The 252,714-nt window shown below is 42.7% G+C and overlaps 11 protein-coding genes across 21 annotated transcripts; 4 read left to right on the forward strand and 7 right to left on the reverse strand.

The window, feature by feature from the left end:
* Window positions 1-9,270: 9,270 nt before the first annotated feature.
* On the forward strand, window positions 9,271-16,433 carry LOC108934754 (eukaryotic translation initiation factor 4E-binding protein 1-like). Its single transcript, XM_018752831.2, has 4 exons — window positions 9,271-9,408; window positions 9,560-9,707; window positions 15,298-15,489; window positions 16,328-16,433. Exons 2-4 carry the CDS (start codon window positions 9,572-9,574, stop codon window positions 16,357-16,359), a joined length of 360 nt encoding a protein of 119 aa, XP_018608347.2. The 5' UTR covers window positions 9,271-9,408; window positions 9,560-9,571; the 3' UTR covers window positions 16,360-16,433.
* A 10,384-nt stretch (window positions 16,434-26,817) lies between these two features.
* LOC108934766 (nodal homolog 2-A-like) lies at window positions 26,818-31,923 on the reverse strand. Its single transcript, XM_018752844.2, has 3 exons — window positions 31,596-31,923; window positions 28,602-29,392; window positions 26,818-26,970 (listed from the first exon to the last, which is right to left on the reverse strand). The coding sequence occupies exons 1-3, from the start codon at window positions 31,921-31,923 to the stop codon at window positions 26,818-26,820; spliced, it is 1,272 nt and encodes a 423-aa protein (XP_018608360.1).
* Window positions 31,924-36,900: 4,977 nt separating this feature from the next.
* On the reverse strand, window positions 36,901-42,648 carry dguok (deoxyguanosine kinase). The gene is made up of 7 exons (XM_018752860.2): window positions 42,186-42,648; window positions 41,529-41,632; window positions 41,157-41,335; window positions 39,882-40,029; window positions 39,622-39,737; window positions 37,673-37,772; window positions 36,901-37,428 (listed from the first exon to the last, which is right to left on the reverse strand). The coding sequence occupies exons 1-7, from the start codon at window positions 42,466-42,468 to the stop codon at window positions 37,402-37,404; spliced, it is 957 nt and encodes a 318-aa protein (XP_018608376.2). The 5' UTR covers window positions 42,469-42,648; the 3' UTR covers window positions 36,901-37,401.
* Window positions 42,649-51,607: 8,959 nt separating this feature from the next.
* Window positions 51,608-63,868, reverse strand: mob1a (MOB kinase activator 1A). Its single transcript, XM_018752806.2, has 6 exons — window positions 63,652-63,868; window positions 54,751-54,917; window positions 54,544-54,637; window positions 53,630-53,763; window positions 52,558-52,721; window positions 51,608-52,252 (listed from the first exon to the last, which is right to left on the reverse strand). The coding sequence occupies exons 1-6, from the start codon at window positions 63,663-63,665 to the stop codon at window positions 52,175-52,177; spliced, it is 651 nt and encodes a 216-aa protein (XP_018608322.1). The 5' UTR covers window positions 63,666-63,868; the 3' UTR covers window positions 51,608-52,174.
* Window positions 63,869-67,130: 3,262 nt separating this feature from the next.
* Window positions 67,131-76,424, forward strand: mthfd2 (methylenetetrahydrofolate dehydrogenase (NADP+ dependent) 2, methenyltetrahydrofolate cyclohydrolase). The gene is made up of 8 exons (XM_018752857.2): window positions 67,131-67,349; window positions 69,690-69,874; window positions 70,852-70,974; window positions 74,127-74,279; window positions 74,369-74,476; window positions 75,084-75,176; window positions 75,283-75,408; window positions 75,638-76,424. The coding sequence occupies exons 1-8, from the start codon at window positions 67,270-67,272 to the stop codon at window positions 75,784-75,786; spliced, it is 1,017 nt and encodes a 338-aa protein (XP_018608373.1). The 5' UTR covers window positions 67,131-67,269; the 3' UTR covers window positions 75,787-76,424.
* Window positions 76,425-82,741: 6,317 nt separating this feature from the next.
* On the forward strand, window positions 82,742-87,683 carry arl6ip4 (ADP-ribosylation factor-like 6 interacting protein 4). Its single transcript, XM_018752928.2, has 6 exons — window positions 82,742-83,017; window positions 83,721-83,923; window positions 86,053-86,400; window positions 86,613-86,730; window positions 86,903-86,972; window positions 87,054-87,683. Exons 2-6 carry the CDS (start codon window positions 83,740-83,742, stop codon window positions 87,108-87,110), a joined length of 777 nt encoding a protein of 258 aa, XP_018608444.2. The 5' UTR covers window positions 82,742-83,017; window positions 83,721-83,739; the 3' UTR covers window positions 87,111-87,683.
* A 186-nt stretch (window positions 87,684-87,869) lies between these two features.
* pitpnm2 (phosphatidylinositol transfer protein, membrane-associated 2) lies at window positions 87,870-184,723 on the reverse strand. Of its 9 annotated transcripts, none has more exons than XM_029257292.1 (27): window positions 184,087-184,723; window positions 155,780-155,825; window positions 132,484-132,655; window positions 124,701-124,915; window positions 122,532-122,653; window positions 121,212-121,445; window positions 118,289-118,618; window positions 115,565-115,660; window positions 111,625-111,729; window positions 110,431-110,495; window positions 108,820-109,064; window positions 108,499-108,688; window positions 105,797-105,904; window positions 104,477-104,691; window positions 103,951-104,126; window positions 103,455-103,625; window positions 101,684-101,836; window positions 100,400-100,564; window positions 99,177-99,422; window positions 95,079-95,227; window positions 94,665-94,781; window positions 94,343-94,459; window positions 93,787-93,935; window positions 93,322-93,471; window positions 92,600-92,783; window positions 92,262-92,390; window positions 87,870-91,974 (listed from the first exon to the last, which is right to left on the reverse strand). In XM_029257292.1, exons 3-27 carry the CDS (start codon window positions 132,559-132,561, stop codon window positions 91,621-91,623), a joined length of 4,263 nt encoding a protein of 1,420 aa, XP_029113125.1. In that variant the 5' UTR covers window positions 132,562-132,655; window positions 155,780-155,825; window positions 184,087-184,723; the 3' UTR covers window positions 87,870-91,620. The 9 variants fall into 9 exon arrangements, with proteins under 9 accessions (XP_029113125.1, XP_029113118.1, XP_029113109.1 ...); XM_029257285.1 differs by having other exon boundaries at window positions 100,400-100,561; window positions 105,785-105,904; XM_029257276.1 differs by having other exon boundaries at window positions 105,785-105,904.
* A 2,468-nt stretch (window positions 184,724-187,191) lies between these two features.
* Window positions 187,192-208,814, reverse strand: mphosph9 (M-phase phosphoprotein 9). The gene is made up of 24 exons (XM_018752838.2): window positions 208,711-208,814; window positions 207,897-208,195; window positions 207,070-207,217; window positions 206,180-206,269; window positions 205,373-205,794; window positions 204,727-204,886; window positions 203,556-203,625; window positions 199,899-200,002; window positions 199,688-199,807; window positions 196,984-197,420; window positions 196,572-196,727; window positions 196,325-196,412; window positions 195,557-195,772; window positions 195,321-195,368; window positions 195,173-195,237; window positions 194,670-194,768; window positions 193,883-194,005; window positions 192,093-192,298; window positions 190,545-190,715; window positions 189,597-189,717; window positions 189,208-189,311; window positions 188,823-189,025; window positions 187,871-187,939; window positions 187,192-187,387 (listed from the first exon to the last, which is right to left on the reverse strand). Exons 2-24 carry the CDS (start codon window positions 208,157-208,159, stop codon window positions 187,286-187,288), a joined length of 3,585 nt encoding a protein of 1,194 aa, XP_018608354.2. The 5' UTR covers window positions 208,160-208,195; window positions 208,711-208,814; the 3' UTR covers window positions 187,192-187,285.
* Window positions 208,815-209,051: 237 nt separating this feature from the next.
* mtrfr (mitochondrial translation release factor in rescue) lies at window positions 209,052-210,919 on the forward strand. 2 transcript variants are annotated; one of them, XM_018752880.1, is made up of 3 exons: window positions 209,052-209,080; window positions 209,293-209,602; window positions 209,938-210,919. In XM_018752880.1, the coding sequence occupies exons 1-3, from the start codon at window positions 209,070-209,072 to the stop codon at window positions 210,166-210,168; spliced, it is 552 nt and encodes a 183-aa protein (XP_018608396.1). In that variant the 5' UTR covers window positions 209,052-209,069; the 3' UTR covers window positions 210,169-210,919. The 2 variants fall into 2 exon arrangements, with proteins under 2 accessions (XP_018608396.1, XP_018608395.1); XM_018752879.2 differs by having other exon boundaries at window positions 209,065-209,195.
* Window positions 210,920-210,976: 57 nt separating this feature from the next.
* cdk2ap1 (cyclin dependent kinase 2 associated protein 1) lies at window positions 210,977-213,439 on the reverse strand. The gene is made up of 4 exons (XM_018752873.1): window positions 213,191-213,439; window positions 212,350-212,447; window positions 212,009-212,135; window positions 210,977-211,745 (listed from the first exon to the last, which is right to left on the reverse strand). Exons 1-4 carry the CDS (start codon window positions 213,255-213,257, stop codon window positions 211,678-211,680), a joined length of 360 nt encoding a protein of 119 aa, XP_018608389.1. The 5' UTR covers window positions 213,258-213,439; the 3' UTR covers window positions 210,977-211,677.
* A 6,050-nt stretch (window positions 213,440-219,489) lies between these two features.
* On the reverse strand, window positions 219,490-236,814 carry sbno1 (strawberry notch homolog 1 (Drosophila)). Of its 2 annotated transcripts, XM_018752984.2 has the most exons (32): window positions 236,489-236,814; window positions 234,460-234,578; window positions 234,090-234,200; window positions 232,633-232,939; window positions 231,376-231,476; window positions 231,006-231,102; window positions 230,606-230,766; window positions 230,368-230,501; window positions 230,162-230,252; window positions 229,892-230,053; window positions 229,485-229,620; window positions 228,712-228,817; window positions 228,133-228,286; window positions 227,582-227,764; window positions 227,403-227,500; window positions 226,922-227,070; window positions 225,348-225,548; window positions 224,891-225,067; window positions 224,630-224,802; window positions 224,156-224,287; window positions 223,921-224,056; window positions 223,575-223,687; window positions 223,419-223,490; window positions 223,246-223,345; window positions 222,608-222,682; window positions 222,375-222,521; window positions 222,099-222,193; window positions 221,867-221,953; window positions 221,344-221,481; window positions 221,195-221,271; window positions 220,887-221,080; window positions 219,490-220,723 (listed from the first exon to the last, which is right to left on the reverse strand). In XM_018752984.2, exons 2-32 carry the CDS (start codon window positions 234,574-234,576, stop codon window positions 220,581-220,583), a joined length of 4,167 nt encoding a protein of 1,388 aa, XP_018608500.2. In that variant the 5' UTR covers window positions 234,577-234,578; window positions 236,489-236,814; the 3' UTR covers window positions 219,490-220,580. The 2 variants fall into 2 exon arrangements, with proteins under 2 accessions (XP_018608500.2, XP_018608501.2); XM_018752985.2 differs by lacking the exon at window positions 234,090-234,200.
* Window positions 236,815-252,714: the final 15,900 nt, after the last annotated feature.

Raw genomic sequence — 252,714 nt, forward strand, 5'->3', positions numbered from 1 at the left:
AATTCATCCCCTGGGGCAGAAACCATTACAGCAGATGGTTGATGGTTGCTTTGGTGCTCCTCAGCAAGCCGGTATTTTTAAATTAGAAGCATGGCTTCTGTACCATCCTATGATTTCTTTAAATTGTGTTAACAATTTTAAGTGAACTGTTTAGATCACAGAGGTGCATTTGAGCCAAGTATGTATGCAGGAAGGGTAAAGGACTGACAGGCAAAGGAAGGAGGCAGTTGCAGGGTGTGTTTAGATACGTTCACAGAGCTCACAGGCTCCCACACAGTGACAGTCAGGACTGGTGGAGCAACTGGGGGCTCCCAAATTTAACAGTAAATTTAAAAAAATACTGAAATAATGATATAAACAACTTCATGCAAAAATATTACCTTGCAAAAACTAGCGATCACCTATACTCCTTCAGAATGGATTGTTGACATTATTAACGCAATAGCATATTACTTCGTACTAAGGAATGCAACTTCGCACATGCACAGAAAAAAATGTTTTTAACATAAATATAAATATACAAATGATTATATGGAATATATATTTAACTAGAATGCTATGCACTATTACATGCTATCTGGGACTAGACTTATGTTATGGATGTACTTTTAGCATCTAGCTACCAAAAGATTATTGAATTATGGAAAATACCTGTGACTTGGAAAATACAGAGGCTTTGCAGGTATTTAGCCTGTTTTATTTTTTATTTTTATTGGTATAGAAAGGGGAAAAAAAGATATATGTATAGACAAATTACCCTGTACACCAGCTCAAATCATTTACAGAAATTAATAAAGAAAAATTAAATATTCTGTGGAGTTTGACATTTCATGTTGTCCGTGAGCATCCCTGCAATATGTGCTGATACACAAGGAAAATTATATGGAATATGTTTGTTTCTCTTAACGCGATGGTTGCATGTGTGTGCATGTGTGTTTGGAAAACAAGTTTAGTTTTTAATTGTGCTATAGCTGTATTATTTGTTGGGGGTTTTTTTTGCTCCTTCTTTGGTTAGCACCACTACCCAAAGCAAAAATCTATCCATTTTTCCATCTAGACATTTCTATTAGAGTATCTAAGGTTGCATTTTTTCTAAGAGGTAAACAGAAGGGTATATTTTCATCACTTATTCATTAAAAATAGCCATGTGTCACGCAGGGGCCTGGTCGTACCCACCTTCTGCATGCCATACCTGGGATGTGTTTGTTGGGAGGAAACAAGTAACCAGGTGTTCAAGCAAAGAACTTGACAAGAACTTAAAAAAGGCAGGATGTTTGGTTATTATTATTTCACAATTATGGGGAAAAGGAATAAAATATGGTATGAATTCAGTCAACTCCACTCCACAAGGGGACACTCCATAAACCTTATTAATGCTGGTGTATGGCTATTCATGTTATTAAAGATGTCTATATAGTTTAAATAATTGAGTTAATTGGTGCATGTTTAGGTGGGGGCGCGGTGGCGCAGTGGGTTGGACCACAGTCCTGCTCTCCGGTGGGTCTGGGGTTCAAGTCCCAAGTCCCGCTTGGGGTGCCTTGTGACGGACTGGCGTCCCGTCCTGGGTGTGTCCCCTCCCCCTCTGGCCTTACGCCCTGTGTTACCGGGTAGGCTCCGGTTCCCCGTGACCCCGTAAGGGACAAGCGGTTCTGAAAATGTGTGTGTGTGTGTGTGTGTGTGTGTGTGTAAACAGAAGGGGCTTCCTCTTGAGCATGAACCTGCAAATTATTACAGTGCTACCTGCCACACTCTAATCTGACAAGGTTTCATCCTTCTGATAGTCATGCAAAACCCCAGTTAGAGAGAAATTTTCTCAGCGTTGGAGACTAAGTGTGAAGTTTTGAGAGTGCTGCTGCTGTGTTTGTGCCCTACAAGTGCCTCCACACACCACACTTTGATCTGAGCTGGTGGAAACCATTAGAAGATAAAGGTGAGGGACAACAAAAGCTGGAGTAGTACTGAGCCTTCTGGAAAGGTTGAGGGAAAGAATTAACTTGTACATGTTACCACTCCCAATACTCACTGGGGCAAAAATGTGGACTAGCTCTTAATTTTCTGGCAAAGTCCCTCTTGAAGCACATAGCACCTCGATAAGATTTAAAATGACACCAGTGAGAGGGTCACAGGAGGTCTGCTTACTTTTGCAGATTCAAAACTGAGACAATGCTGCACAGGACAAGCCGTTTATGGGAAGAGCCAGCTAAAACATGACAATTGGCCAACTTAACGTTAATCGAAGATGAATCCAAATATGGTGTTTATTTATAGGGACTAAAGTGCAGTCTTCAAGGTGAGACATATCTTGAGACAAACACAAGACGGAACATATAAATGTGGTCAGGGATGCCTGGAATCACTAGGAGAATCACAACAAGCACAAATCTCTGGAACTTTGCGAGCACTGGCAAACCAGCAAGATTTTGCACACAGCTGCATTTGCTGACTTCTGTTTTTTCAAGGCAAATCCGATTAGATGATGGTTGAAGGTGTGCAGGGAGATAATTAGAACTCTGGAGATGGGACCTCTGGTGGTTTACTGAGGTATAGTTGTCAGTGTCCATGACAAATGCAACTACCCTTAAACCTATAAAATGATCACGTTCAAAAGGTGACGCTTTGGAGTAGTTTTAGTGGTAGAAGGGAAATATAGGGTTTCATATTCCTGTGCCTCACATTGCTGTAACCCATTTTATCTCACCTGGCAAACAAATTCACATTTCAGTCCTGCTCCTTTCCAAATTCCACTTATTCCCACCCAAAACAAGATGAATCACACTGAAACAAATTCTTTTAAAAGAGAAATCCTTCTCTCTGTCTTCAGTTTGCAAGGAGCATCTAGTTCCCAAGGATATATTGCATTTTCATCTGCTCTGCATCAGACATAGTCCTGTGTTTATAAGAAGTTTATTTTAGATTGGAGTCCATCAAATGGCTTTATCGCTGCCTCATTAATGTGAGAAGTTTTATGTGAAGATGTTTGATTCCCTGGATAAAATCGTCTCGCCTTCTTTAAACTGGAGATGCAGACCGGCCCTGAACACGTACTGCTGCTAGCATTCTTCCTTCGAGATTTAATATTTCATATTACCCTCAAGATCTGTAGTCACATCTCCACTATAGAAACTAATATTGGCTGAGGCAAGAACTGTAAATGCTATTTAAATTGTAGATTTCTCTTATAAATAACTGGATTGGTAGTGACTATAAAACTTCAGAAAGTAAAATGGAATGCAGCAGAAAATACTACAGTCCAGCACTTGAAGAGGTATTAGAGCCTCCGAGGGTATTAAAGGAGCCTTTTGGAAGTGGACCAGACTGAAGAATGGTGATTGAGTTGGGTTAAGGATTAATTATTATGACCACGAAAAGACAATAGATACAAAAAGACAATGAAATCAAAATGGGACAGAATCAAGGAAGATGCATGGACCCTGGAGGCTGAAAGAGGAAGTTAAAAAGTTAAAGGAGGGAGCGGTATCTCTCATATAAGCCTCAGTCCCCTGTCCAACAAGGAAGGACATTTTCAGTATTATGAAAAAGTCTCTGCCTCCTCCTATTTATTTTTTTTACAAGTTTTCAGGGAAAATCTAATATTAGATAAAGGACACCATAAATTCTGGTGAACAGTAAACTATGATTGGTTTCATTGTACACAGAAATACTAACCCTATGTGATATTTACGCACTAGTCATAGAGCTGTTATTTAGGTTATACATGATATGCAATGTTCCATGATAGTAAAGTAGCAGCTGGAGGCAACTCCTAAAGGCTGCCAGTCCTTCATCTCCTGCCACTTCTGTATCAACCTAAAGCAATGTACTAACCCTAAATTAGTATGTATATATAAATACCTTGCTCCTTTAAATAAATAAATACCTCACCGTATGAATGAGTAAATAGGTCATTCACCTACATCGCCAACAACCGCTTGTCCCAAGCAGGGTCACGATGAGATGGAGCCAGCAACACAGGGCACAAGGCCAAAGGGGAACACACTCTGGGCGGGATGCCAGTCCGTCGCAAGGCACCCTGGGCAGGGCTCGAACTCCAGACCCGCCACACAGCGGGCATCGGCTGAACCAGCCGCGCTCCCCCATTCACCTACATAGCAAATTGAAAATATGCTCTAATTGTTTGTTATATTACAAACAAAGCCTAAATCTGAAGTCATGGATTTTCACTGTGAACCAACTCTTACAAGGTTTTCTATGGGAAAACTGAGACTGACAGCTGAGAAAGGTATCATAAAACAATACAGGGGACACAACTGGTGAGGGACTCAGGTGCAGCGTTTACTTACAGTGACAAGTGAAACATACAGAATATGTGACAAGGGAATATGTACACTGAAACAGCTTAGCGTAAATCTACGGCTAAATGAGCAGACCAGAGAAGGCATGGTGGGAGACTGGAGAAAGGCAGATTGGATCAGCCCCTTCTTTAAAAGAGAGATTCCAGTGTGTGTGGTAAAGTAAGGACTTGATGGAGGAGGGGTCCTGCTTTGCTGTCAGAAAAGGCCCCTGCAGCTTGTGATGAAAGGCTAGTGAAATACAAAGAAGGCAGCAGACAGCGAAGAGGTGTTCAGGTAATTTAGTAATGTAACAAAATATAATAATATAACAAAAAAGTATATAAGAAATGTATATTTCTCTTTTCAAATATACTTTTTTCAAAGTAAAAATTATTAAGTACTATTTTTTTCTTTCTCTCTTATAGAGTTTTCTTTCTGTCTTCTTTTTTAATTTTTTCATGCTCTCTTTCCCAGTCTCCCTGGGAATACCAAAAAATGTTTTCCTGCAGAACAACTACTGTAGTTACTCTGTTTTGGACCTAATTATTCAGCTCATTCTGCTGTCCTTTAAAGTTTCTGCAAGTCACAATCCTTTGTGCATAGATGCTGTAGGTATTTCATAAAAACACAAATAATTGTGTTATTTAAGGATCAGAACAAACTACCAAGAAACTAAAAATGTCTAGTACCACAGACTGTCAAAAACAATTCATATCTTTCCATTCATCATTTCCAGAATTAAAATCTTTAATCAATAAATAGAATAACATCTGTCATACCATTTAGAAAATATATCCAATAAAATGTAATACATACACACACACACACACACACACACACACACACACACACACACACACACACACACATTTTCTGAACCGCTTGTCCCATACGGGGTCGCGGGGAACCGGAGCCTAACCCGGCAACACAGGGCGTAAGGCTGGAGGTGGAGGGGACACACCCAGGACGGGACGCCAGTCCGCCACAAGGCACCCCTCGCGGGATTCGAACCCCAGACCCACCTGAGAGCAGGACTGCGGTCCAACCCACTGCGCCACCGCACCCCCTTAAAATGTAATAAGACCACCCAATATCAATATTGTATGATAGACACTTAAATACTCAAAAACACACCTCAAGGCTCAAACAAAAAACTAAGGGACAGTTATCAAGGCATCTCCACTGCCAAAGAGGGGCGGTCCTCTGGCCTGTTCCCAGGGTGTTGTCATATACCTTACCTACCATTTCTCTGGGTGTTTTCTTTAATTACACATCTGTCCCATTTAAACACACACACACACACACACACACACACTTTCAGAACCGCTTGTCCCATACGGGGTCATGGGGAACCAGAGCCTACCCAGTAACACAGGGCGTAAGGCTAGAGGGGGAGGGGACACACCCAGGATGGGACGCCAGTCCGTCGCAAGGCACCCCAAGTGGGACTCGAACCCCAGACCCACCGGAGAGCAGGACCCAGTCCAACCCACTGTGCCACCACACCCTCTCCCATTTAAACATTTTGATAAAATGAATAAAAAAAAAAATACAATTACCAAATAAACACAAAACTGTCAATAGAATTAACATGTGCAATTAAATAAGGTGGATTAAGATAAATATTTAAACCTTAGTTTACCTAACGTAAAACACATAACAAACCACAGAAAACATTTACAAACAGAAAAAATATGTGTTGCAGTGTTTTCTAAGCATTAAAGGATGTGTGTTACTTATCCTAGTATGGAGCACCTACCACAAACCTGTGCGGCTACGGCCAAAAGAGGCCTTTCAACCTCTTTGGCTTCTGAGGAACCCCATAGCGTTACATCCTTCCCCATCCTGAACATAATGTCAGCCCAGATTTTGTGGTAAACTCATCTGGACAACCTGGGTCCTCGTAACACAAAGCATTTGTTTAGTAACGCTGACCACCGGCCACATCTGGGCAGCTGCTGTCTTTTGGGTGCCAGAGTTCCAACCCTCAAGACTTTGTCATGTGTCAAAATCATCTGCAGATAAATCTTCCTGCACAAGTAGGTCATGAAATACAGGTTTTTTCCTTTATTGAATTAAATCCAGTTAAAACACATACAAATATACATCTCCACACTTGTCAATAGAATGATCACAGTACCAGCACATAACTCACACTGTCTGAGACCGCTTGTCCCACGTGGGATCGCAGCAAACCGGAGCCTAACCCAGCAGCACAAGGCTGAAGGAGGGAGACACACCCAGGATAGGACACCAGTCCGTCGCAAGGCGCCCCAAGTGGGACTCAAACCCCAGACCCACCGGAAAGCAGGACCCGGGCAAACCCACTGCACCACCACACCCCCTGTGTATAAGTCAGTATGCTCAAATTACTAGAAAGCACACACACACACACACACACACACACACACACACACACACACACACACACACACACACACACACACACACACACACACACACACACACACACACACACACACACACTTTCAGAACCGCTTGTCCCTTACAGGGTCACGGGGAACCGGAGCCTACCCGGCAACACAGGGTGAAAGGCCGGAGGGGGAAGGGGACATACCCAGGACGGGACGCCAGTCCGCCGCAAGGCACCCCAAGCGGGACTTGAACCCCAGACCCACCGGAAAGCAGGACTGCGGTCCAACCCACTGCGCCACTGCACCCCCTATTACTAGAAAGCAAACGGAAACAAAGTTAACATCAATGAATTATCAGAAAAAAACATTCTCATACACTCATTAAAATGACAGATACCAATTATGACCAATTTGTTATATAAAAATTCATCCTAGCTTTAAAAATACAGGAATACTCCAGTATATCGACTATAGGTCCTTAGATTGTCAGTATAACAGCCCTAGAACAGTTGGTCTACGGTATATCCACGTTCAGTATACAGAATAACTGCTCCCATTATTTTTGATGGGGGGTGTTTCACTTTCCCCAATCATGTAGAAGTCATTCGCCAGTCAGGCACAGACTTTTCAGCGATAACATAAGCTAATCAGGTACAGACTTTTCAACAACATATGATACCCTGTTCTTAATTTTGAATTGTTTTTCAGGGTGTATTATTATAATTTTGAGAAATTCATCATCAACACCTGCTTGTCTTGAGTAGGGCCACAGCCAGCTGGACCCAGCCACAGGGCACAAGGTCAAGGGGTCAGGGGACACAACCAAGAATGGACACCAGGCCAATGCAAGGCACCCTAAGCAGGGCTTAAACCCCAGACCTACCACACGGTAGGCACCAGCTGAACCCACCACACCATCATGCCATCACACCCCCCACTTTAGGAAATGTTTTCCTTTTTTTAGTGTTTTTTTTTTTTTTGGCACTCATGTAGGCTAACTCTTTACATTAAAGGAGGGTCTCAAAACTTAACTTTTTGAGGTTCACTTCAGCCCGAATTTTGTAAGTGCTTGATCAACGTATTTATAGGGTGGTATATGGCAAATTGACTGTACTCCAGAATCACGAGCCTGCATCAAAATCTCCCCCTTCTTTTGATGTAATTCACTTTTTGTATTGTTCTCTCAGATTTGGACAAAAGAGTTTGGTAATAAATGCAAATGTAAATATATTGTTTGTGTCTTTTGTATGTTTACGTATAGTTACTGTACAGTGCACATACACACATTTTCCGAACTGCTTGTCCCATACGGGGTCGCGGGGAACCGGAGCCTACCCGGCAACACAGGGCGTAAGGCCAGAGGGGGAGGGGACACACCCAGGACGGGACACCAGTCCGCCGCAAGGCACACCAAGCGGGACCACCGCACCCCCGCGTCCCCACTACTGTACAGTAATAAATAAAATTTCTGCTCTAATTTAGTCTTTTTTAATTGCCTTCTTGATTATGTTTAAAAATCTTGCATTTACATTTATTTATTTAGATGCTGGGGTGCGGTGGCGCAGTGGGTTGGACCGCAGTCCTGCTCTCTGGTGGGTCTGGGGTTCAAGTCCCGCTTGGGGTGCCTTGCGGCGGACTGGCGTCCCGTCCTGGGTGTGTCCCCTCCCCCTCTGGCCTTACGCCCTGTGTTACCGGGTTGGCTCCGGTTCCCCGCGACCCCGTATGGGACAAGCGGTTCTGAAAATGTGTGTGTGTGTGTGTATTTAGATGCTAGGGGGGCGCAGTGGCGCAGTGGGTTGGACCGGGTCCTGCTTTCTGGTGGATCTGGGGTTCGAGTCCCTCTTGGTGTGCCTTGCGGCGGACTGGCGTCCCATCCTGGGTGTATCCCCTCCCCCTCTGGCCTTACGCCCTGTGTTGCCGGGTAGGCTCCAGTTCCCCACGACCCCGTATGGGACAAGCAGTTCAGAAAATTTGTGTGTGTGTGTGTATTTAGATGCTTTTCTCCAAAGCAACTTCCAATGAACACTATGTAGTGTTATCAGCCAGCACACATTATTCACCAAGGTGACTTACACTACTAGATACACTAATTATAATGGGTCATTCATCCATACATCAGTGGAACACACTCTCTCTGTTACTCATACACACATCTTATCATTGTTATTTGATTACTATTTCTTGATACTGTTTCTAATGTTTGGACAATGTTTGTGGCAGTATTTGGGCATGTTGGTAAAGTCCAGGATCGTGTCATTTTTTCCCCATTTAAAATAATGTGAAAGGAACTCCTGGTTTACAGAATCTTTGTATATAGCGCAATCCGTTTTCAGGAACGAATTAGGTACGTTTAATGAGGGATATCTGTACGTAATAACACCCACTGGTGTTTAAAAAGTCATGGATTGTTTTCATATTTACATTTTATATTACTTATTTATTAGTATTGTTTTGGTCGAGTTCAGATGTGTGAATAGTTTTTAATCATAGAAATGTCCTTGCCTTGAGGTCAAAAAATATATTTCAAAAGAAAGCTTCAAACTACAATTCCCATAGTGCCACGGGATTCAAAGTCACGTGGTACACCAAAAGAGGGCGTGGCTGTTAAAGGTGCTTCCTGTGTGCGTCCTGTTGAGTGCACGGTGTGAGTGCAGAGGGGGGAAGGGGGCAGTGTGCTGGGGGGTTTTGGTTTTAGTTTTAACAGAAGCTTGGGCTGCTTTTTTTCCGTGGGGGTGTGGAAGGTGCGTTGGCTTGTCGTGTTAGGTAGCGTACGGCTTGTTTTTTTATGTAGCTCTCCCGTAGCGCGATCGCTCTTTGTTGCGGTTGCTGTGTATTGTTGTGCACTGTGTCTGTGTTCCACTCGTAACCGCAGCTTTGCTCGCTCGCCCCCAGTCCGTTGTGAAGATGTCAGCGGGGTGTGAGAAGTCCACCAGCCGGGCCATCCCCACCACCAGGCGGGTGACAGTGCACGACGCGGCGCACCTGCCCCAGGATTACTGCACCACCCCGGGAGGGACCCTGTTCAGCACGACCCCCGGAGGTAAACACACGGGCATCTCTGTTCTCACTTCGTCACCACCACCACCATCATCATCATCATCCGATCGCTGTTGCGGTGCAGAGCAGCTCCAGCCAGGCGCTGCTGTGTTCTTCTGGTCGCCGTCGGTCGGGCCCTTAGAGTTAGACTGCATGACAGTCGCTTGTTAACAAAGGAGTCTCGAGGGGAGCAGCCGGACGTGGCCAGCTTGATCTTAAGTGGCGACGCACGTGTGTCCCTCCCAGAGACACTTGTCCCTTTTTTTGGGGGGGGGGTCGAATCCCACTGCAGCTGTTTATGAAGCCGTCCGCAGGTCTCCAGTTGATAAACGGTACACTCTGCTGAATGAATATTTCGAACGTAAAGTGGTTTATCTTAACATTGCAAGTCGCATTGACGTTAATAATACATTGTCACAAACGGCAATGTTTCGTGGATGACATTGGTTTTATATTAACAATTGAGTCTGGCCCATTAGGTCCGGATAAGGGGCAGCAAATCAGACACACCGTAGGCATTTCATTCTGAGTGGCCATTTTCTGTATTATTTATATTTGGCTTGATGTGATGGATAATGCGCACACTCGGATTCGTTCTCTCGCGCACCACTGCACGAACGTTCTCGGAATAAAGCGATACAATTAATATTCCGTTCCACCTTCCGTTCTGTTTTTCCACTGTGTTCCTTTATGCTCGGCGCTTGGGTGGTCACGTGATTCCTGCGCGTCTTCGTTCCTTTTTTTTTTTAAAAAAAAAAAAAAACGAAAACACAGCCTCACCTATATGAATTGACCCTGAACAAATGATGAATGTCTCAGTGTCTCTTTCTGATACAGTGATAGGCAACGAAATCTACTTTGAATGTGATTGTCGTCCTAAAACAGCACGGCCGTATATCGCAGCCATTGTTTTGTAGATATTTGTACATAAACTTTTAATATTATGATGATTATTATTGTTAATATTACTTTCCATCCAATTTCTATAACCATTTGTCCTGTCTGTGCAGGGTTGTGGTGATCTGGACCCTATCCTGGAAGCACTGAGCACAGGGCTGAGTACACTCTAGACAGCATGCCAGTCTATTCAATAGAATAGTAGCCTGTTCACACACATGCTGTCACCAAGGGCAATTTAGCATCACCAGCACACCTAAAATGCATGTTTCTGGACTGTGGTAGGAAGCCCACACAGATGTGGGGAGAACATGCAGACTCCACACAGACTGAGAGGGGAATGAAATTGAAGTTCTCACACAGCAGTCAGGTCCTCTGAGGTCACTGTGCTACTCGCTACATCACCCTATTGCTATTTTATTGTTGTTGTTGTTATAATACCTTTTGTCAAACACAAATTACATTTTTAGCTTTCTAGGAAATAAAAGACCTTACCATATCTTTCTGTGCTGGGTTGAAAAAATATAAGATTTATTAATTTTATATTTTTTACTCCATGCATGGAAATTCACATTCACACCTTAACACATGACACTTAACAAAGTGCACATAACACATGCAATGTTGCAGTCATTCCCAAACATAATAAACAATTACAAGTTACAGTTAAAATATGCTGTTAAACAAGTGGAGTGACTCTAAGGTCACAAGGCACTTCCCTGCCTCTATGCATTCAGGAGCCAACAAGCAGTTGAGTGTCATTACTGAGGTGAATGTCTTGGTAAAACAGGACCCCCAAAAGCACCTCTTTGTGCGTCATAGCTGAATAATTGGGTGGTTAAAGGAGCTTATGCTGATGGAAGGGATGTGAGCTGTTTTCCATAATGGACACTGATCTCCTCTTCATCTAGGTTCTTTCACTGCATCAGAGGTCAGAAACATGTCAGATATAGTAACAGTACACAAAGAGCTTGCAGATATATCCATAGGCATAAAACAAGGGCTGAAGGTCAAAAGTTGACATTTCACAGGTGTGATCATGTAGCATTGTCTAATAAATTCCAGAAGGGTGTCCAGATATTCCAGATTAAATGTTGGTTTTTCTAGTGGAAGAAAATTACACTTTGGATAAGAGCTTATAATTTCTAACTGAATAATGACATTGCAGCATTAAATGTTGCAGCTCCAATGCAAAATCAACCTAGGGCTCAATTGGGCAGTCATTTAACAAAAGTTATAAAGAAGTCAATAACAGCATATCTAGGACATGCCAGGCACAGAAGTAAGGGATAATAGCACAGTAAAATCACACTGTGAAAGAGCATATGTAAAATACAGTAAGTGGACAAGGACATATTGGATACAAAGGAACTGGTGGTCAAGGAAGAATGGAAAGGATGACTGAAAAACAAACATACAAACTGTGGACAGGCCCCTATATCTGTCCCTTATTTCCACTGTTTCTACTGGTCACAACATTACTGTTTAACCTAAAATCACAGGCAATGATCCATTTCATTTACAGGTCTTTTTATCTGAAGCAGCTACTTTTGGTTTGATTTAATGCCTTGGACCTACTGTGTGTTTTCACTTGCTATTTTATTTTATAGCAGTTACAAATGTATTCTCCTGTGGGTTCCACTACAAAATCAGTAGATAGTCTCACATGAGTGGAAAACACACTAAGTATTACAAGTGAAGAAAAAGGTGCATTTTGTTAAAATGGTCCATAAAGCATAGGACAGGGATAGCTGAAACCACATGTAGTTTGAACAGGAGAAGCTAAAGGACAAATCAGTTAAAATATTCAGCCCAAGTAGTCCTATAGCACCAGTAATGCATACAGAATGTATTTAGAATAATAGTTGTAATGATAGTAAAACATGGGCTCATTGTAGTTTCAAGTGTTGCATCTTTCGTATATACAGTATATATAGAAAGTCGATGCTCTCTTTCAAAATGTTGTACCTTTTGTTGTATTGCAGTCTGAAAATAAAAGCAAATTAGGCTTGTTCCATTTTTATTTACACATAGTAACCCACATTATCTAATTTTTAAAATAAAATGCTAAAGCATTCTGAAAATGTATTAACATTGCAATAGAACAATACCTTATTTGGATAAGTAAGCATCCCTTTACAAATGTATTTATAAATGTGATTAGGTATAACCAGTCACACTAGAAATGTTGTGAATTGGCTCCCATCTGCGATAAATTCTGATTTTTGATGACATGGTGGCACAACAAAGTAGTGCTGCTATCTCAGCACATGAACGGTGTGTGGGGCCGTGGAATTGATCCCCAATCCCCATTGTGGAGTTTGGATGTTTTCCCTGTGTCTGTGTGGGTTCCTTCTGGGTTCTCTGGTTTCCTCCCACAGTTCAAAGACATGCAGTTCAGGTGGATTTGTGACTCTAAGTCACCCATAGTGTGTGAGTGACAGAGTGTGTGTTTGGGATGAGTGACCCATTGTAAGTAGTATATAGCAGTGTAAGTCACCTTCTGTGCATAAGGTGTGGGCTGATAACACTACATAGTGTGCATTGGATGTTACTTTGGAGAAAAGCGTCTGCTAAATGAAGTAACATAACGCAGTTCCCAATAAAAGGGACTGTTTCTGGAGGCTTCCGCTGCTTTCCATCGTGAGTGGAAAGGTGCTTTGGATATTGAAACATTGAAAGATGTGGAAAGGCACAAGCCATGAAAAATCAAGGTATTAAAAGATGTCACAGGCTTGAAGTACCCCATGGTGCAAAATCAAGATCATCATTGAGATGTGGAATTAAAAAGTACCTTCTAAAAAGAATGTTTTGGGTCAGAAAGCAAAATGGTACATTTGGCAAGAACCCAAGGCATCTTATTATCCAAAAAAAACACCATTCATACAGTAAAACATGGTGGTGGCAGTATCCTGTTATGGGGCTGTTTCTCCCCAGCTGGAACTGGAGCAGTTGTTGGGGTAGAACAGAATATGAATGGTCCAAAATACAAATTCTTGAAGAAAATCTTCAGCCTACAGTTAGCAAGTTGAAAATGGGAGGATGATCCATCTTTCAGCATTAAAGCAGCCAAAGCACACTGCCAAAGTGCCATACAGTGGCTGAAGGACAAGAAGGTGGACCTGTTTCCCATGGAAAATCTTTTTGGACTTGAAGAGGGCTACCTGTCAGTGGTCATCATGCAGTTTAACTGAGCTTGAACAATTCTGTAAGGATGACTAGGCAAATATCCCTCCCTCTAGGTATGCTAAGCTGCTAGAGATGTATCCAAACAGACTCTGTAATTCAAGCAGAAAAATGCTTCCACCAAGTATTAGATCAGGGTGGTGTTCTCTTATCCAACCTGGTATTTTTTTTTTTAAAGAAATTTTGCTGTTATTATTTCCATCATTTTTCTGACATTGAACAGTTGCAGGGTGCAGCTGGTAGTGTAGTGGTTAGTGCTGCTGATTTTAGATCCAAAGGTTCTAGGTTCAAATCCTGCTTTTTGGTGTAGTACCCTTGAGCAAGGTATTTCCCCTGAAGTGCTCCGGTAAAACTACCGAACTGTATAAATAGATAAACAATTGTAGATAGTATAACAATCCAAGTTGTTTTTGAGAAAAGTGTCTGCTAAATGTCATCTTGTTTTCAAAGGGGGTGGTGACTTTCTTGCAGTCTCATTATATTATTTTTGAGTTCTATCTAATGACAACTGCTCTGTCTGCTGTATGATGAGAGGAGCTGCATTTGTTATTGGTTAGATCTCAGTCAGTGTTTGGTTATCTAGCAGTGACTGTGTGACTACTACTTTTATGTAAATTAGCTTGCATACTGGAAAAATTGTGTTAATGTACAGTATTCATCGATAAAGAATGAACTACAGTATTCATAAGTACCTGTAGCATAATTGACTTTATAATTACTCCATTACTATGATTATCTATTAGTTTTATTTTAACATGATTGTGTAAAATTTGTGAAAATAAAGCCCTGTTGTTCAGTGTAGCATTGATGCATGATAAGTCTTTTTCTATCTTTATTGTTCAGATAATACAGTATAAGGGGATTTTTGACTGAGGAAGTCTACTTACAATGCGATTGTCAGAATGCCACCCTCTCTTAAGTGGAGGATCACCTATACTGTTGTCCTTGTACATGAGTTGGTCTTCATGTTTGCTATTTGGAGTGTCCTTTATGACATCGCATACTGTTTGCATCTGTAAAGCTACCAGCTGCACGGGGTATAGTGGTGTGGCTAGTGTGCATTGTTATTTATGACAAAATAAAGCTTTGTGTGTATAACCTCAAGGGTGGAAGGAGGATATGGGCCATGTAGTCTTCATCTATGTGTATTCATGTCACAAAAGTACACCCTTCATTGTGCATGTCTTGTTCCAAAAGCAGCCATAAAGTAGGCTGCCAGGTGTTGATGTTTTTCTCAGAAACATATTTACAATTAGGCCGTTCAGGGTTAAAAAGTTATGAAGTTTAACCAGCTTGTGTGGAATATCTGTGTCAGGGCGCCACCCAGTGATGTCTATTTAACATTGCTTTATTTGTTCATATAAATATTCCCTGTTCTTAGTTTCCCCTCAGCAATGTCAGCATATGCCATTTGGTCCTCCTTTTTTCTGACTGCATACCACCCCCTTTCTCATATCCCTCTTTTTATTGTTATTATATATTTTTTTAAAAAAAATTATTCCTACAACCAGGTACCAGGATCATCTATGACCGCAAGTTCCTACTGGACTGTCGTAGCTCCCCAGTGGCTCGGACACCTCCCCGCTGCCTTCCTGACATTCCAGGGGTCACCAGCCCTCCTTCTGCAACTATGAATAACAATAGGACCCATGAAGGACAGACAGAGAACAACAATGCCACCATCCCTACAGATAAAACTGCAGGTGAAGTTTTTTGAAGACAATAAATCTTCCACAAAGCACTCATTCAGAATCACTCACGTTTGTTAATGGCTTGTCATGGTCATATCAATCTGTAGCCTAACCTGGAATCACTGGGCACAAGGCAAGGGAGTACACCTTGGATGGGACACCAGTCCGTCACAGTCATTCAGAATCAGATTGATGAACATTATGATAGTTCTGTCATTGGGTGCAGCACAATAAAGTTGTTTTACTTTGCTTTCAAATTTTTTATAAGGTTGTGTGTGTGTACATTATCAAAATGTAAGAAGTAGTTGTATTGTTGAAGTATGGCAAAGTATGGCAGGGTTTTGACAAATGTAAAGGGTTAAAGCTAGTTATGAAATTTTGTTACAGCAGTCAGTTATGGGAAGGCTGGTAGTGTAGTGGTTAGAATTGTTGCCTTTGGCTCCAAAGGTCGCAGGTTTCGTTTCTACCTCCACTTGTAAGTACGCATGGGCAAGGTACTTACCCTAAATTGCTCCAGTAAAATAACCCAGCTGTATAAATGGGTAATGAATGAAGCTAAGTAGCTTAACATTTTAAGTTGCTTTGGAGAAAATGAATGTGTATTTACCTTTGTTTAAAATTAGTAAGACTGAACAGTCAAATGCTTTTTGTTTTTGCTCATTTGAAAGTGGATTTCTGTAATTTTACATTATATAATATATACAATTTTAAACATTAAAATAAAAAAGAAATGTTATTCGGTTTGTCTTTAGTCATTTTGTGAAGGTTCAGATTTGGTTTGATTTTAACAAATCAGTTGATACTAATAGCATTGTTGATGTTGACCTGAGTCCTGTATCAATTTCTTAAGGGGAAGACGCACAGTTCGAGATGGACATCTAACCTGCTGTTCAAAACTGATGAGGGAGAAAAGTGAAGACAACACTGTTGACTAATGTGCTAAGAGTGAAGGACAACACCAATGCCCCCTGATGCCCTCTTTCCCCCTTGCTGGTTTTGTTCCACTACTGAGAAACGCATCAATACATCGCTGCTGTCAGGGAAAACACGCGCACACAGACCCATTGAGCCCCCCGAATGAGTTTAGCCGCCAGCCACAGATCGCCCATCTCCACCATCCCTCACACTTTGACTTGCTTCAGTGTGACATGCTTGTCAGAGCACAATGTCCCGGCTTGCACACACAACCTGCACTCCCAGCACGCCATTTTTTTTAATGATATTGTGCCTTGAGCAGGTCATGCAATGGCACTGTGCCTAGTGCAAGACAGTATAATCATCAGTACTGTAAGCTGTGAGATACCAGCTCCTATTCTGTAACAGTATCTTGCGTCCTGTCCCTGTATCGACATCAGCTTACAAAGCCTGTTACTGTAAACAGAAATAATTTGGAAGCAAAATTTATTAAGTCAACTTAAAAGGACAATGCCTTTCTCCTCCAGATTATTTTGTCCATCTTCTTTCTAGGTACAACTCCATGCTCAAATAGGTTGATCATATAGTCAACAAGAATTATCTCAGTGTCAGGTTTGCAGGTATATCAATAACTCTGGAGGCAAAATCTAAAGATTTTTTTTCCTGGTAGTTCTCAGGTTTTTACAACCCCTTATTTGACTCTTAAAGCATGAAATTACTGACCCCTTCTTTTACGAATAGGGCCTTTACAATTTTACTTATTTACTTTTGATTTTGTTTTGGAACAAATGTCACCGAAAGTGTCAGCTATAATGATTTTTTTTTCCTGTTTTATCAGTGAGATCCAGAGCCTTGAAAGAAATGTTTTACCTGCTTTTAATAATCATGGAAAAATTAAAGGATTTAAGGATATAAAACTGAAGATATCAAAGTAAACATGGTGATAGTCGTTATTTGTTTGTGTGTGTGTTTGTCAGAACTGCTATAAAAAAAACAAAATTTCCGTAAATATTTCTGGTTTAGCCTGCTTAATAAGATGCCAATCTTAGGAACTGTAAAAAAAAAGAAAAAAAAGAACAGCTAATGCCACTTGCATTAATCACGGTATCTATGTTCATAGGACACTGTCTTGTACTGTGCATATTGAAAAACTGTTTTTCATATCAGTCTAATGTGTCTATAAATCTTCAGTGTCCACATTTTGGCATGTTCACAAAATGTAGAGGTTTTAAGTTGCACCCTTTGAAACATTATTCGCAAATGTAGTTGTTGATGTTCAGGTTTGTTTTTTATAGGCTTGAAATTTAGGATGAAATAGACAAGAATGGAATATTATATTGCTGTTCTAACTCAAGGTCCACTTGGAATCTTACTGAACCACAATCATTTAAGGAACTCCTAAAGTGAAGCTATCCCAAAGGAAGTCGTGCTAAGAAGACAGAAAAGAAAAAAAATTTGCATGAGACACAGAGAGGATATGAATACCAATTGGACAGATGTTTAAATCCATCAGGTGCTACACAGTTCAGTACAACTGAATGTCAGCCATACCTGAAAAGATTTTTTTTTCCCCCACTTCTTTTACCATACATAAATAAATCTTACCTGTAAATTAGGAGCTTATTCTATGCAAAACCACCCATCACTCCAGACCATAGTCACAAAAGGTTAACTGCCTTCCAATGGATCACCAACACATCAGGAAAGGCGAGGAAAGGAATGGACAATGAGGAGCGAAGATGTTTATTGGAGAAGTAGGAGTGCGGTATCCAAAGCAAAATGGGCGCCATCTCTCCTCGCCCCAGTGAACATCGTCAGTCTGGTCAGCGCCTGGGTTGGCTAAATGAAAGGTCTACTCCACTTTCGCCAGACCTGCGATGTCCGTAGTGAGAATAAACGGACCGGGATTTGTGTATTCGCACTGTAATAAAACAGTTAAAAATTAGGACCAGGCTTTTAAAGCGACAACTGCAGTGATAACGCAAAGCACGCGCCAGTTTTTCCCTTTTCTACTTTTTCGTGTTTGAGGTCCGAACTACTACCGGTGAAGCGATCGAAAGGGCGGGAACTTTTGGCGGTAAAGTGCGTTCCAAACGACTCCATTTTGAATGTCGTTATTGCCAGAATGAGTCCGGTGTAAAATTTACGTTATTATTTAGACTTCTGGCTTTTCGGCGATTCCTTCAATATAATGGGTATTTGCTTAGGAACGCCTGAAAGCCGGTCTGGTGCGGGTTCTGGAAGCCATCAAGAAGACTCCGAGTGGAATGTGGCCATTCCGCTTCAATGTGGAATGACTGTCTCCGTTCGAAGACGAGACTTAAGCGACACTCTCTCTCGCGTGTTACCCACACTTACACGCAATACACATTTCACAACAATCTTCATGAACTTTTGACGGGAGTGCAAGTACCATTTTACATTTTCCACTTATCAGTGCCTTATGGGTCATTTTAAGGTGTTTTGAAACGAAAGCTTGTTTTGTGCAGCTGCATTATCTCATATTCAAATATTCAGCGCCTTCGGATTATGAAGTTTAAACAAAATTCACGCTGCTCTTGTAATTCCTGAATCCTGGGAGTTTTATTACATTTACATTTTTTTTACTTAGTTGATAGTGACTTACAATGTTAAGACACAATTATTTGCTAATGATTTACGTACTCAAAAAAAGGAAGTGATAATTGTTTTGCTTTCTTGCATGGCAGCTTTTGGAGTTTTCCTTCCTAATTTAAAAAAATTATAGCACTTTTTGTCTGGACAAGATCCAGAAAAGATAGTTAATTCTTCTATCTCAAAGCTAGTTAATTCTTCTATCTAAAGCAGAATCAACTAATATTTGTTGTATAATGCTATACTTAATGGGCTGTTGGGGCCCACGGGACTATATGCAGCCTGCAACTGGTTCAGAATTCTACTGCTAGGATTATCACTAGAACACGGAAATATGACCACATAACACCAGTTCTTCTAGTTGAACACTAACTTGCAGTTAAAGTTAAAGCACATTTTAAAATCCTCCTCTTAATGTAACCTAAGACAGTTAATGGATGCAGTCAATGGATACGAGACAGTGCTTGCTGTGCTACCAGACCACCCCTATTAATAACAGCTATTGAGGTTTCAGCAAGAGGACGTGCCTTTAGTTATAAAGCACCCAAACTCTGCAATAATTTAACAGCAATGCCTGTTTACTCTCAGTCTTTAAAACCTTAACATGCAGCAGAGTTATTGTTAAACTATGCAAGCTTGATAGGTACCAGCATAACAAACCTGTTCTCAAGTTGGTAATAGCTACCATCTTTTTCTGGCTTTTCTAGGTACTCGGTGGTGGCATTGGAGCCACCACCAATGCAGAATGCCAGATCTCCCCTCTCAGCAAAGCCTGCAGTGGCACCAGCATATTAGCACCCTCTGGATAGGTCACAAGTTGGTGGGAGCTCATGCTGTAATCAAAGGGATCAGGAAGCTTGGCTCTGAAGAAAAAAAATTAGTTTCCTTAAGTTATGGATAATTTTTTGATGGTTGTCCAATTTTTTTAATATGTATTGTATTAGGGTGAGCACTGGTACTTGATACTTCTTTACAGTTTTTTCCTCTCTTCAGCTGCCAGCTGTTCAATCTATAGTTAACTTTAACTGTTGCTTGTCGCACCCTATAACCCTGGGTAACCTAGTAAATTAGTTCAGCACACTGTGTCATTCTGGAAAGAAAGGCCTTCTATTAGAATAAACTGAAATGTAGACCTGTAAATGAAGATTTCACTTGGACAAAGATACTGTTCAAAGTTTTGAGCTTTGATCAGCAAAACCTTTTAAATCTTCTTGTTTATGAAAATCTTAAGCACACAAAAGCAAGTGACAAACTACACAAATCTGAAGTCTGCAGAACAGGAGTTTCATAGATCTAAATGTCACTCCACTGAAGCCAGTGGTGACAAATCTATCACATTGTCTTTTCACCTCCTAACAAAATGGTATACTAATCACTTGAATGAATATCAGTTAAGCTGAACGGGATACCCACCCGCATTTTCTCACACCTATCCTGTTGCCTCATTTCCAGCTGTCCTACTTTCTGGTCAGTTTCGGGGTGGGGAACCACTCAGAATCCCCTGGGAGTTCACACATAAAGTCTTTCAACTTACATCCCCACACTTTCCACCTCTCCTTACAAAAATGAGAACATTTTATTGCAGCCCAGCAGGTAGCCATCACTGTGAAGAAACGTGATGTGAAAAGAACATGTGAAACCTCGCCAGCCCTCATGAATACAGTAATGCTTGTTCCTGAACTCTAACTCGCTCACCATCAATAATGGCTTGTCCAAGTCAGGGTCCTGGTGGTCCAGAAGCTATCCGAGAGCACAAGGCACAAGGTTAAGTAGGGTACACCATGATCAGGATTTAAGTCTATCACAAGGCAGCCACAAAGACACAGTCACGTCACATTTAGCAGAACCTCACATCTTTTTACTGTAGGAGGAAACCTACACAAACACAGAGAGAATATGCAAACTGCACACACAATCTGAAGAGGATTCGAGCTTACACAAAATTGGCCCAGGAGTTATGAGACCATAGTGGTACATGCTTTGCCACCATTCCACCACTTCAAAGTTTAAAATTAACAATTGTGATATTTTTGCATTCACAAAAGAAATAGTACTTGTAATGGTATTTCAGCAATATTACTATAGAAGTACTTTTGTGTTTCTATGGTTAAATGTATTTTTAAGGTCAAGAAAATGAGTAAAACAGGTTTGCTGCGAACAGCTGAGCCTGCACCTGTACCTTTCAAACTGCGTAATCACATAAAGTAGTGTTGATAAAAGTATGTATCCCATGATCCACTATAGCCAGTTGTTCACCAGGTGGCAGTTAGCTGATGAAGACCCATTTCTTCCACTGCTGACCCTATGTAGTCATATCTTCACACAGCTCTAACAACTTTAGGGCCAGAAGCAAAAGGTGGGAAATGTAGGATGGGCTAATTGTTGGGGTGCTATTTAGCAAGTGTAAAAGATTTAGTAGCACCTGGATATCCCTCCTGTCTTGGAGACCAGCTCTTAAGGGACATAGTGGGGCAGGTTTTCCCATTCACACCTCCTTGTTTAGACAAGCAAGCCACTGCCACAACAAAAAAAAAGGTTTTCAATGGTAGGGAAACTTCTAGACTATAGAAGTTTGAGTAAACATTCAGTTAACTTTTGGGTGTTGGTTTACATTTACATTACATTTATCCTTTTGGCAGACATTTTTCTACAAAGTGACTTACATTTACATTTATTTATTTAGCAGATGCTTTTCTGTTTTCACTTCCAATGAATTGTATATAATGTTATCAGCCCACACACCAAGGTGACTTACACTGCTTGATACATCGCTTCCAATGGGTCACTCATCCATATATCAGTGGAACACACTCTCTCTATCGCTCACACACTATGGGGCAACCTGAACGGCATGTCTTTGGACTGTGGGAGAAAACTGGAGCACCCAAAGGAAACCAATGCAGACATGGGGCGAACATGCAGACTCCACACAGACTGAGCAGGGATCAAACCCCCATCCTCTCGCACCACCCTGACTTACATCTCAGAGAACAATACAAAGAGAGACAAGGAAGGGTGATACATGTGAATGCTTTGGCAGGTAAAAAACTCATACAGCAACATTCTATCTCTGCTGGAGAAGTTTGGTAGCAGAGACCAGAAGACCAGACAAAAAAGAGCTCCAGTAGTCTAGGTGAAGTATTACCATGGTCTGAACCAGGAGCTGTATATTGTTTGTTGTGAGATGGAGTGGATCCTGTGGATGTTATGCAGGATGTGTCTGCTGTTGTCCCTTCGATATTTGGAGAGAAACACCAGTTAATCATTACTCCCAGGCTCTTAGCTGATGAGGTAGGCAAAATGAGTGAGTTGTACAGTTTCACAGACAGTTCTCAACAGGAGAACAGACCAGCTGGGAGGTGAGAATCTCTGTTTTTGAGAGGTTGAGTTGTAGGTGGAAAACAGACATCCAGGCAGAGATTTCTGAGAAGCAAGCAGCGATGTGCAAGGAAATGTCTGTAACTCTAGGGGGAAAGGAGAGGAAGAGCTGGGTATCATCAGCTTAGCAGTAGTTGGAGAATCTGTGAGAAGCAATAACAGGGCCAAGGCAAGAGGTGTAGATTGATAAGAGTAGGGGATCAGTGATTCTGTGTTTTCATATAATAATTTTAACCACAGAAACCTTTAACACATACATCTATCATGTGTTGATCAAGTTTTAGCTGACTTTTATTTATTTATTATTTGTTTATTTAGCTGACACTGGAAGGGGGTGCGGTGGCGCAGTGGGTTGGACCGGGTCCTCCTCTCTGGTGGGTCTGGGGTTCAAGTCCTGCTTGGGGTGCCTTGCGGTGCCTTGCAGTGGACTGGCATCCTGTCCTGGGTGTGTTCCCTCCCCTCGGGCCTTACGCCCTGAGTTGCCAGGTTAGGCTCCGGTTCCCTGTGACCCCGTATGGGAGGAGTGGTTCAGAAAATGTGTGTGTTCTTCAAAGCAATTTATTTAAAAATTATTTACCCAGCTGGGTAATTTTCACTGGAGCATTTCAGGGTAAGTAATTTGCTCAGGGGCATTACAGCCAGAAGTAGGATTCAGACTTGGTTCTTTCAAGTCCTTTGACTGAAAAGACGGCAGCTCTGATCACTACAGTACTTTTAAAGATCAGGTGTTCTGATTAATTGTTTATTCATAACTTTTCGGGAAGTTTAAAGCTGGAAAGAATACCAATTAGGAAAATATGTAGTATAAAACTGTGTAAATCACTTGACCATTCACTAAGGTACTCAGGAGTTAAAAATGAATGTCACGCTCTTCGGAGGATGCTTCTGTGCAGTGTACCCTGTCCTGTAAGTGTCCTGTAAGTATAGGAAGTTGTGGTTTGGAAGGTGTCGAAAGGATGTTTTTACTCCATTTTACTCAGCTTTGAAGAGGCCCTGTTGCTTGCACCCAGTAGCCTCTTAGTATCTTGTCGTTACCTCATCTTGGCCCTCTTGTCCCACAGTTAGAGACCTCAGCACCTCTCCTACACTGCTGCTTCCTGACACAAGCCCATCCCCGCTCAAAACAGACAGCAGCACTTTCGTTCGGTCCCCCTCCTTTGCCACACCTTCCCGTCCCTCTTCCTCTGTCTTCACTGTGCAATTGTGACTTAGTCTTTGTACACAGAACCTAAAACGCTCCTGGTGTAGGAAATTGCGCGACTGCACATTTTGCGAGGACGCAGATGACGTCCCATAATTTGAATAACACTATAAAGCAGACGGCCAATTGAGAGGGTGGTAAATAGTTCTTCACAGACGGCTGCTCAGAGGCTGTAAACATTTTGCCACACAATGTCCAGTTACTGCCACATGGAAGAAGAGTTGAAAAGGTTTATATTCCAGGTATAGACTTCATACTGCTTAGTTAGGAGTATAAAAATGCTTTGCTGTGAAGTGTTCTGTAAAATTTTATATTGTAGAGTTTAGCTTGGGGAAATTCAGATTCAAAATGCCTTTCTCAGGGGTATAGCTCTAGATATAAAACTGGAAAATGAGCCCCTAAATCTAACTGAAGTGCTCAGTCTTAATGACATAATTATGCAATTACACAACCTGACTTCCATCCTGGTACAGCATTAACCCATGTTGTAAATGATATTTTAATTGAAAATGATGTGAGAAATACCTCAGCTTTTAATGTTGTTGGACTTAAGTGCAGCATTTCAGACTATTGACCGCCATATTTTATTTAGTAGGCTTGAATATCTGGTTGAAATATTAAGCATTGATCTTCAGTGGTTCTGTTTGTACTTTTCAGATGGTCAGAATTTTGTACAGAAATCTGACAATAGTGTGCTTTCTTTCTTATCTAAAGTCAGCTATGATGTTCCTCAAGCTTCAGTGTTGGGTCTATTACTGTTCTCGTATTATACGGTAAACTTGTAATAGGGAATATTATTATAAAAAATAATATGAGCTTTGACTGTTATGGTGATGATAATCAGCTTAATGCTTCCATTAAACCTTAAATGCCCTCCCCTGTTTTGTCTATAGCTAGTTGTTATAACAACTGAATGGTTCTACACACAATGGATGACCTATGACTACTCATGGTGGGTGAGGTTTCTGTGACACATAAAGTAATTTTTCTTTTCTTTTTCAAAGAATAAATTTTAATTACTTGATCGTGTTAGAAGCATGGGTGTGTTATTCAAACCTAATCTATCATTTGGCTTTCGTGTTGCTGTATTACCTAGGTTTTACTTCCTCCATATGAGAAATATAGGTAAAATGACAAACTCAGAAAAGCTGGTCCAAGCCTTTATCTTGAGCAAAATTGACCCCTGTAATGATATATTAACAGGCTGTCTGTATTTGACTACCTGCAGTTAATTCAAAATGCTGCTGCTAGAATTGTCACTGGAACTAGGAAACATCACCACATAAGGCTGGTTCTTAAAGTGGCTAAACTGACTTCCGGTTAAATTTAGAGCAAATTATGAAATAATCCTCGTAATGTGCAAGGTATTTAATGGTCTCTCTCCAGTTAGTGATGTTATTAATCCTTACATTCCTGAACATTGTCTACGATTGTTAGATACTGGATATTTTAAAGTATCAACTATACTGGAGGGTATACCTTTAGCTACAAAGCACCTAAACTGTAGAAATCTGATTTGCCTGGTAGTATCAGGAATACTGATCAGTCTCTGCCTTTCAATCCACTCTTAAAACTTAACTTTTCTCTTTTGCACACTTGCTAAAGTTATTTCTGATTTATGCTTTCTGAGCTAGGGGGGCGCAGTGGGTTGGACCGGGTCCTGCTCTCCGGTTGGTCCGGGGTTCGAGTCCCACTTGGGGTGCCTTGCGACGGACTGGTGTCCCATCCTGGGTGCATCTTCTCCCCCTCCAGCCTTACGCCCTGAGTTGCCGGGTTGGGCTCCGGCTCCCTGCGACCCCATATGGGACAGGCGGTTCAGAAAATGTGTGTGTGTGTGTACTTTCTGAGCTTTTGCTGCTTACCAGCATAAAAACTTTGCACGTGTTCAGTATGTTCAGTAGTCGCTATCCCCATTATTTTGTCTTTTACTGGTACACTGTGGTAGTGTGGGGGGAACAACTGTGCAGAATGTTTGATATACTTCACTGCTGAAAGCCAACAACTGCATAACACAACAGACAGGATCAGCAACCCTGAGCCTGGACATCTAATTTTTAACCTCTTGTCTATAACTGTCTTGACTGGTTCTTCCTGTTTTAGATGTATCCACACAGGTCCTTTGTCCTCATATTGCCTAAGAAAAGGGTGGTCAGCCACTGATGCTTGGACACCCAGAAGTTTTTTTCCCTTTCTTTGTAAATTTGAAGCTTTTTGTATTCCTCTCCTCCGCAGCCAGCTGGCTTACTTTTTATTTACATTCATTCCTTTAACCAACATTTGTCTCTTATGATGATAAGCTACCTAGAATTATTTACCCATTTATACAATTGTGTCATTTTTAACTATTTCACTGTGATTTAGGGTAATTACCTTGCTCAGTGGTAGTATACAGCAGTAGGTTGGATTAAAACCTACAGATCCAAAGGCAGTAGTTCTGTCCACTACACTGTCTGCATCTGTTATACCTGTAATACTCTGTTATTCACAACAGCCTTGTTCAGCATTCTTTGTTACTCTAGTGAGAAGAGAGCTCTAGAAAAATTGACTGAACTGAAAATGGAATCAGAAAAAAAATACACAGATGTCACTGTTGTATATGCACTTACATTAGTGCACACAGTTGAAAGCAAAATAGTATTTTTCTTTATTACATTTTACAATTTTTTTTAAATAAAAATATATTTTATTACATTTTGAAATTCAAAATACAGGCTAACTTTTCTAGCACTTCATAACTGCATTTAAAAGAAGTTAAATTGGTTCAGACGTACTCTGTAAATACAACGTAGTTGCACATTATCTGTTTATGAAATTCAAGTAATACTGAAGAAATTGTACCATAAAAGTATTGTATTTCACTAGAACAGTGAAAAGGCAACTCTCTAAATGTAATATATGTCTCAAAAAATTAGTTTTTTAAATAATTGATTACATGAAATGTATAAATAAACATTACAAATTATTAAAAGGACCAAAGGCAGTAAAAACTTCGGAACCAATAAAAAGAGCCATTATAGTCAAAAGTTGACTATCAGAACAAGTCTGGATGACATGCATTTCCCCAGCACATCGGGAGAAAAAATATTTTGCATGACACAAGAGTGCCAGTGTACCAAATAATATTGGTATACTCCTGAATATCATTTTCAAAAGTGAAAAAATGTGTCTCTTATTGGGCCTCCTTGCAGGAGTCTGAGCACCAAGTAGTGCCCGCTTGACTAGGAGAGTAGCCATCAGTGGCAGCCACACTCCTCCACAATCATGTCTTCATGGTGGCGCAGAACCACGTTTCCGCTCTCGTAGTACAGCATGGAGAGGGAGCTGAGGCGAGTGGGCACACAGGACGGACAAGGCACGCGGTCTGGATGGTACAGCCTCAGCATACTCTGTCAAAGGAGAACAAAGAGCAAATGAGCCAAACTTCAACACCATAGCAGTGTTAATATGACACATGACAAGTGGCAGAATCCCATGCCCCTTAGAAACCACATCAGTTGAAGTACTAAGATTTTTTTTTTTTTTTTTTTTTTTTTTTTTTTATTAACACTGGAACAGCACTAGATCATAGCAACATGAAGACAAACAGTACACAGAAAAACTGCAAATACATCCACATACATTAAACGTCGAAAGGTTACAACAAACCACAGGTGATTGAGTAGCACTCAAAAGGTTGACTCAACACTATTCCATGGTTGTTGCTAGTCGAGTGAATAATGGTTACGATTTTAAGGGCCCACACCTGTAGAAGGGCCATAAAAATTCCAGTAGTAATTACAGGCACACTGTGCTATTGGCCTTAATTCATTCCTGAAAATGGGGTAGATAATGAAAAGGAGGATAGTGGGACCCCATTTCCTATTATTTCTTACGGGGAAAATTATCATCATTCCCAGCACATCCTGAAAACCTCGGCTAACTTTGGCAAATGTCTCTAAAATTAATCATAATAAAGCACAACAGTACACTATACAGGGGTGGTGCGGTGGCACAGCAGGTTTGACTGGGTCCTGCTCTCTGGTGGGTCTAGGGTTCAAGTCCCACTTGGGATGCCTTGCAACAGACTGGCGTCCCCTCCTGGGTGCATCCCCCTACACCCTGTGCTGGTGGGTTAGGCTCCGGCTTCCCGCAACCCCGCATGGGACAAGCAGTTTCAAATGATGTGTGAGTACACTATATGAAATTTATTTAGGTTGCCTAGAAATATTGTTAGAATTCACCTGGATTGTGCTGTTGGTTACAGAAAGACTGCTCAGAAGACAGAACTGTCAAAACACTAGCTTTATTGCGCCTCTGCATCATTAGATAGCAGCACTCACACACATCCGGCCAAAAGTTCTTGAATAACAGAATAACACAGTCACTATGGAGTCACTATTTCCCCATAACTCCTCACAATGGTTGCTCAAAAACTATTTGCATTCACAGCAGCAGTACTGCATTATGGGAGCGCTACCACTCCCATTGCCGATGCTACATAATTTTTTTTGTTGCATTGTTTTGTCAATTTCAGTATAAAAATATAACAAAACGTATTCTTAGAGGTTAATTTTTATGCTTCATTCAGAGATGCTGTGACAAAAAGGTATTAAAGTGGAAGAGACCATGGCGGACAGCGAAGAAGGGTAATCATTTTCATTTTCAAGAGGCACTGATACCAGGAGGGCTAGTATGGTATGCCTGTAATTTATTTTATTTAAAAGGGGGAGGAGCCCAGAGCACTGACTCTTTCAATAGGCCCAGAATTCCTAGCTAAATACCTGCAAGTAAACTTGTATCCCCTCACATTCTTAGAATAAACGTATCAAAGTGCCAGGGACAGGGAATGTTTAGTTTATTAAGCTCTTATTGATCTTGATGAACTAGTTAGACTTTCAGATAAATCAAGTTACAAACAGACTTCCAGTCCCAACTTTTGTAACATTATCTGGGTTGCAGGCAAAAATAAAACATTTTGCTAAAGATTTTCTGAATAGAATGGAAAGGAAAGGTGTAGAAGGAGAAGGTGTTTGCATACCTGCATGTAAGCATGATTGGTGGGCTTGAAAGACTCGTCCAGGGGGCTGGAACACTCCCCCTCACAACGGAATGCATTGTACCGCTTGGGGTACACAATCCACTCTTTCCAACCAATTTCTTCAAAGTCTACCCACATATCCACCCTGCGACATCGTGGCCGTTGGATGGTCTCTGCAGGGGGCCAGGTCACCAGCATGCTGCCCAATGTCCGCATTTTTTCACTGTCTATCAAGTCCCGCTTCTGCCGATGGTCTTGCGAGTTCTGCCGATTCATGCGGACATACTTCGAGTGCTCTGCGGTGCGAATTAGGGTTGGTATGCGCTGGCCATCCTGCTCCTGGATATGCTTGTAGAACACCACCAACATGACTCGCTCAATTGTGGGGTGCTGGACCCTGTGGTAAGGAGCCTCCTCCACATTAACCACAACCTCATCCTCTTCGTTTATCATCTGCTCATAGTCCTCAATGGCTTCCACGTGCATGGGTTCGGCCTTGCTCTTATTCAGCCAGTGCTTGAGTAGAGTTGTTATGTTGAACACCTTCCAAACGGAAGAGGTGCTGTTGGGTGCAGTGTCAAAGCTGCCCAGGTGTAGGTGCTCCTCAGGGCATAGCTGGGCACCTAGGGCACAGGTCTGCATGCGTGAGTGGTAGATATTCACAGTGACATGACTGGAGGTGCTGAAGGTGGGCAGACGGAAACGCAACTCCGACAGCTGAATATTGTCACTGGCAGAAATGGAGGACATGTCAAAAGTAACGGTCCAGTTGTCACCAACCTGATAGCAACCTGGAGAGAAAAGAAACACAGAGCTAAGATCATATACAAGAGCAGACAATTAGGGAGGTGTGGCAGCACAGCAGGTTGGACTGGGTCCTGCTCTCCGGTGGGTCTGGGGTTCGAGTCCTGCTTGGGGTGCCTTGCGACAGACCGGCGTCCCGTCCTGGGTGTGTCTCCTTATGCCCTGAGTTTCTGGGTTAGGCTCCGGCTCCCCGCAACCCCGTATGGGACAAGCGGTTCAGAAAGTGTGTGTGTAACACCTGTTACAACATTAGATATGCATAGAACACAGATTTATTCATTAACAAGTGAAGGCAGACTAAAAACCAAACATTTTCCGGGGACAAGTACATACATAGGCCTCATATTTCCTGTGTACAATAGACTGACGGTTTGTTTAATAGGTGGCAGTTTGTTTAATAATTTCTATTTACAAAAAATGTCACCTGCAAAGCTGCAGCATTTCAAAGACACAGAGCAGTGTTGTGTCATACAATGTTCACAAAATACAGTATATAAGGTGGCAGATTATCCATTTTCTTAGAATAATTTGAAAATTCTAGTTTGTCATATGTACAGTAAACAGTTTGTTACACCGTACAATGAGATTCTTACTCTGTGAATCCTCGCAGCAGCCTAATATGACAAATTAAGGACATAAGGGAAGAAAAACACAAGGAGAACAGAGGGCGTAAATCACAAATTTACAAAAATTACTAATGTTCTAATCTTTTTTTTCCCACCTCAAGATTACGATTTATTTTTCGATTTTAACCACACAATTTGGTGGAGCCATATTTGGGGCCCTGGCAGGTTACCCCAATCCCTGCTGGTGGAAGAAATCGAAACCTGACTGTTGTGTCAAAGGAGCAAAAGTGTGTGAGGTGAACGGCAGCCCGGCAACCCGGCAACCCAGCAGCCAGGGCTGAGCCACGAACCAAAAGTCAAAGGCAGCGAGTTAAAGCCGCGTGTATTGATCCCCCCAGGCTGCTTACGTTTGCAACAGACGTCTGGGAGTCAGTCCGCCAATACACACACGACGCTCGCGCTGGACAGGAGAGCGCTTCAAAGTGCAATACACACAGTGCGCGAGCTGCGCCGATAAAAGGGGAGGACGACAGGAGTACAGATAAACTGTACAGCGATAAGGTGCAGCAGTGATAACAGAACGGGCAGAACCGTAGGGTCTGCTCAGTCCCCAACAATCTACGTACAGTTACCGTCAATCACAGTAAACATGTCATTGAGCGCTTTCATATACACTTCTATACATATGATATAGTCATTCCTCTATCTATACGTAAATGTTTCCATTATGGATATTATTATTAGTAGTAGCAGTATTAACTGTGTCACTGCGTTGAGAAGAATGGTCTATAAAAATAAATTAAATTGAATACACATACAGTGTCTATAACCGTTTGTCCAAGTGGGGTCGCGGGAAACCGGAGCCTAAGCCGGCAACGCAGGGCGCGAAGCTGGAGGGAGGGACACACCCAGGACGGGACGCCAGTCCGCCGCAGGGTACCCCAAGCAGGACTTGAACCCCAGATCCACCCCATGGCAGGTACCGGTCAAACCCGCTGCGCCACCGTGCCCCCCACTGAAAATTATTATTATTATTGTTGTTATTATTAACCTTTATGTAGCTCCGTAATCTGAGGTGTTTTACAGTGTCAGGAAAAAAAAAAAAAAAAAAACTTTTTCTTTTTTTGTTTCTCGAAGTCGACTTCCCTGGCAATTAGCGGTAGACAGCAGAAATATATGAATATACTCTACCTACGGCACATACTGCATTTATTGCGCATTGACAGTAGGGAATGTCATCATTACTGTCACTTCACAAGTGACACTTTTGTGATGCGTTTTGTTTTTACAACAAAGGAATGTTTGCATGGATTATTGTTTGGCTACAGCATCATTTGAAACTGTTCTGTATCAACCCTTGAATGAGCGGACACTTTAATCCAAAATTATTTACAGTGTCTTCATCCATGTATTTTCTTACTCTGTAAGTGTCTTGATCAAAGGCACTACAACAGGGATTCGAACCCCCCGCGCTGCAAGTTACAGGGGAGCAGCTTTAACCAGGGAACTGGCGGCTACTCATCATTCATTGCGGGAGCAAAGGAGTCCCAGACGTCACCCAGTCAATGTCCAGGTGAAGGACACGAAGCGCAGACGTGCTAACTCGTTTGAAAAGGTCACTTACTCTTGGCCACGAGGCTGAGGACGGAGTCGGACCCCCGCAGGATCACGCTGTCGGGCTTGCTGTCCAACGGTGTCCAGCTGAAGCCCGAGGACACTGACGTCTGGTACAGATGCAGCATGTACAGCGGGTACGGGCTCGGCTCGAACCCCAGACTGCTGGATCCAAAGGTGGGTACGAGGGACCCAGAACCCGGGTGGAGGGTGTCGTTGGAGTCCTGGCGAACCTCGGTGAGACCCAACGGAGTGGTGATCGAGATTGGCCCCCATGCCGCGGACCCGGTCCAAGGTGCGAGCAGCGAGCAGATGGCTGTGAGGACGAATCTCTCCATATCTGCAGAACGGGGGTGTGTGTATGTTTGCGGGAGGTTGAGTGCTCTGCTGTTCTTCTTGCCTGGCCGCTCCACACTGATGCTGTGGCCCCCGGGGGTCCTTTATAGAGCCCTTAGGAGGCGGAGGGGCTGTCAAGGTCACTGTCCGGCCAAACCGGCCCACCTTTCATATCCAGAGCGCGAGAAGAGGCGCGCGCTGCAGCTCCAGTGGAAAAGGAAATGTTCGTAGGAACATGAGGGAGCAGAGACGTCGGCAGTCGCATCGCTGGTCTTCACATCAGTTCGTCAAGCTTTGTTTCCCAGACAGCGCAACTTGAAAATTGCTGCAAGGACGCGAGATGTGAACGGTATGAATGAAGGAATGACTGATTGATCGAAAAGAAGGATTTAAGGAAATGGCTCTGTGTGAACTTGGGTAATTCCACAGCATCACTTCAGCCTTATAAAAAAAAAAAAAAAACGCGATTCTTAAAGGAAATACTGTCTCCTTTTCAAATACATTTAATAGGTTGTGAAGTTTCCTTGACAGTAACGTGCTATATTTCTTACACTTAACCTAATTTTGTTATTCTTAACCTCAGGCTTTTAGTTATTGATAAGAAACCTCATCATTCTTACTCATTTCCGTCTAAGTAAAGCTGACGTGATTTTAAAATTTTAAAGTAACTTAAACGTATTTTAAGTGTATGTTTAGTTTCATTTACAACGTGTGAAGACTTCAGAACCCGAAATTCAGTTGTTTTTTTTTTTTTGTCTGACCCTTCACTTTGGTATATGATGTAATTAAAGTAATCAAAGTTCAGGCAATTAATCAATTCCCATTATAAGTCACTTAAATACTTAGGGAAAATACCTCCCATTTACAATTATTCGTCTTTTCTCCAAGCGACGCACAACTCAGTAAAGAAAAGCGCATTTATTCTAGACTAAAGTAGTCCTAGTCGCTGTTAAAATGTTAAAACAACGCAAGATCGTGCAAATGGCACGTCGAAAAATTAATACACGGTGAAAATAAATTGCCTCAACATAACCTGCGTTCTGCTGAAAAACGATTTGAAACAACGGTTGATTTTCCCTTACAGAATTGAGTTAAGGAAAAATAATGAATCAGAGGTTTTATTGGGTGCAAAAAATAAATTGGGTTTCATTATTTGTAAAGTCGTATAAATTGAAGTTAGCAAATTTAAAATTAGTTTTCGAGCAATATTTAAATACTATAAAATGATTAAATACAGTAATAATGACAAATATAATCTTTTTTTTCTACGAGATGTACGTCGCTTTAGAGAAAAGCATTTGCTAAATTTAAGTGTAAATTTAAGTTTTTTCGAAAAGGATCCTGTTGCAGTTCCAGAAACACTAAACATTTTGCATTTGTATGCAAATGTCTTAATGTTAAATTTTTAATTGTAACATGAATACATAAAAACTAAAACAGTTAAATGTAACCTGGGCATGCCTCTTTAAACTTAGTTATATAAAGTATTGAAATAAAATATTCAGTTAATCAGGATTCCTTTTATTATTTTATATATTGTAATACAGCTTGTAAGATTATTTCTCCACAATGACAGGGAAGGAACGCTGGAGAATCCATAGTGAATTGGCAAGGATCCTGACTTTTAAAACACACTTCCAGAAAAAATAAATATACTGGTGGGAAGAAAAAAATTCATTGGACTGAAACTTCAAGCTTGATTGTGGAAATAATTAACAAACGAGAATAATAGGAAAACAAAACAGTACGACAACAAACACATCAGGACAACAATAAGATCTGTGAACATCACCAGTCATCTTGCAGTCCTTCAGTATCCTGTGTAAGCACCTCTTGGACTCACCACTGCTTGACACCTGGCACACGGCGCCAACGAGAATCTGAATGTATATTTGTGGGATGTGATCCTCTTCCTGCAGAAGAGCCTCTGGCCACTAGCAGGCAAAGAGTCACATCCAAGGCAACCCAAAGGTGCTGTGTAGGCAGGCTAAGGAGCAAATGCACACCAGTGTTCCTCAGGGGTGGTGTGACCACAGCACTGTTCTAGTGCATTTCTTTCACACTCACCACAAGCAGCTCCTGGAGGTGAGGCCAGCACATCTGAACAACGTTTAGATCTAGTATAATTAGGAGGCCACTACTGAGAAGGTGCAGAACCTTGCAAGAGCACACACCCTTGAAACATTTACATTTATTCACTTAGCAGACGCTTTTCTCCAAAGTGACTTACAACGGATACTACAGTCATGTGAAAAAGAAAGTACACCCTCTTTGAATTCTATGGTTTTACATATCAGGGCATGATAAAAAAAAAAAATCATCTGGTCCTTAGCAGGTCTTAAAATTAGGTAAATGTAACCTCAGATGAACAACAACACATGACATATTACACCGTGTCATGATTTATTTAACAAAAATAAAGCCAAAATGGAGAAGCCCTGTGTGAAAAACTAAGTACACCCTTACTGCTTCCATAGGAATTAAGAGGGTAAGCAGCAGCCAAGTGCTGCTAATCAAATGCCCTTGATTAACTGATCATCAGCAAGTGTGACCACCTCTATAAAAGCAGAAGTTTTGGCAGTTTGCTGATCTGGAGCATTCAGGTGTGCAGTAATACAATGCCAAGGAGGAAAGACATCAGCAATGATCTTAGAGAAGCAATTATTACTGCCCAACAATCAGGGAAGGGTTAAAAGGCCATTTCCAAACAATTTAAATGCTATCCTTCTACAATGAGGAAGCTTATTCGAAAACATTCAAGACAGTTGCCAGTCTTCCCAGGATGGGATGTCCCAGCAAATTCACCCCAAGGTCAGACTGTGCAATGCTCAGAGAAATTGCAGAAAAGCCAAGAGTTACATCTCAGACTCTACAGGCCTCATGACAATACAATTAGAAAAACACCACACAAGTATGGCTTGTTCAGAAGGGTTGCCAAGAGAAAGCCTCTTCTCTCTCAGAAGAATATGGCAGCATGGCTTAAGTTTGCAAAGTTGCATCTGAACAAACCACAAGACTTCTGGAACAATGTCCTTGGGACAGACCAAAGTGGAGATGTTTGGTGAAAACCAAATGCAGCATATCAGCACAAATGCCTCATACCAACTGTCAAGCATGGTGGTGGAGGGGTGATGATTTGGGCTTGTTTTGTAGCCACAGAACCTGGGCACCTTGCAGTCACTGAGTCAACCATGAACTCTTCTGTATACCAAAGTATTCCAGTCAAATGTGAGGCCATCTGTCCGACAGCTAAAGCTTGGCTGAAATGGGATCACGCAACAGGACAATAATCCGAAGCGCAACAGGAAATCTACAACAGAATGGCTGAAAAAAAAAAAAGAATCAAGGTGTTGCAATGGCCCAGTCAAAGTCCAGACCTCCACCCGATTGAAGTGTTGTGGTGGGACCTTAAGAGAGCTGTGCATAAACAAATGCCTACAAACTTCAATGAACTGAAGCAACGCTGTAAAGAGTGGGCCAAAATTCCTCCACAATGATGTGCGAGACTGATAGTCATACAGAAAACTTCAAGTTATTGCTGCTAAAGGTGGTTCTACAAGCTCTTAAATCCTAAGGTGTACTTCGTTTTTCCACACATGGCTTCTTCATTTTGGCTTTATTTTGATTAAATAAATCATGACATAGTGTAATATGTCATGTGTTGTTCATCTGAGGTTGTATTTACTTAAGACCTGCTAAGGACCAGATGACTTTTTCTAATGTCCTGATATGTAAAACCATAGAATTCAAAGAGGGTGTACTTTCTTTCTCACATGACTCTAGGTAGTGTTACTAGCCTACACAGCTTATTCACCAAGGTGACTTATACTGCTAGATACGCTACTTACAAGGGGTTACCCATCCATATGTCAGTGAAACACACTCTCTGATACCCACACACCATGGGGGAACTGGAACAGCTTGTCTTTGGACTGTGGGAAGAAACCAGAGCACCCTGAGAAAACCCCTGCAGACACAGGGAGAACATGCAAACTCCACACGAAGTGAGTGGGGATCAAACCCACGTTCTCTCACACCACCCAGGCGCTGTGCTGCCCCTATACTTTGCACTTACTCTTCTTTTAAGACTTAAATATAATCCTTGCTTCGTCCTCCACCACGCTCCAGTACGGACCCTGGGAATTCCTGCCTGGCATAGACCCTCCTTATCCCAAAACCACGTCTTATATCTGCTACTGTAATTCTGACCCTGAACGTACCTGACCACAATCCAGACAACACCTATGACGACTTCATTGGTCCTGACCAGCTTCTTCCTAACGACAGAGCTTGATTTGGCCCTGAACAAAATGCAGCACTAGGATCCATTCCCTAGTCTGTTTTGAGAGTGTCCTTCTAGAAACACTCAAGGAATTATGGAATGCTCAGAAAAGGACCAAGTGTGGCCTTTGTCGTGTGGTGAACTGCAGTTTGAATTAAGGGCTTTTTTTAAGGTGACCAGATCAGGCACTGTTCCACCTGGACCTAACTGAGTAAAAATACAACTAAAAAGTGTTGGTCTTGGGGCTAAAACGATTGAACAACTTTTCGTGAAAGTGCGGACTCTATAATTATAGTTTTCCTCATTCCAGAAAATGAGGAATTTTTCACCATCACTATACATATTCCATCAGCATTTGATGCATTAATATCATCTGCTTTTGTTGCTTGCAGTAGGCTAAGAAAATGCAGCATAAGTCATCAAGACACTGGGAAAATTGTGCCCAATGTATTTAGGCTTTTTCCAAAACATACAATGAGTTAATTTCATCAGAAGAAAATATTTCATTGTGTATTTGTAAAATGTCTGTGAACATCTGTTCAGTGCTAAAATTGCTTCAAAGAACCATGTAAGACATTTACAAGTAACCATTTCAACTCCAGGAAGCAGCAAGATCCTTTTTGGATCCCTAGATGGTTATCCTATAGAGATGTGTACATTACCAAAAAAACAGGTTCTGTACCATTACGGTGCCAGATAACTTTATTATTTTCTACTAGACACCAGTTTAGCTCAGGTAAACTTCCAGCTGTCTCATCATAAATTTCAAAACACAGACAATTACAATTATTCAGTTATACAAATAACATCACAGTCCACTTGGTCTAAAACCTTCATACATCCAATATGTTGGCTTCTCAGACAAAAATAGAAAACATTCAAAAAATAATCAAACTTTATTTAAATATAAAATAACTAGTAAAATTTATAGTCTAACTACTGTATGGTACACTCCCAGTTTGTTCTGTGACAGTTCTTTACTGGCTACCAAACAAAGAACAACTGTAACACAGCTTTATGGCTCACTTCACAACTTGTCAAATACTGTTCAGACACAATACAAAAGTTTTATTTTAACCAGTCTAAGAGAATGTCAGGAATATCAACACTCATTTAACAGTACAGTACACTGACAAAATCTCTGCTTGTTTGTGTAATTTGTTAAATGTGCTCCCTTGCTTGCTCCAAGTGCTCTTCTTTACAACATGCTGAAGAACTCCCTAACCTGGTAGGGACATGCAGAAATGTCAAACAACCAACTAATTTATTGTAAAATCATAAATTTAGAAAAAGTGAAACATACGAGACATTTTTTTAGCATGTTAGAGAATAACATGACTTCAGACAACAGCGCCATCTTGTGTTAGGAGTTTGAACTTCATATCTTAAACAGGCGCTACAAGAAACTCTAGGAAATGTACAACGGCCCACCTCACAAGCCCAGTAGAAGTGTATTCAAGAGTAACTACCTGTGAGATAAGATTATTTTTAACCTTCTCGTCCTCCTCAAAGTTCCCAGAGGTATCCAGCACAAGTACAGGAACCTGCTTCAGCTGCTCAAAGTGTAGCCTAGTATAAGGAAAAAAAACATTAGGAAAAATACTATCCTTGGAAACATATTTCTCCTGTGTGAGCAATCACCTCATTATAAAATGTTTAGTAGGTAGTTACAGTGGTAAATGTGGCAAAGTCAGAAAAAAGCTCATAACAAATAAACGTAGTCACAATATTTCATTTCGTCAGACAACACATATATCACAGAAATCAGTCAAAATCACCGATGGTTTGATGGAACAATTACTACACTTTGTGATACGCACGCAGAGATTACGGGAATATGACAATACAATGGTAGGAAATATGGACAAAACACCAGTCTACCTATAAATGCCTGAAAAGGCCACTTATGAAATTAAGGGACAGTCTGAAATGTCTGTAACATCCACGGGCCGAGAGAAACAGAAGCTGAAAGCTACACTGGGGGCTTATGCAGATGGTACGAAGATGGCACCTGTAATACATCTGACGGGAGTGACACCTTTGCCAAAAACCGACATTCCAAGAGGCGTTATTGTGTACGTGTGCAGGAACAGGCAGAAATCATGGGCCAACGAAGAAAGAATTTTGTTTTGGCTGCAGAAGTTGTGGGGCCGCAACAACATTAGCAAACGCTTACTGATATGGGATGCTTTTAGGGCCCATCTTACTCCACGCGTGAAAAATTACGTCCACAAGACATGCAATACAGACGTGTGTTATCCCAGGTGGATGTACCTCGCGTCTTCAACCGGCAGACATATCTTGGAATAAACCGTTCAAAGTTAAACTGGCTGAGTTGTACGACGAATGGTTGTTTTCTGGGACAGTAGACAAAACTCCTCAGGGCAACAGAAAGCCGCTGCCTAAATTGTTGATTTTGCAGTGGATCAAAGTGCCCTGGGCTGCAATTATCCCAGATGTGATTTGTAAGTCTTTCAAAAAGTGCGGGATAACAACAGCCATGGATGGGTCAGAGGACCACTTGCTCGGACAACTTTCAGAGAACAGAAGTGAAGAATTGGCGGAGGACTTTGATGGTTTTTACCCAGATGAACTTCATGTGAGTGAAAATGTGCTTGAGAATGTTGCCAGGGGTAGTACTGACCTTGCTGGGTGTGAAATTTCGGACTCTGAACCTCACCACTTGCATGTGAGAGACGTCGGGGAGGCGTTGGATTACGATAGTCCCAGATATTAATAAACCAATGGATTATCTTTGTTGTTTACCGTGTGTAAATGTGTTTATACAGTTTAACAGTTGTCAGTGTTTTTCACGGAAGTTTGACGTGTTCACATAGTTACTAATGTGTTTGTGGATTGTTTCATGTTACGAACTACAGTAGCGAATGGGATTTAAAACTTGGTACTAGTAAGTTTTTTTTATTCTTTTCTGATTACTCAAAAAAAATATCAGGTATTTTCAAAAATTGGTGGGGGCATTAAATAGGGATTTTACGGTAATAAAAATATCCTAGAGTAAAGGTGTTCAATCATGGTCTAAGTTGCACAAATTTTTGATATATCCCACCATTTAGTAAAGTTCATGTCACTGGTTGTGTAGGAAAAATTGACCAGGTTTCTTGGTCATTTATACCAACTTAACCTGTGACCCCACAGATCTTGACTGGACCCCTTTAACTTACCTGGAACACAGTAGCAAAAGTATTGCCACCACTGAGCAAAAGTGATGTTACACATTTATACAACAGCTTGATGGTACTATGGTTGGGGTGTACCTTATTCCAGCAATCATGAGCATAATAGTGCTTGTCTTTAATTATTAAACTTACTATACTTCAACGAAGTTATGGGAAACTCAAAATGTTTCTGCAATTTTGTGCACAAACACACAGAAAGACAGACAAGCCAAGTCCCTCACTCTGTGCTCTTGTTGACTAGCCAGTTCTCGTGCTGATCATGGAGCTTCTCCAAGTAGTCTAGTTTCACCCCCTTCTCCTCATCTCGGTCCCGTCGTTTCAGGCGCTCCAGACATATCTGTGTCACACAGACACACAGGTACTGCCATTTAAAATACTTTCTCTGGGTAGAAACTAGTCACATGTCATTAGGTTAAAGAAATTGATGTGTTCTGTGTGAAACACCCATGAAAGCGCTGATGTAGGAGTGGGTGGCAGACACCTGCGGTGGAGCCTTCAGATAGATAATGCCCTCCAGCTCCAGACGCTGACCAAACTGCTCCAGAAGGAAGGAGTGCCAACTCTGGTACACAGCCCACTCTGTGGCATTTATACTTCCCAACTCAAACAAGGTCAGGGCAAAGATGTACCTGTACAGAGGTGTTCCAGGTCAGGGAGAGGGACAGGAACAGTAACAGGGATTAGGAAGGACATGGAAACTAAAACAATAATCTGGTAACACAAGTACAGTCCACAGGGCAGTATCCATTGCTCTGAAAATCTGTCCTTTCAGACATTTTGTATACTGTACATGTACATATTTAAAATATGTGCAAACATATGAATACACAAGTTTTTATAATATGAAAACAAAAAAATATGCACATATATAAATTCCTGGGGGAAAAAAAACAATGTAGTCCAAAAGTTACTTTTAAAAGTGACACAGCTTCCCTATTAACTCATTTAGCTTTCAACAAAAGCACTTTCCACAAGTACACTTACAAGTGCATATATCTCCCTTTAACCTGTCACAATTCAGTCATGAAAAAAATGACCAAATAAATTTGATTAATCCATTATTTCTTACAGTGAAAAATTTCAGTTCACCCAAAGCCCATCCAAAGTCTTTCTCCCCCAAAGTGTTGTTCAAAGTGCTAATTGTCAGACCTCTTTCATAGCTGACATACAGTGCTGACTGGCAGTCAACCTAAACTGACTCACCTTTGCAGCTGCTATTGTAATTATACTTCTCTGGTGAGCTTCTTTTCATGTAGTACTTCTATTATTTTATCTAGCCCTGTATATTAGCTATATGTTTAAAAACTATATTAAAAGTACAATAGGCAACTATTTTAAGTGTGTGCGGTAGGACAAAGCAAGCACAAAAACAATGCCACAGAGGCATGCTAAGGATAGATTTCAGGAAACTAGCTACTTTGTATGATATGAGCCAAAAAGACAAACTGGGTGCACTAATCTAGTGCTCTGCGTTGAAAATGCCACTCCTTGTCTAAATTATTTAGAGGTTCACCAAGTGGTGAAGTGGTCAAAGATGGTGCCTTCCACTCAAAGTCCCAGGTTTGAATTCCATCACCTGCTGCAGTACCCTTGGTCAAGGTATTTACCCTGAATTGCTCTAACAAAAGCTAGCCAGCTATGTAAATGGGTAGGTAATCATAAGCAGCTTAACATCTTAAGTCACTCTGGAGGGGAAAAACTGTGAATGATGTGAAAATAGTATTGCATATATATTTAGTGTGGTTATGGCCCTCACCTATCACTGTACACAGAGCGCTCAAAAACCTGCACAGGTGTGCCACCTGATCCTAAAAGGTGGGTGGCAGGTGGCTGCAGCTGCGTGTGCATTCGGCTCATGCAGGAAAAGGTCTGGAAGGTGTAGGACCAGCGCTGCGGGTCCCGATACATCATATCCAACAGGTTGCTGGCGGTTTTCTAGAAACATGGAAACAGTGGGACATGCAGAAGAGTGAGCTCTAAAGTTGCTGAGAAGAGTTTCACAAATTTAAAAAGGAACTAGACAGAACTAGAAATACAGTTACAAGGGTATAAGATTTAATAGGCATTAAGAGTCAGATATCAAAATAATGTAGAAACTGAACTAGCGAGTAAAAGAATAAAACAATACTTCTGATGTGCCGACATTCTGCCACTTGCCGACAGGCTCAGGAACAACATCCCAGTCCTTGTTGACAGAATGCAGGAGTTTTGCAAAGGTTGATTTTCCTACCGCTGAGGGGTATACCAACACAGACACAAAAAATATCATTTAAAGCACAAAGGTAATCCTTTTAGAGACAAATGGGCAATGTTAAAAACATGATATAGCAGATCGAGGATCCTTTTCCAACTACATTTACGTCTATTTAGATGACTTAGACAAGCAAAGTGAATGTGGCTGTTTGTGTTTATTTATCTGATTTTTTTTTTTTCCAAGGCCACTTACAAAGTTCAGCTGTTTAACAATAATTTACTCAGGTATACAGATGTGTCATTTTGTCTAGAGCAATTTTTACTGCAACTCTAATGACTATGCTACCTGCTACCCAAAATTAATATAGGTCACTTTGAATTACACAGTTATTTGTTCACTAGGCTACTTACTATAACTTACTGATTTACCCATACAACTGCATCACTTCAGTTTAGGTACCTTGCTTACTGTAGCAGGAGTGGGATTAAAATCATTCATTCAGTGTTCTCGACTTGAATTTATTGAAACAATATAAATATGAGTACAGCAAACTTGAGGGACTTCGGACGCTGTCGATCCCTGATGACTTACCAATGTTGCCCTCAATTGAAACCCTCCTGAGGCGCTCGAGCTCATTCCCCACTGGAGGCGCGTGCGCGCGGCGCTTGCGCGTCCCCTTCAACGTGGACTCGTTCATCTGCGCGGTAGCATGGACTCGCCCGGTGCCACACACAGCCCTGCGTCCAGTATTTCTCCACTCTTTGTTGCTCGCGGTGCGAGGCAACGATATGAGAACCGTCAGTTCGCCTTTATGTAAATATGAATTTAAACGCATACAGGTTCGCGTCGAGCTAGAGAGGAGCGAAAGAGCCATGGTCCCCCGGAAGCGACCGCTGGAGGCACACACTCAGCACCCCAGCGCGGGACTAGCCCTACGCGCTGGGAGCAGCATTTACTACAGACATGCTGCTGGACATAATAATACAGATCAAGCGAAGTAACATAAACCACATATATCTGTTTTTGCAAATAACGCTTTCCCTCTTCTTTCTTCTGCTTTATGTCAATTATTCAAAAAAAAAACAAGCACTTATGCGTGCGCTACCCGGATGTTGTTATCCTAATGAGGCGTAACACTTTTTGCTTCCGGGTTTTTAATAGAGCTCTGTTACTTAGTGCGATCTGGGCGCTTTAACTTAAAGGCAAAAATACGTGTAAGCGTATGGGGCCACTGTTACATTCGTTTTTTCTTTCTTTCTAACTTGTATTTTACGTTTACAGCATTTATTATTATATTGAAATATATTTTTGCACCCTACTCTACACTGGAACATGCGTACTGGTCGTTGCTGAAACTGTCCTGTTTAATTATTCTAGTCGGCATGGTTCTGAGGGAACGTTTCGTTTCGCTATCACTGTACTGTTTCAGATGTATATAGTTGAAATGACAGTAAAGCGACTTGACTAACGGGGATATATGATCTTACTGGAGCGACATTCTTTCAACTGTTGGAAAGATCTGATTTGTAGACTTTCATTTAGGTACACACTATAAGCTATCTTGATTAATAGGTGGATGACGACAAGAAGCAAAGTAAAATGTTAAGACTCAATATTTAGGATAACTTCTACCAACTCTGGAAAATTTGCTCACGTTTTTGGAATTTAGATGAGGTTGTATGACCACTTCCGGTAATTACTGTAACACTTTAAGAGCATTTACATTTGCTCTCAGTATTGTGGCGCGTAGCACCGTGGGTTTGGATGAGGCAATGAAAGACGCAGAGGCAGCATTCATCTCAAACGTTTTTTCGAACACCGGCACACAGGGAAATAATGCTCTCGGTCTGAGGACCCCGTTTCCTCCGGGACCTACGCATCTAGCCAGCCTTCCCAGCATGCTTAGCGCCTCCAGGCACTCTCTTCTTTCTCTCCATGGCAGACGCAATCACCCCCTTATATTCCCCGTACGTTCGCTTCTTGGCTTTTTAGCTAAGATCAAGTGCAGTACCACGGTTTTGTCATCAGGGGCCGTAAAGCAGCGTTTTTACAGCATAGCCCTTTCAAGGGCTTTTTACAGCATTTTCAACCCGCCCTGGGTTGCACCAGGGGATGAAGCCATCGTATACATTGGCAAGGAGGTCGACGACGGTGATGCTTGCAGCCAGAGAGAAGACAACGATGGCCTCGGTGGAGAAGACGGCAGCATGAACAGTAAGGACGAAGACAATCATTGGGGGGCAGGTGAGGCTGTCTCCTCCAGGGAAGTAGCATTGTGCTGCTCTCCCTGAGAAGTATCCACCCGGAAGAGCTCCCTCAAGAAGAAGGACCACCAGGGACGTCAGTGCCCCTCGTCGAGTGAGCCACAACGCCGACGCCAGCTGGCGGAGGATTGGCGATGGAGGTGGTGGCAGCGGCAAACCCGAACATTGTGGCGGAGTAGATGAAGGAGAAGATGACAACTGCAAGGGTGGAAGTGACAACGGCCTTGCCTTCAGAAGAGGCGGCCAGGCCCAAGAAGAGCCCTGCTGCCCCTCAAGGATCTTCAAGGAGGAGGAACAGTCTACTAGTAATATGGCTCCTAGGAGGAAGCACACCACTTGCTTCAGGTGGCGAAACACAGAGGCAGCGGAGGACTTCCCGGATTGTGTTGGATTCATCAGGGAAGTTATCTTCAGAAAGTTGGGACTGGCCGCCGCACAAGTTGTTTGTATTCAAAGGAATGGACCCCAGCGGTTTGTCGACGTCACTGTTCTCGCTGATGAAACCTGTCAGAAAATGGTAGAAATCTGTAAGAAGGAGAAGGACAGGGGGTTGAAGCAATATAAGATTGATGGACGGATAGAAGGATAATCACCGTTCACGTTTTCAACTCCTTTGTCCCTGCCGAGGCCGTCTGTGCGTTTTTCCAGCGCCACGTCAACCTCCTACCTGGCCACAGGAATATCCAGGATGAGTTTGGCATATCGAACGGGCACAGGCAGTTTCAGGCGCGTCTGTGCCTGTGGCCTCTGACGGGCTCTATCATCCCCCAGCATACTTTAATATACAGAATAGTAAGGCTTATCTCTTTTACCCCCAGCAGCCTCCCTTCTGCAGGCTGTACCAGGTTCAGGGGCATACAGCAGAAGTGTGTAAGAATATGAAATGTAGGAACAGCTTGGAGACCGGACATTTCACCACAGATTGCAAGGGCCCCCGCCGCTGCAATATTTGCAGTAGTGAAGACCATCTGGCCCGTCTCTGCCTGCAGTATGGGCTCTCATACACAGATGCCCTGTCTGGAACTGGGGTATCTGCAGAGGAGGGTCTTCAGGCATTAACATTGGTCTAAGATAAAATCGATGGGATGGAGACAGAGGTGTAAAGGGTGGCGGGGGCCGGAGAAGCCCTTGGCAAAGCCGAAGAGATCCTGGGAGCAAGCCCTGCCCCTACCCTGTCAGAGATTCTGAAGCGGAAAAAAGAAGATTCAACACCAAAGAAAAAGAAGAAGAAAAAGTCTGGAAGGGAGGCTGTGGCATCAGAGGGGGGCCTGTTGCCGGCTAGACCCCCTTCAGAAGAAGGCCGAGAGCATCCCTCCTCCCCAGAGGAAATAGATGCCATGTGGGCCCTGCGCAGTTCCCCGTCAACGTCGCTGAGCCGGCGGTCGTCGTACGAGGGAGGACGGGCGACGCCAAACTCAGAGGCGTATCTGCCAGACGGGGACTCTAGCAGGGCAGCGGCAGTGGTGTCCTCTGTGGAGGAGGTTTTATCTTATTTTAGTTTTTTTCTTGTTTTTATTTAGTTTTTTAACAACATACCCCAATGGCTGATTTTAAAATTTTAACTCTTAACGTCAGGGGGCTTAAAAATAAAGTAAAAAGAACTGCTTTGTTTAACTAGTTTGAGTCCTGTGCCTTCAACCTGTGTTTTTAGCAGGAAGTCCACCTCCGGGACCAGTGGGACGTGACTCTCTTCTCTCAAGAGTGGAGGAAGGGTGAGTCCTACTGGAGCGTAGATGGCATCCACTCTACAGGCGTGGCAATACTTTTTGGGGACCGCGCCTTTGAGAAGGTAAGGCCTTTCATCGTTCATGCCGGCCAAGTGTTGGGGGTGGACATCATGTGGAGAAGTTTGCACATACATGTTCTGTGTGTCTACGCTCTGGTGAAGGTCAAGTCCCGCATCGCTCTGTTTGACAAGTTGGTCCCTCATTGTGTGACTGTTAGACATCTAATAATAGGAGGAGACTTCAACATTTTTCTTGAGGGCAAGGATGATGCTAGTATTAAACATTTTAAAAACTTTATTAGCAGTTTTAACCTCACTGACAGTTTTAGAAAATGCAACCCCACCAGTCTGCCATTACCTGGCGCCACAGCCGCGGTGCCTGTAGTCGTTTAGATTACATTTTAGCATTGCCCTCCGTTACTTTTAAGAAGGTTCTCTTAGCAGCCAAGTTGCTTACGGACCATATGATGGTTGAGGCCATGATTTCCATCTTGTCCCCGACCCATGGCCAGGGCTACTGGAAGATGAATATTGAAGTCCTCCAAGAAAAGGAGTATAGAGACCTTTTTTATGAGAATTTTTTGTTGTGGCAGGATTCCATGGATTTTTACCCCTTAGTGGCTGATTGGTGGGAGGGGGTCAAGGTGAAGGCCAAGGCCCTCACCATCAACTATTGTATCTGACATGTCGCTTTGGGGCGTCAGGATATCAGCTTGCTCAAGGAGGAACTCCAGAGAATTTATTCTTGTCACAGTAACAGAGGGACCTTTGATTATGATAGGGCCGTGGAGATAAAGGCTACTTTGAGGCGGTTGCATGAGTGGCAGGCCGAAGTCTTTCTGTTTGGCGCCAGAGTTAAGGAGGTAGAGGAGAACGAGAAGTCAGTGTACCTCCTACTTTTTTAATAAGGTGAAAGACTTGAAACATGAGAGGGTTTACTTCTCTGCAGAACCAGCAGGGTGAGTCCTTCACCAACACCACCCAGATGTTGGAGGTTGCATGTTGTTTTTATAGAAATCTTTTTAAAGTCAGAGAAATGGACCTGGTAACGGAAAGGAGTGTCATAGATAATTTGACGTCACGGGTTCCCGAGGATGTCCTTGGCGGCTTAGAGAGTCCCATCGCTTTGCTTGAGCTGTCAGAGGCGCTTGGTAAGATGAATTGGCGCAAGGTTCCCGGCCTCGACAGTTTACCAGTGGAATTTTATTCCACGTTTTGGGATGTCTTGGGGCCAGTTTTTTCGCGCAATGTTGAGGAGGTTCTGGGCAGGGGCATGCTTACCAAGAGCATGAGGACAGGAGTAATCTCCTTGTTGCACAAGAAAGGCGATAAAGCCGATCTTGCCAACTGGAGACCCCTTACGATGCTTTGCATCAACACAAAGATCATAGCAAAAGTCCTGACTGAGCGCCTGAGGAAGGTAATGGCCGACCTGGTCCATCATGACCAGGTGTGTGGAGTACCCAGGCGTTCTGTGTTCTGGAATTTGCACCTGACTCGGGACGCGATCGCCTGGGCGGAGGACCAAAAGATCCTCCTCGCACTGGTCGGTTTGAACCAGGAAAAGGCATCTGACCGAGTGGATCACCACTTTCTAGTTAACACCTTGAGCAGATTGGGCTTTGGCCCTAATTTCCTGAGGTGGGTGCATGTGCTCTACACCAAGGTAGGTAGCTGAGTTACCATCAATTGCTCCCTTGGGGGGTGGGTGCCCCAGTAGAGTGGAATGAGGCAGGGTTGTCCGCTCTCCCCGCTCCTTTATTTTCTTTACATCGAGCCGCTGGCAGTCGCCATCCACGCCCACCTGGGGATTGACGGTCTGCTCCTGCTGGGGGGGTGGTGAGGCGGTGAAGCTGGCCCAGTACGCGGACAACACTACGTTGTCCCTGTGCTCAGATCGGTCGCTCAGTTGGGCGCTCGGCCTAGTTAAGGCGTTCAGATGTGCCTCAGGCTTGGTGCTGAACCTCAGCAAGCCTCTTGTCAAGTTCTTCAGCAGCTGGAAAAACAGAGAAGACTGCATCGGTGGTTTTTCCCGATGCGAAGGTCCTCAGGTGTTGAGGGTCAACTTTGTTACAGAAGGTGCCGCCAGGGCTAATTGGGAAGAACGTTTGACCAATGCCAGACGGAAAATGGGTTTTTGGAGGACAAGGTTCCTCTCCTTAATAGGAAAAACACTAGCGCTGAAGGTGGGCATCCTCCCCACTTTGCTGTACCTTGCGCAGGTGTACCCCTTGCCCCATATGATGCGAAAAGGCCTCACAGAGGATGTTTTCGATCTCATCTGGGGGGCAGGTATGAGTACGTGAGGAGGGAGGGAGGGATGTGCCTGACATTCCACTTAAACTGGACTGTCTCTTCCTCTCCCAGTTATGTAACCGACTGGCAGCTCCGATTGAGCATCCCCACGAGTACATTGTGCGTCTTTGGTTGGCCCTTCCGATGCATTTATTTATTATTTATTTATTTATTATATTTAGTATATATTAGTTTGTTGTGTGGGTGCTTGTTGTGTTATAATTCTGTATATGTATTTTATCGTTCACCTATCCCACTAAAACATCAATAGGGGAGATGTGTTGTGAAAAGGGAAACACCCAAAAACGGTAGGTAAGGTGTATGGTAACACCTTTGGGAACAGGCCAGGGGACCGCCCCTCTTGGGTGGTGAATGTTACTGGGTAAGTTCCTTGTAATTATTCATTATGTATAGTTTTAAGCCTTGGGGTATCTTTTTAGTGGTTTAAAGGTTCTGCCATGTGGTCTTTGTTTGTTGGTCTTATTGATTTTTATTGTTTTATTTTAAATTTTATTATTGGCATGGCAGTTTTTAGGATTAATTTATTTATTGAATAAAGATCTTAATTATCAGAAATGATGAATGGAGAAATTTTTTACTGTCGAATTGGACAGTGTGTGGAACCAGACACCATTGGTAGGCTGGTGATCCATTCTGAGCCGTAAGAAAAAAAAAAAAATTCCCGCTACTTCACCAAAAGCTCACCAATTACAATAAACACATTTCTCGCTCAAACACAGTAACGCGGGTCATTACAGTATAGACTGTGCCTCAACTTTTCTGGCACTGTCATTATGGTAAAAAGCTATGGAGAGATGTCTCAATTTATTATTTATAAACTGTGTAAGGATTTTGCTTAGAACTTTGAATATGTACTGCTTGGATTCTTACATTTTGATAGAAGTACAGAGAAAGGGGCATATATTATTAATTTCTATTTTTTATTTTTATATTTAATAATTTTAGCCAAATATTATATACACAGGTCCAAATTTGCTAAGAAACCTATATTTTCCATTTTTCTCAAAGAATTTAAGCACTACATAAACACTATTGAGGAGTAATAATAAGGCCAGTAAGACTGTACATTATTATATTTTTAAGGTGTTGATGTAATGTCTCTGGTTATTGGAGTATTTTTTTGTATCTGTTTTCTATTTATTTAGTTTGTTTATTTACCCTGGCTAGGTTTGATTGTTCTGAATTAATGTTCTTGTAGTGTGTGTGTTTGAATTGTTTAATAATAAAAAAACATTTGCTCAGTATATTGACTGCCTCTATATTGTTGTGACTTATTGCTGTTCTGTTGCTTGAAATTACTTTTGTATCTTATTCCTAAATTGTATGCTTATTTGTATTTGGTCTCATTTCCATAAACACTACATAATCTTAATATTAAAAAAGTACAAAATGAACCATCTTACTGACCCTTGGTGGCAGAGACACTACAGTCATAAAAATGGTTATTTTAATGAACTAGACAGGTAGTAAATGGTAGTATTGTTCCACATAATAGCACTCAAAGAGCATTAAAAGTTGACATGGTTTACGTGCATACGTTGTTAAAGCATTATTTGGTTAATATTTAACATATGGAATGCCAAACACAGGTGGGCTATGTGGTATGCTGGTTTTTAAAGTTACCTGGTAGTTGGCTGACTTAAACATTGAAAAAAATGAGTTATCCCAGGATTATACAATATTTATATATTACACATTTCCAGGATTTAAAAGTATTTCGTTGGTTGCGTGTTCAGGTGAATGTTTGGTGCACTTTCCATTGGGCCTTAGAGTCCACTGGAGGGCTCGCACTTGCTGTCGTACAAAGTTGAACCCCCCCAACACTTGGACTCTAAGTAGCTGAAACTGAAGAGAAGTTATACACTTTGCTTGTAGTTAAAATTTGTGCATACACACACAGAAGTTTGAACAGACAATATCAAAAGTGATCAGGACTGCAGCAGAGTGCATAACAGGAGGCTGTTTTTCGGCATACGTTAGGTGAGCACGTTGTAAATACACAAGACACATTAAACCACCACCAGCTTTGCAGGTCTTGCTAAATACAGTAAGTGCAATTTTAGCCTTTAAAAGACAGAGCACTGGCTGTGAGATATGTACCTCACATGATGATAAATTAGAAGTAACGAAAAAGAGAATGAATGTCAACCGTGATGGGTTCATTTTTTCATGTAACCTATGCACCTGTGGTCATGTTCTGTAAAAAAATGAACAGGTTTTAAAAAGTGTGATTAAAAAATGTAACAAAAAAAAGCATCACAGTCTAACCTATTCCTATGCACTTAAAGAAATCATATACTACATTTAAGATTTTTTTTGTGAAATTCATATAATTGTTAAACACCCTTTCATACATAGTATTATATTTTGTGTTTTCCTTTTTCACTTGTAAGTGCTGAAATCAGAGAATTTCTCAAAAAATGTCTCCCAACCATTTTACATTTGATAATCTGGTAGTTGAAGCACCATGCTCTAAATGGCCACCAAGTGTCAGATTTTTTAATCAAAAGATTCAAGGACCTCCATAGGTACATCTGCTATGTTTATTTATATTTATAATCCAGCTGCTGTGAACCAGTATAATTTTTGTCAATAGAAATTCATCCATAGGCAGTTTTTTTTTTTTTTTTTTTTTTTTTTACAGGTAATGTACAGAAAAATAGTTTTATAAACAAACAGTATATGTAATCAAGAGATTTCTGTCTAACATTCAAAATGATATTTTTCCATCAAAGATGATGCATTAAAAGAAAAAGAGCACAGCATGAACTTGGACACAACTGCAAAATCCTTACATTGAGCATAAACTAGATAAGTCAACAAGCATAACAACTTTCAGTTTACTAAAAATATCTAAGCTGTTAAAAAGGAGCCAGTCTCCTGGCATACAAAACCCAGGTCTTTCACAATATTAAGAAAAAAAAAAAAAAAAATTCTCATTCTTCAAGGCCCCTTCTGCAAAATACCTGAAATGTTTCATTACTGGAAGGAGTGACAAAAATCAAAACCCTCACACTTTGTCAGTGAGTGGATTAACTTGGCCCATCTTCAATGGTGTTCTTCTGCACCATCTCTAGCCTGCTTGAGACAACTTTTTAAAAGAATGACACGTTCAGGCTGGATACAGAGCAGCATCTCTGATTCAAGTACATCTAAAAAAAAATTAAAAAATACTGTGGGCTAAAAAAAAAAAAAAGTACTAACAGACAAAACTAAATGTCAAATGTGTAATCCAATTCTAATTCAACAAAAAAGTGAAAAAAAAGAAGAGGTTAAGAATACTGTATCATATTGTGAGTCTATAATAAGTATCTATAAAATACTGGAGTTTAAACTTGTTATTTTAAATTGTTGGGTTTCAATTCTTGATTTAATTGGAAAATTAAAGCAAAGGCAAACCACAGCTATCATATTTTTGAATTCATAGAAATTAAGCTATTTTATGTAAAGTGTGGTATCTGATTGTAGAATTAAAGTGTACCTAAAATTTTAATTATGTTCATATTCAAAAATAAAGGAATAAAAGCCTAATACAATGTACTGAAATGAAGACAAACAATTCTACTTGAAATGTCCTGAGATAATTAGCTAACAATGCAAGATACTAAATTTATGTTGGATATACATATTAATTACAAAATAAAAATTATGTAAAAATATGCAAAATACACAGGTTACTGAAAACAAAATGTACTTTTAATCAGATTTAATCATTTCTACTTTTTTCTTCCTCTTATAAATAGCAAAAATGGTTTTCAAAGAGCTCTGTACTAAGGAATTCTACAAAGATCTAAAAACAACTAAAATATTAACTGAAAAACTGTGCAACCACAGAGAACCAAAACTGTTCAAAAAAACCAAAAGGACTGACAGTCTTTAAATTTCGAAAGCTGCTGGTCTCAGGTGTTGCTGTAATAATATTGGTCCACCACTGGTAAGATATGAAATAGACCCCAAATAAAAATTTTATACTTAGCTCTTAAAATGTATATAAATTTATATTTTTTTTAAAAAAATCTCAGTATGAAATAATATTCTAGAAAACCATTTCTCACTTTCCTAACTCCTCCAAAGAAGGGTATTCTTGAAACAGCGACACGTGTAGGAAGGAGGAATATGGAGATAACAGAAAACAAATAGGAGTCACAGCACAGAAAGTGTAGAGGTTGGGTAATGCAACAAGGAAAGAAAGGACAGAGATTATATGCTCCTTGCTTCATTAAAGCATCTGTTTTTTGTAAGCAAGGCACTGACTGCAATGGAGGGAAGAGGATCTATCTGTCTTTAGAGCCCAGCTTCTCTATCAGGTCCTGCAAGGGTGCCAGCTCCCGTCGGTCAATCAGGTTGAACTCCTGCAGAAACACAGGCAGACTGCATAACCCAAAAGAAATACAAAAACATCATCCCTACGTGGCTACTACTGAAAGGCAACAAATACCACTTAGTCTCATCACAATATGAACATTTTCAAATCTACAGTGCTCATTCATTTAAAAAAAAAAAGTCTGAAAAATGAAAGCTACACCTGCACAACATCATTTCCTTTCTGTTGCCATCACTGAATACAGTACTTAAAGAAGATTCAGAACACTGAACATCGAGGTAGCAGTCACAGTGAGAAGCAAGTGTGCAGGTGTGACATTTCCTTTCGTCCCACCTGCACAAAGAAGATGAAGTGTTTGAAGGAGGTGTTCAGGTGGGCCTCCTCCTGGAGCTGGATGACAGAGTCAAAGTGTTGGTGGTAGATGTGGGCATAGACCCGAAACAGGCGCTTCAGAATGGTCTTTGCCACAGACATGAAATTCTTGGGGAAAGGCACACCTGGAAAGTAAGAACACAGCTATGTGAGACCAAACTGGTAACTGGTAAATGACATTCCATTAATTCTCAGTAACAGCGACACTTAGTAAGAAATACTTTACAGGTTTCTACACTTAAAGGGCCTATTCTTCCATTAAATCACCCTGTTAGGTAGGGGACCGTTATACGGGGGTTACAATATTATCATTTCTTATGGAGAGGATGAAACACAAAAACAGAACTTCTATGGCAAGCAAAAATCACACAAATGAGAGAATTACTTCCCCATATTCATAAACACTGCAACAGATAGCCAGAATCTGAGAGATGGTGACCATCTGTCATACTTATTGAGGGAAGTGTGCAAAAGTGGCAGCATTATACGTACACGCCTGTCACAAACAGAAGGAAGAGACTGCACACACCTATACACTACCATTCACACGTCTGCAATAATCTAGAAATGTTCATGTTTTGGAAAGAACTGGTACTTTAACAAGGTGCCATTAAACTGATTTCTAGCCAAGACATCATTACGAATGTTAAAAATGTTTATTACTCGTTGAAATGACAGGGGGCGCGGTGGCGCAGTGGGTTGAACCGGGTCCTGCTCTCTGGTGGGTCTGGGGTTCAAGTCCCGCTTGGGGTGCCTTGCGGCAGACTGGCGTCCCATCCTGGGTGTATCCCCTCCCCCTCCAGCCTTTCGCCCAGTGTTGCCAGGTTAGGCTCTGGCTCCCCGCGACCCCGTATTGGACAAGCGGTTCAGAAAGAGTGTGTGTGTGTGTGTGTGTATATATATATATATATATATATATATATATATATAAATAATACACAGAAACTGAGTATACACTTCAACAGTGGTACAGACAAGAAGATGCATGAACACAGAACATCCACATGTATATTTTACGCCATCTCATACTAACCAATCTTGGAGGGAAATAGAGTCTCATCATCCAGCTGGTCCTGCACCCAGGTCATGAGGTAGTCAATGTACTTGGGGGCAGAACACTTAATGGGTTTCTTTATGTTTGTGCCATCGGCCCAATGGTACTCATACCTAAGAGAGGAAGACCTAAAGGTCAGTGTGATACATACAATGGATACATTCCTGATCGTAAACTAATGGTGACAAAACTTGCCCTCTGAAGCAGTTTGGCCTAAATGTAGTGTAATTTCAGCCATTAAAGTCAGTACCGTACTACATTTGTGCCCGCAGACTGTAGAAGTTTACAAATTAGGCAACACACAGAGCAAATACAACACAAATATACAAATAACACCAAGACATTGTATAACAGAAAAGGAAAATTAAACATTAACAGTTAGAAGTACTTAAAGTACTTCATTTTAACATTTTTCCTTCATGAGGAAAAGAAAAATTTTGTGCAACAAGCTACAATAAATCCAGACTGGCAGTTGACACCTTCAGCATGACTTAACACTTTTTTTTTTTGTTCTAAAACATTAACTACATCTTGGCAGGATTACCTGCCACATATACTGTGCATACATATATTTCTGTGTGAAAAGGGAACACAACACCACTGAGGTCATGCAGATACTCCTATAAACAGGAAGTCAGCTCAAGCCTCTTCCTCAAGATTAGAGGACAGAAATAGAGTGGGAAGAGGAAGACGGCACAAAAGAGGGAATAAGTGCTGAGACAGGACAGAGCTTTACAGTGGCTCCACAAGCGTTCATTTACCCTAAGGAACCACACATTCGCATTCGTATAGCACTGCTCTGCACTCACAGCTCTCGCTGAAGAAAACGTGTCCCTGACAGAGGACGCCTTTCAAGCCTACCCCAGGTGAACACGGGCAGGACTGCAACCTACCTAGGCCCGGCCGACATTACGGGACAGCTTATCTCTGTGCAGAATTCAGTGATGGTGCCATACAACATGTTTATTTGGTTGAAGAAGTCTACAGCTGCAAAACACAGCAAAATACAAACCAGTGTCATTCTAAACAGCCGCACAGGGAATTAGAGCAATGGCAGAAACGCCATGTGACATCACAGATCCGCTGGGCCCCAGACTCACTGTTGACAGCGATCCACTCGTTGAGGTCCTCCCCTTCGGGCAGCATGACGGCTTGCCGTAGGTTCCCACTGCCCAGTGTGGCCTCCGCATGTTTCAGCAGCTCATACTGGTGCGAGCCCTCAGGGATGTTCTTTTTTGGCTTGAAGGTCTTTGACGAGCGGCTACCACTGTGGTGAAGAGACCAAGGAAGGGAGAGAGATCAGATAGGTTTGTCTCAGATATGATTTCATTTACATTTATTCATTTAGCAGACACTTTCCTCCAAAGCGACACACATCTCATAGAAAATAAAATTTGTGAATTACATTAGAAGAAAGAGAGCCTTAGTGCAGACATGATTCTTAAGTTACTTTCCACCATACGAACCAATGTACATCGCACAAGCAGCTGCATAAAACTTTATCCAAATACCATATTTTGTGCACGAACTGGCCGTGGTAAGGTTGGTCTTGCAACAAATGAGGTTGGACACACCCAGTAATATCAACAAAGCCTAAAGATTAAATGAACAACTTTATACATATATACACACACCCATCGCTCACATAATGGGGTACCAAACAACAAAAATTACAACGTCTTATGAAAATACATTCCCTTTTTCATACAATGGACTTAATACTCAGTACTATGGTATTTCTGCCTGTTAGTCATTTGATTTCCAGATACTGCATGCCCTGCGTGCAATCTTAACAGAGATGCAGGAGAGAGCAGAACCACACACGAATGCCGTGAAAACCACACAGATGATTCGCAACAACAGTTACTGGTTCAGAGCAGTCATTCAACATGAAAAAGCAAATATGGAAAAAACACTCATGGAATCGTTTAAGAAAATGACGGAATAAACAATATAGAGAAACAAATCATTCTTAGCATATGGCAACGGGGAGAACTTCCTATCGCATTGAATCTCAACCAATTACAACCATCAATGCATGTCAAGAGTCAATACTATTAATGTTATTTCTTTTAGCTAATGCTTTTCTCCAAAGCAACTTACAATACTAAGCTATTTACAATTATTTACACATTTATACAGTGGAGTCATTTTTACTGGGACACTTTCTCATAAGGAGAGTAATTACAGAAATAAACATGTAACTATTAGAAATAATAACTGACATTTAGGGTTCTTAAAGAAAGCAAGACTGAGGATGGAGTCAAGGGCTCTAATCCATTTTTATCTCCATAGAAGATGTACATTTTACCTTTCCCATCAGACTTTATCTGTACAATTCTGAAACATAAGGTGCAGACAATGTCCTATAAATTATAATCATACTGAGGCAATTAGGGTATCGCATAAAAGAAAAAAAGCATACTTTAAAAGAAATTGCTCAAATTAGCAGGATTTTGGGATTATTTTTTTTATTTATTTTTGACACACTTGGTCGCTTTCTAAGGAGAAACTGATTTTAAAATTGACACATTTTGTCCATTACGATGGCAGGCAGTGCTTTGCAACAAATTTGTATTATTTTACTTTACTGTCCACCTGTCCAAGTCACATATCAGAATGATTCAACCTCACTGACTATGAATATTTAAGATAATAACCTATCCAAGACAAGAGGACAGCCATTAATGCCAAGGCCTGAGGTATATGGGAAAATGTTTTTATCTGTGATATTTACAAAATGGTGACTGTTGAGGGATAACAGTGTGCTGTTACTTGACACAGGAAAAGTCCAAGAAGCTGATTGTCTCTGGCAGGGACGTATTCTTTGGACTAAAACTCAGGATTGCTAGCCACAATCATAGAAACAGTTTTAAACACATGAATATCCTTACGCTAATGTAAAATGCAGTGCGCGGTGGCGCAGCGCGTTTGGCCAGGGCCTGCTCTCTGGTGGGTCTGGGGTTCAAGTCCTGCTTGGGGTGCCTTGCAACGGACTGGCGTCCTGTCCTGGGTGTGTCCCCTCCCCCCTCGGGCCTTGCGCCCCCTGTTGTTGGGTAAGGCTCCAGCTTGCCGCGACCCCGCTTGGGACAAGTGGTTTTGGACAACGTACGTGTAGTGTAAAACAAGCCTTGCATGCCTTAATCTCAAATGAAAGATCATCGACATACTGTCATTCTTTTCTTACTAATACACAACACCTGTAACACCAGTGTCCATGTACTTTGCAGAACAACAGAAACAGGCTGTGGTTGTAGGAATGTTCTCTTTACATTACATTTATTCATTCAGCTGAAACTTTTCTCCAAAGCAACTTACAAAGTTGAGCTACCAACAATTATTTAATCATTTATACAGCTGGGTAATTTTACTGGAGCATTTTGAGGTAAGTACCTTGCTCAAGGGTACCGTGAACATTTGGTGATATTCAAACCTGCGACCTTTTGGTCTAAAGCCAGCGCTTCACTACTAGCTGCCCAGTATATATCATAAACATTCATGAGCCAAATTATCAAAATGTTTCCATTCAGAGTGTACCTTGCCTCACTCGCTATGCCTGGAAGGCAGACCCTTGACCACCAAAGCCCTGCATTGGCCAAGTGGTTGATGAATAAATTCATATAAATGTATATAATTCAAAGAGAAGCTAAGATAATTTTGTTGCAAGGATAAAGTAAGTTTGTGTTGTCACTACCATGCATAACAAATACCTTTCATTTTTGTACTTTAATTTCTTTAAGAAATACCTAATTCAACACGGGGGGGGGGGGGGGGGTGCAGTGGCACAGCAGGTTTGGCTGGGGCCTGCTCTGTGGTGGGTCTGGGGTTCGAGGCCTGCTTGAGGTACCCTGTGATGGACTGAGCTCCAGTCTGGGGTGTGTCCCTTCAGCCCTGTGCCCTGTAGTACCAGGTTAGGCTCTGGCTCACTGCAACCCTGCTCAGGACAAGCAGTTGTTGAAACTGGTTGGTTGGTTGGTATTATTACAAAAAAATAATAATATATAAAAAGAGCATTCTTACATTTTCACGCTAAACTATTTTCACTCATTTCTAAACCTTTTTTGCTTTTTTCCTTCTGTACCCAAGAAACACTCATGTTTTTGCTTTCTAACCAAAAGAAAATTTTCTGTAAATAAAAGTCACTGACAAAACACACCAAGTCAGTAATAAACATAAGTGCCTTGCAGCAGCATTTCCAGCTGCTGTTATCATACAGTAGACGGAGTGGTCCAAATCAAATGCACTGACAAAGGCATCTTGCATGACGTCCAAACACGCACGCACGCACGCACGCACGCAGTGTGAAATCACTTATCCGAAGCAGGGTCACAGCGAACAAGAGCCGAACCCAGCAACACAGGGCACAGGGCTGGAGGGGGACACACCCAGGATGGGACGCCAGTCCATCACAAGGCACCCCAAGCAGGACTTGAACCCCAGATCTACCAGAGAGCAGGACCCAGCCAAACCCACTGCACCCCCCACCCCCCAATGTCCAAACATTCCCAGCTAAACCATTCAGCACTGTGTGCATTTAATAACCAAATTATGAACACAGATGGAATGGGAAGATACAATAAAGTTGATGGGACAGCAGTCATAAGTCTAGGTTATTATAAATTGAGAACTATCTATTTTCAATCAGTAGATTTTAAACAAAATGAGTCAATTCATGGGCAGGACAGCCACTGTTTGGCAAGCCGCTATAATGAAAGATCAGTAAAAACAAAGTTAAAGCACAATACTGTTCTGGAACGAGTTTCCTCAAAAACAGCATAAAAATAAGAGAAGAAGATAGAGGAGGAATTTTTTTTTTTTTAAAAATCGCTAGTCCTGCTTTGCAGTCATTATGCTCTAATTTTGTATATCTTTAAATTGTATTGCCCCACTGAAAGTTTATCTAATGAGTAGTACGAGTTTAGTTTCCATTACTGTGCAGCAGAACACATTTGTTCATCATGTGTAGACTGGTCCACGAGGCACACCATACCGTGCTGTGCCCAAACAAGCCCCGTTTCCTCCCTACCCACTCACCAAAGTCACATGAAACTAAATCACATCACAAGTCCATATGAGCACATTCACGTGTTGCTGAAATAGGACATGCGACACTAATATCTCTGCAAAAAAAGAGGCATACTGTCTTTAAATTGGCAAGTAAGTTTCAATCAGCTCCTGCACTACATACATAATACAGATGATCCCCACTCTACAACACCATATTGACTAAACAGAGTTATACTTACAGCAAAACAACATGTGGTGGGACCATACTGTTTGCAACTCTTTTGTTTGTATCTCAAAAGTTACATTTAGCACTAAGCCATAATTTATAAACATTTAATAGGGTTTAATGAGATTAGGTTCTTTATAAACCTTGGGTAATGACTGGTGTCCCCACTAGGGTCTACTCTGCCTAGTTTAGAACTGTATGCTTCAGACCACCATGACCCTGCCTTAGACCAAGCTGTTACAACAGAACTGAGCCAAAGCAACTTACAATTATTTAATCATTTTTACAGCATGGAATTGTTATTGCAGTGAAAGAGAGACTTGGATATACCACCCAACCAACAACCACTTGCCCCGAGAAGGGTCGCGGGGAGCCAGAGTGTACCCCAGAGACATTGGGCATCAGGGTGAAGAAGTGGGCACACCCTGGATGGGACACCAGTCCATCGCAGGGCTACAACTAGTTACCCTGGCACACACCTGGGTAAAAGGTACCAGAGCAACTGCAGGGCAAGCACCTTGTGCAAGGGCACTACAGCCAAAGGCAAGGAACGAACCAGCAACCTTCAGAGCCAAAGGCAGCTGGTCCAACCACAACGCTACCAGCTGCCCCCAACTTGGACATACCTAACTAAAAAAGTAGAGTTTAAACTACATTAAAAACTAAATTTCAAAAGGATGAAAAAAATTCAAAAATTCATATTTATTTACACTGTTCACAGATTTCAGCATGTGTCTTCCTGTTCTGAGCAGCGGTAATCAGTAACAAGCAGATCCAAGCTATAAAACCTGTGGAAGCAAACTGGATAAAGGTGCTCTGGTTTTGCTGGGGTGCACTTTACTAGCATCTGTGAAAATACAGTAGGTCTCTGACTTGTGAAATTTCAAAGAACATACTTGTCTCCATTAGAAATTTTATGGAGAAGTATTGTGTATGGGGAGTGAGTTAGCACAGCAAGTTTAGCTGGAGCCCGCTGTATGGTGGGTCTGGGGTTCGAGTCCTCCTTGGGGTGCTTTGTGGCGGCCTCCCATCCCATCCAGGGAGCATCCCCCCCCGCGTTCAGCCTTGCACCCTGTATTGCTGGGTTAGGCTCCGGTTCGCCATGACCACCCTCAGAACAGGCAGTTGTAGACATTGTGAGTATTTAGTATTTCTTTCTCATAAATTGAGCTAGTTTATCAATTTGAATCACACACCAAAGCTTCACCCAATTCTCCAACAGTCATCATGAATAGTAAGCACCTCTTTGTCAACATTCTACTCTACCTGTGGCAACGATTCTTTATTGGGCCTTCATATTTATAATGGGTTATAAATACCCAGATAGGGGATTGACAACACAGTCACGGTGAGAGAGAGACAGTTTGTGGTACCGCAATGTTTCATATCCAAAAAACCTTTTTGTTTCCTCTCAGACCAGAGAGCTGTTTGGGTTGCTGACATTTACACATATTTATTCATTCAGCAGACACATCACCAAAGCAAAATACACAGAACAACAGACAGATGAAAATACACATGATTCTCAAAGTACAGCGTTTCCTCACATTACCAAAGCAATGTGCTCCAGAAAAAACCTTTGTAATGCAAATTAATGTACTGACACTTCAGCTCTATTCGCGTCCTTAAACTTATAATTAAGCGACCACTAAAACAACATGCACGTTTCAGGGTTTATGTTTTTTTTTTTTTTTGCATTAACAGCCACAACAGTAAAGACAAATATGTAGGAAAAATGTTAATTTCCACTCAGTGAAGAAACTGACATGTGGTGTTTCTCAGTGCCATGTTTGTGCGCATGTGTTTAAAAGTGTGTTTGCCTGCTTTTCCTCTTTCTTATAACATCGCAAAGATGAGAATAGTGGATAGATGTTAACCAAACATGTGCCCACACCAAGTGCTGAGATGACTGCCTGGTACCCAACAGTGCACATGCCTCATCCATGAGCATAAAGCAGCTTTTCAAGCACAAAAGAGGCTACTTTGTAACCACAAGAAATTTATGTAAATAGCAAAGTGGTGTTGAACAATTTTCTTTATAAAGGCAAGATTTCATAATTTGGATGCTGATACCTCAGGGGATGAATGTACAGTAGCTGCATGTAGCATACAACTAACTGGGTAACTGGGACCAAGAGTAGGTTCATTAAGTTCATAAGTAGAGAACTCACTATACAGGTCACATTCACTCCGTTACAAACATAAATTTTAGGATTTAGATGCATACAAGCAATCCATCTTTTTCATCTTTTGCTGAAGATGCCAAACACACAGCACTGATTCACTAATTTCTAAAGGTACCAGGCATAAATGAACATGAAATATTTTGGGTTGAGGGGGAGTGGTGGTGCAGCGGGCTTGGCCAGGTCCTGGTTTCTGGTGGGTCTGGGGTTTGAGTCCCGCTTGAGGTGCCTTGTAATGGACTGGCGTCCTGTCCGGGGTGTGTCCCCTCCCCCTTCAGCCCTGCGCCCTGTGTTGCCGGGTTAGGCTCTGGTTCGCCGCGACCCCACTTGGGACAAGTGGTTTCAGACTCTCTCTGTGTGTGTGTGTGTGTGTGTGTGTGTGTGTCATATGCATAAATCTACACTTTTTGGGGGGGGGGAAAAAAAACTGTACCAAGCAAGACCCCAGTAGCACACAAGTCCAACACAAATTATAAGCAAACGTCAAACTGATCCCCCACAGACATGGATAATTGGATGCAAAGCATAAAAAAAATGCTTCACCCACTACATCTGATATTTATCTTACAGTAACGATTACAGAAAAATACAGTATTTGCCAATTTTTCCAATTCTAAATCATAGCCATTTCACTAATAAAATAAATGTCACTTACTGCATTTTGGTCATTTTTTGAGGATTCTATATGTACATTATGGTAACAGTGAAGGTTTAGAAAAAACAGAGGCTCCTCACCTTAAAAGCAAAGTGGAACCAGAATTCTCATTATATAGCAGTTTGACTGAAAACCCAGTGTCACTTATATATATATATATATATATATATATATATATATATATATATATATATATATATATACACACACATACACACACACACACACACACACACACACAGTCTGAACCGCTTGTCCCATACGGAGCCGGAGCCTAATCCAGCAACACAGGGCATAGGGTTGGAGGGGACACACCCAGGACAGGACGCCAGTTCATCGCAAGGCACCTCAAGCGGGACTCGAACCCCAGACCCACCGCAACCCACTGTGCCACCGCACCCCCGTGTCACTTTTACCACCATGATTAATAAAAGTTTAACAACAGACATACCTTAATTTATTTACTGGTTACATTCTAGACTAAAGGTCTCACAAATAACTATAATAGCTAAGAAATACTTTCCAAGATGTTTTAACTTATTTTCCACTTTGAGTTAGATGACCACTGAACCTAAAGCACTTGTCACTTGTGTGGTGTGAAACAGCAGAAAGGGGAAAAAAAAAAAAATCCCTCATGTAGGTGATAGCAAACGTCATGATTACGAGAAACATCTCGAAAAGTAAATCATGAGAACGATGCGGATTGATGGATTAACTGCACAAACACAGCACTTAAGAACAACCCCTGGGGTGTCAAGGCTGTTATTGTGGGGGTTAAATGAGTTCACGTGTCCTATAAAATCAATATGTATTAAAAATAAATTAGATGGAAAGGCAAACATAGCACTAAAAATATACCCGGACCCGGGTGTCTACAACCGTCGACGAGCAGCATGACGTCACACCCTGGGGAAGGGGGGGGGGGGGGGGAAATTTATTAAAAAAACGGAACAAATTCTAGTTTTCACGGCACAAACGCAGCACTTTTGGTTCGCATTACATTTATTCATTTAGCTGACGTGACGCTTTAGCGACTTACAATGTGATCAATGTAGGTTAAAGTAATACAGCTGGGTAAATTTACTGAAGCAATTTGGGGGGTAACGGTAAGTACTTTTCTCAAGGGTACTACAGCCAGAGATGGGGATCGAACGTACAACCTTTGGATTCAGAGGCAGTAGCGCTAACCACTAGACTAGCAGCTGTGTCCCGGTTGTGCTGCTTGTTGCTAAATAGTTTGTACTGTACGTTCCAGTACAGTTATTTTCTTCAAAAAAACCTTAGTTTGTCATCAGCAATTGAGAGATTTTTTTTAAAATGTAGACAAACTTTTGTTGCGCAGTAATAAGACACCTGTCTGTAAATTTTGAGTTAATCATTCAACGCATCAATCCGGGTTTTTACTCAAAAGAGACATGGACCGGTGACCAACGCCGGTCACAATGGAGACCAACTTGACTGCGGAACAACATACATACAGTGCGGACTGTGCTGCAGCTCCGCACACACGACGACACGCGGGCAACGTTCAATTAAATAAACAACCAAACAACAACGAACCTTTTTCAAAGTACCCGTTTTACCTAAGCAGGAGCTCTAATGCTGCAATTCGGTGTCAAAAGATCTTTACAATCATTCAATGTGTTACAATCACACACTTTTTCATCAACACAACTTAACGCCATAGCATCATAGACCCACACGCGCACGGACCGTCTTCTGAACTCATCAATGACAAACAAAGTGAAAGGAGTTCTTCAGGTTCATCTCCCGACTCGAGGACACGCATACAACACACAAGCGCGCCCATACACACACCGTCTGAACAGACATCTTTTTTCCTCCTCGCGTGTTTCGGAAACTGCTCTAGTTGACACAGAGGACGGAAAAGAAGAAAACGAGATTCTTCATTTCTCCTTTCCATACGTACAATAGGAAGCTCATCGCTGATCTCCAGTTAACTCCGTTCCGGACACGAGGCGGGGAGAATCATGCAGCAAGGCCGCCGGAGACACTCGGAGTGTATCGCAAGGGCTGCCAATGACGATCGACGCTAAAACGAAACTTCTTCCGAACTTGAGCAACTGCGATTTTCGTTGTTTTCCACAGTCTAGTCGCTACGCCGCGAGGCGAGAACTTCAATCGATTGCGATATCGCGAGATTACAGTCGATCGGGGGGCGGGCGAAGATAGTCCCACCTATAAAAGACTTTTAACTGCTCGTGTTATACTATCTAACAGAATTAGAATACAAAGTGAAATCCTAGTACCAAAACTAAAGGATATACATATTAATAAGGAACTGAATATTTTGATTACTGAAATGTATCCCATTTAATTATCAAGTCATAAAAGCTGAATATATCACTGATTATTTGGAAACGGTGAAAAACGCAGCTTTCGTGACTCTATTATTTATTGCAAAATAAAATATGGATATTAATGAACATTACATTAGTCACAAAAGCTGTGTGTTTCACTGGTTATTCGGAACGGCTTTAGATTCCCTTCTCAAGTTGTTAGAACAAATTATACTTTTTCAAATATGTTTTTAGAAGCACTATTGTATTGCATAATGTATTTTTTCTTCGTCCTCCCGGACTCTACATACACTCAAAGCTTGTTAGATAATTACATTTACTTATTTAACAGATGCTTTTCTCCAAAGTGACTTCCAATAAACTATGTGTAGTGTTGTCAGCCCACACAGCTTATTCACCAAGGTGACTTAGACTGCAAGATACACTACTTACAATGGGTCACTCATCCATAAATCAGTGGAACACACACACATTCTGTCACTCACACACTATGGGGGAACCTGACCAGCATGTCTTCAGACTGTGGGAGGAAACCGGAGCACCCAGGGGAAACCCACACAGACACGGGGAGAACATGCAAACTCCACACAGACTGAGCAGGGATCAAACCCATGTCCTCTCACACCACCCAGGCACTGTGAGACAGCAGTGCTACTCACTATGCTATTATCCCTCCTGTGTTAGTTAATTAGCTATTAATTTATTCAATTATTTGGTGTTTCACAATAAAAGGGGGAAAATTTATTTATATACAAGACATTCCAAACTAATTATGAGTATTTATGTGTAGGAGTGAAGTACTTTACTGCAGATGGATTAATAGTATCATATATTGTATGTGGAGCATATATGTACACTATTTACAATATTGTAGCGTCCCCCCATGGAGCTACTAGAAAGCGGCTCAGGAGTCGGGGTAAAAGGAACATGCTCTTTATTCAACACATACATGTCTTTCGCCAGCAGTCTTAACAAAGACGATTCAGACAGTACAAATGGTACAGAACACTGGAGAATCCCCCTGGGTCACTCCCAGCCCCCCTACTGCACCCCATGGTTAACTCTCAAATGTATCGCTTATTCATATAGGTGCCAAAATTACTAATAGTAATTTTGTAAATTTGTAATTTACACCTTGTTTCTTCTTTCTTTATGTCCTTTTAATTTATGTCATGGGCTACTGGGAGGATTCACAGAGTAAGAATTTCATTGCATGGTGTAACAGATGTAGGGGTGCAGTGGCACAGTGGATTGGACCGGGTCTTGCTCTCCAGTGGGTCTGGGGTTCAAGTCCTGCTTGGGGTGCCTTGCGGCGGACTGGTGTCCTGTCCTGGGTGTGTCCCCTCCCCCTCTGGCCTTATGCCCTGTGTTGCCGGGTAGGCTCTGGTTCCCTACGACCCTGTATGGGACAAGCGGTTCAGAAAATGTGTGTGTGGTATAACAGACTGTTTACTGCACATATGACAATAATCTCTTGCTAAGAACAGTCAGGGTCACCCAGCTTGTGACACAAAAATATTGTAATGGCACTGAGGGGAGTTATAGCAGCTTAGTGTAAATAGTTGATACTAGTGTTCATGTATGTACGTAGTTGTGTGTTGTGCTGATTGGTTGTCGTTCTATTTATGTGCAGTGTTCAAGAGGGGAATTCTGGGGAGATCGGGGGTAGCCCCTTAATACAGCAGTCGCTACCTTAGTACTGTACTCCAGTCGGAATATACCGAGACACCAGGCAGGACAGTTTGGGAGCAATGCAGTCTGATGATTGTGGACAGAACTGATAGATGGATGAAGCAAGACACAAGCATAATATCTTCGCTATAAGAAGAACCATGGCTGTAAAAGACAGATTCAGATAATTAAAAAAACAGGGATTTTGTTTCGACTGAGGGACTCGAGCAAGGTCAGATAAAGAATCACAGCTGTATAAGGACCTGGTGAACACAGGAACTGCTGATCCACTTCTACTCAGCTGTCATTGAATCTGTCTTGTGCACTGCTATAACTGTCTGGTTTGGCTCGGCTACCAAATCGGACAGAAATAGGCTACAAAGGACAGTCAAGACGGCTGAGAGGATCATCGGTGCACCCATGCCCACCCTTCAGGTCTTGTACAAGTCCAAAATGTAAGCGGGCAGGCAAAATCGCAACTGATCCCGCACACCCCGGACACAAACTCTTTACCCTTCTCCCCTCTGGCAGGCGCCACAGAGCACTGTCCACCAGAACGACCAGATACAAGAATAGTTTTTTCCCTTAGTCCATCACTCTCATGAACAGTTAACACTCATACTATACGTCTCCTTTCAGTGCAACAATATCCTATCACTTTTGTAATTCTTATTTATTTACATTTTTTGTATTTATACTATTATTTATACTCTCAACAGGCCATACCATAATACAGTACTTCACTATAGTAGGAAGTTGTAACTCATGTGTAAAACGAAATCCAGTTTCATTCACTAGAAGCAATGCTGGCTTCGGCTGATGGGAAACTGACTAAAAATAACATGACATTTGACTAACAAAACGCTACACATCAGTAAAAATTGTTTAGAAGAAGTGTACATTTTCAAGTGTGATACACAATATCATGTTTTTAGGTCTCCATGAATCCATCTATTTAAACTTTAGACTATTGAGGAACGTACCCAGAACACGGTAATATATTATATTCCCACACTTCGCTACCTCACCGTGTGCCTCGTGTTACTTTATCGGGTTTTGTATAAATGAAAGGAAATATCCTCTCCAAAAGATAGCGTACACACTTACTACCCCTGCACACGAAGACACATGGTACATTGCTTTTACGCTGGAATAACTATTAAAGACCCCCAATAAAGCTACTTCCTTTAAGAAAAATTGCAGTTAATTCAACCACAAACAGCACAACTACCGAATTTCTGCCGTAACTACATCGTACTGCTACAAACTTCAGCACAAACACCATGGTCCGGCATTCCTACACGTCTTTCAGCCAGAAGGGGCGTGGCTGTGACGTGTGGGCGTGGTTGGAGGCGTGGTTAGAACCGGAATTGGGGGAGTGGTTGGGGCCGCAATGGGGGGCGTGGCTGGAGCCGGAATGGGAGGCGCGGCAATGAAACCGTGCCGCTGTGCCTTTTGCCACTCTTCGAAGCTGCCGGTGGAACCTCAGTCGCTCTTTACTTCCCACTTTCATTTTCCTCCCTCATCTTTAAAGTTCACACGTTTAGGCAAACGCTATGGCCACGCTAAGGGCACTGAGGAAGTTCTTTCAAAATTCTCAGCAGCAAGTGTGCAGCTTTCATTCGTCTGTGTCGAGGTAAGGGGGGGGGTTGAGTTTCTCTGTTCGTTTGCGATTCCTAAATACTCTTGTTGCACATGTCACGAGCGCGTTTTACTACTAGTGCCGCTTTAAAACCTCATTTAATCATTTGTCACTCACTTGACCGCGTGAATAGATTTGCCGGCTTACTCTGACCTACCACTAGTAAGATGAGATACATGAATGACCGTAAATGTGCCGGCAATGAGTATATCAGTAAATCAGACGTTTGTCTATGTGTGGGATCAGCGAGAGCGCATTTGATACCGCCACCCCGTGTTTTTTGCCTTTTAATTTACATTACATAATGTATGAATAAAAACGCGGCGGGCGGCGTGCCCCCTGTAGGCGGTGCGCGGTCACTACAAGGCAGATGATGAAATCGGCGCGGTGCCTTGCGTTGTGTGCCCGGGGTCCCGAGGTAATTAATCAATTAACACAAACTGACCTCGTGCGAGAGCACGTGCACTTAGTGCTTTGTGAGCAAGTTTAAGGACATCTTTGTACAACTAAAGATGCTTTATTCTCCAATCTGTAAAACCCACACCTTTTAAAACACCCTCTCTAGTAATTGTTTACTAAATGAGTTATATTGACAATATTTACACAAGCAGGGTGCTTTAACAGATGTTGGCTATTATTGTTTAGCTAATGCCTTACATGATTATTGACTGTACAACAGGGTCACTTTTACTGTATCATAGGTACCTTGATCAAGGGTACAGTAGAATTGACAGTCAAAGCGGGAAGCTGCAGATTGCTGGACAGCTGTAATCCATTTCACTACTCTCTCTCAGGATAGTTTACTTCTCAGAAGAAATGTTACTTTTATTTGCACCTTTCACTGTTGCTCTGAAGCAAGTGTGGGCATAGTTCTGGTCAGTGGTAACCCTATGTGACATTTCCCACACGCATTCAGTACTTCCAGTGTAAATGGCGCTGGGCAAGTAGTGTCAAATGTGTAAGTTAAGGATAAAGACACTGTCATCCATTGGCGCATAATCCCATTTAGTCAGTCATCCAATATACAGGTATCTTGTGGCCTCTGAAGTGACCAAGTTGAAGAACTTGTACAAATAAGGCTTCATTAGTGTGCTTATGGAACAAATTGAATGCATAAGGTACTCTCCTACCGAACTGTAAACCTCAAATAATCATTAACCGGAAGAAACCCAATTGACTGTGGTGCTGGTTCTGTCCCAGTGAGCATCTTGTTAGTTACTAATGAAGCTTATTGCGTAAGCAACTGTTTTCTCCCAGTGTCAACAATCTAACTGGGGTACTGGGACCCAGTCCCTGGAATTTTCCTAATTTTCATATTCCCTCTCTTTATTTGCCCCACTTAAGCCAACACTGTCGAAGGGTGGTCGTTTATAGGTTTAAAATAACCAAGCTCTTAGAAACTCACATCTATATTTATCTCCTGCCACTTTATGGCCAGTATCTGTGGATGGTGCCAGACTTATATGGCCACTGCTGCATGTGACTGTTCAGCTGTATGATATGTGGTCATGCAGTGCACACCCCCCAGCCTAGTGTATTCTTTCACTATGTAAGAGCTTGCAGGAACACTTGACCACAGATGAGTGAAGGCATGGTTTTAATTTTCTTGCTTTCACAATTGTGGAATTTGAGTTAATGAATTTATTCTGGAGGGTGAATGGCTTGGCTGGACAGAGGAAAGCCAGAGCAGGCACTGACTCGGGCCATACGAGTGCACATTAATGGCTTTTAAGGCCCACAGTGACTTCTGCTGTATTTAATGATTAAAAGTAATTTTATTTTAAAGTGTATGATAGAATGTGCACAGGAGGTTTTTTAAAAAAAAGGCCTATCAAAGGACCTCCATGAAAACAAAGAAAATTGGGTTAAAAATGATATAACAAAGGTGATGGAAGTTGCATCAATTTGCAAAACTAAACAGGAAAAGGACAGGACTCAGTATGGCAATAATAGATATAAGAATAATAAAAGTAAACACACATTAAGGTCCTTATTCAAACCTTTGGGAGTTATTGCAAGTGATATCTCTGACAAATTTCTGAAGTGCATCTTTACTTGCAGTGGGAGTGCAGTTAAGGAAATCCATTTTTGTTTACTCGGGAGTTGTGCATTTGCTAATACAGGGTAATAAAGCCTCAAATATAAAAAGTTGCTAGTTTTAAGTCCCAGGATGGACTATTACACTCCTCTTACAATTAACCTGAATTTAGTAAAATTAAATTTTGTAAAGTAAAACAGCAGCAAAACTAATGTGCTTTTGATAAAAGCACCAGACTAAAAGGTGCCTCACCATGTGCCCTGCCTCATCTCCCCCCCCCCCCCCCCCCCCAACAGGCAAGAAGCGGTGGTTATATCAGGGAGGAAGCTGGCACGGCAGATCCGGGAGGAGGCGCGGGCTGATGTGGAGCAGTGGGTCAATGCTGGAAATCGACGGCCCCACCTGAGCGTGATCCTGGTGGGAGAGAACCCAGCTAGCCACTCCTACGTCCTGAACAAAACCCGTGCAGCTGCTGACGTTGGTACAAAATCAACCTGCCCTGACATGGCATGAACAGTTCCAGTCCACGTGCCGCACCTTTTAGGACACATTTTAGTTAACAATTGATGCATGCCCAAAAACACCAGGTTCTTTGATGCCCAAATGACTTTAGAGGAAGTCCGAAGAAGCAGATGTTTAAGTACATTCACATGGTATAGAACTACATACTGAAAATGTACATTTAAGTTTGTGATGTAGATACAGCTGACAGTTTTTGAGAAAAATAAGGAACCCCATTCCGCATGCACGGTGATATGTGCCCATAGAGACAGGGTGTAGAAAGGTCAGGTATAAGTAATCTCACTTTAAGGGAAAGAGTAAGTCTTCTGTATGTCAGCTACATGAGGCAAGGGTGCTTTTTCCTGGCCCTGAGATAAGCTCTGCAAATACAGCCCTGGCAGTTTGTGATAAAGTGGAGCCCCTTGCATGTAGTTTCCATATGTAGCCCAGCACTTTTTTTTTCTGCTCTCCACTGATAACGTTTTAAAATGAAATTGAAAGTGGTGGAACTGTTTTGATGTTTAGTTATGTAATGTAAGCCTTTTGGGAAAGTATTTTCCATAAAATTTTTTGGGTTTTAAATGCAAAATTAGAGTTTATGTATTTTCTGGCAGGGGTGTTGTTCAAAATAGCTTTAAAAAGGATCTTACTAACAGTTATTGCCTCTAAAGAACAGAAGAATCTGGTTGTTTTAAATTTGGGGCATTAGCTGGTTTTTGTAGTTTTATCACTCATAATAACCTTTATTTTAGAACAATAAAAGTTGAACTTTAACAAAAAAAAAAAAAAATATTGGGGAATTGATTTTTTTTTTGTGTAAGTTCTACTGGTCTTGGTGTCTGTTTCTCTCCCCCAAGTCTTTGTCAACTTGTCAGCTGACTATTGACAGGCATCGGGTTTCCCATTGGCTGACTTGCAGATGGGGTCGTTGACATATCTTTTCCTTCCATTCTACAGGCATCAGCAGTGAAACCATTCTAAAGCCATCCTCTATATGTGAGGATGAGCTTTTGGAACTGATCCACAAACTCAATACTGACCACAGAGTAGATGGAGTCCTAGTCCAGCTGCCACTGCCAGGTGACAACATTCATTATTGTGTATAACTGCTCAGCAGATGTTCATATCCATAACTGATGTGTTTTCCGTGATGTTTTTGCAAAGTGACGCACCTCAATAGGTTTAGTACATTGTATGTTTCCAAGCAGGCATACTTCTAGTCATAAGGCCGTAACATGTAGTGCTTGTTTGCTACTTTTTCAGACAATCCAAGGTTCTTCAGAGTCTCAGTAATGATGCATTAATAGGATTAGAAGTGGTTTAGAGTTTTTATAGTTCTATAGTGCAGTTATTAAAGCTGTAAGTAAGCCTACTGGCCATGGAGGAAAGGAACAAAAAACTCCCAATCAAAAGGAAAGGGAGAAAAACCTCTGTGGGTCCAAGTGCTAGTGGCTGCCCACCCCTCCTGAGCATTCTAAAATAAGACTAAGACAATTTACAACTAATAATCTTGTGCCTGAGTGTTAGCTTGATGTCCCATTTCACATAGGCATGTCTCTGCCATCATGGCAGACAGTCATCAGCTTCAGTCAACATGGCATGCTGGAATCACAGCCGGCCTCTTCACATCTTATCATAGGGAAACGATGCTCAACAAGAAAAATTGTAACTGATGACTTAATGAAATGAGTTTTATACAGAAGGGAAAAACACAGCAAACAGGAACTACACTAGTTATTGATATGCCAGAGTGAACATTTAAGTCTTAAGCTTGGATTTAAAGGCTGAGATAGATGGGACATTCATGAAAATAAGGCAGACTATTCCAAAGTTTAGATGCTCTATAGCTAAAGGCACACCCTCCTACTGAGATCTTGATCACAGGCACTTTAAGGTTACCTCCATCCAATGAACAAAGATACTGCCTTGGAATGTAAAAATCAGTCTCGCACATGTAAACCGTAGCAATGTCATTTACTGTCTTATAGGTCAGAAGTAAAGTCAATTCTACACATAACTGGAAGTCAATGCAGAAGTTGAAGTACTGGTGTTAGTCTTTCTAGTTCTTGTAACAATTCTTGCAGCAGCATTCTGTATCAACTGTAGCATTCTGTATACTTGAAGCTTACACCACTGATGGTAAAGATTGATGTGATTGTCAAGAGTTTCAGCAGCACCAGCCTCCACAAGTACCTCTGTTTTACTGGCATTCAGAGATAAAAATTACTTATTCATATTTTTTATTAGTAAAACAGTTTGCTAAAGACTATGTCATGGGTGATCAGGCTTAAACGAAACCCAGAGCTAGGTGTCATCAGCATATGAGTGGAAACTTGCATTATGCTTGTGAATAATATCACCCATTGGTAACACAGAGTGAGAACAATAATGGTCCAACGCAGAGCTCTGAGGCATACTGTATTGAATCATGGACAAGAATAAAGGGATGCAGTCATCATATTTCAGTGCAGTTTACAGTTATCTAAATACAGACAGAACCACTTCAGAACAGTGCCCCTTGGTCCAACCAGGGTTTCAAGTCTACGGAATAGGATACTATGGTCAGCAGTATCAAATGCAGCACTCAAGTCCAATAACATAACTGACTTTAAAAGCCTTTGAAAAACAGCCATTAAGTAATGAGGTATTAATGATATTGACAATAGGTTCCGTGAGAATGGAAACTGCTGCTTTAAGTAATTTAGTGGGAATTGGGTATAAAGGGCAGGTAGAACATTCGATCGAATTAGCACAGTAATTTTCTCTATAGTAATTTAGTCAAAGCTACCGCTACGGTGTGGACAGTATATAATATCAAAGCCAAAACCCCTTACATTGGATAGGACCGAAGTAGTGGGTACAATGGATGCCTGAATATTCTCTTAATTTGTTAAGAGAAATTCATCATTAGTAATAGAAACTACTACATTATCTAGGTGTTTACCAGTTAATGATAGTATTAAACAAAAAATGAGAATTATTCTGATTTTCATCGGTTAACTTTGCAGAATATTTGCATCTGGCATTAAAGTGCTTGTTTAAAAAGAAAATCAGACCAGGCTATGTAATAAAGGTGCAGTTTAGTTGAATGCCATGTATGCTCGCTTTGTATGCACTAAATCATTTACACTTCTGTTATTTTTCTCACATCCTATTCTGGATGTCCACCTAGCCACAGTCTCTTCATTGATCTTTTATACACCCACTTTCCTTTGTTTATGCCATAAAATAAACTATTCAGTGGTCTCCTAAATGCTGGAATTGGGTATTCCAGAAATTTCCAATGCAGACAAAAGAGGGAAGGTATACAAGTAAGATATAATAATTCAATAAGACATGAATGAATACTATAAGGGCAATAAAATAGTCAATAATGATGAAATTGAGAAAAATTACATAAACTTCAACATGCCCAATTTTTTGTTCAGCCTTGCATTTGCCTGAATGAAATGTAAGACACAATTTGGTGTGTGTGATTTGGTCAGACATCTGTGTCGGGGTTTAATGGGCAGCTGGTAGCATAATGGTTAGAGTTGCTGCCTTTGGATCCAAATCTCACCCACAGCTGTAACCACCTTGAATAAGGTACTTCCCCTAAAGTTGCTGCCTAAAATGTCCAAACTATATTAATGGCTAAATCATCGTAAGTTGCTTAACATTGTAACAATGAATAAATGGAGGTGTTTTATATCTTGAATAAAAATAATGTAACAAAGAAACGGTATAAAAACAAATAGTTTGGCTTCAAAGGAACAATAGTGAACAGAAAGGGGGGAAAAAAGCCTTTTGGGATACAACAAACTCATGCCACTTCTGTAGGAAGCTACTGGAATATGCACAGTAGGAAAATAGCAGTATCACACAAACAAGCTGGGCTTTAATATTTGTGTGGTTATATCAAAGCCCATTGTTTTTCACAGCAATTTTGTTTACTTGAGTTGTACATTGCTTTGAACAGAAGCATCTGCTAACCGCATCAGTGTAAATGTAACAGTAAATTCATAGAAGCCCACAAACAATTTTCTTGGTCCCAAATTATCCTCTCTTAAAGAAAATTTGTCTTAAATTGCTGTTGTATTATGCTTTAAGGAGTAAAAACAGAAATGACTTAAATACATAACAAAAGTAGTTTGTAAAAGTAAAAATGAGACGATATACTGTGGATAATAGTAACAGGTTTAGTTGTGTGGCTTGTTTATCAATCGTGTTTCTCTTTCCCCATCTTTCCATAGAACACATAGATGAGCGCCGTGTGTGCAATGTTGTGTCCCCTGAGAAGGATGTTGATGGTTTCCACGTGGTCAACGTTGGTCGTATGTGCTTGGACCAGTCCAGCATGCTTCCAGCCACTCCCTGGGGTGTCTGGGAAATCATTAAGCGTACAGGTAGGCACAAAGAACACGCTGTTGTTTTCATCCTGTGTCTTACACAGCCCTGATCTTTAATGGAGCGTTTGTTGCGGTCTTCCTCTCAGGTATCCCCACCATAGGTAAAAATGTGGTTGTGGCAGGGCGCTCCAAGAACGTTGGCATGCCCATCGCCATGCTTCTACATACAGATGGTCGACATGAAAGACCTGGAGGTAAGAATAGGACAAGGCAGTGGACTATGCGATGGAGGTGATGACTATTTGTCACGGTGCATTGGAGTAGAAATTTTTGTGAATCTAATGACAGTGTCTTATGAACTTTGGTCATAATTACTCCGGTAATGGACTGAGAACATAGGTTGTTAGCCAGCCTGCTCTATACAAACTGCTCAGTTATAGAGTCAGTCTGTGGTGCAGCAATGTTTGCATCTGAAAAACTCGCTGCTGCCTATTAGCATTTAGAATAGAGTAAAATATAGAATTCATGAGTTCCTGCCCCACTTCATGCTGGATTCCTGTAACCAACTTTTTGCGTAACAAATCAACTCTTGGTCCCAATTAAATTCATAAGCAGAAGACCCATGATACCCTATTACTTTAATGTTGTGTCATGTCTTATTTTTTTAAAATGCGATGAAAGGAGCATCCTCCCTGCTAGATTCCCTATATGTACAAGCTTATTTGGCCATCAAAAGCTCAGATGCACACAGTGAATTTTAGTGTAATAACAATATCCCTAGCAGTTGTCAGTAGGGACATTTTCTACAGAGGTTGGATGCACCTGTTTCACACTCAGCTCTGTTGTATGTGGGATCCACAGGTGATGCCACGGTCACCATCTCACACCGTTACACTCCCAAGGAACAGCTCCGCCAACACACCAAGATCGCAGACATCGTTGTGGCAGCTGCTGGTATGAGAAAGCAGATAGCCCCTTGGATCCATTTCCTTTATTTTTTTTAAATTTTTTTGTCATTTACCTAGATTAGTATCTTTTTTTTTTTTTTTCTCTCTCTCAGGGATTCCCAACCTCATTACAGCCGATATGATCAAGGAAGGGGCAGCTGTCATTGACGTGGGAATCAATAGAGTGCATGACCCTGTGACTGGCAAAGAAAGACTAGTGGGGGACGTTGACTTTGAAGGTAAGATATGGATTAAAAATCTTTAAAAAGTGATGGACTGGATAAATGACATTTACTTAAATTGTGCAACTCATATGCTATAGATGGTGTTCAACTTAATGACACATGATAACCATGACTTAGGTTACAGCTGGAAGTGATTAACTTTGAATTGATTTCATCATTGAAATCATCATAAACCTATTGACCCCCCCCCCCCCACATCAAACTAACCACTTCTGTCTTGCAGGAGTACGCCAGAAGGCCAGCTTTATTACTCCTGTCCCTGGGGGTGTGGGACCCATGACTGTGGCCATGCTCATGAAGAACACCATCAAGGCAGCAAAAAACATCCTCCTGACACCTCCGGAGCAGATCCACATGGTAGCTTCTTCCTAACGCTGTCTGCCCTGCTTAGCACCACATTCCAGTCCTTTATATTCTGAGCTGCTTGCGAACCCCCTCACACAGAGGTTGTTCCAACTAGTTCCAAGTGTCTGCAGTCCCTTCTGTGTTACTTTGCAAGTCTGTTACAGCTTGCTGATCTAGTTGGATACTCGCTTATTATTTAACCCTTTTCCCTTTTGATGAGCTTCAGGGGGCTGATGTAAATTGGAACTTTTATTTTTGAATGCTTGAATATTTAATGCATAAGTGGAGGAAGTGGCCAATTGCAACGTCATAGGCAATGACCTCTAAAGTGCTCAGTTTTGGACAATTGCACCATGGGCTGGACAGCCGTTTTGTGCTGGTGATTCTTAGCATGATGCGTACTGGCCATTCAACCCTCTACACTAATCCTTTACATTGATAAATATGGTCCTGTCATTTTATGCAGGTAGCAAACTAGTAGCTGTGATTCTCACCTCCAGTGGGTTTTGAAAGCCTGCCCACTTGTGTCCAGTATCAGCTTCCATTATCTGCAGGCATCATTTTGTCTCCATGGAAAAAGTTTTTACCATTAAGATGTTTATATTTCTGTAAACAATACATGCTTTGTTTACAGGTTTGAAGCTTTTGTACATTCAAAAGTTAAGTAAAACAATTTATTGCTGAAAACACCTGTTTTCCAGATTATTCTTTTATTTCATATGTACTGACTGCTCTATGTGTGTGCCTGAGGAGGTGGTCCTCTACTTGACAGACTTGTTAGAACAGAATTGTCACTAGTCATTATTAGTCAAATATCCTTTCACTTTATATGAATAAGGATATATAAACAATTAACATGCATGAATGCTATGCTGGAAGACAGGGCTTTGATATATTTTTCATTAATTTCACATACAGTGCTGCTGGAAAGTATGTCAAACCTTTGTGTCCCTTAGTTTTACCAGAAAGTAGTTTAATGAGAAGGGATCTTTCTCATAGTCATCAATTGCTCATTGTCCCTTAGCTTTACCAGAAAGTAGTTTAATGAGAAGGGATCTTTCTCATCTGACATAACTGGTGTGTAATGGCCAATTCCACATATTGCTTTAGAGAAAATCGTGTGTGGGTGCAAAAATACGTGAACCTGAAGTTGCATTGGTTGAACCTAGTGGGTAAGTACAATCAGGTGTGTAAATCATTCATTTTTAATTTCTTTTGAGATTAAAATTTTATACAGTGACATCCGTATAGGGTTTACATGCTTTCAAGTAGTACTGTATTATATTAATATAGAATATACAGTTTAGCAATTATGAAATGAAATATATTAAGGTAATTATAAATATTGTACAGAATAAACAGCAGACACTCACTATTGCTATCCATTTTAAATAAAGAATATCAAAAGGAATCACAAACAGTGTAGTTCTAAAATGCAATCTGTGCTACACATCAAAACACTAAGTGACACCCGTACAATAAGAAATGTAATGCACTGTGGCCAGCAGCTGTTACCCTACAGCAGATGGATTAAACCAAAGGTAAAGGAAATAATGCAATAACATTAATGGTACAGCCCCTGTAAGTCCAGGTGGTGGTAGGTCAGACTTGTAATTTGGCAATGTTCTTTTTAAATATACATGAGAGAAAATGTCATCAGTTGCTCATTTTACTTTTTGCAAGGCTCTTTATTTGCCTTTAAACTATGAATTAGGGATTGTCTGTAATAATTGCATGCAAGAATATGTAATACACCCGGTGTTGAGGCTGCAAGATCACACTAATAACTGCATCTGGTCTGCTGCTATGCAAAGATAAGATGGCAACATCACATGAAGAAACTGTTTGCGTGGGATGAAAGGAGTTAGCCTACCCACGCGTCTACAAGGAGAACAAGGCACAAAGGCTGAACTAATGGCTATAATAGTGGAAATTTACTAACCCCACCCTGCAGTGTATAAATATCTATATTCTGTTTGCCCTCGGTGTGATTCTCCCCAGGAGGCTCACCTGTGTGCGCACATATATTGCATTAAAGGCTTCGTCCATCATTTTTCCTACCGCATGCATTATCAAGGATTCTACCAAAAGTAAGGAGTGAAATGAAATTGCCAGAAAATGTCTGATGATGATAGAAACGCACAGTATAAGTAGTTCCATCTGTTGCTTTGCACCTGCTTCAGCTGTGTTCATACTTAATCGCACAGAAAATGGCTGACAATGAGTCATTTTGATCACATTTGAGGACTGAATTTCTTATGAAGGAAGAAATCTTCGCACAGCATGCACCCGGAGACACCCGTATCGATGCTAGCGGTGCGTGACATTGGATGAAACACTTGGAACACAGAAAGGGCTGAGTGGGCCCACAGTAGTCTGTCGTAAGCTGCCTCTTCAGAGAACAACAAAAAAATCACTACCTGAGTGTGTCGTTGCCTGTGATCTACAGGCCTTCCATCCAGGGTCTTCCATGACCTGTGCTTAAGCTTTCAGTTCTCAATTTTATCAGAGATTACTGAAAATAGATGGATAGACACAACTTTACCCCAATTGTCCTCAATCCCTACTTGGTTTGGGGTTTGCTTACTTTTTCATCTCCACAACTTTCGTTTTCATACTAAACGCATCATTTTCTCTAGAATAACATGGAGTTGGTCATTACACACCTATTATGTCAGGTGAGAAAGACTGCTTCTCGTTAAATAACCATTTTGTGTTAAAACTAAGGGACACAAGGAGTTTACATATGTTCAAGCAACACTGTAGATCTCTTTTGAACTCTAAAGGAAAATGAATGTCTGCATATTCAAACACTGCTTCTCTACAGCTACTGTACTACATTACTACAAGTGGTGATTGTAATGTATCATTATGAATGGTTGGAGCTATTCAATAAAATTCATCATGCGACTTGACATACTAACATTTTTAAAATTTTCATCTTTCTGATGGCACTCATTTTGCCCATTTTATGCTCAGTTATAATCTTAAGAACTGCCAATATATTTTGATGTCATAATTTTTCAATTAAAGGAAGTAATAGATCATACTTTCTCATAATTTGCATGCACAAAACGTTCACAGTTGTACTTAATCCATGTGGTAAGCTCCATCCATTAGCCATCAATAGCCACTCATCCATTTTAAAGGAAGGTGGTCCTGAGCCTATTACTGAAAACCCACGGAAACACAGACAGAGCAGGATTCAAACCTCAAATCCAGAAGCTGTGAGGCACCAATGCTCACACACACCTGAACTTAATTGAAGAATATTTCTTTATTTGCACATGTTCACATAAAAAGACAGAGAAAGAGAAAACCAAGTACTGGTAAAATATCGAGAAAATATTTTTTTAAAGTATATAGACGTGTGAAAATAGTACCTAGTACTTATCAAATCTGCTGATTTATATATCTTAGATGTGACCCACAAGTTGTACGAACTAGAAAAATGCTGAAGAGGAAGTACTAGAGAGTTGGGAGTACAGTAGTTGAGCTCATGGAAAAATGGAGCTAAAGGCGTGGAAACATGTTAACAAACCAGTAAAAATTGCAGCAATGCATTAAGTGAGAATCAATCCATTATTATGAAACAGGTAATGAAAAGGAATGTAGGAGGAGTCATCCAACAAATCACATGCTAACAGTTCAGATAAAGATCAAGAAAGCATGGAGGTTTTCATGTTTCATGTAGTAACATTGCATTTATTCCTTTTTCATAAGTACATTTCTGGAAAAAAGTAATATTTGCCATAGAGACATTTACTTTTACATGTACTTTTACTCGATTACATTTGTGATGAAAAGAGGTACTTTCACTAATGTACATTTCTATCACCCTCTTCTTGTTAATTTTGAATTTTTGTGTATTTAATGTATTCAATTTCTGTCCTTAAAATCAATCCTATTTATACTACAAGCTGGATTTCATTGGTAGTTTATTCTTGACCAGTCAGTATATTGCTGAATTTGGTCCTCCTTCACTGAATCATAGTTTATCAAAGTTAAAATGTGGTTGTAGAACAGAAAAACAAAATTATTTTAATAAATTAAAAATATTGCCCACCCACCTTTGGTGAGAGCTGAATTTTGCAAGTTCTATTCTCCAAGAGTTTATCTAAACTTTTCTTGACTTACTTGGTAAATTACTCCTGTCATTAAGTTAAGCATATGAACTATGGTAACAGAAATGGCTATTTGTGCTTTACTAACATGTAAACAGTAAGTGTTTGAGAAGAAGTGAAAAAAATGAAACATATTATTTAGCTGCAGTGTTATTCCACAGTGTTTTTATCAAAATGACTGATTTGTGTTGTTGCAGCAGGTAGTGATTCATGGCACCTTAACTGTGCTGTTAGATGCAGGTTTTTTCCCCATTCAGTCTGTGTGGAGTTTCTATCTTCTCTATATTCACATGGGTTTCCTCCCAAAGTCATGTGTTTCATGTAAATTGGTGACTCTGCAGTACAGGGCTGTGCTGTAGAATTGGTAGTGTAGTGTCTCTAGCATCCTAGGTCATCTTAGCCAAATTTTTCAGCTAAATTCTAGATAATAATCACTTCTACTGGAGAGATGGGTTTAAACTACATTAGAACAGAGTTATAAAATGTTTGCAAAGGTCTGTTAATATTTACATTTATTCATTTAGCAGCTAGGGGGGTGCAGTGGTGTGGTGGTGCAATGGGTTGGACTGGGTCCTGCTCTCTGGTGGGTCTGGGGTTTGAATCCCACTTGGGGTGCCTTGCAATGGACTGGCATCCTGTCCTGTCCTGGGTGTGTCCCTTATGCCCTGAGTTGCTGGGTTATGCTCTGGCTCCCTGCAACCCCGTATGGGACAAGTGGTTCAGAAAGTATGTGTATGTGCACTTAGCAGATACATTTCTCTAAAGTGACATACATTTGAAAACTATATGAAAGTTGGAGAGATCTAGATGCAGATGTGATTCTTGAAGTACAGTCAATTTGTCTTATGGAGCCGTATAAATCACACACAACAAAGTCTACAACCGCTCGTCCCGAGTGAAGTGGCAGCGAAGTGGAGCCTAACCCGGCAACACAGGGTACCAGCCTGGAGGGAGAGGGGACACACCCAGGATGGGACGCCAGTCCACTGCAAGGCACCCCAAGCAGGTCTTAAACCCCAGACCCATGACAGCACAGGCCTCGGCCAAACCTGCTGCACCACCATGCCACCGCACCCTCACCATATAAATAAGTATACATTAAGCGAGAAGCTGTATAAAGGGTTTTCTTTTTAAAAAAGATTAAATAGTACATGTTTATGGAACACATAGCAGATCAGAAGGGAAATGAGTCCAAAAGAGGTGAGCTTTCAGATCCTTCTTAAATGTAGAAAGAGATTCAGCTATTCGGAGTGAAATAGGAGGTCATTCCACAGCATCGGAGGCAGAACTGAAAATCTTCATGCTTTTGATTTTGGATGTTTCGTGTATAGGACCAAGATATAGTCAGAGTACAGCAGTCTGGTTGGGGTGTGAGTTTAGCAAGTTATCAGGTCTTTCAGATCTGCTGGTGGTTTTGTAAGCTTAGTCTTAAATTTGATCCAGGAAGCTATAGGAAGTGGAAAGATGAAGAGGGGGGATACATGGGAATGTTTCGCCAGGTCAAGAATGACTCCTGCAGCAAAATTCTGTATCAGCAGGAGATGTTTGATGGCAGAGGCCAGAAGGCCAGACAGAAAATAGTTGCAGCAATCTGACAGGCAGCACAAGCAGCACCTCCAATGAACAATTATATTTAAGTACTTCTGCTCGGTTGGTGGTCCCGCACACGAAAGGTAAAGCTTGGAGGTTCTCAGTCCTGGCTCCGTTGTGGTGGAATGACCTTCCCTTCTCACTCAGAACTGCAGAAACTGTCTACATTCAAGAAGGGTCTGAAAACTCACCTCTTCCGGACCCACTTCGCCCAAGATCTCTGCAGCTCATGTACCGGTATAAATGTTCATGCACCGTAACTTCATGAGCATCCCCAGATGTAGCATTTATTCAACCACTACTCCAGCATTGTATTTGCTTGTTTGTGTATCTTATAATATTTAAAAAAATGGTGGGAGGGTATCAGGATTTGTCTATCCTGTGTTTTATGCACCTACCCGATCGATGAACTTTGGTGCAACAAGTGGTAGGTAACAAACTAGGTTTACTTGACTTACATGTCTGCAGCTATGTCTCTTTATCTTAATGTAATGCATAAATTGTACTTTTGCTGAGATGTACGTCGCTTTGGACAAAGCGTCTGCTAAGTGAATAAACGTAAGTACACGTACGTACACACACACACAAACATTGTCTGAACCGCTTGGCCCATACAGGGTTGTGGGGAACCAGAGCCTAACCCAGCAACTCAGGGCGTAAGGCTGGAGGGGGAGGGGATACACCCAGGACAGGACGCCAGTTCATCGCAAGGCACCCCAAGTGGGACTCGAACCCCAGACCCACCAGAGAGCAGGACCCAGTCCAACCCACTGTGCCACCACACCCCCTACTGAAATGTAAGTAATGAGTTCTAAAACAAAAGTTAATTAAAATTCCCCAAAAATTAGTGTAATGTAATCCGCGATACCTCATATGCAGGAAAATTCACTTTATACTCATACTATATTATCAAGTTTTATACTAGAAGGACACAACGTGAACGCTACATCTGTTTTATTAATCTGTTATCATATTTCTTTAAGTAAGCAAGTGGAGGTGTCCACAAATGACTTAGGTCAGTTTAACAAACATTTGATCCTAAAAAATTAATACACGTCACAAAGTAGAATACTGAGAACAAACTCGTGGTATGATCGAGCTTAACTACGCTTCATGCAACCAAGACTAAGAACTAAATTTGAACGAACGAGGAACCCGGGGAGGCATGCCCGCCTATTGGTGGACAATCGTGCGCGTGCGCACCGCATGCTGGAAGCCTACTGTGGGAACCTTCGTGAAGAGTCCGGGTCGTACACACGGACACAAGAATGTGTTACACTAAATACTAACTTTGATTAGGAAAGGAAAGCGAGGACTACAGTGTTGATACAGTTAGGACTTTTGAGTTGTGTTCGGTGGTACCTCAGTCGGATAACTAATATAACGACAGTTTAATGGTACATTCACTGATTCAGCTAGTTAGCGCTCCACGGAGTCTTCAGACTTCACATCCTATAGTATAGATCATCATAATCATTCAGTCAGTCGATTAGTCAAGTTCATTTTTACCTCAGAGTAATACCTGGAACTAGCTGACAACACGAGTAAGTTGAAGTTTGTTTTGATAATACGTTCTCTTTTTATGCTCTGGTCGACTCTTAAAGAAGTGAATATACTGTATACGAATATACTGTATACATGATTTAAATTCGCAAAATGGAAAATGTGCTTGCCCAATCATCATCATGTGTACAACTCAGAACTGTGGGTAATGTTGTAAGTCAGTGTCAGTCGTAGAGGAGGATGTGGTGGTCCAGCAGTCTGTCTCTCTACGCTCTGACTGACATTCCCATCTGGCTAGGGTTGGGTAGCAAAAGTACTATTTTCTCACAGCAGTTCTACTGAAAGGTACATTTACATTTATTCACTTAGCAGATGCTTCTCCAAAGCAACTTACAATGGGTACTATGTATAGTGTTACTAGCCCACACACACCTTATTCACCAAGGTGACTTACACTGCTGGATACACTACATGGGTCACTCATCCATACTTCAGTGGAACACACTCTCTCTGTCACTCACACACTATGGGTGAACCTGAACAGCATATCGTTGGACTGTGGGAGGAAACCCACACGGACGGGGAGAACACGCAAACTCCACACAGACTGAGAGGGGATCAAACCTACATTCTCTTGCACCACACAGGCACTGTGAGACAGCACTGCTACTTGCTGTGCCACCGTGCTGCCCAAAGGTAGACTTTGTATCATCAAACAACATCAAAATCTTTTTCTGTTTTCAGGATTGACTTGAAGGCAGTAATGGGGCGCCATGAAACTCGTGTGGAGTCCTCAGAAAGGACCAAGAGCAGAGAGGGGAGGGAGAAAAAACGGGAAAAGAAGAGGCGGAGAAGTTCTTCCTCGAGTTCCTCCTCTACCACCTCCAGCAGCAGCGTGAGCTCACCTTCCCCAAAGAAACATCCCCGGAGCTCCAGCAAGAGCCAAGGTTCTCCTCCATACACTTCAGATCACTGGATTTCACATAACATCTCCATACTGCAGCCACCTGTCAGATGGCATCTGCTTTATCTTTTTAACACTTTTAGTGCCCTCAGTCTGTTTTGGGAACTCCATGTTTTCAGCCTCATCAGAAAGAGAAGAAAGATAGCCAGTTCATCTGTAAGTAGTAGTATAGGATTTAGGACCATTATTTTGCATCTTGAGGATGCCGGTTCATAATCCCCCTCCTGTTGCAGTACCCAATATAGGTACTTCTCATGAATTGCTCCAGTGAGAATATCTTGCTGGATAAATTGTAAAATAATTGTAATTTATCAGTTAGTGTAGTGGTTAGTCCTGCTGCTGTTATTTTGACAGTGTTACTTTGTGTTTTCTTATTATGAGGCAGTTAATACTGTTGGGAAGGGGGTGCGGTGGCGCAGTGGGTTGGGCCCCAGTCCTGCTCTCCGGTGGGTCTGGGGTTCGAGTCCCGCTTGGGGTGCCTTGCGACGGACTGGCGTCCTGTCCTGGGTGTGTCCCCTCCCCCTCCAGCCTTACGCCCTGTGTTGCCGGGTTAGGCTCCGGTTCCCCGTGACCCCGTATAGGACAAGCGGCTCTGAAAATGTGTGTGTGTGTGTGTGTGTGTGTAATACTGTTGGAGCTGTAGATAGTGATTTGTAACCTAAAGGTTGTATATTTAAATTCCGGTCCTTTAACTTGTGCATTGCATTATTCCAGTCTTCTCTAATCTAAATACACTGCTCGTTAAAATGGCAAACAATTGTATTTCACTTTGGTTAAATTGTCAGCTAAATGCAGTATTAATGATATACTTCATTTGGGGTAGCAAGAAGTGTAATGGTTAGAACTGTCACCTTGCAATGACAGACATAAGTCTGATTTCCTGCTCCTGCTGTAGGACCCTTGATCACAGTACTTCACCCTGAATTGATATAGTAAATTTATCCAGCCGCATAAGTGAGTAAATTATATGAATAAATTTTAATCTTTAAAAATTATAATCTTTAACATCTTAGTGTATACCACTGAAATTTTAAGTCACCTTGGATACAGGGGGCACTAAAATGGTTAATAACACCTAGCTTTGTTTGCTCTTCTCTTTGTTTTGCATTTATTACATAGTGCATTTGACTAACTTTTATTTCCACAGCAGATTTAATTTATTGAAGAGATGAGTTAAACCACATTGTAGATATTGTCATTGCTAGTGGTTCATAATTTTAGCTTAATTTTAATTGAAGTAACTTTTTTGATTTTTGGTCTTTACAAAATACCTTTACTTCAGTAAGTTTTTGAATAAGTACTTTTACTCAAGTAATTTTTTTTTTTTTAAAGTAACAGTAGTTTTATTTGGGTACTGTGTTTGTCTGCTCTTCTTAACACTGTAACTTGCATTGAAGAAACACCAAATTTCAAATTTAAAAAGTTTGGAGTAAAGGAGTCAGCTAAAAAAAACGCACAAGACACACCCTTATTGTGCAGTGATGGTCTCATAGTTAAAGTTTAACATTCTTCTTCTGTTAATTGTGCAGTAACATATCCAATAAACTACACTTAACAGTATATTCTAGATGGCATTGTCATCTACAGACTGGCGGAAAACAGGACAGAAAAATTGTGCAGCCCATCAGTTAATTTTTGTATACATTTAAAAAATTTTCTCTCGGTGTACTGTTCTCTACTGTTGTGCTGTCATTGCTTGGTAAACATATAAATCAAAACATTGTAACCATTTTTTAGCAAAAAAAAAAAGAAGCTCTTTCCATTCAGAAAAAAAGTAGCTGCCAGTCATCACACACTAAAGGAGAATTGTAAATTATTTTGTGCTTTTTGTGCAAACATTGAATTTTGTCCTGTAGCAAACTGAAATCTGCATAAATGAAAAGCTGCCTTTCACCCTAGCTGATGGAGTACAATGTAAAATTTTGCCTGGCGTTCGCGGGCATTTCGTTATTGTCCCATTTGTACCCACACCTGAGGTGTGGTAAAATAATGATGAGATCTATGTATGCACACATATAATTAATCTCCTCCAGAAAACTCTGCTGACAGCTGAGGGTTGTGGGTTCAGAAAGGCTTACAGTAACCTTTACAGGTATTTGATTTTAATTGCAGATAAGAACCAGGAGAAGAAAAAACCTAAAAGAAAGAGGACCTCTTCCTCATCCTCATCTTCAGGCTCATCTTCCAGCTCCTCATCAGAGTCAACTGATGAAGAAACCAAGAAGAAAAGGAAAATGAGGAAGGCCAAGAAAAAGCTGAAGAAAATGAAGGCCCGGGAGAAAAAAAAGGCAAAGAAGGCAAGACAGAAAGAGAAAAAGAAGATGAAGAAGTTGAGGAGGATGTCAGAGAAGGGAGGAGATGCTGGAATTTCCCAGGCCTCATCCTCCCAGGTTCCATCTGAAAAGCCTCCTTCTTTTCTGGAAACGTGGCAAGCTGAGGGGTCAGCAGAGCACGGGCCAGGTAAGGGGTTTCTGACGGTGAAGGCTGAATCATCGTTGCATAAAATGGGTGTGGGCTTAACTTTGATCCAGTTTGCTAAGTATGATGGAGCTTCATACTTAGCGAACTGCATCATGCTCTTCAGGACCATATGGACCGCTTCAAGAGCCTATGATGATGTTTATACAGGCAAGAAACAAGAATAAGTTACTGAAAGCACTGTTTCCACACAGTAATGACTGATGAACAGAAGGCCCGGCTCTCCACCAGGCGGCCCCTGACCAAAGAGGAATGGGAGGCCCAGCAAAGCATCATCCGCAGGGTGGTCGACCCTGAAACAGGACGCACGAGGTTATTTGCGAGATTGCTTCTCAATTTTACCTTGCTTATGGTTGCATTAATGCCGCTGGATGATGAAGAGAAAGAGTTCATCATGGCAGTTGAATGTGTGTTAATTACTGTATGTTTAAACCCTTGTGACGGTGCTTGTGCTACATGTAATGTATGTGTGTTTGTACCTTAGGCTGGTGAGGGGAGAGGGGGAGATCCTGGAAGAGATAGTCAGCCGTGAGAAGCACAAAGACATCAACAAGGTAGGAGGACCCCGAACCCGCTCATGTGCCATGTAGAAGGCAATAGCTTCGTAGATGACCTCCATTCTTATTTGTCCACAGCAAGCTACCAAGGGTGATGGAAGCACCTTCCAAAAGCGGCTGGGACTCAACCATTAGACCCACTCCTTGAGGATCCCCTGACCCAATAAGTTTTCTTATGTGTTTTCATTGTATACTTTCAAAACAGCCATTTTATTTCTGTGGTGTCCTGCAGTTAATTAATCACATGCTACCCAATAGAGAAGTTTGTCATTGTGTATTTAACACACATCTTGTTTCTTTTCTTTCTTAAAGTAATATTTTTATTTGTCCATGGAGATATTTTTATCCCTTTTAAGCACATGGATGGAATACGGTTTTTCTTTAAATATGAAGAAAAGCCTGCAGTCCAGAGTTCTTTCTCAGTTGTTAATATTTATTTATACACTGTACATAAAACACGAAACAATAGAATAGCTGTCCAATTTTCTTTTTAATCCACATTGCCTACAATGGTACTGTACACAAAGCACACTCAGGTTTTGAAACATTGCACTAACAGCCAGGAAAGAAGAAATGTATAGGTGGGAAGTGGCCTCTCACACATACATATATGGGTCCAACAGAACAAAACATCATTTTTACACATTTGAAATAATTTTTTTAAAGAAGCAGATTGAGAGTGGAAACAACAGACTTGTCCTTCTAGATGTATTTTTCTGTGTGGTCACTCTATGCTTTTATTTGTAAAATAACCCTATAAACAAAGCACCCAACAGAACTGATGCCTCTCAGGACTGATCCTTTTTGAAGGGAAAATGCTGGTAAAAATTTTAAACCTCAGAACTGGTGATGCCTAAGAAGCAAATTCCTGTTAGCTGGGTCTACAGAAAAATCCTGTAATATTTGTGGGTGACCACTTCATTGATAAAACCTACATAATTATTAACCAGAGTGTGGCCATACTGTAGTAAAGTGTCAACCACTACTGCAATGAAGTTGAGACTTGCAGTGATGGCAGAGTAATCTTTTGAATATAAATATTACATCATACTTTTTTTTTTAATTTATATCACTTGTTAAATCTGCAAGGAAAAATACCTTGAAGCTTAAATGCCTATAGGTAAAATAGAAACATTTGAAAAATATTCCTGTTACAAAATTGTTTTTTTGTCATTTTGGGAGAGTAGTAAACAGAGTTCAGCTGGGTATAGAGGGGTGGTGAGCTGCGAGTGATACACACTTCAGATGGACAGCCTGTCATTGCTTAGTCTCCTTTCTTTCCAAAGAATATGGCAACGTGGCAACAGCAGGAGGTGTCACCCTCCACCAATAAATAACACTTCCGACCTTTACAGTGAACATCCTGAGCTCTTCTCATCTTCACCAATTAGCTCTCCTTTCGCTCAGCTGGAAGAACTGGTGAAGTTTGTTTTGCACACTGTTTCTCCGCACGTCTTAAAAACTCAGTGGTAGAACATCTTTAGAAAGCATGATGTTTGTTTACGAAAGGCAAACATTTTAGTTTGGAGAAACATGCGGACACTGACAGATGAGTGGAGACTACACATGGAAGAGGTGTGCTTTAGGTTGGGTTTTCAATGTGTTTGTGAAGACCTGAACATGTTCTGTTCAGTAACCAGTGCTCGAATGTGTGGACCGGACGGTGTCATGGTAGGCTGGTGTTTCTCAATTCATAAGTGATTAAAAGCAGTCATGAAGATCATGCAAGCAGGATGGCTATACTACATGGAACAGTTTATAAATATTCATTACAAGCCGCCTTGTTTTAAAGAGGAATTCTCTAAGGTTAAGGTCCCTTTGTGTGCATCGGTCAGTTTGTGATGCCACGTTGGAATTACAAACGGGCAATATGTCGTAAAACACTGCTATCGTGTCCTGAATGTACAGGTATAACTTGCTCAGAAGGGCCTGCTACCCCTAATGCCCAGCAGATGCCGAGGCAGCCCACGAGATCTGTGTCAGACTTGATTTGCTCCCAACACCACATGCCACACTCCTACTTCCTCTTGTTTGTGGGGTATCGAGTGGGTATAGAAGGAAAATCCCCCCCCCGAGTGTGACAGAGTGTGACAGAGTGTGACAGAGTGTGATTGTCAGTGCGGCAACGTTCTACATGGTGGCGCTGCTCTGTGTGCAGGGGGTTGGAATTATTTTAATTTGAGCGCTGACAGATGTAGTTGGTCCATAAAATAGCAATCATGTACACATTTGCAACACAAAAAAGCTACATCTTTAAATGTAATAAACCTGAAAGATCCATATCCTTATAAATCTACATAAATAAATACTTCTCAGCTGTATATGCCTACTTTTCATGACATTTACATAAACTTTACACTATCTACACTGTTTTATGTTAAACCGCTTGCAAACAGTTTGCACTTTAAACCGTTTCATCAGGCTATGCGCACATTTCGTGCCTCCATTTGAGCGTCGATTAAGTGGGAGGCTGTATCCCAAATTTCCAAACATATGCTATGACAGCATAATGATAAAAGTATTCCAAAAGCATACAGTGATACTGTTCCAGTGTTTTGCTTGACTGCAGACAGTAGCATTAAGATAATACTGTACAAAACAAACGACTGTAAGGTCTATTACCACTGATGATTGTTATAATATATTCTTGCAGCTGAATTTCAGTAAAACAAATCTCTCTTTGCTCAGAGAATTTATAATCTTTCAGAGGAGGACTATACTGTACATCTACCTACATCACTTCATTTGCTCAGAGTGCTATTTTCAGTAATGCGTCATGTATGGGTAAAAATTAAGCTAGCTCTATCATTTTTGTACAAGCCTATGTTATCCAAACTATACAAGCAAGTCATTTGCCTTGAGAGCAAAATAAACATTCAAAGCTTTATCTCCTGTACATTAAGGAGGAAATGTTGGATTCAGCCTGATCCACTTATATATGCATCTATATCCCAGTAGTGTATCGGTCTAATCCTGCTAGTGAACGAAACACATATGGATGCAGACACAATCTGGATAGGCATTAAATAATAGCACTCATGCACTACAAAATATCCATATGTAGCAACATGAAATGGTAACAATATTCTCCACTATAAACTTAGTGCAAAAAAACAATGAGGTTATACAGTTGAGCTTCTACAGCTTTTTTTTTTTAATATGAGTTTGGCCATTGTACTGTTTTTGATTTGATTTTTGAAGAAAGTGTAATTCCCTGGTTGGTCCAGCAGGGGTGCATGGGAGTCAATTGTGAGGCATGGCTCTATAAGTTTAAGCACCCGGGGCCCCCTACTTCCTGGAGCCACTTGACATCCCATGAGCATCTGAAGCTCCCCGCCTTCCTGCCTCAGTTGCCTCTCTATCTCCCATCAATCCTCCCCTTCCTTGTCGTTGTCCTCGTCACTCAGCTGCTGCGATCTTGCCCTCTTCTCCTCAGCCACCTTGAGGAGCCCTGAGGTCACGAAAAACATAGTTGGTAGCTCCTTCTACTTCTTCCCAAAGGATGTTGGTTTGCAAGACAAACCTGGCCCAGGTCAGCGCTGACGCACTGAATGAATGGCACGTGCAGGTTCGAGCAGCCACAGTTGAAGGATGCGATGCCAGATGGTCATGGGGGTTATGGGGGTGGGGCGGGTGTGAGGTTTCAAGGCTGTGCGGCCATAAACATGCAGCCTCCAGAACGTCCTACTTTAGCCAGGCCGGACGATGCGGGTGCCACCGCTCCGTGCAGCGGCTGTGCGACCTGATCCGCCGTCGATGAGAAGCTTCCAGGGAGGTATTGCATGTCAATTGCCAAGATAAAGGGATTGTTGCCTTATTACACACTGGAGGAAAAAGTGTCCTTTTGTCTACAAATCTTAAAGCGAAGCCTTATCTGCCAATCACTCACCCTTGTCACTGCATCAGTACTTTAGCCGCTTCCTCAAAAAATGCTTTACGTACATAAGGCATCTGATGAACTGCCATGCTAAAAACATGTACATTTCTTTAAGTGATATATAAGCAGAGATTTATTCCTTATTGCCAAATGCTACTCTAAAGTGGGAGGGGAGAGTCAGGGCTCTGCTGCATTGTGCACTGTCCTCCTGCCATTGTGATTGTGTTAAAATATTGGTGTCCTCCAAGCCCACCCTGCACTCCTCTGTCCACCTTGCTGTGGGGGGAGGGTACATATTTACACATGAAGTCTCAGAGATTCCTAGGTAAAAGTACGGATGTTTCGAAGCAGTAGGATCCATCCCCGGTCTCCTGCTATGCCTGTTCCTGTCTCCTCTATATACGTTTTTCCATGTCTTTCCTGCCATGGGTGGGGATACTGAGCCCCTACTCCTAGCATTGTACTTAAGGCCTGCATTTTGAATTTTTAATAACAGTTTTTTCTGAACATTTTTTATACTTTTTTCCCAGTATTGAAAATTCAACTCTACCAGCACTGACCTTGCTGACATTGTGGCATTTTCCTTTCCTACAAGAATGGTTTGTAGCACCATGTGTTTTTTTGTGTGTGACTATCTTCCCATACCCCACCCCTGCCCTAGGGCCGAGACACCAGGGTTTGAAACCCTCAATTCACTGGCCCTTTATCGCTCCTCCCTCTTTCAGGTTCTCCTTCTCCTTCCATCCCTCTGCACACGGCCCCGCTTTCCTACTTGGGGCTGAGGGCCCCGGGCTCCTGTTTGGCACTGCCGCTGCGGCCCCAGCAGCCGGCAGCAATGCTCATGCTGCGTTGCGCCCGCTCCGTGCGCTCACGCTCGCTGTCCGACTGGCTCTGGGTGCGCTCAGGCCGGGCGTGGCCACTGGCCCCTGTGGGTGAGCTCGGCGTCGGCTGTGAGGAGATGGTGCGCAGCAGGTGGTTGCGTTTGCGCAGGAAGTCGCTGTTGGCCCCGAGGCCGAAACTGCCCTTGCGGAGCACCATGCGGGCGCTGCCACTCTTGGCAGGCCGTGAGCGGTGGTTATACTCCAGTTGGGAAAGGTGGGCTGCGTAGCCATCTGTGATAAACTGCAAGATGAAAAGCAGATATTTGTCATTCAAAGTCTCCAATAATTCTACTATTACTACTCTCATTATTTACTAGACTTTTTTAAAAAAAGACCCATTGCTGTCAAGAAACCTACCAGCAGAGGATCTTTAATACATGTAACTACTGGTGTTGGACAAAATCACAAAATACATCATTCTGAGAATATAATTCAGAATTTCACTTTAGTTTATTTTGTGTGATGTCGTCAGCAGAATGTATCACGTTCACAAAGGAGAAACACGAGAGAGCTCAGATCAGAGGATACCTGACACTGATGCTGCATCTTCTTGGTTGGTCGCCCAACAATGTAGATCTGTGAGGGCGCCAGTCCTATGGAGGAGTACACCGAGATGTCCTTTGTGGAGCCATACCCAGCAAATATCTTCATGTGAGCCTGCAAAATCAACACAGTGGAAATGATAAAGTGCCAGACATTCATTAAACCCCAGATTCATTTCCTTAATTTCACCCTCCAAGTGTTCTTTACTAAAGCCTTCAACTGCCTTTCATTCAGATCCTCATCCCACACCGTATGTCAGTTAACTGTCTCCAGAATGACCTGAGCTCCCAGTCATTCCCACCCTCTGCTCCCCTGGTGCTCACATCAGTGATTAGCGACTTGAGGAAGTTGGCCTTGTGACGGAGTGGGTCGTGGACCAGGCCGTCACAGAAGGACACGATGCCATGGGGGAAGTTGTGCTGCGAGAGCCAGGCAACCACACGCTGCTTCTGCATGTCTGGCCGGCCCGTGATGTAGATGATCAGGTAGCCCAGGTCCTGCCAGTGTCTTTGGGACAGAAATGGAGAACATCAGAGGAGATTCAAAAACACCTGAGCACTTCTTCAGAACATCTTCTCGCCTTTGCTGTGACAAAGAACAAAGAGTTAAGTGTATTTCAGCCTTCTTTATATGATTATTACATTCATTCATTTAGCTGATACTTCAAAGCAATTTACAATGTTAATTTACCTACAGTTATTTACCCATTTATAGAGCTTGGTAATTTTACTGGAGCAAATAAAGGTAAGTACCTTGCTCAAGGGTACTACAGCTGAAGGTGAGATTCAAGTCTGAAACCTTTGGGTCCAAAGGCAGCAGCTCAAACCACTACGTCACCAACAGTCCCATTACTCTCCCCAGTAAGTAAATTTCTTAAGTGTATCCTGCTTAACAGCAGATTCTTCCTGGATTCCTTTAGATTAAAAACATTCACGCTACTCTCTGTCCATCTAACACCCCAGTAAGGCTTTAGCGCTGCCTTTTCTTCCTTGTTTCCTTTCAAACAATTTAGTCTCCCAGAGAGAAGAAAGAAGGTAAGACCCACCTGACGACGTCTACTGCCCCAGCCCGCACTTTAGGGTCACTGCCCATGATGGACACACTGGCTGCAAAAGACCCGTCAATGCTGAACACCACAAACTCAGTCCCACGAGGCAGCACGGTCAAGTAGCTGTCTGCAAAGGTGTGGTCACCCCTGTAGAGAGAACCAGAGCTTAAGAAATGATTCATTGTTCTGAACTGAAAATGACCTAAATGCAAAGTATGGAAATAATTAAATATGTAATGATGAAACATGTCATCTTCACAGAATAGCAGTAGTGATGATGGTGGTATCACAGTTCCAGGTTCATTTTTGAAATATTGCTTTACATCTGAAGTCATTTTGTGCCTAATGGTACATCCTGTTCCCTGAATTCTCTGGTTTCTGACCCAGAGTCCAACAAGATGCATCTGCATACCCAGTGGGGTTGCAGCTCCCAGGGCATGGAATGATAGATTATAGTCTTACCTGACCACCATCTTCACTGGGTAGACCCCGATACCCAGCCGTTTACCCTCGGGGATTACATAAGAGACACGGCCGCTACTGTTGGTCAGCTCGGTGTCAAAGTACACCCACTCCCCTGACGGAGGCTGGGTCATGATGTGGATGTCCACCTGCAGGGGGGCCAACACATGAAGTAGACTGCCAAACCCGAGTTCACATCTTCAACCTTCTCAGTGATAACCAGCACAATAGACAATTAGTTGGCTGCATTATAAACACCATAAGGTTTCAGCTAAGAGAACTAAACTGAGGACTTGGATCACTTGGAACTGTTTTGCCGTCCTTGTAGCCACTTCCACAATTGTAACAATGGTGAAGTCCCTGCTTCTGAGGATGAAGCCTCTTGCTAGCACAAAGCACCAAATGAGTTTGAGTAATTATTGTGTACTTAAGTGTGTCAGTCAGAAAGCCTGCTCAAGAAGTGACCAAGCACTATCAGGAACAAGGCATTAAGATAATGCATGTATCCCTGTCTTTAGCTATCAAGTAACAGATGGTTGTGTGAAGACAAACCTACCTTCTCCCCGGTCAATGTGACCATATCCAGTGGGCCGTACATGAACCTTCCAGTCACTACCTGCTGTCCATCTTCTGTGAATACTGCATCGTTCACCCTGTGGTTGGCTGTGACATTCTACCCAACATACAAAGGTTCAATAAGTGTTAAATTCTTCTCCCCTCTGTTCCAGAGCTATACATGGTGTAGCACCATGACACAAATTGGGCACTGTAATGTAATGAATCATGTTGTCTGATTCTTAGTTGCCAGTATTGCAAACAACAAGGCATCACTGGAAGTAAGCAAAGACAAGGGCTCCAGGAGCGTGTAGGAGACGCACCCTGATCTTTACGTGGGTCCTCTTCCTTAGCCACTTCTCACGCGGTTTGGAGGGAGTGAACTCAGACACCTCCTTGCCATCCAGCTCCAGGATGCTGGAATTCTCATGTCTCATGACCTGGTTAAGAATTGTGGAGCAGGGTGTGAAGAAGAATGAAGATAAGCCTGTACTGTTGGATAAGTACCTATAAAGACAAATGATGATAATAACATCTGGAAAATGAAATACCCTTCTGTCCTAGCTGAAAGTCTCTCATTCAGAAACGCATCGCTAATAAAACCAAGAAAGTCAGGAGCTTCAAAAACACCTGTTTGAAAATCTTTTCAAGGGCTGGCAAGTATAGCATAGGAAGACCCTGGTAATGGACAGATGGTTGTAACCCACTGCAGAGAAAGAGTGTCGGAAAGGGCTAACCTGTCGGAGCAGGAAGGACACCACATCGGTGGACTCCCAGTAGGAAGCGTGAAAGAGGTGGGGCAGGGCCACAGTAGGAAAGGCAGTCAGGGCATCAGGGCAGTAGAGTGCAAAGTCGATCCGCTTGGTGCCCCACCAGCGGGCTGCGACTGCAGGAAACAGGGCATGTGGGTCAGCAGGGGTCGGCCGAGGCCCAATTACACAGGGCCCGCAGCTCCTTCTTTACACAGGAGGCTGCGGCATGTATCAAGACCACTGACAAGTTCAGTTTTACTAGTTTACGGCTGGAGTTTCTTTTCCTCGTTCATGATTGTTTTCCTCGTTCATCTTTGTTCTGTGAGAAAACCATACAAAGACATTTCTAGAAGCACTACAGGAGCACAGCAATCGAAGGCTGCTAGTCATAATAAATGAAGTATAAGCTGAATGGCGCTGTTACAGCAGTAGTAAATCAGTTTTAATTGGATTAATGTTAGACTTTTGGATTAGAGTTACAATAAGGATTTGGCATGATCAGTCTGGTTAATTAGTATAGGGTTTCACAGTAATTAGTGGTGGGTAATGAGTTAGATTTACTCCATTACTTGTACTTACATACATTTCTGGAAAAAGTGTACAGTTCACAGTAGCTTTTGGCATTGGTAATTTTCACTTTTAATCGAGTACATACGAAAAAAATGCTTTTACTGAACTTGTTATCCTGCTGTTATTTTTTAATTTTTCACATTTAATGTTTTAACTTTCCTTAAAACCAATTGTCACGTACTGTGAACAATGCCATTTAATGTGATTTTGCTGGCCATTAGCTGTCAGTCACAGCCACTTTTATGTGAGCCAGTAGCAACATTGTCAGTAGATTTCTTTTGTGTATTTCTTTGGCTTTAGCTGACTGTCAGTCAAGAGTTTTCCCTAGCAGTGAGACCAATAAGAAGAGATTAGTGTTGAGTTTTCTCCTATTCTGATTGACAACCGAGCTCATTCGCATCAAGGGGAGGTGAACTCTTTGGAAAATTAGTTTAAATATGTTCACTACTTTAAAAAAAACTTAATTGTACCACAACATTGTGAGAGTTGATTTCTATGAGTTAAAGAGGTCATTCAATTCTGTTTTATTAATTGAACCATATGGACTAATACATGCATTTTGTTTGTACATTCTTAACATGTTAAGAGTATGAAAAAGGTCTGAAAACAGCTAAAAATATATACAGTTTCATTTAAATAAATTTAAAGTATTATTGGTCCTAAACATTTGTTTAGTAATAACTGCTAGTTGAGGGACAGATGTGTCAACATCAATTTTTAGAACAAAGTTCTAGTAAATTCTAATATGCTGATTAATACAGTACACAACATGAGTACACCCCTGTGCAGTATTACTTAAATGTCAAGTGATTCAAAATTGTAGCACCTTACAGTAATTGGCTTACTTCTAAATTGAACAGTATGGTATTATATGCTCCTGTAAAATAAAAACTGAGAGTTTAGATTAACTATATTAAAAATACAGGCCCCCACAGTAGGAACTCAATGCAACAAAAGTCAGTACATTCATTACTGAGATCCAAATCTTTTATTTTTTTCAATACTTCGTATGTCCACCTTTATTTTTCATGATAGACTCGATCCTCCTCAGCATGGAGGATACCAGGGTTGCACACTTTCTGGAGAGATGTTCTGCCATTCTTTAGAGAATTTTTTTTCAGCTGCTCTTTGCTGGAGTGGTTGTGTTGATCTACCTTTCTCTTTAAAATACCCAAAAGGTGTTCTATTGGATTAAAGTCAGGCGACATACTTGGCCAGGTCATAGTTTTCACTTTTTTCTTCTTTAGAAACTCTTGGGTGATTTTGGCAGTGTGCTTTGGATCATTACCATGCTGGAATCTTCTTCTTCTACCAAGCTTCTGGAGACTGGGAGTCATCTTGTCAGCCAGTATTTTGGTATATCCACAGGCATTCATGGAGCCATCTACAAATGTCATCTCCCCAACAGCTTTTGCACTCATGCAGCCCCATATCATCACACTCCCACCTTCGTGCTTCATTGTCAGGACTATGCATTCACTGTGGTAGTCTTGGCCAGGTTCACGCCAAACATCCTGGACCCCATCTGAGCCAAACAAATTTATCTTGTTCTCATCTGATCAAAGAATGTGCCCTCAATATTCATCAGGCTTCTTATGTTCTTCAGCAAAGTTTAATCTTGCAGTTTTGTACCAAAGAGCAAGCAAGGATTTCTTTTCTTGGATGCCGTCCATAGAGGCTGACGTTATGCAATGTCCTTCGCACTGTCTGAGCTGTCACAGGAACTCAGATTTCCATTGATAACCCCTGTGCCAAGTCTGAAGCACTTGCCCGTCTGTTTTTCAGAGCTAGATTGTGCAAGTAGCGCACCGTCCGTGGCGTCATTTTGGGAGGACGGCTACTGCAGCTCTGATTAGTGGTATTATGGCTCGTTCTATACCTCCTGATTACTGCTGCAACTATGTTCGACCTGATTTTTAGTTGGTCACTGATCTTCCTGTAATCTTTTTCATCTTTGTGAAATCTCACAATCAGATTTTTCAATTCCTCTGGCAATTCTTTTCCATGTGGAGCCACGATGCAGACATGCAGATAGACATAGCCCACAGGTCCAAAACTGAGAAAGTTCTGGTGTTCACAGGAAAGGAGGATTGAGTCTGTCATCAAAAATAAAGGTGGTCATACGAAGTATTGAAAAAATAACAGATTTGAGCCTCTGTAATGAAAGGAGTACTGATTTTTATTACATTGAGTTCCTACTGTGGACCTGTATTTTTAATCTAGTAAATCTAAACTGTTAGTTTTTAATTTTACATTAGAGCAAATACCCTACTGTTCAACTTAGAAATAATGTAATTATCGAGAGGTGATACAATTTTGAATCATTTGACATTTAAGTGATATTGCACAGGGGTGTACTCACTTCTATTGTATACTGTATGTTCATTACTCAGGCCTCGTAAGCTACAGACAGTAATGGTCAGCCATAGCAAGACACAGATTTTTTTTGGAGGTTCAAATCTGGTTCAGCCTGTGCGAGGTTCTTTTTATATCCAAAGAAATATTTCATGTTGACTGGTGATTCTAAAATCCTGTTCAGGGTGCACCCTTCCCAGCCTTCTACTTCCAGGATAGGCTTCAAACTACTGCGACCCTGATGAGGACAAGTGGTTACTGAAAATGGATGGATGGATGGTCACTCTAAATTGCCTATAGTGTGTGTATGTATGAGTGAATGTGTGCCTCTGGTGGCTGGGACATATCACTTGAAGAAATGTATATGTTTTTAGCACAGGAGATCATCAGATGGCTTATGGTGGACCACCATGGCTCTGCCGTGGACAGGAGTTATCAATAGTAAGTAAGTGAGTAATAACAGATAGCAGACTATGGTCCTTTTTGTATTAACTTGATTAGTCTAACTGACATTATCTCATTTTCCCATCACAATAATGCTATTTTATTGAAAAGACATCAAAATCCATGTTTTTCCGCTGAGTTAAAAACCATATATCTGAGCTGCTAATATTGCTAGTGGCCCAGAATATTGGAAAGTCTAATTTGAAACAGCTTCATACTTGAGACATTTTTTACTTGATACTTTTTTACTCAAAAAAATTGTATGATTACTTTTACTAGACTCATTTAAAGTATCAGTACTTATCGTTGCGTTTTTGACTACACTACCCATCTTTTTCCGTAGTACATTGGGGACATAATTAGAAAAAGTAGTTTTTTAGAATTTCTCTAATGCAGATCAAGGTCAACTAATGCAAAGTGATTTTTTTTGTTATAGATTTCAAGAGTCTGAAAGGAGAGGAGGGTTAAGGAAACAATATATCTGAGAAAACAAATCTGTCCATCCTCTGCTGTGAATTTCTCACTAAAAAATGATTGGGCTGTCATCAGAAAGACAAGGCCAAATCAGCAGAGGGTGGAGAAGGTGGATGAAAGCTGGAAGAAGAAATGGCATGAAAGGGCTGCTAAGGACCGACGTTACAGGGCGAGGCAAGAGCTAGCTAGCGCTCCTCTAAGGAGACGATGGGGGCTGGAGCTCCAGCCCCCCCAGTATACCTTGCTCAATGTCCAGCTGAGTGACCAGAGAGACCAAATCAGAGACCTGATCGGCAGCAACATCAGAGCTCGTACAGCTGCTCCTCTCTACGTGATCCAAACAGCCTGAGTCTCCGTTCATGTGTGGGCCTGTGAAAAGCGACTTTCTAGTGGACTTAGGGGTAGGCTGCCTCAGGAGTGACTTATCGCAAGGGAGGCTGAGGTGGGAAAGAAAACTACGCTTTTTGGAATGGCTACGTTGATGTGCTAAGAAAACAAGAGGGAAACCAAAATGTATTAATGACAAGAAAATAAAGTTACAAGGAAGTTACATTTTGATGCAGGGAGCTTTTTTCACATACCTGACAGTCATCTCTACTAATTCACATTTGTCATCATGACAATTAATAATATTATGGGAGCAGCTGCAACAAAATGCTGGAAATACCACATGACAATAAAGTATTTACTTTCAGTGTAAGCAAATAGGTAGATTACAATTGTAAACACTTGTAAAATTCATCAAAGCAGAATCACTTAATAATAATAATAAAAAAATTGCAGGATTGCCTAAGAGAATCAATTACTGTGATTTCAACTGGGTAATCATAGCCCAAGGCAGGTAATCTACTATATTTTACAGGAAAAACAGTAAGTACTACATCAACAACACATATGGTAGAGCCACAGTGTATTAGTAGGAGAGGAAAAGACAGTGAAATACAATCCTGACATTAAACAACATAGAAGCCTGGTCATTTCAACACACAGACCACAGCAAATGACAATGTACGAATGCAGCAAACAACTCGCCTCTTTACATGCATTGCAAACAAGTTCTTAAATAAATGCACTTGAGGCTTTTTTGCATTTACATTTAAGCAATGGGTGATAGTATGGCCTAACACTGGTTTACCTATGGAAGTACAGTCACTTTTCATGTGATGTGAACTGGTCCTGGGTCAGGTAAATATGAAAAGCTGCCTAGGGTCCTCACACTCCATACTTAGTGAGTAAGTGCAGTTGGCAGTGAGAGGTGGTTATCGTATGATTTGCGTGCAGGTGCAGCTAGTCGTCATGGCCAGTAAGTGTGTGCATGGGTTTTGCCTGGCTTCCGTGCATAGTCATTGCTGATGAGGGGTGGAGTGGGGTGCAGTGCAGAAAGAGTAAGTGTGGGTGGAGGGTAGATAGATAGGTAGAGAGAGAGGGGAGAGCTAGGGGTTGGGTGTTGTGGAACCACTTACTGTTGGCTATGTTGGTGGCAGTGTAACTGTCTGCCATTCCTGAGACCTGGCTGGCAATGCTGACCTCACTGGCCCTCCTTGTGCCCCGGCACTGGGGGGCAGTAATGGGAGAGGAGGGGTACGAACTGTCCACGAAGACACCACCATGAGACTGAACAACATCTGCTATTGAGCCGAAACAAGGAGATTCCATTAGGCACCGCCCAGGAGCAACGGGAGTAGGAGACACAGGAGAAAAACAGAGAATGGAAAAGCGGGGTGGGGGTGGTGGAGGGATGGGGGTATGGGACACTCAAGGTGAGACGGTTTACTGGGTGCTGAAACCAGAAACACTTGAGATCCAATCCCCCACCCTGAAGAAACTGTCTAGCATAAAGTGGTCACATGGTCAACTGAATTTGATTTTATAAAGTTACAGAATAATTCCTTTATTTACTGCTGCACTAAATGGCTTGTTTCTTGTTCAAAAATCAGCTCACATAATTTGAATGTTTAAAACTTGAAATTCTACCTTTGATCATAAATTTTTAATCTTTATTATGACTCTTTGATTTTTACTATGATGTTATGTTTAACATTATACAAGTACAATAGATAAACTGTGATTGCACCAAAACAGGTGTGCCCCCTGGCTCTATTACCTGTCCACTCTTGTTTTTTATATCCAAATATGTGAGCACATTATCATAACAGAAATAAAACAATTAAATGTGGTTGTTCTAGGAAAAGTCTTACTCAGGGGACCTCTGACCACTGAAATTACATATACTATACCATAAACATAAAACACAAAAGGATACATTGTTGTTTCCAAACAATCAATAGGCAAATGCAGTGAGAAAATCCACATTAAGCAATAAAAAACAACCTTTTCTAACATTACACTCAAATAAATAAACTGTACTACTGATCAGAACTTGTTTAGGATATTCAAATTTTCACTCTCAAGCCAACTCCAACGTAACAGGGTAGATTCTGAATAAAAGAAAACACCCCAAAAAAGCACAATGTAGAGAATTATCAGTTCTCACTATATCTGAAGCTCTAAATTGCCCTTGAGGGTAAGGGTTGGAGACCTAGAAGGAAGTTTACAGCATGGGTTGTATCGTGAAACAAAACCAGACTGTCCAGTAATAGACAAAAAGCAGGGTGTTTGCAAGCAGCAGGACTGGGGAAATGCACATCATCATGGTTCACACATAGTGGAGAGAGGGACAGAACATGGGACCGACACACAAAACACAGAGAGTGGTGACAAACAGGAAGAGAGGTAAAACTACACACGCTCTGCTGCAACAGGCGTGGCCTTCAGGGAACCGTCCTGCCAGTTTAACACGGGCACGGGGATGCAGGTCTCGCTGATGCCTTCCTGGCAGCGTAGGGAGAGGGTGCCCCCACTCTCCATCAGGAGCTGGGGGTTGCTCTGGATTGTCTCCACTACAGGTCAGGTTCAGAGGCAGGAGGGTGGAGAGGCAGCAGGGATGAGGTGGAGGCCATGGCGGGAGCAGAGGGGGATAAGACAAGGAACAGAAAAGAAACAGACATGTAGCAACAAAAAACTTGAGACAAGACGTTCAGCGTTGAGAGACAAACCCTTACAGCGGCACATGGCTGAGAGACGAGGGTCTTTTAAAGACTGGAGCAGGCGGGATGGTCCACATGCATGACTGTGGACCATCCCATCTGCTCCAGTCTTTAAAAGAGATTTGTTATAGTTGTCATTAATGTCACACATTCTTTGAGTTAAAATAATACTGAAAGAGAATAAGATAAATACAGTACAGCATTCGGGGGGGGGGGTGCGGTGGTATGGCAGGTTTGGCATGTGCCCGCTGTGCGGTGGGCCTGGGGCTCAAGGCCCACCTGGGGTGCCTTGCAGTGAACTGGCGTCCCATCCAGGGTGTGTCCCCCCCCCCCCGGCCCTGCGCTCTGTGTTGCTGGGTAGGCTCCAGTTCACCACAACCCCACCCAGGACAAGCAGTTGTAGACAATGTAATGAAATGCAGTACAGTATTTATATTTGCACTATTATTTTGACTTTCAATTCTAAATCTATTTTATTTTGCTTGTTCTTTTCTGCACAACCAGAACACTGAGCAGTCGTCCTCAGCCGTTACGACTAAATGCCGGGAATCAAAAATAATATAATCAAGTCTGGGTTGTTGGAAGATGCATGTGCTATAAGGTGAGGTCAATACCTTTGGACCCAAAGGTTGCAGGTTTGATTCCCACCTCTGGCTGTAGTACCCTTGAGCAAGGTACTTACCCTAAATTGCTCCAGTAAAAATGATCTAGTTGTATAAATGGGTAAACAATTGTTAAAAAAAAAAAAAAAAAAAAAAAAAAAGCTTAACATTCTAAGTTGCTTTGGGGAAAAGTGTCAGCTAAATGTGAAAAATCTGCGCTGAGAATTAAACAAGATCCACTGTGTGAACTGTAAGGGATAACTGCAGTAAAAAGAAAACAGGCAAGTAACGACAACATACAGATGAACATAGCAACTCTCTAACACATAAAGCAGACAGAGGAAGTCTGAAGGTAGTTTTGGAATAAACTAACGGATTCCTCACAGCTGTTACCCATGAATTCCATAGCTCCAAAAAGCAAACAACAATAGGGATGTAAACCTCATGTGTCACTGTATCGCAGCTTACATCAGCACTGTTCTGCTGACCATACACAGCTCTCCAAAAAAGCTGCACAGTAATAATACCATTAAAGCAGGTGGCACTGTTGTTAGACCTGCTTGTAGTGCCCTTGAGCAAGGTACTTACCCTAAAAATTGCTCCAGCAGAAACGATCCAACTGTGTAACTCGGCAAATCATTACACGTAACTTCATATTTTAAGTTGTTTTGGAGAAAAGTGTCAGCTAAACTGATAAAAGTAAATATGTTATTGTATAAAAAGTATAATGAAGTTGTCTTTATCACCACAGTGACACTTCTGAATGTTTCCAGTATATAGTGGTGCAATATAATGTAGTATTTGTATGAGAGGCGTCACTCGGACGTGCGGCGCCGAGCGTGTGAACACACACGTCTGCAAGGACTCACCCAGCAGAGCAGAGTTGCCGTCCCCGAGCGGAAAGCGCTGATACCGGGGCACGTTGAATGGGGGCAGAAGGTGGAATTTCTTCTCCAGAAGGGGCTCAAGGCGTGAAGCTGAGGGGTCAGCAGGGTGGAAGAGGTTGTACACTTGCTGGCAGGCTGGTCGGAGCTGGGCCACTAGGGGGAGACAGTGAGTCAACAATGGGTGAAACACGTGGCAACATCAGAAGGCGGCCATGAAGTAATTAGGCACTTATTTGAGAAATCTTTTCTGGCTATGGTGAACAAGGATGACTCATCTAGCCCTGCTTTTGGCTAAATTAAGAAAAAATAACTATTTAGTCATCTTTTCACTTGTCAAAATAAAAAAGGCTCTTTGTTTGGGGAAAGGGGCTAAATGGCTGTGCACTTGGAGCTATACCAGTGAGGCATCATCCTGATGTTTTCATCATCAGTGGAAAGTTCCAGGCCTGCGGCCTTAAAGTAGCACTCAGCAGCTTACCGTCCAGCATTGGAATGACAGTCTTTCTGAGGGCGAGCACCAGGCCCAGGGGGGATCCAAAGAGGAAGAAGTCCGACACCTCAAAGTCAAACTTGCCCAAAGAGTTCCCCTCCAGCATAGTGCTGCTGCTGGACCTGCGGGAGCCTACATCGCTCCTCAGCACACTGGAGTGCAGGCTGCATGGGGGTCAGAAGACATGCATGCCGCTATTAATATGCCATTGTACTCATTCTATTTCCAAATTCTTTATTTTTATACATGGCATTTCTCAGAGGGCAGAATAAAGAAAACGCAAATACCACAGTCATGCAGCAATGAACGAACTATTAGCACAAGGCAAGAGAGGAGGGGAAACAAAAATCCAAAGGAAATTAAAAGAGAAAAAATCTTTTACCTGGCCACCCCTGCTGGGTATGGTAACACTATAAAATTAGGGTAAAATGATGATGATTGTGATGTGTGTTCTGTGCTTTATATGAGACTTGCTCCTCTCCAGGTCTATGACACCTTCACCACATCCCCTCACCTGGACAGGAACGCCTGGTGCTGCTTGATGGTGTCGAGCTCGTAAGTGGACGAGTCGCTGCGCTTGCGAGGCAGCTGCTTCTTTGGGTCGTCGGGCCCGCTGGAGCGTGGGATGTCGATGTTACTGCGGCTCAGGTGGCGGCTGCCCTCCAGCGAGGAGGCTGCCGAGCAGTAGCTGCTGTTGACGACGATCCCAGGGGACAGCAGGTCGTTATCCTGAGGAAGCAGGGGCAGAGCAGCAGTTAACCAGCTGTGCTCATCACCAAAGGGCTGCAGGTTCAAGTCTGAGGAGAGATGTGCTTTCTCACCCAGAGATTTAAGAACTATTCCACATATATGGGTGTGTGGAGCAAGTGACTGTGATAACACTGGAACCAGCAGCATCAAACTTCTGCTCCTCAGCAGGTCAGCGAGATGTGTGTCCTCATATCTCTCAAGAATTACATCTACAGCGATGGAGCTGAACAGGGTATTTAACTCAAAACTGTTTGGCTGAAATATAATAAGCTGTATAATCTAAGGAATCTGCAAGCACTCCTGAACAGTGGAAGTACATTGACCAGGTGCACCATCACTTAACACATAGACTCCGCCCATTAATACCGTCGGTGCTCGATTACAACGCCGTTCCATTCTGACGATGGAATAAGTCAACTTTGTCGAAAGTATTATATGAACCGTAAGGATATTTAAACAATTAAAGTACATAATTGCTATGTTGTATAACAGGGGTTTGCTATATTTTTTCACTAACTGCACATGCTCTTTAATGTTAAAATAATACTAATACAGAATAATAGAAATACAGTACAGTATTACCATTATTTTGACTTTAATTTCTTTTCTTTTTTTTTTTGCTTTTTCTTTTCTGTTTCACTGGCAAGCCATTTCAAATTTTAAGTAACTCAAAAGAAATAAAAAGTTAATCAGAAACGAAAAAAAACTGAGTCGCTGCTAGCCACCGAAACAGCGCCAGGAGACCCAGACAGTAACAGATATGGTGCCCTGTGGTAGTGTGTCCATCCCATGTCACCGTGCAGCACAGGGAGAGTAGTTGTGTGACTATGGCAATTTCTCACCTCCAGTTCCAGGGTGTTTAAATGACTAGGAGGCCATGGGATCACTGAGAAATGAGGTAAAATAGAGGATTTGACCACCGTGTGTTTCGTGGGTGGGGATCAAGAGTAGTTTGGAAGATGGGAAAAGTAAGAGATCAAGCATGTTGGGAAAAGTACAAAAAAGATGTCACTGGAACCACTTTCATAGCTAGGGAGGACAGGTTTGGGAGGGGGAGGTAGAGGAGGCTAACCTGAACGCTCACCACGCTGCCACGCCGACTGCTGTTCTGGCTCTCAGACACCATCTGGCTGCTGTTGCAGAGGGCATCGAACCCGAGGATTCCTCCCACGCAGTCCCCAATCAGACATACCTAGATAAGCAGAATGTGGAGCGTGTTAAGGGGAAAGCGTCGGCCTCTGTTGACAACCCCTCTTAAGACTTCAACCTAAATACAGCAGTAACCATCTAGCAGCTCATCCCAGACTCTGACTGTTGGCAAATTAAATAAGAGCAAAGAGTCAGGGGCACAGTAACTGGCATCATAAACCGAGGAAATTGGTCAGTCGCCACAAACGACCACACCCATACAGAACCACGCGTGTTCCCCGTGTGTGTTTAACCCCTGTGGCCACGATCTTCAAAAACACACCGCACATCTACTATTTCGGCCACATCATTGCTGTATTTTGGCCATTCTGACAGTTTACAGCAAATACAGTACAGTAAGGCGACAGGACAATATCGTGCTCTTGGGTACGGTATATCATGTTTACAGCAGCTTTACTGCAGCTAAGTAAGATTCTTTATACTCTGGGTGACAAAAAATTAATTATGATCTACTGTAATTAATGTTTATAATCTGATATGAATCCAACTCTCTGTAAAGAAAACGTCCCTGCTAGATGGTGAACAGCCTTTGTCACCCGAAACATAGGGGCCTGGGACAGCTGGACCCAAGCGTAGCGTTGTTCGTCCGGAGACGAGGGATGATGCAAGTTCTCGGTGTCAGGGACAGGCGAAGGGTCGGACAATTGGCGGTCAGGGTCAGAGCGAAGATCCATGGGCGAGGTCAGGGACAGGAACGAGGATCCGTGGACGTGGTCGGGAAATGAAGCGAAGAGTCAGAAACCGGAGGACGTGAACGAAGAGCTAGCGATGCTTGTGAACGAAGAGTCACGAGAGAGGGCGGTTGTCCCTGACGAGATTCCGCAACGGTCTGGGCGTTGAAGTGTCTTTTAAAGGGTAGGTGCTGGAATGGAGTCAGGTGCTGTCGACTGAGTTGTGGGCGAGGACATGACAGCCACACAGTACAGCGGTGCGTTGTTTAGAATTCATGGACTCCATGTTGAAAGCGATTGAAAAGCTGCAGTTTCGACCTAACAATAGAGAAGGTGTGTGTGTGTGTGTGTGTGTGTGTGTGTTCGAGAGAGAGCATAGACTGCAAAGCACCTGAAAGCTCATGTTATTACTCTAACAGCAGATTAGTTTAAGGACTGGTTTACTGTCTGAACACAGTTTTATTTTTGGTCTGAACACCGATTTTGATGCATAAGTTGTTCCTTGATAGAAGTGCACAAATATCTTTTTATAAGAAATTAAACCGAGAGAAACAAAGACATCTATCCACCCAACTATCCAGTTTCATTAACCCCTTGTCCTGATCAAGGTCGTGGTGATCCTGGAATCACTGGGCACAAGGCTGAGGAGGGTACCATGTGGATGGGACACCAGTCCATTGCAGAGAAACAAAGAAAAGAATGTGAATTTATTTTGTAATATAGTTCATGATGCATAATTTTACCTATGAACTATAATTGTATTCTAGTAGTGTAACTTTTCATCGGTGCCAATGATCTTCAATGACTATGAATTAAACTTTGATTATGCTGACTTTAAAGCTCTCTGATGCTCCTTTATACCGACTGCACTCATGCATCTTTGGTAAATGGATTATAGTCACATTCAAGGTAAAACCAGAGTGCTTAAGTGGTTAAGATACACATTTTAATTATTTACAGCTTTTTAAAATAACACTTTAAATTCATTTAGATGATTTTGATTCTGACCACTTACTGTTCAGTTTTGAATTTCCTATTCACCTCCTATTTCACACAGATGCTTTTAATTTGAATTTAATTGTAATAGTTTCTTTTGATATGATAATTAAACTATTTTATCTAACAATGAGACAGGATCATCCATAACAGATGCAAATGTGAGGTTTGAGATGCCACTCTTGAAGGAATATGTCTGTTTAGTGTGTGTTCCAGTGAGGGATGGACTTGAGATGTAGCTAGTATCAAGTTTTGAGTCATAAATGTTGACCATGCATAGATACATGGCGCAAGGGTGGCACGGTGGTGCCGCAGGTAGCACTAGACTGTTCGGGCATTGATTTGAATCTGGCTCAGTCTGTGTGGAGTTTCTATGCTCCTACAGAGCGCTCTGGTTTCCTCACACAGTCCAAAGACATGGAGCTCAGACGAATTAGGCATGCTACACTGCCCACAGTATGACTTTGTGTGTGTGTGGCTACCATGCAACGGAATGATGTCCTGTCCAGGGTGTACCCCTCATTACCTAGCACTCAGTGATTCTGGGACATGCTCCGGAACACCGTGAGCTTGACAAGGACAAATGGTTACAGCAAGTACAGTATATGGAGCCAGTGAGAAAAACTTGTGATGTGACTGTCTGACGGAGGTAGAATGACATACAAACTCCTGCTTTAAGAAGACTTAGTGCTGTGAACTGAGAACCTTAACATGACACTCATCTCAACTGTAACACCGACATTGGTTCTTCATTCCTCTCCAGCTTTCATCTGGACCCACTATGGTATATAAATCCATTACTCACCACCATCATCCCAGTTCAATGTTAATACTCAGAGTCAACATTCCAGTCCCTTAGCCAACCACCTCCCACCCCCCCTCCCCGGGCCTGCCATGTCTCCAGGTTCACCTGTCCAGAGAAGGTAGCGCCCTCCAGGGACTTGATGAAGTCACCATACACCTGATTGGCCCGCACGATGACGGTTGCCACAGCTTCCTGGTACTGCGGCGAGGAGGTGGCAAGCAGTGGCAGGGCAGCCAATGGAATGTGATCCTGGCTGTTGGAGAGGCACCCTTCATCGTAGCTGTAGGGGCTCAGGCTGTGGAAAAGAGCCCGGATACAGGAGAACCATCAGCGACCACCAGTGAGTGTGCGTGTGCGTGTGTGCATGAATGTGACAGGTGTGCCATTGTTTTACGGCACTGGATGGGTTCCGGCGATCATCCTCACTTGGACACCAGGGAGAAAGCCTCGGCACAGATGGCGGGGCAAGGCACCAAGCGGATGGCAATGCGGCCCAGGGCTGCTGGATAGTGCACGCGCATCACCGTCTCAAAGGCTGTGCTGATGGTGTTGACGTCCCCTTGCTTGCTGCTCTGGTCACCACCGCCAGTGTCCAGGATGTTACCGCCATGCAAAACAAGGATGAGGACGTGGATCTTGGATGGCTGCAGGGATTCCTGTGTGGAGCCATCCTAAAGGAGAGAAGATACAACAAACTGTCATTCCCATTTTGAACCGCACTTCTCAACAAACAAACAACAAATGGAAATGAAGGGTAATATGCAACTATTAAGCTAATGCACTACTCAGCTGAGCTTTCGAGATCATCTGATGTTTACTACCCTCGAAGCATTTGAAATAATGCTAATAAGATGAAGAACAGCAATAACAAACATGCTAAAAACTGCCAACATTAGTGCAATTGTTATGGCTGTGCTGCTTGCCTGGAGGCTAAGGACAGTAGGTCAGAAGGCCCAGATTTCAGCTATAGCTCAACAACCAGCCCAGAACAACTCTCCAGGCTGGGATGCACTCGATGGGGACACAGGCTAAAAATAGCTGACAGTTGAGTTTGTGGCTGGACACCAGCCTAAGCCAGCACATACATGGTTAGGGGATTGCAGCTGTGTCCTCCAACAAAGATGGACTCTCACACTTTTCACCGGTGGGGCGTCCAGTGAAAGTCTATGTCTTTTAAAGGATGGACTTAAGAGGAAAGGCAGCGGGGGGGGATCCCAATGTTCATCTTGCTCACAGATAGGATACTGATCGTGGCGTGATGTGGATCATAGATGGATCAGTGAGTCCAGCCCATATGCAAAGGACAGACCTCACAAGAGGAAATACAGTAAGGCAATCTGCTTTCCTAGGGACAACACTGCTGCTAAACATCAAACATTCATTTGTACTATTTCTATTAGACAAAGGGTAGTCATCCTTCACCACTGCCACAGTTTATTCCCAACATTGTAGCATGGACACATCTGTCTCTTACACACACATTTAAAACGTGGATGTTTGTGAATGTCATCATAAAGCCAACACAAGTGTTGCAGGGCTTTGGTAGTTTTGCATGCACAACCAGCCTTTGGGGTTAGTGTTGCAGAATCTCAGCATCACTTCACTCTCATGATCCACTGGGGCTGGCCATTTACTTACTGACAGCTCTCTGGTTACCATAATGTTGGGGATGACAGAACGGTTCACAGAGTAGAACATCTGAACATAAGAGGAGAAACAGGCTTATGGAACAGCCCCACTGGCTTCCAAGGACCTGAACTGCCCTGAACTTCATTTCCACACTCTGTCTGAGGAACTTCAGGGGTGACAGATGACTAGCATCCAGTGGGTCACACTAAGTTCTTGTGTCTAAGATATGAGCTGCTCTGCCAAATGATCCGAACACCAAAACAGTGTAGTCAGACATAGCGGAGTCCAACTTTACGTGTGTGATCTACTGGGGCTTAGAACAAGGAGACATGACAGCTCTGAGTGAAAATGTTTGCCCTCAAAGCACATCTCCTTGTGACATCTCTGGTACGTCTGTGGGTTCTGTACCTCGTTGAGCGTCTCCACACTAGCCACCACTGCATACTCTCCAGATGTCTCCTGATACAGCTCCCCTGCAAACAGACACGGTAATAAAGCCGTGGTCACCGTGTTAGGCTGGCCAGTGAGGCCACGAAGTTTCACTCACCTGATGCTCAACCAGGAATCAATCTGGCACCCCTTAGACTTCAATCACTAAATTAATAAAGGTACATATATGTTCACCCACACACACAATTACAAAAACTATTTGTATTTTAGATATAGATATTAATCATGAAGGAAAAAATAAAATTGGAATTAATAAGATATATTTTATGTAATTACCATAGGAAGTATGTAAACATTACATATGCACAGAACACAAATGTATACATTAACCACTGAAAACCAAACTGAATGCTGAAATTAATTAGGGGAACAAATATACTGTGTTTACCGCATAAAAAAATGTCACCAACAAAATCATTATAAAAACATTTCAAAGACATGGGACAGTGATGCATCATGCTTTGTTTACATATTATACAAGGCAGCAGATCATCAATTTTATAAATTTATTTCTTTATTATATAAATGTTAATTAAATTTTTCCAACATTACAACTTGTTTTTCAGTTTTAGTACCAAAATTTGGAGCTCTAATTATAAAACTGCCCCTACGCTCTACTGGTGCCACACAAGCTGACCCTGGGACTCAAACAAGAACATTCATGGACATAGTAGGCCAACTACTACTTTTTTGAGGGAACAGGAACTCTCATATGAGATGTCTTTAACAGGTTTTGTCTCTTTACTGTTCCTATATCAACTCACAAAGATTATAAAAGTGGTTTTCAGAGCATTTGGCCTTGAAGGTCATTCCATGACAAGAAGCTCGTATCCTCTTGTGGAGCTCAATGGTAAGCCATACGCAGCTATTATGATGTACTAATCTCATATTCCACTACAAACTTAATCAATTACAGGAACTTCAGTAAGACACAAATTGTTCTTTTACAGCTAATCCTATTAGGAAAGGAGGGGATTTGAGAGCAGTTGAGTTAAATAAAAAAATCACTAATGGAACAACTGGTCTGTAATGGAAACCCACAATATGCGTAGCTGGCCAAACATGAGGAAGAGCTCAACAGAGAGCAGACATTCTTGAAAGCTACGATGGACCAGAGACAAACCGCGGGGAAACACCTTGCACCCTGCCCACCTTGACTTTCGTCAACGTCGGCAGCCTCAATCTTGTCCATCAAATCATTGGAGCTCCACTTGGTGATCTCCTTGGGGAAGACAACCTCACTGTCCGAAAGGTCCTCTAGAGGAGAAAGGAGCAAAAACCACCTCAATGAGTGATACTGAATGTCACTGCAGTGCAACGCTTACAGTCCATTTAGAATGGGGTGGTGAGAGAAGTTTCGGGACAGTCCTTGTATTCTTGACAGTACATCAAAAGCCCAGTGTGGTTCACTCAGTACATACAGCACACACAAACAGTGACCCACCGCCACCACATCATTTGACGGTGAAGGCAAACTGCAGCACTGGCCATTAAACACTGTTCTGGGACTATAGTGATATACAACTCACATGAAGAACAGACTACATAAGACAGCCATGAGCTGTGAAAGACAACAGTCCATGACATTCAGATGTCTAAACAGACAGTGCTAAAAGCCAGCAGCACTTCGGTATGATATCCCTGTGGGTGTATTTACTGAGTAACAGGGTGCTGGATTCCTTACGTTATGTATGCAATGTCATGACTTCTACTGTAAGCACCATTCCTTTAAGGCTGAAATCACTATAATTATTCATTCATTTAACTGATGCCTTCCTTACAGTCTTAAGCTTTTTGGAATGATTTACTCATTTATACAGCTGGGCAATTTTCACTGAAAAAAAATTTAGGGTTAAGAATATTGCTCAATGTCCCCAGGTGAAGAGTAGTGTGCCGGTGAGCGCTGCTGCCCCTGCACCTAAACATCGAAGGTTAGAATCCCACTCACAGCTGTAGCATGTTCAAGCAAGACACTTACCCTAAATTGCTCCAGTAAAATGTTCTAGCTGTATTAATGGGTAAATACTTGTAGGTGGCTTAATAGTGTATGCTGTGTTTAAGAAAAGTGTCAAGTAACTGAATAAATGTACTCAAGGGTACTACAGTAAGAGGCAGGATTTGAACATGGGCTCTTGTAGTGCAAAGCAATAGCTCTAACCACTGTGCCACCTGCACAACAACAATCACAACAAGATGCATGTAAGGCTGAATCCATAAAGGTGAAATTTGGCATTTAAAGCGGAATCAGATAAACAACTTGAGCTGATGTGTTGCCACAGGAGAGCTCTGCTTTCAAAGTGCCAGTCAGAGTATCAGCATTTCGGTTGTTGGCATTTTTCCTCCAGACACTCAATCACTCTTATAAAAGGAGTACAGCCACTTGCCTTATGACCCGGCCTGTTGGATCACTGTGAACAGTAGAATTTTTCAGAGGGATTCTAGGCTGTTCAAAGAAGCTAACGTGATGACCAATAAGCAATGAACCCTAAACACCATCTGGTCATTAAGCTTATAAGCACTAAGCAAGGGATTAAAAGAGGATAAGAATACCCAAGAGGAGTGCTTACATGCAGCTGAAGGAATGATGCATTTTGCATCTGTATGACACCCAGAGTTTTTTGGCAAACTGTTGTGGCAGGAGGAGGAAATGCCATCGAAAAAAATGGCAATTTAGCTTATAATAAGCAACAAATGAGTCTAAAATTCAGTAAAAGGTGGGTATGTGTCTATGTATGCATGTATGTAGTTATGTATATAATATTTGAAGATAATTGTCAGGGCTCATTTGATTTCTTTCAAATTTAACTGACAGCATAAAATACTTGTCCTCTTAATTTTTATAACATTGGCAAAATGACCTCTTTGATGTGTACCAGCATTAACATCGGTAAGCTCATAAAGCTATGCCCTGCAGAAATGTGACCCATCCTAAGCAGAATACCTGCAGGACCATTAAAATGATGCAAAGTCTGCTTCACCTCGGTGGATTTTACTTAGTGATTTTTTTGTCATTCCATATCTGGTATTGTTATCAGTTATAATTCATTCGGTGCAGCCAGCGCCCTTATTCCAGACAGCCTGTAGTGCCAACTAGAAAGCACGGCCAATGTTTGCCCTCTGTACTATAAGGAATTTTCAATATATTCTTACATCATCACACAGAGAATACTACCACAGTAAGGTGCTCTGTCTCATAAAAAGTACTGTCTATAAAGACATGCCGTGCTTGAGTACGGAATAGAGATTTATTAATAAAACACTGAGGGACTCAGTGAAGTGTTCTTGAACCCATTTTTTAATTTAACTAAATTCCTCTAATTTTTGTTTTCATTGCCCAGCTCTAAAATTCATCTTACAGGGCCTATATGAGTTTGTGTGATTTCATAGTAATAGAAACATGTGCCACTTTATTTGCAAGAAGAGTGTGCTGTATATTGTTATAGACTGACCTCTTCCGCCCAACCACACATATGTGAGAGAGGGGAACACACATATACTGCTCCACAGACAGCCCTGCTACACTTTGTGAAAATACTCTTGCAGCAGCATTTCACAAAAAAGCTGGCAAAAGACACGTGTCGGCAAAGCGAAACGAAAACTGATATCAGGAATAAAGGAGTTTGGATGAATGTTACGTGGACAATTATTCATAAAACCTACAGGTTACGAGAAGCTTTGGTTGAGTTTTCACAGCTGCTAACGGGCAAACCAAGAATATTAAAGATAATTATGCGTGGCGCAGACAATTGCGAGAGGACAACATTGCCATGAGTGCTGGAGGGAAGTTGAGAACATGCAAGACAGGGTTCAAGACCAACAGTGGAACATCAGGTAACGTAGTGGTTAGAACTACTGCATTCAAAAGTTGCAGGTTCATCTCTGGCTGTAGTACCCTTGGGAAAGAGGCACTTACCCTAAATTGCTCCAGTAAAACGACTCGCCCGTATAAACGGGTAAATAATCGTAAGTTCGTAATAACTGTAACCTTAACACTGTAAGTTGCTTTGGAGAAAAGTCAGCTAAACGAATCAATGGAAGTATACCACCTGTAGAGTCACACAGCCCCCTGCGTCAGGGAGCTACTGACATAGTGAGAAACCGTAAGAGGTGGACAGTTAACAGTAGGACCTGGAACAACTGAGCCAGGATTGTGTCTCTTATGTCAAGTATGAGCATTTTCAAGTAACTGGCCATGAACAATATCATTTAATGTTGTTAAAAATGAACACGAGGACAAAAATGCTTGTTAATGTAAAATATTATTTTTAGTTAGCGTAGAGGGAAAAAATAAAAGGGAAATTAGAAAGCACATGAGCTATAGTGGGATAAAAATTCCCCACCATACAAAGATGCACATGTGAGCCTCAGTTAGTCCTGTGACAGTGAATTCCCTGTTTCTTTCGAGTTTGGTCCAGTGACAACAATTCTTCTGCTGTAAGAAATGACAGAAGAGCACTGCTAGAATATGATTCTCTTTGGAGTCAGTGGCATCACGATGGAAGTCAGAGAAACAGAAGGGCGCTTCCCCCCCACAACAAATACACACAAAAAAATACATGCTTTATTAATGCTTAAGTATATGAAAAAGTAAAAAGAATCAAATATTATCAAACCTATCTTTCTTTTTTTTTTTTTTTTAAATCAACATTTTATATTTGTTCAAACTGCCAAGTAAAGATGACCGCCTCCGTCTTTGGATAATGGTTTTTCTGAAAGGAAGAAGGCACAGATTTAAATGTACAGTTTATAAAGCTTCCTTCTAAAGACTAAGTCCGGAAAAGTGCAAGGACAGCGAGTGGGGAGGCACACTGTCAGTTTCTTCAGTACTAGTGGAGCGAGCGACCCACCGGCCGCAGATCCAAACGGCATCAACCAAGTTACTGCCTTTGCAGGCTCAGTGCTTGGTGGTTGTCCAGGCAGTTTAAAAACTCATCTGTGGTAAAGACAAGGCATTGGGAGTCAGAGAGGCACAGCCCGGCAAGGTACTGTTACTCAGAGCACACAGGACACGACACGCTGCACTAACCAGCAGCCTACTGGGGCAAACGGGGGGGGCGGCGGCGGCAGGTGGCGGCAGCACCAGTGTAAATACCGTGAGCATCAAAGAACTCCTCGTCAGAGCTGTCCTCGGAGTCCCGTGCAATGCTCTGCATCCTCCACTCCGAGATACTCTGCCGAGATGGACTCCCTATCAAAATAAAGGGGTATCAGTGTTCCATTTGAACAGATACTGCTCCATGTGGGACTTCTTGGGGTGCAGCCTGGGGCTTGGACGTATAACGGGACAGGGAGGAGAAAAAAAAAAAAAAAAAAAAAAAACATCTATTCCACTGTTACATAAATTCATAAACAAGAGCTGCAATTATATGTGAAAGGACATTTTATACACTTTTATCAGTGACGTTATCAAAACACCACCGACACCCAATACACGCTGCAGGACATTCCAGATGATCCAGTTCATGGAGCTTTTAATCTTAATCAGAATATTTTATTCTGACAGAGCAAATTAGAAAGCACACTAACAGAAAAGAATATTGTTATTATAATGACCGATTTCACGCAAGATCAGATCAAAGCTTAAATAACATTTGCGGAACACTGAAGAGATGATGATTCCACCAGCAGCGTCTTCCCACTTCCTTTATTGCATTACAGTTCTTCTGAGCCGTGCCATTGAGCGCAGAGCAGTCAGTGTGTCACGTCTAAGCGAACGGCTTTTATATCCGTATGAATAAAAGAAAAGATCGCAGGGCACTTAGGATGAATGGATGTTTGTGTGCTTCTGCACAATAAGACATGATGGAGCTGGCAAACCTGGAACATTCTCCAGAAAAGGCTGAGTATGGAGAGGGGGTCTGTCACAGCTCTGGAAGAGGGCGCTGTGATGAGTGGCTGAGACAGGCCCATCGGATCCAAATAAAGTTTTCACCAACCACTTTAAACTCATTGCAATTTCTGAAGATGCTGAGCTTGTAAACTATTTAAAATAAAGACCATTTTATATGGGCGCAGCAGTAACATATGCTCCCTTGTGAGTAAAATTAAAAATGGGAACACAACCATAGATCATGTTGACTGGGAGTCACAGTTTTCCACGAAGTGCTGCTGTTGACCCTGCATGCTGGAAACTCGAACTGCACCTTGCAGTTGTATCTTTGAGAAAAGTACTTACCATCAATTGCAGAATTTTTTAAAAAATTCAGTTGTACAAGTGGATAATACATTAAGAGGAATTTTCTACGATGAGAGCACCTTGGGTAAAATACTTAACCTTACGAACAATTTCTATTTGTAATAGATAAACAGTGTGTGAACACAGCAAATTAATAAGTGAAATGCCCTGGATAAAATGTCTAAGCATATAAACATCTCTGAAAGGCTCACACACACACACACACACACACACACACACACACACATTTTCCGAACCGCTAGTCCCAAATGGGGTTGCGGGGAACCGGAGTCTACCCGGCAACACAGGGCGTAAGGCCGGAGGGGGAGGGGACACACCCAGGACGGGACGCCAGTCCGTCGCAAGGCACCCCAAGCGGGACTCGAACCCCAGACCCACTGGAAAGCAGGACCCGGTCCAACCCACCGCGCCACCGCGCCCCCCAGCTAAGGCTAATACCTTTACACCATATGTAAACTAAATGTTTTTCCAGAAATAGAAGAGCAGTTCTTCTGCTCATTCTTCCTCCATTATTACAGCTGTATGAGTACGGCAGAAGTCACGCTGCTTATCGCCTGGTTCTCATGCTGGAGCAGGGAGTCGGGCTGCTGCTCGCAGCGGGTGTGTGACGAGGCTAAGACAGTATGACAGCCGTGTCTGTCCACTCAGGAGAAGCGTTGGGAGGGAAGATCGGTGCGAAGATGGCTGGTTCCCCCTGGGCCATGAGCTGTCGTCAGAGCCGGCACTATAAATAGCCTGCTTAGAGAGGGAAGGCGGGCGGACGAGTGAGCGAGCGAGCGAGAGAATAGCAGGGTGGAGGTGGAAAGGCTTCGAACCTGCGGTGGGTGTGTAGGCAGAGGGAAATGATTGCATAAATGAAGCTATGAATGGAACTCATGAGACAGAAAGCGGAGAGTCAACAATACAATGCTAGCAAAGCATACAAACAGATGGAATAGGCTGTGTCCCATCACACAAAGCATTTCCTGCCTTCTGTTCTTGCACAGGAGGCGAAGGGCAGAGAGTGGGGCCAGAAGACACGGCAACCAACATGGGCAACATGGAGGGAGGCTCCTTGAGCGACGTGCTGGTGACAGCAAGGCCCGTGTGGCACTCTGCAGCCCCAGGGGAGAGGATTTTAATCAAAGCCCAAGGGGAGAGAATGTGTAGAGAGGCTGGAATGGGCTCTCTGACGCATCACCAGTGGAAGGATCACCATATAACAAGCCGTCACTCCGACACCCACATCTCATCAACCCTTTGGGGTTGGACTGGCATCAGTTATATAATCGTATGTCCATTAAAACACTGGTACACACATTTGTTTTCCCTGTCTTCGTGCGGCCTTCTCATTTACTCTCATTTTACAGAAATCGATGGTTTGCAACTGTGTGTCAAATCAAAATCAGACGAAAGTGCTACTTACAGTGGGGGGGGAGGGGAGAAAAAAAATGCAAGGAAGCTAATCATTTAGGCACTTTGCATCCTTTGGTTGTTTTAAGGAACCACACACAGAAATAAAGAGGTGTCAGGTAGGCGGACCTGCAGTGAAAAGGGTTGGCGGGGTACCAGCTTTAACTGTGATACAGGTAAATTCAGCATGACAAGGTAAACATGAGAGTCACAAACAGCTATGCTCACCTCCTCTCTTAGATGAGCGTGAAGACCTGGAGGAGGTGGACCACTGCTTGGTGAGACCTGCCCGTGCCTGCAGCGTGTCCACTGCTCCCGTTGATCCCTCCGCCTCGATAGAGCTGATCACTTCCTTGGCACCCTGGTCCTTCTCAGGTGAGCCAGTGGCACGGCCCGTGTCAGTCGTCTCCTCTGTGCAGCTAAACTGTGCCATCTTCTGCGCCAGCATCAGCTGTGTCTCCAGCTCCAGCTGCCGAATGTCCTCCATGGTGAGGCCACACCATTCGTCCTGCCAGCACCAGGCCTGGCGGTGAGCTCGCACCATCACCTTCCGCAGTCCTGCAGGAAAACGCCACACACTGAGATCACGCCCCGTAACCCATTGCATCACACAAAGCCTACATGCGTCCCTACGTGTAGCTGTGCCCTTCACGTTGGTGTGCTGTCTCAGGAGATGGTGGGATACCTCAAGCGGACAGGGAGGCAAGGAAAATCTGCTATTGGTGCCATTTTTTTTTTTGCAACAAATCATCCACAGCTACCCCGGACAGCTGCACCGGTGACTGAGCCTAGCTCCTCCGTTGACCCCCTGCCCATCCTATCTCTCATCTACCCCCCACTAAAAAACAAACATAGAAACAGCGCATGGAAAGGGTGCATTAACGAGGAGTGCAGACGACTTCTCCGCTTCCTGCAGCCGGCTGTGGAGAGCCATTAGAGCATGCTGTGTCTGCGTGTCTCCAGGCCCCGAGTTGCCCATTCTGGAACAAATCAGTGTGCCGCCAAGGTCTAATCGATGGGCCGCCTCCTCTACTCCCTGTGGCACGAGAGGAGCTATACGGAGGGATGGACACCGTGGAGTCAGCCAACAGTGAGTTTCAACAGGCCGCATCTCTTTCACTTCAAAGTACGAGTCGACAGCTGGACTCTCACTTTAAAAGCTGTAGGTTTAAATCCTGAGTCAGATAATACTGCTGTACCACAGCTTTACGCTCAGCATCAGATGCTCCACAAAGGCTGAGTAGTTTAAAAAATAAAAAATAAAAAATTAAAAAAATCACTTGTCTAAGAGAAAATAAGATGGAAAGCGAAAATAAAATGCCCTTTATTTTAGCAGTGTGTTAAATGAAAACAAATCACTGGATTCGCAGCAACCAAGCTATAAAGCACTGCAGGCAAACAGCTGCTATTTTTAACACAGAGAAGGCTCTCTGACAGGCAGGACTGATGGGTAATAGTTACTGGACAAAAATACAAATGGAAAGTGCAACAATGGGGAGCAGTGCTCTTAATTCAGTCAGAAAAAAAAGATTAGGTCCTAATGAAGCAGATAACAAGGCTGAGCAAAAAGATAGAGGGACACACTCCACTTGCTGTGCGCTCGGCGGTTCCCAGTTGTCAGCCTCCCAAAGAATTTTTAACCGCTGCAATAGGATTTCATTTAGCGCAGTTAATGATTAAGGAGATAAAGGGCAGCTTTCGGGGCGGCCAGTTCTTCGGCAGGCCCCTCGACACCTGGTGTCCGCCTACGCGCTGCCGATAACAAAGTCAACGGAGCGCAAAGCGGCGCACGAAAACAGAGCAGCTAACGACGGTGAGCCACAGACTCAGATTAGCGCCGGGTCTCTGTTTATATAAGTGTTCTAAAAGCTGTCTTCTCCGCAGCAACAAACCACTGACATTTGAAGGTGGGTGGGTTGCGTGTGTGTGTGTGTGTGGGGGGGGTTGGAGGAACCATCGTTCCGTGCAAGGAAAAACAAGCAGAGATGTACGACCGAGGAACGGCTGGTCGGTCTCGTCATCAGCAGCTGGAGATGTAAATAAAGGTAAGAGCACCGGGTGAGCATGAAGTTCCAAAAACAGTTACAGTAACTCGAAATGTCATGTCAGTTTGTAGTTAAGCCGCATTTAAAATGACGTGCACATGGGTCCCGTCATTCTTTCCTGACACTCCAGCTGTCAAATATGAAGGACGCTTCTGATATTTTTAAATTTCCTATTTGAGAACCTCAACCCATGCCAGGAGATAAGGTTGATCTTTTTCACCACGCAGTGCATCAAACGCCAAAGGTGCCTCTTGTTTCCTGATGATTTATGCTCTTGCCAGAGCGGCCCGTGCGGCTGCCGTGCAAGGTGACGTAACGGCTACAGGGCTGCGCGTCTACAATGCAAACAGGCTGCCGAACGACATGACGCAACAGCTACAGAGTTGCACATCTGCAACGTAAAACGAGCTTCTGATGTTGCATAGACATACAGCTTGGCACCTTAGTGGGGTCTCTCCCCAGCAGAAATATGCTTGAAGAGCAGTGCGTAACAAACAGGATATAACGAGCGAGGTGCAACAAAAAATACTTAATAAACAGAGTATAACGAAGCAAGGTAATTACCCTAATAAGCACTTGTCAAAACATCAGTGTATAATGAGCAATGCCTCAAGAGCAGGGTGTAACAGCCATTGCGTAATAAGCAGGGTATAAGAAGCAGTTAACGAGCAGGGTATACTGTATATTTACATGCATTCACTTAGCTGATGCTTTTCTCCAAAGCAACTTACAACGGGATTCAAACAATTCGATATGATTTGTATAAAAGCAGTGCCTAACAAGCAGGATATGATGTGCAAAGCCTAACAAGAAGTGCAGAAAGATCTGGGTATAACAAGCAGTGCCTAATAACCAGGGTACATGTGGGCAATGTGTCATCTGCTCTGTTGGGCTACTTAAATGTTTGGACTTACAACCCTGTGTACAGGAACCTGTTTGGAGAGCGGGATCCCAGACCGAATCAATTCAGCACCATTCATTTAAGACATGACTTTCTTCTCTGCAATATAACCCGTTTGATGATGTTTGCTGTGTATATCTAATACTGTATATCCTTACTTTTCCACATCTCCTCACCACCAAATACTCCCACACCTCGTACGCACCCACATCATGGATGAAACGCTCGATTTTGGACTGCATGCCCCAGTAGCGGAACTCCACTTTGCACAGCTTGTAGGCACACATGATGGGTGTCTTGTCCGGATTGTTCCTGAACTCCTCAATCCAGTCTTCTGCTAGGGGCCCCCTCTTTGTCTTCACAGACTTATAAAGGCGGGGGTCCTCCTCTGGTTTGTACTCATTTGGGGGGATGGGGTCCTTCACAATATCGATGGGGTCTGTATGGAGGAAGGAGTAGTCATCACCATGGAAACACTTCAACTTCGAGAACTTCATGCCCTTATCTGCCTAATAAATGTAATAAATGCATTTGATCATCTTATAATGTAGCATGTGAGAAAGGTGCCATGAGTGCTGTTGGGTCAATTCTCAGACCGCCAGCTCATCCACTAGATGTCCCCACTGCCATCTGCAGTGCATTCGCGTGACCTGGGGAGGTCATGCAACAGACGTGAAGCTCAGTTCACCTGAAGTGCTGCTGTCTTAGGTGGCACACTTATCCCATAATGCATGTGAGCTCAAGAACCCCTGCAGTAATGCCTGTAGCCTGACTCAGAGGATAAACATGAGTGAAAGTCTGGTCATCAGTCTTGGTAACACCAGTCAGACGTACTTTTAAATAAAGTCAATGTGCATTTGCAAGTGCGACAATGGCAAGTTTTCTAAAATATAAAAGCCTCCACACAGACATTGGCATGCTGTAGAAGTTAATCTCTATTATCATTATATTTTCTTACATTTTGCTACAGAAATATATTCACAGACCTAACACATTAAAGTGTAGTTTTTTTATGAGTCAATTTATTTTCTTTTACAGACAATACCCAGTTCCCTAACTCCAGATGGAGGCACCATGCCTATTAAAAAGTGCCATTATATGAACCATAGGCTGTTAATGAAGCAAATATTCATGTCAAGTGGGCAGCAATGACATCATACGCACGGCAGCGCTGAGCATCTTACTGTAACGCAGAGAGAGCAATTAGTCGAAAATGTATTTCTGTCATTGTACAGGAAACAATTAAGCATAAGCATCCAGTGTTCACCATCATTTAGAACCACTCCGGGAAGATTATTAAATTATTCCACTTTGGACTGCTAAAAAGTAATAACCACAGAGATATCTTACTGTGCATTTCCTCCATTACCGCTGGTCAGCATGGTGCTAGAATGACTGCGGGGTATTGAAGCACTTTAATGTGTTTTGGCTGACCTGGCATCAGTACAGTCATGCAGCGAATCAGAGCGCTGCTCACAAACAGCAGCAGGACCACAGTGACCAGCACCTGAGGATTTGAGCCTACCTAGACTCCTCTGTCTCTTCTCTGCAGAGGACAAGTTGAAGACATCCACCTGGTTCCCCGTGTCGGGTTTATAGTACGTCTCAATGTCAATAGAGAACTTCTCCACGAAGGGACAAGTGTATCTGCGGAAGCAGAGCAGCAGTGATGAGTGAGAATGGGAAGTCGGCATGGCAGCAGATGGTGGGATGCGACCACACTATTATACAAAGTTCCAGCACTGGGCTCTGATAACTGACATCTCCAGTCCTCCCTCCACGCATTGGGCCGGCTGTGTGGCAGAGGGGCCGTCGATGGATGAACGCACTCAAAGATCGACAGGAAACAACAGACACCGGGTCAAGGGATTACATTGACGGGGCGGATATCGACAGCATATATACAGACTGGAGCGAAGAGCACAGGCCCCTTCCTTCCTGGGTAGCTGCTCTCCGATTCAGAGCTGGAGGTAGGAGGAAGTGCTTCTGCACTCCCCAGCCCCCCCCCCCACACACTAACTGCGGCCCTATTTTTAGCACCAGTGCCAGCAACCGTGACGCCTTCTACATACACGGCTGGTGATGAAGTTTGGGGCGTTGAATAAGGAGGGTTTGAACAGCACCACTTCCAGGAAGAAAGAAAAGGCAAGCAGAGGCAGCGTTTAGAACATCGCCATCTCCATGAGATCGTGGATCACGAAACAAACACAAGCACAAACAAGAAAAAACACATGGGGAAATCTTAGGACTTAATAGGACGCACAAGGCGGAGCTGCAGGTCGGCCGGATTCAGGGCATGCTTGAAGGAAACGGTAGCCTGACTGTGGAGCTGCTGAGCCTGTCTGATAAACATGTTAGCGATGACTTCCTGTACATCCCCTGCTTCGCCATGGCGCTGACGGCTCCCTGGGCCGCAAATTACAGCACTCCCATCAACACCAGCCGGCACCCCATTGGTTCTGCAATATCAACATTGTAGAGAAATTGATTCGCTGTTCATCTCCATTCCCATCTATTAAAGTGAATGCAGCGCAGACGTCCTGCCTGTTTAAAACTGATCCTGGAGCAGCTGTTGAAGAAATTGTATTAAAGTGGCATTAAAAATATGGTATAAGCCACTAGTGGCATGGTGGTGCAGCAGGTTGTGCTATTTGGGTTTAAGTTTGAAAGCAGCTCAGGCTGCGTGGAATTTTCATGCTCTCCCTGTGTTTCTGTAGGTTTCCTTCAGCTGCTCTGGTTTCCTCCCACAGTCCAAAGACCTGCAGTTCAGGTGAATTGGTGACACTAAATAACTCGTAGTGTGCGTGCGTGTCTGCGTCTGCATGTCTAACTTCTCAGTGATGAATTGGTGTACTGTCTAGCATGTACTCTGCCTTGCTCCGTTTATTTCCAGAATAGGCTCTCAACTGCTGCAACCCCGACTTGGACAAGGAGAGTTAAGGAGAGCGAGTGAGTATAATCCAACGTAATATCAACTCTTGCATGGCAAACAAAACGTAATGATGGATGAGTTAGGCAAAACAGAAGCTTTTAATAGCAAAATACACACCATGAAAGAAGGGCTTCTGACTAAACTGCTTTGAGCTTCGTGTGTGTGGTTTTGAAACACGTACTTTAATCATTTGCCATTATCAAACGCTTCCAACTTTAATATATATCTTTTTATATTATATTGTACGTTTATCAGGAGGGGGTGCGGTGGCGCAGTGGGTTGGACCACAGTCCTGCTCTCCGGTGGGTCTGGGGTTCAAGTCCCGCTTGGGGTGCCTTGCGGCGGACTGGCGTCCCGTCCTGGGTGTGTCCCCTTCCCCCTCCGGCCTTACGCCCTGTGTTGCCGGGTAGGCTCCGGTTCCCCGTGACCCCGTAAGGGACAAGCGGTTCTGAAGATGTGTGTGTGTGTGTGTGTGTGTACGTTTATCATCAAACTTTTTATATATAATAAAACAGGTTCTCTCTATTTTAAGATGCTGCAATTTTACTTTGCATTAATGTGTACAAATTGTACAGACAAGTACAACTGCTATATATACACAGCATAACAGATACTCAGTCTATGAACTGGACCAATTAAGCCAAGGACATAAATGGAAATAAAAATCAGATCCTTGAGCTTACAGTGCCTGCACTGCACTCTGCAGCCTCAGGACAGCGTTGGAGGACCTGCAGCTCTCAGGTGGTGCACACGTGCTCTTACCGCGTGCGCGTGTATGGGTAGGCGTTCCAGGACTCCTCCTCCACACGCAGGGCCGCTTTGGGCAAGATGGAGCGGAACCAGCTGGGAATGTGCATGCCAATGTGGTACACCTTGTGGGTGTACTGGCCAGAGCCACCCGGGCCGTCTGTGTAAGGCCGGTTCTCCAGGATCTCCACCCCGCTGCCCTCGCCACAGGTCTCCTCGCGGCTCTTCTTCTGCGATTGGAGGAAAGACCAAGGGTGAGACACTTTATTCTCCTCTTGAACTACTCAGCCACAAAAAACTCCCTTCTCAAAAAAGGGGCCACAGGTTTAGCAGGAGTGACCAGGTCTTATCTACCACTTAACAACAACAACGATGATAATAATAATCAAGGATAAAAGAGCTGGGGATCTCCTATGCTGTCTCGTTTTCTTTTTATTGGCAAGAGGGCTTGTCAGTGTATCTTCAGATTTACAGGTGCATTTCAGATGCGCCTCAATTTGCATCAGCAATGTGTGGTTGAATTGTGTCTTGTTATCTCCAGAATGAGAGAAAAGATTTAACAGGACACATCCTTCCAAAAGCTTTTCGCCTCTACAACAAGTACCATCTGTCAGTGCCTCTTAGCAAGAAGTTGGCTAAAAATAATCAACGAAAGGGAATATAAACATTACAGTCACGTCCAAGAGACATCTCTCGTTGACAGCCAGCCAAGAGAACCGCACCCCCAGGTGTTTTCTCTTCTGCAATAGGAGCAGCAGCAGGAGACAGGTACAGTCGAACCCGAGGCAGTCTGACATGGTGACTTGGCCTCACGGCACTTCCTGCTTATTCAGGCCTTTTCCTTTGAGTGTTTGCTGAGGACAGCAATTCTTCAGCTGCTGAACAAACAGTAAACTGGCAGAAACAGATGTGCAGTGGGACCAGGGGCTGGTGTGCGTGCACCCCTTATTTCCCATAATCCCCCTGGTCCTTCTCTGCTCATCCCATCAGAAAAACTGTCCATCACTTGGGTTGGCCTTTGCTGAAGTAGCACGTCAAGAGCCTAGATGACAGTCACGTGTACCTGGAAGTGCTTCTTATCGACTCCAGGCTGAGACCCTGGCTGAAATGTAGCGTCACGATCGTTCCCAAAAACCTGGAGGGTTACGGGGAAAACTTGTTTCTGTGAATGGCCCGAAAAAGAAGAGGTGTCATTAATAGGAGTCCCCTTCCAGGGAAAAGTCCAGGAGGTGACCAGAACGACTGACAGGAGGCTGCCAACAAACTGACTAAAGAAGGAGTTTTTTTAAAAAAAAAAAAAAAAAGAGCCCTGAAAAGGATCTAGATCTAAACCCTGTGATCCCTACACCGTCACTGCCCAGAACCCATAATATTATCAATGATGTCTATTTATAGTTAGTCTTCCTGTAAATGGTACAGTTAATTGATTTGCCAAAAATACACAATTTCTTTCGCAAACTGTCCCCCCTCCGGGACTAGAAGCAATTCATTTAGCTCTATTCCAACACATCATGAGATCTCATTGGGTTACAGCAGTGAAGCACATTCAGTACAACAGACTCTCTCCATCTGCTCTCCGCTCCTGTCAGCTCTGTATGTAGACAGCTCCTCGTTGAGAATGCCGGCATGTGCCTGTGGGTGTGTGTCTTGATCGTGCAGTCCCCCACACAGGATGTAGTATGGATAGAGAAGCTCACAACAAGACTGGACCACTGCGGTGGAGCTTAGAGCAGCACAACCATTGTGGTAACTAAGACCAAATACTATACAGGTTACTACTAGCACCAGGTCTCAGAATTTGGTGCCTTAAGGATATCTAAATGAGCCTTGATCATGCCAAGCAGTGTAAAAACCTGACAAAAATCAGAGCGCCAGTTCTCAAAACAGATGAGCCTACTGGTTCATATATAATAGCCAGCAGCAGTAAATATTTGCTTTTGATTGACTGGATTTGCAAGACTTCATAGCTTGAGAAGTGTGTACATGAGATGCAAAGCTTCAGCTTCACCCCTCAAGCTCCCAGCAAGTCACCCTTCTTGCAGATGGTCCTAGTGAAGGAGCACCTTCAGGAGCCCTTTAAAAGCAATCTAATCACGACTTCAGCTAAAATTATACATAAAGTATTTTTCGATAAGTTAACATGGGGTTTGCCCAAACCAGACTTGCCAAACCTGCTGTACGCAGCTCTTGCTCCAACTCCATTCACGATTCATTACAAAGACTGAGCTGCTTATTGAATGAATGTCACGATTCAAATCACAATAATCTAAATGCACTGGATTAACTGGCTGTAACATCCAGCTCTTCTTTAACTTTAGTAGAGTAATGGATCAAACCTAAATGTATTTTTTTTTTTTGGTATCAAATAAAATTAGCAGAATTATTACCTGAAACACACCTGTTTGGGGAAGAAAAAACTGTTACTGGTTACCATAATACAGAGATGGTTTGGGAATGGTATTGAGTAATTTTAAATAATACACAGGCATATCCCAGGGGGCATGAGGTTGTTTCCCTCCCCAGCAGTGATGGGCTTCCCCACAGTGAGGTGTCGTGTCTTGCAGTTTGAAGCACAGATGGCGGCCCAGATCCCAGATCCCCCAGCTTTGGCTTCAAGCTGGCCAGAGAAGGACACCATATGCAGCCTGACTGAGCGCTACACACAGCTTACTCAAGGGTTCCTGTTCAAATGATACTGTACATACTGTACAAAATGGTGCAAAATATACATGCAGAAGCAACCTCTGACCCCCAAGTATTTTGGTCCAAAAACGAGTTGGCCTTTCCTGAAACGTGACACCACACTCATCTGCTGACGTCTTGACTTGTTACATCCTTCTTTAAGTTCCTTTATTCATTCAGCTGACACTTTCCTCCAAAGGGACTTGTTAAGGGATACAATTAAGCTTCTTAGAATTATTTACCCATTTCCACAACTGTCAGTTTTTAACTTTATCAGTGCAGGGTAATTATGTTTAAGGTTACTACAGCAAGAGGAGGCATTCGAACCTGCAACCTCCAAGTCTAGCTTTAACCACTACACCACCTGTTGCCCAAAGAAATTTACTTTTTTGACTAACTGGTACATTATATTGTGTATACTACATCTACATTAGCTTACTCAGCTGGCAATTTTTCCCAAAGCAACTTGCATTATTGAGCTAGTGTTTACACATTTATACAGCAGGGTAATTTTTAATGCATCAGTACAGGGTAAGTACCTTGCTCAAGGGTACTACAGCATTGTACTACAATGCTGGTATTTGAACCTGTGTCCTTCAAGTGCAAGGTGGTAACTGTAACCACTGCACCAGATGCTGCCCCATAGGAGAGTGACATGTCTGCGTTTGGGTTTAATTTATTATTTCTTCTTAAAAACTTTGATTTTTGTGTCTGAGCTTTTGGAGATTTATCTGTGGGTCCAGTGCCAGTTGCTGCCTAATGCCATTATCAGACCGGATTAGCATTAACGTTAGTGTTCTTCTGAGCTGCCCAGGAAACTTCTCTGGAAGGCCTGGAGCAAAAGGAGGTGCGTCACACACCACGTGCTTTGCGGAGCACTCACCACTTTCCTCCTGCATTCCCACAGCGGAAGCTGCCCTTCTCCCGAGGTACGGATCTCCTCCCCAAGAGGAGGAAGGGGATGGAGACTTAGAGTCAAGAGAGACAGGAAGAGGCAGAAGAAGCAAGAAAGGAATGAGGACATTCAGACCTACATGGATGGACAAGAGTGGGAAACTGAAGAGAAATAGTGTGGTCAAAGGTCACGAGTGAGAGTAGACTCCCAGAGGGCCTGCTGAAGACCATAATTTCACTAGTTTTTCCTTTTTGCTGTCATTGCCATGCTTTGATGTGATCCACAAACTCTGTCTGTCAGAAATGCCCATGGATCTTTCACCTCAAAGGCTCGCCTTTCACAATGTCTGGACAGCTTGCACATTTAATTGGACTTCCTCCAGCAAAAGCAAAAATCAAGAATGAAGCTTCGTACTAGATGTTAAACTTGTTCAAGGCATGCTGGGTGCTAGGATCCAGAAGAAAATGCCAAAAAGTTCCAAAAAAACAGGAAAATGATCCTCAGACTGGCACAGAGCGCTCTGGTTGCTTCACATCAGCTTACACCGTTTACCTGATTCTACATTAAATTCCAAGTTTCACCTTTATGGATTTAACCTCACATGCATCTTCCAGCAAGCCTGTTGGTATGTAGGGGCAGCAGGTGGTGCAGTGGTTACAGCTGCCACCTTGCACTGGAATAACCCAGGTTTGAATCCCACACCTTTCTGTATCACCCTGATGAAGGTTCTTTCAATGAATTGCTCCAGTAAAAACCACCCAGCTGTGTAAATGGGTACAATGTCACTTCGGACACAAGGGTCTTGCACAGGATAGACAGGTGAGCTCAAGTGGTCAAACAGGAACTGCACTCCAGATGCTCTGAGTTCAGGACCTAACTGCCACTGGGCTCGCCAGCCAGCATTAGGATGAGGAGCCAGGGGTGTTAGCAACACAGGGCATGATCCCTGTGGCCCTGCTGCTTCCTCGGCGGTGACAGGTCGTTCATTAGCAGTGGACCTGCTCTCAGCGCCCTCCCAGTGCTCGCAGACACAGGCCAGGCCCTGTGGGCCATGCCCGCACACGCCACTTCATCAGCCTGTTGACAGGTGCCACCGCCCCTAGGCCGGCTGGCCAGCATCAATCCTCCCAGCCAGCCACACTTTTCACCCCAGCGTTCAGAATAAATGAGCAGAGATTAAATTAGAAATGCGTCTCCAGCCCCCCTCTGCTCAGCACGGGAGTCAAAGCCCAGCCTGGCCACTGGAGCAGCCCAGACTTGGTCTGCTGCTGGAAAAGGGCAAGGAGATGCTGTTTATCCAAACAAACATAGGTCCCCACGCTCCTGATAAACCCCCAGGCTATTACGGTTCAGTTTACAGTAAAACCCTCATGAGCTTCCCACAGCAACACACAGAGGGCCTGACCGCAGAGGAGTGGGGAGACCTGATTAAGGGGTGGCAAAAATTCCATACAAGAAATGCTCAATTTAATACACCCCCATTCAACCCAATTTGGATGGTCAAAATTCTATGATTCATATGTTGGAGTTTCAGCATTATTTTCTGGCTGATATGTTGGCATTTCCCCAGTTGTGATAGTCTGGTTCATATTTTAGCTTATATTTATTCATATGTTAATCTACTTACAGCTTTTTACCCATTTATACAGCAGGGTAATTTTACTCAGAGTAAGTACTTTGCTCAAGGGTACTACAGTCGGAGGTGGGATATATGTTGGTATATATGTGCTTTTGTCAGTCGTTCTGCAAATGCAAACAATATCTAGTACAGGAGAAAAGGAACAAAATAATTTTTCTTCTCAGCAGACTACACGAGATTACTTTTTTCTTGTTAAAACAGGGTGGGTAATTTATTATTATTCATTATTTAATTATTTATTAAAATTTATAATTTTCATAATTATATTCTTGATATCTGATATATGTAGCAAGATTTGTCATTTTTCACATAAATAATGCTGGTGATGAGGTTCTAAATATATCAAGTGTTACTTAATGGAAATTTGTTTTCAAATAGACATGACTTTAAGGACATGTAGCAAAATTACACCCCACAATTTGGACTGAATTTTAAATCAAGGACATCCTGTACTGGGAAAAGCTTTTACATTTCAAATGGAAATATAAGTTTTAAAAGCTGGGGGCAAAAAATAAACATAGGGACGGATTCCACATGATGCTCTGATTTTGAAAACACTGACACAGCAATGGAAAAAAGGCTCTTCTGGGGCCGGACTCCAACTGATTTAGAGACGCTGCTGGCATTGTCTCCTCTCATGCCCCAGTCTTCAAAATAAGCTGGACATTAACTATTAATTAGCATGATGTAAAAGGACAAGGATGGAAGCTAAATTTGTGTCCTAAAGGCTGCTGGGATTGGCCTGTGGAGCATTTCACAGACTCTCGTAGGGGGAGATGCATGGTCAGCCGCTACATCAAGGCCCCCCGGTGAGTACACCTTAACCGGCCCTGGACCTTAGTCATCCTCAGTATGTCCACTTTGCCTACTGTTAATGTGATCACGGAGAGGAAACACAGAGCAGCTGTGGGGAGAAAGGGAGATTGTACTGGCACTGAACACACACACAATAAAAGTCATCACTCCTGCGTTGGCGGGGCAGGGCCATCAAAGAGATGTGGACACACTGAGTCTTGTGGTGGTAGCCCAGTGCTCCTCCTCATAAGCATCATCAGCAAGAGCTTAAAAAATAAAAAATCAGGGTGGTGCTGATGGGGAGGGGACTTGTCAGAGTGCAGTTTCCCCTGGCAACATGGCTGCATCCATGACCATTGCTCTTCCTCCCTCCTCCTCAGATCGGTCCTCGCACACAACAAACAAATCATTAACGCCAACAGCATGCTCCTTCTGATGTCAGCAGTAACCATGGCACCCTGTGAGGGACTCGGGCACTACTGTCACCGTCAGGAGGCCAATGCAGGGACAGGACAGGGAGCTCATAGTGGTCGTACAAGAACTGTCCTGCAGCAGCAGTCCACAGTGAATTCAGGAGCCCTTCTCCAGCTTCCATTCCTGACAATCAATCATATTTTGAATTAGTACCTTAAATACTTCTATTTCGTACGACACTTTTATCAACCATTATGGAAATGATTGATGTGTTTGTTTTGGTTCTTACCATAGCATAAAAGAAGCTGTTTGGATGCAAACAAAATGAGTTTCAGTCTTATTTTCTACTTCAATAGAAAGAGTCCAAGTGTAGCTAGTCCAGTCCAATGTCAGTCTTCAGGAGGCTTAGTGCAACCCCCACCCCCGTTTGAGTCACCAGGAGAAATCCAGCAAAAATCTCAAATTCCAGCGATTTATTCAAATGACAGTAAAAGTAATAACTGAGCCACTGATTATTCCTTTTAGGCTATGCTGCTCTTTTCCATCACCATGTCTCAAAATAAGCTTTATTTAGGGAGGGATTTTGTCTAAAAGTACGTATATCCAGCTACTGACAAACAGGACAAAAATCTGAATTCTGCTCTGAATCTGGGTTTAGATTTCACACAACAGCAAAATTAAATGTGGCAGCGAACACAACACTTTCTCAGTTAAGTTTCTACAGTCCAGTATTGAGGATGGTGTTGTCGGGCTAGGCTACTGCGTTAGCCATGGCATGTGACAGCATAAGTGCACGAGGGAACAGCTCTCGGCTTTTGGTTATTTTTACAGGCTTTAAAGGTCTCACCGGCTAATTTTAAGCAATTATGACAAATATCAAGGCAGAACGTTTAATTAATCAAGCACTAAGGCAGTGCTTGCAAGAGCTAATGCTAAACTCTGGTGTGGGCTGCCTTTGCGCACCGCTAGTTCCTGGCAGGAAATAGGCATTATTCATACTGTCCTCACCCACACACACACATACACCAATATAAAGAGAGACCAGGCCTCAAATGGGAACTAATCCATAGCGCAATGCCCAGTTGTGCATCTTAATCCACTGCAATGACAGAGGCATTACCAATCGCTTAAAAAGTCTCACCCTTTGCTCTTTTCTCCTCAAACGCGAATCAGGGTTGATGTCGATCCAAAATGAAACTCCCAGCACTCCCACTTCAACAGCCGGTAGATTCAATCCCCTCTCATGCTATCAAGCACGAGACCGTAGTTTACAGAGCACCATGAGGCACAATGTTCCAGCCTCCCCAATGTCCTTCGGGGGGGGTCCCAGGGTGTGCCAGAAAAGGGGGGGGGTCTTCTGAGTGAAAACTCACCTGTATCATGTAGAGCTGTGCGATGCGGTACTCCTCCACGCTCATAGGCATGGGGATGCGGTACTCCTTGATCAGCATTTTGAGCTGAGCGGGATGGGGGGTTTAAGGGTTGGGCTGGGTGGTCTCTAGCTGTACTGTGTCAAAAAGTCGGTGAAGAACTCATTGATGAAACCTGCAGGACAAAAAAGAACAAACATCAAAACTGTGAACCTAAAAAATTGCTCAGCTATACAATACGAAACAAAATTGACAAAATCCCCTTGCAACAGCACGTTATGAGCTCTGTTCTACCTCCAAGAGTCCAGCATATGAAAAAACAAATATGTCCTTAGAACCCTACAAATATATGAGGATAAAAGAATGAATGATTAAGACGGGGCAAATCGGACACCAATCTAAATACACCGCCTGCTCAGAAGCCCTCTCCTGCTTTTCTCAGGAAGCGGCTTCCTTCATGCCTTCAGGAATACATGTTCATATGCTGAGGGCAAAACAAGCCATGCAACCTGTAGGTATCAGCTCCAGTGCGTCTCACCCCCAGCCCGGCCCCTGATGTGATCCAGCCCTGCGGTGTCGATAAGGTAGAACCTCAGCTCCATACCCCCAGATCCTCGGTCTGTGCGCTCCAGCCACGCAGCTCGGCCTACTCTTATATAACCCCCTACAGTATGGGGGAGGTGAGCGTGAGCTGGCACGGGCGCCCGCTGAACCTGTGGTGTGAAAACACATCGACAACGGTCACTACCTCCTCCCTGCAGCACAGTCACATGACGCAGACTTGGTTAACTCTAAGGCGGATTATTTAGGGGGGACCATTACACAACTATTCTAAGGAGTGGTGGAGGAAGTAAGCGGGAGGTGTGTGTATATGTGTGTGTGTGTGTCTGTGTTGGAGAGAATGAGGATCACTACACACGACCTGTGACTGCTGTCAAACAGATATATGACACCTCCCAACTCTCTCTGGTCCTCTGAGGTTAATGTAAGGGCAACCGTGGCATGTAAGCAAGGCCACTGTTGTGTAATGGGGGCCCTGTGCAGCTTACGCCCACCAATCCCCTTCTAATCAGCCAAAATTCCTGTCGCGCAGTTCCCAAGACAAGGGCTGGCATTGAGTGGACAGCCAGTCGAGTTTAACCAGCACAAGGGCCACAAAAAGCACCAACTCTTCTGACCCTGCAGGTCTTCTCAGGGCTTGCAGTCCCAGTCCTCTCACAGTCCCACAGTCCACATTTCACCTCTCACTTTTAAGTGCTTAACTGAAGCCATGATCTAAAACAGTCATTTACATACTGTAATAGGTGGCAAAGTGGTTGAGCTTTTGAACTCAATTGAAATTTCTCCAGTAAAAATTACCCTGCTGTATAAATGGATAAATCAGTGCAAGGAGCATCATGTTCTAAGTCACTTTGGCGAAAAGTGTTTTAATTTAATAAAATGTAAACACACCAGAGGTAAATTGTGATGAAAAATAACTGGTGGCCATGATGCAGAGCTCAAACTCAGGCTAGCACCAAGGGACTGTGGCATGTCCAGGTCAGGGAGTGACCAGGCTAGATGTAGCATGGGGTAGATGTAACACATACAGGACAAACATAAAGCAGGTGCACCAGGCAGCACCCAAATTCATGCCACGTTAAGCTCCATTTAAATACCTGAACCTCATCAATCAGGTGCAGCCAATAATCCCGGAGGTGGGCATGCTGTGGGCAATCTCTTATACAGTCACACGGAATACCAAGTAGAGCTTCAGAAAATGGCTGTTTCAGGGCTTTACGCTGGTAGCCTCTTTACGAATGCAACGAAGATCACACTGGGAGCTCCATGCGCTGCTTAAAATAACCCAACCCCCCCAGGAAAGGCTTAAAATAAAAGTGGGCTAGAGTGCGAGAATGAAGTGGAAGCCACAGAGGGAGGAGGGCAAGAGAGTCCATGAGATTAGGAGGGGGGCTATTCCGTGGATGGGTGGCAGGTAGGCGGTCACGGGGAGGGTATGGGCAGTTGGAACTAGTGTAGGCAAGTGGTTTATTAGAACAAGGGTGTAGTGGGACATGATGGATTCTCTTCCAGCTTCTGTAACTGATGTAGGAAACTGGCCATTTACAGAGAGTGTGTTGTATGAAATAATGAACCTCTCACTGCCTTTTGTGGAAAATAATGAGATCATGTTGGCGGCCCAGGAAGAACAAATCGCATAGGGGAAGAAGACACCCATCCATGTCTTCAGCATCTGATGTTCAACAATTCTGTAGGCCAAAAAAAGTCAGAAGGCCCTGCTAAAGGAATTCTGTAGCGCTGTATATTCTTGCGCAGTTATAGGAAAACAATACCCGAAATCAAACACCTGAACAGTTCGTGATCTCCATGTTCATTTAAACTCCTCCACTTTCTCACCGGTTTTAAATTCATAGCCACCTGCTCAGTTTCTGTCACTTCTGACACTGAGCTTTATTCCCCAGAGAATGACAGAAGTTTAATAAAAACCAAATGCTGCTGTACAGAGAAGCAGACGCAGCCTACACTCAATTACAGCTACAATGAATGAGGAACAGCTGTGTCATCTCTGACTAGAAGCAACAGCGAAAACAGTGGCTTGTGAGTCGGCTGCGAACCCCGGCTCGTGTCAGACACTCAAGATTTTTGCGAGGTTTATGAGCTTTGCTGCGCGCCGCACACACGTGGCTGTGGAGGCAGCACCCACGTGCAGCAGCACAGTAATCCACAGCAGTTTCTTGTGCTTTTGGTTAGTTTTCAAAGGTTCACCAAGGTTCAGGAAATATCTTATGTGGATATTTGCAGGTTATTCTTGAACTTGAGGATCAGCGTTTGAATCCCATTACCTCACAAGGAAACACCCTGGACAGGATGTTAGTCCATTCCAGAGCAGCAACTTCCAGTCACCAGTTAACCCGAAATGCATGTCTTTAAATGGCGGTAAAAAACCCATACAGAACACGCAAATTCTAAAAAAAATTAAAAGGGCAGATGTATAAATCTGAATCTGACAATTCATTAAGTGACAAAAACAGTTAATTGCCATTGTGAACTAAAAAAACCCAGCAGTGGCAACAAAGTAGTCGAGTTCAGTCAGAGTTCAGCGGGCAACTTGCAGAAATCTAAACGCCTCCCCTAAAAAACATCATTTCCTCTAGTCCATTGTTGTTTATTTCCTGAGTTGCACTGCTCACTAGACAAACAGCCCTGCTAATGTAATTCCTTGACCTGAGCAGAACAACAGAGCTCTCAGAAGATTTGTTTGAGTCAATTTAGTCTGAGGTCTGGAATTCAATTTGGTGTACAAAACACCAGAAAGTGCTTTGTTTGAAGCCACTGGGCGCGTTAAGTTACTGCGGGCTGCTCAGAGCAAGAAATGCACTTAACAGATTGCCCAGCTCTGCTCTCACTGAGACGCTTCACAATTTCCGATAATGGTCCAGAACTTACAAGTGGAAGCGCACGCAGGGAAGTCGGGAGCAAACCACACAGCCCCCTCCAAAACACAAATGCTAAATTATGACAATATCTAGCAGGAGTTTACAGTGGTACAGGGGGCAGCAGGCAGCATGGGGGTTAAAGCGTCTGCACTTGGAGGTCCCAAGTTCCAATCCTACCTCCTACTGTAGTCACCTTAATCAAGGAATGTACCCTAAATTGCTCCAGTGATAATTAACCAGTTGTATAAATAGGTAAACTGTTGCAGGGACTTTAACACTGTAAGCTGCTTTGGAAAAAAGTGTCAGCTCAATTAATGTGTGTAAGTGTAATGCTTTTGCAAATATAGCAAAATACCCAATAAATTCATGACATGAGTGACAAAAGCTGGTTATTGAAGGAGGCTTTAAAAGGAACTTGTTGAAATTCTCACTAAAAATCATTGGTTTTATATTAAAATAAAAAAATTAAAGGCTTAGCGGGTGGCACAGTGGTGAAAGTTGTTGCCTTTGGACTTGTGGGACCCACGTTCAAATCCAACCTCCTGCTGTCGTACCCTTGAGCAAGGTACTCAAAACCACTTGAGTAAAAATTGCTTAGCTGTATCAATGAGTAAACAACTATAAGCAGCTTAACATTGTAAATTGCTTGGAAGAAAAATCTCAGCTAAATTAATAAATGAAAAAATAATTATCAAATCACTACTATTGTTTTTACACATTTAGTCATGTAAAAGTGAAGTTCCTGGTGAACTGGTAGCATAGTGTAAGATCACGCCGAACAGGAGCGAAACATTTTTGCAGCTTGTTAATTGGCGACAGCTTGCTAGCATTTTGCACTGTCGGCCCCTAAAAAATCTCGGCGCAGATTATTTCATTGACTAAATTGAACTAATTCCATGTAGCACTTGGTGTCAAGAGGTCGACGAACATAAATACATGCAGTTGTATTTCTCAAGTAGTTCCAAATGATAAACAGTGGAATTTGTACACAGCTTTCTGTTGAGCGTTCTCATGCGGTGCAGAGCGGCATAGCTAGGTAGCTAAAGCCTCCTACTTGCTGAAAGGCCAAAATGCACTTGCCTGCCCACTGACTGATTCAGCAAAAGTGTAGTATACTATTCTTGGCTGATTATATTCTTTTTGTAAACTAAAATTATGGAAGTATGTGTTGTGCTTTTGGTTTAGTAGTGGATGAGACAGACTAAGTTGCCGTTTTTCAGTGGCATGTGGATGCCTGGCTATCACTCATGATCAAGATCACTTGCAGAAGCAATAGAAAATAATGCAGCGTGGCACACAAAACCATGACTGTTTTTACCAGAGCTCAGCACAGACTTTCAGAGATTCATCCCAGCCATGAAGGCTAAATCATTAGCAATGAAAACAAATGACATGTATTTTTTCAGTTAAGATATTCTAAAGACAAGCAGTGTACAGTGCTGTACACAAGGCTATGTTCAAGCCACAGAGGATTTACTGCACATATTATGTTCAGTAAAGCACCTCGAACACTTTCTATTTTAAAGAACTACCCTGACATGACTTCTGACACAATTTGCAAGGCATAAGGTGAACTATGTGAAGTTACGGTTCATCTGGAAGGCTACTGAGGTTACTCAGAAGGCTGGGTGAGGGTCTGGGAATTCTCCATCACACCATCATCATTGAATTAAAATACTGAGAGTAAAAATAAACAGAGGACATGACCATTGTGGAATGGTAGGGGCTGCTATACACAGGAACTATGAAAACCCATGAGGACATGTCCCACTGTATGTGACGGGCAAGAGCCCTTCCATAGGAGAAGCAGAGTGCCTCCTTTGGGAGGTCAGCTCACCCTGCTCCAAAATAAGCTTGCTCATGTCCATCAGATATATTTAGAGCGCCTTTCACCAAACAAAGCTTGAGTGGAAAAGGTCTGCATTCACAGGAGACTGCCTGGAGTATCAGCCGCAGCACTGATGGTGCTGGCCAAACATCCATCCAGTGCATAGAAAAAAAACCACAACCACATAATCTATTCCATAGCTCATACCAGTATACCTTTCAACCTTTCAGTGCGGAGGCTCTGAGTATAGCCAAGCTACAATCACCCAAAAATAAGGTGAAATGGCACCGATACATCAAATCAGAGGTTGCAGTCTATGCAGGGGCAGTGCAGGTGTTGAGTGAACTCTGCCAGTTTTACTATACAGTATATGCTTTGGAAATCAAAAAGAAACAGCAGATCATGAGAAAGACTATCAGTGAAAACCCAATGTGAAAAACTCAAAGTCAGAAGGAACGAACCATTCTGGGGTCCCCTGCTACCACAGCAGAGAGATGTGCTGCCTGGGGTGCAGAATTATCAAGAAACCATTTGGAAGCACAGGGGATGCCCATGTAGTAGTGGTGCATGCCAATGGAAGCAGTAACCGCAAGGTTAATGGCTGCTTCTTGCATGCGTCTGGGACTCATCTCCAAAGTCTCAGGCTGACAGTGACCCAAACTGTGAAATACTAAGAGGAAACTGTAAAAAGGTGGTTCCCACCAGGGACCAAAACTGTACCACCAATACCCCTTTCTCTTCCAGAAACTTCATTCTCTGGATGAATGACAGCTCCAAATTCTGAACATGACAAGCCACTTTGTCGGCCATATGTCTTGGACACTCGGGTGAAGAGAGGGGCTGAGCTGTCAACTGATCACCACCTGGTGGTGAGTTGGATTCGATGGCGGGGGAAAAAGCTGGACAGACCTGGCAGGCCCAAACGCATAGTGAGGGTCTGTTGGGAACGTTTGGCGGAGGCCCCTGTCAGAGAGGTCTTCAACTCCCACCTCCGACAGAGCTTCAACCAGGTCCCGAGGGAGGTGGGGGACATTGAGTCTGAATGGACTATGTTCCGCTCCTCCATTGTCGGTGCGGCTGTCCGGAGCTGCGGCCATAAGGTCTCCGGTGCCTGTCGCGGCGGCAATCCCCGAACACGGTGGTGGACACCGGAAGTAAGGGATGCCGTCAAGCTGAAGAAGGAGTTCTATCGGGCCTGGCTGGCTCATGGGACTCCTGAAGCAGCTGACAGGTACCGACGGGCCAAACGGAGCGCGGCTCTGGCAGTCGCCGCGGCAAAAACTCGGGCTTGGGAGGAGTTCGGTGAGGCCATGGAGGAAGACTTTCGGTCGGCCTCAAAGAGATTCTGGCAAACCGTCCGGCGACTCAGAGGGGGGAAGCGGTGTTCCACGAACACTGTTTACAGTGGAAGTGGTGCGCTGCTGACCTCAGCTGAGGATGTTCTCGGGCGGTGGAAGGAGTACTTTGAGGATCTCCTCAATCCCTCCAACACGCCTTCCGTAGAGGAAGCTGAGGCTGGGGACTCGGAGGGGGACTCGTCCATTACCCTGGCTGAAGTTGCTGAGGTAGTCAAAAAACTCCTCGGTGGCAAGGCTCCGGGGGTGGATGAGATCCGCCCCGAGTTTCTCAAGTCTCTGGATGTTGTGGGGCTGTCTTGGCTGACACGCCTCTGCAGCATCGCGTGGAGTTCGGGAACGGTGCCTCTGGACTGGCAGACCGGGGTGGTGGTCCCTCTTTTTAAGAAGGGGGACCGGAGATTGTGTTCCAACTACAGGGGGATCACACTCCTTAGCCTCCCTGGGAAAGTCTATGCCAGGGTACTGGAAAGGAGAATCCGACCGATAGTCGAACCTCGGATTCAGGAGGAGCAATGCGGTTTTCGCCCTGGCCGTGGAACACTGGACCAGCTCTATACCCTCACTAGGGTGTTGGAGGGTTCGTGGGAGTTTGCCCAACCAGTCCATATGTGTTTTGTGGACCTGGAGAAGGCATTCGACCGTGTCCCTCGTGGCATCCTGTGGGGGGTGCTTCGGGATTATGGGGTTCGGGGCTCGTTGCTACGGGCTGTTCGTTCCCTGTATGACCGGAGCAGGAGCTTGGTTCGCATTGCCGGCAGTAAGTCAGACCTGTTCCCGGTGCATGTTGGACTCCGCCAGGGCTGCCCTTTGTCACCGATTCTGTTCATTATTTTTATGGACAGAATTTCTAGGCGCAGTCAGGGAACGGAGGGTGTCTGTTTTGGTGGCCGCGAGATCTCGTCTCTGCTTTTTGCGGACGATGTGGTCCTGTTGGCTTCATCAAGTCAAGACTTGCAGCGTGCACTGGGGAGGTTTGCAGCCGAGTGCGAAGCGGCGGGGATGAGAATCAGCACCTCCAAATCCGAGGCCATGGTTCTCAGTCGGAAAAAGGTGGATTGCTCCCTCCGGGTTAGGGGGGAGTTGCTCCCTCAAGTGGAGGAGTTTAAGTATCTTGGGGTCTTGTTCACGAGTGAGGGAAAAATGGAGCGGCAGGTCGACAGACGGATCGGTGCGGCGTCTGCAGTAATGCGGTCATTGTACCGGTCTGTTGTGGTGAAGAGGGAGCTGAGTCGTAAGGCGAAGCTCTCAATTTACCGGTCGATCTACGTTCCTACCCTCACCTATGGTCATGAACTCTGGATCATGACCGAAAGAATGAGATCGCGGATACAAGCGGCAGAAATGAGTTTCCTCCGCAGAGTGGCTGGGCGCACCCTTAGGGATAGGGTGAGGAGCTCAGTCACCCGGGAGGAGCTCGGAGTAGAGCCGCTGCTCCTCCGCATCGAGAGGAGCCAGTTGAGGTGGCTCGGGCATCTGTTCCGGATGCCTCCTGGACGCCTCCCTGGGGAGGTGCTCCGGGCTTGTCCCACTGGGAGGAGGCCTCGGGGCAGACCCAGGACACGTTGGAGAGACTATGTCTCCCGGCTGGCCTGGGAACGCCTTGGGGTTCCCCCAGAGGAACTGGAGGAGGTGTGCGGGGAGAGGGAGGTCTGGAGTACTCTGCTCGGACTGCTGCCCCCGCGACCCGGCCCCGGATAAAAGCGGAGGAAGATGGATGGATGGATGGATGGACAAGCCACTTTTTGGTAAGGCAAAAGGAGAGATTGCTGAAAATGATCTGCCAAGGGCAAGATGGGATTGGGAGATTTCACATATATGAACAATGTATACTCCTTTACTAGCAATGAAAAATAAAATCACAAGTCATTTCAGCGGACGTGGACAGGACAAGAAATATTTCGAAATCCGGAATGAGGAATATTTCGAAATTTCAAAACCTTCACCAATATCTTAATAATTAATTAAATAAATCAAAAAAAAAAAAAAAAAAGAGAAATTGTGTCCCAAAAGTACTATTGTTCCACAACAGCTTGAAGTGTAAATAAAAAAGATTTGATGGGGTGCGCTGCAACTAAGTTGTGCCAACTGTTTCACATCATAGTGAACCGTGTCTCTTTGCAGTCATTAGCACGGCTTGGATGTGGCTCTGAAACACATTATCGCCGTCTCACTGATGCTTCATTCCCCAAAACTTTTACCAATAGTGCACTTTTATAATTTTTTGGTCTTCTTTTCCAGACAGCAACTGACCACTGAGACCTCAGGACACACAATTCAGACTGAAATAAACAGAGTACATGGAAAGTGAGCTAATGATTTGAACATTCACAGGTGTCACTTGAGACCAAAATTTCTGAGCATCCAAGAAATCAGCTTCTTCCTACAATAACAATTATGACAATTTTATCTGGAAAAAATACAGTGGAAGGTTTTAATGCCTCAAACTCAGGAAAACACATGAGGAAGGGCATTCTTTCCAATTTGAGCATTACAAGAAGCATTGATTACATGCTTATTAAATCATGTAATTTGTAACTATTTATATAATAGTAATACCAGAGATCCCACTAAACACAATTTGCGCTGGTCGACAGGGCTAAAACAATTTCATACTAAGAATCAAATAGAGATATTACAGGCAATACAAAACTGCTGATAAGCAGCATTATATTTTGTACAAATTGTTTTTCTTACCAACTTTTCAGTTTCCACCCAAGTCCAACCTACGTATGTCCACATTTCAGTTAATGATGAAATCAAGATTGGACACAGGCTGAGTCCTCATGGACCTCATATAGAGCCCATGTGAGTCCTAGTTTACAACTAAATTAGTCCACAAAGGGATTAAATTGCTTCAGGATGTTAGTTGTTAAGGAAATATTTTCTCTAGTGTGTTAACAGCCACTATGTGTTTGGATCTTAACAGACCACATAAATTCAAATATCCTTTTAATTTATTAGTGTATACATACATTGGACCTTTTGTAACTGAATGGTCATGTACAGAGTATTACTTCATAGTACATTTTATTCAGTCACAAACCCTCCAAACAAGTTCCTGGCTAAGTGAACATGTTTTGCACAATTTGCCATAATACGATATCATACGTGAGACACTTTTGGCTTTTCTGTTATGATCCACAAACTTTGTTTTTGCCCAGTAATTACATTTTTAACCAACCCAATGTCAATACATACCACCTAACAGAAAAATACAAATGAAGAAAGATATACACTGGGCTGGAAGGAAATACAATTAGTAGCCTCAAATTGTCTCATGCTAATATAACAGTTGCTTAGGTGCTTAGCACAAAGAGCATTTCTTACATTTTTTTTTTGCATTTTACAGATTTATACAGCTGGATTTTTTTTTAAAGTTAGGTATCGATGAAACAAATGGTATCCTGGGGCTTGAAGCAGAAACATTTTGCTCAAAACCTCAGGCTATTAACTACTATGCTGAATTCCATACAGATCCATGAGCAAGAAGTGCTGTCATTGCTGTCATGAAGACCGGGGTGGGAGGAACCAGGGTAAGGTCTTCCAGGGCACTACTAAGGGACCATTGCCTCTTCAGTGTCCATTCACAAATTCTCACTGTCACATCAATAAAACAATGTTCTTAATGAATACGGTTTTCAGTCCTGCATCACTTGCCAGCAAATGCCAGTATTTACAGGTTACAAATGTGATGCTTTGGAGCACATGGAGAAATGTGTTTGCAAAAACTGAGCCACCCCCACAGAAAGCCTGGGATATAGGCGGATGCAAGTGGGACCAGACCTGTTCCCGAGCCCACGGTGACTCCTTCTGCAGGCTCTCAAAGGTAACACCTTCAGAGCTCACTCATTCTATGTTTACACTGTGCTCTGGGCACGGCAACAGGATGGAAAACCACTGTCACGTCAGCATGTTTACCCACTTTGAATATGTACCAATATCTAATGTCACACGTATAGCCTGTGACAGACATCTGTGTTGTATTATTAGCAAGAAATACTTTCACTATTTTACATGTGTGCCCCTTATTTTTTTTTTAAATACTTAGATATGTTATGAATGTTATCCCTCAAGATTTCTTCAATGACAATTTAATAACATTTTTGATATTCAAACACCATAATCTGAATTTATAGAAAGAGCAGGAGGTGGGCTTGAGATGACCAAGGATGGAAATTAATTCACTGTAGATAGAGCAAGTAATAATCTTGTCCTTTTTACCCTTTCCAAAAATTTTGGAAAGAGAGCAGGGAGACTACAGTAAAAATGATGCAGGTAGCAGTGAAAGGTGAGCTTCAAGTGATTAACACATACAGATGTGCGGAAATTATACCAGAATCAACATGAACTCCTAAGGCATAGATTCATGTAAACTAAAATATCCATTTCCATTTTCTGTTGTCTAGAGTAGATCATCCTAACAGAATTATACACTGATATGCAAAAAAGGAACAAAAAAAAGAAAATCACCCTAAATTTGTAAACAGATTTTGACCTCTCAATGTTTATGAGGAAACACAGGGAAATGTGGTACAGCAGCACCATGCAGGGAACTTCTTGTTCATTTTGCACCTTGACTTTCAATCAGAAAAACTAAAATTTGCTTAAACATCCGAGATACATATACAACAAGGAAAACAGCCCAAAAGACTGTGGGCAAATCAGGCAGTCAGCCCAGCTCACCAACATCGCAGCCATCAGAGAAACAAGATTAATTATCAGCAGCACTATCCCACTGTAAGCAATGAAATATATTTCAGTGTGGTTTACACCAGAAGTTCCCTCTGTAAACATGTGGATGACTGAAGAGTTTAAATTTATGCTACATGAAAAATTGATGTTTGATTTGCATGATAACTCTAATGAATCCTGGAATGTCTGGACATCCTTCTAGAAGTTATAAGAAAGTGCTACATGATCACATCTGTGATATATGGTAACCTTTTGACCTTCCGCTCTATACGGACCTGGACATATCTGCAGTTTCTTGGTATACTGCCTCTACCTGCATGTTGCTGTGACCCTGTGCCGTTCATAAAACTAGTTTAAAAATTATCAGCAACATTTTGGAGAGATTATGTCAAGAAGGAGAAGCCACAGTACCTGAAGAGTCCTCTCCAGCCACAAGAAGCTTTGCGTCACACTCTGAGGGGGTCAACAAAGCAGCGAGAGCTCAGTGAGCTGCCGAAAACACGGTAGAACCGGAAAAGCAAAATGTACAACCACATGAGCATCTTCATACCTGGTGGCACTGTTCACAGCAAGCTCCATACACACACAGACACATAGGCACAAAGCCCACATGGGACTATAGTGCAGAAGACCAGAACTGGAAGAAGGCTCTACCCAAGTTCCTACAGGGCTCCACAACCCTCCCATCTCATTCCGTCACCCGTCTCTATATCCCCTGCAGTGTTAATCTGTTCTGACATCAGTGTCACACTGCCAGAGCCAGGGGGACAGGATCTGACAGACGTCGTCCCCGTCCTATCCCCTTAACCCTTCTAATCCAATCCCCAAGCCAGCCATAGCGAAGGATCCACACACACATACCTAGCAGCACTCACCGACGGGACACCTGTGCTCATCACAGCCCTGCGGCACCCAGTACGTACCGCTTTGTGTGCTGCATCGCACGGCTTTGCTAACATCGCAGCAGATGCTCGTCCACAATGCGAGCTGTTCCTGTTAAGGCTGCTGAATACATCTGTTATGCACATCACATTCATGCTCTGAGATCTTACTTCTGCAGGCACCCTGAGAAATGCATTGTATAAAGGGCGCTTGAAACTCCAACAGTTAAAGTTTGTGAATTTCCATTTTTGTAGTAAAAAATACCATTCAGTGTTAGAAATATGAGGCAAGAAGGTGACATACTGGTTAAAACTGCAACCTTGCACTCAAAGGACCGAGGTTTGAATTCTGCTTCCTTGACCATGGTGCTTAACCCTGAACTGATAGACTAAAAAATTATGCAGCTATATAAATGGGTAAATTCCTGTAAGCAGCTTTATGCTGCAAGTTGATCTGGAGAAAAATGTCAGCTAAATAAATAAATGTAAATACAATTAAGATAGAACACCATGTATAGTGAGACCATTAAGCGTTTATGATAGATCTGTAGATAAGTTGTGCAGGGAAAGTTATCCATGGAGTAACAGATGAGTTGACTCTCTGTGGATGATGTGTCCAGGAGCTCTTGGCATACATTCTCCATCCACCATGCTCTGTCATACGTACCCAGAGGAGTTGTGCAGCAATGACTGTAACAGGCAATACTTTCATTAATTAAGCTGACAAAATTTGGGGAAAATAAGACAAGGTGTCAAAATGAACAGCACTAAAAAGAGAACTTTTAAGGACAACAGGGTCCAAATAAGATGGAGATCTTCCTCCTTCTGCCTATAAAGAAACACATCCCATTCTTCTCCCAAGATTCAAGTCCAGAGACTGAGATGGCTATTGCAGAACATTGATATTGTGCATTGGATACAGAAAAAATAGATAAACAGTTAAAAATACCACTAAGGACTGTCAGGACAACAACCAAAAAGTTTCAAAAGTCTGGAATAGCTGCAAATTTGCCAAGAAGAGGATGTATGTACACATTACGCTCACGCACAGTGAAGAAGAACCCAACGATCACAGTTTTGGATTTACAGTTCTGCCTGTACTTCACTATCTTGTTAAGATACTGGGCCAAACAGATCAACAGTGTGTTCCACTCCTCCAAGGAACTGAAGGGGTGTTGTGATGTAGCTCTGCACCTCCTAGCATCAACACTACAGCTGCCTGAGAAAAATCCAAGACACACAAACAGATGCGCATCCTGGAAGGTGCTGCACCTCACAAAGCACAGAATATCCACATGACTGCATCAAGGGTGACTGGTATACGACCACCTGGCACGGTATGGGGATGGAGGGGGGGGCACTCAGTGTCATGGCATCACACGAGGTGTGTTTGATCAATTTACCACGCAGCGCTGAAAAACACCACGTTTCATATTCCTTTCATATTCGTCCCTTCTTCCATCTTCTACCAAGGAGGGGACATAAACATGGCATGTTATTCTTTGTCCTCCTGAGGCAGGCCTGGCTATGCGAGAAAAGAGAAGAATACTGATACATTTTGCAAAGCTGTAAAGCTCTCTCTCAGCACCCACTCCCACCCTAAAAGCCCTCGCTGTGCCAGCAGCAAATCTCAGCAATCATTGCTGGAGTTGAGCGTTAACCCTGCAAAAGTGGTCCCGTCCACCTGCTGCAACCCATTGCAACGGAGCCTGCCCTTCGGGGGGAAAAAGGTCACAGAGGTAGAGAGGAGGACAAGATCTGGGTGGGACCCTTACATCAACAGATCACATTTTCTGCTTGCATCTACTTCCCCAACCTTCCCAGTAGCCCCTGATGCACATCCCAAGGAGCATTCCCCAAACCCGCAGTCCTCACAAATATTCCACGCTTGAAAGTGGACAGATTAGACAGAAATGACCGCGCAAGGGAGTAATCACACGGAAAATGCAAGTCTGAAACTGTTTGGCTTTTCCATCTGCTTTACTCGCCATGGTAACACAGCCAGATGGAGTAGGCAAAGTGGCACAGAAGCTGCCCGCTGACAAAGGTGTGACCCACTGCCCACAGCAAAGATGCGGATCATGGCTATAGAGGCATAGCACACATCCTCACTACATGCAGGTCATACAATCTTTCTCTCAGTCTCAACTCCAAGCATGTTGTCACACGAGCTCTGTTGTGTGACAACAGCACCCGCCTGGAGGTGAGCATGACAACACAGGCTTAGACAGAGAGGGGGTCCACAGTATCCAACGTGCACAGGAAAATAATCTCCAGGGGGATCGGCTGAAATAATGAGAACAGGCCCCGCCCCTGCAAAACTGTCAGCAAGTGCAGCACAGGGGAGGAGACAAGTGGTTTGCATTGGGTTCCCATTCCATGTGGTATATGAGCAACAAGCGAGACCCACCTCCCACTCTTGCCCCCCCCCGCATGGGACAAGGTGAAGTGACAGTGATTAAGGTATGGAGACTGATCACAGTTACCATCTGCAGCCAGAGGGTGGGAGAGAGGGCGTCAGATTGGGCACCACACCAACACACAGCACCTCAACACACATTGCCGCTAAGTGTAACACAAACAGCACGCCAACACATAGCAGCCCACAACACCCCAGGCCAACATACATCAGTACATTATAAATCAGCACTTAGTAGAGCAATACTGTAACCAGCCAAAATAAAAAAGGCAATACATTCAGATCAATAAAAAGCCAGAAAGAAACAGTTAAAATTTAGGTCAAATTCACCTCCTCTCAGCAGTTTTCCTACCTCCAAAAGAATTCAGTTTAAACTACCGCAATCCCTTAATTCATTAAATTAATCCGTTCCTGACAATTGCTTGGATACCAAAATACTGAATGGCGAAAGCCTATTTCCCAATATTTGGAATAGAAAAATGTGTTCCCAAGCCATCTGAAAACCCTAAACAAAATTTTCTCAAATATTAGTAAAACTGCGTAAATCACCTATATAACTATAAACCCATATTTTCAACACAAAATAAAACACTTCAGGATTACTGACAACTCAATGAGGTCATTAATGGGTGTGTTTCAGGACAGTACATTTTGGAAACTAAACATTTAAAAAAGAAATAACTAAAATAAAAATATTTAAAACAACAAGTGTATACAGAAATTTGAAATAAACAAATAAGGCAATTTATTGTAGCAAACTGTTACAGTAATCAGCAAGTGAAAAGAACTACTGATTGTGAGTTGTGGTGGGTGGAGGAGGGAGTAGCCTTGGCAGTCATTCTTGCGCTGCCACTGTACAAATGCATGGAAACAAAGCAAAAACAAGACAGAGAACCAGCAAGAAACAGCTGATACGCGAGCGATACACTTGCACAGTGAATTACTGCGCTTACACTTCACTCAAGCAATGTGCAGCTTTCAATTTTTTTGGACACACTTCAAATAAATTTTGGTATACTGATTCTGTTCCACAAATCAAAAACTGGTATCAAAAACTGTTAGGCTGAAATTTCAGATAAGAGAAAGTTTATAAATCGAGGGATGCCTGTATTACATAAACACTGAAATAAGTACAGTTAACTTTTAATATTGCAATGCCTCAAAAACCTCAATGATTTTGATCCCTACAATGATCAGCTATAATAAATCATGTGAAAAATTATAAGTTAAATGTGAAACTTCAGCAACTATGACCTTTTTATTTTCAAAGACATTGTTTAATCATAAAGGATTAGATTTTTTGCAAGTTGATATTTTATCAGTACTTTATTTTCCTACACCTCCTTTAGGGCAAACAATGCCTATAATTACAATGAAAATATCTATAAGTTTAATACGTGCATTCAGTTCTGTTTTTCTGAGAATTATAGCAATAATTAAACCAGCCATTTCCAGTTGTGGTGTAAAGAAACTGAAGAAACCAGCAAGATGTTTATTCATTTGCTGATGCCTTTTTCCAAAGCAACTCACAATGTTAAGCTACTTACAATTATTTACCCATTTATACAGCTGGCTAATTTTACTGAAGCAGAGTAAGGTCCTTACTCTATGGTACTATAGCTGGAGGTGGTATTCGATCATCTGACTTTTGGGTCCAAGGGCAGCAGCTCTAACCACAACGCTACCAGCAGTCACAAAAGTTCTCTGTAATTTTACCTCTGCAAAAAAAAAAAAAAAAAAGAGGACAAAAAGGGCCTCAAGTTGTATTCTTCTAACACAAAGAGCAATAAAACTGCGATGATGCAAAAAGCCTACACTTCCTCCTCTTGATTTATTGGCCAGTTGCCCTCCTCTGTTGTCCAGCTCCAGGAAAGCATGCATCAAGTTTCAACGTGATCTCACCTGCTACTGATAAACAAGTCACTGCTCCATATACTATTACACCAGCTTTGCACAGCTGTATCAGTGAAACCAACCAAGAACAGTTGGAATAAAATTCGCAGCACTGAGAAGAAATGGTGCTTTCATGCGCACTACAGGCAGGAAACACCATCCTCCACACCTGACTCACACAGTTTTCCCCTAGTAACACCAGCAGCACGGCAGTACAGCAGGCCAGGAGGATGCACCAGACAGCACCAAGAAGCCAGGGTCCATCAAGCCAACAGAAACTGTCATGATCCCCTAATATGACAAGTCAAATGACCAGTCAAACTTTCATCCTACGTACAGGGTGACTTCATTCACACACAATTCAGGCCTCTGGTGGTATCTCAGACAAGGTCAATCTTCTGCTCGAAGATATACCTAACAGAATCATGGCCACTTTACTAAATAAGCACCCAACAGTTAATTAAAGGATCTGCAGATAAATGGAAGATCACTTCAATATAACTACACTGTACCTGAGTTTTCCTTCTTCTCTGAAAGATAAAGCCTTAACACGTTTTAACCCCTGCACCCTTACGCAATAATAGGGTTCAGAACTCAAGAGAAGCTGTTTTGTTGCGTTGGAAATGTCGGCGCAAAGCCACTCACCTCCGACCTTCACTCCCAAATCAGGTAAGACTGAGGATTCATGAGAGGAGGGAAAATGGTATAGGGCAGCATGGTGGCACAGCAAGTAATACTGGCAGTCAACACCTGGGCTGTGTAATTGGAGTTTGTTTTCCCTGTGTTCACGTGCATTTCCTCGAGGTTCTTTGGTTGCTGCCCACAGTTCCAAGACACGTGTTTTAAATTAACTGGTGGATTGCCCGTGTGTGTGTACACTGCTCCGTATGAATGTGGGAATGATCTTAAGGAGTTTACTGCAGTCTATCTAGCACTGTAAGTCACTTTGGACAAAGATGTCAGCTAAATGCTACAATAACTTTTGATTTGGAGAAAAGCATCTCCTAAAGGAATAAATGTAAATGAGTGGTGCTGATCTACATGCCACTGCATGAACGAGGGGGAGAGGTTTATGGCCAAAGAACATGATACCCAGAGCATCCACAGGCACCTTTTCAAATAAATGGGCAAATTTCATTGAATGAACAAATGAAAGAAACTTTATTAGCCCCAGAAGTTTAATTCTACTCAGCTGCAGCAGCATACAATATACAAAATACATACACATATATGACATATGTACATAAATGCCAAATAAGATAAATACGTAGATAAATATGTTAAGTAAATGAATGAGCAAGTAAATAATTAAGCATATTTACATTAGTGGGCAGGCCAAAGTGAGGTGATGAAAGGTGTAGTGAGGTGGCACAGTGCAGCTAAGTACATTCTCAATGACATTTATTCATTTCTCTCAGCTAAAACAGCCAAGGCTCCCTTCAGCCCTGCACCTTTTTAGGCAATTGAGCAGGTACCTCACCACCTACTGGCTGCTGCTCATCCCTGCTGTACACCGTGAAAAACTGAGGGGCAACACGATGTTATACCTCAGTGATGGACTTCCACGGGTCAGCGAGGATCTGGCATAACTGCACCCACAAACTCGCCTCCAACCCTAAGGCATGCAGATCTGCAGGCACTGGAAAAAGCTGAGATATTTACCTCTTTTTGACACATTCATCAGCAATGCCAGTCCAGTCTAAAGATCCATGTGGAGCCAGCATCCACCTTAACGTCTTCCCCGCCTTGGCTGTGTAGAAGCCTGTGGTTCCATATCTGTCTCATCCCTGGCCAGAACTGTCTGTTACTGTTGTTGTGGTTGGTGATCTGGTCTCAGGCTCAGAAGGAGAAGATCGCAAGCGCAGCCTCTAAGCACTCAATGTAAAAATGTAAAAAGGAGTGACAGAAAAAAAATCAGAGATTCTTCTCTCTTCCTTCATTTTTTAATCTACCTCCCTCAGAATATTTTTTTCCCCCAAATTTCCTCATCCACCCCTCCTCCTTCGTCTCCACCTCTACTGGAACTATGAAGCCGAGTTGCCATAGAGATGGAAGAGGCTGCACTGTGATTGGCCAGTAAGGTAGGCGAGTGTGATGAAGCATCAGCAGGGACAGCCCACATGTAAATCAGCGCGTTTTCCCTCACTCCCTCTCTCTCTGTTCTGCTTTGTTGCAGCTGCGTCGGCCCGATTCAGGAGCTCAGCTGGGGTAGATGTGCATGGCGGCATGCGTGCGTCTGTAAACATCCCTCAGCTATCTGCCGCTACAGCTGCAGGAGCTATTGGGCTGTGGACATGTTCTCAAAGCGGCATGCACCGCCTCTGGATGTGTCCACAGCAGAAGGAGCAGGGCACATCAGCGCAAAGATCAGCCCACTGCGCAAGTCCACATGCATCGCTGCACAATGTCCTCAAGACAGCAGCAACACGTCAACCCCAAAGATGAGTTGACTGCACGACAGCAGCACAGGAGTATGTTTCCCCACATACCTGTTTACCACCTGACCCTACAAAATACGAATGCAGCACAAAATTATTTGTAGCTACCTACAGCTGTCCAATCTTAATAATGGATGGATGGATGCCCTTTTATTTTTTTTTTTTTTTTTAAATACTGATATTTATTTAAAATTTTTTTAAAGTTGTAACCTATACAGCGGGTGTAGAAAATGAACACTACACGAAAAAGGAGTTTAAAGTAAATAAATCACATTACAGAACCAGTTACAAGGGTCAGTGATATTAGGCTGATGGCCACTTAGCATTATGTGACAGCTATAAAAGTACTCTGAAATTAGCACTGTGATATGTGAGTTTTCAAAGCAACATGAGGAAACTATCAGAGCTCCAAAGAGGCCAAACAGTCAGTGCCCAACAGGTACCAAACAGGCAAAGCGGTCACAAAAACTGCTAAATTACTTAATGCCTCAAGAGAAACAATCTCAAAAAGTGTATATGCATATGCAAAACAGGGACAAACTGTACCGGCAAGGAGGAATAGTGGCAACAAGTTGAAGTTCATAGATAGACACTTGACAAGATATTTGCTAAAGGCCACAGAAGTATAGTCTCAAAAATTACCATGTAATTGAATCTCTGTGACCCAATATCTCAGCAAAAACTGCATAAGCTTTGTAAAGCTGGAATTAATAGCAGGGCTGCCATTCAGAAACCACTTGTATCCAAGGCCAATACGCAATGTTGCATAATCTGGTGTAAAGAGCACAAAACCTAGGTCCCTGAGCAATGGAAAAAGTAATATGTCTGAGGAGTCATCTGGACAGGTTTACCTTCGGAGAAAGCCAAAGGATGCCTTTAGCAATGTCTGTTGCTAGCTTTTAAATGTGGGTGGAGATCCTTAATGGTATGGGCAACCATCTCGTGGGAATCATTAGGTCCAGGGACTGTTCTTCATGATCGTATTACGGACATGGAACATGAGGCCATTTTACAGGACCAGGTTCAATCAATAGTGCAAACACTGTTCCCTCACAAAGTTCCAATATTCCTGGATGATAACGCCCCACAAAAAACCAAGATGAAATCAAATGTTTTCCATGGCCTCCCCAGTCACTACATATGAACATCACTGACTGTTCACTGGACAAAATGCAAATTAGATTTTCATCCCCTTCACCCATCAAAGAACTGGAGGCTTTTTTTCTTGAAAAATGGTGCAATATCCCTCTGCACACGATTCAGAATTTGTACGACAGCATTCCAAGGAGGACTCAAGCTGTTCCGAGGGCAAAGGGTGGCCCTACTCCTTATTACAGCCTTGATATTAATACATTTTGTAGGTGTTAGTTATATTGTGCACTCCCTATATATTAGCAGTAATGAAAAGAATTTTTTGAGAACTGGTTGCGATTTCTGCCTATAGGGGACCCTGCAAAACAGGTGATGAAACTCATGTGGTGAGAGTTTGTAAATTCTGTGAACATCCTACAAATTGTCCATGCCCATAGTGTCAACAGACACTTGACGGTTGTAGTACTCCGATGAGTTTTTGCCCTGGTGAGTTGAACGCATTGCAGGCTTGCATTAAGCCCTGACTGTAGGTGCTCTCCAGCGTGAAGCACTCGGCAGCAGTGAATGCGTGAATGGGAACCTGACCGTTCGTGACAATACAGTGCACTCGCCCGCTCTTCACACCGTGCCATTGGCGGCAGCAGGCAAACGATCCACTTTAGCACATTCACTGATGCCACTCTTTATTAGCCACCAGCCTGGATTGACACAAAGTAAAAAAAAGTAAAGGGAGACCACAGGCCAAAATGTAAATGCATATGTGTGACAAAGCACTCAGTACAGGCTCACACGGGTGACTCTCACAAGATAGGCAGCAAAAAAGGGTAAACATCTATGTTGCTTAGTGCACAAAACGTTGCAAGTTGCCTTGGCAAAGGCATCGGCTAAAGAACAATGTGTGTGATGTCAAAAATAATACGGGATAGAATCCGTCCTCTTTTTTGCAGACAGTGAATTTCTGCTGTGTAGAGTGGTGTACAGAAAACACAGCATTCCACAGAAAGAAGATCATATCATCAGTCCAACATGGTGGTAGCAGGGTGATGGTATGGGGATGGTTTGTGATGAATTCTGGTCTGTATCAGAAAATTCATTTTTGAGTTAATACTCAAAAACCTACCAGTGTTTCTAAATTAAAGCAGTTCTTGAAGGAAGAATGGACTAAAATTCCTCCACAGCGATGTAAATGGCTAATATGATGTGTCTGGTTGCAATCGTTGCAGAAAAAGGTGGCAGTTACTTTTTCACACAGTAACACTTGGTGTTTAGGTAACTTTGTTCATTAAATGAAAATTAGTTTTTAAAAGTATGTTACTAGTAATATTAGATACAGGCTGAAAACATGAAAATATTCAGTGTCAAAAATGTTCAGTAATAAAAGAAATTAGAAAGGGGTCAAATACTTTTTCATGGCATTATACAATGTGTTTTACCTTACTGTAGATTAAGTACATTTACTCATTTTGCAATTTTCTCGAAATGTATAATGATTACTATGCAATATTTAAACAACAGTTTTATACAAGGTTACTTACAAAGCTATACACATCACAGTAAACTACCAAGTACCTGTACACCAGACAAATGTCTCTCACACACACACACACACACACACAAAATGGGCCATTTAAAAAGTCACCAGTTCACCTGAAACTGGTCTTTGGACTGTGGGAGGAACCCCACATCAGGAAAGGGAGAAAGCGTAAAGTCCATACAGTCTGAGTCATTATGAAAAACCCACTCCTAAACCCACAACTCAGGAGAAATCATTAATTTAAACACCTTTACAACAGTGTTTGATGAAATTATTGGCTGTTACAAATGATAAAACAGGAAAAAAAAAAAAAAAATACTGCAGTTGTGACAATTGTTATTGTTAGCAATTGTGGCAAATCTTTAGAAATGCAGTATATTACAAATTTTCCCCCCCCCCACTGTTCAAACTTCTGAACACTAATATTATATAGTGTACACAGGTGTCAACAAGAGGCCAACTGGCACCATTTTTACTGCAAATTGTGACGAAGGACTGTACTCCACCTAGTCACTCAGAGCTACAACTGGTGTTACAGGTAATCCTTTCGGATGAACAATCAGAAAGCTGGCGGTACATCAGAGATTAAATATATATCCACAAAATCCCCCACAAACCAGAACAGACAGCAAAGGTAGTTCATATCCCGATTAACACACTGCTGGTGCTTCAGTCATGTGTAACGGCAGAGCTCAAGAACAGGACACTATTGAATATAAGGACCACTTCTGTATTGGGGGAAAAAAAAAAAAACATTTGGCACTAACCTTAATGAATAAACAATAATGCACTGAGAAATAAAACATACCAGGTGGTAAGTGGATGTAGAGTTTTTAATCAAAATCTCACTAGAACATGTCTTTATCATAGTCCAACAGGATTCTTAAGGATTTTCGCTTGTCCCGGAGAACATTTCTGCAGGCGTGACAGGCCTCAGCATCTCTTCTATCTGACAGCTGACGTGAATGACAGTTCTATTAAAGTGCCACCGCGGCTGCTTGTCCGTACAAAGTATTTCCAGTCCAATCTCAGCCCACAGGCACACCACAGGGGCCCTGAATACTGACGTGAAAGCTACAACACAATGCACATAACCACAACACAAGGCACTTTCATGAGAACAAAGGTGGTGCAAGAGGAGGGCAAAACACCGTGTGGGGCGAGAGCTCTTCCACCTCCCTTCGAGCTACAATCCCAGAACTCCAGCAGTAAGTCATGCCAAATCACAGCCCATGTCAACGTCAACACGTGCGCTGTAATATTACCTTCAGATGATTAGCCAACACTTTCAGATATTGTGACCTATGCCTTTACCCAGATACACAACTGGAAATTTAAACTAAGAATTAACAGCAACAGCAGAACATCAGGTCTTTGGTTTGTCAAACCTGGGATCCCAAGGCTGTGCCATTCAACACTATTTAACCTCCTATATATAAATATCTGTCACTTTCACCCCTTTTTTGGGGCTTTTTATCGCCACACATCGATGTGTGTAACTGAAATGCCTTTGCTCAAGAACGTTCACCGGTGCAAGTGACTAATCCCTCCATACTAAACATTGTTGAGTTACTTGGCCAGGTGGTGATGTTCACCCCGTGTTGCACTTCACAGCTGGTCCACACTGATAGGACCACTTGCTGTTCTACTTCTAATCTGCAACAGCGGGTGACACAGGGGTGAGCACGGCACGTGCTGACCGGCGACTGGAGAAACGGTGTACTCACAATCGGTTGAAAAGATCATGTCCTCCACAACATCGGAGTCCAGCATCTGGGGAGGAATAAATAACATTAATCCATGCACTTCAGGACTCTAATTACACAGTGTGCATGTTAGTCACAAACAGAGCAGCTGTTAACAAAAAGGCCCCAACCAAAGACTTTCTGTACTTAGGCTATGGTGTAATTACTGCCTAACTGCTGGAAGTAAAGCCCCAAATGTGGAAAAACAACAGAAGATGGACTGCATGCGCTCGTTTTATTCGTCCGGAGTGAGACGAAAGCCTTTCATACACGACTATCAAGACTCAAATGACAGAGCTGTCTGCTGTACAGGGAAGGTTTCAGGCACACAGCCCTAACTGAAGAAGATATAAACACAATGTGGAGGGGTTTACATACAACGCTGGAGAGTGTTTATAGACTACAGTGCATTATAAAACAACAGTGCTAGCAATATGCTGTTAATACAGCATACTGAACCGAAATGCTCATTGACATATGGCTGTTTCCTTTCAGGGCACAGAGGACAGCTCTCAAGTGCTGAAAGGCCCTGTCAGCACAGCGACTAAAGCGGGACGTCACAAGATTTCTCCTTCATCAGCCAGTCTCCACATCAAATGGCAAAACACATCGTTACGACGCAATCCATGCACGCGCCAACTGCCACTCTTTCCCTTCACCGGCTCAACAGCGGACTCCACTTCTATCTAGTCCTACTAAAAAACACCTTCACAACATACTGAGCAAATTGTCACCTTTCAGTCACACTGCACGATGATATAAACAACAGATGAAGGGCTTTAGATACAGACAAGGCAACTGCTGAAGCAGTTTGTCAGATACCACCATGTTTGTTGGCACACACACTAGCAGCTGTGCATAGAATGGATGGGAAACACAGAGGAGATCATGGCAGGTGGCGTGATATTGGTGTATGGAGATGTTCAGGAGATCAGGAGAGAAATGGGTCTGAAAAGGATGGCTTTCGAGAGCCTTCTGAATGCTGAAAGGGATTCAGCAGTTCCGAGGGACAGAGGGAGCTCATTCCACCACTGTGGCAAGCTCCGGAAGATTCCTCTGGTTTGAAGTCTGGGTCTGCTTAATTAGCATTGTAGCATCCTTATCTTGACTGAGAAATGGGCCGGGATGCACCTGCATTAACTCCCTGTCCACCACTTAATGACTCCTTTACCTTTTACTGTGTGCCTCTTTTTTCTTGTTTTTGGACTCCACAAATACCATAGGGAGCTTATGACTGACCAAAGCAGAGAAAAGCCACGCTATTGTTTTCACACCTTATCGGACTGTTTGTTTCTGTCCCAAACTTGACTGGTGAATAAGTGCCAATCTTTCAGTTTATTTCCTCCAATGTGATCCTTTTTGATATAAATACCTGCCTTAGTTATGGGGACACCCCGAAGCACTTGACACATTCCTACCGCTGGCAGTACCCTGTGCTGCACTCTGGCTGAACCTTGACTAAACCAATAAAATATTTGACTTTTTTGCTACAGGGGTTGTTTATTTCTTCCACAACACATCAGAGCCAAAACTGAAGATCTATGGACCGCTCGTGTGTAGGATTACGGAGTTCCGGGATGGAGGAAGGTGGAGTTCTTGGTGTGGTGTTGGGGCTGATGAGGTCTAGTAGATGTTAGAATGCAGGTCCTTTGTCTCACAGCTATTCAGGAATGTAGCAGAACTATCCCTTAACCAAAACGCCGTCTTCAAAGTCCAGTATTTGTGCTGGAAAGGGTGGAAGACAGGAGCTAGGACTTGTGCAATGGTTTGAAAAAAGTAATGAGGTGTACCAGTCATCAACACACTGGTGACTTGCGAAAGAGAGAAATAATGAAAGGGATGATGAAGACATAAAGAGAGAAAAAGACACAGCAAAGGAGAGACAGGCATGGAGAGGGAGGGTTTTTATGTCCACTAATTACTTTATGCTCCGTTTAATTGTTTTGCTTCTGCATTTTGTATGTGTTTATGTCCACCGGCAAATACAACATATTTTTTAATTTCAGTTTGAAAGATGGGCAAGACAACGAGAATAGATGGAAAAAGAGAGTGAGGGAAAGAGGGAGAGAACAGTTTATTTATAGAGCGAGCGCCTGTGTGTCTCTCCACTTGTTCATTTTTAAATTACAGTGATAAATCAGCCACTAGGGGATTTGAGCTAAGAGTGCCACCACTCAGGGCTATTAAAACACTCATTTGGGGACTCGAGCAGTGGGGGGTGGGACAAACACAGCCCAACAGAACCATAAAGCCTGCAGTTGATGGATCAGTGCATTTTTTCCGGGTAGCATGTGGTTAAGGAACTGTCACCAAGTGGTAGCTGGTTCAAGTCTCACAAGGTGCCTCTACTGAAGGGGACCAAAGCAGCAAAAAGTAGACTCGAGCTTGGGATTTGACCACCATCCTGAGATCATCATCCCTCCACAATGAACGGTTGCTGAACCCCCTCTGGGGTAGCAGTGCAAGACTCATGGGCGGGGTTGAGGCTGCACAGCACCTTGTTTAACAATCTTAATATAAGTAAGCTGACTAATCCTTAAAGTACTGGCAGAATGAGGAAACTGCAGCGGAACTAGCTGTACCTAATAGTACCCAGAGGTCACAGTATGACTTTGACTGTAAGTTTGTTTCAATCCAACAGCCAGGGTGCCTTTAAATGGACCTGTCATCATTATATAACCACAGAAACTGAAGCACTATTGCAGTCGCTTGTAATTCTGTCCCCACTTTGCTGTCATGTCCAGTGCTTGTGAGGTGTGTAGGGCCCACACGGGGGCAAAGTGGTTAGAGCTGTTGCCTTTGGACTTGAAAGACCCAGATTTAAACCCCACCCCAGGCTGCACTACTCGTGATCAAGGTACTTACCCTGAAATACTTGAATAAAAATTAAGGGTAAATAATCATTAGCTGCTCTGGAAAAAAGAATCCGCTAAATAAATGTCACTTAGTTACTTATTCATTTGGAAGATGCTTTTCTCCAAAGCGACAAACAATGTAAAGCTGCTCAGATTATTTATTTCTAATTGTAGTCATTTGTCTTGCATTCGTAATGTTTATTTTTCCTATTTCTAATTAAGATAAGGTCTCACTCTGGTTTCCACTCATTTGTCCTCACAGCAGGCAGCGCTGAACCGATGCCGAATTAACTGTCTGCTGGATGAGACTCAGGCACTCACTCCCTCCACAGAGGAAGATGTCAGCGAACAACATATACCCAGCAAGGGTGTGGGATGGATCCCACTGGACGGTAAAGCGTGCAGCACGAGGACACATGAGCATAGGTCTCAAGAAGAGGGTCAACAGGGTGTCCCGGACCCACACGCTCGCACAGCCCACAGTGGGTTACCATCGACCTACTACTAATAAACCACCGCTGATGGAGTCCACAAAGACCTCCCACAGGCATGAGTCCAAACAGGAAGGAAGATTGCAGCTCTGCTGCTCAGTGGGGAGCCTAAAAAAACGAGAACTCAACTCAGATACAACTGAGTTCCAGCAATCCTAGAACGCAGATCTGCACAGCGAGTAAAAGTTAAAAGTGAACTGTCACACTTAATACTCAACTGTCTAATAGTGAAGGACTTGTCATGGAGGTCCTGGAGGACAATGGCAGGCACAGCTCCTTCTCGATTCTGCCAGTTTAAAAAAAAAAAAAAAAAAAAAAAAAAAAAAAAAAAAAAAAATGTTCCATGTCAATCCTAATCAATGTATGTGTATTTGACAGCACCGCTGGGGTACACAAACACACAAATGGAGAGGGTGGACTTACGGACAAAAATAAAACCCATCAAAGTTGAGAAACGATAGGAATAGGACTTTTAAATCAACATTTTTAAAATGAAGGTATTAGAGGAAACCTTCACATATTCCTGAGGCTCAGGATTACAGGTGCTCGTGCTGCAGTTAGATGCAAGACAATACTGGAACTAGAGTGAAACTAGATGGACAGCACTGGGACTGGCCAAGCAGGGCAGCTACAGAGCGATGTCTGTTAGGGTCAAATCATGGTCAAGTGGAACAGTCAGCGCAATGCCACCTTGCACCACTGATACAAGGGGATGTCCAGGGTCATAAGGATGTAGGGGCCAAGTGGATTCCTCAACCCTTCAGATTCCTGGATGACACCCTGCTTAACTGCATTTTCCATGCAAGTTTTTTAGCATATAATTACATAGAAGAGTAGAACACAGAGCGGTTAAAGCTCACAGCTGGTAGCATGTGTGAAGGAGATGGGCTCAAAGGTCAGTGCACACACAGCACAGCACACTGTGGAACTATAACCATTCAGATGGGCCTTGCTCATCCTCTTGGAACAGCTCAGAAAAATGACAAATTAATGTTCACCCATTAAAAAAAAATAAATAAATAAATAGAAATAGTACTAGCAACACAAATAATGAGGAAATGGGGGTAAAGGGAGAAGAAAAATGTGTTATGTATCAGCAGTTCTTAATGTGAAGCTCTTCAGATTGAACTTAAAATGGGGAGCAGTGTTGATATTCTGGATTCGATCTTGAAGGAGTTAAAAAAAGGGAGAAAATTTTAAGCCTTCAAAAAAGTGTGTGTAAATTTAGGGGCTGTGATGCACTGACCTCATAAAATCACTTTAGAAAATAAAACGTTTATGATGAATTTCAAACAGAATGTATGAGTTTACTGTATTTCCCCTAGACATCATACACTAAAAAAAAAAAAAAAAAAGCTTTTCCATTACAGATGATCAAGGTTCTCTTAACAGCCCCAAAGGACAACATTCAAACTTGAACAAGTTTTCCTCCTTTTTGTATTAAAAAAGTACATGAATCTGCTGCATTAAAATACTCAACATACCGACTTCACGACCCTTTCGTACTTTTCTCATGACAAACAGGAAAAGTAACTGACAGCATCGGAGTTACACACCTCTTACATTTATTCATTTAGCAGACGCTTTTCTCCAAAGCGATCTACATCTCGGAGGATACAATTTGTGCATTGCATTAGGAAAACCTCTTACATGTACAAGTCTGTTAAAAGATCAAATAGGATCTTTGACATGATCCGAAGTTGAGGCAGAGATGTGCATGAGAACACAAGGATGTGCCGGACACTCCTGAGCTGTGCCCCTTCACTCCCGGCGCTCAATGTACACTATGAGCGTATGAGTGCCACCTTCCACCTACCAACTGGATTTGGCTGACACACACTAATTTTCCATGCAAATTTTCTCAGCAGATGATGACAGCAGGTGGAGCACTGGGGGGCTGCGTCTGGCACGAAGAGGCAAGTAACAGCAACTGGGGGAGTACGGGCGGCGGTGTTCCATGGTCAAGACAAGGTGAAAATGGCGCAAACTGGTGGTTCAAAGTAAGATTAACGGCGTTCAGAATTGGTCCTCTCTCCCTCGAGACCTGTCATTGACAGAGACTAAAAAAAGAACCTCAGGCTGAACGAGGAACTCTGACGTCCTGTACTGACGTCCCCACTGCTCGCAGATGGGTTGGCTGTCCATGGCAAGCCTCCTTCAGGGTCATACAGGAGTTCTTCCATAGAAGGGCATCTTGGAGCCTCTCGCTCCTCTACTTTTCTGCCCAGAGTCTGGTGCGCTGTAGTGCAACGCAGTTGCGAGTATTCCCAGGAGCGTGACGTTTTTGGAACCGCCACACATAGCCCAGCTGGGCACACCGCTCACGCTGTTGGGAGATGTCTCCGCCTGTTTTGCTGGAGATGAGCCGGCTGGGAAGCAACGCGATGCGTAAGTGTAAGTCTTTGCACAGGCGGCAGTCTCCTGACAGACTCCCAGGGTGCTGCTTGTTGATTCAGTCCAGGTTTTTTTTCCTTTTTTTTTCTAAAATCAAACAAGCAGACGCCAGTCATATGGTACTAGCCAGGCAAAGTTGAAATCAGTGCAGGGGTTGCCGTGGCAACAAGGGAATGGTCATGGGTGTGATCACTGCAGCCAAGTAAAACTGGGTGTGCAAAAGCCAGTCCTACATCGAGCAGAGCGTCATAAGAAGTTTATGTTATGTGTGATCTCTGACCCTTATGTAAATCAGCAATTTCATTTGCATTCATCCATTCAAATATCCTTTTGTCCAGAGCAACTTACCTAGCTATATAAATAGGTAAGTCAGTGTAACTTTTTTTAACTGGAGCAACTCAGGGTAAGCACCTTGTTGAAGGGTACTGCAGCAGGAGATGGGATTTGAACCTGTGACCTTAGAGTTCCGTTGCTAACCACTACGCCACTTGTTTATTAGCAAGAGCTACATCATTCCATTTTTTACACTGCTGGCACCTCCGGCTTGTATAAAGGAAAATGCACGAATCAGACTCGTATTGGACAGCAATACTTGGACATCTCACAGTGGACAGACTGCAGGGATTAAGAGAAACTTTACTGCACGAGAGGGCAAAAGACATAGAAGAAAATGTTTGACAACCTCTGAGAAGTCAGACTAGGCACTGGTGTCAATAGATACGTAGAAGAGACAACCGCGCATTTTTACAAAGGGACTCCAAAGTCCAACGGTTTCAAACAAACTGCATCTCTTGAGCCGTATAAAGATGTAGACCTTTAAGAGTGAACTGCTTCCCTTAACTGGCCAAACACGTGTTTGACGTAATAAACGCAATGTACACAATAAACCTACGTCCTTCTGCTGCAAGCTCTGTCAGGAGGCACCGAGTAAGAGGAAGCTGTTGAGCAACAAGACAAAGAATCATTCAAGGAGAAAAGGCATGGGCATGGACACCACTGTGGATGTTCCCCAAGCGCCTGCCAACAGCTCCAACGCTTCCAGATCTAACTACTTCCTTTATAGGACACCAGCCCTCACGCCAAGTCAGGATGAAATGAGACACATGATTGAAAAAATAAAAAAAACTATATGCTTTACATTACATATAAAGTCAAGAGAGTATCGGTTCAACAGAACGTGCCAAAGGAATCAAGTACACACGCAGGAAAGCAATTTCCATCTCACTCTTGCAGTGTTCAAGTGGTGACTCTTTTGCTTTGCCCTTTGTTCCACCATTGTCTTCCAGCAGTGGACAGGAACCGAGGAACTAGGGTTATTATGGTACCGGCATTACACCGCACACGTCACAAATAATGTAACACTCTCACTCTTGCGTCATTAAATAAAACATTAAGTAATCTGCTTTTCTTGCTCTATTTTTACTGTGCACCCGGGGGGTGTCGAGGGTCGGACAGTTGTGTCTGGAGAGTCTCTCAGAGGACCAGGGAGCTGCCAACTCATTCAGATGACGAAGCCTTGCACAGACACCTCTAACGGTTGTTTTCCACGTCCCCAGCCAGCTCTAGGACTACGGCAATCCCGCCCCTGGCCCCCCAGCTCCACCTGGACCAGCTCCAGGACACTGGCTGTGGAGACATGCTGGACAACAGCGTTTTTTTTCCCAGGGCCATCTGTAAGGAAAATGAAATGTCTGTCGGGAGCAACTGGCCATTTCCTCATTGCACTCATTAGCAGTAGGACTTTTCCATCATGTCGAGGAACTGCAGCCTTACTGTGGTCCAGGCCAGTCAGCTGGGTACTGCCTCGGCCGTCCACAACAGCCTCTGCTAACTAACGTAAAGACTGTCTTCAAAGACAATGTCAGCAACTGTGGAGCTCAAGGACTTTCGCCGTGTGTGTTTCACAACTCCTGCCAGACCCTTCAAGTTTGCTGGGGTTCTACGAATACCTCCTACAGTGCCAGCAAACCTAAAATATAAAAACTAGAAAAATAACTAATCTTTCAATAATTTCTCTCAGTTCTAGTAGAATGATCTCCCCCTGTCACTCAGAACTGCTGAATCTCTGCCCACATTTAAAAAAGATCTTAAAACTCAACTCTTCCTAGACTCACTTCACCCATGATCTCTTAAGTTCATGTAAGGTGCAAATGTTCATGCGCTATAACTAAGATCATGCTCAGATAAACCTTTACACAGCTACTCCTGTAATGTAATGTAAATGTTTATATGTACCTCAAAAAAAAAAATACTAGGAAGGTGATTTGGAATCGTGGATATTCGGATAAAATTTTATGTGGCTACTTGTGTGATAAACATTGGTTCATATGGTGGAAAGTAAACTAAGTGCACTTCAGAATCATGCGTCTGCATCTATGTCTCTCTTTCTCCTAATGTAATGTAGACATATTTTCCATGATATGTACATCATTTTGGAAAAAAGCATCTGCTAAATGAATGAATGTAAATGTAAACAATTTCTGGATTTACTCATAATTTAGACTAGAAGAAAAGAGTTAAATGTAAAATATGATACACAAAATCGATGCCCAAGTACTTCTAACAAGTTCCTCATGTCACTGCAGGCAAAGAACAAAAGTAAATGTATTCATTTGCTGCTTTTCCAGTGTTTTCAACCAAGGCAACACAATATGAGACACATTAAATACACCTGTGTATTTTCCCTTTTTAAAGGGCTCCGCAACAATCTGCATTCCTTCATTAAAATGAGACTTAATTTTCCTGTAGTAAATGGAAAAAGTAAAACTGGACACCGGAAAAACCCAAACATGAAGGGTTGAGTGTAATTTACAGTATTCTCAAAAGAAAGTCAAGTGGCAGGGGTGTGTGTGTGTGTAAGTGTGTCTATGGAACTGCTGACAGAGCAGCAGCTGATAAGTGTTGAGAGGAGCGTCAGCATGGGAAATGACACCCGGAAGTTTCCATGAGGGTCTGACAGGATGAGGCTCACAGCCGCAGAAGCGTTGCACCCTGAGTGTGACGCCTTGCATGAGGTCACAGGAAGGTCCCGTTTCTACTCAGCGACCCATGGCTGGCCACATGCACCTTTCAGAGAGCAGGACATTTTTGGGGAGAATCACAGACAGTGGTTAACGCTCAAAGGAGATTTAAATTAAAAAGCCTGACAAAAATGCCTCTATTTTTGGCCATGCAGGAACCAGACATCTGCAGCCACTGGAAAGAATGAAAAGGATGGAAAAACTGACAAGCAGCAGCTCTGTTGCCTTATTTCACAGGATCCAGTGAGTCAGAGTCAGCATCGCGCGCACATATGCACACGCACACTCACAAACACACACACACGTGCCAGCATGTCTGTCTGCAAGCAAGGACATGCACACTTCACCACCCAGCACTTGTATTCATTCCTCACCATACACACAGAATATTACAGTTTATACATGTACAGTATATGGACACAGAAGTACACACGTTAAGACACACACACACACACACACACACACACACACACACACACAAATCTACAGTAAATAACTACAATCCTCCCCCTGGGGATGCATAAGCACTCTAGAATCAAAAGCCTGAAGTTTCTCAGTTCTGGATCCGCTGTGATGGAATGAACTCTCGCTACCCTCAGAACTGCTGAATCCCTCTCAAGTTTCCAGAAGGATCTCAAAACTCACCTCTTTCAGAACCACTTCTCTTCTGACCTCCTATGTCCTCTTAATGCTGGACTACATTCTCTGTAAAGTTAAACAGTGGTTTTGGAATAATCAACTGTACTTTGAATATCACATGCCTGCATCCTTATTTCTTCATCTGGTGGTGACGTGCACTTTTGTTTAGTCAGAGCTACCGGTCGCTTTGGAGAAAATTGTCTGCTAAATCAATAAATGTACGTATAACATACACTTAGTCACACAAGATGGTAATGGCACATGCAAAGAGGGTTATACACACGTGCTCAGGTACACAACTACACATTCAGCACACACTCCGCTAGATAGCACTACATAAGAACAGGGATCTAGAGACACACATATCACATGGCATAGGAATACGCACAGAGTCACGTGCACATCTGGGCACAGAGATGATCTCCAAGACAGTGTACACAGAAGGTTTTAAAAAAAAAAAAAAACAGTCAATACCATAGCGGTGCGAGCTCTAGACCACTGGATTTCCACATGCCCTTCAAGGGTTCGCTTTTTTCCTCCACAAACAATCATGCTGTATGGTAGGGAGATGGTGTATCGCCCACCCCCCGAGCAGTCACACCCTGAGATGGCAGGAATTCAGTTATCTTTCACACTCTACAGCTCTGAAACATCTGCCTTCTCTGGCCATGCCCAATGCCACAAGATATTCCTGAGAATAAACCATTGTGTTCATAAATAATCCTGAACTGCGCTGTTATACATATCCCTGAGGTCCGTTACCACATGTACAGCATAAAGGGTTACTTAAACATACGAGTACCAGTAAAAGGTATTAAAAGGACTTAAAAACAAAACTGAACACACACCCCAGTTTGTACTCAGTGAGGAAGCTAGAAAGAGATGCAGAGGATGAAGTTACCATAATGCTGCTGAATGTGTTGTGTTTGACCTCGGTTCCCACGTATCTCTCTCTCATCAAATTCAAGACTCTGGTTACGGCCTATGAAACCATCAACAGCTCTGTTCCCCAATACCTACAACACCTGATCATGTGCTACACCCCAAACAGGCTGCTACACTCCTCCACCTCTGCCCTGCTTGGTGGTCCCATGCACAAAAGGTCCAAAATTAAAACCACAGAACATTTCCCTTCTGACTCCGATGGAATGAGATCCCTCTTGCGCTAAAAACTGCTTAATCCGTTTCAACATCGAAGAAGGTTCTCAAAATGAACCGCTTTCGGACTTACTTCTCCTCTAATCTCCTACAGGCTCAAACTTTCACAAGTTATCTGTAAAAAAAAAAAAACCACCCTATCAGTTCTACATACAGGTGAATTGTCTGAAGCTCTCATCTGTTTGTGTTCTCACTGAGCTGGTCATCACGTTGGAGAAAATATGCTAAATCAATAAATGTAAATGTTTCATAGCAAAAAAATCGAAAAGGAATTCTGATAGAAGCAGGGAGCAGAAGACAAAGGAGCGGAGGACCCTTTTATACAGGTTAGTGAGGTGTGACGGTTGCACAAAGGAACATTTAACTGTAAGAGAATCACTGAAGCCCAAAGGAGCAGCCAAGTGTGCAGGAGGAGAAGTCGTGAGCCGCAAACAGGTGCCGTCTTCCTCCAAATGTGCTGCCAGCAACCAGCTAAGGCCTCCAAAACGTTTGTCTGAAGAAATGATTGCCAGCCCAGATTCAGGAATTCACATCACCTGCTCCATTCTTCGGCGGTGGCAATTGAGAAAAAAAAGGGTGCAGTGCTAGGGCCAGGGACACAATGTTCCACCATGTTCTGCCAGGGCCTTATGGGAGCTGGCACTCGAATGACGCTGTAGAACTACAGCAGGCCAGTAGAAGGGCTCTCCTCACACCATCACCATTAATCAAATGTCTCTTCAGAATACACAGAGTCGCCGGACCAGACCCTAAAACACGGCTGGACTATATCAGATGTAAACAGGAAAAAAGAAATAAAAAAGGATATTTCCATCATTACTGCCACCAGTTATGGCTAGCTGGCTGAGCCCAGCTGATGAGGTTAAGGGGAAGCTCATTCTTCATCATATCCTTCTGACACCTAGGTTACATCCAATCAGCTATTCCTTATGAGAAAGTTTTTTTTTTTTTTTTTTTTTTTTAAAAAAAGACCACTTTTTTTTTCCTGCTCCATTAAAAAGACACAGAAACCAAAATCAGACCTGACCACTTGTGCGCAGATTTCAATTCCACTGTGAATCTACTTCTCAAGATGCAACCTTCATGAAGCTGCTCCTATTGGATTTCTGAGGCTCAAATAATGACTCATGTAATTCTGGAGGTGAAAGTGCCGTTTCCAGCCTGTCTGATGCCAGAATCCTGCTTGTGGTGCAGAACCACTTCAAGCTGTTGGGCTGCGAGCACTAAAAATATGGATAGTCTTGTGCTGCTCCTCACACCTGCTGGATGATCCACACAAAGCACAAACATGACGTACAGGAGTATGTGTATGAGAAGAGTTATTAGAGAAATTAGGAAACTGCAAAAAAAAAAAAAAAAACACCTCATGTATAATGTCCCTATTTTTCCCCACGTGGCGGGTTCTGTCCAACACTACACAGTGCTGGTTGAAAGTATGTGAACCCTACAGGGATGGTCATTATTCTTGCACAAAATATTAAACTTAAATGTTAAATCTTGAAATAAAAAAAACTTATAAAATGAATGAAAGCTGTGTAAATCATAGTCAGATTCTACTTGATCTAACCAGTACAACTTGGGGTTCACTTATTTTTGCACCTGCACAACTTCTGTTTTTCTACTACACAGATGATTTCCTCTTAACCAACTGTCACGCCCCCCGCTTTCACACAACAAGTAACACCTGCGGCTGATTACAAGACAGGAGTATACAGAGTGGCTCTGGACGCAACAGTGTGCAGAACCTAAGTTCAGCCTTACCAGACGACAGCATTAGAGCCTATTCTCCTTGACCCTCTCCGTGTTCCCCGTTTCCTTATCCTTTGTCTCCTCGTCTTCCCGGTTTCTACAACTCACGGCTTGTCTCTTGGATTTCGTCTCTAGATTCTCCTTGTTACTACATCTGCGACCCGGTGACTTTTTGCCTGTTTTTGGACTACGAGACTGGACTGCCCTTCGAATAAACCACCCTGCATACTGCGATTGGGTCCAACGCCTCCTTTCCGTGTTTAAACAACAACAGGAGGTTCCACCTCTCCTTCGGATCCAGCAGAGCTGGAGCATTTTCAGTGCACCTCCCAGGGTGCATTGCTGAGAACGCACGATCAAACACTGAACCGACCCACTGAAGCTTTCCAGGAGCTGGTTCAGGTGTTACAGGAGAAAGGAATAGTCACTCTGACAGAGCCTGACAGCATCAATGGAGCGGCTGCAGCACCAGCCCTGCTCCCCGCCTATCCCTGATCAGGATCCTCGTTTGGCGACTCTGCAACGGTATGATGGCTCACCGTCTCAATGTCAAAGGTTCCTTATGCAGTGCAACCTCATCTTTGCTAGCCTGCCCCACGTAAATCACTCAAACCAGAGCAAGATCACTTACCTCATTGCGCTCCTGACTGGCCGAGCACTGGAGTGGGCTACGGCTGCATGGGAGAGCTGCTCCAAGACCACATATGCGGAGTTTAAGAAGCGCTTCCAAGCAGTGTTTGGACATCCCTTGTCAGCACGCGTTGCAAGCGAGCGCCTGATGGAGCTCAACAAGGTAACCGCTCCATGGCAGAATATTCTGTGGAGTTTAAAACCTTAGCAGAGCAGAGCAGAGCAGAGCGGTGGAACAAAACCTCCCTCTTGGCGAGTTTCCGACATGGATTAAGCCCCAGCAGTGGCAATCAACAACCTAGCTTGTGGCAGGAACCCTAGCCCCAAACCGCCCATGATCATCACCCCTACCCTGCGGGAAGAGTCAGAACCAATGCAAGCCGGACACGGCCGGCTGACCCTAGAGGAGCGACAACGCTGGATCCAGAACCGTTTGTGTTTGTATTGTGGCTGCCCAGATCACCTCTGTGTCGACTGCCAGGCCCGTCCAGAATCCAAGGTGAGTGGGAGCCTAGAGGGTAATTGTCTTATGGCTCCGATAGTCCTGTCATGGGGAAAGCGCACGGTTTGCACACTTGCCCTAGTAGACCAGGGAGCAGCGGGCTGTTTCATGGACAGTGGGTTTGCTGAGAAGCATCACATTCCCCAGCACCCATGTAAGTTAACGATGCGAATCAGTGCCCTCGATAGACAACCGTTGGGGAAGGGGGTTGTGGACGCCCGAACGAAGCACTTGCTCCTGGGAGTGGGGACCTGCCATAGAGAACAGATACAGTTCTAAATGATTACTTCACCGGAAGTTCCAGTCATTCTTGGTTTCCCTTGGCTGTCCCTACACAACCCTGTCTTCTGTTGGAATAAGGGGGAGTTGGTGGCCTGGGGGCCCCAATGTACAGCCACCTTGATGGAGTGCTCAGACACCCTCCAAAAGGTGGAAGTGCCTTTGGAATATCAAGACTTGGCAGAGGTCTTTAGTAAAGAACAGACCACAGCACTGCCCCCTCACCAACCCTAGAACTGTGCTATAGACTTCCTCCCAGGGACAGTGCCTCCACGGGGACGAGTGTACCCGCTCTCTTTGCCAGAACAAACTGCAATGCAGCAGTGCGTTAATAGAGCACCAGCAGCAGGAATAATCTGCCCGTCTACATCGCCTACTTTAGCTGGTTTTTTTTCTGTACAGAAAAAGGATGGTGGTCTTCGTCCATGCATAGATTATAGAGGACTGAATCGTATCCTGGTTTGGTATCCACATCCCTTGCCCCTGATCACGGCAGCTCTAAAACAAGTGAGCAAAGCTTGGATCTTTATCAAATTAGATCTTCAGAGTGCTTACAACTTGATCAGGAAAGGGGATGAATAGAAGATGGCCTTCAGCACCACCCTTGGCCACTAGGAATATCTGGTGATGCCTTCTAGCCTTGCTAATGCACCCAGTGTTTTCCAGGCTTTTGTCAATCATGTCTTGGGGGGATCTGGTGAACAATGGTGTCTTGGTGTATTTGGATGACATCCTAATCTACTCCCAGTCAAGGGAACAGCATGTCCAGCACGTCCGGCAGGTGTTACACCAGCTACGACAACACCACCTCTTTGCGAAAGCAGAGAAATGTCAGTTCCACCAGGCACAGATCACATTCTTGGGGTTTGTGCTGAGCAGCGAAGGAGTGGCTATGGACTGGGGTAAGGTAAGAGCTGTTACCCAGTGGCCCTGTCCAACAACTGTGAAAGCCCTACAGCGATTCCTGGGGTTTGCGAACTTCTATCGCAGCTTCATATGCAACTACAGTACCATAGCGGCCCCGTTGACCACTTTGACCACAGGTAAGAGATCCCAACTCATCTGGACAGACAGTGCTCAGCAGGCCTTTGACTCCCTGAAGAAGCGATTCACCTTCGCACCCATCCTCCAACACCTAGATCCTTCCCTACCATTTGTCATGGAGGTAGATGCATCAGAGACAACGGTAGGTGCAATGCTGTCACAGCGACAGGGAAACCCTGCTAAATTATATACTTGTGCTATTTTTTCCCCAAAGAAAATGTCCCAAACTGATCAAAATTATGATATTGGTAACCGGGAGCTCCTGGAGATCAAGTTGGCCCTCGAGGAATGGAGACACTGGCTCGAGGGGACCATACATCCCTTTGTCATGTTAACAGATCACAAGAACTTGGAGTACGTCCAAACCGCCCAACGCCTGAATCCTTGATGAGCCAGGTGGGCTCATATCTTTACGCACTTTCACTTCACGGTGACGTACAGGCCTGGCAGTAAAAACACAAGACCGACGCCCTGTCCCGGATGTACGAACGAGATCCCACCTCGAAGACCCTAGAATGTATCTTACCCAAGAATTGCGTAGTAGCCCCCGTCCAGCGGCACTTTTTTCAGGATCTCCACAGAGCCCAAGAAGCAGAACCTGCACCTCCCGAAAAGCCCGCAGGGCACTTGTAGGTCCCAACCAGCATGTGACCCATGCTCCTGCAGTGGGCACATAACCACCCAGCCATCGGACACCCAGGTTTCGGCAAGACTCAGGCCATCCTCAAAAAACACTTCTGGTGGCCTTCCCTCCAGGAGAATGTCCAGGACTTTGTAAAATCCTAAACCCAGAAACCTACGGGACTCCTCGAACCCCTGCCCATGCCTAACCGTCCCTGGTCCAACACTTCCCTTGACTTCCTCGTGGACCTTCCGAGTTCAGACAGTAAGACCACCGTGCTCACTGTAATCGACTGGTTCTCCAAGGGGCGCCGCCTTGTTCCTCTCCCAAAACTCCCCACAGCCCTAGAAACTGTAGAGCACCGCTTCCATCATGTCTTCCGCCTCTCGGGATTGCTGGAAGACATCGTGTCAGACCGCAGGCCACAATTCACCACTCGAGTCTGGAAGGCCTTCTGGCAGAAGACGGGAGTGTCGGTAAGTCTAACGTCAGGTTATCGTCCTCAGGCGAACAGGCAACTAGAGCGGCTCCAAGATATCAGCCGCCTCCTACGCAGTTATTGTGCCAGTAAACCTCAGCAGTGGACAAGGTACTTACTGTGGGCCGAATATGCACACAACTCTCTAACCAGTACAGCCACAGGACTTTCCCCTTTCCAGTGTGTCTTGGAGTACCAACCCCCTCCGTTTCCATGGCACCCCGGCTCCAGTGACGTACCAGCTGTGGACGCCTGGTACAAGGACAGTGCAGAACGTGGTAAGCAGTCCGAGAGCATCTGCTACAGAGCAGCGACAGAGTCAAGCAACAAGCGGACTGCCACCGGCATCCACTCTCCTTCGTGCCAGGGTAAAGAGTCTGTCCACGAAAGGCCTCTGATGGAATCACCCCGCAAAGAAACTTAGTCTTAGATACACTGGTCCCTTCAAGGTTCTACACCGTGTCACCCCTGTATCCTATCGACTCCAACTGCCCCTACATCTAAGAGTACACTCTACCTTCCATGTTTCCCTCCTTAAGCCCTGTGCCACATCTTTGCACCAACCACCGCTTGACGCTACGCCACCACCTCCCGTAGAAGTTGGGGACACACCTGCCTATACAGCACGTGAATTGCTGGACTCTCGCCGCCGGGGAGGGTGACTAGAGTATTTGGTGGACTGGGAGGGTTATGGGCCGGAGGAACGGTGTTGGGTGCCTGTTCATGATATCTTTGACCCAGTCTTGATTTTCACGTTTCACAGGGACCATCCGGATCGACCAGCACCCAGGCCCCGGGGGGGTCCTCCTAGCCGTCGCAGAGCAGCCAGTGCTGCTCGTGGAGGGGGGTACTGTCACGCCCCCTGCTTTCACACAACAAGTGACAACCTGCGGCCGATTATGGGACAGGAGTATAAAGAGCGGCTCTGGACACAACAGTGTGTGGAACCTTAGTTCAGCCTTACTCGACGACAGCGTTAGAGCCTATTATCCTTGACCCTCTCCGTGTTCCCCATTTCCTTATCCTTCGTCTCCTCGTCTTCCTGGTTTCTATGACTCACGGCTTGCCTCTTGGATTTTGTCTCTAGATTCACCTTGTTACTAGGTCTGCGCCTTGGTGACTTTTTGCCTGTTTTTTGGACTACGAGACTGGACTGCCCTTTGAATAAGCCACCCTGTGCACTGGGATTGGGTCCAACGCCTCCTTTTCGTGTGAAAACCAAGACAGCAACATACAGAATTGATCATCACACGCCTATTATGTCAGATGAGAAAGTGATTCTCATTAAATAAGCATTTCGTGGTAAAACTAAGGGACACATGGGCTTCACATACTTTCAAGAAGCACTACGCATAGAATCATTTGAACCCAGTGTGCTTCAGACAACACTGCACTGTGGTATAACACAGAGGGACCATAGTGGCACCAAAACAGGATCAAGTGTCTTTTCTTTGACATAATAAAGTATGTCACATTGTTATATATTATTGAAATAACCAACAGAGAAGCTACAATGCGATGAAGTGACCTATATGGCTTTATAAGATGTTGCTTCTACGCAACCACTACTAGGTGGATGTTGGTGAAGCACAACCACATCTGTGAAAATATCTGCTGAAACATCTGGAAAGGAGAATAAATAATCACATCTGCAGTGCTTACAAAATTTTAAAGGGGTAAAATGGCTTAAACTGCCCTCCAAGTTTAAGGCTAACTTTACAAGCCAGATATCTGCATATATAGTACTGTGCAAAAGTCATAGGCACTTAGAAGTTTCACAGAAATATTTGTTTTAGACAGTTATTTAATGTCTTCTGCATTAGTGTCAATGGGAAAGAGCATATTTTAGATTTCCAAGCATTCCTTTTACAAAAAATTACAGTATTACAGTAAGGGTTTTGTATGTCGTTAAAGAAAGAAAGGGGACAGGATACCAGTCCATTGCAAGGTGCCCCAAGCAGGACTTGAACCCCAGACCCGCCAGAGAGTGGGACCCAGCCAAGCCCGCCGCGACCCCGCTCGGGACAAGTGGTTGTTGGCGATGGATGGTTACTAAGCTTTGTAGGAAGTTTATTAAATCAAGAGCATTCTTTTTTCCCCCGCAAGTGCCTAAAACTTTTGCACAGTATTATATAATGCCAACATATTCTAATATCATCAGTTAAATGATATGAACAACCCTCACATAATAATTCTTAAACAGTACTACTGTATCTGCTGACACCATCAAAATGCTATTGCCAAAAAGGGCATATAGAGAAGACATCCTAATTAAAACTTATAGATTCACTTCAAAACATTTACTTTGTAATATGCTAAACTAAACAAGACCATCACAGGTGAACACAAAAGCACAACACTTCCGACTTCAATTCTGCTATCTCTAGTAACATTGATGAGATACTAGGTTGGTTCAGATCTTGCTTGGTACGACATGTGAAAGTAGAAACATCCATTTCTGCCTGTTAATAAAATCCACACTCAAAATTATCTGCCAATTCATTAAGGCTAAACTCTATGGCAAAGTCCATAACCTGTAGTGTCTAAATCAAATAACTGCTAGGATACCATTTGAAGAAAAGCGTAATCAGAATATTCTCAGTGATCATACCTCTGACTTTAAAAAGTAATCAAACTTTTTGATTATTAAAAAAAAAAAAAAAAAAAAAAAAAAAAAAAAAAAAAAAAAAAAAAAACACTTCATACTTAATTTGCCAGCCACCGCAGTGTAATTTTAAAATTTCATCTGTTAAAGAGGTGTGTGCAATGGTAAAGAAATTGTACTAAATTACAGTGATGGCAAAGTGGAAACCAGTGTGAAGTAAAAGCGGTGTTCTATGTATAGTCAGAGTGCCCGATCTCCCTGGAGGGGTTAAAAAAAAAAAAAAAAAGCCCTGCTCCCGGGGGCTGGGCGAACCCACTGCCCCATCCACTAGTTAAAGGTCATATTCTTCATCACTGGCTTAGAAGATGACGCAATAACTTTAATTCACAGAGTGCTGTGGCCTTCCCCTCTATGAACAGCTGGAGATAGCTGTCCCCTACAAAGGTCAAAGGTCATGTGTCTCAACAACAGGGATAATTTTATACATGAAAGAACACATGCCTTGTTTTCTTTTTTGCAACAGGAGCACATTGTTTTTCCACAGAAAAACGATAACTTTTATGTTCACATGCAAAAAAATGCATTGCTGTCCCTTAAAGATTTATTTTCACTTCCCTATACTAAGGCACATGTATGCAAAACTGCAGGCATTTAGATGCTACACCATGGTGAAAGATGCGAGACGGAGCTGCGGTCATGAATAAGAAATGGTCCAGCAAAAATATTCAGATCATTACCAAGTGGCGTGCACAGAATAATTTAGAAAACTGGTTCATTTATCATTTATAATACTGAAAAGAGGTCTGTTTTATAGGGGCCTATGTGTTGGCTATTAACGTCATGCCTTCGACCTTCTTTCTAGCTGTAAAATAAAAGATTTTTAGTGTTTATTCTACAATTCCTTAATTTACTCATTCATTCAGTTTACATTTTACTTTAACACTATATTTCACGCGTTTCTTCAATAATGCTGCACACATTTGCATGTCGGCCATGCAAACTCTAGCCATGCATGTCAACCAGAACGCAGTTTGGCAAAACAGTTTAAAAAGCACAGACAACACCTCAGACTTCAAACAGGAAGCACAAGTTCCAGCTTCGTGAGTCCAACTAACTTCCTGAACCCTAGGTATCTGATGGCGAGGCACACAGCACAAGAGCGAAGCAAAAGAAACCTCTTCCCTACAGCGGAAAAAAACGGGCTCTGGCTCATCTATTTTCCTGCCTTCCTGTTTGTGATGTCAAAGCCGAGGTGACGACAGGGCGAGATCTGCATTCCGTCATGCTGTCAGAATGGCAAGCTTCAAGGGGCCCAGCCGTTATCCCCAGCCTGGTGCCTCCGAGTGAGGAAGGGGTGCACAAACATTTCTGAAGCCATTACGGCTGTTAGGGTCAGTTCTGTGTCAAAAGAAAACTCCCCACTGAGGTTATCCGCCCCTCCCCCTGACAGACACAACACCAATGCATTTTTTGAACCCAAAAACAGAGAAACAGATGGAGTGCGGAGCATAAACATCTATGAGAGCGCGAGCCAGTTTTGTCCACGGTGACCCAACCCTGAGGAACAGGAAAGTAGTGGTCCACCCCACACCACAGGACAAACACCAGCAGCAAGGCTCAGCCACTGTACATTAATGCAAACACACACTCGTGCACTTCAGAGCCACGGAGTCTTGCAGCACAAATGAGGAACATCCTAACATGGTAAGATGAGTCATGGTGTTTGTGTGAACTATGCTGGGATAGTACATTGGGCCAAGTGACAATGACACGTGACGGACGACTGTCCCTCTACAGACCCGCAGGAGCCACACAGCAGCAGGGGTGTGTGAGGTAGCAAAGAAAAATGCTGCCTTCATACGCATACCTCCATGTACGACACTCTCACCGCTTGATGTGTTCTCCAGGTGAGGAGGCAAACAGGTCGCGTGCTTTGACAATGTCCATGAGTCACAAAATATGCATGCTTTGTGCGAGACAAAGCATTCCTTACGATGTGGAACCATTCCTGTGAAGCTGATTTGGTCACGCATAACAGATTGTTGTGCCTAACATTCTCTTTCAAACACATGAGTGACATGTGTTGTTGGTGAGAGGCCCATGTGGCTCCTCTGGAAGTCTGCAAGAGTCACTTTCCCCTGCAATGCACAGAGTAAAAGGAGCACTTGGCACAACACACACTCCCTGTAACCTAATAGGATCTGGGGACAATTATGAACCAGTTTAACATGAAGTGCTTGCGAGATGGTGTGGTTGAGCCAGATGCAGCAACATTTCAGTTGATAATTTTAATTAATGAGAGGAACAGACATGCTGGATGCTTTCGGTTTTTAAAAAAAAAAAAAAAAAAAAGATTGCAAAGACTAATAGGATGCCTTCTCTAAATAGTTGTGTGTGTTATTAGAAACAATAAAAAGGGCAAGCCTTAACTTCAGCTATATTATTCAGATTGTGTACACATATTCAATATCAGCTTGGAGAATACTGACCACTATAAACGACTAAAAATTTCCATGTCATGTAAAGAATCATTTTCATTCATTTCCAACAGCAAACATGACAGCACAGCTGTTTATCTCCATACAGGACACAAAACCCTTGTTTTACATCTTCCACCACGATCAGGAAGTAAAGACAGTAAAGTACAGCAGCATGCGCAGTGTCACAGCAAGCGTAAATCTAGGCTGTTCTCTTCTTTCAGCACTCCTACCCTCAAAGCAATGGGGCAATAAATCTTTACACAAAACTGACTAAACTAACCTGCAAGACAGATGCTAAAGTTGGATCCCATTTAAATACTTAGTGGATGCTTCTCTCCAAAGCAACTTACAATGATTTATCCATTTATACAATGAGGTCAATTTTACTGTATCAATTCAGTGCCAGTACCTTGCTCAAGCATACTACTGCAGGAGGTGAGATTCGAACCTGCAAGCTCTCAATCCAGAGGCGGCAACTCTACCAATTACAATCCCTGCTGCACTAAATTTCAAGCACACATCTTGTTTTTCCTTGGCTCAGTGATACTACAGCATTGCAAAATGCCTGTGTTCACAATACAGAACACTAAAAAAAAATAATCAAGATTAAAGGAAATCTTTAAAAAGCGCTGGTGGTGGTGCCGCCGCCAGAGGCTATAGTCTCTGTAGCCTCAATATCAGCATTTAAAATCAAAAGTTAGCAGATACAAAAAGGAGCCGTGGTAAGCGCCTCCTCTTTCACGTCCGCATTCCGAACATGTCCTGGTGTGTTGACAGGTCCTTCAAACTACAGAAAAGGGCAAATTAATCTGCAAGGCCTGGTGTGTGCCACCTTCGCCAGGGGGTCTTGGGCACCTGGACAAGCTGCAGTTAAAAAGGAAAAACCGCTGCAGAAATAACAGAATAAAACTGGGAACTGAAAGATAAAATGACGCTTTTATCCAAAGCAACTCAGCATTCATCTACCTACGGTTGTTTACCCATTTATACAGCTGGGTAATTTTTATCGGAACAATTCAGGGTAAGTACCTTGCACAGGGTTTTAACAGCAGGAGGTGAGATTCGAACCTGTGACCTCCAGGTCCAAAGGGAACAGTTCTAACCACTACAACTCCTGTTGCATTTACTTTACAACGATGCTCCATTTAGAGGGCCCCTTGTGATTTCACAGCATGGTTTTTCGCAATTCAGGTGGCAGCCACACGCACTACACACACATTGTGCAAAGCACCATGGGTGTGGCCTACACAGCACTTAGCTCCGAGGCGCTTTTAACTAGCTGAGATTAAGATCTGTTAGCTCCTCTGCACATCAATGCCTTTGCATCCTCGATCCCTCTTCTACGAGTAGAGTAGAGACCTGTACAGTACTACTGTGCACCACTTTGCTGCACAGACCTCAAGGACTTCCTTGTTCTGGTTGGTGGGCCCGTGAGGGAGTACAGTAACTGTTTCCTGTTAGGGTTATCTTTGGCTTCAGCTTTACACTTTACTTGGGCCATCATTGCAGAAACCCAGTAATTAACTTCACCTTTCCTATTACATATCTGTTTTAATCTGGTTCAATACCTGTTAGATCACCTTGGTGAATATGGTCATAAAACAATCACAGTTTTGTATGGGGCAGGTAGTTACATTTTACATTTACACCATTTGGCAGCTCAGAGAAGACCAAACTGAATCAACTACAGGCAGAGGGGCCTAAACACTTACACACACACACACACACACACACACACACACACGGTTAAATACAGCTTGTTTGTTCGACACCGTTACTGTCAAAGCGTGCACATTCCAGTAGAAGTGACATACGAATAGAAAAGCAGGTCGATGAAATGAAGCAGGTGGTGAAAGACTGACTAACAAAGGTCTCATGAGTTCAGGAGGAATAACAGGTCTGAAAAACATGAGCTATGAGACCCTGCTTGAACACTGGAAGGGATTCAGCAGCTCAGAGGGAGCTCATTTCACCACATTGGGGTCAAGACTAGTTACGCACTTCTATTCAATTCCAGATTCTCCAAAGTACATGAGCCAAGAAGTGAGGAAGAAACTGTAGCCTCGGTGGACACTGGAAGAGACTGGAGACTTGAACCGACTTTGTTTCATCTTGCATCACCTATGTAAGTCAACAGCAGGCAGAGCTTAGGTTGGGTAACCCAGGCCAGCTACCCAGCATTCTGCTTGAAACATACCTAGCACTAGCATGGCACTACCTAAATAGCTTGAACACCCAATGAGCCAAGGTGTGGCGATTTCGTTAAGTGTGCCACCAGGCTGTCTCTGGCACCAGCACCACCAGCGCCCCAGGGAAACCACTGCAAGAAACAGTCAAACAGCCAGTCTTCCACATCATCTGTGGTGCACAGAGGTTAAACGCATGCAAAGGAACTCTCCAATCTCAAGAGACCTTTAAACCAGAGGAATGTTCAATGAGGGCAAGTCTTTTCTTGCACTTGCCCTTCTTTCACAACGTCTCCAGAGCCAAGAATTCAGAGGGGCCAAGGCGGTTTGGTCGACTCTAATGGAAACCACACCAATCTGTACTGAATGCGCTTTTCAAATTCCGTTACATCTGAAATGGCAAAAACAGTGCCCTCATGCACCCCTTCTCAGATCAAATGTCATTCTGTTAGCCAAAAAAGTGCCAAGATAGGCAAGCAGAGGAAACAATTCAAAATGAAGACCATATCGCCATACTCCACACAGCAGAGCTGCTCACAAATATGGCTGTACACATGGAGCACAGTAAAATTGGACATCTTTGCCTACAGACACAGAAAACACAGTAGAATCCACCCATGCTTGGGTCCATCTTCCGGAGGCAGGAATTCCACTGATTGCTAGTCACTAAAAATAAACACAGCGTCACAGTGATACACAGAGTCCCTTTAGCATGGAGAATGCAAGCTGATGACTTCCTTCTCCTGCTGCCTGACAACTGCCGCATCACCATCATCTCCGCATGTAGGAACCGATGTTGAAACAGGCACCGATGTCACATTTGTGCGCGTCGCGCTGGCTGCGAGATGGCTAAACCTCTGCCATAGCAGCCCACCCCTGCAAGAGTCACTGCAGCCATTAACAACCTGCAGCTGGGAGGGGGGGCGGGCAATCAATATTGTGACTCATTCTTTCTTCCACGGCTGCCTCATAACAGAATTAATTAAAGGCAAACCTAATCATTTTGGATGCCAATCAAATTAAAAGGCAGCGCTCCTCATCGCACACTCTGTCCACACACGGTTTGGGAAACTCAGCCTTGATGTTTTTTCATGGTGGCATCAATGGAATCTGCCGTCAGGAGGCTTTCAGGAGCACAAAGCAGCTAAATCCACAAGACATGCTGGCTGGAATGAGGGCGTCGCTGCTGAAGGACAGACACACCCTTGTTTTTAAGATACGAAAAGCAGAGGAATTACAGGACAGTCAAGATCCAGATCCAGATCCAGAAGATGCAGAAGATGCTCAAAATGCTCAAAACGAGCTTATGTGCTGCTCCTGCCGAGCCCAGCTGAGGGCCTGTGATGACTTCCTTTCAAAACAGACCAACATGTTCTGTTCCCTTCAGTTACAAAACAAATACTTTAGAGGAAAGCAAGGATGGAAAAACACCCCGTCGTTGGACCAGTTCCCTCAAGATACACTTGCATACACAGCCACTCAGACCAAACAAGCTGCTCTTACGCACAACTATTAGTGCAGAGTGACACAGCAATAAAGCATTTTACTGTGCAACATAAGCTTTGTTGCACTTTCCATGTGCTGAGTACACCACCCTTCAGTGTACCAGATGGAGAACAATCACTGTTAATGTGCAAAAAAATACAGGCAGTCCCTGGGTTACGAACGTCCGACTTACATACAACTCATAGTTACGAACCACGCCCGTTTTTATTAAAAAAAAAAAAAAAATTACTAGGAAGGTGATCAGGAATCGTGGATATTCTGATAAGGTTTTATGCAGATACTCATGTGATGAACATTGGTTCATCTGCTGGAAAGAGAAAAAAAAAAAAAACAAAAAAAAACTAACTAACTGCACTTCAGAATCATGAGTCTACATCTATGTCTCGCTTTCTCCTAATGTAATGCACACATTGTATTTTCTATGAGACGTACATTGCTTTGGAGAAAAGTGTCCGCTAAATGAATAAACGTAAATGCACAGCCTATTATACAAAAAATTCGAATTACACAAACTAGTTCGAATAACAAACGGGCGCTACTTTGTGAGACGCATCAAAACTTTGCGAGTCTACAGCGGCTCGTCAGCTCGTGGGCACGTGAGTCCGAGGTACGACAAAAACTTTGTACTATTCAGTCCAACTGTCATGCCCATGACCTCACCCCGAATGTCTGCACCTGCCAAAAATCAGAGCAGCGGAGTGTAAAGAAGCCGCACTTGCACGCCCTGGCTGCGGAATCTTGTTTGAGAAACCCGTCTCTCCAGCGCTCTTGAATGAACCACCACTACCTACCTGTCCTTCCAAGTCCCTCGTTCTCCCCAATCCCTCACTCCCGCTCCTGATTCACGGCTCCCGACACTTGCATCGCCTCCTCAATTGTGACATCGGATTCTCCCCAAGACCTACATTTGTGCATCGACTGAGCCAAGGTCCCGCGATTGGGTCTCCACACACACACACACACACACACACACACACACACACACACACACACACACACACCTGTCTCCTGCCCGCTCAGTATGACACGGACCATGCTGCTGCCAAGTGTCTCGTGTGTTACTGTATTTGGCTTTAATCTTTTTTGTTTTTACACACACACAAATTATCACAACTGAAAGTAAAATGGAACTAAACCAATCGGAAAAAGGTGGAACACCAACAAACATTGGAAAAGCAATTTTTTATACCCCCCCACACATTCTCTCTCTCCTAAATACTATAGTAACGTTTATTATTCTCTTTCTATGTTCTTCTCTACTTTAAATACTGTAGTTACATTTATTATGATTACCATTACATTGTATTCTTATTATTACTGTATTGTTATAAAGATGTTTTAACATATCCAAAGTGTTTCTTTAACATTTTTTATGCATACAAAAGTATTCAATATACTAAGAAACATTTGACAAACTGACATTAGACACTCACCATACCTAACTGTTCCGACTTACATACAAATCCAACTTGAAGACAGACTGAGGAACGGAACTCATTCGTAATCCGGGGACTGCCTGTATACTAATATAAGGACAGATTTAGGCCCCGTGATATTTGTTCTTATTTATAGAGTCCTAGCCCAAGATACCCTTATTCAGGACACAAGAATTTGACTTTGCAAGAAGTTTCTTACACCACTCCTAATTTGGCCGACAAGGCATTTCCCTGCATTTACGAACACCGAATTTGTACTTTTGGGGCTGTTGCTGAGCATGAGCGTGACAACAGCGAAGCAACCATGTTCTTTTTCGCGGTTACGGTCCGGCTCCTGCAGCGTTGAACCGTCAGGCTCCATTAGTCCTTGTTTGCTATGTTCACCTGTTGTACTCTTGGTAATTTTGCACCATTCAAACCATGTCAACGTGTTCAGTGAGCGCGAGTTCATCTACATTGCTTTCACTGGTTTCTTTTGATTAAAGGTTGCAGACTCCAAAATGGAACATCATATGCATATTGCATGTATGTTTGTTTTGTAGCATTTGTTCAGTGTTTGGTACACAAGGATAGAGCTGAATGAGCACATGTAGTCATACAGTATTACAGAGTAATGAAAAGGAAACTGCACTATTATGATGTTACTATAACTTATGTTAACTACTAAAGTAAACGTGTTCATTTTAATGAAACTGAGGCATTTTAACAAAAATGGGGTTTACCTCTGGGGACCACGAACACATAAAACATTTTTGTAACAAACTCATGGTAATTGCATTTCCGTTCATGAAGGCTCACTAGGCTTTTTCAGGAATGCATAACCCTAAAAGCAGGGAAGTCTATATTTTTAGTCAAAGGGAGCCAACTCTCATTTTACTAAGGCAAAAGGGGTACTAAGCAGGGTCTTTACTGGTGCAAAATACTGGTTAGGGCTCAGCGCCAACACACAGAATGCAGGGCAATGAAAGCAAGGAACCCCAGTCTCGTTCGGGTCAGGGAGCCATTAATCCCACTCCGTGTTCTCAATATTACGAAAAGTGTTGAGGAGTCATAGAAACTTTCCACACATTAAGCGCTGGTCACACCAACGGCGTGCCGCAGCTGCACGGAGCTCCCGCCGGTAGAGGGAAGCGTGCGGAAGACGGAAGGCGCGCGGCGTACGCTGCGCACAAACTCTCCCTTTCTGAAATGTGCGCGCTTTGCGGGCTCCAGCTCCGCCTTCCTGTCTGTGTGTCGCGACGTGCTGGCGCGCGGTTTCTCCGCGAACGCTTGCGCAAGGTGTGCCTTGGCACAGGAGATGTAAATAACCTCGCGAAGACGAATATATGGATCCCGTGTGACGTGCAGAGTTCACTCGCTCGCGCGCACGCGAAGCGGCAGTACACCGCCGCCGCAAACACAAATGGCTACGCTCGCGCTGGGTTGCGCTTATGTGTTCCCCATCATACCATTCATGGTTGTACCCAGAATAAGTGTCGCAGACACGCAAACAACACTCAGCACAGAAGTGTGGTGTTGCCGGAGATCAAAGCGACACGAGCAACGGCATTTATCGCGTAAAAGGAAGCGTGGCACATACACAGATTTATATTTGTTACATAATTTTCAGGGGTCTCTCTTTTAGCCGCGACCTCTTGCTCAGATAACGAAACGTATTTCAACGTCCCTGCTCGTGCACACAGACGGATCATGATTAAAAAGACATTCAGGGGCGTCTCGCGGCAAAGCGGACAGACGGACTTCCACGGCGGTCCTGCTGCTGTTGCTGCTGCTGAGAGACGTGCTGTGTGAGAATACAAAGCAGAGCAAATGGCACTGATAGTTTATCATTAGTAGACTAAAGGAAGGAATCTCCGAGAAAAAAGCATAACAAGCCGCAGGACAATCCTATCAATAATAATTGTAATGATAGTGATAACAAATGACCTCAAGTAACCCCGAGCTTCTGCTACAACGAGTCAGTTTCCTAGCAACACCGGGCGGCATGGTCATCAGCGATGCATCTCCTGACGTCGTTCACCACATCGTAAAGAGGACCAAAGCTCCAGAGTACGTAACATGACTGTCAGAGACACATTCTGATTATCATGCAGAATCGTTCATCGTGCACAGTGAAGCAGGGTGTATGGTCACTAGAGATTCGTCTCCCCGGCGCCGTTCTTCACGTCAGGTATGAGACGACATCGCGATGTGTGAGGCAGCGCTCCGTACTCACCGAGAATTAAGTTTCCTCGTGGCTCCCGTCTTATTTCGGACACAGGCGTGTGTTAATCCGCCGTCTGCGCGCCGCCGTGTCACCGCGATTCCCTGTACTGTGTGTCACCTCACTCTGCTACAGTGTAAATATTCCGCAGCACAGATCCGCCCGGGTCCTCTTCCGCGTTCTCGTGCCGCGCGCGCAGGAGGAGAGACCACCAGCAAGGCGCGGAAAGGATACCTTCAGAGCCGCAGCCTCCCCCCACCTACAGATCTGTCTTCCTTCGGCCTTGAGCGGCTGCGCGCGGAGCGCCGTGCGAGCTGGGGGCTGTCAGGAGAAGGCCATGTAGCGCGGCGTCCTTGACGGCGCGTTCCCGAGTCGTACACACTCCGCCCGTCTGTGTCTGCAGTTCGTCTCGGAAGTAACGCGCTCTCTCTGGCGGCAGGGGTCCGGTTCTGCTCCTCTGTGCTCACCTTCGCGTACAGAAGGGAACGGAGGAAGCGGGAGAGCGTTCGCGCTCTCTCTCTCTCTCTCTCTCTCTCTCTCTCTCTCTCTCTCTCTCTCTCTCAAACAGCGCAGCGACTTTGCCTTCGTAACGCAAGCAGCATCGCAAACGAAACGAACTCCCGCCGTCTGCGTGCCACCAGGAGGGTTGGCTCGATGGCGCCGCCTATTGGTCAGGACGAGAGACTGCGGCTGAGCGAAGTGCAGTGAACTGCGAGGAACGGTGAACGAGCGTTTTAACGTTCCGTCTCATCGCCTGATTGTTAAACACGGTAAAGCGCAGTGGATACAAGCACCAGATTAAATTCACTGATTTACTTAAATCTCAATAACGCATCACATGTATGGATGCTGTCATACTAACATACGGCACACCGAACCTTTACAACGGGGTGTTAAAGTAGCGGCCCACAAGCCAAGGTGTTGTACCAAGGTGGTGTCAATGAATACTCGGCCCGTGAGTAAACTCGTTTTACTGAAAACACACAAGCATCCAATGAAGGGCTTTGCCAAGTGTGCTTTCAGCATCGATTGTTCCGCTGTTAAAACTAACCAAGCAAGTGAAGCTTTCTCAACTACACATCTTTTGCAACAGCTGGCTGCAATTTCCCCAAAGTGGCTCCTTCGAAACCAAAGGAAAGGTGATCTTGAGCAGAGACAATTTTAAGGAATTGAACTCTTGAGTAGGGGGGGTGCGGTAGCGCAGTGGTTTGGACTGGTTCCTGCTCTCCGGTGGGTCTGGGGTTCGAATCCTGCTTGGGGTGCCTTGCGATGGACTGGCGTCCCATCCTGGGTGTGTCCCCTCCCCCTCCAGCCTTAGGCCCCGTGTTGCTGGGTTAGGCTCCGCGACCCCGTATGGGACAAGCGGTTCAGACAGTGTGTGTGTGTGTGTGAACTCTTGAGTATTTTTTTCTCTAGTATAATGGAAATGCCACCTCATTGATTTGCAAAGAATAGCAGGTATAATGGGGTGGCTGGTGGCATAGTGGTTAGAGTTGCTGCCTTTGGACTCAAAGGTTATAGGTTTGATTCTCTATGAGGAAGGTACCTTCCCTGAATTGCTCCAGTAAAATTACCCAGCTGTATAAATGGGTAAATAATTGTAAGTTGCTTTAGAGAAAAGTATTGAATAAATGTAAATGATGTTTGGCCTCCTCGTACAACAAGGCACTGACATGCAAAATACCAAGGTGAGCAAAAATGTTGTTTATGGATATATATATATTGCTCAGAGTGCCAATATACAATGCACTATGCCAAACAGAAGGGTTGAAAATTGTTCTTTAAAAATAAGTTGTTTCTGTTACATTACTGGTGAGTAGAAGGGACTGTGTTGGATCTCATGCTAAGTACGAGTTTTGTGGCCACCTTTGAGACTTTGAGTTTGAGACCTCTGCTTTGCAATACACATCCTTGATCAAGATACTCATTTTCAACTGATGCAACGAGAATACTGCTGTTTAAATTACGTGAATCATCGTAAAGTTCACTATGCAACATTGGAGGTTGCACTGGACAAAAGAGCCAATAAAAAACACCATGCAAAACACTAGTTTTCATAAAGCACATTTAATGTGAACAGGTGCTTGAAAACAAAACGTCAAGTAATTTAGGAGAGCTTTAATTAAAAAATATCCATCCATCCATCGTCAACAACCATATGTCCCGAGCGGGGTCGCGGCAAGCCAGAGCCTATCCTGGAAACACAGGACACAAGGCTGAAGGGGGAGGACACACACCCAGGACGGGACGCCAGTCTGTCGCCTCAAATATATCTAGTGTCCCCAAATTTAAAATATTTTTTTAAAAAAAGCACAATAAATAAATATTAGTTTGTTTTTATCTGCTCTAAAAGTGCTGTTCCCCCACCAGCAGGAGAGTGCAGGGAAGTGTACTGTACAAACATCAGGCAGGACATGTGAAGACCTCTTTTTGCAAATACTTACACGTGTGAAGTAAGGAATGTAAAAAAAATAATTTAAAAAAAAAAAAAAACATGCAAAATGTACAACTTAATTTTTTAAAAAGATCAAAGGCAGTTTAAAATAATGCCTTCATTTTTAAATCCTTCTGAACAGCTCATCTTTGTGTTTACATGTAAAAACTGAAATGCTTCTAAGTTTTTCAAACATGAGGTGACAAGTTGGAGTGGAGCACCAAGTCTGCTTTAGTTCAAAGCATACTTTCATACTTCAAAAAAATCTTTCGGTTAAAAGAATTTAAAACTTGTAACAACAACAACTTCTAACGTAATTTTTCACGACAGTGAAAGGATGAAAACAATGGAAGAATATATAATTACAAAAATATGAATTAAGATGACCAAAACAGTGGAAGACTTTAGAAAAGGATAAGTAAAGCAAAATTCAACTGCTGGATTGGAAATTAATATTGCCTATTGATTAAGTCAAAAAAACCTGTTTCTTCCAAATTATGGCATGTATGGTAATTATACCATATTGTAGTATGCATTCACCTTATGTAAAGTATCTATCAAATTTTCTATAAATTTTAACAATAAAAAATATATACTTAATCTTTTAGACATTTTTCACTTTCTGTAATAAAACGTACAAAATATACAGTAGTAAAAGCAAAATAGATTCTGTGATTATGTACAACATGATTTCTATACAGAATATAAGACTATCTGACAACTGGAATCTTGTACCAAACAAAGTAAGTGTGTTTTATACATCTCAGAAAAAATAAACTATATATTGCTGGAGCTGCGTAGAACATGAAATCTCTTCAAAGTCATGCGGATGGACCCCAAGTCGTGATTGATTTTCTCCAGTCGATCTTCCAAAGCCTCCTGAGGGCCAAACAAACATAATTAAATCATATTAAAGAGAGATATTTAACATTTATTCAGTTGGTTGATGATTTTTTTTCCAGAGAGACTTAGTCTTAAGGTGTTTACAATTATTTACATGTTTATACAGCTGGGCAGTTTTACCGGAGCAATTTAGGCTAAGTACCTTGCTCAAGGGTAGTATAGCCAGAAGCAGGAATCAAACCTGCAACCTTTGCGACTATGCTACCAGCTCTATTTCTATGTTTAAGAAAATACAATGTTCACTACCATATGGTAAATTTAGTTATGTGTCGAAGGAGCTGATTTCAGAAATAAGTCTCTTGCGCTAAAAATCCACTTATGGCCATATATTTGGAATTAAACTCTTGCAAACAGCTGCTACTGCTGACATTTGCTGCTGTAGCCTTACGGGACACAATTCAAATTAGTGCAGTTGTTCATTGCATTAGGGGTTCGAGTGCATGTGTGCAGAGTCCATACTTCGTCCAGCTTAGCCTGCAAGGTGACTCGTCCCCCAGCGGCTGGGATTCGGCTCAGCGCAGCCTCGATCTGTCGAGAATGAGAAATGAATGGGAAGCAGCCCCTTTCCCACCTCCCTGTGTATCGCTGTGTCAAACACTCTCCGGAAAGTGCTGGTCTTTTAATGCTGCCACATTCCTGCAAATCATCCTACCTCTCCAAAATAGAAATAATTACGGTAAAACGGAACAAGAGCCGTGCAGTCATGCTAAGGGTTATGAGGGGATAGGGTATAGGTGGAAGGAACAGAGCACCCTCTAGGGTGCTGGATTATCAGCAGATTTTACCAATGGGAAAGGGTGGCTTTCTAATTCATATTAGAGCATGAGTCTCCACTGTGGTCCAGCAGAGCTCCACTGCAGGTGATTAGAGATCCTGTTCATCACTGTCAGCTTCCACAAACAATGGTGTCTTTAGGGAATGTACGCACTTCAGTTACTGGTCAATCTAATCTATTACATAATTTATAATCTATTTTACATTTTTGGATTTGGATTTGACAAAGTAAGCACCTTGGACCTCTAAATCACACTACTGTCATAACTGTCAGGGACCACTGCTTGGCACTCTACCAGTTGATCCTGGAACTCTCCAAAGCCCACCTGATCCCCCACCGTACAGTCACGCGCGCAAACACCAGACTGAAACTCCCGTGTGCTCCGTTTTTTGTCCAACGATATTGCTAAAGACTTGGCGTGATGGTGTCGGCGTCATGCTCGGCTAGTGCAGTTCTTACAGTCGCAGGTGATTACAGGTGTGTGTGCAAATGTGTATGGAGCTATTTGTGATTTATTACTGTATGCAAAAGAGTGAGGCATATACAGAAGGTGTGTTTGTGCAGCACATTTGCATATGTATGCCATGGCTACACACACACACACACACACACACACACACACACAGGTCTTCTCACCTGCTGCTTCTCTTGATTGAGTTCGTCAAACAGGCGCTCTGTGTCAGCCAGTGACAGCAGTCGCCCATGGTATGAGGGAGGCTCACCACAGGAAGCCAGGGGCTCCTGTTCACTCCCCTCGGCACCCTGCTTTGTCCAGGCCACCCCTGTGGTGCTCTCTGTCAGGTTTGGCTTTGGACCTCCATTACTCGACTGGTCATTTTCTGTAGGCAAAGCATCATTCGTACTATTTGCACAGAATTTTAAAATACAACTCAGTTAATTTTTTTTACATGGTGCGGCACTGAGCCATAATGCTGAACAGCAGACATCATTAGCTCTAATCTGCACTCGGTTCATCTCACTAAGTCTACCCAACCTCTACAATTATACCTGCAATGCTTACCTTCTTGATCCCCTGCTGACATAAACTGGAGTTTCTTTTTAGACCTAGAACTGTGAGGTAAGGATGACGTCAACAGGATGCTTTGATCAAATCGTCCATCAAACCTAAAAAGAGTGATGAATAAACCATCAAACAAGGCACATCTGAAATTTACATAGCATGCAGCTGAGCCCCAAAAATGCTCAGTGGCTGACATAATTGTTGTACCCTGTATCTCACAGAAATACATGGAAACTAAGTGAGGAAAAAACACAAGACCTTAATTATGAAATCGAATCACAACACACTCTTCTACGCAAAAGGAGCAAACTTAGTGACAGCTAGGGCTAGGTTAGGGTTACACATGCATTAGCTCTGTGTGACAGCTGTGGATCTGTCTTTCCAGTTACCGTGTGTTGTTGTGACATGGCCAAGAAGGGGACTGTCCGAAAGCAGTGGAGAAGTTCTCTGTTGGACAGCGTTTGGGGCTAGACTTTGCAGAGAGTGGTGCCACCAGGGTCTCCCTTTTAGCTACAAATGGAAAAACAGGAAAAACCAAACACTGTCAATGGTGAGGGGTTTACCAATATGCAAAGTATCCAAGTATCCATGATATATGTATAAATACATATATCCATACATTCAGCCATTGCTCACACAATGGGGTTAATTCATTCCATAACATCACCCTGTTATGTTAACTCCCATTCTGAAGGGATCAAATTACCATTTTTTCATACATTTTAAAAAAAGACAAATACATCACTTAAAATTAAAATACCAGCATAAAAGGTATTTTTATGTATGACAGCCTTCCCCAGCGCATTGTGCACTTTTTTTCAACCTTTTAAAGTGACATTCTGATACTTTATACCACGTAATGGGTAAAAATGCCCTTGTACTCAATAAAAAAAACTTACTGTATTAAAAGAGGTGCACTACATTTGCATGAGCCATTGTAGTGGTGCTTTATTGTACTGTACCCCATAACAGCTAAATACCTGTACAAAGTTTGGTAAGAGGTCAAGTTGCAGACATTCCCACAAATGAATATGTCCAAAGCAGTCGGTGAGTTCACTGGAATTATCATGGGATGGAATTACCATGGAATGGAATTACCAGATTTCCCCAATAAGAACTTCACATGTCATTTGATCCATGCAAAACAAGAGGGCCTGACCTGTTGCTTTTTTGGGAGACTCGTCACATGGTTCACACCCATACTGGAACTGTACACACAAACTCCTAACAAACCATGTGCTGCACTGGCCAACAGGAAAATATTTTTGTGAAAACTCTTTAAAAATTTGCAGTGGAGAAAGAGAGGGGGAGAGAAACAGAGAGATGGGGGGGCTTACTAGACAATGGGACCTGGCTGCTCCTGCGAGTGCAAGGGGGCAGGGAGGAAGATCGGTGCCCCTCTGGTGAAAGGCTCCTCCTGGTCCTCTGCAGGGCACTGACCCTCTCGAGGTCTGATGCTCGACTGGTGCTTTCCACAAAACTCACAGTAGGCCTGCAACTCACCAGGCCTGTACAAAAACACACAGAGCAGCAGGAAAACTTATAGGGCACCTGCCCTTGTGGGACTCTCCAGCTTTTCAGAACTTCTTGTAGTGGAGGGGACACTTTCTCACAATTTTCCCACTTGAGGACAATCGATCATGAACACAAACGCACACACATCTGATGGCTAAAGATTTAAATGCTTCACTGTACCCACACTGCCTACTGTAACAATAAGTCCCCTGTTCACTGTAAAGACTAAAAGCTTTAGACAGTGGACCAAACCCAAAACTGAAGACTGACAAACTGATGTAATTTGTAGGAAGACAGTAAGTATCCTGTAATAATGTCTACTGTTGATGCCTGAATGTACACCTGCCACCTTAGATATGTTAATTATTGTGAATTATGTTGCTGGATAAAAGCAGCTCCAGGGAGGGTTAACACTGCCATCCATCTGCCCGTCCTTTGTCAACAACGTTGGATGACGGTGGTGTGCAGCCTATCCCGGAAACACAGGGCACAGTCTAGACAAGACACCAGTCCATCACTGAGCAGTGTATATGGTCTAGATCTATAAACTAAAGGGTCTAGTTTATATACACAATACATTTTTTAAATAATGATTTTTATAAACTCACTGTGACTGTGTGTAGATTGGCTTAAGGAAGGCTAGGTGTCATGTGAATAAATGAATCATTAGAAAATTAAAGCAAAATATTGCAAACTAGATGACATAAACAAGATTCGTTTTGCCAGATTTGTTTTAGAATTCAGAATTTTTCAATTTTAGAAATGTAATACTGTGCATGTACCATATATTGAGCAACAGTCCCAGCAGGGTCTGGGACAGCACCTTGTAAAAAAATATTACTGCTGCAGTAAAATATATGAATATCAATAATGACTACAAAAGTATTACAGTTTATTTATATAACAAACTGGTAAATGAAATTGTGATACAGAGAGCTCAAATACTCTTACTTCTTATTTCTAAGGAAACCATTCAGTAAAACTTCAAATACGTACAGGTTCAAACACCTAACAGCTCTACAAACAGTACATGCAATAAATGTTCATCAAACCAAGTTGCTTGAGGATCTTGGAGAAGGGGGAACATCAGTTTTGTCATCATCACCGTCAGCTTTTGTTTTTACAGGTCTGGGGCCAAGCTTATGACTTTTGGCTTTCAGAGCTTTTCAGATTTTGGAATTGCAGACCTCTATTAATAATCTTATACCAAACACACGAAAAACGAATATCACTAGACTTAGTAATGGAGAGGAGTGCAATGGCTTCTGTTTGTACAAAAATAGTCCACTTCTTAGCAAATGTGTTACTAGGAACTAGGGAAAGACCAGATGGTGGACAATAACCTGTGGAAAGCAGAGGATGTCACGTACCAGAAGGGCCAGAGGCAGAGCCACTGGCGTCCAACTTGCGCAGGGCTAGCCCTTCAGTGGCCCTGGTCTCGTCCATGTGGATGAGCGCCTTCATAAGTGGCATGAAGGCTATGTCCCGCTGTGTGGATTCCTGGCCTGCGGTCTGATCTTGCATGGACTCCCTTTCCGGGGGAGAATGGGCTCTAGATGCTTCCTGCAGAGTCTCTCTAGGTGGGACAAATAGACTGAGTCAGCACTTGTCCACTCTTGCATTTCTCAATGCTCAGAAAGACATTTCAAGAAAATATTTTATCCTCACATTGAAAGTAGTATGACTGTCACATTATTGCACATTTTTAAAACTGAATTCACTTATCTGAGTGATAATAAAAATTAAAAATATAGAATATATTCTATTATAATAAAAAAGTGATATTCTACCAACATATTCTTCCATTCCTTTTCTATCAGTAACTACTTGTCTAAGTCAGAGTCATGGTAATCAAGAGCCTATCCTAGAAGCACCGGGTATAAGGCAGGGAGCACCACTGATGATGCCCTAGTCCATTACAGGGCAACCACATTCACACACACTGAGGTCAATTCAGTCACCAATTCACTTAAAAAACATGCCTTTGGACCATGGGAGAAAACGAGAGCATCCGGAGGAAATCCACATGAACATTGGCAGAACATGCAGACTTGGCACAGCCTGAGCCAGATTCAATCCCATGTCCTCCTTTACAACCCAGGAGCTGCAAGGCACCAGAACTATCCACTGCACCACTATGCCACAACTAACAGATGCAGGTGGTCCCCAATTTACGACACGTGATCTATAATGACCCAGACCCATGATGGCCGTATCGTTAGCCTTATCATTTTCGAGCCCTGATGTTTGGTTGTAACATCTAACAACAGCCATTCTATTCACTATACACACACGCACACACATTTTCAGAACCGCTTGTCCCATACGGGGTCGCGGGGAGCCGGAGCCTACCCGGCAACACAGGGCGTAAGGCCAGAGGGGGAGGGGACACACCCAGGACGGGACGCCAGTCCATCGCAAGGCACCCCAAGCGGGACTCGAACCCCAGACCCACCAGAGAGCAGGACTGTGGTCCAACCCACTGCGCCACTGCACCCCCCATTCACTATTCATTTACATTTATTCATTTAGCTGACACTTTTCTCCAAAGCAACTTGCAGTGTTAAGGTTACAATTATTTACCCATTTGTATAGCTGGGTAATTTTACCAGAGCAATTTAGGGTAAGTACCTTGCTCAAGGGTACTACAGCCAGAAAGGTAATACAGAACATTTCATTTGTGATCCCATTCAAGTAACTTTGTTTTTACAATGGTTAATAAACAAAAATGTCAGTGTTCTGGTGGTGCAGAAAAGAAAAAGCAAAAAGATCTCAACATGAAAGAAAATAATAGTGCAGCATGAAAATATAATAATAATGTCTTGCATTTATATTACTGTCCTATTTTAGTATTAATTAATACAAACAATCCGTAAAATTAGTGAAACAATATAACAAAAGCCCTGTTATACAACATAACATTCATGCACATTAATTGTTTTAATATCCATATGGTTTATGTAATAAGTACAAGAGGATTTTTGACCTACAATAAACTTGATTTGGGACAGGGTCATTGCAAGGGAACGTTGTTTTAAGTTGAGGACCACACATTCCTTTTCATATTTATATACCGGGCTGGACTGGTAACAGTGAGGCATCAGCATGACATTTTTCAGACATCTTGGACTGATATCTTCAGAAGTCAGTAACCAGATACCTGTCTACTCTGCTCTGATCAGGGGGTCGCTCATCCACAGGGCTGGGGGTCTTCCTGCGGCTGCCTTCTACATCAGCAAGGCTCTTGCTGGGAGAGAGGAGCAGGTCTGGATGGTGGAAGAACCTGCCAGTGGGAAAATCATGTTGTGCCATATTATACTACAAAAGTATGCATTTTCATAAATGAACCATCCAAAGATACTCAGATTCAAGACACTACACACTACACCTATTACAGTAGGTAGTTTTTAAACAAAACAAAATTATGGAAACTAGTTTTGCTTAAGTGGGGGGGTGCAGTGGCACAGCGGGTTTGGTCAGGGCCTGCTCTCTGGTGGGTCTGGGGTTCGAGTCCTGCTTGGGGGTGCGTTATGACGTATTGGCGTCCCGTCCAGGGTGTGCCCCCTCCAGCCTTGCGCCCTGCGCTGCCAAGCTAGTCTCTACTTTGCTGCAACCCCGCTTGGGATGAGCGGTTCCAGACTGTGTGTGTGTCTGTGTGAGTGAGAGTTTTGCTAAAAGGTTTTATTGAATTTATACCCTTTTGAGAAAAAAAAACAAGAAAAACCAAATGACAAAGGATTCTATGTGAAAAAGGAAAGTGATATTAAGTCAAATATTAATTACCCATGTGTCAGCCATAAAAATAGCTGAGCCAGCACTTTAAAGTTAATTTTCAAAGGCAACTAACAGTTCAAGATCTCACACCCCACTGTGTTTATAGTAACATTGCAATACATAATCCGTAACACAAAACTGGTATCATCAGTTCTCAGCGTGGGGGCTCGTACCCAGCTCCAGTAGGCTGTGATTGGCTGCGGGACACATGGCGCGCCTTTGTGTTCTCGTATTCCAGCTGCTTGATCTGTATCTCTAGCTTGGAGACCATCCTGGCAGAGAGAACAGCAGAGTCAGGGCCCTGGAGGTCACAGTGGGATCCAGGCTACAGCAACTCAGTATCAATGCTCAACATCTAAGTGGCTTCCTCGGCAACCTAGAGATACCCAGGTAAATGGTAAGGTGCACAAATGCTGAAATACCATTAATACAAGAAAAAACTTAAATCTTGATATATTTATCGAGGTACATTTTTCTTTATTCTGTCCCTTTTTTGTAAAGTTATTTGCTCTTTTTTCATTTATTCTTTTTTTTAATTGGGGGCAGAGGGATGGGGATTGTTTTGTATAAAATAGGATTACGTTTTGCATTTTCTTTTTCTGTATTAGTCAATATATGAGTTTTACCCCTTGTAAAATCTCAAAAAATAAAACAAAACATCTCATTCTGCAATCACCTTCTTAGCTCGGATATTTGTGTGTTCGCTTCAAACAGTTTGTCCTCAGTGGAAACCAAATTCTCCTGGCAAAACAGAAATAACACAACTTGGCATACATACGCTTTCAATGCCAAAACAAACTGAAAATGTCCAAATTTTTTCATACCTTAACTCTTTCGTGATATTTGTTTAATCCTTCATACTCTGCAAGAAGCTGGAACAGGAACAAAACCATTCTGATCACAACAATGTACAAAACCTGTAAAGAAGGTGTTAAAGGTAATTTCCTTTTCTTCCTTAAAGATAAGCATGCACTGTCCTCGGAGAGGATGCCTTCAGCTGGTTGCACGCCTCTAGTGCGTATCGGACAGCACTACCAGCATCCTGGTGTGTGCCACTCACATCCTGCAGCATCTTGTGCTCCTTCTTCAGCTGGGTGTCTTTGTCATCAGAGAGGCTGTGGGCATTCTGCAGGGCCTCCTCCACCTGCCGCAGCCGGGCCCTTAGCTGGGTCGTCGTGGTCTCCTTCTCCCGGCCGCTCCGCCAGGCCTCATCCAGGCGCTGCTGCAGGACCTGAATGGCACTGCTGCTGGCTGCGTACTTCTCCGGCCACTCCGCCTGGAAGCCACCATTATTTACTTCACTCTTAGTACTTCAGCCCAGTCAATACTGCCCAGTCTCATTACCGAGGGTAGTGAACAGAATTCTAGGACTCAACTAGGGCCGTAACTACAGATTCATTTAATAACTGCGTACTCTACCAATTACTGTGACAATTAATTAAGTGATTGGATTAGAAAAATACTGTTTTATTCAACAACAACAGAAAATACAGCTATTCAGCTGTGACAATGTCAGCACTTGATGCAACAGGAATTCATCCGTGTGTTTCACTGTTCATATACCGTATGTATACATGAATGAAACGAGTCCTCAAGACAGAAGATTTGAATTGAGGATTTTAATTAATAAAGTTATTCGAAGCGTTGCAACCCTAAACTCAACCTTCACAGGCTCAACTATACCATAGTCTAGGCGATTGGGGTCAGTTAAACTCTAGACAGGACACCCGTCCTCCCCAGAGAGTGGCTTAGCTAACTCTGGTGCAGATGGTTGTATTGGACTTAAATATCCATGTTGCAAAAAGTCTGAATTGAACATCTGGTTTACCAGCTGCCTTTCCAGAAGCAGATTCTTGCTCTCCAACTCATGGATGCAGTTGTTGGCCTCCATCAGAGCTCTCTCCAGCTGCTCACACCTGTTGGGTAGGGAATACAAACCCATTTTCAGCACAACACATGGGCAGCAATCCTTGCAGTGGCAGAGCTGAAGGCATCGCTGGACTCACTTTGGTGATGCAAGACAAAACTGATCAAAGAAGTTCAGGTAACTGTTGAGACTGCTCTTCCTTGCCTACCTGTCTAATAAGCTCTGGTTCGCCTTCTCCAATTCCAAGCTCTGTTGTTGCTTCTGAGAGTCAAGCTTTTCCTTCAGTATGCTAATTTCTGATTCATAGTATGCTCGGAGATCAGCAATGTGGCGGGAGGTCTTCTCTCGCATGTTCTGCCTCACCCTGAGAAGTAGAGAAACCGGAGAGGAATGGGTGAGGAACAGGTGAACACAATGGGTCTAAGGAGGCAAACTCTCCTATGACGGCCAATAAATGGAGGCTCACTCAGGAAATGACCATGACCAAGTACTTCCACTAAATGAGTTTTATCAATCTGAGCTCACCATTTTCAACAGGCTGATCAAAACACTAAAGATAATTTATCTGGAATTAAACAAACTAACAAGAGACTGAAGAGAAGGAAATGGGCAGCTCTTACAGAGATAGGACCACTGGGTCATCTAGTGAGCTGGTTCTTTGGCGGACTCCGACCACTTGGGGGTCCCATTTGGGAAGGGTCTGACCAGCGGCGATAACCTCCTTCTCATCAGGGCCTGCGTCTGAGAAGCCATTGTGTATCATAGGAGAGGCACAGCGGGGCTGAATGAGAGTCACTCCCTCTAGGAACTGGGTAGGGGATCGCTTGATGGGTGTGGCCCCAGAAAGACTACTGGCATTGGACACACTGTCTGTGTCTGTGTGGTTCTGTCCAGTGCCAGCATCTGCCATGGAGTCTGGGCTGATGGGAGCACCCCCAGCATGGCAGCCCCGCACTTGGGCAGGAAAAGAGGGGCCACTGAAGCGGAAAGGGGAGGAGAAGCCAGATGTCCTGCTCGATGGCCTCATGTGTGCTTTGCTGAGCTCAAGGTTCAACACCTAGAAGAGGGAGACAACATTCAGGAATCCTCAAACTGAGTCAGGGCTAAAGTTTAAATTAACACACAATTTAAGTTTCACAGCGAAGGTAACAATCTGAAACAGCATTTTACAACAAGACTCATTTTTACTCTAACATTTTCATGTGCAAAGACACTTTGCTTTACCCTTGTCCAAGGCTCCATCTAACCAGCCATGTTTACAGTAGCCTAAAACAATGCTCAAGTAAAAGCAGTGTTACTTTCAAAAAAATATTTCAAGTTAAAATATCCAAAAAAAAGCATCCAACAGTTTTAACTCATGGAAAGAAATATTTATAGACATATGAGGGAAAGTCAAAAAGAATTTGCAATCATTTTTATTTGACCAGGCTCATAATATTGCAAATACTTTTTGACTTACCACAATTTTCAGTACATTAAATCTTCTGTGCCAATAAAACAGCACACAATTTCACTAATCAAATGGATACAAACTTAATAAAAGAACAGGGTCTGCTGGTGTTTTTAGTCGTTATTTATGACCTTTGTGCAACGCAACTTACAATGTTGGGTTTGGATACAATTATTCACCCATTTATATAAGCAGGTCATCTTTACTGGACCAATTCTGGGTAAGTTACAAGAGACACATGACAACAGGAGCAGAGATTTAAACCTGTCTTTTGAATGCAATGCAACAGTTCTAACCACTACACTACCCACTGCCTCAAACAGCAATATCATTTGCTCTTTATCTGACATCTTTATGCAAAGCAATTTACAGCTGGCTGGAGACAGACTTGAACCATCAGACTTTAGTTAGAAGTGACTACCGCTAACCACTCCAGTACTGACTGTCCCATAATAAGAAAACCTAGGTATGAAGGCCAGCGAACTAAGATGCTCCAAAGACAAGTAGCACCCTACAAGGTTTGTCACATTTTATAAACTTACTATACTCAGTCAGTGCAGTTGATGTAGTTATATAGCTAGAAAATGGATCATTCAGGACATCAGAGTTAGGTAGGGACCAGGTAGGCAGAAGGTAACATAATTGCAGTCAAAAGGTCCCAGGTTTGAATCCCACCTCTTGCTGTGGTACCCTTGAGCGAGATACCACCTCTGAACGTCTTCCCACTGTATAAATGGGGTCAGAATTCTATGTAGATTAACACTGTAAATCGCTTTGGAGAAAAGTCCCAGATAAATTACTAAATAATTGCAAAAACAACTTCAAGCACAGGCTCAGATGCACAGTATATAGTTAGTTTCTTGCAGCAAGCTAAATGTTGTGTGACAGCTATTTAAGAGAAATTCCATCACTGATGTTGACATTGACGTTCTGGTGAGAAAGTGAACACATGTTGTACCTCCTCAGTGAACAGTCAGCAAGCTAGCTACACAAAAGGAGAAGTGCAACAACTTACTTTAACTTTTTTTTTTATGGATATGGAGTTCATGTACACTGAGATTTACATCCTTTGACGAACAAAAACAACAACATGCACAAGAAGAGTAGGTGGATGTGTAGTCAGCATACCCTTTATCAATGTCAGTATATTTATCCTTTGTAAATATACTGAGGCTGCTCTCTCATTTACTATGTATGTTTGCATTCTAAAAAACATATGCCATTGATTTAACCTATACGATTTTTTACAGTTTTTTTCAAAACTTTAAATTACTGTAAGCATGTCAGGAAAGTTCATGAAATAGGGCCGACTCACCAAAAAACAATTCAAAACTCTTGCTCTTACAAAACTGTCAAAATAAAAAATGTTTTCAAAAAAAACTACTGTTATTAAAAATATTTCACGTCAGGCTGTCAATTAAGGTGGAACGAAACTCAGCATTAACATTAAAGTGACCAGTCTCACTGCAAGAGAAACGTTCACTCTTTACAGTATTACTCATGCTCATATGTGACGACAGTTACACCCGCTATGCGAGAATCCAACGATATGCAAAAGACAATGTTCACGGTAAAAGGGACTTGACTGGTTTGTCAAAGTGGAAGTTAAAACATTAACCATGAAAAATTCGAAAGTAACAAGAAAATGGTGATGGAAACACAATGGAGTAGCAATACAATTCTTTCTTTAAAAACATAGACAACTAAGAATAAAAAGTATCAATGCCTAAAACTACTCTGAAAAGTACAAATGCTCCAAAAATCAGGTTAAACGTAACTACCCACCTCTGCATTTAACCTTCATGGCCTTACGCACACTTCCCTTGGTCATTATTGTACCTTAGACCTTAATGTTGACAGGAGCTGGGGCACACCTGGGTTGTAGCTGTACTTGAGTTGGAGGTGTCCAGGGTGAGGATATTAGTTGCCTCCCTGTGTCTGCTCCTGTAGATCTCCCTCAGAGAGATGGAAGGCCTGGGCTCCTCTGGGGGAGTCTGTAGAGAAGCTGTCAGAAGTCAGACACCACACAAAGCAGGTGAGCTGTAGCACAAGAGTGCAGTTAATTGAGGAGGCAAGAGTACGTACCAGGCTTCGGGGCGACTCCTGCTGCAGGTGGAACGTTCCACCATCCAGCCTGTTGGGCAGAGGGTGATACAGCTCGTTCTCCTCCAGCTTCCAGTAGGTAAGACCTACAGCCCACAAACATGGACCTTTAGAAACTCCATAATCTCCAAAACACTGGCCACCACCTACAACACTCACCGCTACATAACCACCAATATGTACCAGCCTGGTTAATGCTTCCAAATTCTGACAAAGCAAAATTAAAAAAAAAAAAATTTTGGACATGAAACCAATCTAGAGGTGGTCCTCAACTTATGACAGCATTCCATTCTAGCAACCTTGTCATAAGTCGGCTTCATCATAAATCGCAAATCCCCCTATACTGTATTACAAACCATAAGGATATTTAAACAATTAAAATACATTAATGCTTTACTGCATTAAAAAAACATTTTTTTCACTAATTTCATAAGTTATCACAGTTAAAAAAAGTAATATAAAATAAAAAGACCAAAGGTTCCTGGTTCTGGCTCCAATGTTTTGGAATTATTACCTTCTAACTCTCAACTGTTGAATCTCTCTCAGTGTTTAAGAATGGCCTCAAAACACATGTGTTTCACAGTCGCTTCCTGCCTTCTCCTTTAGTTTACATTATATCATTTGTCACAATTACCTTTGTATTAATATAATAATAATAATAATAATAATAATAATAAAATCATCAACATACTAATACTCACAAAATGTTACTGTTAATGTTTTCTGTTTTTATAAATTTATATTCTTTACCAATTCTGTACTCAGGAACCAGTGTAATGTGTGCTAGTTTTCCACGGTAGCGTTAGACAAATTGACTGTTCCTGTAACACGTCTGTAACTGCATCTCTCCGTATGTTGGTGTAGTACTGTATAATTTTGTTACCACTGAGTTGTACTTTGCTTTGAAAAAAAGTGTCTGCTAAATGAATAAATCTGAATTTAAATAAATAAATAAATAAATAAATAAATAAATAAATGAAAATCATGGGGGGTGCGGTGGCGCAGTAGGTTGGACCGGGTCCTGCTCTCCGGTGGGTCTGGGGTTTGAATCCCGCATGGGGTGCCTTGCGACAGACTGGCGTTCCGTCCTGGGTGTGTCCCTTCCCCCTCCGGCCTTACGCCCTGTGTTGCCAGGTTAGGCTCCAGTTCCCCGCGACCCCGTATGGGACAAGTGGTTCAGAAAATGTATGTGTGAATTTAAATAACTACAGTACAATATCATTATTATTCTTCACTATTATTTTCACTTTTGTTTATAAATCTATTGTCTTTTGGTTTGTATAAATTGTTTATAGCAATTTATATAAACAATTAACATACATGAATGTTATGTTGTACAACAGGGTGTTTGTTATATTATTTCACTAATTTCACACATTCCTCATATTAAATAATACAAAAGTAGAACAATAATATGAATACGACATTATTATATTTTCATGCTGCACTATTATTTTCCCTTTCATTTTTAAATCTATTGTCTTTTGCTTTTTCTTTCAAGCACCACCAGAACCGTATTTTTTCCCTTTGTGAGCCATTTCAAATAAAAAGCAACTTGAAGTAAATCACAAACAAAAAGGTTTTTGTAAACAAAACAAAGTCACCGCTTTACCCCCAAACCCTGACTGAGACCCAAAATTAACACATGTGGTGCTTTGCCAGCTGATGTTATCGTGCAGCAGATGCAGCGGCCGTCATTTAGACGTTATAATCGAAAGTCAAGATTTGAAAACATGGTTAATGGGATGGTTGTTCTAAGTTCAGGCCCTCACACATTGTTTGTCCCAAGCTGAGGACCACCCATATACACCATGGGTCAGCAACATGTTTGTCAATCACCACACGAGACAAAGGGTAACCAACAATTAGCGAACGGGATTTTTAAATAAGGCTTCAATACTGAATTTTGAAAAATTCTGCTGAAAAATGGCACAAAAGGAAAAATTGGTAAATTCTTGAATGGGAAACACCTATACGGGTATCTGCACCCTGTTGTGAAAAGCCGAAAGGGAACTGGCCACTAACAAAAATTTTTTTGGAAGTTTGATTATACAGGCAGTCCCCGTGCGGTTTCAGACAATGTGTATGTGTATGTGTGTGTCCTTCTGTCTCAGCTATAAATACTGTAGTTACATTTATTATTATTTCATTATCATCATTACAAGGGGGTGCGGTGGCGCAGTGGGTTGGACCGCAGTCCTGCTCTCCGGTGGGTCTGGGGTTCGAGTCCCGCTTGGGGTGCCTTGCGACGGGCTGGCGTCCCGTCCTGGGTGTGTCCCCTCCCCCTCCGGCCTTACGCCCTGTGTTGCCGGGTAGGCTCCGGTTCCCCGTGACCCCGTATGGGACAAGCGGTTCTGAAAATGTGTGTGTGTGTGTGTATCATCATTACATTGTATTATTATTATTGCTGTACTGTTATATTAAAGATGTTTTAGTATACCCGGAAGGGTTTCTTTAATGATTTTTATGCATAGAAAGGTACACGATATACTAAGACAAACATTTGACTAACTGACATTAGGCAAAAACCACACCTGACTGTTCTGATTTACGTACAAATCTGACTTAAAGACAGACTGAGGAACAGAACTCGTTCATAATCCGGGGACTGCCTGTGTATGGCCGTGCCAGTACACACACACACACACACACACACACACACACACACACACACACAGGCTGAAGCAAGTGGGGTCACGGCGAGCCGGACCCTAACCCGGTAACACAGGGCACAGTGCTGGAGGGGACACACCCAGGACGGGACGCCAGTCCACCGCAAGGCACCCCAAGGGACTCGAACCCCAGACCCACCAGAGAGCACGCACAGGCCAAACCTGCTGCACCACCGCAACCCCTGCCAGTAATTAAAGTTAAAATAAAGATCCATTTCTCGACTTTCAGCCTGAATTCTGTAAATATGAGGTCTAATGTGGACTGAGCTCAGATATTCTGCCAAATTTCATCAGGCAGAAGTTCAGGCAGAAAAACTCTGAAAAATTACTGGATTTCACTTTGATTTTTCTGCACAATTCAACACTGGTGACTCATATGTGTTACAATCAAGTCAAAAGATTGCTTGAATAAAGTCACAGTGATTTTTGTTTTTTCGTTTTTTTTTTTTTTTTTTTTTAAGGGAAGTTAGCACTTATTTCAACCAAGGGTTTAACTAAGTTATTGTTTCATTCACCACAACTGGCTGGACTCAAGGTTTGGTTACTGACCACTCTGTATTAGCTCCAGAGAGCTCACACTGTCTGTCTGAACTGCTCGTCCCATACGGGGTCGTGGGGAGCCAGAACCTAACCCGGTAACACAGGGCGTAAGGCCGGAGGGGGAGGGGACACACCCAGGACGGGACGCCAGTCCGCCACAAGGCACCCCAAGCGGGACTTGAATCACAGACCTACCGGAGAGCAGGACCCGGTCCAACCCACTGTGCCACCGCACCCGCACTCCAGAGAGCTCTTATTTTACAATTGTTGTACACCCAACTTTATGTAACTCAAATGTTCATAAACTATAAAACACGACTGTATGTGAATATGTCTTCGCAGTGTTTTTCAGTCATCTTCAACAGCTTAGCTGCAGAAATAAATAAACAATACGTATGGATTTTCTTGTGCACTGGACAGTTATTACCTGAAGCTTCAGACACCAGGCTATCACTTCGTCTCAGGTAGGACTGTAATGGTGGGACAACGGATGGATACTGGAAGGGAGGAGACACCAGTATTAGCCCCCTGAGCCTTTGCATTCAGACTCACAGGTCTGTGCCTACATGATGCAGACAGGAGGATGCAAGCTGCACCATGGGCCACATGAGCCATCAAATCACATTTCTTCCCACATGACATGCCCCTGTGCTGCTGCAATGAATACTGTCTGTGTTGCTGCCTGCAACTTGGGTCATCTGTGAACATGTGTCAGATAAGGTCAGGACTATCTCAGCAGCCCGGACGCTAACGACTCAGACGGTGATGGCGACCAAACCTCCTTTCCATGTCTATAAACGCAGAAAAAATACTTTTCATCTTGTACAGTATATGCAGAAACATGAATGGAATGGTTGTTCACCAGTAGCAGATTTTACTCTAGGCTCAGCCCAGAACTCGCATGTCTGCGGGTCCCTTACCTTACCACTAAAAAAGCAGGTACAGGTGGTCCCCGACTTACGATGGGGTTACGTTCCGATAAACCCATCGTAAGTCGAAAACATCCTAAGTCGGAAACGCATTTAATACACCTAACCTACTGAACATCACAGCCTAGCATACGTGTGATTGCCATTACGGGCTTGTAGCCTTCATGCTGGGCAATTATCTTGAGTTTCTCCTCAAGAGTAATTGCTCTCCTCTTCTTCTTCCCACCAGTAGCAGGAGACACAGATCGGCATTTCTGTGACATTACGGATGCACAAAAAAACCAAATGACAGACTGGGTGATGCAGATCGCTGCTGCTACCCAGCATCGCGACACAGTATTGCACCGCATATCAGATGCCCGGGGGGAATCAAAATTCAAAATTTGAAGAAATGGTTTCTACTGAATGCCTATCTCCAGCTCACCATCGTAAAGTCGGAAAATCGTTAGTCGAACCTTCAAAAGTCAAGGAGCATCTGTAATTCAATTGATTCTTTCGTTATCTGGTAAACTGAAAGGTATGCAGCCAGAAAAAGATATACAAATAGAGAATTTCACATAATGTTTTCTGCCACAGAACAGGCCAGGACAAAAACCAAGGCGTACTGACAGAGCATGGACCGACAGGTAAAGGAGGGCCTGTTCATCCAGGTACATCATGCGAACTCACACGGTCAGAGCTGTCGGCCTGGATGTCAGGACTTCCCTCACTCCTCTGCTGCTCTGGCCCATCCAACTGCCTAGTTTGAACCTTCGGCTGCAGGCCCTGCACAGTCTTGCTCCTCAGCAACCTGTGCTTCTGCTTCTGTGCCCAAGTGGTCAACGTGTGACTGAAAAGAGGATCAAGACCACTCAGAGATCACAGGTTCAAATCCCATCTCCTGCTGCAGTACCCCTGAGCAAGGTACGTACCCTAAATTACTCCAGTAAAAATTACCTTACTGAATAAATGAGTAAAACATTATAAGCCACTTTGAAGATAAATAAGCTGAATGAATAAATATAAATGAAAATGATTCACTTTGACTCGGTTTACTTTCAAAGCAATTTTAACAACAATCCCTTTAAAGTAACTAACCAAAAAGAAATGACAAAAACACAAGCATGTTTTTATAGCACTTAAGCGACTGCACAAAAATTATTAAAGGCTTGTTTCCTCTAAACTTACTAGTTTTTATACCAAATTCTTATTAAAATTATTACATTATCCAAAGCGTCCTTTAAGAAGTTATGAAAAGTTTTTCTCGAATGAAAACTGCACAAAAGCCATAATCAGTTGACTGCACCTTGGCACAATAAAGTCAATGAGCACTTGCCTGTTGGGTTTCGACTGATCAGCAGGGGATGTGAGAATGGGGGGTCCTGAGGCTGCAGGAGTCCCAATACACCGTCCTGCACTGCGGTCTGACACAAAGCTGCCAGGACCGGCTGAGCCAGGGGGTGAAGAAGCCAGCTGGAGTTGCTCATCTCTACCCCCGTGGGGCTCCTCAGCGGCACCGCCTCCAACCTCTGGGTCCGGGGTGCAGAGAGTCCCGTAGCCGCTGCTCTGCAGCACCGAAGCTGCTCGCTCCTCCTGCGACTGCGGGGTCTTCGACGAGGCCAGCTCTGGGGAGACTGAACCCGAAGCACGCGAGACACCTGGGAGGTCAAGGAGCTCCAGGAGCGGTGACTCAGGTGGCTGGGGGGCGCTCTGTCTATTCTGCAGCTGGACTAGGGCCTTGATTTCATCTTGTATGAGCTAAGAGGAACATAGAGGGACAGCAGCAGGGTCACAAACCCGACTTTAATGGCCTTTGTTAGCACAGTCAACAAGTTTCAAATGGTAAAGGTAACATAGGAAACTAAGTGTAAAAAAAGGCACATATCTTTACATGCTTTTACAGAAAGTGTGCAAAACACACATTTACATTTATTCACTTAGCAGATGCTTTTCTCCAAAGCAACTTAGAATGGATACTATGTAGTGTTATTAGCCCACACACCTTATTGACCAAGGTGACTTACACTGCTAGATTAACTACTCCCAACGGATCACTCATCCATACATCAGTGAAACACACGCTCTCTGTGACATTCAACAAACAAACAAAGATCTGCCCCAAGCAAAGAAACTAGGGCTGAACCTGAATTTGGCACTGATACTGTTCATGTTGAGCGAGGATTTGCTCCTGATATTGCTTCTCCACCAGCTGGAAGAGCTGTAGCCATCTGCCCTGTTAGCAACAAAGAGAGCACAACGCTTTGGCATATTCATACGACATAAGATCAGCACCTAAACGGAAATAATAAATTAGAAAAGCTTCTTCTCTCTGCTAAAATGGACTTTCTTAAAAACCACTTCAGAAAACTCCACAGCTGAATATATGAATACACGACACGGACACAACGCAGGGGGAGACGAGACATACTTCTGCTTTTTAGCAAATCTGCCACGAGACCGAGCTGAGGTCTGCAGCTCGACCTTGTGGGAATTTTCGCATCAAGCAACAGCTGCGCTCCAAAACGGCAGCGACTGAGGACAGCATCTGCGCTCATGCAGTAAGTGCATACAACCTCAAAGGCAGAGCTACAGGAGGGGAGACTCTTTTACAAGGATCCAGGATGATTTTTTTTGCGAGTACTGGCATCAAGGTGCTGCTTTACATTTTTTTAATGTGTTTATTTAATGGGACTGTAGCTTACCATTTCAATACAGGTAAGTAAAAATAATCAATCTAAAATACAGTACAATGCAGGGACAGAAGTAGACGTCAGGTTTGACATTTAATGCTCTGTAATGTCCAGACCCCAACATGACACTGACAGTGTGAAACGGACAGATGCACAGCCAAATGCTATCAAAAGCTTGTCCGCTATGAACCTTTCAGACAAATACAAATTATTCTCTGTATAATCCAGCTGTAATGTCACATTGAAATACTGGGTTCTGGGTCATCTCATTGTTCGTGACGTGCTGTTAGCCTGTGGAGTCAGATGGAGCAGCCTGCCTGCGGAGGGAGAGCAGAGCACTCACCTCACTGTCCTTCCACAGCGCCGGATCCGTCTCGCCGCTGCTTCGGATCTCTTGCACCAGCGCCGTTAACGTCTGCAGGGAACTGGGGTTGATGACTGGGAGGGTTCTTCCAAAGCTGAACTTGTCCTCCACGTTGAGAGAGAGACTCCTACACAGGCACACAGGGGTTGAAAAGCAGATCATCAGCCCCATTTCCACACCCTTTCCCAACCTCACTTTGCTCTCTCCTCCTCAATCAGGCAAAAAAAAATTAAACTAAAATGAACTTCATCAATACATACTTATTATTGTCATGCACAAGAAAGACAGAACAAACTGAGCGGAGCCATTATAATTATTTCTGACATGCCTTGCTGCCGGGAGCCGGCAACTGCATACCACAACTGACAGGATCAGCAGCCTTGGCTGCGGACAATGAATTTAGTTTCCAAAGACTACAGGTCTGTATTGATAGCTGCGCCCATCTTTTCCGTATCAGACGTATCCACGAAGGCCCCCTTTCACCCCAAGCGGTGGTGAGCATCCACTGGTACTTGGACTCCTACAGCTTTACTTTTTCAATTTCTTTGCATTTTGGATTTTTGTTTTGTTTTCCTCTCCTCAGCTGCCAGCTGGTTTACTCTACAGTTAATTACAACCGCTGCTTATCACACCCTGTAACCATGGATCTTTCACAGTAACATTGCTCAGCACTCCGTGTCTCTCTTGAAAGAAAAGCGCCGTATTAAAATAAACTGTATTACTTTGTATCCGTACGAAAGCATCGGATTATACCACTGGACTCTTGTAGAGATGAATGATGTTGTCTGAAGCAGGAGGCCACCAACCTGTTCTTATGGCCACTACTGCATTTTGTTTTAGGGGAGACTTGGTTGTTCACAGCCCCCGCAGCAGCCTGGATGAACCCCTGAAGGGTTCGCACGGAACGGACGGCAGATCGCTCTTCCTCTGGGCCAGTCAGCCCTGATGGCGAGTCCTCGGACGAGATGATGGAGGCCTCGCTCTCCTTTCCGCCACATTCCTCAGTGTTGTCGTGGCCCAGGGCGGCCGAACTGGACACGTCCTCAGAGATGCTATCATCTGTGGACATCCTTAGGTGGCCTTGTTGCACAGATGCATTGGACACCTAACAAGCGGTTTCGGATCCTTAGTCAGAACATGTGAATACCATGCAAATACACTCCTGAGTCAGCAATGCTCTTCTGATGGAACTAGAGGGAGCAAAGTTAACGTCACGTGACGAAATTGGATGAAATCAGTGGTGCAACAAGCCAATGCACTTCTATGACAATCAATCGCGGAGGAAACACTGAGTGGCGAGCTGCTGGCCGTCGAACAACAGCACCGAGTGATCGACATGGCTTAGTTTAGATGGCGTGTACAGTCGTCATCATCATCATCATCATCATCATGTGTACGCCGACCGCGTGCAGGCTGTCAATTACATAAACACCGCTGCACAACGCGCGTGCTGCTGGCCATCTGGACGTGCAGGAGCCGCGCGCGTCTCAGCTGACCCTCCGCACCATGACCATGGCATAATATAATGCACCTTCGAAACAGCACCGGCACGGCGATACCTTCTGGACGCTACGCGCGAACACAAACAAGACTCCCAAAAATGCTGGCGCTTCGACTTACCCGCAGATTCGTCGCATATTCGTTGCTGCAAACAATATTTCGCTTAGACAACACTGCTTACGTCTTCTCCGTAGCATCCGTCAAACGTAAAATACCTCATATTTTTCTATTGGCTGGCCGGAAAGAAAACGAAGGATCTGATCGGTGAGCTGTACAGTTGCGTCAAATTCTTATCCGTCCAGTGAGCGTCCGCATTGGCTCCTACGCGCTTGAAAGACAGAATTGAAAACATAGAGCGGCGCTCGGGTTGGTTGTTTCGCCACAGAAAAAGGCGGAAGTAATGCAGAGCGTTTCAGCGATGGGGAGGTCGTAGGTCAGCCTGAGAGGAGGTCGTTATTTGTGTCTTACATGACTTGGAAATGTTCTTTGTGTAATGGCGTTTACATGTGTAACATCGAGTGCTTTAATAGACATGATGTGAAAGTGTGATTAACCGTCAGCATCACTCTATGTGTGTTTAGGCAGTTAGGCTGCATGTATCATAGGTGAAGAGTAAAGTTTGCAGGTGTAACAGCACAGTCTTAAGTGCTTTGTGATTGGAAAGGTTTTCTAAATATCTGACACTGTTTCTGTTTTCTGCAGCTGCACAGAAGAAATGTCAGTGTCGGTGTTTACTTTCTGGAAACATCTGTTCTCTGCTGCCTGGAGAGGAATGTGGGTGCTGCGAGATCCTGGGCGACCATTGCCACTGCTGTCCCCCCTGCGGGTGGGCAGATCAGGTTGGCCGGGCCTCCAGACTGCAGGAAAGAAGGACCATGTGGATCTGGATGACCTCAACGAGGAGGAGCTGGAGGAGCAGTTTGTTCGGGGAACAGGGCCAGGTGGTCAGGCGACCAATAAGACCAGCAACTGCGTGGTGCTGAAACACATCCCGTCTGGCATCGTGGTGAAGGTGAATTAATAAAGACCACATTTAAAACTTCAGAAAATATGCAACCAGTGTAATGTTTTTATTATAATGCTCACAGGAGTATAACCCACATATGGATCTGCAGAAAAGGTTTATTTATTTCATGTTTGTCCTAACAGAATTTGATAACTGAAAATTGCATCAACTTCACAATGCACACATTTACGTGAAATATTATTTTAGAGTTTGGAAGGTTTGTTAGGAGTGCCTAGTAGAGCAATGCAAAACTGCCAGATTAACTCTTTTATGTCTTGTTACTACTGTAAGCTGCATCCATTTGTGAACTGACAATACTCTCTGCAATTTCCTTGTGACAGTGTCACCAAACCAGGTCCTTGGAGACTAATAGGAAGAGGGCTCGGGAAGTCATGAAAGAGAAGCTGGATGTTTTCTACAAAGGAGAAGAAAGTGACATTCTCAGAAAGAAGAAGGAGTCTGAGTGTAGGAAACTGGAGAAGAGGAAAAGGGTCAAAGAATTGCTTGAAAAGAAAAGACTGTTTAAAGAAACCATAGCAGCCATTTCCAAACTAGGCAGTGACACAAGGTAGTATCCAGATCCTGTTTTAATGATGTGTTAAAACTAGGTATTTTCAACTTTGTGGTTAAAGTTTTTCTGTGCAGAATAAATCCAGTCTTATAATTAAAACAAAATCATAGCTGTGGACTAAAGATGGGTAGAATACTACTGTATTTGCTTCTGTGTGGTTGTTTTTTTTCCCCTCTCTCAGCAGTTCCATATATGAAATTTTAAAAAATGTTTAGACTTTCAAATGAATACATTCAAAAGTATTGAAGTGGGTATTTTGATGTGGTTAATGACAAAAATGTCAGTTCTTTTCTATGCTCTGTAGCTGAAGAGTCATCCTTAACCTAAGGTGTTTTTCTGTGAGATGTATGTTGCTTTGGATAAAAGTGTTAGCTAAATGAATAAATTGTTTTATACAGTGAATTTTAGCAAAGCAATTAATGTGTTACACTGAAGGGTCTCTCAGGAAATGAACTAGGTGCTTTTGGGTTATTCTTCCAGTAATATATTGTTACCAGTATTTTTTTAGGCTTGATTTTCTGCTACTTTGCTGAAATGATTGCACATTAGTTGATTGTCCTGTTCTTAGAAAGTTATAATTCAGTGACTTAAATGAACATCGTGAGGGCTGCATCCTACCAAAGAGAGGGTGTTAAAAACATAACTGATTAATTGGAGAATGTGTCAGAATATGGATTTCAGAAACTTTGATGAATCAACACAATTTTTTTTTTAATTTATTTATTTATTTTTAAAAATACTTCTGTAACTTAGTCCTGCCCTGAGTGTGTCCCCTCCAGCCCTGTACCGTGTGTTAGGCTCCAGTTTGCCGCCACCCCGCTTGGGACAAGCGGTTTCAGACTGTGTGTCTGTGTGTGTGTTTAACTTGCTGTTTCACAAATTTGTCATCAAAGATTACCAGTGTTGGCTTGGTTTATGTTAAATTCATATCCTGTTTTACATATAAACACTGCCTCTTATGTGGGAAAGTAAGTTTTATCATTCTGGAAAAAATTTCATTACCATTACTTTAATGAAAATAAGTTTTATTACACTGAGTAATAAATACATACAAAGATGCAAATAATTGTTTTATTACAACAATTTATCTAAATCTTGATGCATGGTACAGTGGGTTTGGCACTATAATTTTTGTAATTTACCTACATTAGTGTGTTAAAAAGATCCAGATCCATCATTACAAGTCCCACACTACGGTCATATCTTGTAAAAGCCATGCAGTTTCTATAATTAATTGGGACATAACTACCTAACATGCATTTGTTTTTTTTTATTTGCACAAGCAGTTGAGAAATTCCCAAATGGGAACACATAAAACCTGAAGGTTCTCGTGAAGCATCTCTCATATAATGTCTTTTTAGTGTCTCTATTACCCAGGTCAAACAAGTCAACATATTTTCTTATTTTTTATTATTACATTTTTCGGAAAGCAGCGTTCCATTTCATGAATTGTTAAAGGGAAGGGTGCCTGAAGTAATCAGCCTTCAGCTGGATGGAGTGGAACCAGCAGTTAGGATCTGGCGTTCCTCTCAGTTTCTGCCAAGCACTCACGCACCAGCCCTCTGGCATGGATGATACCTTCCAAAGACACACCAAACAGATTGTCACTCATTTTTCTCTGAAATGGTTTTCATTTTTCACTGGGTGGATTTTTTTTTAAAAAACAGATATTGTCTGTAGTTTTAGATTAACCTATATATAATAAATGAAATGACATATAAATATTTAGTTAAAAGCAAACTGAACTATTGCTGAGTCGCTAAACTGTGCCAGAATGAGCCGTTAATTCTTCATAATCATTCACATCCCTCAAAAGTGTGTGTAGTGTTTTAAAATTTCACCTCTCTTTAATCTTTCCATAGCACTTTTACTTCCAGCATAAGTTGGTCTGATCTCCTTTCCAAGTTCTTCGATGATGGCTAGGAGTTCTGCATACTTGTTCTGAGGCACTTGGGTTCCACTAGTCCCCTGGAAATAAAAATAAAAAGATACACTGCTGGATCAGTTTCAATTTTAAACCAGTGTCTGTCCTGGAGGGCATGCCACTGTATGGAAAGTGGTATTACTGCTGACATCATAACCCTGCATGTATAAAATATCATACCAAACTGTCCATGTAATATTACATGAATGATAAATGACATTATTGTAGGTGAAATGTACATTCATTATTTTTCAGTACCTGTGAGAAGCCCAGAGATGGAGGTCCATAGTCATTCAGTATCGGCCTGTACGACTGCAGCGTAGCTAAGCTTGTAGAAGGAGAATGGACATTTCCAACTGTTTTAAAAAAGAAAACCAATTGATTTTATTGACTTTTTGCTTGGCTGATCATTTTATTCAAAAAAGCTATATCTGAATTATACAGCTGGGTCTTTTTACTGGAGTAACGATCAAGGATACCAGAGCAGGTAGGACCTGCAAGCTTCAGGTGTCCTGTCCACACAATCACTTGAACATGCTTGGCTCCTCCCTTTTTAAACACAATTACAGTAATATTTAAAAGAAAAAAAAAAAAAGTTTTTTTTTAAAGATTCTCTATGCAAATATGCCATTTTACGAGTTTAAATCCCCCCGTATAAATGAGCGGGTGTGATGTAAGAACGCCACACGTCCGCTAGGTGTCGCCAAAGGGCCAGAAAAGAGCTGCCGAACATCCAGATCAATCATCAGCCTTAGGGAGACGATCATGGAGGAAACGGAACGGACCGAATCAAAAAGCCAAACCGATCGGTTTCTAAAACATATTTAGCAGCATCCGACTCATCGTAAGCCACCACCGGGCAGCGCGCAGTAGGTTAAAGCCCGCGGTTGACTTCAGCTTTGGGGGATTGAAACGGAGAAGGAAGGTTTATGACTAGTAATAATGGCGGATATGAATCAGCTCGCAGGATCTGACCCTATATATATAACTGGACAAAAACTACAGACAAGGGCTTTCCCCAGGTATTCATCACCACCTCGGATTTTGCGTGCGATAAAACAGAGAAAAGACGAGCAATTCGCCCCTAATTTTTCCTTACCCTGATTCACGGAAGTTCCCGGAATGTGCTGGTGGAGGTTGGGTTTGTAAGACATTCCCAGAGACATGATAAATTAAACAAATAAAAATGTCCCGAAATTCAGTGAAGCGTCTCTGTCTCCCTCAGACACTTTTTGTTTACAGCGGAGCGGCACCGGCAAATATGGCCGTCACTTTATATTGACACCCAGAGGGCGGCCGGTGGCCCCGTCGCCCCGTCGCCCCATCGCCGCGGCCCCCAACGCGCCTTTTTCGCCCCAAATCGAACCCGAGCGCGCGGCACAAATTAATAAAGAGACACATTTTCGCACGCGCCGTACGCGGCGCTGCGCACAATTCGAGCTTTTCTGTTTTTTGCCTCTTTGGGGTTCTTCTTTGTACATTTTACCGCAGTTTGGACCAAAAGCACGAGGAGCACTTTGGAAAACTTTTAAACACTTCTCACACTTTGAACTACTTTTATCACACAGCAGAAAGACGGAGAGGGACGGCAGAACTTTGATTAAACATGTATCTCAGGTATTTTAGAACGGGAAGCATCCGACTATTTTACTGAACTATTACACATGAGAAAGGCACAATAGTGTCAGAGCGCATCGGACACGAGTAAATCACGGGTTGAAAACGAGTTGCCGGTAGGTATGTAGTTTGTCACAACACTAGTAATAATTTTGGATAGTAAAATATATTTTAAAATTTAATTTTTCCCACTTAAAACAGAAAATTAAAGTAAAATTAAGGTTGATTTAAATAAAAAAAACTGAATTTCACGTCAGAGTGTTACTGGAGGGGCACTATTTCTCTCCACAGGAACACAATTATTCAGAGGGACTTCATTAGAGGAGTCAGAACTGCTGTAACAAAGAGGCACGCGGACCGTCTCTGTGCCCCTCGTTCCCCACGCAATTAAATTTCAATTTGCTTTCTTGACAAACTATACACACTTTTTACCACCAATGCAGCAGTTGAACAATTTTATGAAGATGAATTTATGAAGAGGAATATTTATAACAAGGAATAAAAAATATACAAATTCAAAATGAATAAATACCTCCATCACTCAGTTTTACATTTCAGTTACGTGTGCTATATACATATATATTGGCATAACAAATCTTGATACACTTGTATTGCCAAAGCAATGGTCCAACATTCGTAAAAAATATTATTTTTTATGAAAAAAATATATGTAAATAATAAGAGAAAACATACAAAAATACACGCATACATAAATACAGAGGTACGTAGATAAGTAATTTCTCATTGTCTCTCCACGCCTCTCCCCCCATCTTCCTGCTGTGCCGCTCTCCCCATCCCCCTTCACGCGGCACGTGACGACTCCTTCCACGTGCACGCTCAATTTTCCACTCAGCGGCAGTGACACGATAGCAGGTCGCTGAATGCCCAGCGTTGTTACACTGCACCCGGTGAACACACCCCGCCGGCAGCCACTAGAAGCCTCGCGCTTCCTCCGCCTTAGGAACGACACGAGACATCGAACCGCCGCTGTACATCATCCGTTAATGGCTTCCTCTGACATAGTCATTTCCGGTGTCCCCGCGACAGCCTGTGGCGAACGTCACATAGAAAAAGCTCTAGCGTTTAACACTTAAAGATTATTTCTCTCCTAAAATGCATCTAGTCCAAAATAAACAGTCTGTAACAACGAAGAAAAAATGTAATTTACCGGAAGATGTCGTTTGGCTAAAAGAGATTGTACCTCTGTAGACGGATTTTTGTAGCACTCGCATTACGGACTCCAAAAGATGTGCGTGTTCCAAACCAACCAATTAATTGATTTTCTTTGGAAGAATAAACCCATTTTATAACAATGTGTGTACTAATATCAATCTCAGATACCCACTTGTTATATACTGTAGATGTTATGACCACTGGTCTATAAATAACAAGGATGTGGTACAACAAAGAAATTAGACTTAAAAAATTATAAGTACTAACATGAGAAAAACACCTAGTACATCAGAAACAAATCTCAGCTGTGATGTAGGATTTCTTTAGTGATTACCCCAAAGATATCTTCATTGAAATGTGTCCTTTGCTACCTTCTCCCTCAACTAATCAGATGATCAACTCTTCCTCCTTAATTTTCTATAATGTGTGTTTCTCCAGGAGGTTCTTTCTATTCTTTAACTTATACTTTACAGTTAAAATTGTGCTATAATGGAGTAAAATTGGCATTCTTAAAAATATCGCACAAATATTAACCTGTAAATAGTAAGCATGACGATGTTAGTCCGTCAGTACCTGCCTACTGCAAGTGAATTATTTTTCTCCCTTTCTTCATTTTGGGACCTTTTTGTTTTTCTCTCCTCAGCTGCTAAATGACTCATCCTAGTCGTTCACTACAACAGATACTATTCTGTTTTCTATCTTTCCCTGGAACTTTATTCAGCGCTCTATGTCACCTTGATAAGAAGAGCTCTCTAAAATAAATTTAACTGAGCTGATATTGTGTTGTTCTTGTAATTTCTTCCTGAATTTTGTGTATATTTCCTAGATGAAAACCAGTATGGACTATGTGTGGCTAATTTTCCCTGATCTAGTACTAAACATCATTATCAACAGCACCTAAATACACACACACACACACATTTTCAGAACCGCTTGTCCCGTACGGGGTCACGGGGAACCGGAGCCTACCCGGCAACACAGGGCGTAAGGCCGGAGGGGGAAGGGGACACACCCAGGACGGGACGCCAGTCCATCACAAGGCACCCCAAGCGGGACTCGAACCCCAGACCCACCAGAGAGCAGGACTGCGGTCCAACCCACTGCGCCACCGCCTAAATACATAAAGATTTAAAACAAGCTTTCAAAGTCACTAAAACATTTTGATCATTTTATAGTGACAAATGTGATGTACTGATGTTATTAGGAGGCAACAAGAAGCACATTACTATTACCGTTGAAAACGAACAGTATTGTCAGATATTTAACAGTATATATTTACTTTAAAAAGAAAAAAGAAAATTTCATATAAATTCAAAAAAACTGCAGGTCCAGTAAAGAGTTTCAGTGGCCTGGAGCATAATCTGGAAGTATAGGGTTCCACAAAGGGTAAATTATTCAGCATCATCTGTATTGTATACCCCTGACTTTTTAACTTTTGTATTTCTTGTTTTTGTAATATTACAACTATTCACACTATTGCTCTTAATTTTGTGTTAATAAAACAAAATATTAAAAAATGAATGAAAAGGTACACCATGGACAGGGCACCATCTCGTTACAGGGCATAAACGCACGTACAGTAGGCTGTTTAGGCTCTTACGGGACATACACTGCCTGGCCAAAAAAAGTTACAAACTCATATTTTGTTGGACTGCCTTATGCTTTGATTACGGCACGTATTCGCCGTGGCATCGTTTCAACAAGCTTATGCAATGTCACAACATTTATTTCCATCCAGAGTTGCATTAATTTCTCGCCAAGATCTTGTATTGATGATGGGAGAGTCGAACAGTTGCGTAAAGTCTTCTCCAGCACATCCCAAAGATTCTCAATGGGGTTAAGGTCTGGACTCTGTGGTGGCCATGTGTGAAAATGATGTCTCATGCTCCCTGAACCACTCTTTCACAATTTGAGCCTGGCATTCTCATCTTGGAATATGCCTCTGCCATCAGGGAAGAAAAAATCCATTAATGGAAAAACCTGGTCATTCAGTATATTCAGGTAGTCAGCTGACCTAATTTTTTGGGCACATAATGCTGCTGAACCTAGACCTGACCAACTGAAGCAACCCCAGATCATAACACTGCCCCCACAGGCTTGTACAGTAGGTACTAGGCTTGATGGGTGCATCACTTCATCCGCCTCACTTCTTACGCTGATGCACTCATCATTCTGGAACAGGGTAAATTTGGACTCGTCAGACCACATGACCTTTTTCCATTGCACCAGAGTCCAATCTTTATGCTCCCTAGCAAACTGAAGCTTTTTTTTCTGATTAGCCTCACTGATAAGTGGTTTTCTTAAGGCTACACAACTGTTTAGCCCCAATCCCTTGAGTTCTCTTCGTATTGTGCATGGGGAAATGCTCTTACTTTCGCTATTAAACATAGCCGCGAGTTCTACTGTTGTTTTTTTACAATGTGACTTCACCAAACATTTAAGTGATCTCTGATCACGATCATGCAAGACTTTTTTCCGACCACATTTCTTCCTCGAAATGATGGTTCACCACTATCCTTCCAGGTTTTAATAATGCGTTGGACAGTTCTTAACCCAATTTTAGTAGTTTCAACAATCTCCTTAGTTGTTTTCTTTGCTTGATGCAAGCCAGTAATTTGACCCTTCTGAAACAGAGTAACATCTTTTCCATGACCACAGGATATGTCTTCCGACATGGTTGTTTAAAAAATGAAAAGCTACTCACCGCATCAGTTAGGGTTAAATAACTTGTTGCCAGCTGAAACATATTAATCACTGCACTAATTATACAATGGAAGGCTCTTACCTAGTTACTTAGTTAAATCCAGGTGGTGACTTTTTTTGGCCAGGCAGTGTATTTTTCCAGCAGGACAACGAAGCCAGAACTATGCAAGAATGGTTTAAAATATATAGGTATTCTGGAGTCAGAGCCGAGAATTTGACAGAACTTGAGCAGTTTTGCAAAGAGGAGTGGGCAAAAAGCGTAGCGTCAAGATGCGCAAAACTCATATAGATATATCCAAAGAGACCGAAGGCTGCAATTGCTGCCAAAGGGGACTCTTGTAAACACCAAAGGAGTGAATATTTATATTTTGTAGTTTTACTTGTAATTAATTCAAAACTGATGTGAATGTTGCAAAAAATAGTAAAACATGGAAAGAGTTATGGGTTGTGAATACTTAAGTTTTTCTTATAGTGTAACTTAAATTGGTGGCAAAACAACTTGCCATGTAACAGAGATAAAAAAAATAAAAAAAAATACAAGCAATAGACATATACAAATAATGGGGACAAATCAGGCCTGTTCAACATTTTGGAGAACATACCCCAATTTTATGCCTTTTGCTTATATTGTTACTCTGATGCTCTATTGTACAGTCAAGTTTTTTTCCCCAAACAAAATGTTGAAACTTAAAAATTCTCAGATTCCAAACCATGTGAAAGGTGTAAAACTTGTTTGCATCTATAATGTACTGTCATGAGTCTTGTTTTACAGTGACTGGGTGTTTATTTTTCCAAATTATATTAATATCCTTTCAATATAAATATCCACCTCTCCAACAAATTTCAATAACTGCTTGTCCTGAGCAGGCAGAGTCACGGTGATCCGGAGGATATCCTTAAAGCATTGGGGGCAAAGCTGAGGGGGTTGCACTCTGGACAAGATACCAGTCCATTACAGAGTAGCCACTCACACTCATCCATTCACACAGTAAGGGCAATTTAGCATTACCAATCAACATGACCTGCATGTCTTCACACTAAGGGAGGAAACCAGAGGAAACCTGTGCAATACAAATTTTACATTATATTTTGTGTACCTACATCATAAATGAGTCCATTATTTCCTGTTTTTATATTAATTTTAGTACAAACCATTGTCATACTTTGACTAGTATTGACATACTATTATGGCTATACCCAAGACTTTTACACAACCTACACAGCCCAAGGTACTTCTGTAATATTAGTTATCAATAGCTAAGACAATAGAGCATATGCTAGTATGATTAATGGAACAAAGTTGCAAAGATCTCATTTTATCAAGTCTATGGAGGCCCTGCAAAGGACCAGTATGCCAGCATTGTACACCAAAGACTGCAATGCCCAAACCATTGCTAAAAGTGGAATAATTATAGCGCAGAGTTTGAGAAACTAGCAAACGGATTATATAGGGACATTCGCTTTTTACTGACATAAGCTTTTACTGATTGTAACAGAAGGATAATGTACAGACTGCGTTATGGACAGACATCTAGTCCCAAATCTATGCTGAGAACCTGGTCTATTTTCAGTTGAGCAGTTAAGGCCCAGTGCTTTAGTCAAGTATACAATAGCAAAGAACAGTGATTAAATCAAACCTTTAGGCAAATGCTGGCAGATGGCACTTTACCCATTTGCACAGCTGCACTTTACTGTAGCATTAGTACCTTTCACTGCATTCCTCAAGGACAGTTTCATCTTCTAGCACTAGAGTACCTGCTACTCCCTGCAACATTACAAATTGCAACAATACAAGGTTGTCAGCAGTTGTGAACCAAGCATAATGTCCATAAAGTAGTCTGTAGAACAAAGGCCTTAAACCCAAGGCCTGCAGGGGAAAAGATAAAATGTGTAAAACTACCACAATGATTTTGTTCAAGATTTATTGGTCATGTGCAAGACTTAAATATCCTGCATTTGAACAGATTTAAATTCTTTGTACAACAAATCAGTAGTGCAACTCGTGCAAGCATGAAATTACATTGCCCTCCAATGTTATAAACATCCATTTTAAGCAAAAGGGGGAAAAGATATGCCACTATACAGTTTTTTTTTTTTTTTTTTTTTTTTAAACATTACCACATCATTCCTGCATCAGTCTATCCTATACTGACATTTACATCATCTAAATTAAGATATTAAGAAAGTCCGTTGCTCAAACATGAAATGCATCAAGCAAAATAGACATGGACATAGAAAAGTAAAAAGATTATGCCACTGCCAAATGTTAAAGGCCATGACAACAATGACATTCCAGTTGAAAATTTCACCTCGTAAGGACTGAATTTTGCAGGGGGAAGAAAGGGGTACACATTAGACCCTCATCTGACATACTGACCACTTAACATGAACACTGCAGTTGGTTGTTTAATATAAGACGAAAATGAACTTTTAAAAAAAAGTTCAACTCATGCAAGATCACAGGTTTACAAACTCCAGTACTGGAGGAAATCCCGTGGATACATATGATGCCGGCTGGATGGCCAGGAAAGATCCTAGCAATGAAACAGATGATGCATGTGTGTACAGTGTGCTAAAGTAGCAGTGCCATGCTTCTGAAATGTGTGCTCCCAGCACACGCTCTAAGCTTATACTTTCGGCGCAATTTTTTTATTTTTTTTTTTTAAAAAGTGATTTGTCAAACTAACCCCTGAGCATTGTACTGTGTCTTTCAAAGGAATCAAAGTCTGAGCACGTCAGAACTGAAGGGAACCAATTGTCATAAAATGGAAGCTTATTTATTATACAGGGGACTAGGGGAGGGAGGAAAGCAGAAAGAAACCCACAAAGTGTTCTACCTCCTACATGTTTCCTCCCATCTCTTCCTTCACACAAGTGTCATCAGCACGGGCCTGAAGTGCGAGGCATTCAGTGGATTTCTCCTAGGAGTAATCTTTGGACAAGAATGCTGAAGGTGTGAGCACGGCACAGGGGGCATGGTAACACCAGATGGGTCGCTATGTCTTGGAAAAATGGTTGATACTCTGAGGGTGCAGCTGCTGCCACATCTGCTGTTGCCGCACCGCTAGTTGCTGAGACTGGTCAGATGAGGACAGGATGTTGATAAGTGGAGCTGTGCAGTTCGATGGGATGATCAGACCTTGAAACAGAAGAGACATCAGAAAATGAGGAGGGAAAAAAAAAGCAAATCAAAAATCTTTTTGTCAAGTGACCTCAGGGTCTCCGTGTGTGAGGTAGACCTCATATGGATATTTCTAGTCTGGTAGTCTATGTGCATAAGTAAACAGCGTATCAGATCTCACCAACAATTCGTTGTCCGTCCTCTGTTCTTAATCGCACAATCTGCATTTTCACGTTGGTTCCACTGACAGAGGCGAGAACTCCTTCAACCTTTGTCCAGACACTGAGCACAGAGCCACATAGCACATAGTACGTCCTACAGCGAAGACCCACATCACACTGAAGGCCCACAGAGGCCTTCTTACAGTTCCCTCGCCTGAAACACACAGAAAAGACCATATTAAGCAGTAGCGGCAAAACAACCAGAAAGAGTATTCTACTGCATCAATCCTCACAGAAACTGCAAAACTGTAAAAGATTGATCCAATACCAGTAAGCATGAGAGCAGGTATCAGCTGAGGAACTATATTGGTCTACCCAGTGTTGCTTGGCCTCCTCTGAAAGAACCTGAGAAGAAAAGAGTTATCAGAACAGTTATTTCAGAGACTGCTTTAAACAGTGGAGAATAAAAATACCTACTTTTTTCCACTTCTTGCGAATATCTGCATAAGTCTCCAGTTTGAGTTGCTTCCCAGTGTTTGGCCTGTACACCAGGAAAAGCCTCTTTTTGGTATTGACTTCCTTCACCAATATGGCTGTCTTCTTGTTGTTTCTAACCTAAGATCAAAGGCAACGTTAGGAAGTATTAACACCTTGAACACAGTGGTACAACACTAACCTATTCCGAGGAACAACCCGAGTTCATTCCTGCCAACAACCATGAGACTCCATGATCTTCTCTTACAGGGTGACAGTGACCTTTTATCACCTGAGTAGTACTGCACTGTCCATACTCATTTTTAATTTGCACTTTTTTTTCTAAAAAAAAAAAAAAAAAAAAGTTTAAACTTGTGGTTTTTATTTTCCCCTCCAGCCTTGTTTTGTCACTACTGTACCATGTATTCTGGTGCATGTAATTTCCTTTGGTATTAAGTTTGCCTAGTCAGTCATCTGTCAATTATCTAATCAGTTTATAATGCTCTCTAATGGTCTTAAATCTTACCTGTACATAAAAACCATCATCTGGTCCACTTTGTTCTGCCCAAATGTGGGTGACATCTTCCCAAGACATGCCCCTTTCTACGCTCACCTGCAAAAACAAAATTTTGGCAATATAATAAATATTTGCTTGTGGGGTAAACGTTTTGTAAAATCTGGTAATCTGAAAGATCCAAAGGTCTGCAGAAGCACGCACGCAATTAGTTACACTTGACATTAAAACAATGATATTGTACCGTGGACAATTCCACATGTCCCGAAGTCGAGTATCCAGGGGTTAAAAACTTCTTGGAGTCTATTTTTTTCACTTTCTCGTCACCTGATCCCAGATCTGCCAAGATGGGGGAAGAAAAATGCTTAAAATTGGAGTTCTGTTAACGCAATGCTCACAACCTGCTACACATTTAGGGGCAGTTCGATAAGCAATAATCCAGTAAATCACCAAACTGGTAAGTGATTAGTGTCCCACACACACACACAAAAAAAAAAAAAATCACCACTTGCAAACTTACCAAGAATTCCCATATCATATCTCCCGTTCTTCTTGGCATTCTGAATGACAGCCGTTAGTGTGTCCGAGAAGTACTGGAAAAGTGCATTCTGCTGCTGGACCTCCATGCCCAAAATACGGTTAAGGAATTTACCAATGTTGTTGTAATCTGTCCAAGAAACAAAAATATATATGTAAATACATTCTCGGTGAAAGGAACCTGAAAAGGCATCTCAGATACATTAAATACATTACCTTTGTCTAAAGTGAGGATTCCTGAACGATCTTCTACATTTATAAGTCCAACACCAATTAATCCATGACGGATCTCTGCAGAGGGGGGGAAAAAAAATGGGCAGACCTCAGTTACATTCCGACAAACTAGAACTTTATAATACATCAGTAGCTGTTGTCAGTACTGGTTCCATTGACCCCTTTGGCACAAGTTTGTTTCAGTTGTCTTGACTGGATTCAAAGACATACAATGTGTAAATTGAAACTGAGAATTTTCCAACTTTTACATGGAATAGGTGTTAAGCAATACCCTTTACAATAAATATATTTGTATAAAAAGATTGATTTTGTAACTAATTGAAGAATGACAACTTACATATTTAATCAGTAATGAAAAATTGCCGTTTCTTGCCTTACAAAAATATATTTTTTCATTATAGTTGATTTCATGACTAACAGATTAACTCCTCAAACATTTTTACTTGCTTTGACGCATTCTTTTACATCAGTTTGTTGCATAGTCTAGACTGACTACATTTTCAGAAGGGGGAAGAGAAGGAAAAAAAGGTTGAAGGTGAGAAGAACCAGGATTAGGATTAGCCAGGAATTGTCAAAACAAGGATAAAACAAATAATGCAATATGAAAGTTGCAGCAATACCTTTGAAGAAGTCACCCTCAAAGTTGGCAGGTGGAGAGACCAGGGGTGTGTCAAGGTTCACAATAGACTTCATCACAATCTCAAGAGCATTTCTTCCATACTGCAGAGAAGATTTGTGTAAGGAAAAGGAGAAACAAAAACAAACTGTGCTGCCGTGAGTTCACCTACTTTACCTTGTTGTCGAAATTGAATCGGCTGAGGTCTCTGGTTTCTGTGGCTCGCCTGTCTCCATGTGTAAGAGCACCCTGGACAGAAACCAAGAAATACATTATGTAACTGCCAGAATTCAACAGAATAAGTGAAAATGCATGGAAAGAGAGCACACCTACCAGGCTTTCCAGCCTTTTGGCAACAATGGAGGCAAAGCGCTGCTCCCCAGCAAGCTCAGAGATAAGGAAAACATACTCTGGGGCTGTGACCTGGTTGGACCTGTGTGTCCTACCTGTGCTCAAGAACAAAGTAGGAAGGGGAATTATATGACAGTTAAGGTTGTACATAATACTGTCTAAAACTGCAGTCTATAGAAGAAGCATTTCAAAGCCAACACCACCTGAGTAACTCTGAAACCAGAGGAGCCAACCAATGTGCTCAGTACAAAATACTGCAGAGATACAGTATGGGTAAACATATAAAGTGCTAATTTTTAACTTAAAAGTAAAATGAAATGAACCATACCAAACTGCTGAATGGCTCTGTCTGCACTCCATGGCAACTCCAAGGTCATGTGCACCCTCCTCCGTTGGTTCTTAACTCTACGGTCTGCTTGCAGAGATATACCGGAGCTGGCCGCTTCAGAAATTATGGCGATGTTCTGGATGTGGGTGCCGAAACAAGCCAGTGTTTATACAGGTTGTTTGAGTGACTTCTAAAAACATATGGATGTGGTATATCAGCAATAATTTCACTGTACCTTTTCTCCTTCCATGAACCTCTGCTTCTCAGTTAGATTAAGGATTTCTACAGGGACATCCAGTTCAGAACGAGACTCATAAGAAATGCTGCCATCATCATTGCTGACCACCCTGCCTTTGCGTCCAGTCATCTAGAAATAAGAAGTTAACAAGGCACATTGAAGGATCCTTCCCTGTTGGGATTAATGACAACTGATTTCACTTGCTTGAAAGGCCCTATGTTAACTGCTATTCACCAGGCTTCCTTGTAGTCAAATAAATGAACAGTTTATGACCTCGTGTACTATGGAGCGTATTAAGTTGTCTGAAAGCTTTCTACAGCTGCTGACAAAACAAATCCAGACACAGATAAAGTAATGTTGAGACAAGTGTCAGAAGCACAGATTGACATATGGTTGAGAAATGAGTAGTATCTGTTTTAGAGCACAAGCAGAAAAATACCATGTGAAAAGATGGCTTCTTAGATGACCCACCTCTGCTACGCTGTCAGGCCCCCCCAACTCATCAATAAGCTCGTCAAGAGTATTTGGTGGCAAATGTTCTGCCAGTTCCTCTAAATCCTCCAGCAGCTTACGCTTCATCTGCTGAGCAACCTCCACTGCATCCTGGCTTGTAACACAGCTACTGGTCTCGCTTTCCTTCTTGGCTGAAGAGACAAGAATGTCATGTTACTTTTTATTAATCTCAAGATGCTGTGGCTAACAGCATCCACATAAATAGACAAAAGTACTAACCATTGGTGGGTGCAGAACTGGACACAGTTTTACTAACAGGGGCAGTGAATGCAGGTCTTGTTGAGCCCAGACCAGAAGCCAACAAGGCACTTTGAATGGAGTCTGGATCAATACTTTTCTTCTTCTTGCTTTCTTTTTCTTTGTTTTTCTTATGTTCTTTTCTTATCAGCCAAGGGTCTGCAGAAAGATGTCCTCACATATCTCACAATACATCTTACTGGCAGCTGACACCAATTTTTTAGTAAATGCAACAGCTTGTTTAACTCATTTTGCAGCTCGTATTACTCAAATTACTTTTGAATGCTGACCACAGAAAGATGCAACTCAGTGACACATGGGCTCTACAAAGTTGATCAAAAATTCTGTACCCCCCAAAAAAAAAAATCCATCACAATTACCAGCTGGGATCAAACAGAGTAGCAGTTGGTCCTCTAGTTGTCATCTTTGTAATACTCACCGTCTTCCTCATCCTCACTAGACTCATCCCTGAAAGGGTTGAAGTCATCTTCATCCCCTGAGCTGACAGACTTGAAGCTGTTGTCATCACTGTCTGCATCCTTTTCTGAAGGCTCAGAGTCACTGCCGCTTTCTTCAGAGCTACTTCCAGAAAGTCCACCTGAAATACGCGGCTTCTTCATACTCTTCCTTCCATCTTGGCCTAGAAGATGTCAGGAATGCACAGTTAAAGAGATTTGTGTATATATCTTTCAGTGAGTAGTAAATGGGACTGATGTGCATACAGCTTCATGTTACCATGTCTCTTTATGTCAAGTTTTACTTGTTTGACTTTGACCTGTCAAACTCCAGCTACAAAAGTCCACTATAACTAATAGAGAATATTAATCAAACCCCTTTTTTTTTGGGGGGGGGGGGGGGGGGGTTGGTGGATATTCCATGTGTAGCCACTTATGGAACAGCAACTCAAGCTATATTGAAGGACTAAATACATTTTCTTCTGGAAACAATTTGAAAAACATTTGAATTTAGCTCTTGCTTTTATCCAGAGAAATTTATAATGTTCTGCTACTTACAGGTATTACTCATTTATACAAGTGGGTAATTTTTTTTATTCAGTTAGGGGAAAAACCAAGCTAAAAGTAGTACAGCAGGAGATGACACTCCTATTAGGGTCCTTCAAGAGGAGAGCAGCAGCTGTAACCACTAGGATACCTTTCAGTACCAGTGGTAACAGGTATTTACATTAATCAACCTTGATAAATGATGATTAAGTACAGGGAAAGTATATGTAATTTTTAAATAAATTTGACAAAGTTACCGAAGGAAAATTAAACAGCTTATCTTCAGATATCACATCAAACATTTGGTTTATAACAAATTACGGGAAAACCTCTATTAGTGGTTTAACATCATTGAAACTTGTACGCCTGTAAACAGGTCTATTAAGAATAAAGATGTGAGCTAATTCTTTTGAAATAACGGCAGATGAGAACCAGTGGGTACAGTTACAGGAGCCTGTGATCGCACCAGAATTAGGTACCTATTCAGGTTACAACATGAATGTACAAAGGGTAATGGAAGCCAAGAGAGGTATGTTAATTGATTTCATTAAAAGGTATTTTCAATTAACAGAAAAAGAGCTGTTGGTTCATTTTTTCTGGCCAGCTAATTCATATGTCTTAAAAAAAAAAAAAAAAAGCTGCACAGACTGCCTGTACTCACACATTTACAGTTTTCATTTTACAGATGCTTTTGTACACTTGCACAGCCCTGTTTAAGCTATGGTGTAAAATAAAAGCCAGTGGTGAGTGGGGTATAGAGGTGTATACACTGTGCATTTTAGGCACTGCATCTGCAAACTACAGTGTCACACAGAACTGATTAAGTTTGGAAAAAAACAGATACAAATGAGAAAAATTAAGGGAAAATGTATCAATATTTTAATGTTACCGTTTCATTTCAAGTTGGTGCTTAAAAGTATTACATGGCTGTTTGGATAAACTTGATCATATTTAAAAAATGTAGGGGTTGCCACAAGAAAGATCAGGGTGTATTGAGAGAAAGTAGTCCAACCTTTCCGCTTCTTTCCCTTTTGGTCCGTGGCAGCACTATCGTTGGGCGAAGGCGTTTTCTTGGCAGACAGATCAATGCCAAGCAAACTGAAGAGTTTCTGCCTGTCAGGGGCAGGAAAGTGCTTCTCCACCAGAGACTGCATCACACCCCTGTCACAAAATGAAGAGACGGTCAGTTTATTAAAAAAAAAAAAAAAAAAAGCGCCTCAACACACAACATGAAACATCAAGTCTAAATATCAAACTAATGTTCCTACTGTAAACCTAAACATGAAGATACTCTCCCAAGGTAGCTCTACACTTGACCAATCAAGAAATCTTACTCCACCAATTCTGATGGAAGTCAGGAAATACTTCAGTTAACCATGTATTCTAACCACTTCACTGTAAAAATACATTCAAAAATAGTGATGGCACTTCATTATACTAACAAAGCTGTTCCAGCAAGACAGGAGGGAAGGGGGAAAAACCCACAAACGTACTTGGCTGTAGACACAAAGTCATTGAGTTCACCACCACCCTCCTCCAGAGCTTCCAGTGTCCGAGCTTCTCCTGTTGACTGGAGTCCTATGACCACACACTGCAGAATGTCCAGCCATCAGTGCAATGGTTTTAACAGAGCAATCAAACAAAAACTGACAGAAAGGGGAGGTGACTTTACCTTTCCATTTTTGACCTCTTCCCGTGCAAGCTGGACAACTCTGCGGACCTTGGAAGCAATGCACAGGTACTTGAAGAAGCGCTGGTGGGCTGACCAGAACTGGCCCCACATTGACTTCTTCATGCGCTGCTCTGCATCCATAAGGTTGGCTGCCTGCTGGAACTTTTCACGTGCACTTACCCACTAGAACAACATGGCACAAACAAACTCAAACTTTTTCAACCATTCATTTGTCTAATATCAGCAGTTAAAGATTAAGACTATGCTTCCATAAGTACTGTTTTCATTTCTACTTGCACTGAAAGTTTTTTTTTTTTTTTTTTTTTTTTTAAAAAAGTGCATCCTGCTTTATAATTTACCCTTCCCAAGCCATCTTTCTTCAATCTTTTTGAAAATGAGTGCAGAACTAAACCACATATAATCAAATCTAGCCACTATTTCAGACAAGACAGCTTAAAAATTGTTCACAGTAAACACACACTGGCACACTATACACTCAAAATCATCAAGTCATACTATTTCACTGAAAACTTCAAAGTTGTAATAATTACCAGTCGAACAGCCTTATTATACATCCTGATGTAGTCATCTGTCAAAGGGACTTCTTCAATCTTGAAAGTCACCCCAGCAAAGCTCAGCTGCCTAGCGATGTACATTCCTCGCAGCTTCATATCCATGGCAACAATCTCCATGGCACCCACTCCCCTTAAATGAACAAAATGCTATTTCAGTTGAAGCCCTTTCATCTGGTACGTTTAAAGTTATATGCTCAAGTCAAACATCAGAATGAGGAAATTGTGCAAATTATGTAATTTTATTCCTAAGAATAAGAACAGATTCTCACACAGGAGTTCAGAGAAAGCATCAGACAAGACACCTTGATGGGAATATATTTTACTGGTTATCCTAGCCATTTCAAAGGCAACTTTTGTGTATAACAGCAAGATTATTTAACATTTACTGAAAGTTTCACACTTGTTTATAAGCATAATTCTGTAATAATTAAATCATGGGACGTTCAAGTCACTGTCACCTGTAAGGAGGTGCCAGGGAACACCCCTCACCTACTTGTTACCCTCTCCCTTTACATGATAGGCCAGGTGTCGATTGCAGGGAGTTCCACTTCTCACCTGCGCTCCACAGCTTGGATGAAATTGCTGAATTCTTTGAATGGGGTCCCCTCCCCCCAGATACCCAGGCGATTCATGTAGGCCATGTTCCGAGGCTCTGAAGCACCTGTACACAATCAAGGTCAATTTTTTCCCCATGATCTCCCAAAAGCAATAAATACAGAATACATTGCTATATACCTGCACAGCAGTATTTTCACAGAAAGAATTCATACCAACAAATCCTGATGTGTTGGTATAGAATAGACCCAGTTTGTACAGGCGGTCCTCAACTTCTAATGGGGTGCCATTCCAATAACCTTGTCATACACTGACTTCACCAGAATTCACAAATGCCTTTATACTTTATTACAGACTATAAAGATATATAAACAATTAACATGCATGATTGCTGTTATGTAAAAAGACAGTTTTTCACTAAATGTATCATCATCTAGCCTTTCCTTTTCAGTACCACTAGCACTCACCTTTTCACTTCCTAGCCATTTTAAATAAAAAGTATACTGAAAGGAATCACAAGGGAAATGTTTTGCAAACAAAACGAAATTACTGCTAGATGCCAAACAATGACAGGGACCCACAACACAGCACATTTGGTCCCTTGCCATAGCACGGCCAGCTGATGTTACTGTCATTATTTAAATAATACGATCACAATGGGATTCAAAATAATACAAGATTAATGAAACCCTAAATCAACTATTACCTGTTCATTCCAGCACCGAAACAAAGTATGACCAAATCACACAGAGATCAAAGGGAAACTGGCATACCTGTGGCACTGGCATACACCACTCGTGCTTTTGGCAAATTGTTCTGCAATTCCAGTACTGCCAAGCCAGTCTTGGTGGGTTTGGATGACCCAATAGGACAAACATTCTTTGCCTTGTGACATTCATCAAACACAATCTAAAGCCTTGGTCAAGGAATGTTTCTAGTGAGTGGGCTAATAAATTGAATCATAGCATCTACATAAACGTGAGTCAGTAAGTTCTAGACTGACCACACAGTGTTTTGCCGCACTTGCCAACGGCATGCAACCACAGCAACATCAGAGAGCAGCCAATCCTAAAAACTGATTGTACCACAAAATTTTCTACAATTACTGAATAAAGTAATTAGTAGTAATTACAATAAAAAAGAATCCCAAAATTCTTAATGTTCCTAAAGACAAGGATACGACTCCATCAAAGTCTGACCCACACCAATGGAGTAACTGTTTGAACCTAGTCTTGTACTTTCCCCCAGACTGGCTTTCTCCAATGAGGGAGGAATATGTTGCAAAGATCACTCCTTTCTTCACACTTCCATTGTGCTTGGATGATATTTTTCCATATTTAAACTAGGGAAGGATAAAGATGACAATGAGAAAAACTAGACAATGGGAAGCAGATTCAGGTCACAGAACATGTACACAAAAAACACACTGACATTCACACCTGGCATTTACCTTGTTCAGAGAATGGACTTGGATGTTTTTTGCTCCAATATCTCGTAGATCCCGCTCAGCATCATACTTTAAATCATTAGACACACTAAACCTAAAGGAAAAAAGTTAAAGTGCGAGATGAAATCTACGTTCGAGTAGGAGTATGATATCTACAAAGCCTACAGAAAGCCAAAAGCCTTCCCATAAGAGGACAGGAAGTTTCTCACCACAGTGACCTCTTCCTGCCAAGGAGGTAGTTTTCATATATGATCCCAGCAATGGTCCTCCCCTTCCCGACTCCAGCACCATCTCCTATCAAGTATGCTGCTCTGTCTCCGTTTGGAAGGAATGTCTCATGTTGCTAAATATAGTACAGTAATCAGAACGGTGACTCCATGTCCACAGTGATAAACTAAATACATGTACAAGCAATGATGTTCGCAACCAATTCTTCCATGACCTTACCTGGGCAGCATAGGTGATGGCCTCCAGCTGTAGAGCTGACAGCCATCCTCGGTCTATGGTCTCCTCTGGGATGGAGAGGCGGTACCACACATCAGGTGGGGAAACACTGGATAGCGAGCTCGTCTCCACAACGGGATCAGGATGCCGTAGGCCTATTTTCACTAGAGGGAGGTGTTGAGAAACCATAAGGCCTTGCAGCCTCCTCCTTACTGTTTACATACATATATCAGCACAAATTTTTAGAACATTCACTCTTATCAGTGACATTAACATCCAGTACATTTCAATTCATGTATGACACAAACTTTGTTCCATTCATTTGTACTGCAGGGGCACTTTTCTATATTTGTGCCATGTCTGTATTGTCAATGTGCACAGAAACCCTTTTCATAACCCTTACATTTCATAGGCATGTACTCAGCATACGTCTCAGCATGAGCCAGCTCTTCCTCCTCCTCTTCCTCAGGCTCATCCTCCTCTTTAATTCCCTGTACCTTCTGGGGGGGGGGGAGGGGGGGAGGAAAAAAAAAAAAAAAAAAAAAAAAAAAAAAAAAACTTTCAAATCTGAGAAATTTTTTAGAATTCAAAATTTACATGTTTCAAGCAATAAAAACCCATCCATCTTTCTACTGGTTATTCAAATGGAAACAAACATGCAGACCGCTTTACTACTGCAGCACAACTGAGGTTACATAAAAGTTTTTACATAACAGACAGAGCTCCAAGGTGGCTGTCTTCCTAAGGGAGCCAAAGCTGGCGCTCAGACTCACGTTTGTGGGAGAAAAGCTCCTCATTTTAACATCATCGTTGACCCAGATCCTTGCCACGTCTTTACTGGTCACCTCCTTCTTCAACCCATTGTTTAAATCAGCTAAAAGCAAAAGGTGAAACGGGTGATGCAACCAAAAAGCAGTCCACAGCACCCACCACTCTGTGAGCTTTCCTTCCTATAAACCATAATGCACAAAGAAAATATACACACCTGAAATAACTAACATTTTCACTACAGTTCCCATAAAACCAAGAGATTTTTCCTGCCCACTTGTGAGGTTTGAAAAGTACGTGCCCAGCAAGGTGTGAAAATCTGTACCTCTGTGAGCTCCACCACCAATATGCTAATGCCTTCCCTACCTGATTTACCAACCATCCTTGAAGAGACCAAAATTATTTCTGCAGAGGGAAGGAAGGAACTGGATTGGCCTTGTAAGTAACAACTATTAAAATGAGCCTGCATTTTAATTACAAAAAAAAAAAAAAAAAAAAAAAAAAAAAAAAAAAAAAAAAAATATTTCAGTTACAGTCACCTGGCTGGAGATGTTTTCAAAATTCTTTCAAAATTTGAATTTGTGATATAAAGAATGCTTATGTATGGGGGATGAGAAATGTTTTAAAAAAACTCATGGAATGTATGAAGAAAGGTTTGACTGAGGACAAAGTGTATAAGAGTATAAATGGCAGAAGCATCCTTTGAAACTACACTTTAGAATTTGAATACATGACAAGACCCACACACACACAGAATCAGAAACCGTTTGTCCCGAGCTGGGTTGTGGTGAGCTGGTGCCTAACTCTGCAACACAGGGCGCAAGGCTGGGGGGGAGGGAGACACACCCAGGATGGGATGCCAGTCCGCCGCAAGGCACCCCAAGCAGGACTCGGACCTCAGACTCACCAGAGAGTGGGACTCGGCCAAGCCCGCTGCGCCACCACGCCAATGAGACCACCAGTGAAATTACACAAACTTCCTTACTTAAACATGACCAGAATTAAAGCTGATGCACCACTATTGATATGCATCAGAGCAAATTTAAAACAATCAAGATCTGCTAAGGTAGTCAAAAGCATCGAACTGCAGAGTAAGCACCACTGGGACTCTAAGTAAGCCACCAAGGACAGGTGACAAAGATATATACCTTTTAGTTTCATTCCAATTGAATGACATTTTAGTAAACCATATGTAACCATGCTACAATCAGCACAAATGTGGAACACTAAGAATAGATACTGCCAAGATTAACCAAACTTACTGGTAGCTGTTGCGACTGGCTGGGCAATATTAGGAGGTGGTTTCAGCTTCATAAGCTCTTCCAAGCTGCTTGTCTTCAGTAAGTCTTTCAGCTGGATCTGGTCTTTGGTTGGTTGGACCACCTCACACATGGTCGTGGTGGGGTTAGCTCGCGTAGTGGGGGTGGTATGGACCAACTTAGCCACTGTTATAGTCTGTCTGGATGTGGCACTGCTGCCAGCAGAAGGCTTGGTCACAACTATAGTTCCCAGTGAGGGGAGCTGATTCAACTGGTTCAGGACAAACGTGGTGGTCGATGGCTGAGGTTTCTGTAAGTGTTCAGGGAACAATGGAGGATGATGGGGATGAAAGGCATTAACTCTGGAAGCCACAGGAAAATACTACAAACCAAAATATTTGATTACCCACAGACAGATTCACTATGTGATTAACCTAAAATACAACTATTTGTTAGAAAGGCTGATTAGTACCTGTTTATGCAACAGAAGTGAGAAAATATTAAGGATAAAAAAATGTAATGTCACATTACAGTACACCACTGACTTATTTATAATGAAAATCAACCTAAAACCAAATTCTACAACAGCAGTAGTCCACGCATAGACCCTTTGTTAGACAATTCACGGGAAAGACATTTTTAAATCATTTCCCACATGAAGTAAAAAATGGAGAATGTCATTTACATTACACTACAAATTTGCTGTTACAATGAATGTCAACCTTCCATAAAAAGAAAAGCTTACACACAAATAAAAGCTTTCACAAAGAGAATTTGCAAAATGCTATTTGATGAAATTAGGTATTTCCAAAATGTAATACTGCATAATAAACATTTTATTACTTCCCACCAGCTTCAAGACTTACTGCTGGCTCCCTAGGATGAAAAATATTAATTATAATTAACTGATAATCACAGACTAGATGCTCACAGTCAGTATTTCAGGAAGAGAAAAGAGTATCACATTCACCATTTATACAAAAACAAACCTTCAGCGTATGTCTAGATAAACCCACAAAAAAATGTGTATTCTTTTAAGAATAGAGCATCCCTAACCTATAAGCTGTAAGAATCATTTCACATGACTTACATTACTAACATGGTACACATCACTACTGCTACTAAGTAGCAAGACAAACCATCTGTCTTGATTGAAGAGTCAATGAGAAATTTAAACTTTTCCTTTCCTGCGAAAACCACTTCAAGGGACAACCAGTGCATCTCAGTATGGCTCCAGGATGAAGTTACTTTTTTCTAATTTTTTATAATGAAAACTGAAGTAACTGCAGACAATCAAAATATATAAATACAGAAACAAACATAAGGCTCCTAAATAACCCATCTAACCCATTTGTGCATTTACAATTAAGCACAGACACAATATAGTATGTTTCAAGGATACTGGTGTCAATTTTACATTCCAGCTCACACAGAACATTTAGTGCCAAAGCCAGACCTACCCTAACTGTGACTGTGGGAGTGGGGACCACGGAAGAAACAGCAGGATCCTGCCTCACCACTCCAACTGTCTCTGTCCCCACACCGATATCCAGGGCACTTATTGGAACAGACTTCAGGTGAGATAAAAAAAAAAAAAAAAAAAAAAAAAAGGGGGGGGGGGGGGGGGTGATTCTTCAAACATCTCCAGCAGAGGTTCTTCAAGCTACCGTGTCAGATTTTTGGTCCCACAGAAAGTTCCTCAGTGCTCATAACCCCAAAAAACTAAGGGATGTTAAAAACTTATTATAGGAATACTTATAGAGAGAAATCACTGGAGTACAAATGCAGAGCTTCATCTGAACTTTCCAAACCACAAATGTGCCACTTTACCTCCTGTTGCACCGTAGCAGGTTGAGCTGCATCCACTCCGCTGATGTCAAACAGATCATTTGGACTGATCCCACTCTCACTCAGGGCAGCAAGTAGCAAGTCCTGTCCAGGGTCCATTTCTGCAGCAGCAGAAAAAACAAGTACACCCATTTAGAAAATGCTTCTCTCAAAGTAAACAGAAAAGCATTTAGCCAACAGATACAAAGATACACATGCAGGTATGTGATCCTCTATATAGAGAATCAGTGCAATACAGGACATTTCATCAGAATGCCTTACACAAGTAGCTGCATGAAGAAGTGTCAATTTTTTTAAAGAGACTTTAGCGAAAGTTTACGAAGCAGGTGTTAAAGGTGTGTTTTGAGACCATTCTTGAATATTAAGATGGAATCGGCAGTTGAGCGTGACAAAGAGGTCAGCCCCACATTGGACCCCGAACTGAAAAACTGTGCTTTTGAAACGTTATGTCATAACACAAACATCAATCATTCATAAAGAAAATAGAAGGGGGACACAGCCGTGTCCATGTGTGCGCACAGCTACATAAAGTCATATAATAATAAAGTCGGGCGGCACAGCGCTGCTGTCTCACAACCCATGAGCGGTGCGAGAGGATGTGGGTTTGATCCCCGCTCAGTCTGTGTGGAGTTCGCATGATCTCCCCGTGTCTGCATGGGTTTCCTCCGGGTGCTCTGGTTTCCTCCCACAGTTCATAGACATGCTGTTCAAGTTAACCCACTGTATGAGAGTGACAGTTTGTATGTGTTCCACTGATGTATGGACGAGTGACCCATTCTAAGTAGTGTATCTAGCAGTAAGTCACCCTGGTGAATATAAGGTATGGGGCTGATAACACTACATAGAGTTCATTGTAAGTCGCTTTGGAGAAAAGCGTCTGCTAAATAAATGCAAGTCAACCCACTGTGTTAATTATCCGAGCAACGCTTACATCATTATATAAAAATAAGACAATCAATACCCATTTCAGGATATCCTGTTACTCGCTTAACATAAGAGTCGCTTTAGAGACTGCAGAGAAAGGAACAGCGTGCACTATCACTATGGCTGGAGCGCAGAGCGGCGCGTTTAGCAAAGGTCATCTGCAGAGCCACAACTTAGTGCTCCGCTCCTCTCCAACACGTGTTCGCACGCAAAACTTCCGGGTTTCAGTAGCACAACACACTTCAACGCATCAACTGGACAACATTCCACATCACATGAAGGCCGTCGGAACACATTTTATAAACTTCGCCTGTAAAATGGCAGGAAAAGTGCCTGCGCGATTCGAGTAGAGCCTCAACCCGCACGCACTGACTGGGAAGCTAGCTAGGATGCGCTCGGTAACCAGGGACTAAAAAGTTAACAAAACACACGTATCGCGCCGTTTTAAAAACCTGGCTGAAATAACGAAATACTCTTGACAGAGATGCAAACTACAACGTCACCCGAAAAACAATACCATGGCATTTAGCTTTCAATATCGACGTATCCCTCACAACCTCGCCGCGCTAGCACTCAAGAAATCAACTAGCGTAGCGTCGCCTAAACATAAGAGTCCAGTGTGATTATGAGGACTAGCGTGATAAAGCAGACATTTTATGAAAATAGGCTGAATAAACAAACCGTCTTCCAGCCCGGTGATATCAATGAAAACATTTTTTTAAGTTTCGTTTCTTCATCATCCTGTGTTAATCCCGAAGGAAATAGCGTTCACGAGAAAGCACAGAGAATAAGATATTTTAAAGATGATATTATTGAGAAATGTTTAAAGGGGCTTTGTGACATTTTTTTTGGCGCTTTTGGGAACACGAAGCAGAGGAGCGGCGCCCCACTATCCGCCGCAATGCCTCATTCTGCTCGGTCACCTCGGAGCTACCACGCACAGCCGCACGAAACAAACTAAGCTCGCACTTTCGGGATTGCTAGAGACAGTTAGCAGCAACACTCACGCAACCGATAGCAAAACCAACCGATTCCTAAAAATGTGGGGAGTATTTTCGACGTTTCCGATCCAGCCTGCAGTACTTACTGCTCAACTTTCGAGGCTTTAGCACTAAGGCTTGGAGGCCGCCGCCGCTGCTCTCTCGATCCGCCGCTTTCTACCCGACCGTCGCCATCTTTCCCCAACGACCGGGGGCCGCGTGCAGGTCACGTGACAACCCACACCCGAAGGCAGAGATTCTCAGAAACGGTTTTATCCGGGTAGAACCGTGTAAACCAGGTCCAGAGCAATAGTAACGAAGCCGGAGATACACTATGTATGCCGGTTCATATGACGCTACCATTTCTGGTACATCTATCATATTCTAAACAGATCGCAGAATCAGAGAAGTAAGCTTTATTCACGTGACCAACGGCGCCCTTTACAGGAAATGACGACAAATTTCCGTAGACGCAAATAATGACATCGCTAAGTAGTTACAGGTTCCATATTGGGAAGGTCAAATTTCAGAACGTTGCCAGGCGTTACACGATAAACAAGCTGATGTGTGTCCACATATTCGTGTATAACTCCGTTAAGTACCGCTTATACTCTCTTTAGGCCCTGTGTTCCTGAACAGTCTTGGGACTTCGAACAATCCAGACGTTGTGGTTATTAATGCAAACCTGACCAGAGATACCATCTCAAAACTATATTACTGTGTTCTACTGAATTCTTTTACAGAAAACACTGATAAATAGAAATCTGTCCAAGTGATGAAAAGTACTTAGAACAGAGAGGCAGCAGCAGTAATCACCTCAGTTCATGCTCCTTAGTACAGCTTAAGTCATCCATCCATCCATCCATCCACCCACTTTCAGTAACTCTTTGTCTTGATCAGGGTCGTGGTGCTCTGGAGTCACTGGACACAAGGCTGAGTGGGGTACACCCCGGATGGGAACAAGCTTAAGTCATGTTTTTTATCTTTATCCATTCAGCTGATACTTTTCTCCAAAGTAAATTAAAGTGCTTAGCTATTTACCTACATTTGCATGTATTCCTTTAGCAGACGTTTTCCTCCAAAGCGACTTCCAACAAACTCTTGGTGGTGTTACCATTCTACACTTTATGCACCATGGTGACTTACAATGCTAGTACTGTACACTACTTACAATGGGTCACTCATCCATACATCAGTGGAACACACTCTGAGTGAACCTAAACAGCATGTCTTTGGACTGTGAGAAGAAACTGGAACACCCAAAGAAAACCCACGCAGACATGGGAAGAGCATGCAAACTCCACACAGACTGAGCAGGGATCAAACCCATGTCCTCTCGCACCACCCAAGTGCTGTGAGACAGCAGTGCTACTCACTGTGCCACCCTGCCATCGTATACATATAGAGTTAGGTAATTTTACTGGACAATTAGAGAAAAAAACAGGGTACATACCTTGTGCAAGGGTATTACAGAAGAGGAATTATAAAAATATAAAACATTATTGCGAATACTTTTTGATTTTCCCTCAGAAATAAGACCAGATCTCGGGTCATTAAGAAGAAAGGACATTGCAATAGACCGGACTTGTTAGCAACACAGAAAAATTTGTCAAAGTGAGAGCAATTTCATTTGAAAAACCACACAGCGGCAAAGATCCTGGAGAGATCATTTATATTCTAAGAACAAAGAAAAGATACAAGAGAGTCAAAAGTTATAGAACAATTTTTTCCATTTCACAGTCAAAAAAGGTTATGTTCATAGTCATTCAAGCTAGACTGCAGCCATTTGTGCAAAGAGAATTGCTTGATGTACAAGCCAGATTCAGAGAGGACATGGAACAACAGACCTTTGCAGGTGTGCAACGATTCATCAGAAGTGTCAGACAATATTAAAAAGAGCTCCTTGTGTTTTTATTGATTACAGGAATGTTTTAGAAAATGTGGACCATGTTAAAATGTGGAAAGTACAGTGCCTTCATAAAGTATTCAGACCCTTTCACTTAATTCTTTGTTTTGTGCATTGTATTTTGTGTTAGTGGGTTGGACCACAGTCCTGCTGTCCGGTGGGTCTGGGGTTCAAGTCCCGCTTGGGGTGCCTTGCGACGGACTGGCGTCCCGTCCTGGGTGTGTCCCCTCCCCCTCTGGCCTTACGCCCTGTGTTGCCGGGTTAGGCTCCGGTTCCCCGTGACCCTGTATGGGACAAGCGGTTCTGAAAATGTGTGTGTGTGTGTGTGTGTGTATTTTGTGTTACGAGGATTGTCGCTGCAGTTTGTTGTGATAACGGTAAGTTTATTTGTTGCTACCACTATATCCTGACGTGCATTCTTCTTGTGTAGTTGTACGGTTAGATAGAAGCAATCAGCTGTGTGTTGGTGCAGTTGTTGGTTGTATTTATTTATTAATTTACTTATTTAGGTGAATTTAGATGAATTTGTTAGGCTGCATGCAAAGGTAAAAATACTGTGTTCCATTTTGTGGAGTGGGCGTGACTTTATCGACTCGATTAATCACGTCTGTTTGTTTTGGTTTCCATTGTCGGAGTAGTTTTGATTTTGATTAGGACTCTCAGCTGACGTACATTAGCCTGGTTGAAATAGCAGCTGGTGACCCGTAGCAGCAGCATCTTGGTGCGAAGACTCGGGGTGCAAAGACAAGGGAGTCTACCTGCGGGAGTTTGCTGCCACTCTGTAAATTCTGCCATAACCATTGTGCTCTGCAAGGGATCATGCGTCAAACATGTTGAACATCAAAGTTGTCTACGGTAATCAAAATGTGTGACACCGACATCAGAAACTCAGATGCTCCCGCTGCTACAGTAACCTGGTTTATCCTCTTTTGTCAATCCCTCCATCCTGTCTCAATCTCTCCATGGGATTCTGGAACTGCCAGTCTGCTGTGAGGAAGGCTGACTTCATACCAGTCTATGCCTCCCATCTCCCACTGGACCTCCTGGCCCTCACCGAAACCTGAATTACCCCAGACAACACAGCACACCCATAGCCCTCTCCACTAACTACTCTTTCTCCCACACCCCCTGTCCCTCTGACAGAGGTGAAGGCACAGGCCTGCTCATCTCTCCCTGGTGGGAATATTCTGTTCTCTCTCTCCAACTGCATGACCTGTCCTCCTTTGAATTGCATGTTGTCTCTATCACTGCCCCAATCATTCTTGTTCTAGTTGTTCTGTACGCCCCCCTAGTCCTCCCGGCCGCTTATTGGATGACATCGACATCTTGTTGAGCTCTCTCCAAGGGGACAACACTCCATTCATTCTCCTAGGTGACTTCAACCTGCATGCATAAATGTCCTTGACAACTGGCCTTTTGCCGCTCCTGCAGTTCTTTGACTTCTCCTTGTCCCAGTCCCCTGCCATTCACAAAGCTGGCAATCGTCTTGACCTTGTCTTCTCCTTCAGCTGTGGCTGTCCTGTCCTCTCTCTTACTCCGCTGCATCTCTCCAATCATTTTTTCATCTCTCTCCAACCATGCCTCCCCACTAATCCCTCTCCTTCTTCTCCACCCATTGTCACCTTCCGCCGTAACATAAATTCTCTCTCGCCTTCCTGCCTTGCCTCTGCTACACTGTCTGCTCTCCCTTTTACTGCACAATTCTCAGCTCTATCAACAGACAGTGCTACTAACATTTTCCTTTCTGCCCTATCTTCCTCTCTTGACTCTCTCTGTCCACTATCTTCTAGATCAGCACATCCCAGTGCCACCCCATGGCTGACTGATACATTATGTATTAACAGGGCCAAACTCTGGGTTGCAGAGCGACCATGGCAAAAATCCAAGACTTGCATGGACCTGAATGTCTACAAACAACTCTTAGCTACTTTTCACTCTGTCTCCTCAGCTAAAACAACCTTCTTCCACAACAAAATGCAGTCTGCAACTAAAAAAATCACACACTCTTCGTTACCTTCTCATCCCTACTGTGTCCTCTGCCACCCCCTCCTCCTTTTCTCACTGCTGATGATTTTGCTTTGTTTTTCAGAGACAGTCAATGCAATCACAGACAAGTTCTTAGCATCATCCTGCCCTGTTTCTGCTGGACTTCCCTGCAAAGCCATGCTCTCTGAATTCAACACACTCCCAGAATCTGAAATCTCTGACCTCCTGATATCACACGGAGCCACCATTTCCTTGCTAGATCCAATCCCATCGTCACTCCTACAGACCATCTTCCCACAACTCTCCACCTTCATCTCTATGATCATCAACTCTTCGCTCTCCTCTGGTTGCTTCCCATCTGCCTTCAAAACTGCTCTAATTTCACCTCTGGTAAATAAACCCTTTCTGGATCCTAACTCAAGTTTAAAACTACAGGCCAGTCTCCCTCCTGTCCGTTCCGTCTGAAACTCTAGAACAAGCAGCCTGTGATCATCTATCTGAATTCCTCACTCGGAACCATCTCTTCGATGGATATCAGTCTGGATTCAAAGTTGGTTGCTCCACGGAGACAGTGCTCCTGGCAGTGTGTGATGCTCTCCAGTCAGCTAAAGTGGCCTCCCTCTCCTCGGTCCTCATCCTCCTTGACCTGTCTGCAGCATCTGACAGCGTCAACCACCAGATTCTGCTTTCTCTCTTAATCAGCTTGGGATCAAAGGAATGGCACTAAGATGGTTTGAGTCCTACCTATCTGACAGATCCTATCAAGTGGTTTGGCGGAGCTCCCTTTCTCCTCTGCCTCTCTCAACCGGTGTCCCACAGGGCTCGGTACTAGGTCCTCTTCTCAATCTACACCTCCTCCCTTGGCCCAGTCATAGCCTCCCATGGATTCAAATACCACAGCTACGTTGATGATACCCAGCTCTTCCTCTCCTTTCCACCCGGAGCATCAGCCATTTCTGTGTGCATTGCTGCCTGCCTGTTGGACATCTCTGCATGGATGTCTGATCACCACCTACAACTCAACCTCTCCAAAGCAGAGATCCAACACCTCCCAGTTGGCCTGTCTTCCTGTCACAATCTCTCGATCAAATTGTACAACTCGTTCATTTTGCCTGCCTCCTCGGCTAAGAGTCTGGGAGCGATGATCCACTCAAGTCTCTTTCTCTCAGCACATCAAAGCCACAACCCGGACCTGCAGATACATCCTGCATAACATCCGCAGGATCCATCCTTACCTCACAACAGACTCTGCCCAGCTACTTCTCCCGGCTGTGGTAACATCCCGTCTGGACTACTGCAACTCTCTCCTGTCTGACCTTCTCGCTACTACCATCAAACCTCTACAACTGATACAGAACGCTTCTGTCTGAGTTGTTTGACTTGCCAAAGCATTCTGATGTATCTCCTCTGCTCATTTCTCAGCACTAGCTACCCATAGCTGCCCGGATCAAATTTAAGACCCTGGTTATGGCCTACAAATGCATCAATAGAACTGCTCCCAGCTATCTACAAGATTTGATCATCTGCTACATCCTAACCAGACTGCTACACTCTTCCACATCTGACTGCTTGGTGGTCCCACACACGAAAGGTAAAGCACAGAGGTTCTCGGTTCTAGCTCTATTGTGGTGGAGCTTCCTTCTCACTCAGAACTTCTGTATCTTTGTCCACATTTAAAAAGGGTCTTTAAACTCACCTCTTCCAAACTCACTTCACCCATGATCTCTTAAGCTCATGTAAGGTATAAATGTTCATGCACTATAACTTAAAGATCATGCCCAGATCAATCCTTTATGCAGCTACTCCTGATAACGTAAATGTTTATATACATCTCGAAAAAAAAAGTTCCTAGAAAGGTGATCAGGAATCGTCGATATTCTGATAAAGCTTTATGCAGCTACTCGTGTGATGAACATTGGTGCATATGGTGAAAGAAACAAACTGGACTTAAGAATCACACGTCTGCAACAATGTCTCTTTCTCCTAATGTAATACACAAATTGTATTTTCAATAAGATGTATGTCGCTTTCAAGAAAAGCAACTGTTAAATGAATAAATGTAATTCATGCTTTCTTGTGTTGTAGACTTATTTCAAAATAAAATTGATACTTTTTTTGCAATCAATTGCCACACAATACCACCACAATGGCAAATGTTAAACATGTCAGTTTTTTAAAATGCCAAATTTATTGAAAATTAACAGCTGGAATCTCTCATTACGTAAGTATTCCAACCCTTTATTCACTACTTCATAAAACCACCTTTAGCAGCAATTACTGCTGCCAGTCTTCTCTGGTGTGCTTCTACCACCTTTGCACAGCTGGATTTGGGCGGTTTCTCCAATTCTTCTATAAAGATCCTGTTAAGCTCTGTCACATTGGATAGGCAGTGTTGGAGCACTGCAATCTTCAGATCTCTTCACAGATTTTGTATGTGGTTCAGGTCTGAGCTTTGGCTGGGTTACTTAAGGACATTCAGAGTCTTGTTCCAAAGCCATTCCAGCATTTTCTTCACTGTGTGTTTCTGGATTATTTTTGTGCTGAAAGGTGATTCCTTGCCCCATTAGATCCCTTGCCCCAGCTACTTTGAATCCACAGCTCACTCTCTGTAGCCTCAGTAAAAGTATTGATGGCCCACCCTTCTGACTGCATGTGACATCCACCACACCTTACGCCCTATACTATGACTTTCATGCAAATTAACTGCAGCCTAATACAATGGGAACAACACCTTGGCTTCCAGCCCTTTGAAGGTCACTGTTTCACAAGCTCCTTGTAGTTCAATCTCTTCCTCTCATTGGACTCCTCCATGCTTTTTTCAAACGGGACTGTAAGCTTCAGAATGATTTGTTTAGAAGCTTCAGACAGCATGGCGATGTCTTGTCTTAGAGTTGTCTCTGTGATGGTGACTGGAACCTTTTAAGTTGCCTCCTTAAGTCAACCATCAAGTGCTAATGTCACGAGCCTTAAACTGATATATGGCGCTAGTTCTATTTTTTCACCTTCCTTGACAAAGGCTATGGCCTGCATTTCCAGCCAGTAGGTCCTACTTTGTGCTATCTGTATACTGACAGACTCTACCACAACCTTAAGCTCCTGACCTGTTCATGGTGTCAGTCATTGCAGTCCTAACTTATAGCTTTCTTGTACAGCGGCTGAGGATGTGTTCCAGTGCAATTTTTTTGGACATAAAGAGCATGATGAAGAATCAATTTTTCCCCAGCTGAACAACTTGATACATAGAGGCTCTGCTCTCTTAAGCTCTACGCATGCTGCCTGCTACTTCATCTTTACCATCCTAGTCATGTCTGTCCTCCATTTCTGTGTGCATCTTCTTATGAATCAGCTTTGCAGCCAGATGCTATGGCAATAGGCACATGCTTCAACATGAGTTAGAAGTCTTACCTAGGCTTTTCACTATCTTGTCAAAAATGAATGGAATCAGTGTAGTTTTTGTGCAAAGGTGGCATTTATCAGTAGGGTTTCCTTTCCTCAGCACCAGAGATCTGGACTTTGGTGCTTGAAATTCATCCTTGGCCACAAAATTAACCTCTCAACCCCCTTGCAAAATCCACCTTCATCCTGGGAGAAATGCTGTTGTCACCATCTCGTCATTTATGAAGACTGATGGGTGGTTTCTTGACACCAAACCACCACGTTCTACCTTAGCTGTCTTCAGAAGAAATCATGGCCAGAAAAAATAGGTTCACAGAGATAGTGCAGCCTGTAATGATCTCCTTTCTCCAGCCTATGCCACTTTGATAGTACCCCTCTTATGGTAACCCTCATACTGAAATCACAATGGTGACCCAGATAGAGATCCTTATCTTGCTCAGGATGTGGTACCAGACTAATGTTTTCTCCACCAGCTTGTGTGGTATTGAGCCATGAAGGTTTGTGAGATCTGACTGACAAGTCACCCTTTTCTCATGTGGTTCTCTAATGAACTGCCACCACATCAGTATAGTCTAAGCACCCAGGTAGCCTGGGATTCCTCATTTCTGCACTGTGAATATATGCATTACTAAGGAAGAATATTGTTAAATAGTGAGTCGCAATTCTGAAAAATAACTTCTGAACTAATCAGTCCTGTTACAGCTCTCCCTTTTAGGGATCCATACTTCCACTGTTGTGTATCTGCACTTCTTGGATCATCTACAAGATCCTCTAACAACTATACATAGGCTTTGGAGGATCTTGTAGATGATCAAAAATCATCCACCATCTAATAAATCCAATAGAAAAACTGTGCCTTTGGCCCTTTCTTATGCCACTCTGCCTTCCACAGAGACAAATCTCTTCCTATAGGTTCATCTTTGCTGTGCCAGTGACTCTACTGTTTTAATTTATTTTCGTGAATTGTATATAGTTTCTGTTGGAAGAAAAACTGCACCTGGGGTTATATTATGAAAAATGTTCACCTCATGTAAACAAATGCAAACTTATTTGAATAATTTAATTCTGAATGTACCTTTCCATACGTATTTATATTAAACATAGATACATTTTTCCCACTGTAGTCTACTACTTCCCAGTGGAATAAGCAGTCTGGCCATGTGTGTCTTATCCACCCTAAATGTACGCTGTAATGTTTTTTTTTGCCAAAAGATGTCAATCTCAAACGTAACAGTAAGATGATGCTATTTTTCGTGTTGCCTTCTTGTTAACTCTTTACTAATTAGGTATAAAGTTCTATGTGCTTTCTAAGTAGAGCATTAGCACAACACAGTACAAAACAATTTGGTCTTCTATAGCCACCTGTCCTGAAAACAGATGAAGGCCTGTCACAAGGTTATAGACAAAACAAATGAAGGCTGTGAACACTGGACTATCACTTAAATTCTCAATTAAACAACATTTATCTAGCTGCTTTTTAATTTGTACTCATTCCAGTGCTGCCTATTTATTTTGATGTCATAAATTAACCATTGCCTAGTCAGATAACTATCAAATCAGCTAGACTAAGTTAATAAGCTTAGTGAACGTGACAAATTTTATAAGGTTTTACTTTGTTTGGATTTGAAACATCTGAACTGACAGTCCTTTTTTCATTCAATCCCACCACTGCTACAATGCCTTTGAGGAAAGCATTTGTCCTGAGCTTCTCTAGTATAAAACCCCCGTTATTTATACTAGTGAACAGTGGTAAATCACTTTGTATAAAGGAAACAGCTAAAAGGCAAAAATTAATGATATAACAATTTCAGGGAAGGTAGCGCAGTTGTTAGCTGTCACCTTGCACTCAAAGGAAAGATTGAATCTCACTTCCTGTTGTACACTGGGTCATTTTGTACAAAAGCATGAGCTACAGTTTGGTTAATAATAATAGCTAGCAGACTGTGGTCTTTGATTTGGATTTATTCTGTGAGTCTAATTGACAACTGTATATTGGAGCTGTTAGATATTCTGAACATTTAATAGCTTAATCTGAATAAAAATAACCAGTATTTGAATATTTCTTTGCTTTTGAATACTTTTGTTACTTCTACTGAAAAAAAATGTTTGGATGAGTACTTTTTTTTTAAAGTCAGAGTACTTCTGAGTATCATGTTTGACTATTCTACTGTTCATAATTTACATGCCTTCTCCTCTGTGCCAAACCTCTCTGTTGTCACACAAATGACAATGATTGTCATCAACTAAAGCTTTTATCCACCTCCCCCTTCACTTTTGTCTGCTCCATCTTATCTGCATCTTCATCAAAATGGTACCACACCTTCCTCTCAGTGACTTTAGGTTACCTACATTTTACTACTACTCTGTTTATGGACTGGGCTTGCAACGGCTGGAGGTTCCAGGCATTGTGGGTGGTCTTTGGCCCTCCTGCAGCTCACCAGGGGAATAAATGTATGCTGTAACACCAGCTCTGCCTGTAAGCACTTCATCTTGGTCTGGCAGATCTTCAGCCCTTGTTTGTCATGTGGAACAGAGGACACAGAGGAGGCTGGACCAAAGTGCAGGATCATTCATTACTTATTAAGGGATCAGACTTGTTCTCGTGGTTGGGGACAGACGAGTGGTCAGTCGATTAGCAAACAGAACAGAAGCAAGTATCCAATCTCATGGTCAAGCGACAAAACAACCAGTCATAACCAGGGAGACACGGAGCAGCACCGAGGGGACGGTTGTCTCAAGTGAGATTCAGCAATTGGAAAGTGCTCGAGAGGTGGTTTTTATAACCAAGTGTTCCAATTTCAATCAGGTGCTTAACTGGAGCCAGGTGCTGCTGGTTGAAGTGTGGGCATGGTATTGACATTGTGAGTTCTTACTGACCTTTAATAGACACATTCAAATTAAAAGCATTTTCTATTATTTTATTTTATAATATTTTTTTAAAAAAACATTGTTTTTTTAATGTTATATTTTCAATCATTATCAATAACCATTTCAAAATGGAGGATCACAGAGGTCCACAATCTATCTAAGAATCATAGAGATGGTGCACCCTGGACAAAGACATTTTCACAATTTAGCTGACAAATACTTATAATATAAAGAAATTAAGTAGAAAAGATTACTGCCCATGTGTTTCATTCTACAAAGCATATTGGCAATATGCCATTTGTTTGCTGTGCTGCATCAGTAAAAAGTAATGCAGGAAACAGTGGTATAAGTGGATGTGGGATCAGTCCCCGCTCAGTCTATATGGAGTTGCACAGGTCTCCCCCTGTAGTTCAAAAGATATGTTTGAGGGGAACTAGTGAGTCTAAATTACCCAAAGTATGTGTGTGTGTTACAGTGTGTGTATCCATGTTTGTAAATCACCTTGGAGAACTTAATTACTGTACTACATAGTAATGACTATATGTCTCTTTGGAGAAAAGCATCTGCTAAGCAAAATTTTCATGAAAAATTATCTGATTGCACAATTAAAGCTTTACTCATTATAATGTAAGGCTATTCATGTTATTAAAGCTGTTTATATATGAGTTTAATATTTTATAGTTACATTTGTATACTGTGATGGACTAGCATCCTGTCTGGAGTGTGGGATATTTAGTCTCACGCTCAGTGCTCCCACAATCTCTGGGCCTCTGCAACCCTGACTTGGGCAATTGGATAAGAATAGCAAATGCATGAGTGCATGTTTACAGCTCATTTTCTACGAGGCTGTATTAAGGTAGGACCCAGGTTAGAATCTCTGCTCATGTTGTAGTACCTTTGATCAAAGTACTGTACTTGGGTAAATGTAATAAGCTGAATATTGCAAGTTGTTTAGAAGAAAACTGACAGCTAAATGAATTAAAAGGCAAGAGCAATGATATGCTATTTCAGGTGTGATTTATATTTACCTTATTTGATGGTTGTGACTGTTTGAGATAATCAGTGTAATAGGAAGTAAGAAGTACAAAACTGTTTTGTGTGTGACTGAAAGATAAAGTAGTCACATTAACACCAATTAGCAATAAATGTTACACATCAAGTATGTATCTTTTGTTCAAAAATGTCTGATACAAGCTCTGGTCCAGCCATTACATTCATCTTATGCTCTTTCTCTGAAGCAACTTACAATCTTAAGGTTACTATTATTAAAAGCTATTACAGTTATTTACCCATTTATACAGCTCAGTAATTTTGCTGAAGCCATTTAGGATAAGTACCTTGCTCAAGGGTACTACAGCCAGAGGTAGGGATTGAAGCTGTGACCTTTAGATCCAGAGGCAGTAGCGCTAACCACAACGCTACCAGCTGTCCCCATTATCCATTTGGGAATTCATCCATTAGCCATTCATTCATTATCCATTATCAGTAACTGCTTGTCCACTTATCGCTTGCTGTGCTACAGATACCCAACTCTTCCTCTCCTTTCCTCCTAAAGCTACAGACATTTCTTTATGCATTGCCACCTGCCTCTCTCTGCCTGGGTCTCTGATCACCACCTGCAACACAAAATCTCCAAAACAGAAATCCTTCATCTCCCAGCTGGTCTGTCTTCCTGTCAAGAATCGTTTATAAAACTGGGTAACTCTCATTTCACCTACCTCATCTGTTAAAAACTTGGGAGTAATGATTGACTCAAGTCTGTCTTACTCAACATGTCAAAGCTACAACCCGGTCCTGCAGATACATTCTCCACAAATAATATAGGTAATATAGACCCGTCTGATGGGGATACAGATAATATCCTCAAATCCGCCCTTATCTCAAAACAAACTCTACACAACTCCTGGTTCAGGCAATGGTGATATCACATCTCCCCTGATCTCGTAAGCAATAAACGTGTACGTATTTATGTTTAATAATTTTTAATAACAATTTGTTTAATAATTTGAAGGCCTATATGCACCTATTTGTGTAATGTTTACTGGTTCATATGGTGGTATATGACAAATTGACTGAACTCTAGAATCACATCTGCATCCAAATCTCTTCTGCTATTGATGTACTGGTGGTCCCCAATTTACGATGGTTTAACTTGCGATTTTTTTGACTTTATGATGGTGAGCTGGTGATAAACATTCAGTAGAAACCGTACTTCAAATTTTTAATTTTAATTTTTTTTCCGGGTAAGCACCATGCAATGCAATACTTTCTTGCAATGCTGGGCAGTGGCAGTGATCCGCATCTCCCAGTCTGTCACAGAGAGGTGTGTATTATGTGTACTAAATGCATTTTTGACTTACAATAATTTTGACTTCTGATGGGTTTCGTGGAACGTAACCCCATTGTAAATTGGAGACCACCTGTAATAGACTTTTTGTATTGTTCTCAGAGACATACGTAGCTTTGGAGAAAAAGTTCTGCAAAATGAATAAATGTAATGTAAATGCAAATGCCCAAGGCAGGACGTAGAATAAAATACTTGCTGCAGAAATAAAATGACTGCATAACTAGCAAAAATGCTGTTTAACCGAATAATTAGGCTATTGTATAAGAAAGGTAAATATTTTCATAACCTGCTATGTTTCATAAGTGGTTATTGATAAAATCGTAAGTGATTTTTCATTGTATAACAACCTGTTCTGTGAGGCCTGAGAAGGTTCGGCTTCATTGGTTTAACAAAACATTGGATTATCCCGATCAAGAATTTTTGAACTGGACTAGAGGCCACAATCACAATACAGCACGGAGAAGCAGAATGGTGAAGAAGTAAATTACGGCAGCAATGGTATTTTGTATAACACTACATGCATGTAAAAGTTGAAAATTAAAAGGGGAAGAATCCTTTGAACCATGATGACTTCTAGGTGACTTAAGAGTGACTTTTAAGGATATCGTGGACAGCCCAGAAAACTTAACTGATTTTGGATCAACCCAAGACAGAACTGTCACCAGAAGCACATTGAGGTTTTCATACTTTTGACACATTACCTGAAGATTGGATTCCCATGAAAAGAAGTAAATGCTAGGAAAAGTTGAAGGAAAAACAATAAAGTACAACCAAAAACATATGACTTGCATTTCAGAACTGAGGATGACAGAATATTTTGGCAGCACTCTATGTGGAGGCCAAGAGCCAGTATCAACTGAACAAATAATTGTCCCGCCCAAGACCACGCACCAAACACAAGCACCGGGCTGTAATCAGCAGGGGAGGGTGTAAAAGGTGCCATTCCACCGCTCCTTGGTTGTGGAATCTCGTAAGAGACAACCGTTTCACCTGTGTTCTTGAACTTCACCTTCACCTTGCCTGACTTTCACCTAGCGGTCCCCCCCTTCCTTGTTTCATTGTCCACCTTGTCACCCCCGAGCCCTGCTTCCCACAGTTTCAATCTTCACCTCACCTCCTTGACCATGACCTCAGATCATCCTTCGGTAAAACATTCACGCCTCGATTTGGATCCACGCCTGTCCTTAACCACAAGTATTGCTTTGTCCCTTGAGCTTCAACAAAAAAGATCCCGCACTTGGGTCCCACCTCAGGTGTCCGGCCCCTGTGTGTGACAATAATAATAGCATGATGGTGGCTCCTCAACTTAAAAAAACCTAACATGGGTTACACGTGTTGTTCAAAGCTAATTTTTTCGCACTCCAAAGTTACACACTCATGCATCCATCTATTTACGTGTGGGACTGGTATTGTAAAACTCTGACCAGTTTACCTCATCACACACATGTCCAGCCTTCCTCATGTCTGTGGCGCTTTCTGTTCTCAGTATTGGCTCCACTTTGGTCTCCATGGTAACAGGACGCTTATCCTTACGGTGCCATTATAGTCTGGAACACCAAACGCCAGCGTAAACCTGTGAGGTGAGTTGGATCCGGAAGTCTCACATTCGTGCGTTTTACTGACATCTATCGGCTAGAAATATAAACACGTGGTGTCTTCGCTCCGCCACAAACGTAAATAAAAAGCAGAAACATGATAAATGTAGCATTGTGGCATCAGCGCCTGGGTCCCGATTCGAATCTATCTGGTTGTGCGCGTGTACGCGGGTTTCCTCCCACAACACAGATGCAATTCAGGAGATTTGGAGACGCTGAACTGCCAAGTGTTTGTGAATGGGGTGAGCTCAGCGTGTGTGTGGAAACGGAAGCAGACACAGGGAGAACATGCAAACTGAGCTTGATTCGAACAACACTAACCAATGTGTCACCTTTAGTAACTAGAGTTGGACTGCTCCACCCAAGCACACTGGTAAATTACACTGTCACTTGCATTCTCATTCTCTCGTTCTGAGTTCTCTGGCTGTCAACTGGGTATTATTGTTATTACTGTTACCATTATTTATTGCTATTGCTGTTGCACTACTCACTGTCACTGTCATTGTCTTTTTTTGTGCAGTATTTCTGTCTGTCTTTGTCCATAGTCTGTGGAGAAGCACTCAGGAAGAATTTCATACTTGTACATGTCGATGACAATAAAACTTGAACTTAAGCCCGACGCACCTAGGAGGCGGTAGTGTAACAATCAGTCCCATCACTTTTTTGTAATTTACTTCTTATTTATTTACATTTTGTATTTATACTCCCGTGTTTGTATACTCTGTAAATATGTTATTTATCTATTTATTTATTCTGTAATTCTGTGTCAGCACCTGGAACCACAGCAGTTTCCTTGTGCGCGTCAGCACGCAGGCCAATAAAACTCATTCCGATTCCAACAGAGCGCTTTACGCAACGGTATTTGATTTCTCGGACTGCAGTAACATCTCGCGAGACCCCAGAGCAGCCGGCGAAATCGTGACGTACTATCTTCAAATCAGCGTGGCGTATATGAAAAAAGGGATGTTACGATGTTGTTACGGTTCTGGACTATGATGCGATGCTTAACATATAAATAACATATAAGGCAGAACTATATACGGTTTTATGAGCGGGATTCGCTAACAAAGAGAATGAATAATTAATTAATTTGATGTAATGCTTAAGTGAAATATTAATATTTCAGCATCTAGAATTAATATCATTTGGGCAAAGTTTGACAGATTTCCAAGGTGTAATAAGAGTGCACAATGACGTTGAAGTGCCAAGTTGCCATATTGAATGCCTGCAGTAGATGCAAGCAGTATGGAAGAAATAAGGTGTCTCTGCTGAAAGCCCCTTCACAACTAGCATCAATAAAGTATCAATGTCATTTTTAGATATTTTGGGCCTTATGAATATGTACCATGTATTTATGTGATGGAGCAGCAGATTTGGCCGGGTTCTGCTCTCTGGTGGGTCTGGGGTTCGAGTCCCGTTTGGGGTGCCTTGTGACGAACTGACATTCCATCCTGGGTGTTGCCCCCCCCCCCACAGGCTTTACACCCTGTGTTGCCGGATTAGACTCCAGCTTGCTGCGACCCTGCTTGGAACATGTGGCTTCAGCCAATGTGTGTGTGTGTCATTTTTAGATACTTGGGCCTTTTTGTAAAAGGATCCTCTATTTATGTGATGGAGCAACGGGTTTGGCCAGGGCCTGCTCTCTGGTGGGTCTATGGTTCGAGTCCTGCTTGGGGTGCCCCACGGCGGACTGGTGTCCCATCCTGGGTGTGTCCCCTCCCCCTCCAGCCCTGCACCCTGTGTTGTCAGGTTAGGCTCCGGCTCGCCGTGACCCCCGCTCTAGACAAGCGGTTTCAGACAATGTGTGTGTGTGTGTGTGTGTGTGTGTGTGTGTGTGTGTGGTACTGAGTTGGAGGGGATTGCAGTGGCCCCTTGTGCCCTGTGTTACCAGGTAGGCTCCAGCTCGCCACGATCCAACTCGGGACAAGCGGTTGTAGACGTTGGTGGTTGTTACTGAGTTTAAGATTAACAGTTTGCCTTTTTAATGATAACATTCACTGGAGTCTTGAACTTTTATATTGCTCAGTGCAAAAGTTACCATTGCCTAAGTTTGATGGTGATGCTGCTGAACTTGCAGCTTCTTAAAACACTATACTTCTTTGTTACTGATAATTGTAATAAGTGTAATATTTATTGTCATGGCCATGAAATTTACAGAGCTCCTTTGCCATTTCTATATTTGCATTTTTAAAAAGCAAAAAGTACAAAGAGGACAGTTTTGTGCAGCATGTTGTT

This window comes from Scleropages formosus, chromosome 1, assembly GCF_900964775.1.
Source record: "Scleropages formosus chromosome 1, fSclFor1.1, whole genome shotgun sequence".
Classification (NCBI taxonomy): Eukaryota; Metazoa; Chordata; class Actinopteri; order Osteoglossiformes; family Osteoglossidae; genus Scleropages; species Scleropages formosus.

Excerpts from the sequence above, each read along its gene's own strand:
- LOC108934754 (XM_018752831.2), top strand. The coding sequence starts at position 9,572 with ATGTCAGCGGGGTGTGAGAAGTCCACCAGCCGGGCCATCCCCACCACC. Across the intron at positions 9,708-15,297 it reads GTTCAGCACGACCCCCGGAG|GTACCAGGATCATCTATGAC; the intron begins GTAAACACACGG and ends TCCTACAACCAG. Across the intron at positions 15,490-16,327 it reads CCCTACAGATAAAACTGCAG|GGGAAGACGCACAGTTCGAG; the intron begins GTGAAGTTTTTT and ends CAATTTCTTAAG.
- cdk2ap1 (XM_018752873.1), bottom strand. The coding sequence starts at position 213,257 with ATGTCTCTGGGAATGTCTTACAAACCCAACCTCCACCAGCACATTCCG. Across the intron at positions 212,448-213,190 it reads GGGAACTTCCGTGAATCAGG|TTGGAAATGTCCATTCTCCT; the intron begins GTAAGGAAAAAT and ends TTTTTAAAACAG. Across the intron at positions 212,136-212,349 it reads CATCTCTGGGCTTCTCACAG|GGGACTAGTGGAACCCAAGT; the intron begins GTACTGAAAAAT and ends TTTTATTTCCAG.
- LOC108934766 (XM_018752844.2), bottom strand. The coding sequence starts at position 31,923 with ATGGAGAGATTCGTCCTCACAGCCATCTGCTCGCTGCTCGCACCTTGG. Across the intron at positions 29,393-31,595 it reads CCTCAGCCTCGTGGCCAAGA|GTTGCTATCAGGTTGGTGAC; the intron begins GTAAGTGACCTT and ends TTTTCTCTCCAG. Across the intron at positions 26,971-28,601 it reads CCAATCATGCTTACATGCAG|AGTATGCTGAGGCTGTACCA; the intron begins GTATGCAAACAC and ends CTCCTTTGACAG.
- mtrfr (XM_018752880.1), top strand. Across the intron at positions 209,603-209,937 it reads CGTCTGGCATCGTGGTGAAG|TGTCACCAAACCAGGTCCTT; the intron begins GTGAATTAATAA and ends TCCTTGTGACAG.
- arl6ip4 (XM_018752928.2), top strand. The coding sequence starts at position 83,740 with ATGGGGCGCCATGAAACTCGTGTGGAGTCCTCAGAAAGGACCAAGAGC. Across the intron at positions 86,401-86,612 it reads GTCAGCAGAGCACGGGCCAG|TAATGACTGATGAACAGAAG; the intron begins GTAAGGGGTTTC and ends GTTTCCACACAG. Across the intron at positions 86,973-87,053 it reads AGCACAAAGACATCAACAAG|CAAGCTACCAAGGGTGATGG; the intron begins GTAGGAGGACCC and ends ATTTGTCCACAG.
- dguok (XM_018752860.2), bottom strand. The coding sequence starts at position 42,468 with ATGGCTCTTTCGCTCCTCTCTAGCTCGACGCGAACCTGTATGCGTTTA. Across the intron at positions 41,336-41,528 it reads AGAATGTCGGCACATCAGAA|AAAACCGCCAGCAACCTGTT; the intron begins GTATTGTTTTAT and ends CCATGTTTCTAG. Across the intron at positions 37,773-39,621 it reads CTAGTCAACAAGAGCACAGA|GCTACACTTTGAGCAGCTGA; the intron begins GTGAGGGACTTG and ends TCCTTATACTAG.
- mthfd2 (XM_018752857.2), top strand. The coding sequence starts at position 67,270 with ATGGCCACGCTAAGGGCACTGAGGAAGTTCTTTCAAAATTCTCAGCAG. Across the intron at positions 75,177-75,282 it reads CATCGTTGTGGCAGCTGCTG|GGATTCCCAACCTCATTACA; the intron begins GTATGAGAAAGC and ends TCTCTCTCTCAG. Across the intron at positions 75,409-75,637 it reads GGGGGACGTTGACTTTGAAG|GAGTACGCCAGAAGGCCAGC; the intron begins GTAAGATATGGA and ends TCTGTCTTGCAG.
- pitpnm2 (XM_029257278.1), bottom strand. The coding sequence starts at position 132,561 with ATGCTGATCAAGGAGTACCGCATCCCCATGCCTATGAGCGTGGAGGAG. Across the intron at positions 108,689-108,819 it reads GCTTTCTCCCTGGTGTCCAA|CCTGAGCCCCTACAGCTACG; the intron begins GTGAGGATGATC and ends TCTTTTCCACAG. Across the intron at positions 94,782-95,078 it reads TGTCCTTCCTGCTCCGACAG|GTCATGAGACATGAGAATTC; the intron begins GTTAGCCCTTTC and ends ATTCTTAACCAG.
- sbno1 (XM_018752984.2), bottom strand. The coding sequence starts at position 234,576 with ATGGACCCTGGACAGGACTTGCTACTTGCTGCCCTGAGTGAGAGTGGG. Across the intron at positions 230,054-230,161 it reads AAGTCCATTCTCTGAACAAG|TTTAAATATGGAAAAATATC; the intron begins GTAAATGCCAGG and ends ATCCTTCCCTAG. Across the intron at positions 221,954-222,098 it reads GACATGTGGAATTGTCCACG|GTGAGCGTAGAAAGGGGCAT; the intron begins GTACAATATCAT and ends TTGTTTTTGCAG.
- mphosph9 (XM_018752838.2), bottom strand. The coding sequence starts at position 208,159 with ATGTCCACAGATGATAGCATCTCTGAGGACGTGTCCAGTTCGGCCGCC. Across the intron at positions 197,421-199,687 it reads CAAGTACAGCTACAACCCAG|GTGTTGAACCTTGAGCTCAG; the intron begins GTGTGCCCCAGC and ends TCCCTCTTCTAG. Across the intron at positions 187,388-187,870 it reads TGCAGGCTAAGCTGGACGAA|GAGGCTTTGGAAGATCGACT; the intron begins GTATGGACTCTG and ends TTTGGCCCTCAG.
- mob1a (XM_018752806.2), bottom strand. Across the intron at positions 53,764-54,543 it reads GTAATGTCGGCCGGGCCTAG|GTATGAGTACCATTGGGCCG; the intron begins GTAGGTTGCAGT and ends TTCCTCTCTTAG. Across the intron at positions 52,722-53,629 it reads TCTATTTCCCTCCAAGATTG|GTGTGCCTTTCCCCAAGAAT; the intron begins GTTAGTATGAGA and ends CTTACTTTCCAG.